This window comes from Biomphalaria glabrata, chromosome 1 (assembly GCF_947242115.1).
Source record: "Biomphalaria glabrata chromosome 1, xgBioGlab47.1, whole genome shotgun sequence".
Taxonomy (NCBI): domain Eukaryota; kingdom Metazoa; phylum Mollusca; class Gastropoda; family Planorbidae; genus Biomphalaria; species Biomphalaria glabrata.
Genome location: NC_074711.1, coordinates 50,579,048 through 50,867,405, shown reverse-complemented (window position 1 = coordinate 50,867,405; position 288,358 = coordinate 50,579,048). Strand labels below are relative to the sequence as shown.

Genomic DNA, 288,358 nt, shown 5'->3' with positions numbered 1-288,358 from the left:
TCTACCCTACATGTTACAGTAACAAATTGTTAGAGTTAATAGTCAATAAAGTTATATGAAGCTGAGAGTTTAGTCGTCAAGTTCTTTGCAGTGTTTTTATTTGTGTGCCTACTAATACATTTAGCCAGAAGATTCAGAAATACGTAACAATATATATATGATTTCTCCTTATAATTAAAATTTAAAAATGCTTCTAAATTGTCTTTTCTTCTATTGCGTATATTTTGTCCCACTGGCAATTTAAATAAAATTCAACTATCTGATTTAAACATTTCCCATGTAAATTATGAGTGAGTCTGGTGTGAATGTATATTTTGGTTTTCTAGTTATGTTTTGTTTGCACAAATTGTAAGACAAATTCCCATATAGATAATAAAGATTATTATTATATTTATACATATACAGATGGTTAAAAAAAACTTGTCATCACAAAACAAAAATTAAGTTCACTTTAAACTTTAGTTTGTTGTTTTGAACTGATTTTCAATCAGAACTGTGTCAAAAGAATTCGACTTGACATGCCGGTTGTTTCACTTCAAGATGAAGTTGATGAGGTTCAGCGAGGAAGTCAGTTGGAGGAAGATAGCAACACTAGTTTGAATCAACTGAATCATTCTCTTGAGGTAAGTTATTTTAGTCCTTTTCTTTTAAGAAATGTTAATGGGGAGATTGAAAATAGAAATACTGAAACTATTGCTAATAAGTGGAGTGACTGACAGAAAGCATAACATGACATGACTTCATAACCTTGAGTCTAAGTAAAATTCCATGTTATAAGAAAACTGATTGTAAGGTTTTTAGAGGTGCAACAATCTTCAATAGCAGCCACACATTTATAAATTTTTCAAAGCATATTATCATGTGCATAAATAAAATGTAGTGAATAAAAATCTGTTTATAAAAGCTTTTACTGGAAAGGTTGCATCATTGCGTTCTTAAAAAAAAATATTTTTTTTATGATGAATGAAAATTTGTATCAACTGACTTACTTCTATTTTTAATACCTTGGTTACTTTTCAGTCAATTTTTTTTTTTAATTTACATAATATAAATGTCAATGACTAAAAGATTATACTTTTCAAATTAACTTTAAAAACTATTTTTACAAAATCTCAATTCTTAATTGAAACTAGATGCAAAGTTACTATTTGTCTGTCAGTTAGTGTTTGTAATAGATCTTTGGCTTGAATGAGAAGCTAAAATTACTTTCTGTTTAATTTAGTTAATAATGTTTAATTAAGTTCTGTAACACATGGTAAATGTAAAACTTTTGACATTTTTTTTCTTTGTCTACAGATTGATGAATCAGAACTTGATGATTTATTACGCGACCAAGGCAAACCAATAAATATTGTATCTAGGACAGAACCACAAAATCAGGCTACAGTTTTATCTTCACCCCTACTTGGTAAAACATCACAGACCCAAGTGAGTCTATTTCATAAGGGTTAAATGACATGAGCATTGGACCTATGTTCATCAGTTCTCAAATGCTAAATTTTCTTCAATCAGTTCTTCTGAATGCTAAAATAGAGAGGAACAAAATGCTGGCACTTAGTAAACAAGCTGCCAAATGAAATGGTTTGGTTTTTTTTTTTTTAATGAGATATTATATGTTTTGTTTTGACAGATTTTTATTGCAAATCATTGTGTCTGTAAATCTATTACCTATCAAAAGTTGTACTGGTATGTAAACATGGAAAAAATGTAACTACTCTTTCTGAATGTACTATCATTTTTGGTTGACTATAACATCATAAAATAGTTAGAGCATCCAGAATACCTTGGAATTTATAGAGTAGGAAAAAACCATCTGACTCAAACAGTGTAATAAATTCCACTATCTTTTAGCTGTAGAACTAACTTTTGATATATACATTTGATTAGAATTCTAAATTTTAAAAAAGCCATCAAACGTTGATTTTGAGGGTTTGATTTAGTTCTATTCTTATTGAAACTCACAAGTTTGCATTTGAAGTTTGAACCTCATAAATTGTCTGTGCTTAGAACTAATGAAGTTTGAATCTTACAAGTTTGCATTTGAAGTTTGAACATCATAAATTGTCTGTTCTTAGAACTACTGAAGTTTGAAACTTACAAGTTTGCTGTGCTTAGAACTAATGAAGTTTGAATCTTACAAGTTTGCATTTGAAGTTTGAACCTCATAAATTGTCTGTGCTTAGAATTACTGAAGTTTGAAACTTACAAGTTTGCTGTGCTTAGAATTACTGAAGATTGAAACTTACAAGTTTGCTATGCTTAGAACTACTGAAGATTGAAACTTACAAGTTTGCTATGCTAAGAACTACTGAAGTTTGAAACTTACAAGTTTGCTGTGCTTAGAACTACTGAAGTTTGAAACTTACAAGTTTGCTATGCTTAGAACTACTCAAGTTTGAAACTTACAAGTTTGCTATGCTTAGAACTACTGAAGTTTGAAACTTACAAGTTTGCTATGCTAAGAACTACTGAAGTTTGAAACTTACAAGTTTGCTATGCTTAGAACTACTGAAGTTTGAAACTTACAAGTTTACTATGCTTAGAACTACTGAAGTTTGAAACTTACAAGTTTGCTATGCTTAGAACTACTGAAGTTTGAAACTTACAAGTTTGCTATGCTTAGAATTACTGAAGTTTGAAACTCACAAGTTTGCTATGCTTAGAATTACTGAAGTTTGAAACTCACAAGTTTGCTATGCTAAGAATTACTGAAGTTTGAAACTCACCCAAAATTTTAATAATCAAAAACTAAAAGCTTATTTTGTCATTGGAGGTCACACCAGTCACGTTTTGAGATGTTCTTGCCTAAAACAATTTTAAGTTGTTTAGCCAACTGATCCAACAACTCATTTTATAGCTTTATTGCCTAGGTAAATACAGTTGTAACATAGAATAACATCTCTCTAGTTAACTGTCTTCCATGGGCCATCATTTTGGATAGCACAGAAATTTTCATTTTTAAATATTTATTATTTTTGAAATGGAAATTAATTAAATAAACACAGGTCTGACCTTTTTATCCTGATTTGTATTTTAATTTCTTCCTTAGACTTTGTCTGATGAGCTGAAAGCTAAAATAGAGAGGAACAAAATGTTGGCACTTAGTAAACGAGTTGCCAAATTAAAAGGTTTGATTTTTTTTTTTTCAGTCTTTAAAAATAAGAAAATTTCCCGAATGTTTTGAAGTTTACTGGCTCTCCTTCTACTAAAAAGGTATTTTTTAAAAGTAAAGGATACAACATATAGATGAATAGATTTGTCTCTGTAGTTAGTACCAAGATATCATTTCTTTAAAATGAATAGATGGCGTTCATAAAATCTGTTATTTTATTAATTATAGAATCTTTTATAATTTTTTTTTCTCTCAGAAAAACAGTCTACGCTTGATGTTGACCAGTCAAAAGGCATTGATGACTGTAATAACTTGACTGTATTGCAGAAGTCTATTGAGACTGAGGATGAATTGTTAGAAAACTATGTACCAGAAACCACAGCTACTTCTAAAGATAAAAGTCAGGTTGAATCAGAGAAACCTTTGAAAGCCAAAGATTTCAACTCCTCCCATTTCTATGATGATGAAGAAAGCAATTCTGATGCATTATTTATTGCTGAAGATGAGTAGCTAGCATTTGCAAGTTTAAAACAGAATGTTTTGTTCAAATGTAAATGTTGTATTCAAATAATATTACTATTGTTTTTTTTATGCGAATTTGCAATACAAAAAAAAAATTATTGGTGATTACTATAACTATATTTACTTTCAGTATGATGCCTCTTCTGATTTGTAAGAACTGGTCATTGAAAAACTAAGCGCATATTACAGAAAAAGAATCTGTGGTAAATTCTCAAATAAAGTGTTTTGTTATGCTAATTGTGAAATAACAAAAACTACTATTAGAAATAACAAAAACCCTATCAAATAGTTTCATCTGTAGCATTTGTGGCACACTTTGTAACTATCAAATGGATCTTGGTAACTATATAAAACTCTAAACTATGTAACTGTTTAGTGTGTTTAGGTCCTCCCGCACTGTTCGGCGCATTGGGCGGCAAGCTGTCTCCACAAATATCTGTCACTGGCAATGTCTGAAGCCTCCTCCCACCTGGTGTCCACTGTTCTGAGGTCCTCCATGAAGGTGTGTCGCCAAGTAATACGAGGACGTCCCTGTTTGTGCTTTCCTCGTTTTGGCTTCCATGTTATCGCAACTCTTGGTGTGCGTAATTCATTTTGACGTAGAACATGTCCCGCAAACCTCATGTGACACTCAGTCACAACCTCACTAAGTGTTCGACTCCCAGTTCGGCATAGGATTTCCTTGTTTGAGATCCAGTCTGTGTAACTGACTCCCAAAATCTGTCTCAGCCATCTCTGTTGAGCCACATTTAGTCTTTTCTCAATTTTGACAGATGACTTCTACGTCTCACATGCATATGTAGCAGTTGGAATGACGATTGTGTTGAGAAGGTGTATTTTTGTCTGAGTCCAATGGCTTGGCTAGTCCAAATAGGCTGCAGCCTTTGGAAAATGCTCCCTGCCTTTCCTATTCGGCACGCTACATCATGGTAAGCATCTCCATCATTTGTTATGATGCTGCCAAGGTACGTGAACTTGTCCAGCTCTTCAAGCTTTGACTCGCCAAGTCTGACGGGGACACCCTTGGCCTTATATCCCATATGTATCGCATAATTTTAGTCTTATCCAAGTTTATGCGGAGGCCAATTTTGGGTTCCTCTCTGTCTAGGCTCTCCGTCATTTCTTGAATGCATTTATTTGTGGTTGTTTTTTTTTCTTCACAAATGTAAGGCTGAGGTTCCCTAACATTGAAATAAAAATATATACTTGATATTTGTTTGTTTTACTGTTTTCTAAACTAATTAAAATAACATAAAAATGCACATTTGTGTTTCTTTAACTTCTGTAATTACTCCAAAATAGAAACATGATCTTGAAGATAAAAGAAAAATACCTTTTTTAAAAAAAAACAAAGCTAAGTAAGTGTAATTGTGTCAATTAGTTTGAATCAGTCATGTAATCAAAATTGTACTAGGACTAGACTAACAATAGTAAATCTGTGCGATTAGAATTTTTTTTTTACCAAATGTTTTTGTTTAGTGCAAATTCATATTTTAGCTTTCTTAATGCATATGATTAACACTTGTCTGGACCAGTTGAGAAAAGCATACTTAAGTGAAATACATTGATGAACCTACGTTACTGAAGTGAGGTTACATTGATGAGCATTACATGGTCTGAACCTTTAATTGCTGATTCTCATAAGTTTCACAAACTTTTAAATCTTATACATGTAGTTTTATGTTTTAGTGCTGGTGTTACGCGAGTATAAAAATATCTCTGAAAATACAGCAACTGAAAAAAGGGAACACCTCAAGTCCACCATACAAAAGACTTCTCTGGAAATCTTTGGAAGAAAAATTAAAAAACAAAATGATTGGTTCGACTCTAAAGCAGTTATTTTATCACCTGTCATCAGAGCAAAGAGAGATGCACTCGCTACTTACAAGGCAAAACCTACCCAACGCAACCTGCTAAACCTGAAAGAAGCTAGAGCCAATGCACAGAGGACATCAAGGATCTGTGCCAATGAATACTGGGTAGAGCTCAGTGAGAGTATCAGCTCGCAGCCCAAGTGGGCAACATAAGAGGGATGTATGAAGGAATCAAAAAGGCTCTCGGACCCTCCCAAAACAAGACAGCACCTCTGAAATCAACCACTGGGGAAATTATCACAGACAAGTGCCAACAAATGCACACATGGGTTGAACATTACTCTGAGCTCTACGCCACAACAAGCTCAGTCTCTGACTCAGCCCTTAAGGCCATAATACAATTAGCCACAATGAACGAGCTAGATGAAACATCCACCCTTTCAGAGCTCAACAAAGCCATAGACAACATTGCTGCCCGCAAAGCACCCAGATCTTCTAAAACAATGCAAAACTACTCTTATCCAACCTCTACACGAACTGCTTTGCAAATGTTGGCAAGAAGGTGCTGTGCCACAAGACCTGCGGGATGCTAAAATCATTACACTGTATAAGAACAAAGGTGACAGAAGCGACTGCAACAATTACAGGGGAATCTCCCTCTTAAGTATTGTAGGCAAAGTCTTTGCTCGAGTGATCGGGTCTATCCAGAATCACAATGCGGCTTTCGCTCAGGGAGATCCACGATTGACATGATTTTCTCCATCCGCCAACTCCAGGAAAAGTGCAGAGAACAAAGGATGCCTTTGTACATTGCGTTTATTGACCTGACAAAGGCCTTCGATCTAGTTAGCAGAGATGGCCTTTTTAAAATTTTACAGTTAATAGGCTGTCCACCCAAGCTACTAAATGTAATCATATCTTTCCACCAAAATATGATGGGTACAGTGCAATTCAACGGTGCCAGCTCTGAAAGTTTCAGTATAAACAGCGGAGTTAAACAAGGATGTGTCCTGGCCCCAACCCTCTTTGGAATACTATTTTCACTGCTAATCCACAACGCGTTTGACAAATCCACTGAAGGCATCTATCTCCATTCCAGATTTGATTGTAAACTCCTAAATATTGTCAGACTGAGGGCCAAAACTAAAATCAGAGCCACCCTCGTAAGAGATATGCTATTCGCGGATGACGCAGCGGTAGTGGCACACACGCAAGAGGAACTTCAGTCACTAATGTCCCGCTTCTCTCAGGCCTGTAAAGAATATGGCTTGACTATTAGCACGAAGAAAACAAATGTTATGGGACCACCTGCTACAGCACCACCCTCCATCCTCATAGACGATAACAAGCTGGACGCCGTAAAAGAATTCTGCTATCTGGGATCCACAATTACAGATGACCTGTCTCTAGAAGAGGAGATAAAAAAAAAGCATAGGGAAGGCTGCCTCGACATTCGCTAGACTCAGACCAAGAGTTTGGGAAAACCATAAGCTAACTACGGTGACCAAAATGGAAGTCTACAAGGCATGCGTTATGAGTACACTGCTGTATGGCAGTGAATCATGGACCACCTACGCAAAGCAAGAGAGAAAACTGAACTCATTCCATTTGAGATGTCTCCGTAGGATCTTGAATGTCACATGGAAAGAAAAAGTGTGCAATACTGAGATCATTGCGCGATCAGGTATTCCCAGCATCTTTACAGCCCTCAGACAACGCCGTTTGCGCTGGCTTGGACATGATCGCCGGATGGAGGACAAGCGCATCCCGAAAGTCATCCTCTATGGTCAACTCGCAACTGGCACAAGAAAAACTGGTCGCCCCCACCTCCGTTACATAGATGTAATAAAACGTGACCTCAAATCAGTGAACATCAATACTGACAATTGGGAAGACATAGCTCTAGACCGCAACAGATGAAGAGAGACAGTGACCAAGAAAGCTATGGACAGTGAAAGTACATGGGTCTCAGCCCAGGAAGAAAAACGCACAATCCGAAAAACGGCCAGCTCCTCTACCAACGAAGCAAAAGCCACCTTAATCTGCGCTATCTGTGGACGGGAGTGTCTCTCCAAAATAGGGCTCCACAGCCACACGAGGAAGTGTGCTCTGAGATGAACCATAGTCGTCCTACGACTGAAGGAGGCCAATGATGATGCAATGATATGGAGTGTGTATGTGTGCATTCCTATGTTGACATTAAGTAGTTAGAGATTGATTGGTGACTATTCAGGTTGAATGATGCAAGTGTCAGTGTTAAGAACGTGAGATGAGTCCAGGATGCCACAGTGAAAAGATATGTTTTTGTAGTGAAGATTTTGTTCAAAATACCATTTTATATTATTATTTAAGACTACTACATTTATTTCATTTCATCTCAAGTTAAATTTGTCTCTATGGTAATAAAAGTTCTATACAGTACTGTTCACAAAGAAGTGATTCAAGTGATTTGAAGTTTTATAATAAGCCTACAGCCGGTTGAGTTGTCTACCAACAGTTTGGTGCTACAAGTCAACAACTGGTACATGTATCATAAAGAAAACTGACAGTTGTTAATATTGCTGCTTAATATTTAAATTTGATAGATAAAAAGTAAAACATTTTTATGATAAACACTTAAACAGAGCAGTCCTAAGGTTGTCATATTTTGTGACTTCTTTCAGTAGGTTTATGACTAATTTTCTACATGTATCAGATGTTGGTACATCAGTTTAGTTATAAAGGTTCTTAATCTCAATGTGACTTTGAAAGGGCATTTTTTTTTACAAGTATTCTTGTATTATAGTAAAGCAACTTTTTTTTTTTCAACCATGGCAGAATTTGAAACTTAAAAAGACAAAACTGTTGTATTTTATTCTATATAATTTATTGTATCAATCTGAGTCATCCTCCAAACCTTCAATCTCAGCTTCATCACCCCCAACAGCTTTCCAAAATGAAATGGCAACCTAAAAATAGATTTTAAAACAAAGCAAGATTCACTTTCTATAGAATTGTTTAAAGTATTAAACTACAGACATTTAGTTTCAGTAATCTACTGTATGGAGCACATTTTTGTGTTCAGTGCTGATAATAGAAGACAACAAGAAAGGACATTTTTATTACAAAGCTATCAAATGTCTTTTTAAATTGACCTTTTCTGCATATTTCTTTCTTTCCTCCGGTGGCAAAACTTCTGCTTTATCTAATGAAAAAATGAATATTATTTAGATAAGTAACAAGATTCGCAATCAGATAGAAAATAATTTTTTTTTATTTGATTATTGATGGCAATAATCTCTAAGATGTATAAATTTATCAAAAAAAAAAAAAGTAACTAAAAAGTTACTGCAATTATGTTGTTGTTTTTTCTTTCTGAAAAGAAATTACACTTCAAAAGTACAGAGATATAGAAAAGTATAGCAACTATATACAAGAAAATTAAGATAAATTGTTTTTCAACATCTAATCTCTATAAATATAATTTAAATATATAGCTATCTATTGTTAGCTTAGTCCTTTTTTTTTCAAAGATAAATCTATTCTGAGGAATTTTTATTATGTGCAAACTAAAGTATTTGATTTGGCGAAAATAGAACATTTTGAATTAATCAGCATGCGTTTTGTGTGGCTGGGATGTAATATTTCTGATCCTATAAATATCTATTCATTGGTTGGATCGAAAAGCTTTAATGAGTTATTTCAAAATGTGGCAGCAGTATAGTAATGTCATGTGACATGATTTTACAAAATCGATAACTTATAAAAACTTGAAGGTATATTTCATTTTAAACTAATGATTTTTTTAAAAAAGTACAATCTAATGAACCTAATGTCTAGAAAGTTGTTTGAAAATAGCTTACAAATATTTTACTTTAATTATTTAGGTAGCGCAGTGCCATCTTTGAGAGAGAAACAAACCTTTCATAACTTTAAGTTTCATAAACAGCTTTTCAAACTCTTCTATTCCAAGTTCATCGCCCATCAAAGTATCACTGGCATCTGAAACAGTCATCAGAGCAATGCCCTTATTAATACTTATCATAATAATAGGTCCACAGCACATCCTAATTTCTTGGTCACTAAAAATTAATGTTTGCAGACACACAACAAGGTCATCAACAAAACAACTTACATTAAATGTCATATATTGAATTATTATTGAACTTGTGTAAATATCAATATCAAGTTTGATGCACTCTTTATTTGAACCACTTAATTGTGTGGTATCAGTGACAACTACAAAAAGGATCAAACTGAAACTAACCTTCATCTGATTTCAACAAAGTCATCCAATCAATGTCTTCTAAGGTATGACCTTCATTTACTAATTCTGAACTTGCCTCTTCTTGCACACCAGAAGGTAGCACTTCATTAGTTAAACAAGTCTCTAACACTGAATCTGGTTTGTTTCCTGCACTACAAGTTTGACTGGTGTCTGTACAGCAAGTCTGTTGGTGGTCTGATGGAACAGGAGCTAATGGTGGGGTTTGATCATCTGTGGAATGATTAAGTATCTGTTGGTCTTTCATCAATTGTTGCATGTAGGGGCTGTAGACAGTAGGACTATCTGGGGAAGACAATCAACTAGTGTTAAATTTACATTATTATATCTTAAATATACAAGACAATAGGACTATCAGGGGAAGACAATCAATTAGTGTTAAATTTACATTATTATATCTTAAATATACAAGACAATAGACTTATACTTTTTGAAAGATTGAAAGAAATAAACATTTATTCTTCTGCATTCAGACTGAATTCTGATCTTTTGACTGTGGGTGAGTGTTGTTTTTTTAAAGACCTACTTTTCATGTTTAAATTTGACCAAGTATGAGCATGGAGAGCTTGGATGATTCTGGCCATTCCTGTGGTTTCTGGGAAATCATCCTCTGAAAAGAAAAATTTATATTTCAAACAATGTCCAATTTTTCAATATTTTTTTTGTTAAATAAACCATGTTAAAAAATAATAACAGTAGAATTACTAACTTCAATATCTATAAAACTAATTCTGCAATTGCAATATTTGACACCTATATCTAACATTTACTTTCTAACAAACATGTTAAACACTCTAAGTAGATTGAGTAACTAACAGATTTGACAAGCTATTTAACAAATATGTTACACAGAAACCATGCAAATAATATAAACATGTTCATAATGTGAACAAACCTTCTGCATCTGTTTCAGCTTCGGGCTCTAGTTCCACAAGTTCAAAGCCATGTTGTATGCACCATTCTAGCACAACTCTTTTACACACAACTAAAAAAAATTATTGTAACCATAATGTGTATATAAAAATTGTTTTAAATTTATTTAAAAAATGAGATGAGAACAAATTAATTTAAGAAGACTGCAAAATAAGATATTGAGTGCTTGTGTGTTTTCATGAAACAAAATTAAGTACTTTTAAAAAAAAAATGACATAAGGCTTAAAATGTAAATGTTTTATAAGCTTCAATAAACAAAAATGCAAATTCATAATGGACTCATGGCTCAATCATAACAGCCTACCATAGGTATTGGTTCCACAAGGTTGTCATTGCCAGAAGTGGTAAAATGTATGTTAGCATTCCACTACCTATAAAATGCTTCCTAATGGTATGCGTCTCAAATAGCCTCTGACAACCAGTTCAACTCCTGGCCTTCAAGTGTGACTCAGATATTGAGTCCTGCAGAACTGTTCTCACTAACAGAAGGGGCAAAGGCGAGTAACTGGCGCCTTAACCAATAAGCTTCAGGCAGGAGGGGCTCGTTAGCCTTGGCTGGGTACCCACCTAGGAGAAGGAAAACTCTTAATTCAAACCTCTGTTGCCTTGCAGCTATACCCAATCATGGGAAAGGCTTCGGGAGTCAACCCTGAGGAAAAATCAGGAGTTGGCGACCCTAAGGCAGTTTGCAGCACCCAGTGCTACACACTGGTGAGAACCCGCAAAGCCACTGACCCCAAACTGTATCGGCACTGTCATTCCTTTGGATACATCAGCTGCGTGGAGAGGGGGAAACTGATATGTAGGCAACATCGTTCCGACCACAGCTAATGCCCAGGCATTCATCTCATTTCCATGAGATGATCCATAGTCGCTTCGCGACTGAAGGAGGCCATTGACCATAGATATTGTTACGAATCTCACTATCCAGGCTCTCTGCAAACTGCACCATACACCACCAACGTAAAGAACTCGACAACTCAGGGCTCCAGAGTAACGTAACACTTTAATAGTTGAATAAATAACAGCCAATACTGTACAATTGGCAACACGTACACTGTACAAATATCTCTCCGATAACACTGTACCGCCGTATCAACTCTTGCACTGGCCTCTCCGTCTCGTTCCGGGCTTGCACTGGGTTCAACAGTTCAGGACTGACTTCACACACTGAGTTCGTTGTGTCGGACTCGATCACAGACCAAGATCAAGACGCCAGTCGTCTCAACTGTACTTGACAGTACTCCGCACCGAACCGTCGTAATGCTCCATACAGAACCACACCGTTGAACTGTGCTGTAGTCGACCGTGTTCTGAGCCCCTGTCTTGAACCTTCTGTCGTGGACCTTCTCTCGTGAACCTGCTTTCTGAACCGTCTTGACTGCGACACCTCCGCTCTTTATATAGGGTCCCTACTGGCCTTCTAGAACTGGACAGAACGCCGCTCGACATTTCTAGGTGGTCAGATGACTACAACTCTCGTGACGCTAATGAGCTCTGTTCACGATGGCGATTCTTCCCGAACCCTCTTGTTGACACTCGTCTCGGCTGATCGTCGTAACTGGTCACGGTTGACCGCTCGTCTAGCGCTGGCCTGGGGCGAGTTGCGTCGGCTGACTACACTCACAACACTACCCCCATCTGTGCCACCACCAGGTTTATAACACTGCCCCCTCCTTAGATCTGTCCGTCCCGGACAGAATAAACATCATGACATTGGCTGTAAAGTTTCATCGCTGCAGGCGGGGGTCGATCAGTGGCAGTTGGCTTGCCTCTTGAGCTTGATGGAGCCATCCAGGTTGGAGTCAGCAATGTTCGCTTCCTTCTTCTCCTCCAATGGGCCTTCACCTGGTTGCATGGACGTCTTGCGTTCATCGCCATCCACGTTGAATTTAGAAAACCTTTTCTTCTTCTCCTCCAGTTAGCCTTCATCTGGTTGCATCGACGTCGTCGCATCGTCATCCATGTTGCACTCAACAAAAGTAGCCTTCTTCTTCTTTTCTGCCAGTTGATCGTCCTCTTGTTGCAGTGACGTTGTGGTTGCATCGCTCTCTTGTCGTTCGATACTGAGGACAGCCACTTGACACATGGAGAGGTATAGGATGTAAGGGCAGGGATTACCAAAATTGTTGACCAAAGAGATGGCTTCATAGGTCTTTGCGAAGAAGGACTGAGATGGGCTTCAAATCCACAGGACAGGGAATTGTGGGACAGGTCAACATCTTCAGCCTTGTCTGGAGAGCATGCTGTTGAGGCAGGTTGGTAACACTCCTCGTGCAAAGGTCCCTCGTCTTCGGCTTCAGGCTCCATTCGGCTTTCTTCATCATCATCAGGACCTCTCTCCTTCGTCTCAGTATTGGGCCGATCGCCTGTTGGTTTCAGACCTTGTCGATGACTTTTATCGTGCAAATGTCCATCAACTTCAACGTCATGTTTCCTTGGGTTTTCTTCACCACCATCAGGACTTTCATCTCTAGTCTTGGCAGCTGGACCAACGTCTGTTGGCTCCGGACCTGGCTGGTATATCTCGACTTGCATATGCCTGTCAACGGCTTCATCAGGTTTCAATGGGTTCTCATGATCACCACCAAGGTTCTTCTCACTGGTTTTAGCATCTGAACGAACGTCTGTATTGACGATTCTCTCCTTCACATCAGGTATGCGTTGGTTCATGACGGCTATCTTGGTGTACATGGCATCTATCTTGGAATTGATGTTTCCTAGCATTGAGCTCAAGAGTTCCTCCATATCTGGTTCTACTTGAAAAAGATACGTGTCTGGATCTTCCTCTTCTTCCATCATGTCTTCCCGGAGGCGTGCTTGTAAGGTTTCTTTGTTTCCACTTGTCTTCAGCCCTCGATCACGTAGCTCTCGCTTCAGTTCTTTCAATTCGAGTTCGTACAGCAGTTTCAGACGAGCCATAGTAGATCCGTTCCGATCCCACTTCTGACACCAGTTGTTACGAATCTCACTATCCAGGCTCTCTGCAAACTGCACCATACACCACCAACGTAAAGAACTTGACAACTCAGGGCTCCAGAGTAACGTAACACTTTAATAGTTGAATAAATAACAGCCAATTCTGTACAATTGGCAACACGTACACTGTACAAATATCTCTCCGATAACACTGTACCGCCGTATCAACTCTTGCACTGGCCTCTCCGTCTCGTTCCGGGCTTGCACTGGGTTCAACAGTTCAGGACTGACTTCACACACTGAGTTCGTTGTGTCGGACTCGATCACAGACCAAGATCAAGACGCCAGTCGTCTCAACTGTACTTGACAGTACTCCGCACCGAACCGTCGTAATGCTCCATACAGAACCACACCGTTGAACTGTGCTGTAGTCGACCGTGTTCTGAGCCCCTGTCTTGAACCTTCTGTCGTGGACCTTCTCTCGTGAACCTGCTTTCTGAACCGTCTTGACTGCGACACCTCCGCTCTTTATATAGGGTCCCTACTGGCCTTCTAGAACTGGACAGAACGCCGCTCGACATTTCTAGGTGGTCAGATGACTACAACTCTCGTGACGCTAATGAGCTCTGTTCACGATGGCGATTCTTCCCGAACCCTCTTGTTGACACTCGTCTCGGCTGATCGTCGTAACTGGTCACGGTTGACCGCTCGTCTAGCGCTGGCCTGGGGCGAGTTGCGTCGGCTGACTACACTCACAACACTACCCCCATCTGTGCCACCACCAGGTTTATAACACTGCCCCCTCCTTAGATCTGTCCGTCCCGGACAGAATAAACATCATGACATTGGCTGTAAAGTTTCATCGCTGCAGGCGGGGGTCGATCAGTGGCAGTTGGCTTGCCTCTTGAGCTTGATGGAGCCATCCAGGTTGGAGTCAGCAATGTTCGCTTCCTTCTTCTCCTCCAATGGGCCTTCACCTGGTTGCATGGACGTCTTGCGTTCATCGCCATCCACGTTGAATTTAGAAAACCTTTTCTTCTTCTCCTCCAGTTAGCCTTCATCTGGTTGCATCGACGTCGTCGCATCGTCATCCATGTTGCACTCAACAAAAGTAGCCTTCTTCTTCTTTTCTGCCAGTTGATCGTCCTCTTGTTGCAGTGACGTTGTGGTTGCATCGCTCTCTTGTCGTTCGATACTGAGGACAGCCACTTGACACATGGAGAGGTATAGGATGTAAGGGCAGGGATTACCAAAATTGTTGACCAAAGAGATGGCTTCATAGGTCTTTGCGAAGAAGGACTGAGATGGGCTTCAAATCCACAGGACAGGGAATTGTGGGACAGGTCAACATCTTCAGCCTTGTCTGGAGAGCATGCTGTTGAGGCAGGTTGGTAACACTCCTCGTGCAAAGGTCCCTCGTCTTCGGCTTCAGGCTCCATTCGGCTTTCTTCATCATCATCAGGACCTCTCTCCCTCGTCTCAGTATTGGGCCGATCGCCTGTTGGTTTCAGACCTTGTCGATGACTTTTATCGTGCAAATGTCCATCAACTTCAACGTCATGTTTCCTTGGGTTTTCTTCACCACCATCAGGACTTTCATCTCTAGTCTTGGCAGCTGGACCAACGTCTGTTGGCTCCGGACCTGGCTGGTATATCTCGACTTGCATATGCCTGTCAACGGCTTCATCAGGTTTCAATGGGTTCTCATGATCACCACCAAGGTTCTTCTCACTGGTTTTAGCATCTGAACGAACGTCTGTATTGACGATTCTCTCCTTCACATCAGGTATGCGTTGGTTCATGGCGGCTATCTTGGTGTACATGGCATCTATCTTGGAATTGATGTTTCCTAGCATTGAGCTCAAGAGTTCCTCCATATCTGGTTCTACTTGAAAAAGATACGTGTCTGGATCTTCCTCTTCTTCCATCATGTCTTCCCGGAGGCGTGCTTGTAAGGTTTCTTTGTTTCCACTTGTCTTCAGCCCTCGATCACGTAGCTCTCGCTTCAGTTCTTTCAATTCGAGTTCGTACAGCAGTTTCAGACGAGCCATAGTAGATCCGTTCCGATCCCACTTCTGACACCAGTTGTTACGAATCTCACTATCCAGGCTCTCTGCAAACTGCACCATACACCACCAACGTAAAGAACTTGACAACTCAGGGCTCCAGAGTAACGTAACACTTTAATAGTTGAATAAATAACAGCCAATACTGTACAATTGGCAACACGTACACTGTACAAATATCTCTCCGATAACACTGTACCGCCGTATCAACTCTTGCACTGGCCTCTCCGTCTCGTTCCGGGCTTGCACTGGGTTCAACAGTTCAGGACTGACTTCACACACTGAGTTCGTTGTGTCGGACTCGATCACAGACCAAGATCAAGACGCCAGTCGTCTCAACTGTACTTGACAGTACTCCGCACCGAACCGTCGTAATGCTCCATACAGAACCACACCGTTGAACTGTGCTGTAGTCGACCGTGTTCTGAGCCCCTGTCTTGAACCTTCTGTCGTGGACCTTCTCTCGTGAACCTGCTTTCTGAACCGTCTTGACTGCGACACCTCCGCTCTTTATATAGGGTCCCTACTGGCCTTCTAGAACTGGACAGAACGCCGCTCGACATTTCTAGGTGGTCAGATGACTACAACTCTCGTGACGCTAATGAGCTCTGTTCACGATGGCGATTCTTCCCGAACCCTCTTGTTGACACTCGTCTCGGCTGATCGTCGTAACTGGTCACGGTTGACCGCTCGTCTAGCGCTGGCCTGGGGCGAGTTGCGTCGGCTGACTACACTCACAACACTACCCCCATCTGTGCCACCACCAGGTTTATAACACTGCCCCCTCCTTAGATCTGTCCGTCCCGGACAGAATAAACATCATGACATTGGCTGTAAAGTTTCATCGCTGCAGGCGGGGGTCGATCAGTGGCAGTTGGCTTGCCTCTTGAGCTTGATGGAGCCATCCAGGTTGGAGTCAGCAATGTTCGCTTCCTTCTTCTCCTCCAATGGGCCTTCACCTGGTTGCATGGACGTCTTGCGTTCATCGCCATCCACGTTGAATTTAGAAAACCTTTTCTTCTTCTCCTCCAGTTAGCCTTCATCTGGTTGCATCGACGTCGTCGCATCGTCATCCATGTTGCACTCAACAAAAGTAGCCTTCTTCTTCTTTTCTGCCAGTTGATCGTCCTCTTGTTGCAGTGACGTTGTGGTTGCATCGCTCTCTTGTTGTTCGATACTGAGGACAGCCACTTGACACATGGAGAGGTATAGGATGTAAGGGCAGGGATTACCAAAATTGTTGACCAAAGAGATGGCTTCATAGGTCTTTGCGAAGAAGGACTGAGATGGGCTTCAAATCCACAGGACAGGGAATTGTGGGACAGGTCAACATCTTCAGCCTTGTCTGGAGAGCATGCTGTTGAGGCAGGTTGGTAACACTCCTCGTGCAAAGGTCCCTCGTCTTCGGCTTCAGGCTCCATTCGGCTTTCTTCATCATCATCAGGACCTCTCTCCCTCGTCTCAGTATTGGGCCGATCGCCTGTTGGTTTCAGACCTTGTCGATGACTTTTATCGTGCAAATGTCCATCAACTTCAACGTCATGTTTCCTTGGGTTTTCTTCACCACCATCAGGACTTTCATCTCTAGTCTTGGCAGCTGGACCAACGTCTGTTGGCTCCGGACCTGGCTGGTATATCTCGACTTGCATATGCCTGTCAACGGCTTCATCAGGTTTCAATGGGTTCTCATGATCACCACCAAGGTTCTTCTCACTGGTTTTAGCATCTGAACGAACGTCTGTATTGACGATTCTCTCCTTCACATCAGGTATGCGTTGGTTCATGGCGGCTATCTTGGTGTACATGGCATCTATCTTGGAATTGATGTTTCCTAGCATTGAGCTCAAGAGTTCCTCCATATCTGGTTCTACTTGAAAAAGATACGTGTCTGGATCTTCCTCTTCTTCCATCATGTCTTCCCGGAGGCGTGCTTGTAAGGTTTCTTTGTTTCCACTTGTCTTCAGCCCTCGATCACGTAGCTCTCGCTTCAGTTCTTTCAATTCGAGTTCGTACAGCAGTTTCAGACGAGCCATAGTAGATCCGTTCCGATCCCACTTCTGACACCAGTTGTTACGAATCTCACTATCCAGGCTCTCTGCAAACTGCACCATACACCACCAACGTAAAGAACTTGACAACTCAGGGCTCCAGAGTAACGTAACACTTTAATAGTTGAATAAATAACAGCCAATACTGTACAATTGGCAACACGTACACTGTACAAATATCTCTCCGATAACACTGTACCGCCGTATCAACTCTTGCACTGGCCTCTCCGTCTCGTTCCGGGCTTGCACTGGGTTCAACAGTTCAGGACTGACTTCACACACTGAGTTCGTTGTGTCGGACTCGATCACAGACCAAGATCAAGACGCCAGTCGTCTCAACTGTACTTGACAGTACTCCGCACCGAACCGTCGTAATGCTCCATACAGAACCACACCGTTGAACTGTGCTGTAGTCGACCGTGTTCTGAGCCCCTGTCTTGAACCTTCTGTCGTGGACCTTCTCTCGTGAACCTGCTTTCTGAACCGTCTTGACTGCGACACCTCCGCTCTTTATATAGGGTCCCTACTGGCCTTCTAGAACTGGACAGAACGCCGCTCGACATTTCTAGGTGGTCAGATGACTACAACTCTCGTGACGCTAATGAGCTCTGTTCACGATGGCGATTCTTCCCGAACCCTCTTGTTGACACTCGTCTCGGCTGATCGTCGTAACTGGTCACGGTTGACCGCTCGTCTAGCGCTGGCCTGGGGCGAGTTGCGTCGGCTGACTACACTCACAACACTACCCCCATCTGTGCCACCACCAGGTTTATAACACTGCCCCCTCCTTAGATCTGTCCGTCCCGGACAGAATAAACATCATGACATTGGCTGTAAAGTTTCATCGCTGCAGGCGGGGGTCGATCAGTGGCAGTTGGCTTGCCTCTTGAGCTTGATGGAGCCATCCAGGTTGGAGTCAGCAATGTTCGCTTCCTTCTTCTCCTCCAATGGGCCTTCACCTGGTTGCATGGACGTCTTGCGTTCATCGCCATCCACGTTGAATTTAGAAAACCTTTTCTTCTTCTCCTCCAGTTAGCCTTCATCTGGTTGCATCGACGTCGTCGCATCGTCATCCATGTTGCACTCAACAAAAGTAGCCTTCTTCTTCTTTTCTGCCAGTTGATCGTCCTCTTGTTGCAGTGACGTTGTGGTTGCATCGCTCTCTTGTCGTTCGATACTGAGGACAGCCACTTGACACATGGAGAGGTATAGGATGTAAGGGCAGGGATTACCAAAATTGTTGACCAAAGAGATGGCTTCATAGGTCTTTGCGAAGAAGGACTGAGATGGGCTTCAAATCCACAGGACAGGGAATTGTGGGACAGGTCAACATCTTCAGCCTTGTCTGGAGAGCATGCTGTTGAGGCAGGTTGGTAACACTCCTCGTGCAAAGGTCCCTCGTCTTCGGCTTCAGGCTCCATTCGGCTTTCTTCATCATCATCAGGACCTCTCTCCCTCGTCTCAGTATTGGGCCGATCGCCTGTTGGTTTCAGACCTTGTCGATGACTTTTATCGTGCAAATGTCCATCAACTTCAACGTCATGTTTCCTTGGGTTTTCTTCACCACCATCAGGACTTTCATCTCTAGTCTTGGCAGCTGGACCAACGTCTGTTGGCTCCGGACCTGGCTGGTATATCTCGACTTGCATATGCCTGTCAACGGCTTCATCAGGTTTCAATGGGTTCTCATGATCACCACCAAGGTTCTTCTCACTGGTTTTAGCATCTGAACGAACGTCTGTATTGACGATTCTCTCCTTCACATCAGGTATGCGTTGGTTCATGGCGGCTATCTTGGTGTACATGGCATCTATCTTGGAATTGATGTTTCCTAGCATTGAGCTCAAGAGTTCCTCCATATCTGGTTCTACTTGAAAAAGATACGTGTCTGGATCTTCCTCTTCTTCCATCATGTCTTCCCGGAGGCGTGCTTGTAAGGTTTCTTTGTTTCCACTTGTCTTCAGCCCTCGATCACGTAGCTCTCGCTTCAGTTCTTTCAATTCGAGTTCGTACAGCAGTTTCAGACGAGCCATAGTAGATCCGTTCCGATCCCACTTCTGACACCAGTTGTTACGAATCTCACTATCCAGGCTCTCTGCAAACTGCACCATACACCACCAACGTAAAGAACTTGACAACTCAGGGCTCCAGAGTAACGTAACACTTTAATAGTTGAATAAATAACAGCCAATACTGTACAATTGGCAACACGTACACTGTACAAATATCTCTCCGATAACACTGTACCGCCGTATCAACTCTTGCACTGGCCTCTCCGTCTCGTTCTGGGCTTGCACTGGGTTCAACAGTTCAGGACTGACTTCACACACTGAGTTCGTTGTGTCGGACTCGATCACAGACCAAGATCAAGACGCCAGTCGTCTCAACTGTACTTGACAGTACTCCGCACCGAACCGTCGTAATGCTCCATACAGAACCACACCGTTGAACTGTGCTGTAGTCGACCGTGTTCTGAGCCCCTGTCTTGAACCTTCTGTCGTGGACCTTCTCTCGTGAACCTGCTTTCTGAACCGTCTTGACTGCGACACCTCCGCTCTTTATATAGGGTCCCTACTGGCCTTCTAGAACTGGACAGAACGCCGCTCGACATTTCTAGGTGGTCAGATGACTACAACTCTCGTGACGCTAATGAGCTCTGTTCACGATGGCGATTCTTCCCGAACCCTCTTGTTGACACTCGTCTCGGCTGATCGTCGTAACTGGTCACGGTTGACCGCTCGTCTAGCGCTGGCCTGGGGCGAGTTGCGTCGGCTGACTACACTCACAACACTACCCCCATCTGTGCCACCACCAGGTTTATAACACTGCCCCCTCCTTAGATCTGTCCGTCCCGGACAGAATAAACATCATGACATTGGCTGTAAAGTTTCATCGCTGCAGGCGGGGGTCGATCAGTGGCAGTTGGCTTGCCTCTTGAGCTTGATGGAGCCATCCAGGTTGGAGTCAGCAATGTTCGCTTCCTTCTTCTCCTCCAATGGGCCTTCACCTGGTTGCATGGACGTCTTGCGTTCATCGCCATCCACGTTGAATTTAGAAAACCTTTTCTTCTTCTCCTCCAGTTAGCCTTCATCTGGTTGCATCGACGTCGTCGCATCGTCATCCATGTTGCACTCAACAAAAGTAGCCTTCTTCTTCTTTTCTGCCAGTTGATCGTCCTCTTGTTGCAGTGACGTTGTGGTTGCATCGCTCTCTTGTCGTTCGATACTGAGGACAGCCACTTGACACATGGAGAGGTATAGGATGTAAGGGCAGGGATTACCAAAATTGTTGACCAAAGAGATGGCTTCATAGGTCTTTGCGAAGAAGGACTGAGATGGGCTTCAAATCCACAGGACAGGGAATTGTGGGACAGGTCAACATCTTCAGCCTTGTCTGGAGAGCATGCTGTTGAGGCAGGTTGGTAACACTCCTCGTGCAAAGGTCCCTCGTCTTCGGCTTCAGGCTCCATTCGGCTTTCTTCATCATCATCAGGACCTCTCTCCCTCGTCTCAGTATTGGGCCGATCGCCTGTTGGTTTCAGACCTTGTCGATGACTTTTATCGTGCAAATGTCCATCAACTTCAACGTCATGTTTCCTTGGGTTTTCTTCACCACCATCAGGACTTTCATCTCTAGTCTTGGCAGCTGGACCAACGTCTGTTGGCTCCGGACCTGGCTGGTATATCTCGACTTGCATATGCCTGTCAACGGCTTCATCAGGTTTCAATGGGTTCTCATGATCACCACCAAGGTTCTTCTCACTGGTTTTAGCATCTGAACGAACGTCTGTATTGACGATTCTCTCCTTCACATCAGGTATGCGTTGGTTCATGGCGGCTATCTTGGTGTACATGGCATCTATCTTGGAATTGATGTTTCCTAGCATTGAGCTCAAGAGTTCCTCCATATCTGGTTCTACTTGAAAAAGATACGTGTCTGGATCTTCCTCTTCTTCCATCATGTCTTCCCGGAGGCGTGCTTGTAAGGTTTCTTTGTTTCCACTTGTCTTCAGCCCTCGATCACGTAGCTCTCGCTTCAGTTCTTTCAATTCGAGTTCGTACAGCAGTTTCAGACGAGCCATAGTAGATCCGTTCCGATCCCACTTCTGACACCAGTTGTTACGAATCTCACTATCCAGGCTCTCTGCAAACTGCACCATACACCACCAACGTAAAGAACTTGACAACTCAGGGCTCCAGAGTAACGTAACACTTTAATAGTTGAATAAATAACAGCCAATTCTGTACAATTGGCAACACGTACACTGTACAAATATCTCTCCGATAACACTGTACCGCCGTATCAACTCTTGCACTGGCCTCTCCGTCTCGTTCCGGGCTTGCACTGGGTTCAACAGTTCAGGACTGACTTCACACACTGAGTTCGTTGTGTCGGACTCGATCACAGACCAAGATCAAGACGCCAGTCGTCTCAACTGTACTTGACAGTACTTCGCACCGGCGATTCTTCCCGAACCCTCTTGTTGACACTTGTTGTCTCGGCCGATCGTCGTAACTGGTCACAGTTGACCGCTCGTCTAGCGCTGGCCTGGGGTGAGTTGCGTCGGCTGACTACACTCACAACACTACCCCCATCTGTGCCACCACCAGGTTTATAACAATATTATTGGTATGCATAAGAAATGCATACTTACAAGTTCATTTAAAGAGAAAAATAAAGCCTTCAATTTAACTGCATGTTGTTATGCTTATGTGGTCATACTTTTTCATACTTGAACAGCACAAGAGATAAGGCCTACAATATTATTAGTTTCATATTATTATCCACTAAGAAACATAAGCTTTAAGTCATAGAAACATTACCATCAGTATTTTTGTTGGTTGTACATACAAGCATTTGTACTTCGGGTTCAATGTGTTTCAAATAAGGTAGCCAAGCCTTGACACCATCAAATGAAGTTATCTGTACAATATAAAAGTTCAAGCAATTGGGAAAAAAAGGAATCTATTTTGGACAGACACAAACTCATTAAATTTAGTATAACTTACAAAGTTTAGATTTTTTAAAAAAGGATTTTCATTTAACAAAAAGGAGAATTACTTACAGAGTTTGGATCAAAATAATGAACAAAAGCTTCAACAGAGCTTGCAAAGTCTTCATTTCCAATGGTTCTGTTCTCTGTAGTACACAACTGAATGGTAGTGTCATAGTACTTAGTTTCAAAGTGCCACTCATAGCTTTCAATTTCATCACAAACAACCTTTGGTGTTGGCAAATCAGAAGGTTTCAATATCGCTATAATAAACACATAATAATGAAAGTAAAACATGCTAATTCAACTGGAAATTAATAAATTAAAAATTTAGTTCCCTTTGAATGATGTCAGTTTCCAAACAGAGATGGTCGATAGGGAACATGGGAAAAGATTTGTCTTGACATGACAAAAAAAGAAAATGATATGAATAACAAAATTTTAAGAATACATTTTTTTATACTACACCTCTTAACTTCTTCGATTCTTTGAGGAAGGGATACAAAATTTAATCGAAACTTTCAGCACTTAAATGCATAACCTGACCCACTTTGACATCAAATCTAATTTTAACTATGAGTAGAAATACAATAAAAACTCTATTTTTATAGACCAATGGATGAGGAGTTTGTAGATACTCTCAGTTTTTCCTAGAGTAATGTGCAGGGCCCGAGCAGTTGCCATTTATATACACGCTCTCGAGTGACTTGCCAAGTATTATTACTAAAACTTCTTTATTTGAAAGTTTACAAAAGAACTGTTGCTACAGTGCATGCATCTTTTTTTCTTCACTTCTGACACACATTTCTTCTTTTTCCTTGTAAAAGGAAAGCTCATGATAAGGTCAAGCTCAAGATGTGTGGATTTTTTTTTCTTACCTTCCAGTAATAAAGGAGAAGGGTCATTAGCTTAGGGCTATTTTTAAGTCTGATTTAGACATATAAGGAAACTCGTCATTTTGAAGCACTGAGACATGGGAGAGCTAATAGTAGGCTAACAATTATCAATCTACCCGGTACGCTAAAGACTGTTGTGCCTAACTGGAGCGATACTAGTGTATAGAATTATCTATCAACAATGTACAAAATACCTGGATGTGATGTCAGTTACAAGCCAAGAATGAAGTTGTGGAGCATGGGAAAGGTAACAATGGCTTATGTTCTTGCGGTGGAGTAAAAAGAAAATGACTAAATGGTAAAAACTAAAGCTGTTTTAGACATATTTTTCTTTGATCTACTCAAGACTTCCATCAGCTTGATCAAGCGTTTGACAAAACCTACCCTATATCTCTATGACCTCATATTAAATTTTAATTAAGCAAAGTGATACTTTAAGGCATCCCTATTTTTATAGAGATGAACAGATGATCGATAATGATGATTGAAAATGGCTGGCAGTGAGCATTATTCGATCAAGACCCACAATTTTCGTACGTTGGGTTTGTACCGATCAGTTTTATTTAAAGTTTAAGTTTGAGTTCAGTTTGGTCATAAGTAAGGCTCGAGTTCAGCTTGTTTCCTATCTCTAATTTAGATTGAGACTCTAGAATACTTGAGATCTAGATCATTCATTTATTCAAATTGTCTACATTAACTTAACTTTAAAATTTATTTAAATCTATATTATATAAATACGTCTATCTACTCCATAGGCTACTATACTAGTGTCTAGAAATAGATCTATACTAATCTATAGTCTATAACTAGATCTAGAATTCTAGATATAGAGTAATACTATAGACTACTAGAATTTAGATATTCTAAGATATTTTTAGTGTCAGTCTTAGTACTAGATCTACTTTCTACTAGTAATCTAGATGTCTAGTTAAATCTAGAATCTAGTGGATCTAATCTCCTATCATCTAGTCTAGTTATTCTAGTACAAGTATATAATATATAAGCAGTGATGGGCAAAAGTTAACTAAAAAGTTAACTTTTAGTTTAACTAAAAAAAATAATTAAGGCCATTGTTTAACTAGAAAAAAAAAGTTTAGTTAAATTCGTAGTTAAATTAATTTTTTTTAGTTATTAACTAAAACATTTAATTAAAATTTGTACAACTTTTCAACATGTGGTCAGGGTTGAAACACACATCCCTGTTTTCTGATCATGTGATATCAATAACTTTGATTATTAAAAAATGATGCAGTTAACAACTATTTAGTCAGTCTGCATTTGAACAGGGTAAAGTAAGATGCTGGTTGAAGTTATGGGAGTAAATATTTGCAACTGAAAGTAACAGTATTATAAAATGTTAAAAAAACATTTTTTGCCAACAGCTTCTATGCAATATTAAAAATGGGGTTGTTCCGAAAATTTTGTGTGAGCCACGTGGAGGTGTTTAATTTCTGTTTATAGTGGGAATCTGTTTAGTGAGTTAGGTCAATATTTAGTGGTTTTAATCAATTCATTTGCGGCAAACAATAATTTTTTAACTGCAGGAACATCAAGTACACCCTTTTTATAGTCTTAAGACTTATTATTGAGATCTAAGTCTAAATCGACAACTAGGCTTATATAGATCTAAAAGCATTAGGATAGCCAACTCTAGAAAAAAAAATCTTAATCCACATCCTCTCTGACCATAAAGTAAATAGACTGTGTCCAACTGATTTTAACAACTTGAAATTTGAAATTCTAAATCTATGCCTATGTTATTTAATGAGATTTTAAACTTTACCAGTATAAGTAAGATTTTCCATTATATAATAAGTTAATATAATTTTGAAAAAAAAAGAGTACCATTCTTTTATAAAGGTTTTAATTCAAGGCAAAAATACAAGCACACATATTTATTTAGACATACATCTTTTTTGTTTTTATTTTATTGTGCATTAATGTTTATGTAAGAAACATATTATAATCCTTAATACTGATTTTATTATGGATAAATATTTCAACAATGTTAAAAGAAAAAGGTCGAACAGTAGGCATACAGTCGGATGATTATATCTATATAGGTCTAGTTCAACCCAGCCCCCCCCCCCCCCCCCCCAAAAAAAAAAGTTATGAAAAGTTTAATTAATTTTCTTTATTTTAGTTAAACTATATTTTGAAATTCATGATAAACTTTTACTTTTAGTTTAACTACTTTATTTTAGTTGAAAACTAGTTTTAGTTTAACTTTTAAAAGTTAGTTTAGTTCCCATCACTAGCTTCTAGATTCTATATAGATCTATAAGTATAAGTATATACAACTAGTCACTATAGTAACTATAGTTATAGTACTATATACCTTTACATATATAGTACTAGTACTATTATATAGTTATAGTCTATGACTCTACTCTATAGTATACTCTATAGACTCTACTCAAGTCTACTCTATAGTATAATTAATATAGACTGTCAGTGTCACTCTATACTTAAATACTATAGTAGAGTAGTATACTGTCGAGTGTAGTGTATAGTTAAGTATAGTATAAGTCATAAGTGTATAGAGTATAGATCTACTGTATAATAAGTAATAAGTATTACTATGTTTATACTATAGCCGCATAGCAGTGGCGTAGCAAGAGTATATGATGCCTGGTGCGGTACCTCATCTTGATGCCCCCCCCCCCAAAAAAAAACAACAAACAAACTAATTAATAACATTGCAAAACCTGTTCAAAATAATATGTATTCATAAATCAAATATTGTTAATTCAAAAAAAATCACTTTTACATAAACATACTACAAATGAATTTTACACGCTTTCTTGCTGGCAAAAGTATCAATAATTTTATCGAAATCCATTTTTTTCCACCAGCTCTTGTTCAATGGACAAAATGGCCAAATTAGTGAGTCATCGTTGATCGCAAATAATTCTTGATCAGTTTAAGTTTGCAAAAACTTCTCTCGCATGTAGCAACGCTTACCGCAATAGTAAAAAATATGCGAATCATGATGACGATATTTGGGACTGAATCATCTAGCTGATATTTATTAATAAAATTCAAGAGCTCAACAGGTTTTGGAAATTCGAAGGCTTCTGATGAAACTGTGACAAACCATTAAGCCTCTTTTGCTCCAGCAGAAATTTGTTTTTATCAATGTCGCTAGGAGTACTATCGAGATTGATTTCGACCTGAGGATTTAATAGCTGGGAAGGCGACAAAAATTCATATCTATCTGCTACATCATGAAGTTGCTCTAATCGGGTGATTATTTCTTGAACAATCCTGTCCAAGGTAGAATAAATTTCCCTTCGTAGCTCTTCTTTGTGTGTAAGTACAGAGTAGTCACTTTTCTCACCAGGCACGTTTTTGAGGTTCTGTACTGATTCTCAGATCTGAACACACGCTTTCGGCAAAGGTAATGCTGGCTTCAGCGATGTCCTCTCGAATACTACTTAAAAATGTCTCTAATGTTTTTAGTTTGAATGAGCAGTCTCGAATAGACAATCCTTGTTTTTCAAGGTAGAATTGCGCATCATTAATTTCAGTTAATACAGGAGCCCAAAATCCAAGATAGGTGAGAAAATTAAAAGACTGAACAGCAACCAATAATCCACCTGCTTCAGATCTAGTCAATGAATTTTCATCTCTGCTAGTTAATGTCTCCAGAGTTTGAGCAGGCAATGAATAGTGACTTCTAGAATACGTTTTTGGACACCGTAGTTTTGACCTTTCATGACCGCAGCATTATCATAGCCTTGACCCCTGCAGTCCATTATGTCTAAGCCATCTGAATGCAGTTTCTCTAGAATCATCTCAGCGATTCCAGCAACATGCTTGTCCTTTGTGTCGATATGTCAACAAAAGACTCACGAACCTGCACCCCGTCATTATCCATGACAACGTACCGTAAAATTTGGGAAGTTTGATCCAGCTTTAAGATGTCAGGTGTACTGTCAAAAATAATAGAGAAATATTTGGCTTGTTTTACTTGCTGTATGATTTGTTTTTTAGCGTGATCCCCCAATTTTGTAATAAATTCATTTTGTATTTGCGGAGACATGTATGTATTCGGTCTGGAACAAAGGTTAGTTCGAAGCACATGCTCCCTCAAGAGTGGATTGTACTTTGATAGTAAATTTACTAACTCTCCAGGTTTTCGTCTCTTGTATAATCAAATCTTGGGCCTTGTTGTCAATATTGTTCCCTACTCTCAAGCAAACTTCAAGTTCCCTCCAAGCAAGCGATGACTGAATGTGAGCTCTGCTGGTCTCATGTTTTTCTATTTTCGGGGATAACCTCCACCACTCATTGAATCCATCTTTGGATTTAAATGAAGATGATGAAATCTTAACAAACGTGGACCCTTTACATTTACAGAGGGAGAAGGTGGTACTTACGGCCTACGAGTGCTACAAAAGGGGCGACTCTAGGCTACCCACCACAATCTTAGTGCAACAGTGGAGAGAGAGGAACCGCATAAAAATGCGATCTTTCCTCCACATTGCGGCCAATGTGTCAAAATCATCTGGGCTCTCCACTGATAGAATTCCTATTAGAACGTGGAGGAGATTTGCCAGCCCCACAAATAAACATGTCCCTTATAGGGCAAGAGGGAGCCACCAAGAGGCGATTAACACCTGCCATACTCCAAAACTTGGCATCAGCTACACTAAAGTCCTTCCCATCAGATGCCATTATTCTGCTACACCGATGGGTCGGTAATGAGGGACCCGGATAGATCTGGGTATGGGGCCCTTATAGACTACACAGACTGGACAGAACCAGAGATGCCGATTTTTCCGTCTGAGCTTAAAAGGGTTTTGAGGCGCCAGCCAGACTAGTCAGTCTTGAGCACTGTTCATCATTTTGTTTACGTTACAGTATTACAATTAACTAGTTAGTTAAAAAAAAACTCTTAGAAAACAAGGGTTAGCTTATTTTAAAAAATTGACATTACAATAGAATTATTTCAAAAATTAAACATTTAAGAATCATAAAGAAATGAATAAACTAAGACAATTGTTTAGAGCTAGTGTTTAGTAATATATTGGTAAACTCAATATCTAGATTAAACCAATGGACTAAACAATGAAGTAAAAAAAGGTTGGCCTATCTTCTTCTTCTTTATATTACAGAGCATCGATCAGTGTAGTAACAATAAATGTAGTAAATTAGATTCAAACTGTTCTATAGTCTATAGCTTACATTGTATTGAAGAAATAGTCAAGGAGATTAAACAAAACAGCGACATGACTAGTTTGTAAATCGTTAGTTCATGTTTAAAATACAGTAGTTTATGTTTGCTCGTGTCATGAACTCGTGTCCATACAATTTGTCGTTTTTACTGAAACGTTCAGGGAAATAGGAAATTAATACACACAGTCACAGGGGGAATTTTGGTGCCCCTCTCCACTTGGTGCCCTGTGCGACCCGCACCACCCGCACATTGGTAGCTACGCCACTGCCGCATAGTGATAGTGCAGATAGTCTATACTCATAGTAGTCATAGTCATACTGTCAATAGTGTGTGTGTGAATTCAAAAGTGCCATAGACATTCACATAAATCTAGATTATGATGATAGATTTCAGTTTCAGACATGCTCACATTTGACAAATTCAAGCGGCTTATAATGTTCTGAAGATGACGAGAACAAAGCAATAGGCAAAGCCATTTATCTTTAGTCTAGATCTAATACCCTAATTCTAATCTAGAGTCATTCTATTCTAGGTTTCCATTCATAATCGTCTAGAATCCAGATTATTTGCTAGGTCTAGATCTAGTAGTGTTTGACTGGCTAGATCTAGACTACATCAGTATCACAAACCTATGAAATGAGACAATGTTTAGCTTACGAGAGTTCTTCCCCCTATATGTGTATTACGTCACAGTAATGTGTTGTTTATTAGTGTTGCTGAGAAACAAAATGGCGCAGACCTGTTTGTTTTGAAAATATAGTCATCAGAGATAAATATTTTTTTTTGCATGTATCTAGATCTAGGAGAAAAACGATAGTGATTTTTTTAATCTATTTTTTTTATCCATATTCATCTAAAGCATTTTAAAAAATGACAGAAATAGAAGCTCGCCCAGAGGATGTTGGACAAATTCTACTAAAAGTAATTACTAAATTAGTAAATTAGATCTAGAATCTAGATTCTAGATACTAGAAATCTAGATCTAGATCTAGTTTAACTACTAACTAGTTAGGCAGTGAGTTAGACTCCTAGAGAGTTAGACTCTATAAATGTATTTAAATTATATTTTTTAATATAAATTATGACTACTAAACTCTACTTAATAGTACTTACTACTAGTCTTATCTTAGACTTATTAGTATTCGACTTAGACTTAGACTTATTAGATTTAGAATTTAGATCTAGAATTTAGTAGAATATATATCTTTTTTAGTTGTAGGCTTAGTCTTAGTTTTACTGCTCTAGAATGAGTCTAGATTGACTAGATCTAGGATAAAGTAGATAATCATTTAAATCATTTATCATCATAATGATAATCTAGATTGACTATCTAGTAGTAGTAGATCAGTAGTCAGTAGGTGTACTAGATTCTAGAATCTAGATCTATGTATGCATTGTATATTGACTATATTTATTTATTTTATTTATTCTATAGTCTATTATACAATTATAATATGCTCAACATGCTAGAACTCCATGAAGACTATAGACTTAGTATAGACTATAAAAAAACACTGATATAAATCCAAAGAATTAACTGATATCCGGTCCTTGAACAAACAAACTTACAAAGGGCTCTGATTATCCTTTTGTGTCTGATTTTGAAGACAAAACAGCTAAATTGCCCATTTTTTTGTTACTGACTTAAATATATTGCCGCATGAATACTACCGGTTCTGGTAACCAAAAAAAAATCGTCAGTGACCGGAAAATTGAAGTATCTACTATAATATAATCAGTTTTATGATGACTTATGTAAAAAGTTATACTGACATTCATTCAAAGAAAAGATAAATAGATCTATACTCTATATACACTGCTGTACATCGGTTGTCTCTTTTGTCTGTCCTCTACCCATACTAGTCTATTATGGTATCCACCATGTTTTAATGTAGGCCTACTATGTAGCCTGTGGTGAGCAAGTGCATGATGTTAATTATAGAGACTAAACTTTGCTAACTAAGAAGACTATAATTTTAAGTCATTAATTTTGGGTTTGTTAGTTTATGTGCTGATTCATCATAATTAGACCCTAATTCAGGCAACTTGTTCCATCTAGTCTAGACACTAGGGAAGAAGGAACACTTGTATAAATTTGTGCTTGGGATATGGTCTTAGTAGTTATAATAATACATCACTAAATCATAATTTACAAATAGAAAAACAAAACCTATAATGAAATCCTCTCAAAGATAGAGGCACATTTCTTATTCCATGCGCTAGAGCAAATTCGTACACATGCTCATTCTTCCTTATTGCCATTAAGGAATGGAATGGGTTGCCTGAATGAGCCAGGAAAACCAATGACTTGGCAGTGTTTAATTAAGTCATTGATTAACATGCATGGCTAGATTGATGTATGAAATATGTAGGATGTAATTATCTTCATATTTGAAGTAATGACTGTGATATTCAAGATAAGATACAAGGTCTCTAGTTTTTTCAATCTTTCAAGCTGAGTCTAGCAAACGTTGAACTACATAGACAACCGGAATAAGCAAAAAGAATTAGGAAACATATATTACCAACTTGAAGTCGAACAACACGACCTTCAGATAGTCAAGAATAAGCAACTATTCAAACAGATGATGTTGCAAAGAACAACATCCCTCATGAAAATATTAGAACATTGCAATGCATAAAAAATAATACATATTACATACATACATATATACATAATACATAGCAAAATCTATACTAAAATAGTCTTTATACGCGAATCACACTAGTCTTGAGCACAAGTCCGCTAGTATATTGTCCTCTCCTTTGATGTGACACACGTTGAAGGTGTAGTCCTGGAGCATCAGAGCCCACTTTCTTTGTAGCTGGAAGAGAGAAAAAAATCTCTCTGAGAGCATATTTGCAGGTTTATATAAACACACACTCTTAGCACCACCTTGCTCCTAATGCTAATAGAAAGGAAATTTCCTAATAGTTGTTGCTTTTTTTTTTGCTTCCTGCTTATCCTGTAACTTAGTATCTTGACAAAATTTGCTAAGCATTTCATGCATATAAGTATTACTTAAACAATATATTGGTCATGTTTGTGTAATTAGACCATCCAATTATGGGAACCAAAGTAACTGTATTTAATGTGGTCAGATTTACCTTATCTGATCTGAAACCTTTTCATGAAGATTTACCAAAATTAATTATATACATAATCTAGTGTATTATTGCTATGGCCGAGTGTCATGTTGTATCAAGTTGTCCAGTGTTAGTAGAGAGCCAGATAGAGAGACATATCAATATCTATTTAAAAAAGGCATGGTCCTTTTAATTTTTTTACTTAATTAAATAATAAAATTTCATTTAATGAACTTTAATTTACACGCAGGTCCAAAATGAATTACGCATACTTAGGGAGAAGGTTTCAGCAGGAGACAACAACATGTCTGCCTCTGACCTAGATCAAGTCCTTGCTAAAACTGAGGAAGACATTCAGGTACATTTTCAATTTAAAAAAAAAAAAATAGTAAATTGCTCTTCGTAACTCATATTCAAGTTAAATTAAACAGCAAAGAAAGCATTGTTTGATTCACATTTAATATACATGTAAATTATATATATATGTTACCGCTGAGGTGTAGAAATCAGATATTCTACAGATTATCTAAGTATTGTGCAGAAAAAGTAATAACAGAGTAATATTTTTTCACACTTCTTAGATAAATAGTAGGCACTTGATAAAGTGAAATACAATGGAATAATGTACTAATTACCCAGATTACCTCAACCCTAAAATCTAACCCTATGCTAAACCTAACCTCAACATTAACAGTACAGGTAAAATGCAAAAAGCTCTTGATTCCACACATTAATGGATCAAATTAGTTATTTGGCTTTGAAAAAGAAATAGCTGCATTTTCTTAAGAAGGAATCTCTAGAACATTTTCTTAGTAGCATTAATAGAGTTAAAGCTGTCATATATTAAATGACATTAACATGAATATTTGATTAAATAATTCTTAATCAGCTTATTTTAAATATTCTTTTTTTTAAATCTTCAAGCGTTGCACAGAAGATGTTGTTTATCACATCAATAATCAAATGCAGATAATACCTTTGAGTGATTCTTCTGACAGAGAAAATCAAATATCTTCTGGAAGTTTTGTGAACACTGACAATAGAAAATCAAAAGAAATATCAAAAAGGTTAAATTATTTCTTTATTAAATTATGTCTATGTTACATCATGTTTTTACATTAATTGATTCGTCTCTATATATTCTTTTTGAACAGTTTTTTAAAAAGAATTATTTCTTTACAACAGAATTATGTTATCTAGACAACCCCTGCCACCAACAGTTAAATTACCTCTTAGAAAATTCATGCAAGAGTTATCCCCAGGACAAAAGGTAAAAAACTGTCCAAAAAAAACACACTTTTTGAAGAGAATAAATAAAAAAAAATGTACAATGAACATTGTTGATAGATATTTGAAAATGCTTGCTCGTAAATTGACCTGCTGCCTGGTTGATAAAATGAAGATAATTCTTATGAGAGACTTATTTTTATTCTTTAATTGAGTCATTTAGAACTTAGCACTTTAGTACTTAGAAAAAATGTCTATAAAATATACATGCAAAACTAAAAGCACAGACCTACATATTTATATTATAATTATAAAACAATTATAGAGTGTGTATTTTTGTTTCACAGCATCACAAACAGTGGACAGTTAGAACAATTGTAAATCCACACAATCAAATGAACAGAGCCATGATGAAGCAAAATTTTGGGATTCAGCTGCCACTCATTAATGATAGAAAAATTCACAGAGTAACTCAATGTTCTAGTTTTTTTATTTATTTTTATAAGGAACAAAATTAAACATATATATAAAAAAAAGGAATCACTTTTATTTAGTAGATTTTCAAAGCAGAAATAATTTATTGTTACTTTCACATCACACATGAAATTAAAAAAAAAAGCCTGAATTTTGGCAACAATTAGCAGTTAAATAAGTTAATTAGATTACTCATTGCTTTTTAAATTCTTACAACTTATCTTTTCTCCTTTAAATTTAGACAGAGAGCAAACCAATGATTGGCACTACAGTACAGCACCTCACTACTCTTCCTAAGGCAAATAGGGTTGATGCCTCGGTATGGTTAAGCTTAGAAATACATTTTCAATTTTCATTTAATCACTTTCTGATAATGTAATTTATGTTATTATTATTTTATGTCAAATAAAACTAAAAAGAAGTCATACAACTCTTTTCTAAGATTGCTCCACCCCCAGTCAGTGATGAAGATGCTAAGAGAGGTATTTTTAGTTTACTGGAAAGAGGTCTTATTCCGCCAGCTGCACTTCTGACTTTTGATCCTTCTCCAATCAAAAATAAAAGTCTTCAATTGTATAATCCTGATGAAAAAATTAAGTTCCCAGCTCCAACAGGTCAGTAGACATCTTGTTCAAGATGTAATTTTTATTTAAAGCAAATTTTATCTGACATTTAATTTTTTAAAATTCAAAGTTTTTAATTATTGATCAAAACAAAATATTAATATGAATCGTGATAACATCAACTTGGCTTTGAAAATACATTTAACAAGTAGTAATGCTGCATAATATATGTCTGATGTTATTTTTATTGTAGTCTACACATATCTCTCTATTTTCATCTCTTTCCTGATGTCTTTTTTTATAATCTAGTCCCTGTTCTTGTTTAATTCTCCTTGATAATTTCTTTTAATTTTAGATATACATTTGCAATTTTATAATGAATTTTATGAAAATACTTTGTTTTCTTTTAACCTTTAATATATGTTAAAAAATGATTATTTTCTGCTTCTAGATGATAATTCTAACTGGGCAGTGGTCAGATTTGACACTACAAGCTCTGTCAAAGATAGTAAGCCACTACCTGTAGTGCCCCATACAAAAAGTCCAGAAGTTAGAAGCCACTCTGCAAAGACATGGCGAACATCTTCAGCTTCTAATAATCAGGTTGTGAAAACCTCAGCGTCTGTCAAAACATTTGAAATGCAGCTTCAACCGTTTGTGAGTTTTCCTTACAGAATCTGTTTTGTTCTAATTGTATACTTCTTTATTTTTACTAATATAAATGTACACATTAGATTGGTGAAATAAAAGAAACAATAGTTTAAATGGAAAACAATATTTAATTTTAATTCTTTCAACAGATTGAATTTTATTTATTACTGACATTTGTTTTTCAGTATATACAATTTAAAAAAAATATTATCAATACATGTCAAACATAAGCACTTACAATATAATTGTATGTGAGACAAATGAGGTTGTATCTGTGGTTTAGAAATGAATTGGCTCACAATTAATTATTACATAAAACTTAAAAGCTGTCTGGATGGCTGCCTGGTCATGTGGTTAATATCCTGCTTGCTGCTATTCCCCACCATCATGAAGGATGTTTGGGCTAGGATGTAATAATCTTCAATTCTAAAGGAACATCCGAAACATGTAAAACAAAACAAATGCTGATTCCAGGTGCTTTTATAAAGTGGTTGGATTTCAAGAATTTCTCTACCCAACAATGGTTTATTCCTTCAATTTAGAAATTCTGCTCCAATTAATTCATAAATCTGGTGTTCATAGAAATAGATTAAGCTCATGTTTGTTTGTTTTTTTAAGAGATATAAAGGTATGTAATTAATCATCTGGACTTCACACAATATGATCTTCTGAAATAGATAATGAGAACCTAATATAAGAAATATAAAGAAAATAAACAAAAGTCAATAGTTACTATTATTGTGATGTTATTTTTTATTTAAATACTTTCTTCTTGAGTGTCTTAAACTAGTAAATATGAAGTTTTTACAAATTAGACATCTTTATAAAATCTTTTAAATGATTATTGCATAAATTTATTTTTGATTGCATAATTTTAATGTCAACTTTAATAGGTTTTTTTTTTTAAAAATAAATTTCCTTATTTCCATGTAAGTATGAACCTATTTCTTGTTAAATGGTCACTCCAATCACAAGAGTTGGTGTGTAGTTTTGTTTAAGTTTATGCCTCCAAATCACTTTTATTTCTTCATAATTTTTTCGTAATATTTAAATACTATGATTGCGCAGTTCTTTGAATGGTTAAGTCTTACATATTTCAAATAATTCTTTTTTATGAATCAGAACTACCAGTACTTACACAAATTCTCAGTGTTTTCTAACAATAAAACAAATACTTTTTTATCTTGAGGATTGTCATTTTTATGTTCATAGTTTCACACCACATATTTTTTGCAATGGAAAAAATGCCATTATTTTACTGTTTTGAATTTTTCTTGGCCAAACATTGCTTAAAAAAACAAGCATAACTTTTGCTTTCCATTAAGAATTCAATTCTTGTGTTGTTACTTATTATATTATCATATATTTTTTAAAAGATAATTTATAATTTGAGAAAAAGTTGAGGAAATATATTGATATTAAGTGTTTATCAACATTATCTGAATAGGGTCTTTGAATATTTTTTTGAATATGATTTACTAATTTTTTTTTTTTTTAGTGAATATGGTTTACTATGCTTTCTGTTCATAATAAGAGACATTTTCAAAACTACACATTTTCAATTTTTGTTTAATATTCAAATATGTTTTTGTTATTTGCTTTTAATTAGATTTTTTTTTAATTACTTTTTTAAAATTATATTTTTAATTACATTTGGATGATATTACCTATTTGTATATCCTTACCATCAACTTTGCTTTTATTATAAAATTATTAGTTTAATGTATAAGTAAGTTCCTTTTAAATAAACAAATATGGTGTTAAAGATGTAAATTAGGCTTTGTATAAATGTGTATATATTTTATATTGCATGACTTTTTATCCAGCCACCACCCACCACACCAGCAAGTGGAGATAATAAACTAGGAAGTTATAGATTGGCTATACAGAATGGTAAAACAAGGGATAATCATGCAGAGTTTTTGGCCTTTAAGGATCATTATTATCATTCATGGGGCAGGTAAGTTTATATCTTTATCATTGATTTATATAATTAATTATTGGTATTAATTTGTTACTCATTATAATGACTAATAGAGCCCCCCAAAATGATTAATAACTCCATTATCATTGCTAAAATGTTTGAAATTAGGCCATGCTTAGAAATAAAAATGCTGCCTCTAGGTATGGAGCTAGGAACCACTATTTTAGCATTATTAAATCTGCTAAAATGGTTATTAGGTATTGTTATTAATATGTGTATGTCAGTTTAGTAGATAACACATTTCTTTGAGAAATATTTGTTTTCTGGTCAATTATGTTAGACTTTTCTATAACATAGCCCAGACCCACCTCAATTCTTCCCTCACAGAGTGTGCCTTTGTCCTAATGTATTTCAAAACAAGATTTTCTCTCATTTCATATTTATGTATATTTTATATTTCAGCATTTTGTCTGTGATTCAGAAGTTAGAGGAAATGTGCACATTATATGTTGTTCCAATAGCTTTTGTGCATGGTGAAAAGTATGTATCAGTACTAGTATGTACAACATTTTAGTTTATTTGAATAATAAAACTTGACAACTTTAGTTATTATAGTTGAAACTCATAGGCTACTTCCCCAGTGCCCCTCTATACAATGCCTATTTTATCACCATACTACATTTTGTATGCAAAAAAAAAAGATTTGTAACTCCATCATGATTAATAAAAGGTTTAAAATTAAGTAAAATTTATAAACAAAATAGCAGTCACATTTAAAGTATCAAGAAGTACCATTTATGTAATTTCTTTGATTGTGTGATACTTTTTAAAGAGATTGTAAAGTGCATTAATCCACAGAAGCCCTTGGTTGGAACAACCCTGCATTCATTACTTTCAATTACTACTTGTCAACTTTATAATGTTGAGTGTGTCAATATGACCAACCACACTTCAATTAATCCATTTAGTAATCTTGTTTATACGTCACTTGGTCACTTAATTTTCTCAATTAACACAGCAACAATACTGGTCAGTCAGGTTAACATATTTACTATCTAATTTATTAATTGTTTACTGTCTTTGTTTCAGATTAGTTGAGCTAGCCATGGAATATGAGTTGGAAAAATCACCTAGTTTGGCAGAACTTCTCAGTGTTATTATAAATAGAGAAGATGTTGAAGGAATTATAAATAGGCCGGTGAGATTTGAAAAAATTATTTCCTTTTCTTTCTTTTTTTGACACTAACATAGTATAGAAAAACATAGAAATGTCATTTGATCATTCACTCTAAAGAAATTGTGCAGTTTTTTAACTTTTTCAGAAGAATTAAAATGACTATACATTTATATTAGGCCTATGATGTAGTGTTGATTTTCTGTCCTTTTTTTTGCATTTTATTTTAGGGACGAAAGTTTCAGGGTGCTAATGGGAAACATCTAGCTGCTGTTAAAATCCAGTCATGCTGGCGTAGGTACAAGGAGCGCTCTCAATATTTAGAATATCGTAGGCTGAAGTGGGCTGCTGGTGCCATTGCCATGTCTTGGATTATGCATATCAAAATGGTCAGAATGAAGCATCAGTTGAGGCAGACTCGTGTTGAGCAGCTTGAAGCTTTTAAACGACGGGCCAAGGTATTTTTTTTTTTTACATTTTTTCCCAGTATTCTCCCCATTTGTATTTTTAAAAAAAATCAGATTTTGTTTTTTTTTTGTTTTTTAATACATTTATTTTGTCATGTTATTTAAGAAATATGCAGGACTCCTGAGATGATGTCTTATAATTTGTGAATATGCATTGCAGATATTTGCCTCATCATGGGAAAGAATAAAGAATTCACACAGAGTTATCATTCATATTCCTTCCTTTGGATTTAGTCAATCTATTCGAGATAGTGTTAATGATCTAGGCATGAGACAAAATTCTCAGATGGCGAGACTTTGTGATATTAGGGGTAATTTTTTCATTTATATTTTGAATCACTAAAAACTACAAATTTGAATATTTTTATAGAAAAAAAAGGAGTGTTTTCATTTCATTTGACCTGAATTTAAACTATTTCTTTTTAATTCATTGATGGCTAAAAGTTCAGAAAGTTTACTTTTATTTCCCACATAAATATACAATAGAACAAACAAGTAGAATAGTATCAAATATTAACATATTTTTAACAAGACATTCACACGTTTTTAATTTAGAATGTACATTTGTACCTGCAAGACAGTTAGTTACATTTTACTACAATTTTTAGATAAATAAATTGTCGTTAATGAAAATTTTTCTAACAAATATTTTTTTTCCTTAGATCCCAAAGTTGATGTCATTTACATCTCTGCAGTGCCTCTTAGTGATGAAACCATGCAGTATTACTCCAAGCTACTTGGTTTAAGTTCTGCTGTCTCCAGCAGTAATTCTGAAGATCAATGTGACATGTCAGATCATTACAAGATCTTAGTTCCAGAAGCTTTGAAAAGTTTTCCTGTTAGTTATTGTATCTTATGAGTTATATATTTAAATTTAGATTTGTTTTTGCTACTTATTTTTACTGAATTAATGGATAAAAACTTGACATGTTGAAAAATATACACTTTTTTAGTTGTATTTTTGAATTTTCTTACTATGAAAACAAATTATTTTCAGACACACCATATGTGCCTTTCTACATTACTGAAGTATAGCCCCAGAACATTGAAGAGAATTAAGAACCTAATCAAAGGAAGAGATGCTTTTATTGTGACTGGAGTCCCACATCAGGATGATCTGGCTGTTTCGGATGCACTTGATGTTCCCATTTTGTGCCCTGAGCCTGATGTTGCTCACTTATATTCAACTAAATCAGGCTGCAAGAGAATTTTTGCCAGTGCCAATATTGACACTCCGCCATCAGAATATGATGTTTATAGTCTTGGACAGGTGAGCACATAAAGATTGTTATGTTATATTTATAACAATAATATTATAATATTGCATAAGTAGACAAATACTTAGATATTCAGAGATATATTTTTCTGTCTTTGCAAACACAGAAGACAAATTTGCTTTTAAGACCATAATCATTTTAAAAAAGTTCGAATTTTAATTGTGCTACCTCTCTTGATCTAGCTCCATGAATGTCTAGCTCAACTAGTCACAGAGAACCTGAAAGTCCAGCGATGGCTGTTTAAACTTGATGATGAATTTGATGGCAGGGGAATAGCCTATTGCGATGTTACTCAGCATTTAAGATGCTATAAATGGGCACTTAAAGAGGAGCATAGATATGGAGAAAAGTGGACCAAGAAATGGGCACAGGTACAAAGAGAACTATAATGTAGAGCTGATTATTCACTTAACATATTGCTCATTTTTAACTAGCATTTGTGACTTTTATTGAACACAAATTTCCATTTATACATTTTGTAAACTTACAAGATGTGTACTGCCTTTTGAAACTATTTTGGTATCTATATGTTAATATGTCTGTTATCATTTTTTTTTCTATGATATGCACAGATATAACTATATACATTTTGTCTATACTATACAGACTATGCATATGTTTAACCAAATTAATTCAGCCTTTTAAGGGAATCTTATAATATATGTTTCTCTCTCTCTCTCTCTCTCTCACATTCTTCTCTCTCTCCTCTCTCTCTCTCTCTTTATATATATATATATATATATATATGTATATATATATATATATATATATATATATATATATATATATATATATATATATATATATATATATATATATATATATATATATATATATATATAAATACACACATACAGGGAGATTATATATAAAGAGATATTTATATATATACATGGAGCAGCTGCAGATCTTGGCAGAATTATCCAGAATCGCAGTGTGGCTTTAGGGTGGGTAGATCCACAACAGATATGATTTTCTCCATGTGGCAGCTGCAGGAGAAGGGCAGAGATCAAATGCAGTCCCTATTTATAGCTTTTATTGATCAAGGCTTTTGACCTTGTCAGCAGAACTTGTCTGTTTGCCGTATTAGAGAGAACCAGCTGTCCAAACAAGCTATGGAAACTAGTGTCAGCTTTTCATGAAAATATGCAGAGCACTGTACAGTTTGACAGTTCCGCCTCTAGGCCATTCTCCATCAAGAGTGGAGTAAAACAAGGATGTGTTCTGGCTCCAACACTATTTGACATCTTCTTTTCAGTTGGGCTCACCGGCACTTTTAAATCCCTGAAAAATGGAGTATATATCCAAAGTAGATCCGATGAAAAGCTATGTAACCTGGCACGCATTAAAGCCAAAATGAAAAGACAGCATATCTTGATTAGGGAACTGCTGTTTGCTGATGATGCGGCTCTCATATCCCATTCACAAGAAGGATTGCAAAGGCTTGTGAATGCTCTGGCAGCTGCTTGCCAAGAGTTTAGCTTACAATAAGCCTCTCCAAGACTGAAATTCTGGCACAAGATGTTGCATAAATGTCAGTGATACATATTGGAAATCACACACATACAGTTGTGCAGGAATTCACTTACTTGGGATCAACAATTGCCAGCAACCTAGATTTAGACTCTGAGCTGACAAAAGAATAGGAAAGGCTTTTTCAGCAATGACGAAATGGAAAATGCCAAATTAACTAGAGCAACCAAAATCCTAGTCTACAATGCCTGTGTTGTGGCATTCTTCTTTATGGTAGTGAGAGCTAGGATGTGCATCTCCTGGAGGGATCATATCTCTAGCCAGGACATTTTGAAACTGGCCAATATGCACAGCATCTATGCTCTTCTGACACAGAGAAAACATGTCACCCGTATACCAGATGGAAGAATCCCTTAAGACATTCTATAAGTTGAGCTTGTGGACGAAGTCAGATCCAAGGACCGCCCAAAACTAACCTACAGAGATGTCTGCAATTGAGACATGAGAACCACAGGCATCAATAAAAGTATGTGGGAGGAGATAGCCTAAGACCGGACAGCATGGAGACAGACTGTATGCGCTGGTACAAACCTTGCAGAGAGCAAAAGAAACAACGTTGCATTAGTCAAGAGAAAGAAAAAATCTGCCCTATCAGCTAGCCCTAAAACAGATGCATATACATGCACGAACTGTGGCAAACTCTGCTGCTCCAGAATAGTCACTCCAAATTCTGCCCTGTCTCAAGATGAAACCAAAACCAGTGACTCATCTGGGCTCATCCATTGTCTTCCAAGACATAAGGAGCCATAAAAAATATATACATATATTTAATGCTCAATAATATGTTTGGCTGACTCATTCTATATTGCTGTAAGTTTTTGCCCAAAATATTGTCACCATCAGAAGACTATTGTCTAAGTCATTTTTATTTGTTTTAATAGGAAACAATAAACTAGGATCTATTCACTCGTCACTTTTTATTTGTTAAATAATCTTTCAAATACATAAAAATTGAAAATTACACAAATGATTAAAAACACTATTTCAAATTGAATATAAATTCCTGAAAAGAACTTAGTTACAACTGTGACAGTTTGAAAATATGAAAGTTTGAATATATTGATTACTAACTCCATTACTATCTCACTAGGAATCAGCTTACATTAAAATTCATGCTGAAATCCCAGACATTCTCACAAATTATGCCCAACCTTTCAACACAAAGATTTTTCCGACCTGGGAATTGTTTCTACAGGCATTTTTATCACAAGGTAAAATATGAACATTCTTTGGACTCTTTTCAATATAATTTGATTGATATTAATGGATGTTGCTCCATGTAAAACTCTTTCATATATTTTATACTCATCTCTCTCTGCTGCTAATTTCTCTTTTTCATACCATCAAAGTTGTTCTCCCTCTGTCCCCCCTAGTGTACTCTCTCCTTTCCATCTCATGGGGATATTCAATTCTTTCATAGAGAAGTTGCCATTCATATAAAAAGATATTTAAAACAATCATTAGAGTAAATCATTATCATGATCATCAGTCCCTTGACTTTTGTGACAGTTAGCATAACCAATTTCCTCCACTTTTCTGGTCAGCAGCTGTTCTTAGCAGGATATCAAAAGAAAAGCCTGTCCATTCTTTTACATTGTTCAACCAGCTTTAGGGTAAATAGAAGTGAGAAAAACTATTTGCATTGAACCAGTTAACATGGTTGAGAGATTTAAAACAAAACTCTGGTTTCACAAACTTTTGTGAATTTTCTTTACATTGATAAATTGCTTTTCATACAAACTAACTTGGTTAGTACCATGAAATAAAAAATAAAATTTTATTGAGAGAAACTTAGGGAAAAATCTATAATTAATGCTTGCTAAAGGATGGACTTTTTTTTTCCTCATGGGAGTTACTGTCTTATTTCTTTAGATTTTAATGTATCCATTTTCACTCCATTTTTAATTTACCTTATATAATAATAATAATAATAATAATTTTTATTATCCGTAAGGAAATTTGTCTTACAATTTGTGCATTACACCAAACAAAAAACATTATAACTATAAGAAACCAAAGTGTACATTCACACCAGACTCACTGATAATTTACATGTGACAAAGTTTATACCAGATTGTTCTTATTTAATGATTACATTGCTAGGGGAACAAAAGAGTGTTTGTGTCTGTTTGTCTTTGCTATCGGTGTCTTGTATCTCTTTTGTGATGGTAAAATCACAAAATCCTGACACAAAGGGTGATTCTTTATTTGCAGATGTGAGCGTGATAAAACATAGCCAAGGCCTTTTCGCTAACATTAAACGAGGACAGTTTTCGTAGTAATCTTTGCTGCCCTTTTTTGCTGATATAATCAGTATTTGCAGTAAAATTTAGTTTATTGTCTAGGATAGTACCAAGGTTATTTCTTTGAAATACTCATTTACGTCTGAGCTCTCTTAGAGCAGGGCAAGAAAAGCTGCATCAACAGCGAATTTTGTGAAGGAGCAACAAGAACTATCGGATTGAAAATCATTGGTGTACAGTTGTTACTTCAAAAAAGAAGATGGTTACATCCTACGAGTCATGCATTTAGTCATGCATATTAACCAATGACCTAAATTCTGCCAAGTCACTGGTTTTCCTGGCTAGCTCAGGCAACCCATTCCATGCTCTAATAGCACTAGGGAAGAAGGAGCATTTATCCAATTTGTCCTAGCATATGGAACGAGGAATGTGCCTTTATCTTTGTGTCTTTCTGAGTATTTTATTAGATTTTGTTTTTGCATTTGATGATTATATTTCAGTGTTTTATGTATAATTGCTACTTTACTTGAAGGCTGTCTAAATTTAGTGATTTTACTAAAAGATGTTACTCTAGTCAAATTTGCATATTCATTTGTTATGAATCTCAATGCTCTATTTTGTAACTGTTCCAGTTTCTTAATATTTTCTTGAGTTGAGGGGTCCCAAACAGAGGATGAATATTCTATTATTGGTCTAACAAAGTTTAAATAACATTTTAGTTTTATGTTCTTATTTGATTTATAGAAATTTCTTTTAATAAACCCTAATGCTTTGTTTGATTTTTTGATAGTTTCATCAATATGAGGATTCCATGACACAGTTTTTTATTTATTATAACATCTAGGTATTTTGCGTTTTTAGTTTGTGTTACTGGTTTACCATGAATAAGATAAGTGGAATTAATTTGTTTTAGTTTTTTTGTTACTCTTAATAACTGACATTTTTCTGGGTGGAAAGACATGCTCCAATTTGATTCCCATTTCTGTTATTCATCTAATTCTCTTTGTAAAATTTCTGTATCTTGTTTTTATTGTTCTATATATTACGCAATCATCTGCAAATAATCTATAATTAGTAAATAATTACAATAATAACAGTAAACTCAGGTGTACCTCAAGGAACAGTCTTGGGTCCACTACTATTTTTAATTTACATAAATGATTTACCAAATTGCATTACTTCAGGAACAAAAGTCAGATTATTTGCAGACGATTGCATAATATATAGAACAATAAAAACAACACAAGACACAGATATTTTACAAAGAGAATTAGATGAATTACAGAAATGGGAATCAAATTGGAGCATGTCTTTCCACCCAGAAAAATGTCAGTTGTTAAGAGTAACAAAAAAACTAAAACAAATTAATTCCACTTATCTTATTCATGGCAAACCAGTAACACAGACTAAAAACGCAAAATACCTAGGTGTTATAATAAATGAAAAACTGTCATGGAATCCACATATTGATGAAACTACAAAAAAATCAAACAAAGCATTAGGATTTATTAAAAGAAATTTCTATAAATCAAATAAGAACATAAAACTAAAATGTTATTTAACCTTGGTTAGGCCAATAATAGAATATGCATCCTCTGTTTGGGACCCCTCAACTCAAGAAAACATTAAGAAACTAGAACAGACACAAAATAGAGCAGTGCGATTCATAACAAACGAATATTCACATTTGACTAGAGTAACACCTTTAGTAAAATCACTAAATTTAGAAAGCCTTCAGGACAGAAGGCTCAAAAGTAAAGTAGCAATCATACATAAAACACTGAACCATAATCTTCAAATACAAAAACAAAATTTAATAAAATACTCTGAAAGACACAAAGATAAAGGCACATTCCTCGTCCCATATGCTAGGACAAATTTGTACAAATACTCCTTCTTCCCTAGTGCTATTAGAGCATGGAATGGGTTGCCTGAGCTAGCCAGGAAAACCAGTGACTTGGCAGAATTTAAGTCATTGGTTAATATGCATGACTAAATGCATGACGCGTAGGACGTAATCATCTTCTTTTTTGAAGTAACGTCTGTATTATATAAGATAAGATAAGATAAATGCTAACCATGTTTCATCCATAGGAGGTATAATAGAGGCCTGTCCTCCATCAGACAACTTCACTGCCCTCACAGCTGATCTTCTCATAGAACCCACTGGAGTGGTCAGTTTGTTGACTTGTGGAGACCAGATTCATGCAGACAGTCCATTCTCTTGCTGGGGGCTCTCGGTGCCCCAGTCGTCCTCAGAGCCTTCAGAAATTAATGCCATGTGCATGAGAATAGCTGATGCTTGTAAATCTAGAGGCATCATGGGATATCTGAGAATTAATTTTGTTACTTTCATTGATCCTAAACTGGTAATCAACCTTTTTTTTTTATGTTGCTTTTTATCTCATTTTATATTACGGTAGCTAAAAAAAAGATATTCTTTATAGTTTAGACCTGTAATTCACGATCAGACTGAATATTTAGACTTTCAATTTGTCATGAGACTGTCTGAGTGTATAGACTTTCAATTTGTCATGAGACTTAGTGCTTAGACTTTCAATTTGTCATGAGACTGTCTGAGTGTATAGACTTTCAATTTATCATGAGACTGTCTGAGTGTAATAGACTTTCAATTTGTCATGAGACTGTCTGAGTGTATAAACTTTCAATTTGTCATGAGACTGTCTGAGTGTATAGACTTTCAATTCATCATTAGACTGTCTGAGTGTATAGACTTTCAATTCGTTATTAGACTCAGTGCTTAGATTTTCAAATAGCCTTAAGGCTGTCTGAGTGTATAGACTTTCAAATTGCCATAAGGCTGTCTGAGTGTATAGACTTTCGATTTGCCATAAGGCTGAGTGTATAGACTTTCAATTTGTCATAAGACTCTTATAAGTGTTTTAGTTCTGTACATTAAATTAGCACCAGTGACTCTAACTGATATCTCTCTATATTTTACAATGCATCTTTTTTACCTCTCACTTTGCTCTGATCAGAATATAGAGTAGCCAAGGAGTGTTAAGTTGGGAAGTGGGGGTTATAAGAATTGCCACATCACAGAAACCTGATTGAATTGACTGAAAGATGAGCACTTTATAGTTGGGTATTCTTTACTGCTCTAAAATCAAACAATAATTCTTCTTTTCATTTACTTTTTGGTTGGTGAAATTGTTAAATCATGACTTTTTACAAATAAAAGCTTGGATTATATTACATTGTTTAATAATTATCTCAAAATTTTACTGTATGCTTAGATTATGGTTTTGTGATGATTATGTTTAGATGGACCAGAAGATTTGGGCTATCGACTTGTGTTTGCACTACAGTGACAACCTGGCATTATTTAGATTGATGGAATATGTTACCTATGGACATTTTGAACCAAAGACACACATGTTTGAAGTCAAATTATCACTTCAAGAGAATAAAGTCAGCAAAAGAAGATTAACTGCACAAGAGGAGGAGGTAGTCTTGTGTGTGTGTGTGTTTATAGTAATGTAAAGCTGCACTAGATAATGATATAGTCTTTTGTGTGTGTGTGTTTATAGTAATGTAAAGCTGCACTAGATAATGAGATAGTCTTTTGTGTGTGTGTATTTATAGTAATGTAAAGCAACACTCGATGATGAGGTAGTTATTTAATTTAGTGTTTACAGTAATTCATAGCATCGCAATTCATTTTTAGAATGTACAGTAGACTTAATTGTTTTCTGTTTCAGCAAGCTCAAAACACCATCAGATATGCAGTGATGAGCACACGACTTCTACACACTAACTTGTCTGTCATACATTACAGTGTTTTCTTTCAAATGTGCCGTGCTCATGGCATAGGATATGATATAAAGGTATCAATGAAAATAAATTATTTCTGCTCAGATCTGATTATGTTTTACAACTTCTTGCCCTTTAGGAAACTAATAAATAAAATTTGACATTATATTTAACACATATGGATTCCATTTTGAAGTGAATTTCATGGTTACATTTTAGTTGAAGGTTAGTTTTGTTTTAATTGATAATCAGAGCTGCTATTCATCTTATTTCTGTAAGATGCATTTTTTTTTGTCTTTCATATACAATTTTTGTATCTACACAGATGAAAAATACCCATAAGAAATATAATTTTAAGTGTCAAAATATGAAAAATCTAGATGCCTTATGCTGCTTACTGGTGTTTTCTCTGCATCTTTTAAGTCAATATCAGAAAGTTTAGGACTCCCCATTATCTTTTTAAAAAAATGGTTGTTATGGACTATCCTTCTGTTTACAGGCATTTTTTTTTTTTGAATGGGGAAAATTTTTATAAAATTTTTAGAGTTTGATCTTTTCTAAACCAATCATTCATTAGACTGCACTAAGTTGGCAAACACATTTTTGGAAAAATGGAAGAGTATATTGACATAATAAATTGTCAAAGCATAAATATCTCCTTAGGGTTTATATAGCTTGCAATTTCAGAATCAAAATGTCTGATAGAACTTATTAGCAAAATTTCACTTATACGATCAAAGCATGTTGTATTTTTAATATTTTTGAGCATGGAATCTGAAACAGGCAGCAAAAAAACAAAAAACTATGACAGTACAGTGTTAATCTCTAATTTACATGAATGACTTGATTTTTTGAAAGACATTCATTTCATTTATTGAGAAATATCTGCAATGTATTAGATAACAAAAAGAACACCCTAAAATGAACCTTATTTAGCAAAAAATGTTTAATGGATTCTAAAATACAGTCATTTAGTTTGATATTGTGATCTCCATCAACAGGATAAAACTGGCACAATTTTCACACTCATTGATAGTTTTAACAGAGAACGTCTTGGAATGTTGTAAGTAGATAAGGATCAATTCACTTGATGTTTAGTAGAAATAAGTAGAAATAAATAGCAAACAGCATTAGGTGTTTGTAATATTAAATTTGTTTTCAGAACTGTGGGAGATAATTTACAAGGAGCTTTAGCCTCTTTTGCCAAAAATTTGTCTGTTATACATCAAGAAATTTCAGCTCCAAATATGCAAGGAATCACCAACTTTAAGGTCAGTTTTTATTTCAAGAGTAGACTTCCATTTAAGAGGGTCCATAATAAGGGGAACAAATCTCTTTTTTTAATTCTTTGACCAACAGACTTTTCTCTCAGTACTGGTAGCAATGAATGATCAATTTTTGACCTATCTGTCCATCTGAAGAGCCACCATTAATTGGAAGTCCAATTAATTACATTAGCTTCAGGGCTGCAGCTCTTTAATTTTCATCCTTGCTGAAGTTAGGCCACAGGCTGTGCACCTTGGGCAAAGCTCTTCATGTTCCTACTCTATAGTTTCACTTATGCCCCAAATAACAAGGATGAACTTCCCCACTACCGGTATGTGCATTGTGCTACGTATTTTTTTGTTAGTATTTCTATCTATTTTTTTTTCAACTAGGGTCAAAGAAAAAATGAACCAAACTCTTTCACAGCACCTTTTGATATGTGCTGTTATTTGCTGTCATTAGAAAATGTGTTGTATCACACACTTTGATGTCACAACAGGCCTTCTCAAAAACTAAAATATATTTTAGTCTAGTATGTGCTTTTACTTAATGTTATAGGATATATAAAAGGGAAGAATATAATTAGGAAGTCAGTTAATAAATTGTGAGGTTCAAGTGTGAAGGTTTTTCTTTAATTTCATCAAATTTAATTATTGTTACGTTTCTCTCTCTCCTAATCTGGCCTTCTGTAACCACTGCTTAACACACAACACGTCTAACAAGAACTTAACAACAAGAGTTCTAAATAATCTGGTACTTTAAAATGAGTAACTAGAACAGCCATTATTACACAATAAACTACTACAAATGCTACACTGTACATCACTGTACTGCTGTACTAAACTCTACTGTGACTGTCTCTATCTCTTCCTGGACTTCCTGGAGTTTCAACATTATATTACACTGATTCATTATACTCAGAGAAACTGTTGTGTCTGTTTAGCGTTTCAACTTATTAAAGTCCAAGTTATAGTCCACTCTTATTTAAACCAGCATATAGATCTATTATTGACCTTGCTGACTGCATATCTGCCAAGAAAGTTCTTTCTACCAATTTTTTTTTTCACCCAATGGAATAATAAACATTTTTTTAAACAGAATGCTATAACAGATATTGAAAGTATTCTTGGTACCACTGTGCAGAATGCTGAGGAAAGTCATGAAAAATAAGAATCAGTTGTTCTTTTTACTTTATTTTCACTTCAATAAGATTTGTTCAGTTCTTAGTGTGTAGTTACTAGAGCACAGTTAAAATGCACTGCTGAAAATCTTTTTTTTTAAATGATAATTATGTATTTCTTGAATAATGAGATGGATAAGTATTATTGATGTAAAAATTCCATTGTCTGTAACTTCAAATGTAACTGATTATAGCTGTGTGTATTGTTTGTAAATACTCAAAAACTGAAATGTCTGTGATAAGTGATTATCTTCTCATTATTTCTTTATTTAAGTAATGATTCTACTTTAAATGAATCTCACTTTTTATTATAAAGCTTACAACTTACTCAGTCTGTCGAGTAAAAAGTTTTTACTTATTTCTCAATCTTGGATCAAGTGGAAATAAGTTAATTGATCAGTAATTAATTATTTTATTTGGTATTGAACAAAGGAAAGAAATTGTACTTGACAGATGTGGTGTTAAAAGATGAATTAGTCCCCTTTATAGTTTGTGTAGAGAATTAGGTCTTTGCTTAAAAGTTTGAAACTAACATTAGATACCTATAAAACCTTCTATTTTTTATAAAAACTTGCTGGCATAGTGGTTAGCATATTTGCTTGAGAATTGAATTTGAATTCAAGTTATAAAATTATTTTTTTTTAAATGCATTTAAAAAATGATCATGGTAACATTCACCCAGATGTTGTCATCTTTCCCCCTTCCCTTCCAGTCCAGACAAGTGATAGGATCATAGTGCACTTTGAAAGCTAAAAGCATGAAAATGTTTTCTTAACAAAATAATTGTTAACAATATTTCTTATCACACAGATTTGTTTTTTCAAATTTAAGTTCATGACTGATCCAAACTAATTGATACAATTACACTCAAGTTTGTTTTTTTTTGGTCCCAATCTTTTCAGTGCCAATAAATTTATGACTCTACAAGTTAATGATAATTAAAAGCAATGAAATTCACAAGTTTTATTCTTTGATATAATCACATTTTTTAAACAAATGCACATCCCTTTTTAAACCAATGAAAATGAATATTTTTTGTTTTACTTCTAACTTCATGTGTTACATGACTGAAGTTATCTGAACATTTAATGGATTATTGTACCATTTTGTGTTTTTTAAATATTGTAATGAGATCTCTGTATTTATGTATTAAAATTCAAATCAAACAAGTGATTGAAATTGTCTTTCAAAAGCAAAAAAGCACACAATTTGACTTCTTTGAGGTAATGTAATAAAAATAAAAATGTAACTTGAATCAGAGTTGTTTCATTTCAATTTTATCAAGGAGCTTCAATGGAGACAGGTAGAGAAATAAATGAAAACCAAAACTCATTATGAAAAAAAAAACAAGTATAAGACATTTCTATTCATTTATATATAAATTCCTATTTGCAATAGAAATAATCACTAAAAACATTTTCCACTCTAAAAAGAATCAACAGAAGTGTATTGCCTTATTGTCTGACATTTTAAAAATTCATTATCTATTTTTCTACTTTTTTGTTGTTGTTAACTAGCTGATTAAGTTCAAGTTATTGTTTTTATACTCCAATAAAACAAAGTGTTGTTTTTTTTACCAGTATATAGAAAAAAAATTAACAAACAATTGATAAAACAAGGTAGTATTTTTTATTATTTATATTTAAAATGTAAATATTAACTAATTGAAATCCAATTATTCACTTGGTTGCATATTTTCGACCTGAAAATTTAAAGACAATGATTTAGTACACAAATAAAATTCTAATTAATTAAGACTATTTATTCTTGTTTAGAAAAACAAAGACCTAAATAAAGTAATCTTTAGATAAAAATAAGAAAATTAGCAATTATTAATAAATACAATAGAATCAATGTAGTTCTTTTATAGCTTAACTTAATAGAATCTATCTTCATTTGAACAAGAAAATGAGGTACCAGTATATCTATTGAGGGTGTGAATTAAAAAATGGCTGTGAAAAGTAGTTTTTCTTATTATTTTGGTTACATAAGAAAATTCATGAATAGATCTAATTATGTTATAAATATAGTTTTAGTCAGATAGTTGTACCATACAGTAAGCCTGATTGATTTTAAAAGCAAACACAACTATACGAACATTGAAATGCCATATAAACAGATTACCTTTGCATGATCTGCCCTATAAATCACAAAGTCTGAAAGGGTTATTATCTCCAAACTTTAGCTAATAACTTTCATTTTCAAAATGTGACAAACATATTTTATTAATTCATTCTTACCTTTGATTTCTTTCCTTGATTAATGGCTTGTTTCTCTATAAGATCTGGATTCCCTGCCCTTTTGGCCTTTGCTTTAGGACCCCAGTGAGGCTCTGGGTTAGTTTGCCATCTAAGAAGACCTTGTTTTCTGGAAAGAGGGTTGGCAGAAGGATGTTCAGAGAATGATACTTCTACTTCAGGCTGTTGATCCAAAATAGCTTTAGCTACAGAACCAGGAGTTAGACGCTTGGCACTGACTGGGTTTTCTTTCACCCAACATCTCATGACATCCTGTTAATACAAGTAACAAGCACAAATGCATTTGTATTTACAGTGTGTACAAATATAGAGTTTAACTTCCTTGTCTTTAAATAGATTTCATGTAATTAGCAAGCAGAAAAAAAATACATAGCAGCATTAGTAGCTTAATTCCACCACACAATGACATACGCTATTAACTTACCCAAACAAACTTTGTTGGAGCATCTGTCTTGCAGGAATTTTTAGCAGCATGAGAGAGTGATACTCTGTAACCAGCATTAAGTAGAGCAGACCTTGGAAGATAAACAAATAAATTACATTTCTGTCACTGATACTCTGTAACCAGCATTAAGTAGAGCAGACCTTGGAAGATAAACAAATAAATTACATTTCTGTCACTCCTCTTGCTAAAGAGCAATGCTATTCGTTAAGTATACAAATATTATCTAAAACTCATAAACTGAATATTTCACAAAATTAATGAATTAAAAGTATTAACTTTTTAAAAATGTGCATGGAATAAGACAAATGTTTGTGTTAAATCTTTAAGTTTATATTAAACAGAATGTTTGTGCTAACCAACACTCACCTAAATGCAACCATATTGGGAGCTCGACAGTGTAATACACTACAAATAACATCCAAGACATAAAAGAGTGGCACATCTGCCAACTCCTCTAGGGCAACATTTAACATTCCTGATATTCTATCAGCTGTTTTGAAAGTATGTAAGTTACGTTCTATTCGACTTAAAATTTTCTTGATAAAGTCTGTATCATGCAGTGGTGCAGACCAAATGGGACCACCAATTTTGTAATGATGATGGCAGTGTTCACAATTCTGGGGGACAACTGGTCCACTTCCTGCAATAAACTTATAATTTCCAGTCCCCTTGGCCGGTAAAGCTACAGCCAATGGCTGCAGTAAGTAAGAGCCACAGCCCACACATTCAAAAACGAATGACTTCTTTGTGCAAGAATGCTTCACCTGTTTCTGACCAGAAAATATTTGAACAAATAGCCTAAAGTAAAAATCTATACTTAATGAAACGAGTGGTACAATATATCTGCCATATCGATTAGCATGTGAATCCAGACACTGTAGCATAATTCTTAATCCCATCTCATGGCAGAATTTTGAGCGCAGAGAAATTGAACCATAATTGGCATTACATTTTTCTGGGGCATTTCCACACAAAACAGCAGCATCAGTGCAAGTGATGCACAGCAAGCCTCCATCTCTTACTGCTTGAACTGCTGCATCTAAAAATATTGAAGGACTGCCATAAGGGTCTAAATCAATCACATCAAACTGCTTGTCCCATGACTTATGTTCATACATGGCCATGGATGCATCAGCGTAATTGGCTGAGACAAGATGTTCGAGATGGTTTTTCTGAATATTTTTTTCTATAATTTCAACAGCAGTTTTATCAAAGTCATTGGCTATGACTTGCTTTATGCCAGGTATTTCTAGCCCAAATCTTACTGACCTAAGACCTGAGGCAGAAAGACCTTCAAATATAGTGATTCCATTGTCATATTTTTTCCCAGGCACTAAGGTCTCAGTCTGCTGTGTACAACTTTCTGGTGTGTCTTGTGAAACATTTTTATCAGCACTAACTTTAGCCAAATGTTGTGCTGCAAACTCAGATATTATTGCTATTGTTAAATCTCTGTTGTACTCTTGAACTGGATTATAGAAAACAGATTCTGGCAAGAGAATTGTAGCACGTCCTTCTGTAACCTCTGTTAAATGATGTACTTCTGATGCCATAGTTTTCAAGAAACGAGGTCAATGAAACAAAATTGCAAGAAACTCAATTTGTTTCAGATGAATAAAGTACAATTATTTCTGCAGTTTGTTCAAAATGAGCCTGCAAGAAACACACAAAAGAAAATAATTTAACGATAATGTGAAGATGAAAAATCATAATTAATAAAAATGTACTACATTAAAGTGAGAACATTGCTAAATGTTACCAAAAGTCTAACAATAATAAAAGAAGCTTGAAGAAGACTAGTTAGCCCAAGTAGCCTCTTTTGAGGTATCACTCTTTATAATTTTCTTCACTTGCTGGTTCCGCAAGGTTGCCATTGACAGAAGTGATAATGGATATAAGCACTCCACTACCTTTAAAATGCTTCCTAATGGCATGCGTCTCAAAATAGCCAATTCCTAGCCTTCATGTGTGGCTCAGATATAATGCGGAAATGTTTTCATTAACAGCAGAAGGGGCGAAGGCAAGTAACTGGTGCCTAAACCAATAAGATTCTGGCAGGAGAGGCTCATCCATGGCTGGCTACCCACCTAAGATTAATAATAAATTACTGTAGACGTTACTATTTAATAATGATAATAACGAGACTGTCTTGATCAAGGTAGACATATATAACTAACTTTTTATTTCCGTCCGATTCTTTGCTTTCGCATAAAACATAAACAACAAACAATGACGTAATATCTTCTAATATTAACACATGTTCTGTAGTCACAGATTAATAATAAATTACTGTAGACGTTACTATTTAATAATGATAATAACGAGACTGTCTTGATCAAGGTAGACATATATAACTAACTTTTTATTTCCGTCCCATTCTTTGCTTTCGCATAAAACATAAACAACAAACAATGACGTAATATCTTCTAATATTAACACATCCTTCCTTTTGAAGCTATCATCACATCCTGTAGACAAACTCATTGAAAGGTTTCAGAATCATTTTTTGCCTAAGTCCAACACTGTGTATGACAGATTTAAATTCTTTTCAAGAAAGCAGAAATTAGAAGGAAAACTGAATCTGATGCTAAATTAAAACTTGTAATGAATTATGTCAGAGAAGGTTGGCCAAAGATAAAAACTCAAGTTCATGAAACAGTGAAAGTGTATTGGTCATTTAAAGACAGTATTCATGAAGAGAATGGAATATTGTTTTATGAGAACAGAATTATGATTCCTTCAAGTATGAGAAATGAAATTCTCGACAAGTTGCACATAGGTCATTTTGGTCTTGAGAAAACCAGATCGAAGGCAAAACAGAGTGTGTTTTGGCCAGGATTGTCTAAAGATATTTTTTCGACAATAATGAAATGCGCAACATGTGCAACGTTCAAAAGAAATAATGTGAAGGAAAAATTGCTACCTCATGCTGTACCAGACAGACCATGGAAAAAGGTTGCGACAGATTTGTTTGAATGGCGAAACAATGACTATTTGCTAGTTGTGGACTATTTCTCCAAATATCCTGAAATAAAACGACTAGAGAACAAAACAGCAGAATGTGTTATCAGGGCAATGAAAGGTATTTTTGCTAGACATGGCATACCAGAAGAAATAGTGAGCGACAATATGCCATTCAATAGCTATCAATATAGAGAGTTTGCTTCTGAATGGGGTTTCAAGATAACAACATCAAGTCCCAGATACCCTCAATCAAATGGACAAAGTGAGGTGTATGTTGGTATCGTAAAGCAGATATTCAACAAAGCATACAAAAGTGGGAAAGATCCATATCTCGCTATGCTCGAGTATAGAAATACTCCGATAAGCGGACTGCTTTATTCGCCATCACAACTGCTGATGAGTAGAAGACTCAGGGACATCATTCCAACTGATCCCAAACTATTGAAACCATCGGTAGCTGAAAATGCAGAGACATTACTCAACGAACGACAGAGGAAAAGCAAAGTGAGGTACGATGCAAAAGCAAGGTTACCTAAAGACTACTCTGTCGGGGAGAAGGTGAGAGTTCGTCTAGGACAAACATGGCAGAAAGCAGTCGTCATTAAGAAACATCCATCACCCAGATCTTACATCATAAAGACAAATGATGGGAAAACATACAGACGAAATCAACGGTTTTTAAACAAGAGCTACGAAGAAGACATCTCTGGGTACTATGACACCGATGAAGACAATGAACAGCAAACTGTTAGAACAAAAGAAACAGACAATTATAAACCAACATCTAGAGAACTTGCTGTGCTGGTCAAGACAACCAGAAGTGGTCGAGTTGTCAAAATTCCTTGTAAATATAAGTATTAAGAACTTTAAAAGGAAGGATGTGATGATAGCTTCAAAAGGAAGGATGTGTTAATATTAGAAGATATTACGTCATTGTTTGTTGTTTATGTTTTATGCGAAAGCAAAGAATCGGACGGAAATAAAAAGTTAGTTACATATGTCTACCTTGATAAAAACAGTCTCGTTATTATCATTATTAAATAGTAACGTCTACAGTAATTTATTATTAATCTGTGACAACAGAACAGTAGTAGTACTAGTACTAGATCTAGATTAGTAGACTATACTCTCACTGACTCTCAGTATAGTAAATAATAGTATTTAGTATACTGTATAGTATAATAATAGTATAGTAATCTAGCTAGATCTAGTACTAGTAGTCAGTACTACTACTAAACTAGTACTAATAATATCTGTGTATCTAGTCACGTAAACTAACACCAAAAGGTTTAACTATATTAACTAATTAGATCTATAATGTAATTTAAGTAATCGATGGTTTAGACGCCCAGATTTAATTATGATATGAGATACCTATACCGGCCACCATGTTGTTATGTTGTTTTTAAAGGGTAACTCCGATGGTTTTGACAATTTTTGATATAATATGTGTTTTGATTTATAGATAATGAATATATTATTCTTTTTTTTTTATTTGCAAGAATAACTTAGTAATTGATGTTTTTGTGACATAATTTTTCTGCGCATCCAAAACAGTCAGATTTTCACTGAATTTCTGTGTGACGTCACGACGGTGCACTCAAATCCTATTGATACTCATTGATAGGGAGGCGAAAAAGAAATTATCTTTGATAAAAAAAAATTTTCGTTATTACATTATTAAAATACTTTAAAAGAAATTTCTAATGGTGTATAAATTATGACTGTATGTTTGACCGTAATAAAATTATGATTTTTTTGTGCTGTTTCGACCTAACATTGGTTGACATGGAAAAAGTGATGAGAGAGCTTGACGCTGGCTCAGCCGGCGAGACACACCCCCAAGGTCAAAAGTTAAAAAGTTGGAATTGAGTTTCGTAGACGATAGATCTACTTATTAAATAAGAAATTTAATAGTAGATCTAGTATTCGTAGTAAATTTCTAGCTCACAAATCTGATTTCATTTATATTTATGAACTTCAGTTGTTTAAAATGTCTCAGTAGTATCATTAATTGAATTCTTTGGCCTGGAAATCCAATGATGTATTGTTGGTACTGCACCTGGTATTAACTTCAATTTTTTTTTAAATGCCATTTCCACAGCAATGAAGTTGCTGAAACAGCTTCTCTCAAAATGGTTTGAGCACAAACAGGAATTAGCTAATGCCTTTGTAAAATATTTGCTCTTCAGGCGAATAAATTTTCCCTTTAAAACTTCATCTCTTGGAAACAAATGAAAAGAGACACTAATTTCTGTATCAGCATACTTGCTGATTTTATCTTTGTGATTGGAACTACTGCAACAAGCTGAAGAACAATATTTAATTTTCTTCAAGTAGAAATAGAGGTTTATAAACAATGACCGATTATAAATCAACGTGGAGACTAGATCTAGCTGTGAAGCGTAACAATAAATGCGATCCGATAGGTCTAGATCTAGACTAGAGAGTTTATCGGTTATATAGGTCTAGATCTATATTTAGCCAGCACCTTCGTGACGTCACGTTTTTAAAAACTAAAAACATCTCGCAGAACCCCGTTTTTTGGGGGGCGTGGAGAATTTTCTGTCTAATTTATTAAATATAAAATTTTCCGAGCATTTAAATAAAAAATGATATAATGTTTACTATTACAACTTTTTACGCAGAATTTAAATATGTCAATAACTAAAATTTGAAAAACTATCGGAGTTTCCCTTTAAGCATATTGATCTCCCTTGCCTAAATTGAGCTTTTAATAACTTTTTTAAAGAGAGTTTTTTTGTTCTTATGCTGTTCACTTATGTTTTTTTACGTTTATTTAACTTTTTATACAGCTAGGAATCTAGAGTTAGACACTAAGGCAGATTTGTGTGATGTCTAAGTCTAAGTACTCTAAGTTACACTCTAGTCTACTGTTAGCACCGTTACTGTTTACTGTATCTAGTCTAGACTAACATGTGCAATAAACAGTGCAATCGAAAAATAGTCTAGAATACTAGTCTTTACACGTTTACATCACGGTAACATATCTCCGTCTAGATATACCGCCCACTTCAGGACGGTGGAAGGGAGCTCTTGTTCGCTTTTGCTGGCTGAGTTCCAAGAGCGATGCACAACTCTACATGACAACATCAGATCTAGTCTAGTACTAAAATGCCTAAGAAGATTTTTTTTTATATGTATACCGTATATATGAAACCCTTTTTTTTTTTTTTTTTTTTAATTCGAACCGTTTTTAATTTTGTCTCATTCTGAAGAACAACAAAAAATGGAGTACTGAAAACGAAGGGATGGGGGCTCATACCTTCGCGAAAATTGAGCACATGGTTAAACTACAATTCCCAAATTCCAAGAGCATAGCTAAGGAAGATTTCGATTTTAAAACCCCCTTCGAAATTTACGATAAAAAAATCTCTTTAACATAAGACTATCCATACATCAGACATGAGATTCTATGAGCGTAGCCAAAAGGGGTTTTGTGTTTAAAACCCCCCTCCAGCGGGGTTTATAGCTAAAAACCACCTCTTCAATATAAAAAAAGCAAATTACACACTAAAAATTCTATGAGGGGCTCCACCCCGCGCTGGGGGAACTCCAAGCGCTCCCCCAGATCCCCTTGCTGGCGATATCGTGGAGTCTACAATTTTCCCACCAACTCCAGGTAGAACCTATACTAAGGTACAATAAACGTCTTCTGAAAGAATGAAGGGATTAATTATGTACACACACACATGAATTTTTTTTTTTTGCTGGGGGGGGGGGGGAATCCGCCCCAACCCCACACCCCCGAAACAAAAATCCTGGCTACGCCCATGGGTAAAATAGTATCATTCTTGTCACAATAATGGATCGCTATCAGATTTAAAAAAAAAAAAAAAAAGCTTAATGAAGCAAATCAACAAATTATATTTTCTATTTTTTTTTTCATACAGAAAATAAAACAAACTTTCAAAAGATCCTCCTTTATTTTTGAATAGCTGCTAAAGCTTTTGTGTTCCTCTGTACTTTTGGTTGTTGTTCTCAAGGCCTTCCTTTCGATGCCGAATCATTGTAATGCTTATTTTTTAAAAGATTGTTTCTATGGACTAAATCTTACAATTTCCGCCTTTTTTCCAGACATTTCTCAAGGACTGGTGGCATTACAAGTAGAGTCAAACCTTCTAGTGTCCACTACTTTCATTGTTCTCATGATCCCTTCTGAGATTCTGCTGATGTCGAATTTTCCTACCGTACATTTGGTTTCACTCATTGCTTCCAGTCTAACAATCCTATGGATTGGAATCTTTGTCTATGTCTGCTACTTAAGCATTTCTTGTCTGCAGCAAATCGTTCATATTCATGCAGTCAATATTCAATAACTTTACTGGTCGTTCGGTTTGCGCGCTGGACTGTGGTTAGGATTTATCGATGGTCCCGAGTTCATACCCTGCCCGCTCCCATCTCCCGTCGTCCTGCGGGAGGTTTGGACTAGGAAGTAATCCAGTGTGTGAGTTAAATGTTTACAATAAATGACACTGTCACATTGCTATGAAATGAAGACATTAGCCTACTGGACAGTGAAGTGTTTTCAGCTTAGTGGCTTAAGGAACATTTATCGTGGAAAATCCTCCAAGCATTAAGCTCTTCCATAGCAAGAGGTCTATGTTCCAAAGAAGATCCAGAAATTGTTTTTTTTTTTCATGACTGGCTTGAAAAATATTTGAAAGAATTGGTTTAAATTCATTGGCTGCAATGACGTCCATTGAACATGACCAAATGCTGCATCGTGTAAAATCATTTGTTGCTGTGAATATTATAGCAGCTTTGATATTAGCTTCGTTACACAGAGATGATTCATTGTTGTATCGCGACTGAAAGAGGTCATATGTTGAAGGACACACTCGATAGGATGTGACTGATCTTCCAGGCTGAGCCCTCGGAATTGAAATTTTGAAAAATGTCGCAATTCAAGGCTAAGTCTTGTGTCTGGAGGCAGAGATTACATGATCACATTCCTTACAATCTCGCTTCCAAATTGGCATGTTTGTTTGGCATGTTTGGGACGTTCCTTGAAAGTTGAAGATAATTGGCAGCCCAAAAATATCCGGCAGAACGGCGGCGGCTGGCAGGGTTCCAACAAGGAACCATCGAGATGACGGTCCAAAGCTCATACCAGACGACCGAGCAGCCATCCAAAATGGGCATTTTGTACATTGAGGATCAACAGCGCTTTATTTTCTTCGTTGGGCTTGACGAATCGAATGAAATAATTTCCTGGTAGAGTTTTCGTAAAAAACTATTTCATTAATGGCCTTGAAACATGCAAATAATGAATGCTTGATATAAAGCTGTAAATTAAAATAAAATAAATACAAAATATGTTTGATACGACATTCTATGAACAGAAACACGTTGAAAACATCAGCCTTGGATGTATGTAAGTGCAGGAAACAATAGAGTTTGTATTGAGATGATGGCGCTACAGAAGTTGAGAGCAAAATGTCTTAGTCTACGTAATTACTGCCCCGATTGCTGTTACAGAATTAGATATAGATACAATTTATGGACAGTGTCGTTATCTTGAAATCCATTTGGTTTGAACTGTGAGATTACGCTGTTGTGCATGCCAATGACTAGTGAAATAAGTTTCTTCTGTACGTTGAAATTTGTCTAGGAAAGGCGTTGGAGATTTATATAGGCCTACATGGAGACAAATCCATAAATAGCAAGGTATGTTTTTTGGTGTTTCTGGTGTACAGACTACGAAAGTATATAGATAAGTGAAGTAGTTGAATAAACCAGATAGATCTAAGAAACTTTGTGCACTATTCAGCTCTGTAGAATCAGATTTCTTTCTCCGCTCGCCACTATCCAACATTACAACAGCCTTGAAGACAACAGTTTAATGCTTGAACCCTTTCACCCTGTAGCCTAAATAGCAATGGATGCGAGTGTTATTGGCAACCAGTTGTTGTTTACAATAGAGTTAACAAAATATTTTTTATCCCATAAACGGTAAATCAGAGATAAATAAAATTATTTATCAAATTAAAGTACTAATTTTCCACCAACATAACTGTGTTATCCTTTTATCAGGCAGTTAATGTAATTTTTAAATATGATTTTACAGGTTGAATATGATTAAAAACAAAACAAAAACAAAAGAATAAAAAAAATTGTCTGGGCTTGATTAAAAAAAACAACAACAAAAGAATTTTAAAAAGTTGTCTGTGCTTGTTATACGTACTATTATGTACTATATATTTATAATATTATTTGCATTTTTAATACATAGGCCTATATTTTGCAATCATTCTAAAGTAAATTCAGTTTAAAAAATACATATTATTTAAAAAAAAAAATAATTTCTTGTTTATTTAATTTAATTTTTCTCTCAATTGCATTAATTTTAAATAAACTTTTTTCCATAACTATTATTTAATTTTATTACTTCTATTTTACTACAATATCTATAAATTAGATATACAATTAAACAGAAATGCAAAAGAATTTCTTTTTACCTTTTCTTTATTCTCTTACACGTTGGCTTTTTGGGCAGAATCTAAAAATTCCAGACCTAGGAAAAAATACCCATGAAAAAAATGCTGATATTTATTTACAAACCGAAATAGGCCTACACACAACCGGATATGACGCACAAGGTGTAAAAAAAGTTTAATTCGAATATTAAAATACAAAAATTATATTGATTTAGATTAGTGATCTAGATTTAATTTTAAACATTTAAATCTAAATTGGTCCATTTTTCAATCCATTTAGATCTAGCTCTAATTTTGGCTGCAAGTTAATAGTTCTCATTAACTCTGCCATTTTTTTTAATGAGAAGAAAAAGAAAAATTTAGCATATCATGCAGGTAATTGATTAATAGTGTACATCATATAGTATAGTGAATATAGATCTAGATCTCAGTGAGTGTCCTAGAAGGGTCGATCTTGCACCCTTTTATCATCCTTGACCAAAGGGATGGATTTTACCCAGAAGCCAAAAGTGAGAAACGGCTCTTCACCTATGCCTCTGTCCGGAGGTTCCCCATCAACTCGGTGATCATTTAATCGCATCCTTTATCGTGAGACATAGCTCCTTGAGCCAACGCCTGGATTCTTCCTGCCCACGCAGAGGCCGAGCCCACGAAGGATTCATACGTGTTCCTAAAATGTTGCGTCATTAGCTGTTGGAGGGCCATCACTACTAGGATGACCCCCCCCCTTGAAGAACGACTTGGCGGATGGACAGGGGAGCGGAACCTTTCTGTCTTCATGTGCAAAATGGTTTGTTCGCTAGAACGTGCTGGGGATGCCCACTGGAGGACGTGTTCTTTCCCAGTTATTCTATGCCGTTTCCCATGACGATCCACGGGGGTGCTCCGAAGAGGCCTGGAATCCTTAGATCTAGTTCTCTGTAAAGTAGAAAACAGTGTTCTTATTGTTAGATTCTTATTGTTAGATTCCAGACAGAGGCGTCGCGAGCATAATTACTTTTTGTACATTCTCTCTCTCTCTCTCTTTTGTTTAACCATGTCCTAGGTGCAGATGATAAACTTTTGAACAATGTGTTAACATAAGATAGGCTGTAATCAGAGTGTTGATAAACACACACACACACAAATGAAATAAACACTCTTGTGCACGGTTTAATGAGGTTTTAAGTTAAAAGTTTTTTGTGTGTGGACTTTTGTTGTTTGTTAAGTTCTTCAAACACTATGAATTCCCAGACTTATTCTTTTCAGCTACACATCAATACTCATCAGATTGTGGAAGTATTGCTTTTAAAAATGTTTTTTTTTCCTGAGTAAAGTAAGCCAAGAAGTAATACACACTGAATCATAACTTACTAATTCAAAAAAAAAAAAAAACACAAAAAAAAAAAAACAACTAAAAAAAAAACACAAATATCAAGTCAGATTTCTTATTCCTCATGCTAGACAGATTCTTCTCTGGTGCAGTAAGAGCTTGAAACGTGTTGCCTGAATCAGCCAGGGAAACCAACGACTTAGCTACTTTGTCTCTAATTAAAACGTGTTGCCTGAATCAGCCAGGGAAACCAACGACTTAGCTACTTTGTCTCTAATTAAAACGTGTTGCCTGAATCAGCCAGGGAAACCAATGACTTAGCTACTTTGTCTCTAATTAAAACGTGTTGCCTGAATCAGCCAGGGAAACCAATGACTTAGCTACTTTGTCTCTAATTAAAACGTGTTGCCTGAATCAGCCAGGGAAACCAATGACTTAGCTACTTTGTCTCTAATTAAAACGTGTTGCCTGAATCAGCCAGGGAAACCAATGACTTAGCTACTTTGTCTCTAATTAAAACGTGTTGCCTGAATCAGCCAGGGAAACCAACGACTTAGCTACTTTGTCTCTAATTAAAACGTGTTGCCTGAATCAGCCAGGGAAACCAATGACTTAGCTACTTTGTCTCTAATTAAAACGTGTTGCCTGAATCAGCCAGGGAAACCAATGACTTAGCTACTTTGTCTCTAATTAAAACGTGTTGCCTGAATCAGCCAGGGAAACCAATGACTTAGCTACTTTGTCTCTAATTAAAACGTGTTGCCTGAATCAGCCAGGGAAACCAACGACTTAGCTACTTTGTCTCTAATTAAAACGTGTTGCCTGAATCAGCCAGGGAAACCAATGACTTAGCTACTTTGTCTCTAATTAAAACGTGTTGCCTGAATCAGCCAGGGAAACCAACGACTTAGCTACTTTGTCTCTAATTAAAACGTGTTGCCTGAATCAGCCAGGGAAACCAATGACTTAGCTACTTTGTCTCTAATTAACATGCGCGACTAGATTAACAAATGGATACGTTTAGGGCGTAATTATTTTCTCTTTTGAAGGGACATATGTAAGGTATAAGATAAGATTATATTATAACGACGATTAAAAGTTAGGGCTAATTCTGTTTGTACGATAATGTTTAGAATTTATATTTAGTTTTACCTAATAGAGGCAACAAAAAATGGCTAAGACGCACTTTAGGAGTCGGTTGCAGAGATCGAGTCTCAAACAAAGAAACCCTTTGCCGAACTGGGATTCGAACACTTAATGAGGTTGTGACAGAGCGTTTCATGAGGTCTGCGGGATACTACAGAATGAATTACACATACCAAGAGTTGCAATGACATAGAGGCCAATATGAAACTGGGCACCAAACTTTCAGAGCAGTGGACACCAAGTGAGAAGAGGCTTCAGACATTGCCACTTGCCAGTGACAGATCTTTATGGAGACAGCTAAGTCTAAGTAAGTCAATTGAGACTTTAGGAGAAAACAAAAAAGCAAATGCGATCATTTTCCCAAATTGATAATTTTTTCATACATCCTTCCCAATAAGTTTTTATTAATTTAAAATACAAATGTTCAATAGCACAGAATTATATTGTCTTTCTATTTTTAGAAAAAAATCTGATCACGTGCACTTTTTGGCACATTGAAAAATACGATTGTAAATTTGTGTCTTTAAAAAAAACAACAAAATAAAACGTATAGGTCTCGAAAGAAATTGATATTTCCTTTTTTTTTAGCCTAACTAATTAAAACCAACAACAACACGTGTGTTTGAGTTAGACAAAAGGCAAAGAAAGATTGAGCGAGTTTGAGGGACGATTATAGTTGAGGACTTGATCTAGATCTAGAACTAACGATGGACCAAAGAAACAGCATTGAGCATATGTATATTAGTAATATTACCCTAAGGGCAGGGGCGGACTGGCTATATGGGCAAACGGGCAAATGCCCGGTGGGCCGGTACCAAATGGGCCGGTTTGGTCGCGACCAAAGAAAAAAAATTTCAATGCAGACAACTTTTAAAAAAAGTGACACGAAGGCCCGAACACGTTTTCTTGTTTGTTTGTTTTTTAAATTCTTATTACAATTAATTTTGTTTAAAATTAAACAAAAATATCAAAATAAAATTACACTATACACTGTACGTATTATCATTTGCAAAACGTTAAACCGTACTTTCTGCTATGCAAGAGCGGCATGGACTGCTTTGATGTCTTCGAGGTTGTGTTTGGCCTAATCATTTTGCTGGTCGGCATGGGCCTTTGATGGCACTCCCATTTTTTTTGCTCCTTCCCCTCCCCGTCTTTTAATGGTTCCAATGAAATTTAAACAAAAAGAGGGATGAGAGAGGTTAAGTTAGAAAAAATTGATATAACGCAGCAAAAAAAAAAAAAAAAAAAAAGATAGGCGCGACAATTATCTCGTTAACAATATTTAATAGAAATTAACTTTAACACAGCCGCGAAATTACAAACCACCCAACTTATGCACAGCTCAATATGGGTATAAAGTTCTACTTTCTGCGATTTGAAAAAAAAAAAGAAGTTTCTTTGTGTTTATTTTTAATAACATAGATCTAAAAATACTACACTTAAGGCTTACAAAAAAATTATTTAATTAAAAAATAAATCTAGATCTAAATCAATTTTTATACTATTATAATTAATGGAAAACTTATGCTTAGTATGAAGTCATTAATGATGAAAATTTTTACAATAATTACAATAATGTATATAGCGCTGTCACATCCGATATTTAATGAAAGGAGATTTATATTTTAAATAATGGGTCATGGTATATTAATATACAGATCGCGCTTTTGAGAATGTACTAGGAGGAAGCAAGAGCTTTTCACATTAAGTAAGTGTCTTTCTAACAGTTCTGCTTTCTCTTATCTTTTTTTATGGAATGTGTTGCCTGAGTCAGCCAGGAAAACCAATGATTTAGCATATTTTAAGTCACAGATCAACATGCATGACAAGATTGACAAATGAAATGCGTAAGACGTAAAAATCTTATTTTTTGAAGAAATGTCTGTAATCTATAAGTAATAACAAAAAAAACTTCAAACTCATTAGGCTGCTATTGTTTTGTTTATAGTTTTCAGACTACATACATGTATAAATAGAATACATTATGTAATCCTACGAATGCATATATTTAGTTTTCGATGCGTTATCAAACTTGATCTATTTTGAAGAGAATTAGGCTTACACCTATAATATAACAATTGGACGTAGCCAGGAGGGAAGGGTCTTCAAACCATCACTTGCCTCAGACCTCATTGTCTGAAAGGGAAACTTTACTTGCTGCCCCAGTGCAGCCAACTTAAGCAAACTACAGTCACCAAATTTCATGAGCGTAGCCAAAAGGGGTTTTGTGGTTTCCCTTCCCCCTCCATTACAAAAACTAAAGCATTTTACCATTTTCTACCAGTCGCTGGACTCCATTGAATAGCACATTTGGTTTTTGAATTTTTTTTAGCGGAAGAGTAGCAGGCTAATTGCACAGTAGATACCTCAGAATATGCATTTTTTAAAGCTTAAAATAACGGAAATAATGTTGGTTCCCGTTGGGGGAGCTCGCAGCGCTCACCCGGACTCCCTAGCTGCCCTTTGGCGGTGTGTACTGTCTTTGCACTAATTATAGGAAGAGAGTATTCTAGGGTAAAAAAAACGTTTGAAAGAATGAAAGATCAGAATGTAATGAAGATTAATTACATACACACACACACTAATATATATGTATATATATATATAAATTGCGGAGTTGGGTAAAAATCCCCCCCCCCCCCACCGAAAAAATATGACATGCCATTTGTGGGCCGGTTTATATGGTAATGCCCGGGCCGATTTTGATACCCAGTCCGCCCCTGCCTAAGGGCTACCAAAACTTATTGAACGAAAAATATGTGTGTGTGTGTTTGGCAGGCGTTATAATATGGGTCGATCCATTGACAACGTTCTGGCAAAAAGTGTGTAGTTGTGGGGTACGGGTTTTATAATGCAGGCTGTTTATCTGTCACGATCAACAATGTATTTCAAATAGATCAAGATATCGAAGCATGAGTTTCAGCTCCTACTAACGGGTAACAAACAAATCGCGTATGTAGAGGTGAAGACAGTCTACGGATATTACGTACATCATTATTTAGTCTAGTGACGTCACAAATACAACAAAAACAACAACACTTGTAATACGTTGCGGTACAATACAATGCGATCATTATAGGCCTAATACAATGTTAATACATTTCATATACGGTACATTCGTCACAATACAAAAAAACTATCAGATACACTGTACTGTACAAACACGGTACTATACATTGTATTGTACAAACACGATACGATACATTGTACTGTACAAACATGTATTCACCGATAATTTTTGGATGTCCATGAAACACTTTGTCTTCATAATGGCGTTAATTCATATTCCATTAGGTCAATTCCATTTGGATTTAATGTTTTTATTTGGAAACATTTTCAATTTCAAAGAAATACTATGTTAACATTGTTTTCAGTTGTCAAGACTGGTCCTACCGTTGTGATGACTACCTTGAGGGTATTACCTGAAGTCTCTCGAATGAGTCAGTCAACCGGAAGTCAAACATCACCATTGTCTGGACAGCATCCGTCACGGCCTGATGGAATATTTAGATATTGGATTCTTCGTTTCGGGCACCATCAACGGGTCAACCTACGACTACATGTCCGATCCTGGTGTTGTTGCCACCCACCGTATTTTTATTGTAGTTGTAGTGACCTACATGCCCCTGATCATTGGCTGCAACATCATCGTCTTCTGGGGCATTCTACTGTACCCGGGATTCTACACCAACAACAACTTGTTGTTGCTCAGCTTAGCCTTCGCCGACTTTTTAGTTGGCATCTACTGCTTGCCGATGTACTTACTGAGTTATATAGAAGTTACCAGAGTGGTGGTGTATTCTAGTGAGATCTCTTGCGTTTCATGGCTGACTTCAGGCGTGCTGTCAGCGGGAGGCTCCTTGGTTTCGTTGCTTTTCATTGCTATCGACAGGTACGTAGCAGTCATCTGGCCGCTCAAGTATGGAGGAATTATCACGGCAGAGCGACTGATCACATCTTTACTCTTGTTCTGGGTTTTAATTTTTATAATTGCTTTCCTTCCAAATTTGGGACTCAACAATTATAACCCGCACATTCAGAATCTCGTTTTACGCTGCAATTTGTACATCACTCTGCCCAAATACTACGTTTATGGGACAGTTCTTGGGGGTGCGGCTCCGATAGTTTTAATCTCAGGAGCGTTGTATTCCCAGATCATTTACATTGTATGGAAACAAGCAAAGAGACTGCATTCGAGGCAATCTTTAATTCCCCCAGAACAGGCCTCGAGGTTGGAGCATCGTATCAAGAGTGTCCAGAGGTCCTCATTTTTGATGCTGGCCTTTGTTGTGATGTGGTTCCCTTATGTGAGTATCACGCCTTTCAAATACTTCAATGTCTTCTCCCAGGCATCCATTGAAATAGTCAAGTGCTTCGCTCTCATGTTCACCTTTGGGAACTCATTATTGAATCCTTTCGTATACGCCCTCCTCAGAGAAAACTATCGAACTGTATATAAATTAATGATTATTACTCCGCCTTGGAAATGGAAGAAAGCACTGCGGGTTCTTTATATCGAAACCAACAAATTAAAATCTAAGTATACTGTAGGGGAAATAGCTACTGATCAGCTGGGCATCTTCAAGCCAACAAAAACTTACTCAGCTTACTCTGATCATAATAATGTGAAAGCTAAAGATGTTGCAAGCCGTTTTACGATGTCCAGAAAAGTATCTCAATTCTCTAAAGTTTCAGCCATAGAAAGTACATATTTTTCTTTGTATACTCACCCCTATGAAGAATCGGATGTAGATTTAAGTCAGTTTGACATTTTCCACCAGCTCTACAGAGTCGTTCCCAGTTTAACCAGCATTGTACAATCCCAATTAAAGCAATCTTCTAGTCAGAAAGTAACGGGGATAGACTCGGCCGGAAACAAGACTTTGAACCCCAGCAATACTCAATCTAGGGATACAGAGATTTACAGAGACTGCTTGCCCTACGACCATGCTTCAGTAATACCTTAGTTGAATAGCAGTCACTGCTTTGTGCCTATTGAAACAACATGGAACTCACCAAACTATTTAAAGATTTATTTAAGTCATTAACCTGGTCTCTCGGGATAGCCTTAAAGTAATCGTATCATATTCGTATTTCGTTATTCTTTTTGAGAAGAATGGTCTTTGTAACACAGGGTTAGTTGCAGAACTCAATTGGAAGAATTTGTTTTTTACAGTAAAAGTTTTTCGCTTTAATCATCTTGCAAACAACTCTCTTCTCCAGAATTTTCTTTGTACAGGCTTTTCAGGTATCAAAACAGTTTGGCATCCACTTAGTTACATAGCAACCGTGTGATTATGCGATTAACCGGACAGATCGAATAATGGACTCGCCATACAATTAACATTTTTGTGTGTGTTTAATTTCTTTAAAAAATTATTTATAATATATTATAGTCACCTATCAAGAGATCTCTAGAACCACGGAACAGATATGTATGAAATTGTGTACACATGTTCCATTAACTGGGGAGGGGGGCGGTCAAGCATTTTACATTCGAAATGAGGGGTCTTGGGTTAGAATCTCGTAGAAGACTGGGATTTGGAATTTCGGAATTTTTATGACCTCCTGGGTTTACTCAAATTTGAAAAATATCTGTATACCTGACATTAGTTATTGAAAGTAAAGGCAGTTGGACGTTGTGCCAGCCATCTTCGTTAACCGTCGGCAAAATCAACAGATGACCTCTATATAATCTTCCATACAGATTACAAAGTCTAAAGGGAGTACGTTACCTTTTTTTTTTTTAACAATTTTCCTTAACCTCTGAGGTACTCGTTAAGAAACGGGTTTAATAGATTCGCAATCTGAGCGTGGAAATACGAGAAAAATTGTTACCAAGGAGAATAAAAAAAAAGGGTGGGGGAGAAGTGATACTAGAATTGACGGGCTGGTTCAATTAAACGTACTAGATACTAGAATTGACGGGCTGGTTCAATTTAACGTACTAGATACTAGAATTGACGGGCTGGTTCAATTTAACGTACTAGATACTAGAATTGACGGGCTGGTTCAATTTAACGTACTAGATACTAGAATTGACGGGCTGGTCCAGATTAACGTAATAGATACTAGAATTGACGGGCTGGTCCAATTCAACGTACTAGATACTAGAATTGACGGGCTGGTCCAGATTAACGTAATAGATACTAGAATTGACGGGCTGGTCCAGATTAACGTAATAGATACTAGAATTGACGGGCTGGTCCAGATTAACGTAATAGATACTAGAATTGACGGGTTGGTCCAATTCAACGTACTAGATACTAGAATTGACGGGCTGGTCCAGATTAACGTAATAGATACTAGAATTGACGGGCTGGTCCAGATTAACGTAATAGATACTAGAATTGACGGGCTGGTTCAATTTAACGTACTAGATACTAGAATTGACGGGCTGGTCCAGATTAACGTAATAGATACTAGAATTGACGGGCTGGTCCAGTTTAACGTAATAGATACTAGAATTGACGGGCTGGTCCAGATTAACGTAATAGATACTAGAATTGACGGGCTGGTCCAGATTAACGTAATAGATACTAGAATTGACGGGCTGGTCCAGTTTAACGTAATAGATACTAGAATTGACGGGCTGGTCCAGATTAACGTAATAGATACTAGAATTGACGGGCTGGTCCAGATTAACGTAATAGATACTAGAATTGACGGGCTGGTCCAATTAAACGTACTAGATACTAGAATTGACGGGCTGGTCCAGATTAACGTAATAGATACTAGAATTGACGGGCTGGTCCAGATTAACGTAATAGATACTAGAATTGACGGGCTGGTTCAATTTAACGTACTAGATACTAGAATTGACGGGCTGGTCCAGATTAACGTAATAGATACTAGAATTGACGGGCTGGTCCAGTTTAACGTAATAGATACTAGAATTGACGGGCTGGTCCAGATTAACGTAATAGATACTAGAATTGACGGGCTGGTCCAGATTAACGTAATAGATACTAGAATTGACGGGCTGGTCCAGTTTAACGTAATAGATACTAGAATTGACGGGCTGGTCCAGATTAACGTAATAGATACTAGAATTGACGGGCTGGTCCAGTTTAACGTAATAGATACTAGAATTGACGGGCTGGTTCAATTTAACGTAATAGATACTAGAATTGACGGGCTGGTCCAATTCAACGTACTAGATACTAGAATTGACGGGCTGGTCCAGATTAACGTAATAGATACTAGAATTGACGGGCTGGTCCAGATTAACGTAATAGATACTAGAATTGACGGGCTGGTTCAATTTAACGTACTAGATACTAGAATTGACGGGCTGGTCCAGATTAACGTAATAGATACTAGAATTGACGGGCTGGTCCAGTTTAACGTAATAGATACTAGAATTGACGGGCTGGTCCAGATTAACGTAATAGATACTAGAATTGACGGGCTGGTCCAGATTAACGTAATAGATACTAGAATTGACGGGCTGGTCCAGTTTAACGTAATAGATACTAGAATTGACGGGCTGGTCCAGATTAACGTAATAGATACTAGAATTGACGGGCTGGTCCAGTTTAACGTAATAGATACTAGAATTGACGGGCTGGTCCAGTTTAACGTACTAGATATTAGAATTGACGGGCTGGTTCAATTTAACGTAATAGATACTAGAATTGACGGGCTGGTCCAATTCAACGTACTAGATACTAGAATTGACGGGCTGGTCCAATTCAACGTACTAGATACTAGAATTGACGGGCTGGTTCAATTTAACGTACTAGATACTAGAATTGACGGTCTGGTCCAGATTAACGTAATAGATACTAGAATTGACGGGCTGGTCCAGATTAACGTAATAGATACTAGAATTGACGGGCTGGTCCAGTTTAACGTAATAGATACTAGAATTGACGGGCTGGTCCAGTTTAACGTACTAGATACTAGAATTGACGGGCTGGTTCAGTTTAACGTACTAGATACTAGAATAGACGGGCTGGTTCAATTTAACGTACTAGATACTAGAATTGACGGGCTGGTCCAGTTTAACGTACTAGATACTAGAATTGACGGGCTGGTTCAATTTAACGTACTAGATACTAGAATTGACGGGCTATTCCAGTTTAACGTACTAGATACTAGAATTGACGGGCTGGTTCAATATAACGTACTAGATACTAGAATTGATGGGCTGGTTCAATTTAACGTACTAGATAGGCCTACTAGAATTGACGGGCTGGTTCAATTTAACGTAATAGGTACTAGAATTGACGGGCTGGTCCAGTTTAACGTAATAGATACTAGAATTCGCTGGCCAAATGAATGTATGGGATAGCGTTTAAATTTTATATAATTATATTGTTAAAGTAAGACAAGGGAGAGGGATCATTTTTATGTTATTAGTAAGAAAACATGGGAGGGGTCCATGATTAACGTAATAGATACTAGAATTGACGGGCTGGTTCAGTTTAACGTAATAGATACTAGAATTGACGGGCTGGTTCAATTTAACGTAATAGATACTAGAATTGACGGGCTGGTCCAGATTAACGTAATAGATACTAGAATTGACGGGCTGGTTCAATTTAACGTAATAGATACTAGAATGACGGGCTGGTTCAATTTAACGTAATAGATACTAGAATGACGGGCTGGTCCAGATTAACGTAATAGATACTAGAATTGACGGGCTGGTCCAGTTTAACGTAATAGATACTAGAATTGACGGGCTGGTCCAGTTTAACGTAATAGATACTAGAATTGACGGGCTGGTCCAGTTTAACGTAATAGATACTAGAATTGACGGGCTGGTCCAGATTAACGTAATAGATACTAGAATTGACGGGCTGGTCCAATTAAACGTACTAGATACTAGAATTGACGGGCTGGTCCAGATTAACGTAATAGATACTAGAATTGACGGGCTGGTCCAGATTAACGTAATAGATACTAGAATTGACGGGCTGGTTCAATTTAACGTACTAGATACTAGAATTGACGGGCTGGTCCAGATTAACGTAATAGATACTAGAATTGACGGGCTGGTCCAGTTTAACGTAATAGATACTAGAATTGACGGGCTGGTCCAGATTAACGTAATAGATACTAGAATTGACGGGCTGGTCCAGATTAACGTAATAGATACTAGAATTGACGGGCTGGTCCAGTTTAACGTAATAGATACTAGAATTGACGGGCTGGTCCAGATTAACGTAATAGATACTAGAATTGACGGGCTGGTCCAGTTTAACGTAATAGATACTAGAATTGACGGGCTGGTTCAATTTAACGTAATAGATACTAGAATTGACGGGCTGGTCCAATTCAACGTACTAGATACTAGAATTGACGGGCTGGTCCAGATTAACGTAATAGATACTAGAATTGACGGGCTGGTCCAGATTAACGTAATAGATACTAGAATTGACGGGCTGGTTCAATTTAACGTACTAGATACTAGAATTGACGGGCTGGTCCAGATTAACGTAATAGATACTAGAATTGACGGGCTGGTCCAGTTTAACGTAATAGATACTAGAATTGACGGGCTGGTCCAGATTAACGTAATAGATACTAGAATTGACGGGCTGGTCCAGATTAACGTAATAGATACTAGAATTGACGGGCTGGTCCAGTTTAACGTAATAGATACTAGAATTGACGGGCTGGTCCAGATTAACGTAATAGATACTAGAATTGACGGGCTGGTCCAGTTTAACGTAATAGATACTAGAATTGACGGGCTGGTCCAGTTTAACGTACTAGATATTAGAATTGACGGGCTGGTTCAATTTAACGTAATAGATACTAGAATTGACGGGCTGGTCCAATTCAACGTACTAGATACTAGAATTGACGGGCTGGTCCAATTCAACGTACTAGATACTAGAATTGACGGGCTGGTTCAATTTAACGTACTAGATACTAGAATTGACGGTCTGGTCCAGATTAACGTAATAGATACTAGAATTGACGGGCTGGTCCAGATTAACGTAATAGATACTAGAATTGACGGGCTGGTCCAGTTTAACGTAATAGATACTAGAATTGACGGGCTGGTCCAGTTTAACGTACTAGATACTAGAATTGACGGGCTGGTTCAGTTTAACGTACTAGATACTAGAATAGACGGGCTGGTTCAATTTAACGTACTAGATACTAGAATTGACGGGCTGGTCCAGTTTAACGTACTAGATACTAGAATTGACGGGCTGGTTCAATTTAACGTACTAGATACTAGAATTGACGGGCTATTCCAGTTTAACGTACTAGATACTAGAATTGACGGGCTGGTTCAATATAACGTACTAGATACTAGAATTGATGGGCTGGTTCAATTTAACGTACTAGATAGGCCTACTAGAATTGACGGGCTGGTTCAATTTAACGTAATAGGTACTAGAATTGACGGGCTGGTCCAGTTTAACGTAATAGATACTAGAATTCGCTGGCCAAATGAATGTATGGGATAGCGTTTAAATTTTATATAATTATATTGTTAAAGTAAGACAAGGGAGAGGGATCATTTTTATGTTATTAGTAAGAAAACATGGGAGGGGTCCATGATTAACGTAATAGATACTAGAATTGACGGGCTGGTTCAATTTAACGTAATAGATACTAGAATTGACGGGCTGGTCCAGATTAACGTAATAGATACTAGAATTGACGGGCTGGTTCAATTTAACGTAATAGATACTAGAATGACGGGCTGGTTCAATTTAACGTAATAGATACTAGAATGACGGGCTGGTCCAGATTAACGTAATAGATACTAGAATTGACGGGCTGGTCCAGTTTAACGTAATAGATACTAGAATTGACGGGCTGGTCCAGTTTAACGTAATAGATACTAGAATTGACGGGCTGGTCCAGTTTAACGTAATAGATACTAGAATTGACGGGCTGGTTCAATTTAACGTAATAGATAATAGAATTGACGGGCTGGTCCAATTCAACGTACTAGATACTAGAATTGACGGACTGGTCCAGTTTAACGTAATAGATACTAGAATTGACGGGCTGGTTCAATTTAACGTACTAGATACTAGAATTGACGGTCTGGTCCAGATTAACGTAATAGATACTAGAATTGACGGGATGGTTCAGTTTAACGTAATAGATACTAGAATTGACGGGCTGGTTCAGTTTAACGTACTAGATACTAGAATTGACGGGCTGGTTCAATTTAACGTACTAGATACTAGAATTGACGGGCTTTTCAATTTAACGTACTAGATACTAGAATTGACGGGCTGGTTCAATTTAACGTACTAGATACTAGAATTGACGGGCTGGTCCAGATTAACGTAATAGATACTAGAATTCGCTGGCCAAATGAATGTACGGGATAGCGTTTAAATTTTATATAATTATATTGTTAAAGTAAGAAAAGGGAGAGGGATCATTTTTATGTTATTAGTAAGAAAACATGGGAGGGGTCCATGGCAAAGAAAACATGGGAGGGGTCCATGGCAAAGAAAACATGGGAGGGATCCATGGCAAAGAAAACATGGGAGGGGTCCATGGCAAAGAAAACATGGGAGGGGGTCCATGGCAAAGAAAACATGGGAGGGGTCCATGGCAAAGAAAACATGGGAGGGATCCATGGCAAAGAAAACATGGGAGGGGTCCATGGCAAAGAAAACATGGGAGGGATCCATGGCAAAGAAAACATGGGAGGGGTCCATGGCAAAGAAAACATGGGAGGGATCCATGGCAAAGAAAACATGGGAGGGGTCCATGGCAAAGAAAACATGGGAGGGGGTCCATGGCAAAGAAAACATGGGAGGGGGTCCATGGCAAAGAAAACATGGGAGGGGGTCCATGGCAAAGAAAACATGGGAGGGATCCATGGCAAAGAAAACATGAGAGGGGTCCATGGCAAAGAAAACATGGGAGGGGTCCATGGCAAAGAAAACATGAGAGGGGTCCATGGCAAAGAAAACATGGGAGGGATCCATGGCAAAGAAAACAATATATAGTCTGGGAACAAATCAACGGGCGTAAAAGTTGCTGATTCGGTCCTGAATTTCGCACACACCGAACAGGACCTTGAACGTGAACCATGTTTGCTGAGGCTGCTGCCTCGTTTGGTGTGTCCAAAGGGTAACACAACATTGCACTGTGCGAGGATGTAGGCTAAAAGAGCTCCCACAGCGATCTGTCAACGTCCAGGCGCCGCCCCTCAAGGGCCGTTACATGAATGGCATGCCCCGCACGGTTAGCCTGTAGAAGAATGACGGGAAAATGACGGGGGTCTCGGAGGTGCGACCTTTGGCCGCGTCTCTGGTCCGCGAGTCGGAGAAGTGTCCACCAGAAGAGGACTAAACTTCGAGTTTAACCCCGAGTCTCACCCCCGTCAGACAGAACGGCGTGTACGAGGTGTGCGCCGTTCATTCAGGCCGGTAGAAGGGAGCTATTGTTCGCTTTTGCTGGCCCTAGGGTTCCAAGTACAATGCACAACTCTACACGATAATTTCAAATGATGTGTCCATCAACCTAGAAAAAAAAACCGGAGGTAATGCTTCATGTCTCCAATCAGAACTAACTCAGCACCACAAATCAATGTGAATGGACATCTCCTTAATGTTGTTGACCACTTCACCTTCATGGGCAGCACAGTGTCCAACGATGCGCCACTGTCCACCAGAGACATTAGATAACCGTCTCGCTATGGTCAACAGCGTTTTTAATCGCTTCAGATTGAAAGTATGGCAGCATAGGTCTTTTCACCTAGCAAGAAAAATCAATGTCTATAAAGCTGTTGTTCTGAACTCACTTTTATAGGACTCTGAAACATGGGGTGCTCTACATTAAAAGCTCCTCGAACGATTCCACCAAAGGTGCCCTCGCTCCTAAATGGATATACGCTGGCAAGACTACATTACAAATAACTATGTTCTGCTAGAGGCCGGTGTGGACAGTATAGAAGCACTAATTATCATTGGACAGCTGCGCTGGGTCGGACACTTATCCCACATGGGAGACGACTGCATGCTAAAGTCGAACTTCTTTGGTGAGCATAAAGGAGGACGGCGTAACAGAGGTGCCTCCCGTAAGCACTATAAAGATCAACTCAGGCGCCATTGCGCCCTCACTGGCAAAGAGAAAAGTAGATGGCAGAAAATGGCCTCTGAAAGAGATAGTTGGAGAGCTCTCACAAAGGCTCCAGCCTACAGGACAGACATTTGAGACCCAAAGAAAGCCCTGACTGAAGATAGGCGCAGAAGACGAAAAGAAAACTTAAATAAATCCGCCGGCGGACAACAGCTTTGACGGCACGGGATGCGGAGAAATATATAGGTCGCAACTGGGTTAGCGTAGCCATGTGAAACACTACACTAATCCTTAATCTTCGTAATCGAAGACATTGCCATTAATAGGACTCAATGTGTTACTAATTATGAATGTTGACAAATATAACGGGCTTACTTTGTTGACTTGACAAATCAAAGTAAGTTTTGCTTTCTTTCACTACTTACTAATTTAAACTTAAAAAATTAGGCAAAGGGCCTATACATAAGGAGTAAAGCTCCCCCTCCTCCTAAAAAAAAAAGATATGTTGTTTTTTTTAACATACAAAGCAGAAGCTCGCAAAAATGTATTTGAATAAATATTCCCCCTCCCCCAAATGAAATCTTTATAAACTGTATAAAGTGACACAACTATTTTTAGATTTATTTACATTTATGTACAACTCCATCAGTAAAAAAAAAACTTTGTTGGAATCTCATTTCTTTGTATGTTCAATTAAATCTTCACACTCACATGGACATTCAATTCACTGGCCATTAAATTAAGTTTCACTTTCCGACTCTATGGTGCAGATTGTGCAATCATATTTTGATTATGTGACCAAAGGTAAACGCCGGTGCTACGCAGTCAACACAATTACTGTACTCTACGAGGTTACTATAGGTAAACATACGGCGAATTAGAATTCCAAAGTAAAAACTTATAAATAAAAAAGCTTATCTAAAGGGGAAGAACTTCGCCATTAAAACTATATCTATCAATAATATACAAGTTATTTCCCTTATTGGATGTCAAACATAATAATTAATTACCAGTAATTAATTGACTATTTGGTTACTTTTTTTTATTGATTCATGTCTTGTCTATGCCAATGAATAATTGTGTATAGTTTCAACTTGATCTGAGAATGGGTATGGGAGAAATAACGTGGACAGTCTTTTTACCAGACAGACAGAGTGAGATGATATAAGCTTTAGAAATAATTCTTCACTAGAATTCGAGTTATACCGTCGGTTTTGAAGTCATAAAGTCTACGCACGACGCTTTGACACGGCCGTTTTGGCGCGAGAATTACTAATGATAAGTCATAAAATACAAGACTTTTTTTTACTATACCATACTATAGTATATATAGTATACATTCCCCCCCCCCCACCCCCTTTTTAAAAACTGTTTAAAATGATATTGACTCTAACGTGAAAGCACATTGCAAACCTGGATGTCTGGTCGTGTGCTATGGTCCCGGGTTCGAAAATGCTCTCCGCCATCCCCCCGCCATCCTGTTGGAGGTTTTGGTATGATGTGATAATCTTCAATTCTGAGGAACATCCCAGACATAATAACATACAAACCATTACAGGTCAGATTCCTTACAGAGACCTTAATTCCTTCTTGAGACTTAATTCCTACCCGAGACCTTAATATTGAATGCTATCCCCCACCCCCCAATAATCATGTTGAGGTGAACGCACAGGAAGACATTCGTAAGATGTTTTCTCTACTTGTTTTGGTTATAGATACCCTAAACTAAATAAACCAAGAGACCATAAATTAAATAAACCAAGAAATCATACATTAAATATACCAAGAGACCGTAAATTAAATAAACCAAGAGATCATAAATTAAATAAACAAAGAGATCATACATTAAATAAACCAAGAGACCATAAATAAAATAAACCAAGAGGACATAAATTAAATAAACCAAGAGACCATAAATTAAATAAACAAAGAGATCATAAATTAAATAAACCAAGAGATCATACATTAAATAAACAAAGAGACCATAAATAAAATAACCCAAGAGACCATAAATTAAATAAACCAAGAGACCATACATTAAATAACCCAAGAGACCATACATTAAATAACCCAAGAGACCATACATTAAATAAACTAAGAGACCATACATTAAATAAACCTAGAGACCATACATTAAATAAACCAAGAGACCATACATTAAATAACCCAAGAGACCATACATTAAATAAACCAAGAGGACATAAATTAAATAAACCAAGAGGACATAAATTAAATAAACCAAGAGGACATAAATTAAATAAACCAAGAGATCATACATTAAATAAACCAAGAGACCATAAATAAAATAACCCAAGAGGCCATAAATTAAATAAACCAAGAGGACATAAATTAAATAAACAAAGAGACCATAAATTAAATAAACCAAGAGGACATAAATTAAATAAACCAAGAGATCATACATTAAATAAACCAAGAGACCATAAATAAAATAACCCAAGAGGACATAAATTAAATAAACCAAGAGACGATAAATAAAATAACACAAGAGGACATAAATTAAATAACCCAAGAGGGCATAAATTAAATAAACCAATAGACGATAAATAAAATAACCCAAGAGGACATACATTAAATAACCCAAGAGGACATAAATTAAATAAACCAAGAGGACATAAATTAAATAAACCAAGAGACCATAAATTAAATAAACCAAGAGACGATAAATTAAAGAAACCAAGAGACGATAAATTAAAGAAACCAAGAGACGATAAATTAAATAAACCAAGAGAAGATAAATTAAAGAAACCATTGACGTGACAAAAAATAATGATTCATCGTTTCACTTGTTTATTAAAACCCGCTCACCATTTATAATAGTGACATAAGCCTAACACTGATTTTAAAAAATTAAATCCTAAAGCTAAATGGACAAAAAATTATGAGTGCTTTGAACATACAAATATATAAAATACGTTAGAACACAAACACACATAGAAAGCATTTCTCTTTTTAAATACATAATGAAATGAACATATATAATGTGGCTAAAACGTAATTGCGCCAAAACGGCTAAGTCAAAAAGGTCACTGCGCCAAAACGGTCGCGCCAAAACATTCTGCTTCGACACATAATACCTTGCAGCATTTACAGATGTAAAGATTTATTTATTTTTGAAAATGTTACAAAAGTGTTATGGGCAAGACATAAATGTGTGTGTGAGAGAGAGGGAGGGAGAAAGAAACACAGAGAGGGAATAGGAGAGAGTACACAACGAAGTCTAAAAGAGATCATTTTATTACAAAAAAAATGTAGGTTAGTTCAGGAGTCCTCAGTGTTGATAGCAATGCTGTCACAGAACGGGCTGATAACATTCAGATTCCTTTGCAAAAGTTCACTAAACTCATTGAATTGTTAGACTAAAACATTGCACTTGTCATACTATTAACATTTAGTCATGGGAAATTCTGTCACACAAATGTATTTCTTGATGTCGTAATTCCAGAATACATTTGTTTTGTCCTGTCTACTGAGTAAGAACTGATCAAATGGTTGATAGAAACGAGTCTTTGAAACCGAGTTACATTAGAAACTGAATACAAATAAAATTGTTTCATATTACAACTCCAGTTTCTTTTTGTTTGTTTACTCCATAATCGTTGAGCTTATTAGTTATTTATAACAGCTTCTACAAGAAATGGCTTGGTACCACAGTATGCTAATATTTTAAAAGCGTTTGATCCATAATGTTAAACTTTTGTTTCTTGGGGTTTGAATCTTGAAGTTAAAAAAGAAGAATAGCCAAAGAAGTCTTCACTTTTTAAAAACATTTGTTTCTTGGGGTTTGAACCCTGAAGTTTAAAGAACAGCGAAAGAAGTTTTCACTTTTTGTGTTCAGCTACTTTATTTCCTGAATATTCTCTTAGACCAGCCGTCCCCAGCAATGTATCGCATTGAATGGAACTAGCGAAATAGTTTGCTCAGAACTACCAACTCGGACTACTAGATTTCAGATTGAAAACGCCAAAAGCTAGAGACAGCAGAAATGATGGTATGTTTGGAGCTTCCCTTGGAAGGTTGGACAGTTGGACTTGTGTTGGCTGGTGACTTGATGATGGACATCGGAGTGTAGGATTTTTCACTGGAGTGGGACTTGGTACCTGCACCTGATCCCGCTGTAGCTGTGGACTTATCGCTACTCTGCTGAGTTTGAGATGCTTCTTGATCAGTTGCCACAGCAGTGTGCGAGCGATCGCTGTCAAATTTCACTTCTGTCGATACTTCGCCATCTTTTGGACCGTTACAGTCGTAGTTGACAATCAATTCTGGTGACATCGTTGCATTTCGATCTTGTGAGCAGGCGTCACTCGGCCTTAAGAAGTAGACACTGTCACGCTTACTTCTGTGCAAGTCACGCAGAGCGCAGCTCCAGTGCCAGGGGAAGGTCGTAATCATCACACCATACACAGATCTGTATTCGGCTCTGAAAAAGGCGTAAGCCATTGCGTTGAACAAAGAGTTCCCAAACGTCAGCAACAAAGCGAAACATTTGAAAATCTCCACGAACTTATCCGAGGCATAGCTGTAGTATTTAAAAGGTGCAATCAACAAATATGGAAGCCATAGAAGGATAAAGAGAAACATCAGAATGGAAGTAACTTTCACGTTTGCTTTTGAGTTTTTGATGGTTTCAGTTTTCGCACTTTGAGACATTTCTCTGCATATTGCCACCGTAGACTGCCTTCGGATGATAAAAATAATCTGCACATATAACACAGTTGAGACAAAAATACTTGTCACCGAAGGCGCTATAACAAGAGCTCGGACATAAAACTGAGGAAGAGTTCGGTAAAAGTTACACCGCAAAAATAGATCTTGTTCTGTCTCGTCATAGTTGTTCCAACCTAGTGAAGGCAGCACAGCCAGAACGATCATTATGATCCACAGCAGTATCATCGCCACAGCTGTTCTCTCCACTGTCACGTAAGTTCTGTAATGCAGAGGCCACATAACCGCAATGTAACGATCGAGAGCAATGCAAAAGAGACTCATGAGGGAGCAACCTGCGCCGAGGATCGTCGACGAGAACCAGGCGAGGCAAGCATACTTGTGGCTGTAGATCAGCTCTCGCGTGGACGCCATGTAACTGAGAACATACATGGGCAGACTAAAAAGTCCTACTATTAAGTCAGCCACGGATAGGCTCAGTAGGTGTATGTTATTATTGTTATAAAAACCTGGATAGAGCATGATGCCCCAGAACACAAACATATTTGAGATGCTTATCAATGGGATGTAACATATACAGACCCCTACAAAAAATTTATGTACAAATATAACATCTTCATCAAACAGGTGCTCAAAGCTTTGATTTTTCAACGGCTTATCTTTTTCCAGAAAAATCAAATCATAAACGTCCCGCATGTCACCGTGCACAGTTCTTGGCGTCTAGGAGATATCATCTCTAAAGATGTTTGCGAATTGTCATCACAGAAAGTCCTTGTGTGGTATCATCTCTAAAAGCATTTAATTCTATTTCTAATAACTGTGTAGTGAAGTCTTAAATGGTTTGAAATCTTGCCCCTTACATATTTAAGTTTTGAAGCAAAAAAAAAAACAATGAAAAATGTTGAAGTTTTTTAGAGAACAACTACAAAAAAGTGATCAAAAGCTGCAGTGTTCAACAGTTCTTTAGAATTACAGTGACTTCGAGGAGCTCAACTTTTTAGACTTACAGTGACTTCGAGGAGCTCAACTTTTTAGACTTACAGTGACTTCGAGGAGCTCAACTTTTTAGACTTACAGTGACTTCAAGGAGCTCAACTTTTTAGACTTACAGTGACTTCGAGGAGCTCAACTTTTTAGACTTACAGTGACTTCGAGAAGCTCAACTTTTTAGAAAAGCAAATAGAACTATCAAATACATATCTAGGACATTCAAATTTGACTTTTTGGGGGGTAATTTTGCGTTTAATAATAAAAATTCAAGTGTGTAATAACGACAAAAAATGTGTAGATTATAGAAACTGTAGGGCTACTTGTGGCGGAAGTAAATCTAGTCATTGTTTATTTTTTAACTTTTTCTTTTAAAAATCTTGCACTAATATGATTAAGGAAACAATTTGTTTTTTAAATTCTGAAATTCTAATGTTGTCACCAAATTCTAGTCGATAAAAACAAGCAAAAATAGATACATTAAATTATAAAAAAAACAACTAATCAATGATATGTGTTGATATTACTTTGATAGTAGACAAAAAACAGCCTATTCATTAGAGTTAATACACAGGGCGTGAAAATTCCGCAGTCCGTCCATCAGAAAATGTATGAGTGGACACTGGAGGACTACACAGAATTTCGCTTCCCCTTAACTGCTCTCGACTCTAGCAGTGCAGTAAAACTAATATTATTTCTTTTTTACTATCAAAATGATAATGAATATCTATAATCCTGGAGGAAATCAGTTTTACAACAGTAGGCCTACATTACTCAGAACAACACAACGAAGCGTGTACAATAAGCCTACTTTCACTCAAACATAACATGATACATTTACATAAAAAAATTATCTGTTGTTTCAATAATTTCATTGTGTATGTCTGTGATGAAAGGAATTCTAATGTAACATTTGATTTACGAACAGGGGCGTAACTAGGGATTTGGGGGCCCGGGGGGATTGACCTCTTTGGGGGCCCCTTGCATTTTGACATTCGACATATGACATGGAATAATGTACGCAAAAATATATAAGCCCCAAATCAAATTGGTTCAGTATATCAGTAAACTTAACAAAAAGTAAGCAAGACTCTTTTAATGAAAAATACCTTTGTTTATTTGTTAAATAATGCACAAGTGACAAATCTCAATTGATATCGCTTCACGTCCTGCATTATGTGCAGCAAAGACATCTATAACATCAACTACATCGATACTTTCTAGTATTTGTGACTTCACTAACATTAAAGCCATGATAAGCCTTTCTTGTGTCATTGTGCTCCTGAGATAGCTTTTGATGAACTTGAGCTTTGAGAATGATCTCTCAAATGACGTAATGGAAGTGGCCTGAGTTAGCGGTATTCGGAGGAGGTCGCAAAGTTTGAGCACACGTAATTCCCATATGAAGCCTGTTTCCTCAATATGTCTATTGGTGATTGCATTACTGGTTTGTTGATGAAAAGTGCTCGTGCATCAATGACATCATTGAAAAAGCGATTTTCCATTTATTTCATCATACAAACAGGAAAAGTAGCACAGTTTGTCATAAGCGGGTCTTCATCTAACAGGTGTCTTGGTTCAAGAAGAAACCCAAAGGTATCCATTGCAATCTGCCCTTCATCTCCATATGAAATCTGTCCAGCACTTCTGTCGCAACACGTTTGAATTGCAGTTCTATTGACATTCCAACATTAGAACTCAACTTCCCATCAAGTCTTTTCTTTCTTCTGGTTGTTTTGATTACAGGGAATCCATAGTATTCACTATCTTCTTTTGCTTTTTTGATGGATTGGGTTTTTGTCAGTTTCTCATCATTTTGCAGAAAGCATGAAAGGGTACTAATTTCTTTAGCAGCTTCCCGTATATGCAGTCCAGACTTTTGTAGTTTCTTCTGAACTATATTAATTGTGAGCAAGAGCTTTGACCAGAATTCAAGATAGGCAAAAAATTCTTAATTTTCCACTGCATGAAGAAGATTCTGTCCTAATATTATATGGTATTACGTCATTGTTGGTTGTTTATGTTTTGTGCGCAAGCAAAAGGATTCAGAGCATACAAACGTGGAAAAGATCCATATCTCGTTATGCTCGAGTATAGAAATACTCCGATAAGCGGATTGCCGTATTCACCATCACAACTGATGACGAGTAGAAGACTCAGGGAATCATTCCAACTGATCCTAAACTATTGAAACCATCGGTAGCTGAAAATGCAGAGACATTACTCAACGAACGACAGATGAAAAGCAAAGTGAAGTACAATGCAAAAGCAAAACTACCTAAAGATTATTCTGTCGGAGAGTTCGTCTAGGTCAAACATGGCAGAAAGCAGTTGTCATAAAAAACATTCAGCACCCAGATCTTACAACATAAAGACAAACGGAAAAACATACAGAAGAAATCAACGCTTTTTGAATAAGAGTTTCGATGAAGACATCTCTGGGTACTATGATACCGATGGAGACAATGAACTGCAAAATGTTGGAACAAACGAAACAGACAGTTATAGACCAACGTCTAGAGAACTTGTTGTGCCAGTCAAGACAACCAGAAGTGGACGAATTGTTAAAGTTCCTAGTAGACAGGGCCGGCCTTAGGCCATTGCAGCCTATGCGGTCGCAGTGGGCCCCGCACTTTCATAGGATGCGCGCTAATTCTAAGTGTACATTATTAAATTAAACCATTATAATGTATATAAAATAACAGGGTTTTCGCAACCTCCTGATTTTCCAGGGCCTCCAGGAAATCTCATGAAAAGGCAAAATATACGATAAAGTCCTGAACTTTTTTGAATTTATTCAAATCTCCTGAAGAATAGACGAAATTGACATTTTGGGGTGCCTATAAATAAAAAGTGGCATTGCGAGCTTTCATTTGATAAAAATGTATTGCAAAGACGAAAGTAGGCCAATTTCTAATTTAAAAAAAATAATATTGACATTATGCTTATCCCTACCCAGACTAGGCCCCACGCGATCCGTTTCGCATAGGGCCCCGCAAATGCTAGGGCCGGCCCTGCTAGTAGATATCACTCTTAAGAACTTTAAAATGAAGGGTGTGTTAATAACTTCAAAAGGAAGGATGTGCTAATATTATATGATATTACGTCATTGTTTTTTGTTTATGTTTTGTGCGAAAGCAAAAGGATTAGATGGAAATAAAAATAGAGTTTCCATTGGATTGAGGAAAGATGAATAGAGGGGTAATAACTCGAGAGTGAAGTTTAATTCTGAAATTATAGACGCCAAACCCGAATAATGGACTATTCTAGCATTATTAAGAATAACTTTTGGATCTGTTATACTCGATTCTGTAAATTTTGCTTCAAGGTTAATTAGTGTAGCCATAAAATACTCGCCATTTAGAAAAATTATTAGTAAAGGTAACAAGGTACCTGGAATTCGCTGTATATCGTGCAGTTTTATTCGTGGCAACAAAGTTTAAAATGTAAAACTAACTTTAAAAAAAACTTTGATCTCTGTGGGAAAAAATATTTTTAAAATGTCAACAAAGTCAACGTACTGATAGACCTAGATTTAGGTTTAGTCTTTGTGATAAATTTTTAATCCGTAAATGTTGAAAAAAAAAAGACACCCGTTGACACTATTTGTCAATCAAATATATTAATTTATATATTTACAAATAAATTTCGGACACCCATTTGGGGGCCCCCCCTGGGTGGGGGCCCGGGGGGATTTTAAATTTCTCCCCCCCTCCCCCCCCTTAGTTACGCCACTGTTTACGAACCAGGACCTAATGGCTAAGAAACTAAGCACCCATTGATGATCAAGATATTAGTGCGCGTGCGTAGATGTTTCTAAAAGGATCTATACAGAAAAGAAGCGATAATATTTTTGTAAAAGTCGTAGGTTACTTCCGGGCTTCATTTTGTGACTCTTTCTTTGATGTGTTTTGATCGATACTATCTCTGTAAATGACTAAATGCCTTGCAGTACTCCTTCTTTTATTTCTTAGAGCTAGATCTACTTTGAGACAGACTGTGGTCACGTGTCTCATTAGATGTAGAGCAATGCCAGAGAATACATTACTTTACACAGACCGGTAAAATAGTTTATGAACTGTTTTGTTTTTCCAGGAACCTTTTAAAGTGAATTAAGAAAACATTAGAAAACATAAGAATTATATGTAAGTCTTTGTTACGGTCGACTCTTCTGTCGCCCTATAGGCCTAGTATGTATTATTGAACTAGTGAACTATTACATGCACAGAACGAACAGATAGTGAACTAGTGAACTATTACATGCACAGAACGAACAGATATTGATCTAGTGAACTATTACATGCACAGAACGAACAGATATTGATCTAGTGAACTATTACATGCACAGAACGAACAGATATTGATCTAGTGAACTATTACATGCACAGAACGAACAGATATTGATCTAGTGAACTATTACATGCACAGAACGAACAGATATTGATCTAGTGAACTATTACATGCACAGAACGAACAGATATTGATCTAGTGAACTATTACATGCACAGAACGAACAGATAGTGAACTAGTGAACTATTACATGCACAGAACGAACAGATAGTGAACTAGTGAACTATTACATGCACAGAACGAACAGATAGTGAACTAGTGAACTATTACATGCACAGAACGAACAGATAGTGAACTAGTGAACTATTACATGCACAGAACGAACAGATATTGATCTAGTGAACTATTACATGCACAGAACGAACAGATAGTGATCTAGTGAACTATTACATGCACAGAACGAACAGATAGTGAACTAGTGAACTATTAAATACACAGAACGAACAGATAGTGAACTAGTGAACTATTACATGCACAGAACGAACAGATAGTGAACTAGTGAACTATTACATGCACAGAACGAACAGATAGTGAACTAGTGAACTATTACATACACAGAATGAACAGATAGTGAACTAGTGAACTATTACATGCACAGAACGAACAGATAGTGAACTAGTGAACTATTACATGCACAGAACGAACAGATAGTGAACTAGTGAACTATTACATGCACAGAACGAACAGATAGTGAACTAGTGAACTATTACATGCACAGAACGAACAGATAGTGAAATGATGACGTATAAGCTTTAGTACAAATCTATATTTCATAATTAGACAAAAAATCACTCAAACATCTTCTCTTCAATAGTATGATAGCCTACTGGGCCTACTCCTAGACATCTTCTCTTCAATAGTATTATAGCCTACTGGGCCTACTCCTAGACATCTTCTCTTCAATAGTATGATAGCCTACTCCTAGACATCTTCTCTTCAATAGTGTGATAGCCTACTCATAGACATATTCTCTTCAATAGTGTGATAGCCTACTCCTAGATATCTTCTCTTCAATAGTATGACAGCCTACTCCTAGACATCTTCTCTTCAATAGTGTGATAGCCTACTGGGCCTACTCCTAGACATCTTCTCTTCAATAGTGTGATAGCCTACTCCTAGACATCTTCTCTTCAATAGTGTGATAGCCTACTCCTAGACATCTTCTCTTCAATAGTGTGATAGCCTACTCCTAGACATCTTCTCTTCAATAGTGTGATAGCCTACTCCTAGACATCTTCTCTTCAATAGTGTGATAGCCTACTCCTAGACATCTTCTCTTCAATAGTATGATAGCCTACTCCTAGACATATTCTCTTCAATAGTATGATAACCTACTCCTAGACATCTTCTCTTCAATAGTATGATAGCCTACTCCTAGACATCTTCTCTTCAATAGTATGATAGCCTACTCCTAGACATCTTCTCTTCAATAGTGTGATAGCCTACTCCTAGACATCTTCTCTTCAATAGTGTGATAGCCTACTCCTAGACATCTTCTCTTCAATAGTATGATAGCCTACTCCTAGACATCTTCTCTTCAATAGTGTGATAGCCTACTCCTAGACATCTTCTCTTCAATAGTGTGATAGCCTACTCCTAGACATCTTCTCTTCAATAGTGTGATAGCCTACTCCTAGACCTACTAGTACATTTCTCTAACGGGGACTGAACTCGACTTTCGTAGTTCTATTTTTCCTGACTCCAGCTACCCCTTTGCCTGACCTCCCTTGATGTCTCCCGTCATGCTCCCCTACCCTAGCATTCTCTATTGTATGGGCAACTAGTTGTCTCCCCACTGTCCCCCCCCCCCCCCATTGTACAGATGACTTCTGCTACATGGCTACATAGAATGTTTCTAACCGCTAACAATGGCAGTAACAGCCCATTCATTTATTATGTAGATCTAGAATCTATGATTTCATATTTTGTTAAAATATAGGCCTATCTCTAGAATGAAAAGGTTTCATTTATTATGTAGAGTCAGAATTTGTCAAGCGTAGCCGGGTGGGGGTGGGGGTTCGGGGCTCAACATCCCTTCCGAATTTGTTGCTCTTTATTTTTTTCTTGGAGGAGAGAATTGAATGTTTAACCAAAACTTGCTCCAGCGTTGCCATGGGTGATTTAAGTTAAACTCCCCCTTTTTCTATACAATGTAAAAGCAGACTAGTCAACGAATTCCATGAGGGCAGCCAAAATGGGAAGGGGGGTGAGTTTAGCCCCCTCCTGAGGGTTTTATGTTTACAATACATTCTTTAGGAGGTTTAAGCCCCTCTTCAATAAAAAAAAAAGCTCAAACGAACGACAGTCACCTAATTCCACGAACGTAGCCTGTGAGGGTTTGGAGGTTAAAACCCCCGTCTTCAATATAAAACTAAAGCTACATACACTCACCGAATTCTTTGAGCGTAGCCAAGGGGTTTGAGTTTAAAACCCCCCTCCAAAGGTTTTTGAGGTTTTGAACCCCTTCTTCAATATAAGACTAAAGCTTTGATGTTAAACTCCTCTTTTTTTTGATAATTTTTTTTAAAGCAAATTAAAGTCACCAAATTCCATGAACATAGCCATGGGGGGGGGTAGGTTTTGAGTTTAACCACCCTCACCCCCACCCCGGCCATAAAAACCTAAAGTGAAAATACAGTCTCTAAATTACATACATGTAGTCTTATATATTTAAAAAGTCAAACTCTCTTAAAAAGTAAAAAGCAAAGGTAAGCTAAAGTACATAAAAGTAGCTAACCCCAGGCCCAAACACACTTTAAACAACAACAACAAAAAAAAACAATAACAACAATAAACAAACTAATGGATAACTAGTCACCAAATTCCATGACCGTCAGCGGCGGCCTTTGCAGAACGCGGGGGCCCTGGGCAAGTGTCATATGCGGGGCCCTAAGCCTATATATAACGTACTACATCAAGCTAACGGGTTCCTTCCCTTTAACACTATAGACCCTATTTTTATAACTAAACAATAGAGTACCTTACGTAGGTACTGTACTATTGGCCTTTCACCTATTACCTACTGTATTATAATTTCGTCTTTTAAGGTTAATAAACGTAATAAATAATTCAGAAACATTTCACATGAAAAATCAACAAACAAGATAATAACAATCTCTGCTAAGCTGGAGTCGGAAAGTAACTATTAATTACAAAGGAGAACCAAAACACTTGCAACAACCAAATAGATACTTAAACGGTCAGAGACGGATTCATTCACGGAACTATCCTGGCTTGTCGCTTTGCACTAATAATAATTTTTTTATAGCGCGCAGGATTGGCGTTTTCCATATTGAATGACACCCCGAAATGACAATTTTTGTCCGTATATTTCAGGAGATTTGTATGGGTTTTCAAAAGATTTTGATAATTTCGGATACTTCCAGGACTTTTTCGTATATTTTGCAATTTCAGGAGATTTCCAGGAGCTCCTGGTAAATCAGGAAATCTGTTATAAGTTATAAAATGATTTAATTTAATAATTTACACCTAGAATTAGGACGGGTCCAATGAAAGTGTGGGGCCCACTCTGGTCGCATAGGTTGCAGTGGCCTAAGGCCGGCCCTGCAAAATAGCGGCGTATGCTACGCTGTGGGTCGACTAGTATGCATCTTCTCTCCCGATGCGCTGTCCTAGTGCCGAAGCCAAATGGATTTTCTTTAAGAACAAGCTAGGCGATTGGCGCTAAAGTTGTCTCATGAAGTTCACAGATCCAACTTTGCCGAAAGGCTATACCAGGGGTTTTCAAAATAAATATGTTTTTAAATGTTATGTTTTAAGTATTTGTTTTTCCACGATCACTCAATGTATATGCACAGTAGCATATTGTGAAACAAATGAATACGTCTTCGCCATACTTTCTGGATGCTGATTGGCCGAAATGACAGTATGAGCACATTCAACTGATTGGCCGAAATGACAGTATGAGCACATTCAACTGATTGGCCGAAATGACAGTATGAGCACATTCAACTGGTTGGCCGAAATGACAGTATGAGCACATTCAACTGATTGGCCGAAATGACAGTATGGGCACATTCAACTGATTGGCCGAAATGACAGTATGAGCACATTCAACTGGTTGGCCGAAATGACAGTATGAGCACATTCAACTGGTTGGCCGAAATGACAGTATGAGCACATTCAACTGGTTGGCCGAAATGACAGTATGAGCACATTCAACTGGTTGGCCGAAATGACAGTATGAGCACATTCAACTGGTTGGCCGAAATGACAGTATGAGCACATTCAACTGGTTGGCCGAAATGACAGTATGAGTACATTCAACTGGTTGGCCAAAATGACAGTATGAGCACATTCAACTGGTTGGCCGAAATGACAGTATGAGCACATTCAACTGGTTGGCCGAAATGACAGTATGAGCACATTCAACTGGTTGGCCGAAATGACAGTATGAGCACATTCAACTGGTTGGCCGAAATGACAGTATGAGCACATTCAACTGGTTGGCCGAAATGACAGTATGAGCACATTCAACTGGTTCAATCCAGACCAATCGTTATAGCAGGCCTCAACACTGACCTGCCACGTCACAACATGTGTAGACCAATACTGGTCGTAACCATAAATAGTGTACATGTTAGAAATTACCGCGGACATTTAATGTCTCGGAAAGTATCCCCCTCGAAAGTCAAGAAAACGCTATAATTCTTTATTAATTTTCATAAAAAAATAAATGTGTCAAAAGTTGTATTTATGTTACAACAATATAAATGACCCATGACTTTTCCGTGTAGCCCTACAACTGGTTTAAACTTGATCACTACATGTTTTCCTATTTTAATCCGATTTTTGTTTGATGCAAAGACGAACTGTTAAAAAATGAAAGCCTTGTAGAATCAATTGAACGGTATTTGAAACCAAAAATGTCATATTAAGAACTTTCATGGTAATTGGTATCATATAGATGCCGGGAAGGCTTCAAAAATATGAGTTACAAGTCCTAGTAATTGAAAACTGATCTGTATTGCGAAGCTGAGGGGGACAAGGAAATTTACGATCACGGGGCCCCCCTCAAGCACGGGGCCTGGCGGGTTGCTCTACTTGCAACCCCTAAGGACGCTACTGATGACCGTAGCCAAATGGTTCTAGATGTTAAAATCTTCCTTTCAAAAAAACATTACATTCCATGAGCGTAGCCACTAAAAAACTAAAGGAAAAGTACACTCAACAAATTCCATGAGTGTAGCCGAAATGAGTTTTGTGGTAAGCCTTCCCTCCCTCCACTAAAAAACTAAAGCTAAACTCTAGATACCAATTTCTACCAGTCGCTGGGCTCCATTAACATAGCTAATTTGAAATTGGACTTACAATTTTTTAAATAGAAGAATATCAGGATAATGCACTGTAGACACCTCAGAATAGGCGTTTTTTTAAGTTTCGAATGCCGGAAATTGAGCTTTGCAAGGTAGGAGTGTCTAGGGTCGCTCCCCTAACACCAAAAAAAAAAAAACCCAACTATTCCAGGGTACAAATAAATTCTGAAAAAATGAAGGGACTGAATGTAGTGAATAACTACGTGTATAATAATAAGGCTTGCACTGGACTTGTGTATATAGGCCTATATATATATATTGGGGGTGGGGGTGAAATCATCATAATGATTTCCCCACCCCACCCCACAAACCTTGTCCATGCCCATGGAATTTGTAAAATGTAAAATCTTTTAAAACATTAAATTTTTTGACTTCATTTGATGGCGGCCTCGTGTTGGGATATTCGCTTCGAATAGTCGTAAAGATGGTACTGAGTTTGCAGCTATCAGCTGCTGTTTCGGGCGTCTTAGAAGTTTGGATTTGGACGTAATACTCTTCATTTCCGAATAAACGTCCGAAAATTAAATCAACCCAAACATCTTCAAATTTCAACCCAAACGTTTTAAAACTTCAACCGTTACCTGACCATTTTGTACCATTTCTTCTACAGCAAGTGGATTTCCGTGGAGAGAACAATAAAAGCTTTAGTCGCTTTCTGGCTGCTGGTGCTATGCACTGTCAAAATTCCTTTCTTGGGTTGGAAGTTTAAAATTTCAACCCCAACATCTTTCAACTAGAATCTAATTATCAATTTCTCTAGTTGATGGCATTAGATTAAAATCTGTTTTATTATTGTTACAATATCATAACATACTTTGGATTACAAAGCATCATTGTACAAAAGAACGCTTTGGACTGGGCTAGAGAAGCTGCGATCCCTGGATAAAAACATTGAAAAATGATCAATTCAGCCAAGACTGGTCCAAGCGTGCGAGAGATATGAGCATTACCTTGGTAGAAGCGACTATGCAAAGGTAATTCAACTGCTTCCTAGTGGATTACATTGGGAATGCATTCCGTTCCTCAAAGCGAGAGGGCTCAGGCAGGGATTGCGGTTTATTCATATCAACCTTTCTCTCACGGAATCTGGCGGTGACATAACTGTAGGCCTAATATTAAGAAATTCACAGAAGTGTCGGCCTCTTTAGTGTTAATGAACTGGAAAAGGGCTGATACCCCGACAAATACTAAAACAGATTATATATTTAATCTTAAAAACAAAACATATGCTTTCATCTATTTTGAGTATGATACAGACTAAGATTTTTAATAGCGCTTTTAGTTTTTGATATCTGAAAGACACACAGATAACACAAAATCAAAACAGCTTTTCACTTATTCATGTAAATGTTGTTTGTTTTTTCTGTTAGGACTTGAAGTAGATGGACATCCTGGACAGTGCGCTTGTTGTTGAAGAAAAGATAGACGAATTGAACGAGACTGTATCCATATTGGACGATGAAGCGGTCATGATCATGCACAGGATATTTGTCTGGGTCGTCAGTCTTTACATTCCCATCATCATGAGCACCAATACGCTCGTTTTCTGGGGCATCGTCCTGTACCCGGGCTTCTATACTAGCAACAACATGCTCCTGGTCAGCCTGGCCTGTGCCGACTTCCTGATGGGAGGTTTCTGTCTGCCGCTTTACATCCTGTGCTATTCCAGGCCGACAAGGGAAATTATTGCCAATAACAAATACGCCTGTCTGACTCGGTTATCATCCGTGACTCTCACGGTAGGTGGCTCCATCGTCTCTTTACTGATGATCACTATCGACCGTTACCTGGCCATTCTGTACCCTTTCTTATACAGCAAGTGGATCTCCGTGGAGCGAACTATTAAAGCTATCGTCGCTATGTGGCTGCTGGTGCTATGCATTGCCATAATTCCTTTCTTGGGTTGGAACAATTATGACTACGAGATTAAGGACCCACACAGACGCTGCAACTTTTACATCACTGTACCTTGGCATTACGTCCTGTGGGCCAACATCGTGACCAGCCAAAGCTGCATCCTCTTGTCTGCTGCCCTTAATGGTCACATTATCTATGTTGTCAGAAAACAAATTATTTGGTTCAGGGCTCAGAAAAGCAGGTGGTCGAAAGAACAGAGCAGACACTTCGAGCAACGCGTCAACAGTGTGAAGATCACCGTGACCTTAATGGTCCTGTTTATAATCCTTTGGTTTCCTTACCTCATGATTGCCCCGTTAAAACTGAATCACGTTTTTAGCCCCGAAAATATCGAAGTCGCTAAGTGCATTACTTTACTGATCAGTTTCGCTAACTCATTAGTGAATGCCCCTATCTATGCCATACTTAGAGTGGAATATAGAGCCGTGTATAGGCGAATGTTGACTACTTCGCCAATGCAATGGAAATCAGAGTTAAGGAACCTGTACAGATTAAAACATTCGGTTCCAAAAAAAAGAAAAAAGAAATCTTCAACACTTTTGAGTAATAAAGAAAATCCAAGATCATAGAGTAACATTTGTTGTATTCTTTTTTTTTAGCGGCCCCCGTAGGGGGAAAAGCCGCTATTAGGTCTGTACAAAATGTCCGTCTGTCACACTCAGATCTAAAAAAAACTAGAAGAGAAATGATAATCTTATTTCACCATGCCTGTGGCTTGCAAAGTTTAGGTGCAACGGCTACTTTTAGTTTTCTAAATGCAAACCGTTTAGTTTATAAAGTTAATACTCTGGGGACCGCCTCTGAGTTTGTGTTGTCACACACTCTCTTTATAATATTGTTTTTTTTTTGTTTTTTTTTTTGTATTTGTCTTAATTTGTATTTGATCATTTCGATTGCACATTAAGAATACTCGAATGTTCTAAACCATGTCTTACAATCTGTTTACTAGCATGAAAATAATTTAAGCAATTAATAGGATCGTTTTAAAGATAGTCCTATTCCTAATGTTTCATGTATTTCCCAAACACAACGAGGATAAACAGTTGGCTGGAAAACTTGAAAATGAAGAAATTGAATTGATAAAAAACTTGCTGAAATAGAAAGCCAAATAAAGTATTTGTGAAAAGTGTGTGTATTGAATGAGTCGAAAGAAACAAAAATCTGATCATTATTTTAGATCGCAGTGGTCCATAGCTTTACGATTTCTCTTCTGAATGCATTGTATAACAACTCCGATATACACAGTAAACATTGATTAAGACAACATAATAATTCAAACAACAGATACATACAAATAGTCTATAATAGTAATCAGTGCTTTTTTTTACTGACAGTAAACACCGGTACGGCGTACCGGCACCTTTTTCAATGTGGGGAAAAAAATATTACTTTTCTTGTATTTTAACGTTTATTGTGAATTTATTAGTAGTTAAAAGTTAGGCAATCCATCACTAAATACCGGCACCTATTTTTTTTTTACAAAAAAAAAGCACTGCTAGTAATATATAAATAAATAATCAATATGCACCTAATAAATTCATCAGATTATGTTGATAAATCACCGAGAGAATGAGTTTTATCTGCATGAGAATGCAGTGCAATTATTGTACACTGACGTTAAATACAACTTTTCCTTTTATAATAGAACATTGTTTGAGTAGATACAAAACAAACACGAAATAAAAATAGTGAGTTATAAATATATTTAGACAGAGGAGGCCCCATGGTCGTATGATATACCCTAAGGCTGTCGTCATCATGGTCCCCAGTTCGAACACTACTTGCCTCCATCCACTGCAAGATGTCTGGACATGGGAGTGATATTGTTTATGTCTGGACATGGGAGTGATATTGTTTATGTCTGGACATAGAAGTGATATTGTGTATGTCTGGACATAGAAGTGATATTGTGTATGTCTGGACATGGGAGTGATATTGTGTATGTCTGGACAGAGAAGTGATATTGTGTATGTCTGGACATAGAAGTGATATTGTGTATGTCTGGACATAGAAGTGATATTGTGTATGTCTGGACATGGAAGTGATATTGTTTATGTCTGGACATGGAAGTGATATTGTTTATGTCTGGACATGGAAGTGATATTGTTTATGTCTTAAGGAACATTGAAACGTATAAGACAATGTACAAACGGATGAATCAAAAAGTAAATATGTTTGTAAATAATTAAAGAAACATAAACATGAATAAAAAAAGTAAAGATGTATGTCAATAGATGAGAAAACATAAACATGAATAAAAAAAAAGTAAAGATGTATGTCAATAGATGAGAAAACATAAACATGAATAAAAAAAAGTAAAGATGTATGTCAATAGATGAGAAAACATAAACATGAATAAAAAAAAAGGTAAAGGTGTATGTCAATAGATGAGAAAACATAAACATGAATTAAAAAAAGTAAAGATGTATGTCAATAGATAAGAAAAAATAAACATGAATTTAAAAAAAGTGATAATTTTTCGACAACTGAACGTATGCGTACTTGAGTCTACTTAAGGCTGGCAGGCTGGTTAGCTATATGATCAACTAACATACTTTTTAGCTCTCAAAATGATGTATCTGTTACAATGAAATTAAACGGCTCACTCTCATTCTCTCTCTCACACACAAACATTATTTCTCCCTACATATCGTATAAGACTTTTGATTTGATTTGTAACGACCCGCTTTATAACGCCCACCGTGCCTGAAACGCACAACTGCATTTTGTTCCACGATTTTTAATAACACGTACATTCCCCCCCCCCCGGTCCAAAACAAAAAAGTTAGTCATATGTATCACTCTTCGACGTTTCTTCGGCTTCTCAGTTCAATATTTAATATTGTCTATGCTGCTTTTCGACCGCCCTCCAGACACACACAAACGCTTTTACATTTTCTGGCCCAGGATTTTTTTTCGGGGGGGGGGGTAGGGGAGGGGGTCTCCCCCCCGACCCCCCCCCCCCCCAGCCCGCGAAATTTTTTTTTATATGTATTTATGTGTGCTTATATATATTCTTTGTTACATTCTGAACCTTCATTCTTTCGGAAGACGTTTATTGTGCCCCAGAAAAGGTTCTTCCATGAGTTAGTGGGAAAATTGTAGATTCCCCGCCATTACTAGCAAGGGGGTGTATGAGCTATGAGCTCCCCCAGCGCGGGGCGAAGCCCCGCCGCCAAGCACTATTTCTGATATTGAAAGCCAACAAAATGCATATTCTGAGGTATCTACACTGCATTTTCCTGCTATTAAAAAGTTTTATTTCAAAAACTTAATGTGCTATTTACTGACTTAGACCCTCCCGCGCAGTTCTGCGCATTTGCCGTCAAGCTATTTCCATAAAGTTGTAGATCTCCCGCCACTACTAGCAAAGGGGTCTGCTGTTTCCATAAAAATCTGTCACTGGTAATGTCTGGAGCCTCTTCCCACCTGCCATGAGGACCTCCATGAATGTGTGGCGTCATGTTGTACTAGGATATCATCTCAACTCTTCTTATGCGTAATTCTTTTTGTCGGATAACATGTCCCTCAAACCTCATGCGACGCTCTCTCACAATCTTACTATGGGGTCGACTCCCAGTTCGGCATAAGATTTCCTTGATTTGGACCCGATCTCTATAACTGACTCCTAAAATCTGTCTTAGCCATCTTTGTTGAGCCACACTTAGTGTTTTTCAATTTCGGCAGATGACTATTCACTGCACTTTATTAATGGAGCCCGGCCACTGGTAAAAATGTGTAGTCTCTCTCGAATACGCTCTTGGAATTAAGTGACTGTAGTTTGCTTTAGATTTTATTTCGAAAAGGGAAGTTTTATCGTCAAAATCATCTGTTGGGGGTTTTCCACCTCCAAATGCTCTGTAGGGGGATCTTAAACTCAAAAATCATCTGGAGGGGTTTTAAACTTTAAAAAAAAGCCATCTGTAGGAGAGGGGTTTAAACTCAAAACCCACGATTGGATTGGCTACGCTCAAATAAATTTAGTGTGTAATTTGCTTTTTTTTTTTTATATTGAAGAGGTATTTTTAGCATCAAACCCCCCTGAAAGGGGGTTTCAACTCAAAACCCCTTTTGGCAACATTCATAGCATTTTGAGTGAGTAATTTGCTTTTTTCTTACACTGAAGATGTATTTTTTTAGCTTCAACCCCCCTGGCGGGGGTTTAAACTCAAAACCCCTTTTTTCATAGATTTTAGAGTGAGTAATTTGCTTTTATTTATATTGAAGAGGTACTTTTTAGCTTCAAACTCCCCTGGAGGGGAGTTTAAACTCAAAACCCTTTTGACTACACTCATAACATTTTGAGTTTATAATTTGCTTTGTTTTTATTTTTAAAGAGGTATTTTTTTCCTTCAAACCCCGCTGAAGTGGGGTTTAAACTCAAAACTGAGTCAAAACCCATTTAGCTACTCTCATAACATTTTCAGTGTGTAATTTGCTTTTTTTGTGCTCTTGGAATTTGGGGATTTTCGTTTGCATTTTTTTTTGTTTTGTTTTATAGAAGAGGGAGATTTAACTGCAAAAACCCCAGGTAGGGGGTTTTAAACTCAAACCCCCCTGGTAGAGGTTTTAAACTCGAACCCCCCTGGTAGGGGGTTTTAAACTTAAAACACCCTTGGTTGTGTTGGGGCAAGTGATGGTTTAGTATTAAAATATCACCTAAAATAAACAAAATCAAAGCAAAAAATCAGTCACTAAATTCCGATCCCCCCCCCCCGCAGGGGGATGATTTCATTTCCGGGGGGGGGGGGGGGAATTGAACCCCCAAACCCCCCCCCCTGGCTACGCCCATGATATATATATATATATATATATATTTAGTATTAAACTTGGATAAAATTCGAATTTTTTTTTACACTCCTAATTGAGGGACAACAAGAGTTAGCAATTTCTGAAACTAATTTTACGAATATTTTTTACAATTTTGTTTTTGTCTTTTTTTACATAACAACATTACACCACAAACGTACAGTTCTACTTAATGTGAAGTATTTAACTGTATACACCCGTGCATGATTTTCCGGACCTGTGGAACTAGCTTACTAGTTCTTATCCTTGTGACTTCTGTCAAATAACAGTCAGTCAGCATCGACCTGTTCTTACACTTGTTTATTTTCAAACAATACACAATGCTTATTCACAGTGAATGATGACCCAAATATTGTGAAATCTTAGCAGCAAAGTTTTTAAAAAAGTGGAAATTCAGCTTTGGCACCCATAAAACTCACGCGGAAGAACCGACTGCAATGGAACTCCAGGTCATAATTTGCTTCGAAGTATGTCCTCTCGAGATTAATAAACGTTTGCCATAAATGGTGAGCTGAAAGTTTTGAAAACTGGTTCCAAGTTCTTGCTTTCAAATTTCAAAATCAAGGAAACCAAATAAGTCTTGTACTTTTTAACCATTTCACTAGAAATAGTTTCACCTTTGCGCAAAGGAAAATGACAAAAGCTGATTCACTTGCCTGCCTGGAGAAATTGGGAAGCTTTGTTTAAAAAGGTTTAACAGGCATACACTTGAAAACAATCCGCTGTAATAGTGCCGATGAAAAACATGAAGTCTGTTTTTCGCTCTTCATTAGAAATATTAGCAACAAGGTCACAGTCAATGCCTTTCAAGGGTCAATCAAACAAGAGATCTAATAATCTTCTCTATACCTTGCCCATGCTAAGCCAGCAGATTCTGTTGTGGTATCGAACATCGGAATGTTTAGTTTTCAAATCTTCAAGTAGGGTCCTACTTCTCGGAACTGCCTGTGGTTAAGACTCCTTGCTCTAATAAATTTTATCACTGAAATAATTGGGTCAATAATAAGTTTGATAGTCAATGCAGCTTAACGCTAACTTTTCCTATTTAGAGTTTATGGTTGGGATATTGTTCTTAAATTTTTTTAAAACTATTTTTCTTTCTGTCAAAGCACGGGCTCCGTCCGTTGTTACACTTGCCATATTGTTCCAACTCAACACTTTCAACCCAGTTCTTCATAAATGCTGGCCTGAGTTTGTGTCTTTGACTGACGTAACGAGGTATTGCCGATAAGAATAGTCTTCGTTGACTTTAAACTTTTTAGAATGACATGTAGAGACATTGTTTCTTATCATATTCATCATTAGTGATAAGTATCAGAAGTTTCAATAATATATATAAAGAAATATTTAAAATATTTTTAATATATTTGCATTTTTTATATATATTATTTGTGGGCACACCTGATTTCCGTAGTGTTCGCGGGCCGCAAAAGACAATCCGGCGGGCCGCATGTGGCCCGCGAGTCATAATTTGCCCACCCCTAGACTATATGATAGGGTCCCCGGGTCCAAAAAAGTTTGAGAATCTCTGTTCTAAGACAACTGACGGATAAAGTTAAAGACATGAGAATGCTTTATTAATAATATTTATAATTTTGTGTATACACAATAGTGCATCAAATTTTGTTTTCTAAATGTAATTATGTAATTTTAACATTCAGATCAATTGTATCCGGTTTATAGGACAAAATGAACAACGCTGGGTAAATGTCAAATTAGGATAATGATCAAGTACACCATTTCATTGCAATACAAGTAGATCTAGATTTATAATCTAGAAATGCTCAATATTCATAGGTTTACTAAATGCTAAAAGCTAGGTGGTTAAAGGATCTATTGGTTGCGTCGTTTTAGAGGTTAGGATTTTCTTTTTATTAGGCTACGAGTCAAGTAGGACTATGAATGAGAGTCGTCATAGATTAGATCTAGAATTGTAGAATCTAAATTTATTCTAGAAAAGTTAAGATCTAGATATATCAAATGATTAATGTGAGCTAGATATAAACCTTTATTGTAATAACCTATGATATTTAGACTAATTGTAAATCTAGATGTATTTTCTAAGTAAGTAACTTGCCTTAGCTGACATAGAAGAGAGCACCTGGTTGCATGCGGCCTCAGAACGAGAAAGCTGGAGATCACTCACAAAGGCCGCGGGATACACATTTGAGACCAAAAGAAAATCCGCTGCCGAGGACAGACGTAGACGGCGAATAGAAAACCTAAATCGACCATCTGCAGACAATGGTTATGCTTGCCATGCTTGTGCCAAAATATGTAGGTCACAGCTGGGGCTGCGCAGCGACGGAAAATACTGCATTCCTCACTAATCTTCGGACTCGAAGACAAGCTTTATTATTATTGATCTTTTAGATTTGGGGATTATTGATAATAAAGCTGGTAATATTAAGTTTATATCATCGGCTATTTGTTCGATTAATTGGTTTACTGGTATGTTACCAACAACCTCCGACACCAACCGCCTTCGTTAACCTTTTTCACCAACCTCCTTCATATGTCTATTCAAATGTGTGCGTGTTTTGGGGAGGATTTTTAAAAATAAAGTCCCTTTTTTTTGTTGTTGTCTTTTTATTTTTCCTAAATAGAAAAAAAGCTGCTTGAATGCGAGTGTTAGTGTGTACAAATGTATCAAAAAAGAAAAGAAATCAATAATTGTTTGGTGCATATTTCGACGCTGTGGACACTAAAAAAGTATTCTTTAATGTCAAACGCAATCATTAGCAGAAATTATAAAAAGGAGCGAGGATTAATCGTTTTCATTCTACCGCCCCTCCCCTTTCCAGACAGAGTTTATGTAATTTCAAATGAATTTATCATACTTATTTTAAGAAAGACTTTGCTTTGGAAAAGTTAGAATTCAAACGAAAATGTTCAGTCTAAGAGTCACGATTGAGTTTTAATCTCAAATCATGTTTTACTACTCGCCTTTTTCCAACCTTTACTCAATCTAATATTTTTCTAGTTCACTTTGGGACTAGAACTCACAATTTATGCTTGAATTTTATTGAATATTATTTATCAAATACTTTTTTTTCGGCGGCGTTCCTCAAAGCCTTAATCTAAATATGTGGGGTATCTGATCTTTTCAAGGAAGAAATCGGTTTTATTTGCAATGTTTTAAGGGCTTATAATTTATACTAGAATATTTTTCAAGTACAACATTATTCAAAAGGTTCTTTTTTAATAGGATGAATAATGAACTTTAAATAAGGAGAATGTAGATGATTAGTGAGCTGTAGTTGTCAGGAGAAGGCGTTTCTGCAGTGAAAAATGCAAGAAAATGCTTTTTGGCGTTGGGGTTTCGCCCCGAACTCCACACTCCATGAGCTGTAGATGTCAAGATAATGCGTTTCTGCAGTGAAGAATGCAAGAAAACGCTTTTGTTTTTTTTTTCGCCGAAGGTTGAGAAATACTGCTTTTTTTATTCTCATATATATATACATATTACATATACATATATATAATATATATATAGAGATAGATAGATAGATAGATAGATAGATAGATAGATAGATAGATAAGATAGATATGATATAAATGCTGTACGCACGTTTATGAATAGGTTTAGGGTTTACTGGGCGTAGGGTTAGGGTTTGGAAAAGAATCCCCCCCCCCCACTCCAAAGTTCTGGATCCGCCCATGGGACCTTGTGATATGACCATTAAGTTTCAGCTTACGTTTTTTTGACAGTAGTTAGCAGGTCATCGCATGGCATTACTGCCGTTATCAACCTGTTTCTAATCTCTTTGTTTCTGATTGGTCTTAATGGGGATACCAAGAATCCTTTGCATCCCAATTCCATTGTTAGAATCCTCCTCTCTAGTTTTGCATTTAGCGTCCAAGATTTGCAAACACAAGAATGTGGCCATGGAGCGCATTAGTCTGGTTTTGATGTGGAGGGTTTTGTTGTAAATCTCTGCGTCTTGAGTAAACTATATTGAAACAGAAGCTCAAACTAACTAACAGTTGAACACAGGGGAAAGCCAACAATAAAATGATACTATCAAGAGTCATGTCAGTTCATAAAATATAATTCGTCAATGAAGGGAATTCGTCTGCGTCGTCGCTAAAAAATTCCACAATGGACAAAATTGACTGCCTCCAAAGACGCTAACAAACCTAAACCTAAACCTAAACCTAAACCTAAATCTATCTAGTCTTTGTTTTTATTATGACGTTATTGTCGCTACGCTTTTAAACCAAACCCCAAGATATCGTATAGGAATTCTTACTTTTAACCGACAAATACCTTGTTGTAAACTAACTTAGCCTTACAATGATGCAGGTTTTACTAATGTACAACAGAGATCTTGTTTAGATGTTCATAATCGATTAGCCTATGAATGTATGATAACACATTTAACTATTTCCACATTTCGCCTCTTCTATTACAGAGAATCTTGACAAACTAATTCTAAGACACGATGGGTATAAGAACAGGCTGTTACCGAATCAGCTGGTTCAATACCTGACCTTGAACAATGCCAACCTCAGATGCGTAGTCTAAACTTGTGTCAGAGGGGGTCAAGCTAAAAGATTTGCTACCAAATGAGCTTCTGTTAGTGAATGTTGATTGTTGCACAAAGACAATTTACTGCATAGCTTCAGATCGTTCTAGACGTTAACCAGCCCAGCTTTTGTAGTCCATTGGCAAAGCAGCAATCAAAAACTTTCTTGCAAGAGAGCTGACATGGCCAGATTTTATGTCTACACTTTTAACCAACAAAACCAAACTAACGAAACTAACGCAGATCTACACTCTCTGCACAGGGCGATCTACAGTGCAGGTTTAACTCTAACTCCCTTTTATTTGTTTGTCAATATATTCTTCCTAACTGGGTTATTAATGCAACACAGTCGTGACTCATCAACCCATATCATGTTTTTCCTTAGTCTGTGCTTTGCTGACATGATTCCAGCGGTCATATGCATTCCATTTACATCCATAGCCCACGAAAAGTTTCCCTCAGATCGCGGGCTTTGCTATCTATGGCTAGCTTCAACCAGCACCTACGCCCTAGCAGCTTTCTACTCCTTACTTCTAATGACCATCGACCGTTACATGTCAGTTCTTTTTCCTTTGCTGTACCGGAAGTGGGTCAACGTAGGGCGCGAGCATGTAGTGATCGTGTGTGTATGGATCTACATTTTTATTCTGGCTTGCCTACCTTTGTTGCTGACTCCCTCGAAGCCAGTGCAGCCAGATTCTCACTGTGACTACTACTTTGCTACTCCCAAGGGATTTTTAAAATTTGCCGTGTTTGTGCCTTTGAGTTTTAGCGTTTTTATGTCTATGGTCATGAACCTTCATCTCTTCTGCAAGTATAAAAAGATAACTGTGGTAGATGTGTTTGAAATAAATACTAGTCCCTGGGCGGCAGAGCACACTCTCTGTTATCTGGAGCATTACGCAAGTACTGCGACTACACAAGTCCTGATCTTAGTTTACTTACTGTTGTGGACGCCTTTCGTCATTTCATCCATTTACATCTACAGAAACAACTTACCACTGATTAAGATCGCCACCCTGATGGACACCTCAAAAACCATTGGATTTTTGTCGTCTTTTCTCAAAGTCCCGATCTTCTTGTATTACAACGTATACTACCGCTGTGTGTTCAAGATAATGCTAACAACCAACCCTTCTCATTGGCGTGATCAGTTTCAGTTTTTACCTTACAAGTGGAAGAGAAGGCGAGCCATAAATATTGCTAATAAGGAAGACTTTGACTTTTAGTGTAGGCTGTTTGTATTCTGAAGTGCTGTAACAGATTCGCGCCATCTGCTACCCTACATTTGTTGGACAGGAGGAAGCAATATTCTGGAGCATTCAGTTCCTTACAAACATTCAACTGAACTCGAATGTTGACATCGGAACAAGAGGTAACAGGAGAGTCCCCCTCCCATGCAACTTCATTCTGTCTAAGAGTGACTCACACTATGTTTCCATTCAATAAAGGCCTAGCGAATATCTTGACAGTTGTATGTCTTTTCATTCATTTTAAAAAATCAAAGAAATATTAACTTATACAAACACCACTTGCTTAACATAAAAAATTAGCATGAAATCTACCTCAAACTAAACCTATGATTCTGTCGAGCTGCGTATTCTTAGTATTTCAACTGATCACATTTGCTGCTACGTTTTTTTTCGACTCCCTGCCCCTTGACCTAATTTGATGTCTTACATTTCCAGAATTGATCCCTTTGATTTCCCAGATCCTATTATGGGCTTCAGCTATGCCAAAGTGTAGGATGCGTTCTGGTTTTTCAGTGAAACTTAAAGAGATGTTTAATTATTTCCGACATGTATGTTCTAGAATCTAGATGGACCCGCTCACAAACCTAAGACATCTCAAACTGAACAGTTCGGGGGGAGGAGTGGTAATAGAGATCTCTTGAGAGAATCTGTATAGGCCTACTAGGTCAGAAACTGAGATATTCTTAGGCTCGTAGAGTTATTTGCCGTTTTTTTTTAAAGCTAAATGAAAAGAACAGCAATTTATTCCTACAACTAGGTGGGAAAATTGTGTTGGTTATTGCAACAAACGAAGCTGAACATCACAACCCAAGATGACCAGAAACAGGCAAAATAGTTTTGAAAAATCATTTTATTAAAAACAAAGCTTGTCTAAAGGGGAAGAGCTTCGCCCTTAAAACTATATCAATAATGTACAAGTTATTTTCCTTATTCGATTTTTAAAAGAAATTGGGTATTTAGTTGATTGATTTATGTTTGTTAGGTACAATAAATATTAAGTTTCCACTTGATCGGAGAATGCGTAATAAAGATATAGCGTCACAATTATTTAAGGGACTAAACCTAACTAATGAAGTCGTATCTGTGAATACTGAAGGATTAGTTTCCCTTGTTGGTATCAAACAAAATAATAAATTACCAGTAATCAATTGACTAATTGGTTACTTTTTGTGTATTGATTCGTGTCTTGTCTTTGGCAATGAATAATTGTGCGAAGTTTCAACTTGATCCGCGAATTGGTGTGGGAGAAATAACGTGTACATGCTTTTAAAAAGACATACAGAGTGAGTTGATATAAGCTTTGTAAAAATGGCTCTTCTAGGGCAAGGAAGTTAAGCAAGTTAAATACGATACATCAGACCGTGTGACAGACTAAGCCATTGGTTGCTGCTATAGAGACTGACGTACTCTGGCATCGTTAGCTCGATGTGGCCTACCTACGTGTCCATCCATTAGGCCAGAGATTCTTTGAACAATTGTCATTGTTTTAGTGTTTTAGTGGCACTTTCATTATATAGACATATAGAACTAGAACGCTTAAGGCATGCATGTCAAACACGGCGTTCGGGGGCCACATGACCACTTTGCATGCGGCCCGCTTGGCCACCTTAAAAATTATAAAAATAATGTTAAACTATTACGCTGGAAAATAAGAGATGACAAGCTACTTGAATTGAAAAATAGTATTAGTTAAACTGAACAACGAGAGTGAGTCTGAAATGAAAGCAAGCTACATTTTGTCAATCTTAATTGTAAGCCATAGCAAATCATTTAGTGAAGGGAATTTTATGCAGGAGTGTGTCGTTAAAGTTGCGCAAGTAATTTGTCCAGAAAATGTGAAAGCATTCAAAGAAATAGCGTTAACTAGGAACACTGTGGCAGATAGAATAAATGATATGTCAGTCAACTTGCGTGGACAATTAAAGAACAAAATAGTTGATTTTGAATTATTTTCATTGACTCTGTATATACAGAGTCAACTGGTATAACGGGTGTAGCACAGTTGGCTATATTCATAAGGGCTTGTGACAGGAATTTTAAGATACACGAGGAGCTACTTGAGCTCTGTTCTATGCATACCACCACAACAAAGGAGGATGTTTTTTGAGAAATTACAGGAGGTGATATTGAAGTATTATTTACTTTTGGTAAAGCTAGCTAGTCTAACAACGGATTGTGCACCAACCATGAAATGAATTGGTTTGGATGCAAAGCTACTTGCAAAAATAAGAGAGACTGATGCTAATTTAAAATTGTCTCATTTTCAGTGCACCATTCACCAAAAAATATTCTGGCAAAGCAATTACAGTTTCAACATATCATAATTTCAGTAGTTCTCTTTAAATTATCGCCAATTTTCTGGATGACATTGGACACGAATTTGATTGTGTTCCCTACTACACAGAAGTCCGCTGGGTATCATGTCATAAAGTATTAAAGAGATTTTTTGCACTGCGTGAGGAAATTGTATTTTTTCTGAACATGAAATGTGAACCTGTTGAACATTTCCAAACTGACGAATGGGTTCAGGATTTGGCATTTGCATCTCACTGGTCACCTGCAAGTCTTGAATTTGAAACTTCAAAGTAAAGACAAAATTGTCATAACTGCGTGTGATGATGTGAAGCGCTTTCAAGCAAAATTACGACTTTGGATAAAGCAAATATGGAGAGAAAATCGTGTGCACTTCTCAACGTGCCAGGAACTAAAAAGATTAAATACGGCTACATTTGGTAAAAATCCTTTCAATGTCTGTTTTCGTGACTTCGTTTCATACGAGCAAAAATTTTCGTTGTTTTTATCTCCATTTTCATTTGCTTATGAAAATGCTGCTGGTAATGTGCAACTAGAGCTGATAGAATAACAGTCAGATTCTTTGTTGAAAGCAAAGTATATAGAAGTGGCTTTGCCAAAATTTTACAGTTACCTGAACGGTACGTTGAATTGCTGAAATCTGCAGCCAGAATAATAGCTATGTTTGCAAGCACTGATCTCTGTGAGCAGTTCTTTTCCATAATGAAAGCTACAAAAACACCTCCCCGTTCGAGATTATCTGATCACAATTTGTCATCAGTGATGAAAGTGTCAGTGGCAAACAAACTTCAACCCGACATTAATAAACGTGTTTCCTAGAAAATATTTCAAGCATCAGGACAAAGAAAATAATGCGCAATCATAGTAATTTTTTTAAATTGCCAAATTGTACTACAATTTAGCTAAGGGACAGGTATGCCATTAATGATTGTATTCTATTGTATTGTTTCTAATTGACATATAACTAGTAGGCTGTTTGGCAACTGATTTTTGGCTGCGGCCCCTCAGGTCATAGTAAGTGTTATAAATAACTAGTGTTTTTCCTCCATGTGGCCAACGAGCTAGGAATTCTTTTCTCAGCGATACTGTTAAATTTCTGGAAAAATCGTTAGAGCCGTTTTAAAAATCGGCGTGCTAGTTCCTCCATCCACCCACCCAGAGGCGTAGTGAGAGGAGCAAGGGGGGCATAATGCACCCGGCGCCACCCTCAGGGGGGGGCGCCACACGCAGTTTATATTTCTGTGATGTTCATTGAAAATGGGAGAGGGGGCAAATATGTACCTTGCCCCGGGCGCACGTTTTGCTAAGTACGCCTCTGCACCCACCCTCCACATAGTTTTGACTTGATTAGAGGTAGGCCCCTATTGTAAAAAAAAAAGGGGGGGGGGGAGATCCGAACAAAAGCTATGAAATATTTAAATATTGAATTACGAAACCGAAGAAAAGTCAGCGATTGTATGTAAAATCATTTTTTAGGGTTGGTAACGGGGAACTCTATAATATCTCGCCAACGAAGACATTCACCAATCACAATTATTATTTAAGCAGTTTAACAAGTAACCTAATAGAAATTAGAGATAAAAGGCAAAAATTGCTTGAATACTCAGCCAAGAGATGCATACCGATTACTTCGACAGTTGAGCACAAACGATTCAGACACAACTTGTTGAATATGATGATAACTTTTAGGAAGGAACATTCACAACTCTATCAAGCCACTTTAGACGACATTCAAACACTTACTCATAGACACAAAGATGTAAGGCCTAAACGCTCAAATTCCTCATAAGGCAAGCTAATTGTGGGCCGGATTGTATGGTAATGCCAGGGCCGATAATGACCCCCAAGTCCGCCCCCTGTGCAAAAGTAATTTAGGCTCGATAGCACACGTTATCGAAGCCACACCACGAAGTGCCAAGACTGTGCTGAGAACTAGGATTTAAAAGATGCAAACATTGTTTCACAGGGCGACCTTTCTGAGTGTAAAAATTACAGAGGTAATGCTAAGCATAGTTGGAAAGATTTATGCAAGAGTACTACTAAAACGGAAGCAGATCTTATCAGAACAAGTATCTCCTGAGTCGCAGTATGGATTTAGAGCAGCTACAGGAGAAAAACAGAGAACAAAAGCAGCCTCTCTATATAGCTTTTATGACTTGATCATAAGCCGGATCTAACCATATTTAACGACGGAGTCAACAAAAAGCTAGCTGCGGCATTCATACTCACATTGACTACTGCGACGCAGTGCTAGCGGGTATACCCGATGACAAACTCGCCAAGCTGCAGCGAATCTATCCCAATGCTGCACGAATAGGTCCACGAAAAAGAAGACGAGATTCTGCTGCTGCTCTTTAGCTCACACTCCATTGGCTTCGAATCGAATACAAGGAGGCCATTCTTTGTCATCAGTGCATCTACAATAAAGAAATGCCCTTGTACCTTAGTGAACTGATCAATACATATATATATATAGTCGTTTTTGGCACTTCGGAACAATTTAGGCCGTGTCGTACCCATAATCCCCCATTTAGCCAACTGATCGCTCCATATGTCGCTCCCTGCAGGGCTCAACGCTTCTAGTGGTGCCACGTTACTTCCTCAAAAGTTTTGGAACTCAATCCCAGTTGATGTCAACTGAAACAACAGGTTACTTTAGCTCTCCTGTTTAGGTTTGTTGTGTTATCACACAGCGCCCAGAGCCTACATTACGTTTGTCAACAGCGCTCTATAAATTATTATTGACGGAAGCTGTATGTCTACAATTCAATTTTACTAAGACTGAAATTCTGGCAAACCCTTACGGTGATGCAGGAATTTACCTGGCATCAACTATTGCCAGAAAAATCAATGTAGACATTGAGGTGACAAAAAGAATTGGAAAAAGTTCAGCAGCAATGGTTGTCAATAGTAAGATTTAAAGTAGTGTCAGTAAAAGATGGTAGGCAAAATGTTCTAAAAATTTATTTTTTTTAAAGTTTAGAATTTTAAAATCTCTTTTGTGGAAGCCCCAGGATTCAGTAGCCCTACCTCAAATCTGGCTCTGATTACAGCTGATAGTCCTAAGGTCACAGAGGTTCCAACTTTGGAATCAGAAGCTAGTTGAGAGGCATGTCTTTCAAAAGAATGTTTTAGAAGTGTAGCTTTACCCCATTGACAAGCCTGTCTATTCTATAACAACTTTTCAAATCATAATATTTATGTATAATTCTATGCATGCACTTTCTGTCTATAGAGACAAAGGATATGCTCAGATGATTACTATACAAAAAAAATGAGAAAACACCTTGTGTAATTCCACAATTTACTAAAAGACCAATTGTTATGTAGATACAATGACTAATGTTTCCACCTCTTCCAGCAAGGCAGCTTTCTTCTCTTCCACAACATTCTGAAATCAAACATTAGAAGTGAAATAACAGATACATGAGTCTCCATAAAATTAACATTGCATACAAATACCTACTGACCTACACAAGTTATCATAGAATTGTTTATAGGAATGTTATATAGACCGTTTAGGCTCATGCCAGAAAGTTTTAAGTAACTTCAATACCCATGAATGATATACTGCACACACAAATGTATATCATTTAAATACAGTCTATGATGCCTAGTATTCAATCAGGATGATATATGTAGCTTAAGGATCTTCAGTTGTTCAATTTTTAAGTTAAATGTACTTTCTTGATACAAACCTTGGCTGCTGATATAATTTGTTTAGCACTCCGCTTAGAAAGATAGGGAACACAGGCTGTTAGATGTGGTATGTCTGCTGCAGCTATGAGGGTCACATTTTGATAGCCAGCAGCATAAAGCTGCTTGGCTCTAGCCTGGCAGAACAAATAGAGCTATTAGTTTGAGAATAATTGAAAAGATGTGAGTATTGACTGATCTCACATAACTATGACTAAGTTGCAATTTTTAGCGGCCCCCGAAAAGACGCTATTGGTTTAGTGTGGAATGTCTGTCCATTCGTCCTGTCTAGATCTCGTAAACTAGAAAAGATAGTGAAAATCTGACATCATAATAATTCAAAGTTCTGATGTAACGGCTACTTTTTTCTTTTCTGAAAGCGAAAAATCTTATCTTTTAAAACTGCAAGCAGTTTTTTCAGAAAAATACACCACTTTTACAGCTATTCACTATTAATAGTAACAAACAGAGGGGGCTATTTAGTAGGGGAGATGACTACTTACCATATTTTAACACATTTATGCTAATGGTTTTAGATGTTTTAAATTTTTTTTTTATACATTTGTATTGCAAAGTTAAGTAAGTTCTGTCATACTAACTACATTTACACAAAAAACATTTTTTCTTTTTTTAAAGAGAAAAATCTATTTAGTATGTATATAAGTGAAACAATGTAAAGCAACAATTAATAAGTAGTTTTTCATATTATCGCGTGAACTGTAGCGCTGCACTATGGCTATAAAACACATAACTAAAGGAAATTTTTTTTTTTTGGTACCGATAAGACATCAGTTAGGCCAGGTTCACATCTAACTTCACATTCACTTTCACCTATCCTTTGGTCTGCTGGTGTACCATACAAGATCTATCAACCTTCTTTCTCCATTATTTTCTGCCATTTGTCTTTAAAAGAAATTCATTCTGATGTTCTTTCTGAAATATTGAAACCTGCCTTTTTACCTGCCCGGGTGGACTACTTCAAAGGGCCGATTTTGAGTTTGTTTCCACACAAACTGTATTATTAACCTTGTTACAGACAGGATGGATTGCATTCATGCCCGTACTTCATATATTGAAGGATAGTTCTTAGAAACATAGAATAACTTAAGTCAGGTACCCATTAGAGCTGGTTGGGCTCAGGGGCACCCTAAAAATCCCAGTCTTCACTGAGATTCGAACCCAGGACCCAGGTTTGGAAGCCGAGCACGTAATCCCTCAGCCACCACACCAATAATGATTTGATTTTTGATTTTTGATTTGAGGCACATCGGCACAATTTAGGCCATGTCGTGCCTGCAGTTCCCCAAGGACTACTCTCTCTCTAAACAACAAGGGCCAGATTCTATACAGTCATATAATTAAAATCAAGGTCTATTCACAGTTAAAATAGTAAAGGTAGTAAAAATTTAAATATTTGGTAAAAATCTAATGTAAATAGTGCATGTTCACAAATTCAGAAATCAGATCTTCGTAGATAGCCCCATTTCCCGAATAAAGCCCAGTACCTTCCCAGGGTCGACATTATTAAATAGTGTTTTTAGATTAGTGGCTCTAAAATATTTCGCCCTGACATCCTGGTATCTGGGGCAATCAACGAGGATATGTTCCACGGTGAGGCGAGAGTCACAGTACTCGCAAAGTGGGGGCTCCTCTCTCTTCAGTACAAAAGAGTGCGTGATGTAGGTGTGGCCAATCCTAAGTCTGGACATGGTCGTGCTACCACGCCTTGTCAGACCCTTAGATGTGGGCCGCCACCTGACATCCGCCACAATCTGCCTGAGTTTACTGTGAGTCTCAGCCTCCCATCGGTTCTGCCACTCTCGATAGGTGGCAGAGGCAATACTTTGTCTCACGTCCGAGTAGGGAATTTGGGTTCCTGACACCGCATGATTTAGGGCTCTCTTTGCTTCTCTGTCTGCGGCTTCGTTTCCCTCAATGCCAACATGGGAGGGGACCCAGATGAAGGTGACATCCCTACGGTCGGCTGTTATTTGGTCCAACAGCTTCAGGCTCTTATGTACCAATGGGATGTCAGTCTTCATCCGCCCCAAAGCTTGCAATGCAGATTTGGAGTCGGAGCAGATTATAAATTTACTCCTTTCTGATGCTTTTACGGCCATAAGTGCAAGCAATATTGCGTGCAATTCGGCCGTAAAGATGGAGCAGCCATCGGGGAGTCTACGGGAGATTGTTTTGTTCCGAAAGGAGCAGGCACACGCGACCTTTCCCTCCATTTTGGATCCGTCTGTGTAGATGGTGCCACAATCTCCGTAGCTCTCCTGCAGTTCCCTAAAGTGGACTTGTAGTATGCTTGGGTCTGTATTTTCTTTTTTGAAATTGAGGAGGGATAAATTTAATTTGGGTTTATTCATTAGCCAGGGAGGGTTCTGAGGGGTTTCTATTTTAGAGATTTGGTCAATGGGTGGGGTTAAATTTTGGATGGGTTCTCTCATTCGAAGGCCCAACGGCTGTATGACGTTAGGCCTTCGATTGTATAATTCTACCTCTGTGGGGTTAAATATGGAGTCAAAAGCAGGGTTCGTGGGGTTGGATTTTAGCTTGACTATATACTGCATTGCAAGCTTTTTAATTCTTATATCCATGGGGAGTTCTCCAGCCTCCACATGGAGACTTGGGATAGGTGATGTACGAAACGCGCCGAGACAGAGACGCAGGGCAGCATTTTGTATTGGTTCCAGTATTTTTAGGTACGACTTCCTTGCTGCTCCATATATTATGGATCCGTAGTCTAGCTTGGATCGAATTAGACTCCGATAGAGCAGCAGCAAGGTATCTCTGTCAGCTCCCCAGTCCGTATGGCTGAGTACTCTTAGTATGTTTAATGACTTTTGGCATTTCTTCTTAAGTTCCTTAATGTGGGGGAGAAAATTAAATTTGGAATCTAAGGTGAGGCCTAAAAATTTTGTAGTTTTCACGACAGGGATCTTCTTTTTGTGTATAAATAGTTCAGGGTCTGGGTGTAGTCCCCTTAGATTAAAAAAATGCATACTAACTGTTTTGTAGTCTGAGAATTTGAAACCATTATAGTTTGCCCAACCCTGAATTTTGTTTAAACATAACTGTAATTTTCTTTCTAAGGTGTTCATGTTTTCCCCCCTTACCAAAATAAGCTATTAATATAACTTATTAATAGCGTACAAAGTTACTAGCTTAGGTTTCAGTATCAGGTAAAGAAAGAGTGCACACACAAAAATACACAGATACACTCTACCCTCAATAGTATTAAACTCGAAACCAAATTGGAAAAGGAAAAATGACAGAGTCGCACCAAATAACAAGTTAACATCTCTACATTTCCCAATGAACTCTCCTTGTTCACAATTTCAACCAATTTCTTTACAACATCCAGAATTAACTAGTATTGGAGAAAAAAACACTATCTGTACATCATCAGTTTAAACTAATCAAAATCTGGTCATCAAGTACTCATGTACAATACAAATAGGAGACTTGCTTCACTACATTGTGAATTTGTTTAAAAGGAAATACATCTCAACTGATCAGCATTTATAATAGGTGTTTGGTGATTCAGGCCTTGGTCCCTCATCGCGGCGATTCGTGTACCTTCGTATCTGGTCAACATTGTGATTGTAAGTTGAGAACTATCTGTCAAACTGTGCACATAGAATGGAGTCAAATGGGTTGTCGACATATAGTAAGATAAGAATAGGAATAAGATAAAATGTCCTGAGGATTGGGGGGGGGGGGGGGGTAAACACTAGGTATGGAGCTATAATTAGTCATACATCCTAGGAATGTAGGTCTAAAACGCCATGAATGGAGTCACTTGTTCTGAGGCTGTTATGGTGGAAAGCTGCCCCACCAAAAGACTTGTACTGTCAGACGTCACCTTGTTTCACTATTCACCTTTTACACATAGTCTCATACGCCGAGGTTTCAAAACGTTGTTCCCACACCAAGAAGATTAAAGGTAGTGGTGTTAAGATATGTTGACAACGCTCTGCAGTCTGATCAAATGTGGTGGAGTCACATTACTGGGGGTGTAGTGGGACTGCTCTGTTGAAGTGCTGTTTTCAAACTTGATGCACATCGTCTGAATCAAGAGTGACTCAAAGTCAAAAGCGATTCGAGGAAGTACTGCCAGTTGTCAAGGAAAACAATGTCTCTATACACAGCAAACTTGTGACTGGTACAGACAAATTCACATTGTCTCATACTAACACACAGTTGTTTCCTTCTGGTCGCTAGATCAAAGGTCACTAAGTAAAATATTTTGCCTAATACTTCGACACAGGTATGTTCACGTTGTTTTTTTCAGTCACAGGAACTGAAAGTAGTCTCCACACACACACAGTCAGCTACAGTATGGCTGTAACTCTCTATATGACCTTGACCTTAAGGAAATTTAGTCCAAACTGTACTAGTAGCTCTGCACATGTGTAGTTTCAAAATACATGCACATTCTAGAAGCAGGTCAGCCTTGAATTTCGCCACCACTGTCAATCAAAAAAAACATTCATCACTCTACTGGAGCGTGCACTGCCCTCTGAACATAATAGTAAACGATTCTCTCTGTGGTCTCCAGTAAACGGACACGTTCCCATCTCGTCCTCTTTGCTGTCTTAACTGTATCTTGAGGGTGTCATTGCTTACTTCAGTTCTTGGCGTCTGACGTCATGGTCGTTTCTTCCTTTTCCACGTCCATAACCAGTTCGGTCAAATTCTCTTCGTCGCCATAGACCTCCCCATCTGTCTCGGTTACCATAATATCTGTTGACTGGTGGGTTGCCATAATATCTGTTGACTGGTGGGCTGCTATAGTATCTGTTGACTGGTGGGCTGCCATAATATCTGTTGACTGGTGGGCTGCCATAATATCTGTTGACTGGTGGGCTGCCATAGTTGCGTCTGTAACAAGGTCTACGTCCTTGATAGTCTTGGTATCTTTGAGGCTGGACTTCTCCTTGGTCCTCTGGATACTGCCGCCTTCCTCCATTGCCTTTTTCTCTGTACCATAGATACCATCCACTCGTCCTAGAGCTACTTCTGTCAGCAGAATCTCTACTGCCCTGCACATTAGAACCACCTGGACCAGTTACGTTTGCTGTTTCTTTTCGTTTCTCTTCTTCGACGACGTCACATTCCGTTTTTTCGCCTTCTCTAACACTTGTAGGGTATTTTCTTGGGTTGCTTTTAACTATGGCCGTCTGGTGCGCAAATAAATCTTCCTTATTTTCGTTACTGCCAACATGATCATAACTTTCTTGTTCTGGTTTTAGTTTTTGTTGTCTGTCTTCCACTTGTTGTATCGTTTCTAAAGGAATTGTTGGACTACGGTGTTCTACGTCTTTAGGGTTGTAGGCTTGTCTCATTTGTTGTTCCCCTTGACATTCAGTCGTTGCTGATTGGTCGATGTCATCAGCTTCTTGTGTTGGCTCCCAATTAAAAAATTGTTTCCATCTGTCGATCTGAGCCTCACTGGGGGTCTCTATATTTGGTACATTCCCTATCACCACTTCGAATGGACCATTCTCAACAACTATAGCTTCAACCTTTTTATTGAAATACGGAGAATTAATGTGTACTATAGCTGTTGGGTAGCTCTTTATTTGCCCTCCGAAACCTTGTACTCTGCATTGTCTCTTAGTGTACTGGTGAGGTTTCACAAGTTTAGCTAAGAGTACACATTTGGTGGCACCAGTATCGCGTAGAGCGTGGGTATGATAGCCATTTGCTATAGCTGGACATACGTACGGTGAAAGGCTATCCGCCAAGCCTCCAACATGGGCTACAACATCGTTCTTGTAGTATTCTGTTCTCCGAGCATCTCGACAATACTTCGCTATGTGCCCCATTCTCCCACAGTTGTAGCATCTCACTTCATTTCTCTGGGCCGGTGACTGATTTAGTCTATAATCATTTCGTTCTCTTTGTATATCTCTGTTTTGTGGAGAACTATGTTGTTGTGCTGTTTCTTCCTTTGTAAATCGTGCTGTTGTAGAGACTGCTGCGGCGGCAAATTCGATTTCTTCATTGTTTTCAACCTTTTGTAGTATTTCGCCCGGATGTGCTGCTACATAAGTTTGACACAGTTCCATAACGGTCTCCACACTTCTCGGTTTTCTTTCTTGTAGGAAAGCAAACAGATTCTTCCCAGCAGTTGATATGATTTTGTCCACGATGATAAACTGCTTTAGACTCTCGAAGGATTCTTCAATTCCAGACGCTTGAACCCATTTTTCGAACGTTATTTTCACATCAGAAACAAATTGCTTCATGTTTTCGTCTGATGGTGGTTTTAGCTCATGAAACTTCTGTCGGTAGTCGTCCTCGCTGTATTGATAGAAATCAAGTAATGTTTTCTTAAGGATGGCATAGTTTGCTACCTCGTCATCGCTTAGGACTTGTAGTGCATCGAGGGCCTTTCCTCCGACCAAACTGAGAAGTTGTATGGCCCATTCGTGTTGTGGTTCCTTTTCAAGTTTCATCAGCATTTCAAATCTGTTGATAAATGCATCCATCTTATCCGTGCCTTCCACGAATTTTTGTCTCTTTGTTTGGGGCGTATTTCTTTTCCTCGTGTCTCTATTTTCCTGCTCCTCTACATCCTTTGCTTTACTCTCTTTTTCGATTGCGGCGATTTTGGCCTTCGATCACAACAATGGTGGAGCAGCAAGTGTGTCAAAAAGTTGACAGGTGAACTATTTCATCATTATAGTTGTTATCTATTATCTTCTGGTCAGCAGTAAGCTCTACTGACTTCAAATATAGAGCTGGGAAATCAATTAACTCAGGGACTAAAAGGCTTGTCCTAAAGTATAAGAACAAACCTACGTCCATAAAATGGCCGAGAAAGTATACGGTGACCTACTAAAACTTTATGAAACGGGGAAGAGTCTTGGCTACCAAAGAGAAGAATTGGACGAGTGGGTTGCTAAAATCATAAAACAGAATGAGGAGAGAGATGCTAGAATGGAAGAGAGGAAAGAAAGAGAAGAAGAAAGGAAACAAAGGGCGAAAGTAGAAGAAGAAAAGGCGAAAATAGAAGAACGGAAGATGGCATTGCAGGAAGAAGAGATGAGATTTAAATGGAAACTAGAAGAGGACCAAGTAGCGGCCAAAATAAAAAGAGACGACGAGGAATCGAAGGCCAAAATTGCCGCAATCGAAAAAGAGAGTAAAGCAAAGGATGAAGAGGAGCAGGAAAATAGGAACACGAGGAAAAGAAATACGCCCCAAACAAAGAGACAAAAATTCGTGGAAGGCACGGATAAGATGGATGCATTTATCAACAGATTTGAAATGCTGATGAAACTTGAAAAAGAACCACAACACGAATGGGCCATACAACTTCTCAGTTTGGTCGGAGGAAAGGCCCTCGATGCACTACAAGTCCTAAGCGATGACGAGGTAGCAAACTATGCCATCCTCAAGAAAACATTACTTGATTTCTATCAATACAGCGAAGACGACTACCGACAGAAGTTTCATGAGCTAAAACCACCATCAGACGGCAACATGAAGCAATTTGTTTCTGATGTGAAAATAACGTTCGAAAAATGGGTTCAAGCGTCTGGAATTGAAGAATCGTTCGAGAATCTGAAGCAGTTTATCATCGTGGACAAAATCGTATCAACTGCTGGGAAGCATTTGTTTGCTTTCCTACAGGAAAGAAAACCGAGAAGTGTGGAGACCGTTATGGAACTGTGTCAAACTTATGTAGCAGCACATCCGGGCGAAATACTACAAAAGGTTGAAAACAGTGAAGAAATCGAATTTGCCGCCACAACAGTCCCTACAGCAGCACGATTTACAAGGAAAGAAACAGCACAACAACGTAGCCCACCACAAGACAGAGATATACAGAGATATACAGAGAGAGAACAAAATGATTATAGACCAAATCAGTCATCGGCCCAGAGAAGTGAAGTGAGATGCTACAACTGTGGGAGAATGGGGCACATAGCGAAGTATTGTCGAGATGCCCGGAGAACAGAATACTACAAGAACGATGTTGTAGCCCATGTTGGAGGCTTGGCGGATAGCCTTTCACCGTACGTATGTCCAGCTATAGCAAATGGCTATCATACCCACGCTCTACGCGATACTGGTGCCACCAAATGTGTACTCTTAGCTAAACTTGTGAAACCTCACCAGTACACTAAGAGACAATGCAAAGTACAAGGTTTCGGAGGGCAAATAAAGAGCTACCCAACAGCTATAGTACACATTAATTCTCCGTATTTCAATAAAAAGGTTGAAGCTATAGTTGTTGAGAATGGTCCATTCGAAGTGGTGATAGGGAATGTACCAAATATAGAGACCCCCAGTGAGGCTCAGATCGACAGATGGAAACAATTTTTTAATTGGGAGCCAACACAAGAAGCTGATGACATCGACCAATCAGCAACGACTGAATGTCAAGGGGAACAACAAATGAGACAAGCCTACAACCCTAAAGACGTAGAACACCGTAGTCCAACAATTCCTTTAGAAACGATACAACAAGTGGAAGACAGACAACAAAAACTAAAACCAGAACAAGAAAGTTATGATCATGTTGGCAGTAACGAAAATAAGGAAGATTTATTTGTGCACCAGACGGCCATAGGTAAAAGCAACCCAAGAAAATACCCTACAAGTGTTACAGAAGGCGAAAAAACGGAATGTGACCTCGTCGAAGAGAAGAAACGAAAAGAAACAGCAAGCGTAACTGGTCCAGGTGGTTCTAATGTGCAGGGCAGTAAAGATTTTGCTGACCCAAGTAGCTCTAGGACGAGTGGGTGGTATCTATGGTACAGAGAAAAAGGCAATGGAGGAAGGCGGCAGTATCCAGAGGACCAAGGAGAATTTCAGCCTCAAAGATACCAAGGCTATCAAGGACGTAGACCTTGTTACAGACACAACAGATACTATTGCAGCCCACCAGTCAACAGATATTATGGTAACCGAGACAGATGGGGAGGTCCATGGAGACGAAGAGAATTTGATTGACAGTGGTGGCGAAATTCAAGGCTGACTCGCTTCTAAAATGTGCATGTATCTTGAAGCTACACATATGTAGAGCTACTAGTATAATTTGGACTAAAATTCTTCAAGGTCAAGGTCAAATAGAGGGTTGCAGCCACACTGTGTGTGTGTGTGGAGGATACTTCAGCTCCTGTGACTGGAAAAAAACAAAACAAAGTGAACATACCTGTGGCAAAGTATTAGGCAGAATATTTTACTAAGTGACCTTTGATCTAGCGACCAGAAGGAAACAACTGTGTGTTAGTATGAGACAATGTGAATCTGTCTGTACCAGTCACAAGTTTGCTGTGTATAGAGACATTGTTTTCCTTGACAACTGGCAGTACTTTATCGTATCACCTTTGAGTCACTCTTGATTCAGACGATGTGCAGCAAGTTTGAAAACAGCAACAGAGCAGATTGTTAACACTTACCCCGCCCCCCCCCCCCATACTGCAGAGCATTGTCAACATTTACCCCACTACATGTAATCTTTTTGGTCTGGGGAAAGAACGTTTGAGACCTGGGCGTATGAGACTGTGTATTTCTAGCTAACGCTTACAACACCAATAGATAGAGGCTACCTACACTTGCCACTGTTAACATCAACATTACCATCAGAGAATACATAAATAATCAAACAAGGTGACGTCTGACAGTACAAATCCTTTGGTGAGGCAGCTTACCACCATAACACCCTCAGAACAAGTGACCCCATCTTGTAGAATAGTGAGACCATTACGCAACGACTTTCGTTATCGAGCTTCATAGCGGGAGACCTTAGAAAGAACTATCCAGAATGATGTTGAAGCTGTTGAATTGTTCAATGTACTTAGAGGCGACCTAACTATAGACTAAATGTCCTGTTTTATAACTATTCTACTCTAGGGTTAAATGTAAAGAAATGAATGTGCTAACTCTTTCTCGTAAATTGCCACCAGTCCTATCGACAACCCCGTTGATTTAAATGAGAAGTGTAGTACCGTGATATTTAGTCTGTTGGGAGTTGAAATATAGTTCCTCTTGTATAAACTCACAAGGCAGGGAAGCAAGCCTCCTATTTGTATCATACTAGAATACTTGATGACCAGATTTTGATTTGATTAAGTTAACAATTTGAATTGTTAATTAAATTTTTTCCTTCTTCTCCTATATTAGTTGTTTGTTAATGTTGTAGAGAATTTTGGTGATATTGTTACAAAGGTATTTATTTGGTAAATGTAGAAATGTAAACTAAATAGAGATGTTAACATGTAAAAATTTTGTTGTGATTCTGTCATTTTTCCTATTCGGATTTAAGTCCAAGGCCATTAATGGTAGTGTAGATCTGTGTAATTGTTTCCCATTTCACTCTTTCTTTACGCTATTAATAAGTTATATTAATAGCTTATTTTGGTGAGGGGGGAATGTGGTGATTGTGTTTGTATAGACCATTGTGGACAACACTTTATAGAACCTTGGTTGTAGGATGTGAGGATTTCTATGTTTATTTATTTTATTTATTATTATTTCATTGGTTGGCTAGGTGAAGTGGGGTGACGGCCCTTGAGTATTATTATTGTTGTTGTTAGAGGCCAGAGCTGTGGAGCCTAGCCGTACGATATGAGCTATATGGAAGTCAGTTTATAATTATGTACATATTCAGTTAGTTAACGTTTGATGATTTGTCTTCAGCCACTGATACCCTGATTTACTTTTATTAAAGTTATATATTTTATTGTTAATTAATCTCTGGCGTCTCTTGAGTTATTGAAAGAAGTATTACTAGTACGTTCTGTGTCAAGTATAATCCCTGTAAGGAGTTCACAACAATCACAACAATGTTCATGTGTTCATAAGTGAGAATGACAAAGTCATCAACATACAAAGAGCACTCTATGCCAGGGGGCAGCGCATTTATGATGCTATTTATTTTAATGTTGAACAGGGTGACTGACAGAATGCTGCCCTGGGGTACACCCATTTCCTGGTCATGAGTGTCAGAAGCGGAGTTGCCCACTCGAACCTGAAATTTTCGATCTTTCAGGAATTCCTCCACAAAACGGGGGAGGTGTCCCTTAAGCCCCATAAGCGCCAGGTCACGTAGAATGCCATGTTTCCAGGTTGTGTCATAGGCCTTTTCTATATCGAAGAATACAGCTACTAGATGTTCTCTTCTGAGTAATGCATTTCTAATATAAGCTTCCAGCCTTACCAGGTGGTCAGTTGTTGTCCGCCCCTGCCGGAATCCGCACTGGTAGTTTGAGATCACTTTATTCCTTTCCAGGTACCAGACCAGCCTACTGTTAATCATTCTTTCCATGGTTTTGCAGATGCAGCTTGTTAGTGCTATTGGTCGATAGTTAGCTGGGTCAGAGCCGTCTCTTCCCGGTTTAGGTATCGGTATAACTGTGGCTTTCCTCCAGCTGTTTGGGAAAGCGCCTGTTTGCCACACACAGTTATAGACCCCTAGCAGGACTGCCAATGGGGGTTCGGGAAGGTGCTTGAGGAACTGGTAATGGATTTCGTCTTCTCCAGGCGCTGTGTCATGTGACTTGTCCAGCGATTCCCTCAGTTCCTCAAGCGAGAACGGTTTGTTGTAGTCTTCATTGTTCTCTGACCTGAAATCAATGGGGTGTCTTTCCTCCCTGGTTTTGACTTTTTGGAACTCTGGCGTGTAGTGTGCAGTGGATGATTTTTCTGCTATTGAGGATGCAAGGCAGTCAGCTATTTCTCTGGGGGACGTGACAGTTCGTCCTTGGTTTTTCAAATGCCCTATTGCATTTGATTCTTTCCCTTTGATTCGCCTTACTGCCTTCCAAACCGCTCTAGCAGAAGTTTTGGCATCCAGACTGCCGACAAAACTTCTCCAGGAATTCCTTTTGGCTGACCGTATGGTTTGTCTAGCCTTTGCTCTAGCTATCCTGAATAGCTTTAGGTTTTCCTGGGAAGGATTCTTTATAAATGCAGCCAGTCGTTTTTTCCTATCACCAATAGCACTTTTGCAAGCTGCATCAAACCATGGTTTGCTAGGCCGTTTTGGATTTGCAGAGGTTAGGGGTACAACTTTCCTGGCTATACTTAGTAGCTTGCTAGCAAAGGTATCAGCTGGGTTCTGTTCATGGAGGATATTTTCTGTGATATCCTCGGAGCATCTTTTTTGGAATTGTTCCCAATCGGCCTTATTCAGTTTCCACCGCTGAGGTCGTCCCAATGAAGGGAGATTGTTAGTAATGATGATTGGGAAGTGATCACTTCCCCGTAGATCATTGCTAACTGACCATTTAAAATCGTCCAGAAGTCCGGGGACACATACGGTGAGGTCAATGCATGTGAATGATCCAGTTCCTGGGTGCAAGTAGGTCGGTGATGCATCATTAAGTATGCATAAATCATGTTGGAGGAAGATATCCTCCAGCATACGACCTCTTGTGTCGGTATTGTTGGATCCCCACATGGTGTTATGGGCATTGAAATCCCCAAGGCTAAATAGGGCCGGGGGAGTTGTTTCAATAGGTCCTCCATGTCTGTTCGGTTTAATGGAGCGCCTGGTGGTAGATACAGGCTGCAGCAAGTGATAACCTTGTGAAGGGTTATCCTAGCTGCTACGGCCTGTAGTGTGGTCTGTAGTTCTACCCTCTCATGGGGGATGCTATCCTTCACAAGGATACAGACTCCACCTGATGCTCTCTCTGCATCCTCAACATTCTTGGTGTAAGCACGGTAGCTTCGGAAGCTGATGCAATCTTTCAGAAATGTTTCCTGTAAGCAGACAGCTACAGGAGTCTAAGAGTCCATCAGTAGCTGCATTTCCTCGTAATTGGCCTTGAGGCCTCTACAATTCCACTGTACAATTCTGGAATCCATGGCTTATTCTAGATGACCTACTTGGAGCTATTTGGCCTTGGGAGGCCCCCGGGGGGGGGGTTTCCCTTTATTCCAGTGACCTTGGTATTTTTATTCTTGGGTTTGGATGGAGAGGAGGACAACCCCCTTTTGGGGGAAGTCTTTCTCTCTGGAGAGGGGAGATCCCTCTGGTTAGAGCGGAGGTTATTTCCTCCTCTCTCACCTCGGGCATCCTCTCCGCTTTGATTTCTCCCCTTAGGGAGTTGGTCAACCTCTAACTCGGTAGAGGTTGGGGTGTCTGGCTGGGTTCTCTGAGGAGAACCTGTGTCAGACATGATGTCTCCGGGTTCTCCCGGAGTATTGGTTTTGACATGCTGCTCAGTCTCCATGCTCTCATCAGCGAGCACAGAGAACCTGTTCTTTAGCATGACAACAGGGCTTTCTTGTTTCTTCAGAGGTGTGTTCTTTGGCGGTGTTTTCTTCTGAGTTGGGGGAGGAGGAGGGGGTGGTGGGGTCAATGTGGAGTATTGGTTTTGACATGCTGCTCAGTCTCCATGCTCTCATCAGCGAGCACAGAGAACCTGTTCTTTAGCATGACAACAGGGCTTTCTTGTTTCTTCAGAGGTGTGTTCTTTGGCGGTGTTTTCTTCTGAGTTGGGGGAGGAGGAGGGGGTGGTGGGGTCAATGTGTCCGTCTGTGTGGCTATGGATCTTCCTTTCTTAGCAACAGCCTGGGCGTAGGTCTTTGTTAAGCCGAATTGGCCCTTGGGTAGGGCCAGTACAGCCGATTTCGCCTGGCTAAAGGTACATCCGTTTCTTGCCTTGTACTCCTGCACGGCAACCTCCTGTTTCCACACAGGGCAGTCCTTGGAGTAGGCTGAGTGGCCAGCTTGACAGTTTGGGCATTTGAACTGGGCTGTGCAGCCCTTGTCCTCATGACCCTCTCCAGCACATCTGGCACACACAGTGTTCCTCTTGCAGACTGCCGCGCCGTGTCCATAACCCTGGCACTTGAAGCACCTCATGGGGTTAGGTATGTAGGGCCTCACTGGAACTCGTAGGTATCCTGCCTTCACATACTCTGGCGGTGTCCTAGTTCCGAATGTGAGGATAATAGTGGCGGTTTTGACCTCCTCACCCTCCCTGCGCCTGGTAATGCGCCGGGCATGGGTGACTCCTTCAATGCCCTCCACTATTTCCTTCACGGAACATTCCAGTAGGTCCCTAGAGCTGATTACACCTCTGCTGGTGTTCAGACTCTTGTGTGGCATGACTTCCACTTGGAGATCACAGAGTCTTCTGCATCTTAAAAGCCCATCAGAGTGTGTCTTGCTGTCTACTTCTACAAGGAGTTCCATTGTTTTGTGTAGCTTAGACACACTCTTGGGCTCTCCCACTACTGACTTGAGTCCCTTATAGATAATAAAAGGGCTCAACTTTGTCAGGCTTTTTCCCTCCTCTGTGCATCTAACCACCAGAAATGATGGCCAGGTGGCACAGCTTTTTGGGACCTCCTCTTTTTTATCGTCAATTCGACGATTCTTGCCCAGACATAGGTCTGGGGCAAGTAGTTTTGTGTGTGTTTTTTTGTCCATATATATTTTGGTTAATTCGGCACCTGTGCTCCCCACCCGCCATCGAGTCCAACAAGGGGACGGGCCATTAGGATGTCCAGAATGAGCCCGCCAGGGCTACACAGGTGCTATACTCAGTCAGCTGCTACATCGGACATGTGTCCGATACAGCAGCTCCCTGATTGACCCTCCAGCCACCGCCCTCCAGCATAGGTCGACGACCTATGCTGGTAGCTCGGCATGACCAGCCGGTTGACCCAGAGCGGGCCATCTGGGTCTCAGGTCTAGGGGAACTTGGAGCCAAAGTATTGTGTTGTTGTGGTTTATCCTCAGATAGCCACCACTCAAACACCAGGATCTCTTTATCCCCCCTTACCCGTCGCAGTCCACGGCAAACGGACTGGTCTAGGACGTAGTGAGAATTTAAAGTTAAGGAGACAGTGTGATGATCAATGAAGGCAGACTTAGGAAAAGAGGAGGCAGACACAATGATAGAAAAGAAGTAGGGCACTTTTGAGCTCCAAAAGTGCTAAGGAAACAGGAGCGCAGTTTAACATCATGTCTCGGGACGGCACACCAATAAACTTGGTGACAATTATGTTGAGTGTCTACCAGAAAGATACACTCTGGATTGAAAAAAAAAAGATGAAAGTAAGTATTTAGTTTGAAAATTGGTGATGTTTCTAAGTTTACCAAATTTATTACAGTTGTATATAATATTTGTGCTTGGACATTATCTATTTAAACTGTTGATTTAAATTATAGATTAGCACTAAATATGTTAAAAGAAATTCTCATGAAAACATTTAGTCAATGTTTACAGCAAAAAGTTTTCAGAGAATGTACCAATTAACTCAATAGCTACTAAGCCCATACCTAAGCAGCATCTCTCTAAATACTAAGCAAAGGAAGGTAACTCCAAAACAGAAATAGACTGACTTTACAAAATATATTTTAAAAAAACATAAAACAACATCTATCAATAACAAAAAATACTTCTAAAAAAAAAAAAGAGAAATGGATGATCTTTAAAACTTTTTACAAGATTAAAACAATAAAAACAACAGGTAAAGACGAAAATTTGTTCAAGTGTCTGATTTTTCTAAGACTGGTGGACCCCCCGCCCCCCACCAGATCTGTAATTTTTGGTAACCTTTAACATTTACCCAAAGACCAGTAATGTTTATAAGTAGGAATTTAGTAGGCCTATACAATAAACATTATGCTTATATATAAAATCTGAAGATGTCTTGAGTATTTACAAAGTAAAACTTATCAAACCATTGTCCAAACCAACGTTGTGACCACCCCCAACTAGATCTATTTCATCAAAAGTTTTCATGTGGTGAATAAAAACTGTTCAAAATATCAGTCAAGAAGTTGAAGATTCATTGACGCTAGATCCAGAATAGTCTAGATCTAGACTAGATGCAGATCTAATGCTTGAAGTTACTTCACTCTCTCTCTGAATCGGATTAGATCTAAATCTAAATGTAGCGCTAAATTCTAATGATCAATGTCTTGATCAATATCAAGTTCATTATTAGCTGTATTTAGTGTATTATTTGCGATAATGGGTCTAAAAATTGAAAGGTCATTGAGAAAATGGCCTGCGCAGCTAAGGAAAATCGAAAAAAAATCACTGAACTTTGAAGGCCCATAGAAACTGAAGCCAAAGATGTAAAAACATCCTTTTTTTTTAACAAAATGATCTATATTTCTACTTTTTTAAAAACCCAGCCAGCTCAAAATAACACCACGTGTCGCACAGGAAAACAAGAGCTACGCAAGTCATGCTGTGTGTGTGCTGTGGCGGGCCCATTTGACCGCATTAGTAGCTAATGAGTTAAGCAGGAAAGAAATTTAACCAAATACAAAAGCATCAAAGTAATTCCTACATATTTATTTTTACATTTTATGTAAGGATCTGATTACATTCTAAGTCAATGAAAGGTCTATCCAAAGTACTTACAAGTTTTATGCCAGGTACCTCCATTAGGGGCAATAATTCAGATGTGACACAATAAGCTAATTTTTTCACAAAATTGCTGAGCAAATCTTGATAAGCCCACAAATCCTCAAGCTCCTAAAAAATAAATATTCACATAAATTAAAAGACATTTCCTATTAAAGTAAGATATAGTATCTTAGTGTAGTTTGCAGTGTTTTCACTGAAAGGTTCTAGTACACAGAATTACCTGACAGAAATGAAATACACAGGAAGCAAAGGAAGCTGACTGGGACAGTAAGTTTTGAAGAAATCCACGAGTTTGAGAAAAATTTGTGGCAACTTCCCAAATAGATTTCTGATTCCATAACTGCCACAACATCAGGGCAAGATAAAATCTGTGCAAAGTTGTTTGACAAACTTTCTGTAACAAAAATGTTAAGATCTGATTCATTTTGTTATATATGCACAAAGATTTCATATAAAATCTAAGAATTGTATAATTTTCATTGACTTTTTAAACATTTCCATAGCAATATTACAAGATAAACTTTAACATAATAAACTTTAGTATTGGCTGTTAATTTAAGATACCACACTAAAAAACACCATAGTATTTTAGAACAAACTCACATCTAAACCTGCTTGGGTTTTAAATTTTTAGGTTACCTGCTAAAAACTTGCTTAAGTTGAAATTTCCCAAAATTTAATATTAATTTTTCATTGTGGTAAAAAAGTTTCAAAAATGAACTGACCCTCCTAGAGGTTTGTCCAGAAGCTTTTAATCCAATATAACTTTCTGGTACACCAATGATCTCTGCAGCTTTCATTTCTAAATCAGATAATTTACAAAACTGAAATGATTGTAAAATAAAAACAAAACTGAATTATTTAGATAGTAAAACTGAATATCTTATAGATAAAAAAATGAGATTTTAGATTGAGAAAATAAATGTAGGACACATCTTTCATAGACCACTCAGTTGCAATAGGTAAAACTAAGTTGTGAATCAACATAGTATATATATGTTATGGTGAAAGACCAAAATCTGGTAAATGTTGACCTTCAACTGATATAAGTGGCTTGGTGTATGCCTCACTTATGTGCTAAATACCTTTTTTTTCTGATTTACATCAGCAATTGTCGAAATTACAATGCACTAATGTTGTCACCATGCACTAATGGATGATGTTAATCTTAAATATGTCGAAGATTTATATTTTCATCTCCATGTTTCAGTCAGGATAAAACATCACAAGGGTGACATCACTTTTTCGCCTCTCGTGTTGAGGAGAAGGATTCATCACTCTGTTTTTAATGCTGCACCATCCCCATAGACTTTAAATACTGATGTAGATCTAAAGGGCAGTCCAAGATTATTATTATTATTTTTTGGACGTGTTGCTTTAGATTCTATCAAGAGAAGAGATGCTTAATTATTATTTGCTTTCAGAGTAAAGCTAGCACTGGTAATTGGATTATATCATGCACAACAATTTGATTGTTAAGTCAAGCCAATGTAGAACTTGGCATTTCTACCATTGTGGACTTTTATGAATCATACTTTATCATTAAAACACATTACACTATATCTCAGAATAGGAGAAAGATTTAATAACAGCACATGTGAACTGATGAACTTTAAAAACTTTAATTTGCAAATGTATAGAAGTTGGAGTCTTAAATTCCAACAACAACCGCTGACACATTTTGGATATCTGTACTATGACAGTCGACATCAGGGACTTGTATTCGAACAGTACCACCAATTTGAGGTTTGTAACATTTTGTTGCTTGCAGTAAAAGAAATAAACTCATGTTGTTCTGTCAGGAATTAATGTGAAGATGTGGTAGACAGGTCTTCAGTATGACCACCTCTTAAATTATTTTCAGAAGTATCAACAGTTTCTTCAAGCTGTTTGAAAAGTATTAGCGATTTCTTCCAGTTGTTCTTCAGTTTCAATATTTGCAATTTTTTCCCTAGGCAAAAAAAGACAATGCTATGCCTCTTTTTTGGTTTAATGCCAAAATGGCTTCCTAAGGGCTTTGGCATTTTTCTTCATGATACATAGTGTTTTTGGCAAACTGAACAAATGGCAACCCATCTGACTATGTATTTGAATCATTATTGTTCATCCATTTGAAATCATTTCTAGGCCTATAGTATGATTCATATAAATGAATATGTAAAATGTACATTTGAACAGGATAGCTTTTTTTAGACAATTCAATAAACTTTAATATGCTATTTGTTATTATCCATATATAATACAAATTAAATATAAAAATCAGTTGTTAAAAAACCTGTTTAAAATAAATAGTCCAATCAGGAGTTATGACCCCTGCCTGGTCATATGGTGTGACTAGGTAGATCAAGTGAAGATGACTTGTTAAGTTTAAAGATTCTTTTGCTTGACTCAGATCTTCATACAGTCTACAACTAATAGCATGATCTATAGAACCTGTTAGGATATAACATTAAATACATGAGCTAACAAATTGTCATTCAGTACAACTAATGGCATGATCTATAGAACCTGTTCAGATATAACATTAAATCCATGAGCTCAACAAATTGTCATTCAGTACAATTAATGGCATGATCTATAGAACCTGTTAGGATATAACATTAAATCCATGAGCTCAACAAATTGTCATTCAGTACAACTAATGGCATGATCTATAGAACCTGTTCAGATATAACATTAAATCCATGAGCTCAACAAATTGTCATTCAATACAATTAATGGCAAGAGCTCATCTACTTACGAAATGATTATCACATGTTAATTTTTCATTCTACAAGTAATGGCATAAGCTATTGAGCCTGTCTCTTAAAGAAGGAAGACATATTTCTACCTTTGAAAGTTGCTTTTCCCAACTGAGTAACTTGTAAGCTAAATATTTCCTCTAGGGTAACATTATCTAAACTCTTGGTTTGAGCAACAAGTTTTGTGTCAACTAAGAACTGCAGGGCTTCAGCTGTGGCTGAGTTGATTTCAATGTCAAGTTCCGATGACTGAATGTGTAATAAAGACTTCTTCATGACTTCAAAAGCTTCCTTAGTTGTTGAAACTATCTGGAAAAAGGAATACATTTGTTTAAAAACCTTGTCAATGTCTGATGCAGTAGCATATAATTTAGAAGACTACACAAATTTATTTGTTAGAAAGTGGTTGTAACACCTCTAAGCTCTTAATTATTTTACTTAGTTCTTTATTTTCTCATAAGTGAAGTGGAAAAAAAATAATATTGTAAAAGAAAAAAAATTGATTTAGTGAAATACTTTTTCCATCACCTTCAAGCCAATGGCTGACAGTAAAAAAAATTTGATTCCTTTACCAGATTCATAACCCAGACTACTGTGACAACGATCTTGAGGAGATTCTAATAATTTTTTTACCTTAATGAAAAGCAAAAAAACATAAAATGTTAATTTATAAAATTAAAGTTACACTCAATTAAAACAATGCTCCATTTTTTTTTCAATATTTGTGTCAAGACATCAAGATTTCCTGAGACAAATAACATTAAATAGAAAATAGTTCAACCCAACAAACATTTAGAAAATACTATAATGAAACAAGCTTTATTGAGATGAATAATAATAATAATAAGTAAAATATGGAAAGTACTTTTTTAAAAAACAAAGCATATAAGAGTGAAATTGTATCAATTATTTTGATTCAATCATGTAATTAATTTTTATAGATCTAGATGAAAAATTTATTGATTCATGTGTTGGTCATCGACAATGAATAATTGTGCAAAGATTCAACTTGATCTGAGAATGGGAAGTGGGAGAAATAATATTTACAAGATTCCACCAAGACAGAGTGAGTTGATATAAGCTTTGTAATAATAAAGAAAAGTAAATATCCCATTTTGGACCCTGTGATTTATGGGGCAGATAATATAAAGGTCATCCAAACCCTAACCCTAAGCATAAACGCGCATTCAGCATAAATAAATAAATAAATATATAAATATAAATATATATGTATATACATATATATATTAGAATTTAAAAAAGCAGTATTTCTTAACTTTTGGCGAAAAAAAAAAACCCAGCCACGTTGAGGCCATTCTCTTGACAGCTAGGGGGGTTTGGTGGAGCGCTGTAAGCTCCCCCAGTGAGGTCCGGGGCAAAGCCCTAACGCCAAAAGCATTTTCTTGCATTCTACTCAGCAGAAACACATTTTCCTGACATCTACAGCTCATTATTCATCCTATTCAAAAAGGATCTTTTGAAAATGTTTTACTTCAAAAATATTCTAATATTAATTTACAGGCCCTTACTACATTGCAAATACAACCGATTTGTTCCTTCAAAACATAGGATAGCCCACATATTTAGTTTAAGGCTTTGAGGATGGCCGCCGAAAAAAAAAATTATTCGAAAAATAATTTAAAAAACCCAACAAGTTAGTTTGACAGTTAGTTTGCCTGGGGAACGCTGTAAGCTCCCATAGTGGTGTCCGGGGCAAAGCCCCAATGCCAAAAGTCTTTTCTTGCATTCTTCACTGCAAAAATGCATTTTCCTAACATCTACAGTTCATTATTCATCCTATTAAAAAAGGACCTTTTGAATAATGTTTTACTTGAAAAATATTCTAATATGAATTTACAGAACTTACTACATTGCAAATAAACCGATTTGTTCCTTGAAAAGAAAAGATACCCTACATTTTAGATTAAGGCATTGAGGATCGCCGCCGAAAGAAATAATATTTTTTTTAAAAAAGCTCATTTGTAAGTGATACATTTTTTTCAATAGCATGTTTGTAATTGTTTTGTTACAGAACTATAATTCAAAGCTCTAAACAAAAAATTTCAGAAGTGAGATGAGCATGAGTGGGATGAGAAATTAAGTAGGCCAATTAGATTCTAATTTATTTGCATTTTTAGGATTCAAGCATATATTGTGAGTTATAGTCTCATTTATACAATAGATAAATATCAGTATGAGTAAAGGTTAGGAAAAGGTGACTAGGAAAAGAATATTTGGGTTCAGAACTCATCTCAATTGTTACTCTTATACTGAAAAATTTCGTATGAATTCTAAATTTTCCAAAACAAAGTATTTCTTAAAATGAATAAGATAAATTTGTGTTCAATTACATAAATTCTGTCGCCATATTTGACTATTATGTTTTAAAGCGTCATGTTTTCGTCTAGAAAGGGGAGTGGGCAGTGGAGTGAAAATGATAATCCTCACTCCTTTTTATAATTTCTGTTAATGATTGCAATTGGCACATAAGAATAGGGGTGGGGCGACTCGATATGAGAATTTAATTTATAGAATATATAAATTATATAGTGACATATTTTTTAAAATTATGTAATTTCTTAGCTCAAAAACAAAAAAAAAGTATAGGATTGTCCGATGGGCGGAAGGCGACTGCATGTATCGCCCCAACCACCTGGTACAACCCTTTTTCATTTTATATTTACTAATGATAAAGTTTGAGATCAGTGTCTGTGTGCGACATAATATACAAATCAAAATGTACCTTACATTCTATAGATATTTAACTAATTATGACTATGAAACTATGATTTCTCCATAAAAATAGCACCGCCCCCCACTCAGAGAGCTAGAGTGGGAAGGGCAGTAGAAACAATTCCCCTTTCTACACCACCTACCGAATCTGCTAAGATACCAGAAGTGTAGCAATATAATATAAAAATTATATAGTAATTCAACTAATTTTGTTCACAAACTATGATTTCTAAATAAAAGTAGGTTCGCCCCCCCTCCACTCAAAGGGTTTAGGTGGGAAGGGCAGTGGATGTATTCACCCCCCCACTCCATCCAATCGGCTAACAGGGAACGACATAATATAAAGATCGGTTAAAATATCAACAAGTTTTAATTATATAGATATTTAATTGATTCTGTTAACAAGCTGCGATTTGTACAAATAAATTGGACCGCCCCCCCCCACTTCAAAGTTTATGGTCATCACCCTCTTGCCACACCACAAAATCGGTCAACATATTAGAGGGGGGTCGAAATAATCTAAAAATAGGTTGAAATATATTATTAACATAACTGATAAATTCATATACAAATTGTGTGATTTCTTTATTAAAACCCTTTCCACCTCCCCTTGGAGGAAGGGGGGGGGGGGGGGAAGTGTCGGCCGAGTGGAAAAGGGATGGGGGGGGGGCGATCCCCCCACCCCAATCCGCCAGTGCAATGGCCTCTTCAACAGATCTTGCACTTGCTTTTATTTCAGGTCATGTTTTCCTTTAATCCCGACTTGCGCTATTTGACACCATCTCCAGCTTCCTGTCTAAACTTTGCTTTAAACATAATTCACTATATTTAATATTTATAGTCAAAATGACCAGAACCAAAACTATTTATTTACAAATAAATTTATATAAATTCTCAGTATCATATAGTAGGATTTATAGTCCAAAGCTTACTTTCATCTTGTCTTTGCTATTAATAATAAGAATACTCTCCCCTGAGGTATCAATTCCAGCTCGGCCTGCCCTGCCAATCATTTGCTTGTATTGGTTGAACTTTATAAAACTGTTCCCAATATATGGACTTCTCAAAATGACTCTAAAAAATTTAAAAAAAAAATGTAGTAATAGCCTGAAGTGAGTTGAGCAATATATTTTTTTCAAAATTACAATATCCTTACAATTCTATAATCAAGCTTTCTCACCTTTTGGCTGGTAGATTTACACCTGCAGCAAGTGTGGAGGTACAAGTAAGCAAACACAGAACACCACTGGTATAGGCTTCTTCAATTAGACGTCTTTCATCCATTGTCAGCCCACTGTGATGATAAGCAATGCCAAAGTGGACAGTGTATTCTAAGACAGGGCATAGTTTACCCTGCCCATCCTGCTGGAGTTCTCTCAACAACTGACGTCTCTTGTCTTTGTTGACTTCCAATAAATGCCTGGAACAAAACAGGATTTCAAGTTCAGTACTACTACAAGGATATACATTCTTACCTGCACGTTTATACACAAAAAAAAAGCCATCTCTTGACATATCCAAGAATCAACAATAAACAAAGATAAAATGAGAAAGCTTTTATTTTATATTTATCCTTTCTGTGCATTATTAGAATTAGAACCTTTCTAAAAAAAAAAGAGAAATCTCAGAAAAGTAATCAAGATTTCTAACATGATTCATTTATTCATTTAGATGGTTGGTGTCATATTAATTATTGAATTTAAGCTCAGAAAAAATCAACTGATTTGGCAATAGAAAGATAACATATAATAATTCAGTCATCAAAATGATACAATATTTCAATCATCCCAACATAATATACGCTGGTGGGCTGAACGCAGCATCAGTCTAGGATTCCCCATCTGTTACAGACTAATTAATACTAATTAACAGATAGACAATATAGATATAGATAGATATATTTAATTGTGTTAGATAAATTTTTTCTTTACCTTTGATGGTTGCACATTAGTTTGCTCAATAGGAGTGCAACATTTTCACAATTTTTCTTTGTTGCGCAAAAAATTAAGCATGATTTCTCTGGAATGACTTCTGTCACAAGACCAAGCAAATGGTCTGGATCTTCCTGTGTGATTTCTTTTGTATACTGAAAACAATTGATGAGGTTACAGTATTGTTAGGCTGTACACAAGTATTCTTCTTGCTGAAATACACAAAGTTAAGATATAACAATGTCTACTTACAGGGAATGTGAGAATCCTTTCATGCACTAAGAAACCGTCTTCATCTAGTGCTTTTGAGTTCACTTTAAAAATATTGTCTTCAACTTTGACATACTCTTGTAATGTGACCTAGCCAAAATATAATCTAAGCTTTAACATTTTATTAAGAAATGAAGGAAAATATTTGGACTGAAATAAAAGACATTGAACTGATTGTAAATTATTATTATTTATACTACTTTATACAGTTCAATAATGTGTAAGTTTACATAGGGTTAAGTATATGTTGAAATATGTAATTTAAACAAAAATAGTAAAGTAAATTCAATAAGCACAATACTCATGCATAATGTACTAAGAGATAATAGTTAAAAATAGTAAAAAAATATACATTGGAAAGAAAACAATCCTTACTGGCCTAAAATCATTGGAATAGACTTCAGCTTGAAGAAATGTTTGTAAATCTTTGATATTATTTAATGTTGCACTCATTCCTATGATTTGAGTAGCACCTAAAGAAATGTTGAGTGAAAATGAAATAGGATTTATTTTTAGTATAAAATAATGTGGTTCTAATTACCATGTTTTCATTATTACCAGTTGTGATAAGAAATATAAAAATATTCATACACAGACTTAACACATTACAAGGATAGAGACATAGTCAATAGATTGATATCCCCCCCCCCAAAAAAAAAAGAAATTATAACAGACAAAAACTAGTAAAATCAAAATCTTGTTTTGTTCAACTCTAAAATATGTCTTATTGAAAAAAAAAAAAAGCTTAAGATGATTTTTTTTTTCTTTCTTAAAATGTAACCTTAACCCACATAAATTAATATAAAAATTGAGGAGATGTGATATTCAAATATATAATAAATGTTTCAAAACATAATGCAATTTTACAAGGATATTTGGAAAAATAGAATAAAAATTACTCCAATTTTCTCTTATCAGAAATTCAACCCAAAACCAAGGTCAATTATTGTGCTCTATTTTCTAGCAACCTGTGAGGCACACCCTCTAGCAGTGGCATAGCATGGGTATATGAGGTGCAGCATTGTGATGTCCTCCAAAATGATACTACAGCTTTCTCCTAGATAACCCCTTGCTAACTAAAAAGAGATTGGACAATAAGCACTGAGCATATTATAATTATACAAAAGCAATAAAAAAAAAAAAAAAAAAAAGAAATTTATGTAATTACTTACATTTAACAGTTAAAATTTTCAATAAAGTTGATTCTAATGTTGCTCCTCTTGAGTTGCCTTCTCCAATCATGTGTAACTGTAGAAAAGTATTACTAATAATTTTAATGAAAACACATCGACAGGTAGCCACCATTTACTGTATTATTTACAATTAGAAGCACATTGTGAATGTGGAGACAGAATGAAATCAACACTAATATGTATTGTGAATACATTATAGAACACAGGAAATAGTTTTCTTGTGTGGTACTAGTTGCCAGATGAGTGGTTTCATTATAAAATTAATAATAAATTTACATAATAATTACATTGAAAAAACTATTTAATATAATAGGTTCTTCTTTTCATTCTCTCAAACATTTTCACTATTGAGAAGCTAAAAATATATGAGCAAATAATCATCATTATAAGAAGAAAAAATACAAATTCTTAATTACATTCAAATATTTTCTATAATACTATTCTATGTCACAAGCAGCCTCAAGATCTCTTCCTAAAAGTGCTATTCACATCATTCGACAATATATGCAGAAGCTTATCTGGATATAATGTTATATAGGAGTAGAGTTTGAGGTGCCACAAGTTTCTCCCTAATTTATTTCTCTAAGAACAACAAATGCTTTATAGTAAATCAAAAAAGAAAGGCATATAAATTATTACTCATGGAACAATCAATATATGAAATACAGATGACACATTCTATGTAATCAACACTGTCATCTCTCAAATACAAACAAATGCTAGAAAACTAAAGAAATGGAGTTAGGATAATACTTCATCAAAAATAAACAGACTATTAGCAGGAAAAGACTACTATGTTAAAAGCATTGTCCCCTTTACAACTAAAAAATTGTTTCAGAAAGTTAGAAAGTGATTTAAAGAAATGTCCAACTTTTGAGCAAGCTCAATCTAGACAACTGATTGCTTATAAAATGCCAGAAGAAGGAGGAACAAGTATTTATTTTTCCCAAGAAATGTTCCTTGACAAAATGAAATTCATTTACCTCATCCACCACAACAAGGCCAAGGCAATCTATCCTGTTGGATTCAATTAAGCTATTCACTATGGAATGAGCTTTCTCAATCGTTGCTATGTACAAAGATTTTTTCTTTTGTCTTTTTGTAGGAGGGAATCTGCCCTTACTGCCAGCATATTCTTCCACAATAAAGTCTAGTTCATTAGCGAATTCTGAAATTATTTGAACCTAAATTGAAAAAGGCAAGAAAAAGATAGATTAAAAATTATTTAACTATGGCCTGTTTTAGTCGCGAAAATACTATGGATCCTATCATAGAAATGAGATGAATTCCTGGGCATTAATTATGTTAATTATGTTCCTGGGCATTATCTATGGTTGGAACAATGTCCACACAGCAGTTCCCCTCTCCAAAAGAACGGCAAATGCCGATACAGTTTAGGATCAGTAACGTCACAGAAGGCTCTACAAGGGTGTAGCACTGTGTGCTGCAAACAGCCTTAGGGTCAACTGCTCCTAATATTTCCTCAGTGATGACTTCCAAAGCCTTTCCCATTTACTGCAGTGTGTAAAATAATGTTGGATAATCTAAACAAAACAATATTTACCAAATACAGTTACAATTTTCAAGAATGGCATAATAATATGATCACTATGTCTTACTCTACACTACATCTAATAGCCAGTAATTATGACTATAATAAAAATAAAAAACTTGGGCAACGAAAAAATATAATGAAGAAATAAACTCTAAACAGTCTAATGACTTGACAATGTTATCAATGCTTGACTGTTATGTAATGAACCCTTGTTGTATGTGTTAAATTTTATGTTGTTCACATGCTTCTAAATATTTGACAAAAATGTTTCAAACCTTTTTTTGTTTAATTATGTTAAAAATGTAAAAGCAAATGTTTTTAAGAATACAAATAAATTCATATGAAAAATAAAGCCAATGACCTTCTCTTGCACTATAGACACAAAGGGAAGAATCAGCATACAGTCTCTTTGGTAACATAGCAATTCTTTCATGATGAGAATTTCAGCCACCAGAGTTTTGCCACCACTAGTAGGGAGACTGTAAATAAGATTTTTACGTTCCTGCACAGCCTTTAATTGTAAACACTCCACTTGCCAATCTGTAACAGATAAAGAGTACACAAAAGCTAACAAAATGTTTTATGGTTTTATGATAAAAATATTAAGCACAAAAAATTTGATTCTAGGTTCAAATTCTTGTGTATTTATAGTTTGTATATTAGGCTGCTTCCTGAGTTATTCCAATTCTAATAAATGCCTCATATCTAGAGGGAAAGTGAAGGCCCTAACATTCCCTTATAACAAAGGTCTTGAATTAAATTAAATTGTATTAAACAGGAATCATATTTTATTAATTGTCGGTTTGTCTGTAAAACAATATAATAACCTAAATTGCAATTGCAATCTAATATTATAAATGTCACCAAACAAAACTGCTGCTCAAAATTGAACAATCCACTAAATTATTAATTACTCATTAAGTATATTTACTTCCCACCAATTTTTTTTTTACTTTCTCATAGTTTTACCTACCATAAAGTTTTGTTATTCCACGATTGGTCTCAAATAACTGTTTTACTTTGGAAGGCAGACCAAAAAATGATCCTATATCTACACTGGTTCCTTCTTTCCTGATTTGAGAAGCTTCAATGCGTGCCTGTTGCAAAGCTTTTTCTTTCATTTCCTCTTCTTTATCTAGAAAGAAAGTTGTCGTAGCAGCATTCTGCTTCAATTTGTTTTTTAACTTTTCTTTAAGTGAAACAGTTTTATTGATTAAGGAAGCATTTGCTTTCATTTCGGAAGAGTTATTGCTATCATGAACATCAATGTTCTCACCGCTGATTCTAGGAGATGCATTACATGTTTTTATAGATGACTCTATTTGGGAGATATTTTTATTTTTACTGTCATTTCTACATGATTCTGAGGTTACATCAGAAGTTAATTCATATTTCATGCCAGTAAATTTCTCTATTAAACAATCTTGATCATCCTCAAAAAGATCTGACTCATCAGATAAATAAATAGTATCACAGTTATTTTGTTTCATAGACCAAATGTCAACTTCTTCAGAACAACCATTCTTTTTAATAGAATGAGTTTCAGTGTTAGTAGCAGTGCAAGGAATACTCTTTTTGTGGGGATTCTCTATGGCACTGACACTATTGGATAGACTCTGAACCTGTTAGTTGAAAAAAAAATATATGTAGTTATATATCAATGGTGTATAAAATATGAAAAAAATACTAAAACATTAACAAACAAGCAAATATATAAAAATTACTTAAAAAAAAAACACCACAAAACTTCTCTAAGGGGAATAATTGAAATTCCCATATCTGTATAAAAAAAATGTATTACCACTAATTGATTAACTAACTGGTTAATTTTTTTCATTGTTTCATGTTTTGTCATCGACTGAATAACTGTGCACAAATTCAACTTTTTAGTGCATTTTAATATCAGCTATAGTAGGAGTTTTATTTTTTTTTATTTTTTTTTACTTTAGCCTTTTTTTAATTTAAACAATTTGTGGGCAACTGATGTAATAAAATGTCTTTGTGAACAGGGCACATCATTTGTTTGAAAATAATGATTAAGACATTAAATTAACATTTCCTGCACAGTTTTCTTTATAGTTGATTAATATACATACAGTCTTTGATATAATCTTTACATTAACAAACAGCCTTAGATATAATCTTTGCCATTTCATTATTTTATTCTACTCTAGCTGTCGTGCAATTCTTAATGCCTAATTCTCTACACAAGGCTTATCTCCATTTAGCTTAGCATGTTTTTATTATATATGGTATATTACATATAAAAACAAAATTAATTAATAACAACTAATTGATAAAATAAATGGCCAATTTTTCCATAGATTCATTTTTTGTTAGGGGCAATGAATAATTGTGCAAAGTTTCAACTTGATCCAAGAATGGGAAGTGGGACAAATGTGTATAAAATTTGTACCAGACAGAATTACTTGATATAAGCGTTGTAAAAATGAATAAAAAAAAAAATGGTATTATCTAATTAGAAGCTTGTTTAGAAAATCTTTTTTTGTTCATTTCAAGTAAAGAAATTTGATTGCATTATAAAATCTTAGAAGTCACAACAACAATAAACAAAAACAAACAACACACAAACAAACAAAAGTTCATTAGAATCAGTTTAGCTCATTTGAGACATCATGTTGGGACTAGCAGAAAAGTGTATTGGTATGATCAAAATTTTGTTATTTAAACTTATGAGAATAACTTATTCTTACTTAAAGCTTGTTTTATGATAAAATACTTACTGGGTCAGCATTGGATTGTTCATAGGCTCTTTTTCTATATTTTGCTTTGGTAGACATAGGACTTACAAACATTGTTGATTTTCCCTTAAACTTCAGTTAATAAATAACCACATTAATTTGCTGCAAATATTTCAAAATCTTATGAACATATTTTGATATCTTAAATTTTTAACTATTCAGACTATCATTTATTTAACTAAAACTAGATAGAGATCTAGAGTCATTGGGTGAGTGCCAATCTAAGTCCTTAGTCTCACTGGCAGATCCATGAGTGGTTGGCTTTTTTTTTTTTTGTATAGAAATTAAACAATTTGTGTTAATAACTGGTTACTAATACCAGAGTTATGCCAAGTGCTGACTGTTAAACAGACCACCACCTTTTTTGGGACAAGTTCAACATTTCTATCAAGACTCCCAAAGAAAAAAGGGTTTCTGCAGACAAGGAAGCTAAATGTTGACAAGTTGGTGGAAGTATGGGACTGATTTAGATCAATACTTGAAATTGTGCTAAGTAATCCCCAAGGAAATTGACACAGAGACAAACTGGGTCCAGTTAAAAAAGACTCTTGAGGACACAACAGCCAAAGCAGTAGGCTATTACTGTAGCCCAATAGAGACTGGTTATTGGTAAAATGAACTCACCACTGTTTGGTGCTTGCGAACCCTAACTTCATTGAAAAAACATCACTGTACAGAGCCTCATACAACAATCTGTAGGTGAAAGTCTACAAATTAAAAAACAAATGATGGATGGAGCTTCCAGAAAAAATACAACATAAATGGACGTTAGAGACACACACTCTTTTTTTTTTTTAGGACAGAACACTAGTGTTCTGTGGAAATGCATTAAGTTTGATTTTTTAAAAATAATTTAATCAATATGGGGATTCCATGATAGTTTTTCTTTTATTGTAACACCTAGGTATTTTGAGTTTTTAGTCTGTATTACTGGTTTACCATGAATAAGTCACAATAAGTGGTATTTATATGTTTTATTTTTTTTTGTTACTCTTAATAACTGACATTTTTCTGGGTGGAAAGACATGCTCCAATTGGATTCCCATTTCTATGAATTGTAAAATTTCTGTATCTTGTGTTGTTTTTATTGATCAGTAAATTATGCAATCGTCTGCAAATAATCTGACTTTTGTTCCTGGACTAATGCAATTTGGGTAAATCATTTATTAAATGTAAATTAAAAATAGTAGTGGAGCTAAGACTGTTCCTTGAGCTACACCTGAGTTAACTGTTATTGATGTTGATTTAGAGCCATTTATTCTCTCCCTATCAGAAAATTCTGAATCCATTGATGTAATAAAATATCAATGTCAAAATATTTACATTTTTAAGCAAGCTAATAGGATAGCTTTATTTGCTCATTATTTTCTCTTTTGAAAAATCATCAATTAGTCCTATTAGTTGTGTTTCACATGATCAATTTCCTAAAGCCATGTTGGTATGGAGTAAGGACATTATGTTTGTCTAAGTGGTTTATGATGTGCTACATATTATGCATTCTAGGATTTTACATGTGATGTTGGTTATAAGTGATACTGGTCTGTAGTTTCCTGGGTCAGATTTTTCTCCTTTTTTAAATAGGGGAAAGATGTTAGCTTCTATCCAGTCCCTAGGTACTATGCTCTGGTTAAGAGATGTCTGAAAGAGTACTTTGAACACTGGTGTTCAGTTAATCAATATTGAGACTGTGGGTAGACTTCTATCACTTGCAGCTTGGATGGTGCCACTCCGGCAAATATTTTGCCAACTATGCTGAGGACAGAGATACCCCTGTTAATTGTTGCAATACCCTGATCTCCTTTGTTCTTATATATTGTGACTGTATTTGTGTTATTCAATAATGGGCATTGACAAGAATACCTTACAAATAACCATGCTCTGCTTGAGACAGTAAATTTGATAGATCTAGAAGCACTGACCAGCCAATCTAGTCTAGTATAATGTATTCTTCTTCTTCTTCTTCTAGCCAGCTTTATTGCTGCTGAGCTGTGAGCTCTTTTGCAGACTGTGCCAAGGAAAAAAAGTGTGCTGTTTTCTTCAGTTGTTCAGCACTGCCGTACAGGGTGTTGGTTATGTTGAGCTGTAGTGGAAGTAGGGTCTGCCTAAGGTGGATTAGGGAGGGGCATTCAAAGAGGATATGGTTTACGGTTTCAAAGGGGTGGGCGCAGTGTCTGCAAAGGGGGAGTTGTGTGGAGTTTATTTTAATCAGGTGGTTATTTAATAGTGGTGTGTGTCCTGTTCTTAGTTGGAAAATTGTAGATTGTTCTTTGCGGGGGAGGAAGTTAATACTGTCCAGTTTGTTAGGCGTAGTCATTTCTTTGTACATGGCTCTGCCTGTGTTTCCTGATGCCCATTGGTTGAGCCACTCCTCTTTGTGATTGTTGACTAACATTGACCTTAGGGTGAGGTAGTTAACAGGTCTATCTGGTTGTTCCATAGATGAACCTGCCTTTGATAGCTTATATCTGCCTTTTCATATAAGTATAATGTATAACTTTAACTGTATAACTGTGAAGTGAGAATAGTGAGTGTGACTGTGAGTCAACTAACTATCATAGTGTCATCTAAAGACAAAAGACAATTTAAGAAGACTAGACTAACCTTTAAAGATCTATTCTAGAACATCTCTATATATTATATTGTAATATTATCTACTAGATTTAGAAACTAGATCCAGTCTAGAATACTATGTATATATCTATCTATATCTAGATTCTAGACTTTAGAGTAAATTTAAATTTAGTTCTCCTTAACTAGATCTAAAAAAGTTTTTATAGACTATAGATATTATTCTTAATACTAGAACATAGATTCTATGTTAGTAGATTTATTATATATAATCTATAAATTAGTAATTTAAAATAAAAAATGATTATGAAATTAATGTTATTAATTACCATACCACTTATCTGGACCAGTTGGGAAAATGGGGGAGGGGCGTGGAGAGAAAAAAAAAGGATATATCTGGGTGAATTTTAACCTAATTGTTTTTTAAATGCATTTATTTATTTATTTATAAAAAAAAAAAAAAAAGGAGGAACGACTTGAATTCGAACTCATGACTCAAGCGATTTAAGCCTCCTCAAGCTGACATTCTAACCACTCTGCTAGAGAGGTGCATATGGCATATATATATATAAAACAGAAGATTGTATAATGAGTTATAATCTATTGTTTGTGACTTATAAAGGGGACTACTTCAGTTTAGACCACCTCAATCAAGTACAATTTCTTTCCCATACATGTTCGAGATACCAAGCAAAATAATTAATTATATATTTATACCAATAGACAGTTAATTAACTTTTAAAATTGATTCTAGTGTTGTCAGGTATAAGAAATAATTGTGCAAAATTTCAGCTTTATTGGGTGTCTGGGTGTTGGAGAAATAACATGATTAAACATACAATGTACACATTTTTTACCAGACAGACAGACAGAGAGTGAGTTGAGATTCTATTAGATAGCTCTAGATCCAGTGCTTTTTACATACCCGGCACCTTTTTCAATGTGGGGAAAATTATTTTTTTTTTCTTGTATTTTAACATTTATTATAATTAATTTATTAGTAGTTTAGTTTTATTAAGCAATCCATCAATGAGTACCAGCACCTATTTAGCCTATTTTATTTTTGGTCATTGGTTAATATGCATGACTTATAAATGCATGACACATATTCATAGGACGTAATGACTAAATGCATGATGCGTAGGACGTAAGCACTGTCTAGATTCTAGATCTAATCTAGATTCTAAAAATTCTAGTAAGACTAGTTACTGACTAGTAACTAGAGTCTAGTAGATCTATATTCTATATTCAAGTTTTGTAAAAAAAAAAAAAAGTTATACTTATACTACTTATAGATTATCTAGAATAATAGCTTACTAACTTACTAAGCAGACTTATTGCCTGAAACTGAAGGCCAAGAAGTAGGCTTATAAATCTATATTATAAAATATAAATATACTTATTATATTATTTATATAGTATAATAATAAGTAATAATTAAATAATTAATATATCTAATCTAATTATTTTATAATGATTGGGAGGTAGTCAAGTCTAGTTTACACTGTGACTGTTGTTACTTACACTGTTAGTGACTGTTGAGTCTCAGTGTTGTAATGTTGACAGTTTTTAAACTTAAACTCGTCCTGATGTCAATGAACTAAGTTACTTAGTTAACTTAGGAAGTTAGTTTAGACTTTAGTTAGTGAAGTTAGTCTTACTGATTACTCACTCAACTCACTCAAACTGTCATTTCAGTCAGTCAACTGTAACTTAAACTACTAACACAACTATCATTACTATCAACACTCCTAACCCACTAATAGTAACTGTTAAACGCTAAATTAGGTTTCTCTTATATTTTCAGAATATGCAGAAAAAAATGCAGATTACAAATATGTAATTTGATTTCCTCGGAGATAAATAATTTTTAAAATATATTTTTTTAAGTTTTATTTCTTATTACCATATATTGTCATTGGAAATACGCCATTTTGGTTTTAAGGCTTAGTACTAGACTATCTCCCTTGAATTACTTGCCAACATTTTTCTGTTGCTGCTTTGTCTTTCTTTCTAGCAGCTATTAGATCTAATATTAAAATTCATTTAAAATGCAAACAATCTTTTGTACTTTGAAAAATAACTAAAAATCGAAATTAAAATCATGTAGTTAAAGTAATAACAACAGACAAAAAAATTAATAGAAAAATAAAAAAATAACTCTAAGCCTAACAAAATATCTTTTATTGGCAAAATAAAAGTAATTAAATAAATAGATACCGGTACCCTGACTTTAAATACATGAAAATAATAGACATTAAATGTTATTTAAAATATTAAAAGCATGCAAGAAAAAATCAAATAGCCAAATAGATCTAATCTGAATAGATTGTAAGATGAAATATTAATCAACACTTAAAAATTTAGGCTAAAGCATCATACTCCAAGCAGTGGATTTGGCAAAAAACAGTTACATGTGGCCTCTTGTGGTACAACCACATCAAAGTGATTACCATTTGTATGCAATAGTGTTATGTTGCAGCATATATGGTTGTTTGTGTGAGATAGTATGTATGTGTTTGCATCATGAAATAAAGGTTTTAATAATAGCCATGAGTATTTTGTTTTGTTGTGGTTTGGTGAGAATGTATAGGTGTCTCTTTGCAGTAGTGTAGCAGCTGCAAGCATTTCTGCAGTTGTGGCCCATGTTGTATCTTTTTTTCATCAGCTCCATATGCTGCTGTTAAAAAAAAATATGGTAGCTATAAGTACAAGTTCTTTATCCTTCTCTTATTATGTACGGCAACTTATAATCATATTGAATGAAAAACAATGCACAATATAAGAACAAGCAATATCTACAACAAGGTAGAGAAAGTAATGATAGGACTGAAGAGTGGAAGGGAACTCCTTTTATAACAGATTCTGGAAATGTTACAATGGCATCACAGTTAGTAACCTTGTGATGGCTCCAAATAGGGATGGAGCGATGAAAATCAAAGGCTTTATCAAATCTCTTTAATGAGATGAAAGAGCTCCAAGATAAAAATACTATGTCACTACTTCTGTGGACCAAATAGGGGAGGGGGACTAGAATCTATGACAATCAGTGTGTATTTGTCATACGTAACTACTTCTTGATGTAACTACTTATAGACTGCCGGCCAACACGATATGATCCAACCACGGGAGTTTTTGTCGTACATAACTATCTGTACAAGCTGGCCGACATTATAGGATACAACCAATAGAGTTTTGATCGTGACATCGTTATGTTGCGTCACGTTTCAGTCTTAGTCTCATCCGACTAGACCTCAGTTGAACTGCATGTCGGTGAAACGAACCGACAAAGAAAGCGAAGAAGGATAAATTTTGACCAAGTAAAACACCGTACCTTGCCCTTCTCCCTTTATGAGCATACCAGCGATCCTAGCAGTAGATGACCTAATATGACCACGGCGCCGGCGAAGCTCCGAGCAGGGGAAGGTGATGTTACATCACACCTAGTTCTGCCGTAAAGACAAAGATCGCGTGTGACGACCGGCGCAGCGAGGGTTTAAAGGTACGTAAGAATAAATGGAGACACCTGTACGGTACGGCGGGAGAGAAAAACTTGCTTTGGACTCCGTAACGGAATGTAATACATGGGCGCTAGTGGATCCATGTGAAGAGAAGGGTTGGTAGGTGGAGTCGCTAACCCCCCCCCCACAACTACACATCTTAAACAAATTTAGTGTAATAGGTGAGGAGTTGTTTTTTTTTTTTTTAATGAACTCCGAAAGTAAAGATGCATAAATTATCTAAATAGTAGTGTATATGTTTCTTTATACATTGGCTTTTGTTCCCCACTCTACGCAAAGTAAATTTCAGATTGTGAAACATGATAGTTTAACAGGTGCTACGTAACGTTTAACAAAGACGTTCGTGATCTAGTTACACTCGACCTTTCCTCCCTCCAAGAGAGGTGGAGCCATAGGTAGTGGTAAGAGTTATAAACACAGACATTAGTCCTATCTGATCATAAAACACACGCCAAAAAATTTCTGGTAGACAGTAGACTCCACTCAGAAGACCTCACGGCGAAAGAGGAAGGGACACTGATCTGTGTCAGCTTCATAAATTCTTTCTCTTCGTGGTGTGATTTTACGAAAATAGAGAGCGCTCAAAATTCGTTAGAAATGTATAGATCTAACTGTAGTCTTAATCATCAACAGATAAACATAAAAGTATTATTTCTTATAGTAATAAGTTTCCAGTACTAGATCTATATCATTTATTGTCATTGCTCTAAAAAGATCACTAAGTCATAATGCATAATTTTGTTCAAAAAAAAAAAAAATTAAACATAACATGTATATATAGATGCGTGTTTCATTTCATTTAATTCATGCATATTTGTTTTTTTTTTTTTAATTTTATCATTATTTCGCTTTGCTTGGTGAGTTAATATATTAACTATAGATCTAATTGTTAACATATATTTTTTAATTAATAATTTCATAAGTAGAAAAAAAGAAGAAACAACAAGTTCATCAATTTATTAATAACATTTTATTTAGACCTTCATTTCAGTAAATACACTTAAAAAATCATAAGTTGACAGCATAAGAACAAAAACTCTCTTTAAAAAAAGTTACTGAAAGTTCAATATAGGTAAGGGAGATAAATATTGTTAACAAACAACATGGTGGTCGGCAAAGGTATCTGCGTATCTAAACTATTACCGACCATATACATCTATCTATACTCTAGATCTAAAAAGTTACTCACCTTTCACTTATTCAAATTTGGTTCTAGAATCTAAACATACTCAGGATTTAGATCTATATAGGTCAATATCACTGACATGTAGAGATATTAATATTTATATTAAAAATTACAAACTTTTGCATAAACAACCTAGAAACTAATTTGAGAAACTAACTAGCTAGATCTATAAAAAAAACTGGACATTTGTTATGATCGAGTTAAAGTTAAGGTTGAAACATTCGCTGGTCTAAAGTCTCAGATACTAGATCTACTTAGATGTCTAGATCTAGATTCTATATATATAGAGTCTATATTCTATATTATAGATCTACTACACTGACTACAGTAGTGTAGTGTATGTATTTATGCATTGTATAGATTCTAGATTTCTAGTAGAGTCTACTACACTCAGCTCAGTCTCAGTGTCTAGAGTCTAGATATATAGTTATAATATAGGGTCTATATAGATCTAGATCTAGTAGATTCTTATATTAGGCACACCGTATTCGGGAACTAGGTCAAATTTTTATTTTATTTTTTTATTTGGTGACGGTTTAACTTACAAAAAAACTGAAAGCAGATTCTTATTCTGCTACTAAAGGACTATAAAAATAGCTGTGATTCTTTGAATTACCACTCATAGTCAAGATTTTATTTTAAAATAAATCAGGTCACTTCATGCTCCTATAATAAACGCAGTTTTTGTGCTTTCTCCTTTAGCGCACATCGAGCACCGTTAAGAAACACCACTATGTTATTGCTAATAAATTATATCTGTGTTAATTAAAAATTATTTAGATTGTATTAAGAAGTAGATTCACTTCTGCAATATGTATTTATAGTATATTGTCTCTCTATATATCATAATATATGCCTACCTATATAATATATGTGTAGAAACAGACAGAAATAAATCTCTATAAATCATAGATCTATAAATTAATTATTATAATTTAATAAACATGATATTTTCAACTAGGCTACATGTATTCTCTGTCTCTTTCTTTTAATTCCCATCCAAGGACCCTCTTCTTTTCATATTTTGGATGTTTGTTTTGTTACACCTTAACATCCCCTCTCGCCCATAGATGCTTATAATTCTTTTCATGACTCTCTCCCCCTTCCCTCCACTGCCTGTATGATAGGTTGTGACGCTACACGCTTAGTGTATACCTCTCCTCACCACCAGCACTCGCCTGGTGTGATCACCTGCAGTGGGCATGGTCTCTGGCTTCAAATTAGCAGCCCGCACTTTTTCTTTCATTCATAAATTATATATTCTAGATATCTCGATCTAGGTCACTTTTATTCATTGAAAAAATCATAGATTTATTAATCCCAGTAATATTTCTTATTACGATTTTGCCTTGTGCACTATAGGAGAATGTGTTTAATTCATTATTATTCATTGAAACACCTCCTTTTTTAATTTTATTTAACAGCTAACAGTATGAATGAGATTGGAATGTCTTTCTAAAGATGTTTGGAAGCTTATTTTGATAGATCCACCAGCCTACGATCAAACAGGCTCATAATATAGCCTTCATCCCTTATATGGGTATGAATTGCCGGGGGAGGTTAAAACAATAGCTTTACATACTTGGTTACAGAGAATCTAAAAAACTGCCATCTGCTTTGGAAAAGGGGAACAAAAATACAGGAACTTATCTAAAATTGGACATGCACTGTCCCGAAACATTGTTTTTAGCTCCAAACATCAAAACAAATTAATTATAAACAAAAAAAAGCAACGTGTTTCTTAAAGGAGAATGCGATGAGCTGTGCCTAATATAAGAAGCTACTATATAGATCTAGATCCTACTTAGGTAACTTATAAATAATTTAAATATTAATAGATCTATAAATTCTATATCATAATAAATCAATCATATATTTTATGATATAGATCTAGAATAGATCTAGAATTATACTTATAGACATAGACTCTATCACTCTTTCACAGTTGCTCAGTTACTGAGTTAGTTGTGTTAGACTGACTTAGACTTTTTTAGAGTTTTTTTGAGTCTTAGACTGTTACTCACTGTTAGACACTTGACTTACTCACTTGAATTAGGCTTACCCTTAAGGTAATTTCCGCTTTTAGCTGGCATATTTACGTCTCTAGGCAGCACCTGGCAACCACTGGCCAGATTTTTGCCATGTCTAACTCTAAGCGTTGAATCAATGCCAACCAAAATATTTAATGTAGTATTAGTATGTACTAGATTAAGGTGATCAGACATCCTATTAGGCCTGACAATCTGAATCCCGCTTTGGACCGCCTGTCACGGTTTTCATAAAATGTCAGGGTGGGGCGTCAATGTCCCACTTTCATAAAAGAAGTCAATTAAGGGGCGCTTTTATTTTAAAATCTTTCTTAATCTTTTGACTAATAACTTAAAAGTACCGCACTGTGGTGTTTTCTTCTTGATCCTATTTCATGTTCGCTACTTTGAAGGATCCTGTGAGGCTAGGGTAGTCCTTTTATTTTGCAGCATCCTGCCTTCTTATCAGAAACTGAGGAGTTCCCTGATTAGTAGCTTCCCAAATTTGGTTTTTGCCTTCAACATTGATACATTGAAGAGTTTTCCAGAGGATCTTGTATGGAGAAATACACCTTCATTTACTTCGTTGTAACACCACTGCTGACCACGAAAGGTGCTGATTGGACTCCATTATTTCACTGTGCATTTTGTTTTCTCATGAAAGCGCTCATCGAAAAACAGTAAATTGGGAGGACATCCTATTTCTCTTTTGCTTGAAAAGGCTACTTCTGCTGACCATGCCAAAGGCTTTAGTCAGATCAACAAAAACGATGTATAAGAATGTCTCTTGGAATTTCTCCTGCAGTAGTCTTAGAGAGGATATCATGTCTATAGTGGATCTCCTGAATCCACATTGAGACTCTGGTTAGACTCTACAAGCTATCACTTGCAGCCTGAATGGTGCCACTCTAGCAAATATTTTGCCAACTATGCTGAGGTGAGAGATACCCTTATAACTGTTGCTGTGGGACATGACCTGATTCCTCACAGCAGCAAAGGAGATTATATTTATAGAGTTCAGGGAGCAGGAGCTTGGTTGACCTTAACTACTTCCATTGAAATGCCCTCACTCCCTAGAGATTTTCTATTTTTCATGCTATTTATTGCTTAATTAAGATCGTTTCTACTTCTACAAGAGCTAAAAGTATTAATATAGAATGAAATCAATATTAGATGCTATGTTAGAATGTACATACAGCAGTACTTTAAAATAGCACAGACTGTAATGATTACTGTACAATTATTTTTGACACTATTTACCTTTAGACAGGCATCATTACATAAGTGTTCTCCTACAGATAACAGTAAACTTATCTGATAAACTAATAAACTGATGATGTGTAAGCCATTTATTATAGTGCAACAGTAGCTGTGATTTTATTAAAATAAAAAAACAACAACTATAAGCTAAAAAAATGTTTGTTGAAATATTTGAAATGTAGTACTATGTGATGAACACACTTGCCGGGGATCAAACTTGACAATTCAATGAAGTGAAGAAAGAAACATCTCTCTCTGTATTTTCTTAAAACTTCTTTAATAATACTTCTTCTTGTAAAATGACTTCTCAATTCAATAACAACTTGACTTGATACTTCATAAATAAAACTTAAAGATACATGAAACTTCACTTAGTATAACATTCAACTTCAACTAATAAAACTTTAATTAATGGACCCGCTAATATCACAAAACTTATAACTCTATCAAATCATTACTAAGCGAGGACCATCGCTCTAGAAGAAGCACTACTATGCGAGGACCCCGTCTAACTGACTTTCCCCTAATTTATACCTTTCTTAATCCTACATTCCAGAATCATGGAAACTTCTCCCCTAATTATTTTAGTAACTTTGACCTTCTAGAAGCTGACATGTGCTATTTTTTTCCCTTAACCTCTTTCTTTGATTGGATACCTAAAATTAACTTGTTTACGCTGGACACTTGCACTGGTTTGACCTCGCTTCTATAAACTGGTCGAAATAGGTCACAGACTCGACTCATGACATACTAACAAGCCTTCATTCAGCTAAATAAAAATATTAAAAAAAAACATTAGAAAAAAATACATTAGCAACAATTATTACATAGGCTAATATAATGGTTGTTAACAAAGCCATTGCTGTTTTTATGAGGAGATAAATTAGTCACATTTTAAAACAGTATTATGATTTGATTGGTATTTATAGGCTTGCAAATTAATAATTAAATCTGTCTGTTATCTAAAGAGGTTTGACATCTCAAAGTCTTCTAATATCTACTACACTAAATCTCTATTTCAGTGAGTAATTTCATTAATTATTGAATGGTGTCTTAAAATGCAAAGATTTCAAAACAATATTTATTAATAACTATTTAATAACTTGGCTCATTACTGTATGAAATTATAAATCTTTTCTTTTTTTTTTCTTGTTTAAGGATGTTGATTAATTTTGCCTTGGAATCTTTGGGATCAACTGTAAGCAGTGATAAAGTGTCTGTAGATGGACATGAATGTACAAACCTTATTAGCCAAGACTTGACCCTCAGGAGAAAAGGTTATCTGGCAGAGCATTTCCTAAGACCACCTGTGACCTTAACATTTCACTTCCCATGCAATGTATGCATTCATAAAGTTGTCCTTGTGCCGAGTGTGGGGCAACAAAAATCTAATCTCCTTGAATTATTGTGTGCTTCCCAGTTACAATACAGGGAGACTCTACATCTCAGTCAGATGAAGAAAGCACACATTGAAAGCAGAAGAGAAAGTCATTCTAATTCTTCAACAAATTTCCCTCCACCAGTTTTCTACACAGTTTCAAAAGTTTTTTCCAATGGAGATGAGACATGTTTTTATAACCCAAAAGTTGTCAATTTAAACTCAGAACTTGACACTTGCAAGAAACAGATTGCTATGAGACATTTCAAATCAGAAATGTTCACAGCTGCTAGTCACTTGACTATAAAAATATTAAGCACTCTCAGTGGTTCTGCTGCAGCTTTAAGCAAAATTGATATTTGGGGCTTACCTTCAAACTCTGTACAAAGTCACCTAAAAGAAAAGATTTTCACCAAATATGTTAATTTCTTAAAACCTGAATGTTCCAGCAGTTTAAAAAATGAAAATCATAAACAAGATTGTGGTGATCTGAATATTTCACAGGGTAAAATTGAAATTCCAGAAGAATTTTTAGATTCTCTTACATGGGAAGTAATGACAATACCTATTTTACTTCCAAGTGGAAAGAACATTGACAAATCTACATTGGATACTTATATTGCTCATGAGTCTGTTTGTTGCAAAAAACCTCGAGATCCATTTACTGGAATAGAATTTTCAGATTCCATTAAACCTCTCCCTAATCTAGCCCTCAAGGCTAGAATTGATCAGTTTTTGATGAAAAACAGCAGTGATCAAATAATTGGGACTGTCCCAAGAACTGTGAGTGATGGCCTTAGGACTCTTTTAGGAAAGCGGAAAGTGACAGGTCAGAGAGTCAATCAGAATTTATTATCAACTCCTTGCATTAGTGATGTTGACAGACACAATACACATAGATTGCATCAGACTATTGTTAAAGAATGTACTATCATTGTACCCAATGCAGTGCCTGCAAATACTGATACTGGCAACTCATCCCATGAAACCCAGCTCAAAGACAGTTTAAACTCAGCGCTTTTCTCTATACTCCATGATTTACCTTCATCAGTGAATGAAACAAATGTTGAAACAATTGATGTGAAATGTTGCTCTTGTGTACAAAAATTGTCAAATGAAACTATTGTATATCAACTCCCATGTTCTCATGTTGTATGTCGAACATGCTTGTTTCTGTCTCCATTAACAATTTTTAAATGTAGTTTGTGTACTTTGGGCTTTGAGAAAAAAATGATAGTAAGAAAACATATTTTATAAATGAATCTTTTATAAAACTTTCTATTATATAAAAAAAAACTTAGAATATTATAGAATTATTTTACAATGTAAATTAAATTAGCTTGTTTGTCAAGCTCATGTTCAAGAACTAACAATAATTGTGCAGCAAGGTCGTATTTTGAAGTTGTTTACAATTAGTTTAAAACTAAGGCATTAGAATTTGCCATGTGCTAAAAATAGATAAGATGGTTCCAGTCTCAAATGTGTATCCTGCGACCATTGTAAGTGACCTCCAACTGTCTCGTTCTGAGGCCGCATGCAACCAGGTGCTCTCTTCTATGTCAGCTAAGGCTAGTTGGCGCCTAAGCTGGTCTTTGAAGCGTTTCCTTGGGGCGCCTCTGTTACATCAACCACCTTGTAGCTCACCAAAAAAGACTGCCTTTGGCAATATGATGAAGTGTGAATGATCAGACATTGTTTGAAGAGAAAATTATTCAGAATTTTAATAGCAGTCTTGATCACACAATCCCATTGTTAAATTTAAAAGTAGTTTACTGTTAGTAGCTTTTTCTTCATTGAAATAATATTTATATTTTTAAAAATGTTTTTATCCTTGCATGCTTGTTTCTTAGGCTTTCAATCAATGACTTTGTTGTTTCTTTATATCTCATAGAAATAACAAATTTACATTCCTTTTACTTGAGGTCGTAGATATCTCATTCTTCTTGTTTCCAGACTTGTTTTAAGTTTCGGTTGTTCCTCAGAAATTTTTCAAACCTCCTGCATGATGGCAGGGGATGAGAGTGGGCAGGGTTTGAACTCAGGATCATTGTATGATAGCACAAAGCTAATACCACTTCACCATTCAGCCTTCCCATACTAGTTTTGATGCAACAAAAACACATTAAATAAATCTATTTTGTAAATATTCAAAAGTTTTGTTTGAATTTAAAGACTAAAAAAAATCCACTTTTTGACTAGGATGAATCATTTTGAAATGTACCTGGTAACAAGAAAACAGAGTTGATGATGTCATATAATATAAAATATAATTAATTAGTGAAGTAAAATAGAATTTTGTCTACAATATCAATGACATGGGTGACCAGTCATTTCATCCCCTATTAAATAATTTTTCTTAGCTATTGTGTAATTGTTGTTAAGGCTTTGCCTTGAAGCCCTCATTTCATCTAATATATAAATATATTTAGAATGTTTTTTGATAATTTTTGTACAGTTATTATAGTGTTCCCCCTCTTCTCTTCATACTAGTTGAGAAATGAAATAATATATATGTAAATAGGTTGATATATTGTAAAGCTGGGGTTGTATTTAGTTATATTGTTTCCATTTGATGTAGGGATGTCAATATTATCTTGAGCATATTGTATTAATTAACACTGATTTCAAGAAATATGCTACACTGCCAAGAAATTACAAATAAGAACAATCTGGTATAAACTTTGTCACATGTAAATTATGAGTGAGTCTGGTGTGAATGCACACTTTGGTTTCTTATAGTTATAATGTTGTTTGTTTGGTGTAATGCACAAATTGTAAGACAAATTTCCTTACGGATAATAAAGATTATTATTATTATTATTATAATACGAATCAATGAATTGTCTTCAGTACCTACTATCAATAGCCTATCTTACTGATTTCAATTAACATGCAAAAACAATTTTTACATTATCTCTTTATCAATAGATGTTACCTTTTTATATTTTTGATGACATTTTATTATATTATTTTTTAATGTGTCATTCTTTTTGTCATGTAAATGAAAATAAATATATGAAATATTGTTTATTTCATATTTTTTTTACAATTATTATTTGATGAATTAGAATATGAAATGACCGAGGATGAAGTGAGTGTGAACCATGACACGTCATGACATTAATATATTATCATAGTAAACACAACAAATAACTTTCATTTTTTAAATGTCTTCAAAATGTCTCTATCAATATAAATATTTCCAAAAGCAGGTTAGTAAGATCTGCATATTTTAAACTAGATTTGCTTGTAAAAGAACCACAGAATTAAAATGCCAATATTATATTTCTTATCTAACTACACATTCAGTTTTAAATCCAGACATATTAAGCATCCTGATCTTAAAAGAGTAACCACAAATTTGAAACACAAACACTTTAAAAATATGTAACGAGTATGTTGCAAAAAAAATACTTTCAAAAGTTGAAGTATTTTATTTTGTACACAAAAATAAATAAAATAAAAATCAGAAAACAATGAAATGGTTAAAATTCAAAGACACAGGTGAATTTATTTGCATAGTTATGTTCTTTGAACATCATCTAAATAAAATGTGAAGTAAAAATGTACTTAACAAATCATGACATGTATAAAAAGTTTCAAAGTTGACCAGTTTTCATAAAAAAAAAATTATATATTAGTTCTTTTCAGAAAGAGTTTATGGGACAGGTGATGTAAAGTTCACCTGTTGCAGAGTCCAACAGTTTATCTGGTGACATAGCCATTCTTCACTGATATTAAACAAGACTTGATTTATCACTCAGCCAAGAGAAAATTTCTTGAGTTAAATTTTAAAAAATATCTACCAAAAGGCTTTTCATAAAAACTGATTGTAAACATTTATTTTGTTTAAAAAATACATCTACTTTTTTTAAATACCTTAGCACAAATATGTGAAAGGTTTATCACAGTTTATAAAATTGGTTCAGATCCATTCCAGTCTATCTCAGCATCAGTCCACCTAAAAAATATAAAATTAAAGGCATTAATGACTAATTGTAAAATTTTAAGATGTAAAAGTCTTGCCATTTTGATTCCCTGCTAAGAGTTATGAGTAATAAGTTAATATTGTAATTTACTTTTAGAACATAGATGCTAGACATATAAGATAGTACTTAAAAGACAAAGATGTTACAGCCAGTTTAATTATTAGGTAAATGTTATATTTTTATTAGTAATATTTTGTGAATTCTCAGCTGTAACAAGAAGTTCACTTCAATAGACAAAAGATGAATTTTTATAACTTATTTATTTGAAATAAAGTTTTTTAAGTATCAGTAATGAGTTATTTTAATTAGATTCAACAATTTTTTTTAAATAAAAAAGGTAAAAAAAAACAACAACATACTTAGTTCTTATGCAGTGTTCCAAAGGCGGAACAAGTTCATCTTCATTTCCTTTTGGTGCTTTAAAAGAAGGGTTTAATGTGTCTGGAGAGTTATCCAAAAAAATTTATATTAAAATTATTAGATTTTCCAATTAAAGTATATTTTTCAACTTAATTTACTTTTCCACTGAATTAAAACTATTGTTTGAAATTATTTGAAAAGCCTTCAAGATAGAGCACATTGTTTTCCATAGACTGAACTGATTTGTTCCACTTACTTATTGTAAGTCTGATTTCCTCTTGTTGATTTGCCAGACCATCATAATAGTACAGATCAAAAATTCTTTCTGCTCTCCAGTCACTAACCAATTCTTGTTTTGTAGCAAACATAACACTAAAATGGCTTTCACTACAGATAACCCAAATGGGATTTTTAGGAGTTTTATAAAATGTTCCAACCTGAAATTATTTTTTTTTTAAAAGTAATAAAAAAACAACACACCTATCATTATATAATTAGAACAATTTTTTTTTAATGCAATACATTTTAAAATATGAGATGTGCAGAGAAAGGTACATTTAAAGTTAAAAAGTTATAGCTGACAATGTTGCAGTTTTATCTAATGGATTAAAAATTACTAATAAATATTGATTAAAAAAACAAGTTCTTGACTAAAATGTTGCTACCTACTTCACATGACTGATAATGTTCCATAAGTGTTAGGAAACCTAAGTCTGATCTCTTAGAAAGCCCTTTTAGAATAATAGTATCTCCTATACCACAGCCATCCAACTGTTTGATGTCATTAAACACATTGGACACAGCTTGACCAGTAAGCAGAAGATTAACAAGTTCCTGCATTTAGATCAAATATATGTATATACCAGCATGACTTCAGCAGGAGCATGAACAGAAACAGATCCCAATTATAAATAATTTATTGTCACTACCATACGATAAGGTGGCCAGACATTTGTTATGTGAGTTTTACAAACAGTTAAAGTAAATGAACAAATATAAAAATAATTTAATACAGTTTAACTGCAAGATATTTGCAATGGTTTAGAAGCCACTAATATACCATACCTGAGTACAGTAGCCATGATTCCCAATAAGTGTGCTATGATCAGGATCATCAAAGTCAGCTCTTGTTCTAAACAGAAAACAGACAATCTATTAAAATCTGGTAATGTTGCGAAGCAGTGTCCTCCCCCCCCCCCCCCCCCCCCCCCCAAAACTTTTTTCTTACACAACTGATTGTTATGCATGGGAATGTGAATAACTCATGTAGACACACGTGATGAGTGTGTAGAAGATTTTTTTTTTCTTGGTCATATTTTTTTTAGAGATTGTGGATTTATTATGATCAGTATATGTAAATTCACTTTGGATTATTGTTAAACAACTCCTTTTACCAGACATTGTGCTTTTCCTGAAAGAAACTTTAATCAGAGAAATAACAGAGACTTGGTGAGTTTTTTTTAAGAGTCCTAAACTATAAAAGTTCTCCTTTCAGACCTTTCGATCTATAGGGCAGATGATCATCTGTTCCTTTGACTAAATGAGCAGGGTGTCAGGTGGCCAGCACTATGACCTACCACATTTATTTCCCAAATAAAGTCAGGTACCCATTAAGAGCTGGGTGGACTCAGGGGAGCCCTAAAAATCCTGAAATTAAAAATCCCAGTCTTCACCAAGATTCGAACCCAGGACCCTGGGTTTGGAAGCCAAGCACTTAACCACTCAGCCCTCCACCCCCCTTAAACTATAGCAATATTACATTTGTATAGGTTTCTGAAATAAACTAAAACATTAGATCATTTCTGGTCTCTAAGTTAATTAAGCCTTAAGAGTAGGTGACAAATAAGTCTGCCGCGCAAACTGTATATAATGACTACTGTATCCATAAATACCAGAAATAATGTATAAAACAATTAACATACAAGAAACTAAATGGTAACGAAAACTTACAAATGTACTTTTCTTGAAAGGATGGCTGAATACATAGTCAGGACTACACCAGGACTGCCTTCTCTTTCAAACTATGAATACAAAACAAATTAGAATTAATGAATTTTTTACTAATTTAATGGCAATAGCAATGTCTTTGATTCTGAAAATTAAGAATGAATGCATTATTCAACTAATTTGATTAAGTATTTAAATGAGCTTTAAATGTTTTAGGAATAAAATGCACCTGTTAAATTATATAGTTTCAGCTTAATGTCATACACTAGGCAAGCTATACAAAATGATATTTGAAAAATATGTGAACAAGTTTTTTTAAAACCTTTCTACAGTTGGCCAAACAAAACTTTTGAGATTATTAGTTGGAGCGTCAAAATCATTGCTTCACCTATATGTTTTGATCAATTATTGAGGTGAATGGCAAGAAATATGTGCTGCAGTATTTAAAGTTAATAAGAGATAAGTAACATGTCATTCAAAAAAACAAGTAAACAAAGTGGAAAAAGATACCTCTGAGATGGACTGGATCATGAAGTCTGAAAGTGTTGTGAAACTTGAGAATGTATAGACTGACAACTGAAATAATGAAAGAGCATGTAAAATATAAATACTTTTTTTAAAAAACAAAGGTTATATTGAGTGAAATTGCATCAATTATGTAATTAATTTATACTAGATCTAGATTAACAATAATAAATTTGTGCAATTGGAAATATTTTTGTTTTTGTCTAGCACAACTTTTATGCTTATAGCATGCTCAGTGCACTATGGTCCAATAATTTTGGTACATGAGTTATGGGGGTGGGGGTGTGGAGTGGGTATCTGGGAGAAGGTTTCTGTGCTGCCTTTTCAAAAGCTGCCTTTTCAAAAGCTATTTTCAAAAAACAAAAGTTGCTTGGATCTGAATTTGAAGTCAAGGTCTCGAGCCTCCATGATGGAAGACCAACATGTTAACCACTGAGCTATTCAAGTACTTATAAAAATAGAAGGATTTACAGTCTAAAAAAAAAGTCTATAGTTTAAATTATAAGTTAATGACCTAATAATACATGACTAATAGCCCCTTAGCTTAGTATAAGCAAAATTTATATATAAAATATAAAACAAAATCTAATCTAATTTACTAATTTTTTTATTGATTCATTTGTTATCATCGACAATGAATAATTGTGCAATGTTTCAACGTGATCCGAGAATGAGAAGTGGGAGAAATAAAGTGTACAAGATTCCACCCAGACAGACATAGTGAGTTGGTATGAGTTTTGTAAAAATGAAATTTAACATGTTGACAAAAGTTTAAACTTTGTTTATTTTCTTATTTGATGAACATAGTCATGCTACGTATTTTGTTTCCCTTTTCTCATTGAAATGGGAACAGGATCTTCAATAAAGAGAAAAAATGCATAGCTGAGTGACATAAACCACTTAGCTACCTATCAAAGGAGCTTGAGTTCAAATCCAGACTTGAGCTGAGTTCTTAAAGGCAGCAGGGAAACCTCTCAAACACCCTATCCACCACTCACTCCCACCATAGGGCACTGAGTATGCTATAGTATGAAAGACGCACCATATAAATTAATTTAAAAAAAAAAAAAAAGCAACTAACAGGACAACTCTGCCTAAATATAGGATTGGTGTTATAATCACTGAGAACTTAGGTACCCAACCAAAGTATGAAACGTTAGAGATTTAAAATGAAACTTACCCTTTCTGTAATACCATCTTGTTTAAATTTTGAGCTGTTAATCAAATGAGTTGTCTCTGAGGGTCTGTTGATAATAACAAATCTGATTTACTAAGTGCTGTTAACAAACATAGGGTAAGCTGTATACATTGTTACAAATATAGGGACCGACAGGATTACCTTAGAGTAAAAATTGTTAAATCCCCTTAATATAGGTACATTAAAATTTTTTTTTAAAATCAGTTAGGAGAACTCAATTACATAAGAAACAAAGGAATAAATAATTGCTTACAAAGTAACAACAGCAGATGACATGTTTCCTGCTCGCCAAAATATGTGACTTAAAGCAATCGCAAGTAGCTTTGATCTATCTGTCCTGCTAGGATTTTTACTGGAATGTAGTGTACAGTTAATGATTAAATTATTTTAAAATAAGTTACAAAACATGTAGCTATCTTTTTTCGGCAAATTGAATATCTTACAAAACATGTGGCAATCTATTTTCACCAAACAACAACTCTTGTAGAAAATTGGCCTGAATAGCAGCTAATACACCACATGGACCACCCTGAAATATAATTTGAATATGAGAAAGTTAGTGATATTAATAAAAAAACAACAACAATTAAATGTTTATCAATGATACAATTTAGAAAGAATATAAGATGTAAAATTTCACTAGTCTAGAAAATATAAAATAATATTACTTTACTTTTACAAATCTTTATAATTGCCTTGCATCAAAACAAATCAACAAATTACAAACAGCCAGATCTTTTAAAAAATATTTTTTTTATGTATAACTAAGATTGTGAAATTTTTAACTAAAAAATTTTTTATTTTAGAAATACAAGTTTTGTAGCTTGTAATGCTATAAAATATTTAACATTCATTTGTATGTGTTTACTATCATGTTTAACTAGTATGGTACTCACTTTCTTTTGCACAAGGCCATACTTAATATCAGGACGTTCAGAAAAAGTTAAACTCTGTTTCAGCCATTCATCTATAAACACTTGTGTAGATGAACCAAGAACTATTGTTTTTAAAGCCTGATGAATAATACAAAAACAAATATTGTTCACATTATAAGGTAAATAATGGTTCCAAAACAACTTCATAAACCTCTTTATGTATGGTGTGTATGTATTGCAAGATCATGATGATGTTAAGAAACACAAATTACCATGGCAGTTCGGAGGTCTAATGGAGAAGATGATAATTTCACAAGTTTTTCAGGTTTCATTGTGAGACCAACAGGAGACTTGATGGGGATGCTATCCAAGTCTACATCATCTACATCACCAAACTCAAGGTCATTCACCTTGGTAGTACTGAATCCAGTTTCGTTGCTATTATTACATGGTAAAAAATTAAAATATTTAAAAAAAAAACATAATCTGCATTTTAAGTAATTTACAACAATTCTGAGAGGATGCATTGATTTCTTATAAAAATATTATTTTGGTCACTTGCAATTAAATTTTTCTTGTAATTAAAAAATTTTCTGATGACTAATGAGTGTTTCTAGTGATTCTGATGGGCCCTGATTATGTTAACTATCAAACGTCAAATGAGAAACTTCATTTTTCAATAAAAACAAAGGAAGACATCAATCAACAAGGTTATAAAACTTCAAATTATGTTCTTTTAGTAAACTAATGAAGTAGATTCATCAACATTTTGGAGTTCAAATCCAGCGATTGGAAAGGATAACTTCTTTATTATTGTGTCCATTATTGCACAGTTGGAACACATAAATAACAAAAAGTAGGCAAGAAAATGCAAAAACTGCTCCATTGGAAAATGCAAAATAATTTAGTAAGAGAAAATATCTCTTTTGAGTATGAAAATTCTTTAAGAGACTCTGTGATTGAGACCCTGGGATTAGATTTTGTAATAAGGACTGTTAAACAATCATCATCTTCAAACTCCATTTCAGTGAGAGCTGGAGAGGTTCAAATTCTCTCTTGAAAAATCCTGCTGTTTTGTGTAGTGCATGTGTGTCACCATACAGGTCAAGAATTTGTGGTTTCCCAGGCGTGTCAAGATAGAGATCAGCAAGTCTGGGGCATTTAAAAAGAATGTGAGACATTGTTTCCTCTTCTGTCCTGCAGCAGAGGCACAGTGAGTTGAAGTTTGGCTTGGGCTGTACAAAATATGAGCCAATGGAACAGTGGCATGTTTTGCACTGCATTATAATAGCTTGCTCAGGCCTTAGCAGCCTTCAGCACAGGGAAGCATAGTAAGGGCTCCTCATGTGCTTTCATAATCTGCAGCATTTTCAGGACTCATCCCAGCACTCAAACCACTTTTCCTGGATTGTTGCCAAACAAGCCCATTTAATTTCTCCAGCAAATGCCAGCAGGGTTCAAAAGCCAAGCATTTTACTATTCAGCAACAATGCCCCAAAATGTTATAATATAGAAATTTATCATTAAAATGCTTTTAATTTTTTTGTATGTATAATTAACAAATCCTTACTAGCTTTTATTTTTACACCGATTTTGATCAAGAAAGTTAAGGAAGATAACACAGCACTATTCATACCTCACTTGAATATTATTTTTGGATTCTGGTTTGCATTTATCTTTATAAATACTAGAAGTTTCTACTTTGTAAAGCTGATCAGCAGTCAATTTGTTTTGTTTCTCTAGCCCCATCTGTTTGATGGAGTTAGCTCGTTCTTCCCCTTTCATTAGCAAGGCTTCAAATGAGACTGGGTTATCTTTTCTTCTGATATTGTCTCTAGTCATGGGCCTGAGGGGATCTGAGGATAACTCGTCTTGTTGCAAGTCCTTTTTTTCATTGAATGATACTGGTAACTGTGGAGTTTTTGGTCCTTCAATGTTCTCTAGTTTCTCTTTCCTGAGTTGTTCCTGTTGTGAAACTGACAATCTAGTAGGCTTTGACATATGCAAGTTATTTCTTGAAGGCATCTAGAATTAAAAATATAAAGATTGGCAACCATAATAACAACATGAGAACAAAATAATTTACATAGTATGTAATTATTATAAGTGTTGGCATTTTAGTACTTTGCAAAATGTCTTAACTCCTTCTTTATGTTATTATTTTCCATGTCCGAAGGTATTATTCCTTTTGCTAATTTGTAGTTCATTACCCTGTCATGATTAAACTTCAATAACTTTTTTGTTTGTTATCAGAAAATGTTATATTTGGTATGGAGTTAATGGAGAGTGCATGCCCTTTTTAATATAATACAAATGATTTTAAAACCAAAAATAATTGAATTTTGAATAATAAAAATTAAAATTTACTTATTGTTAACAAATCTCATTGGATCTGGATCTAGACTAGATCTAGGTAATACTTTATGATTCAAATTAAACTTAAAATTTAAAAAAAAAAGATATTTATTTATATTTTCACAAAAATGTTTTAAACACATTTCAAACACATAAAAAGGAAATCTTGAACTAATTATCTAATAATCATCAAATAAATGAAAATTTACGGACTGCCAACTAGTCAATTAGCGCTAGTTCTAGGAAATGTAATATTATGATCCAAATTTATCAAGATTATTTGTTTATGATTATTTATCCTCATTTTCACAAATGTACAAAACATTGTAAACAAATAAAATGATTAAAAGTCACTATGATCCAGAACATTAATAGAAGGAAAATAGAGAGTATTTAAGGCCCAAATCTTTAAAAACATAATTTTTCATAAAAACATATTGAAAAGGGAAACTTTTCAAGATAATTATTTTAAGCAATTAAAAACATTTTGGGAGGAAAGAAATAAAAAAAAAAGACTTTTAAATCCTCAAGAAATATCATCAATTTGACAAATAATATGGGTCAAATCAACGATGGTATTGACAATTAGAAGAGAAAGAGTTAATCTTAAAAATAAAAAATATCAGTACCAACAAATATTTTATATTAATGTATTTACACCTAGCTACAAATGTTGATAAACTCATTCATACATAATGGTAAGAAACATTTTTTACTACTGTCTTACATTTACATTGGTGTTGTTTGGTGTAATTCTCTCCAACTTCTTGCTGGATATTTTTTTTGTATTAAGTAAAGGTGGGGATAAAATATCATCAACATTGAACAGCCCTGCTTTGCCAGCGCCAGTTAGACATTCACCTTCAATGTCATCATCCACTATCAAATCATTAGATGCAAGATCTGGTTCACAATACAAATAAATATTAGCAATAGTCAAATAGTGACTTGATGTAAGAATATCAATTTTCAAAACAGAAATCAAAACATTCGTATAGAATGGTTTGATAAAGCAAAATTAATAATTAGTATCTAAAGTCATACTAACTTGACCTTGAAGATTTAGGAGAGGTACAGTATTTCTTTACATATACACACACACACACACAGATATTCACACACACATAGAAAATAATACACACACACACACACAAAATGAAGAATGAGACTTAACATTTTTTAAGTCCAAGTGAGCTCCACTTCAAGCCAATCAAGCCTTTAACTATGAATCTAACTAAATGTACTTATACTGATATACTTACTTGTTTTGGAAGTTTGTAGGTTGGGAGGAGAACTTATCAAATTATCTAAACTTTCTCTCCTTAAACTGTTGTTATCTGTGTTAAGCCTATCAGCCATGAAGTTTTTAGTCATAACTTCCAGCATAGATTTCAATGGCTCATTCTCTTCCTAGATTATACATGAAAATGAATTGTGTTTGTGTATTACTTGGATATTTTAAAATGAAGGTTGATTTTTATTTTTTGATGGTGGTTGTTTTCTAATGGTGAACTTTGGAGAACACTGTGTCACAGACTTCAATGGGCATATTGTTATATCATTATCCTTTTGATTTGATGTTTTACAATTATAATAAAAAATGTAAATATTACTTTAATGTACAATGTAATGTAATGTAATAATATGTAATTTTATATATATATATATATATATATATATATATATATATATATCAATTTCATCAAAATGTTTAACAACCAGATATTGACACATTAGCCAATTTTTTAAAGTTTTATATAACTGTTTACCCTTTAACATGTCTAAATACCTGCATCCTTTTCTGCCAATGGCTATGCTATGTCACACAAAGACTAGTTGACTAGTGGTTGGTTATTGATCTAAACATTATTTAATAAATAATATATAAAATTGATAGTAATTTTTTTTTTTTTTATAATTGGAGAAAAAAATTAAATGGCAATGCTCTGAGTATAAAAGTTGAGAATTTATAGTGGGTAAGAAATGAGGACTCCATTAAAGAATTATAAAACTGCTTAAATGATACTGATATTCACTTTAAAAAACAACAACTGCGAATACAGATATAAAACAAAGTACCTTATTTTTCTTCATTATTTTTTCCAGATGAACATGCTTCATTAACAGTTGTCTGTTATTTATACTAAGATCATCTCTGGGGTATTCTATATCCATCTTTTCAAGGGTTGCCTTCAGGCCCTATAAGGAAAAGAACATTATCATTGACCAAAAACAAATTATTATTATCATTAACAGACTTTGTAGAAGAAAAATGAGATTTTTGTTGACTTGTTTTGTAATGCTTTTATAGCTGAGTAAATTATGTATGTATATTTTTGTATACCATAGCCTCTATGGTGTGTACTGGCACTCTATGAATAATTTAAGAAAAAATGAATGAAGGAATAATAATTTGATTAAAAAGATAATGAAAGTTTCTAGATAAAGAAACCATCAAGAACAAGACTCTAATTGGTTGAGCCAAAACAAGTCAGAGCAAAGAACAATGTACTTGCAGAACTGGAAACTGGCCTATAAGTGCACAGTTTTGTTCTCTTTGATCAAATTACAATTCCTAATGCTGCCACTGCAGGGAGTCAGAGGAAGCAGTAGTTCCTATCTTGTAGTGTGTATCCATTACTATCCAGATGAAAGAGCTTTAGGGGAGACTAGACCTATGTGAAAGATATTTAATAGGCAGGCACTATGCCATACAATCAATGTTTTTCCACTACAGTAGTGTCAGGGAGAGGTATGGCGAGAATGAATGTTAGTTTGATATTTTGGTATGATTGTTATATCCCCTTGTTATGAATGCGAAGTGTTGCACGTGTTGTGAACTGAGTGATTAAGTCTTCATTGAATGTGCGAGAGAATGTGTTAAGTCAGTAAGGTCTTGCTCCCGGTCCAGGAAGGTTGGACGTTTACTTCCTGGACTGGTATTTATGCATTTATATATTTATAAGTTGATGGACTGGTGTTTTGTTTATTAATATTAACTTGAGCAATATTGGATATTAAAATATTGATATATTCTTGGAGATTTGGAGTTGGAGTTGATGTGTAGGCTATCTAGTGGTAACTGTTCTTATTTGAGTAATTAAACAAGTATTGTTAAGTGTTATTGAGGATTCATACCCCCTAATGAGCCAAGTCAAGAAACACAAGAACAAGAGAGCATAGCAGCAGCAGTATATATATATATAAAATAGAATCCTGACATCTGGAGGCTTCGTCCTGTTACCTGTATTATTAAACACCAGTGTATTAACCGGTGTACTAATACAGTATTATTCTTGACATCTATCTGAGAGCTAGTCCGGGCAGGTCAGTTATACCTGTTATGTCATTCGTCATGTTGAAGAAGTCGATAAGAAAATAAAGAATAAGCAACACAAGCAAAGAAAAGGATGCCGAATTTTTTGAGCTTCGTTCGGTCTGGGACAGTAACTATTTTACATGACATTGTCTACTAAAGTTGAATTCAAGGCAATCTGTATTATTTGTAACCTACTAATCGTTGACATTTTTGGGCCTCGTTCGGCCAGTATTTGAGAGTCTTTCGACACACACTGAAGAACTTGACATTGTTTACATTTTTGAGAACACGGAGGAACTATTTGTTTGTTTCGCCATCAACACGTTATTGTTGAAGTCAAGCAGTCTACTAGAACTCTACGAAAGGTCATTGACTAATGTGGACTTCCAGCTACTTCTTGTATACCGAGGTCATTGCCTCACCCACCATTTAAAGGGACATCACCATTTAATGAGACACTACTACTACTACTACTTACTTACTATTGGATTATTGGATTTAGAGACATCGCCATTTAAAGGGACATCACCATTTAATGAGACACTACTACTACTACTACTTACTTACTATTGGATTATTGGATTTAGAGACATCGCCATTTAAAGAGACATCGCCATTTAAAGAGACATCGCCATTTAAAGAGACATCGCGATTTAAAGAGACACTACTACTACTAGTATTCACTTACTATTGAATTATTCTACATGAATGCAATTACTCAAGTAATCGTGATTTATCTACCTTTGCTACATTGATGTTGGATTATTATTAAATAATGGTACTACCTGACTAGATAATCATTTTTTTTTAATGCTCCCATTATTATTACTATTAATATCATATCAATGTTTGAATAATTTTGTTTTCTATTTGTTTCATTCTCTAAATCTGCTGTGAGTCATAAAGCGTTTACAAGGAGGCCGAACAGCGGCCTGACACTCCAGAAGTTCTACATTCTTAAAGCAACACTGTCGTGTGGGAAGAGTTGTCATTTCTTTCCTGGCATCAGACACAGATAAGTTGAGTTTTCTTTTGTCTGTTGTATCGAGCATTCAGGGTCGAGTGTACATTGCCTTTTCAGTAGGGGAGATAAAGCGTGAAATTTTTTTTTGTTGATCTTTTTTATAATTTATTGTCTTATGTAAATTGAACGTTACTTGTTAACTTAACCTTTATAAGTTAATTTACGCTTATTCAGTAATATTTCTTATTATTTGTGATTACCATGGACGAGTTTAAACCTAGGTCAATTGAGGTATTAATAGAACAGGCCCACATGTTTGGAATTCAGGGTGATGAATTACGAGAGTTTGTTTTAAACCAACAAAAACTAGATCTAGATAGATTAAAAGATTTAAACCGACAAAAACTAGATCTAGAAAGATTAAATTTAGAATTAGAAAGAAACGCAATATATAATTATAATCAAGACTTGTATTATAAACTTAATAAACCTAGTGATCCTAGTCCTTAGTCTAGTATCTATTAATCTAAAATTCTAAATTTAAATTAATTTATTAAATATAAATCTCTAAACTGTCTAATGACTCTAATTCTAAACTCTGAAACTCTATTCTCTAATTCCTAATCATACTCTAATCATGTCTAATCTAGATCTACCATCTACTCTACTAGTTAAATAGAAGTGGTAAAGTTGGAAATAGAACTGGACGAGTTTAAACCTAGGTCAATTGAGGTATTAATAGAACAGGCCCACATGTTTGGAATTGAGGGTGATGAATTACGAGAGTTTGTTTTAAACCAACAAAAACTAGATCTAGAAAGATTAAAAGATTTAAACCGACAAAAACTAGATCTAGAAAGATTATATTTAGAATTAGAAAGAAACGCAATAGAAGTGGTAAAGTTGGAAATAGAACTGGACGAGTTTAAACCTAGGTCAATTGAGGTATTAATAGAACAGGCCCACATGTTTGGAATTGAGGGTGATGAATTACGAGAGTTTGTTTTAAACCAACAAAAACTAGATCTAGAAAGATTAAAAGATTTAAACCGACAAAAACTAGATCTAGAAAGATTAAAATTAGAATTAGAAAGAAAGGCAATAGAAGTGGTAAAGTTGAAAATGGAACTGGAAGTAAAACTGTCATTACAGGGAGGTGTGAACTATAAAATAGAAATTGAAAATGACATATTAACTAATGAGGATCAAAATAACTGTCAGGATATTGATAATAATATAAGTGGGATAGGAGATAATGAAGAAATTGAGAATGTCTTATCAAGTAAGGAACTAAATGATTTTAATTATACTGTTAATGATATTAATGAGATAGAAATTGGAGGAGTAATAGAAAATGTCTTAACTACTGAGGAACTTAATGATATTAATGAGATAGAAATTGGAGAAGTAATAGAAAATGTCTTAACTACTGAGGAACTTATGGATAAGGAACTTATTGATTGTCAGTTTATTGACAATAATATTATTCATGTTCTGAGACCATTTCACAGAGTACACAAACCATTAAAGAGATTAAACCTAACTAAAGGAGTTTATCAAGTTGTTGGTACTGGTAAAGTTAAACCAGACCACAATAGGCTACAAATGTTTTTGTACCTAAAAATCCCCAGAAGACGAAAAACAAGTCTTAAAGAAGTTTGTCAAGTTGTTGTTGGGGTAAAGTTAAACCAGACCCCAATAGGCTACAAATGTTTTTGTACCTAAAACTTCCAAGAAAAAGAAAAAAGAAATTTTGACGTAGTGTTTCCCCTCTCCCTGTTGCTGAGAAGGGGATGTCCACGAGGGTCACCTGAATTCACAAGTGCGACTTGGCAATAGAGAAAATTCAGCATTGTCTGTTTTCATGTATTTTAATTATTTTTTTTGTACCAAATCTTAATAGTTATTGTGTTTATCTAAACAGTACATCCGAAATAGCTTGCTGTGTGTTGCACCAAGTAGATGGCTTCCTTCCGGTAAAGTGCAGAGAGCTGACATATAGAGAGCAGCATTACTTCATTAGTAGCGTGAGTGTCCAACGCCTAGACAGATACCTCTGATACCCAGGAGGATGCACAATTCAGTTTGACCACAGACCATTGTCTACTAGCAGATACACTGTCAAGACTTAGCATATTTGTATTAGTTATAATTGATAGAATTCATTTTTTTCCTCAATACAATGTGAAACGTGCCTTTAACTATTAGAGATGGTATCTTGTCGAATATTATTGCTATACATAGGAGTTGATCTTTTCTTGTATTTTTGCTGTTTTACATATTAAATATTAACGTGGGAAGGACTATGCCTGCCGACTTCAAATTGTAATTTAACTCTCCATGCCACTATTTTTTTTTCTCATTTATTCTTTTCTCTCTTTCCCTTTGTTGTAAATAGCTGGACATATTTCTTTTGATAGGTTAATAAGGGCTATTTCACTTTAATGTACATTATGTACATTGGTGTGTAGATATATATGTTTATATATATGTATATAAGTATGTGTATGACACAGTGTGTGTATGTATATATATTTATGAATATATTTGAATGACTGTTATCTAATAACAGTCATATCGTGAGAGGGGGGATGTCAGGGAGAGGTATGGCGAGAATGAATGTTAGTTTGATATTTTGGTATGATTGTTATATCCCCTTGTTATGAATGTGAAGTGTTGCACGTGTTGTGAACTGAGTGATTAAGTCTTCATTGAATGTGCGAGAGAATGTGTTAAGTCAGTAAGGTCTTGCTCCTGGTCCAGGAAGGTTGGACGTTTACTTCCTGGACTGGTATTTATGCATTTATATATTTATAAGTTGATGGACTGGTGTTTTGTTTATTAATATTTACTTGAGCAATATTGGATATTAAAATATTGATATATTCTTGGAGATTTGGAGTTGGAGTTGATGTGTAGGCTATCTAGTGGTAACTGTTCTTATTTGAGTAATTAAACAAGTATTGTTAAGTGTTATTGAGGATTCATACCCCCTAACGAGCCAAGTCAAGAAACACACCAACCAAGAGAGGCAAGCAGCAGTACATATATATATAAAGTTGAACCTCTGACAAGTAGGAGTTGCCCTTCTTGTCCTGACCCTACTCAGGGTTTATTAAGGGATACAAAAAAAAACAAAGCCTGAATGTTCATAATTAGTTCATAGGAAAAAAGAATTGCTATTAATAGAATATGAGATAAATAAGCCAAATCCCAAAGAGCTATTAAGTACCTGATATAAATTTGTGTATATTAATAAGCATAATTATTTTAAACAGCCATTGCTATTTGAACTTGATAAAAGCAATGGTAAAATTGAATTTTCAAAAACACTTTAAGGGGCTAGCTATTATGAATTAATATATGAATTCAATGATTAAGCCTTTCAATATAAATAAGGTTTTTATTTTTATAAATTACCAAAATACAAGAAAGTATTGAAGATTTAAAGCCTGAATTATCTATTAAAAAATTTGGTATTATTATATATGTATCTAAAATTTTCACACTTTTCTCCATTTTCTAGGTCCAACCTAGATTACTTAAGTGTGATAAATCCAACAACCCTTTTAACCAGAATAGATTCCTGCTGTGTGACATAGATAGTAGCTTGCTAGAGTGGTTTATGCTCTGGACAGTTGTTCCAATGGTTCCAGGTTTGAACCTTGCTCGCCTCTATCTCATAACATGCTGTTGGAGACTTGGGCTAGGATCTTTTATTTTCCATTTAGAAGGAACATCCAAAACATGTAATACAAACATCTTGCCATATATCATATAGATCTATATACATACTTAAATAGTCATTTCCTCAAAAATATTTTTTTTGGTCTATTGAGAAACTTAACATAGGTTCTAAATCTATATGAGTGTTTCTCCAGTACTGGTGCCAAAAAGTGTCACATTATGCTAAAAATTAAAGTTGAAGTTTTTGGTTTCATTTCAACTGTATTCACTTCTTCAACCAGTTCACTTTAAGAATTTATCAATAGAAAATGAATTGCAAGATGTAGATTTTGACAGCAGTGTCTATTCAAGGGGTACCCCCTTTTGCGTCACAGGTGCATCACCGGGACACCACTTGATAATTTAACAATGACCAATTGATAAATTCATTGTATTTTAGCATAATATAACTGTCTTTATTGATATTAGTCTTTAGATACTGAAATTTATGCTTTTGCATAGAAAAAGTGGATTTGAGCTCAATTCAAAAATTGGGACACCGTAGCACCTGTGACACAAGTTAAAGTTTTTTTAAAAGATATTCTGTGAGAATATAGAAATTATTTTATTTTTGCACTAAAGTGATCCATTAGACTTGTTATTAAGTTCACTATTCTAGTCATAAAGTACCCATTTGTAAAAATGCTGCTTTAATTTCACAAAATGTCGCGGGTGCTTCATGGGACACCATTTTTTTAAATAATGTTTATAAGTTTATATTTTTGTCTTATATGTGCACAAGTGAATGATCATTATTATTTTTAATTATTGACAAATATATATTTTATATCTTTTGTTAGTTTTAACACACAGAAAAAGGTTTGAAAAAAAAAAGAAAGAAAAGAAAACACATAAAACTGTACACAAATTTTATTTGACAAATTCAGAAATCAAAACATTCCACTCTCAAACTATTGCCATTGGTATCAACATCACTTCAGTGACAATCATGTCTGCATACACTAACTGTATGTCCTGCACTTCTGGATATACAAATATATTTCTTTTATTTCTGTGCCTTTTTAAAAAATTATTTCTGCGCTGATCATCCAGGACTTGTATCACAACTCCTGTTAGAAAAAATTACCAGCAATGTTGAAAAGTTAATACTTCAATCTAAAACATACTTTGAACTTGTTTATTGAAATTAAAAGGTACACAGTGCAAAAAATTATACCTGGATAGAATATTTCCCCATACTTGACAATCACACAGCTATTTACAATGTACTTTTGATGAGTGAAGGAAATTGTTTGGGCCTGAAAAAACAACAACATGGGGCTGAAATACTTAATTTCTAAAATGAGTCTAAAATTATTTAGCAGGGTATATTATTAAAAAACAACTTATACAATACAGGTAACATAAGATTCAATGAAAATGTTTAAAATGTTTATATGTAAAAGCTCTTTACCTTTGAATTTGAGCATATGGGACTGACATCCAAAGAGTCTTCAAGATTTGACTGAGATTGCACTACTGAAGAAAAAGAAACAATTTCATTTAGAAATCAATTACGTAATTTTAAAATGAATAATGTTTTTTTCTCAGATAATTGTAAAGTGCTATTTAAAAATAAATAAATACAAGTACTTACCATTTTGTTTCTGAAGTTTGAACACCTTCCAAGAGCCACATATTTCATCATGCAGGCACTGACTGCCATATGAATTTCTGCATGGATAGCAGAAACAGCTTCTATTTCTGTAAGCAATAGTGTTAGGTGTAATACCTCTCACTAGGTCATTAAAAGATCCTTCTTTATTTACTGGTCGCCACTTTGATACCTTTTGCAGTGTACCATCACTCTGAACATACTCATCCGTCATCTTTGACCACATACTATACTTCACTCTGCTAATTCATCTGTGCAATTTTTTAAAGGCTCAATACTTGTTAATTAAATCCACACCACAGTTGCTACTTTCTTTCAATGCACTGCAGCTTATGAAAACAATTGGCATTAGTTCTTGGGCATAGAGTTAAGTCAAGTGATGAAGCTGGATTTATTAATATCAGCTCTCTGTGTCCTTTTTTGATCAGAAATTTATTAATGCCCTCTATATAAAGAAAAATCTTCAAACACAACTCACATAAGCAAGACTGCATCTTATGTTAAGTAGCTTTTGCATGAAACGTTTTCCTGTTTGAGCACTAACAGATGATTGAGAGGGATCAGTTCTTGAGACATCCCCTCTACTGTAAAAAATGAATATTGTTTCCAAGGCATTTTGTGCAATGCAATCACGTCATTTTTTTTCTTGCAATTTGTTCTGATTTGCACTTGGACATAAAACTTCTTGACCAAATGTTAGAAATGAGTAGCACAACCTCTGAGTTTGTTGTACTTACTAAGGATACTGCAGAGTACTTGTCTATGAGCACTAGACATCTGACTTTTTTTTTTGCTGGTGGAGTGTAGTTAGGTTTTGATACTTTCTTTAATGTTGTTTAGAAGGATGAGCTTTCTTCTCTCAGGTAGGCGCAGAAAGCGTATGTCATGGACAGCTTTACTTTTTCTTGGGGAGCATATTTGTGTGAGACCATCAAAAACTGCAGCATATTTCTTGGGTGACCTAGGCAATTTCATCAAAGCCCTTGAAACAGCCATTCTTTTTGCCACTGGAGTCTGGAATCCAGTACCTAGTGATTCACCAACCTCTGCTGAGATGACATTAAGTGGACTATTAGCTTGCTGTTTTCTTTCTTTGCGTTTTCTGTTTATCCAAGCTTTTTCATGTGGGCTTAACTAGGCCCTGTATGCAGCTTTTCTCAACCTTTCCTTTTCTCTCTGCTCTAAAACAGCAACACGTGTTAGAGACTCAGGCTTTGACGCTTGTAAATTTAGAGTCTTTCTTGGCTTGTAGACGCCTTGAAACTCTAACAGATACTCCATTACTGAAATCTGTAATTTATAAAAATGTATAAGTATAAATAGATCTATTATATATAATATAGGCCTACTAATAAATTTCATAAACATATTTATATATTGGTGCATTATTTAAATCTAGTCTAGTAATGCCCATAATTGCTTGATAGGGATAACTCAATCAATAGTATAGGACTAGTACTGTTAATTATATTAACTTAAGTTATAATCATTCAGTGGTAGACTGAAAGAACTGAATACAATATAATTGAATATACTGTATAAACAATACAATGGAAATTAAGTGCAGGTTAAACAAAACTTTGTTTTAGATACAATCTACATTTTAATATAGAATAGGTCTATAATATAGATCTAGTCTCTAGATATTTTTCTAGATACTGGTCAATTTAAAGAAAAATATATTATTAAATCTAAAATTAGATTCTAAATCTAGTCATTATATAATGATCTAGTCTAGAGTCACTAGTCTAGATTCATAAATGATTTCTAATCTAATAATCTAGTTTAGATCTAAATCTAGATATTGAATTAGATCTAGACTGACTAGACTATTCTACTCTACTCTAGGTCTAGATCTAGATCAAGACTCAAGAGTAAATCTAGCTATAATATAATGAATTACATAATTAGATCTAGGTCTAGATCTAGAGTAAATGTAGATAATGAATTACATAATTAGATCTAGATCTAGAGTAAATCTAGATTTAGGTCTAGAGGTCTAATCAGTCTAGATTTCTAGATCTAGAGTTAAGCTCTTTAAAGTTTTAAAGACAAGTGTCCGAGATGCGCCTCAAACGTAAGATCAAATAGTTCTAAATCTTATTTACAGTAATAAGTAAATTTTAATTATTTAATATTTCTTAAACAGTACCGCTTTATTTCTTTTAGATGTAGCTAATATTATCTGACACTGTAAAATCTTTAACAAACTATCACTAAAATCTATTTGGACTTAACAGACGCAAACTAGGACACCATTTGTAAACAAACGGAGTAGTGTCCACTGAAACGCCCCAAACGATGTAAAGTAAAATTACAAAAAATATAAAATGAAAGATGTCAAAAAATGTTCATTTAAAATGATTAATTATGAAAATAGTTTATTACATATATTAAAATCATTTAATCTTAATTAAAACTTCCATGAATACAGAAAACGTAACAAATCCTGAACTCGCATTAGACGCTACATGTGACGCCATAATTTATGCATGGAAAACACCAGCACGGGGTCCCATGGAGCGCCTCAACGCCTAATCCAATTTACTTCTCAAAATAAAAACAAATTAATTATTTTAAATCCCTACACACGTCTACTATTACATCAACATAATTGTTTTAGAAATATAAACTTTTTGTTTAGTAACAGGCTTTAAAATTGATTAACTTTACGATTTAAGACTAAATTGTGTTCAAGACGCTTCACGTGACGTCATGATTGAATGGTTAAATTTAGTAACCTCGTAATAAAAAAAGCACTTCGATTAGGATATTGCAATCAAACTTATTTGTAATAAGCTTAAATTTCAGTAGAATAATGAAATATCTACGTACCTGATGGGTTGTTGATTCACAAAAGATCACAAAAAACAGATTAAATGAGGTTTTTGTGCAAGATTGCCGGCGATTGATCGTGTCGACGCTTGAGGCGCATCAATGCTTAATTGTGGGACACGCTATTGTTTACGTACTCCTGTTAATTACTACGCTAGTATTTCCAGCGGAAACGGCACTTCTTTTGTTCTACACAATACCTGTGATGCTCAAAAGAACTCTCATTCATAAAAAGTAGTGTCGTGGGAAAAATAATCCCATTCTTAACACACGCAGCACAGGCGCTTCATCTGGGACACCTCGACCTATTTTAAGCTCGTTATGCATGTTTAGAAAGCTTTTAAGAAAAAAAATACTTTAAAAGAAATCTGTAATGCTTGCTGTAACAGAAATGCAATGTTGAGCATATTATTTATTTCTTGTTTACAATTCATAGAGGATTGTAATTCCGTATAAAGTGGGACACATCGCGATGCGCCTCAAACGCCTTTTTGTGGCCGTGTTTAATCAATATTTTGATAACCTTGAGAAAAACTAAATAATGACATTGAAATATGAGGATCTTGTTAACATATTCCAACAAAGATGGAAGTTTTATGCCCCTTGGTTTTAGTGCGATATTAATTCAATCATACCATGGTGTTCCGTGTTACATCAAAAGCCGCCATTTTGGGTAGTAATTTCACACATTTTTTACAATTTCAATATTTCCCTAGCACCTTATGAGCTCAAAATATCAAAATTTATAGATTAACCATTTCTTAATGCAATGTAATGCAAATTGTCACATTTGAATAACAATCTTATGAAATACAGACTTTTTAGTGAACCAACACCTAGTTGTAACCAGTACTGGAGAAACACTCATATCTATTTCATGAGTTTAAGCTTAATTTCTATTATATTGAACAATCAGACTCAATTTGAGCTTCAGCCTCTTGGACAACTTGAAAGTTGAAGTGTTATAATATTATAATAATATAGGCTAATATAGCTCTAAATCTAAATTCTCTAAATTTCTAGATCTAGATTAGAATGGAGCACTTAAAAATCCTAATTTCCAACACAAAAGTGGCACATTGTTTAGATTTGGACATCTAATTAAAAATAAAAGTTCATTTAATAAAAGTAATTAATGACATACTTTTCTACTCAAATATTCGCGAACAAGTGATGCTGTTGCAGCTTCAACAGTGGAGTTACTTATCATGTGTGACATTTTTAGATGTAGAATAGATCTATATTTTGATCTAAATAGATAAAGTCTAGACTCTATAGATCTATAAGTAACCGAATATTTTAATTTAGAATATATTATTCATATGATGCGTTATATTAGTAGACCTAGTTGCACATTACTAGATAGATAAGTTGGCTTCAAGAAATAAGTCGGCCATGTCTAAACAAAAAAAGCTATGTATAGAAACAAAAATATAAAACGGAACAAGATAAGTAAACAAAAAATCTAAAATTTAAAAACAAAACAAGTAGATCTAGATCTGGACAGCTAAATTATTCGTTTTTAATATGACATTAAATATTTAGACTGTAATAAATAAAATAAAATTGTAACACGCTCTTCTTAGATTAGATTTTAGATCTATATCTATATCTAAATGAATAGAAATTAATCTCTTTCTTTTTTATCCTCGATTTTATTTTCACTGTGACTTCAAAAATTAAAAATTCTAACTATACTAACGTAAACAACATATAGAGATATACTTCATATAGACATAGAGACAACAGCAACTCACTGAAAATTCTAGTAGATCTAGAATCTAGACATAGATATAGACTAGATTTGCATCATGTATATACTAGAATAATACCAGCATTATAAACTTGCTACGCCCGTTGATTTTTCTAAGACATTTTATTGTTTATTATTTCTCTCTTTTTCTGACTGAAACCTTTGTAAACTTTGTTACTACTGTAAAGTTTGTTTTTTTCACCCTGGCCCGGCGCCCCTGCATATGCCATATGATATCATATTTCTCTGACAGACTTTTTATTTCATTAGAACAACCCACTTTATAACACGTCCTCACCCTCTACACTTAGCCTATATCCTTCCCTCCCCCCACACACCCAACAAAAAAGTTAGTGCTACTGATTAATCTTTGACTTATCTTCTCAGTTCAATATTTAATATATACTCTTTGTTGCCCCCCCTCCCCAACTCACAAACACTTTCACACTTTTCAATTCTTTTTTTTATTACAATGACAGCCCCTTAGCATCATCCAAGTGGAATTGATTGAACAGATCAGTAGATATAGCACTTTTGGTTAATTTTATGAACAATGTATGTTATTAGACACTGCAAACATTTCTTTAGGCCATCAGTCTCAGGCCTAGAGGGAAAAAATGTTTTTCTGAAGGCCCCATGGAGTGCCCCATTCCCTTTCCTCACACAAAATTGTATTGGCATTGTGCTCTCTAAATAAAAGGATGTATTTAACTAGTTTTATTTTTTAATTGAAATAATTTATTTGAGCCTTTTTGAATGTAGAGAAATAGTGCTACAAAGTAAACAACAAAGAAATGTATCTGAGATCTTTTTGATGCTGTTAGGTTAAGTTTTTATTTTTTTTTTTTACTTGTGCCTAAAAGGAAGCAGAAATGATGCAAGGCAAATTTTAAAAAAAATCGACTTTGTGAAAAAGAAAATATCTACTATTTTTATTTATTTTTTATTTAAAGAATGCAACCTTATGGCGAAATTATAAAAATAAAATAGAAAGCTTGCATTTTTTGCTACTTTTGTTGTTCAGGCTGTGACTCAATTCTGTATGTATACATCTTAGAAAGTACCTTTACTAAGTGATAAAGAGCCTGTGTATGAAATTTTATGAGAATCCCTTTGCCTCTTTAAGAGATCTCTTAATACTTAATTATGTCAATGAGTGCTATTTTACAAATGTACCGGTAATTTAGATTTTGTTTTATTTTCAGTTTCGTGTTTTCGAAGAGGCTTACAGTGTAATACCGGTATATGAAACAGATTCTACTTAATATGTTCTATACAAGATGGTATTCAAAACAGGTAAAGTTACTTATTTCCTAGAAATATTTTTTAATGGAATCATAATTTTATAAGGTGCAGTGTTAAATTTGCTTTTCATTAGCCGATAATTTATGAGAAGAGTAAAACAGAATTGATATATTTAAAAATTTTGATTGTAAAATGTTTGTACACACTCTTCTGTCTTTTGCCTGCAGATTTACTTGTACCAGGTATGATTGTTGCTTTTCAAGCTTTTATATCAGATTTTTATGTCAGATTAGTATCTCATTCACAGTTTGTATCAATAACATGTAGGTGCCCCAGAATACAATGACTGGACATATAGTAAAATGCCACTTGCAGACACGATTACAGCATAGTTTACTTTTTCTTTTTAAGTTTAGAAATAGTTCTACTTAGGAAAAAATGAAAATAGTTAAATGTGCCATATGACATTTTATGTCAGATAAGATTCCCTCACTTAGTAAAAATTATAATTCAGGTTAAATTGAGTCAGTGTTTTACCTTCTTGCATCTTGCAGACACCATTAACCTCCTGCAGACACTTTACAACCACTTGTAGGCAATGCATAAAAAATATAGATATTAGTAAAAAAAAATTACTCTCTTTAAATCTTTTTTTCATTCAAGAGTGATTACTCTTTAAACTGAGTCTTACTTGTCTCCTATCTCTGCTTCATTATTTGGTCACACCTGGTATTTATTGGTTGGTGACCTTGTTTAAACCGGGGACACGACAATTCGTTCATGCTACTATTTGTTCACCAGACATTTCCTTCACCTTCGTTCACGTGACTATTCATTCACCCGACATACCGCTCACCGACAACTGGTTCACCAACAACTTGTTCACCGATAGTTGGTTCATGACAAATCATTCACACGACAAATCGTTTACTGACAAATGAGATTGGGCCATAGCACTCTGAGCATGTTATAATCATGAAAGTAGCACTATATAAAAGCCATAATTTTTTTATTTTTTTTAAAATCATATTCTAAATTAAGCCTTTTTTAAAAATTTATTTTCAAGCATAAAATATGAACATATTAAAATAATAAGGAATAGTGAGAAGCTGAATTGTAATATCTGTTTCTATACTTTTACTTTGTTGTAATATCTGGTAATAATAAAAAAATTCAGCATCACACTTGTAAATGTAAATAATTTGTAGGAAATGGAAGTAAAATAACATCATCATCAAACTCCCTTTGAAATAGGGCTTAAGAGGTTCGAATCCTCTCTTGCAAAGCTCTGGAAATAAACCTTATGCTATGCGTGGTGCATGTATGTCATCATACAGGTTGAGGGATGGGTAAAGTGCACAGCAACCTTCTCTTGTTGTTCTCTGGTAACTGGAGTAAGTTCACCCTCTGCCTCTTGGGGTCTAGTGTAAGGACTGTGTATGTCAGGACTTAGAGCTAATGCTGAAATTGATCAGCCGTCGCCATGGAGACAAGTGAAGGGTCAAACCTTATCCAATCTGCAGGCTCTAAACTGGCGGGTCCAAATTGCAAATAAAAATTGTTTTTGGTATCCATATGAAAATTTGTCTTACAATTTGTGCCTTAAAAATACATTATAGCTATAGCAATAAAACCTGCATTCACACTAGTGTCATTCAAATGTTAAGTGAAATGTTTACATCAGAAAGATCAATATATTTCAGTAATTTGATTGCCAGGGAAAAAAAGCAGTGTTTGTTTTTGTAAACATTATCTTTTATCTCCTTTGTGATGGTAAAATCTCAAAATCCTGGCCCAGAGGCTACTTCTCTATTTTAAACATCTTTCTAGCCTTCTTACCTATGTTTCTTTTGAAATTAAGTTTGCTATCGAAGACTTTGCTGCAGCATTTATGATTTTCTGCAGTTTTATTTTTAATGTTCAGATATGAAACTTAAATTACTGCAGATGTGAGCATGGTTAAACATTGACTAGATCTTTTCAATAACAGTAAAGAAGGACATTTCTTAGTAATCATAATCTTTGTATCTAAGTATCTAAAAATAGTAAACTGATGTTGTTCTGTTCTTGTTGATCATGTATAAATGATAACATGTTAGAGTCTGGACATAGAGATTCAGGATAACCAGTTTGTCTATGTCTATTCTTGTTATACTGTGTACAACATTGTGCTAACTATATAAGTCACCTTATGTCCTTGAAAATGACCACTTATCGCTAATCAGTTTAGGAACAACAAAAAGTACCTAAACAGGTTGACATAACATCCTTTACAAGTAATACTAACTTATTTTGCATGTATTCACTCATTTTCGAATTTCAGGAAGCCTCGTTTATGTAAATAGGGCCCTAAATGATAATAAGGTGGACATATGATCCAAAGTAGAAAACCAAATAAATTTATTGTAGATCTGATATGAAATTTTTATAGATTGACCCATAAACCATTGCAGAAAACTTCATGTAGTAATATGCCTTAACTGAAAAAATACACTCCGCTATAACTTATTAACATATCATTAAGGTTTTGCATGTTTACATTTAAAGATTTTATGTTGACATTGTTTTTTTTTTCTTTCAGATGGAAATGTATATACTAGAGTTCTATTTTTATCTACTTCCAAATTGGAGAAGTTGTCTACTGATTGTAAGTATACAGCTTTCTAACACTTTTATTATACATTTTTACATTTCACAATGTATTCTTTGGTATTTTGTTATTTTCTAAATATTAATTTAGCCCCTCCCCTCACCCTAAAATCTTGTTTGCAGTACTTGATTTTTGCATTTTTTTTCTTCTTTTTTTTTTTCAGACTTTTCTGAACATCCAAACAATGATGTTTTGCCTTTTATGGATGAAATGCTAAAAAAACATAGGTAAACACAATCTGGACTTAGGGTGCCTTTTGACATGTTTTCCTACAATTAAAAAACAAAAGCTTATCTGTGGAAATGTACTTTGCTGTCTAACAAAGGTTGATGGCTCAATTTTAGGTCTAAATTCTCAAAGTGTCAACCCCATTGTGGTAAGGAAAAAAAAAAGATTCTTCTTTATTGTGCTGACAATGAAAAAAAAAAATCTCTCCATCCTCTACTCTATAGACAGTTTAAGGGAAACATATTTCTTTGTAAATGCTAACCAGTCCAAAACCCACTGCTCTGTTCCCCAAGGGGGGCCATATGAGTGGTGATGGCCCCCTCACAGGTGCGGTGGCACATATAGGCATATGAAACCCCCTACCCCTGTGGACTCGGCCTCGCATGAGAGGAGGAACTCATATCAGAGCTAGGAGGACATGGACAGAGGGGTTGGTGAAGAGCCAATTTCTCATCCTGGCCACGGGATAAAATCCTTTCCTGGGTCACATGGTTCATAAAAGGGATGCGGTCATCTCGAACTATACTTGGACATCTATACGGTCAATACCAGTATTTTGTTTATTATAAAAATGTAATAATATTAATCTCTGTTGTCTGACATGTAGTTACAAAGATAAAATTTGATTTATATATATACAGTACATATATTGAAGATAAAGGTTACTTTTTTGTTTTTTCTTAAAATTTTTTATTTTTCAGAAAATGTCCTTACTGGTCACTTGTATTAAGCTATTGTCCTAGCTGTCTTGATAAAAAGAAACGATTAATTAAAAAGAAAATTTTACAGCATGAGTTGACAAGTGACTTCACTAGTGCAAACAAAGTATATTTATTTGTCCGCTCCATTCTTATCAAGATCTTACCTGTTCAGTCCATGGGGACCCGTCGCAACTTCAATATTTTTTTGAGCTATATTAAAGATCTTCTCTCCATGAACTCACGGGATAGTATTTCTGTTCAACAAATGGTTCAAGGCATCAAAACAACAAAAATCATTTGGATGAAGTCTCTGGAGTTAAAACAACAACAGATAAAACTTGAAAAAGCAATAAACTACATTGTAGTTAGAATTGTTGGACCCTTAATTCGATCATTTTTTTATGTTACAGAATCAGAAATGTATAAAAATAGACTTTTCTTTTTTCGAAAGAAAACATGGAAGTGCTTAATTCAATTTGCAACCAGTAAGTACAAAAATTTATGCCATTTAAAGAAAGTGTCAGCTGAATGGGTCCAGGCTAAAAGAATATCTGGACATTGTCTGGGTGTTTCTCAAGCTCGCTTTCTTTTGAAGAAGTCAGGTCTGCGCACCATTGTTAACATGTCAAAAGCTAAGCAAGGTATTTCTATCAATCATCATCTCAGGACTCTATTGCAAGTCTTGACTTTTGAAAAACAAAATTCTCCTGAAACATTCGGGTTGACAGTTATGAGTGTGGAGGATATTTACATTCAGTGGAAAACATTTGTCAGTCAGATTAAGGAAGTCAATGTTCAGAAAATATATTTTGTGAAAGTAGATATAGAAAAATGTTTTGACACAATTAATGTTTGTTTATTGTATAGTATATTGAAGAACCTCTTCACAAAAACAAACTATGACATTTATAAATATAAAAAGCTCATTAAAAGAAATGGTTTAGTCAAGACTGTTTATTTTGAAACGCTGACTAAGCTGCCAGAAATGAACAAACAGAAAGAGTCAGAAAATAATAAACAATCAGGTTCAAATGTTGAGAACATTGGCTCCTACTTTGTTAGTAAGAATGTCTTAATGGAAAAACTAAGAAGCTTATTATTTTGTAATGTGGTAAAGATTGGCAAACATCATTATGTTCAAACTCTAGGAATAGCTCAAGGATCTTCACTCTCCTCAATTCTGTGTGGTGCCTACTATGGTCATCTAGATAGAACAGTACTTGCTGACATCATTGACAATAATGATTTCTGTGTAAGAATGGTGGACGATATTTTGTTTGTCACTCAAAATAAATTGAAGGCTAAAGCCATTCTAAAATTATTTTTAGAGGGTTTCCCACAATTCAACTGTAAAATCAACTTGATGAAAACTTGTGTTAATTTTGACTACATTCATCCAGTATTTGGGAAAGCTCCTGTTCTTCCAGAGAATGGACTTTTAAGTTTTTGTGGTTTAGGATTCAATACAAAGACTTTAGAAGTCTTCAATGATTTCTCAAACTATAAAAGCATTCAAACCAAAGACACTATATCATGGAGCATGACAAAAAATGTGGGTCTCAGTTTGAAAAAGAAAATGTTTTTTTATATACGCCTGAAGTGCTTAAGCATACTTTTTGATAGAGACATCAATAGGATAGACACAATAACTTACAATTTAATGACAGTTTTTGCTGTTTCTGCTGTCAAGTTTCACTGCCTTGTCAAACAGTTGCCCAAAAAAAACAGCATTTCTTCAAATCCAGCCTTTTTACTAGATATTGTTGACTCATTGCCTCGACAAGTGATGATATTTATCTCAGGGAAAATGCGGAAATTCAATCGGAATGATTTGACTAAAGAAAGAAATGTAACTACTAAAAGATATTTGTTTCCATTGCCTTTGAAAAGTGTCAAAAACATTTGTAAAGCAACTTTTCTGCATAAATTAAAACAGCATGGCCATTTGTACAGTCCAATAATTCAACATCTGGAACAATGTATACATGGACAGAAATTTGCATGTGATCTCAGAGTTTTATTACCTAAGATATTCAAAGAGATTCAATTAAAGTAATAGCATTTGTAAGTTGTGTAATTTAATCTCGTTGTTGGAATGTATATAACTCAGTATAGAGCTTCTTAATTATTTTTTTCAATTTAAGTTAAACCACTGTTTTAAGTATTCCAAATACCTAATTTTTCTGTATACATTACAAAAACACAATATAATTTATTAAATAATATTATTACTTAAACTTTTACAAAATTATCAGTTTTGATCCTGTTTGTGCAAATGCAAACCCCCTTTGTCATCTTGTTTTTTCATATGTTAAGGTTGGTAACTCAAAAGCTAAGCCTCCTCCTTATTCTAACAAAAAATGCATACTCAGGTTAGACTCAATTTTTATTTCATATATACGTTATTAAAAATATTTTAAAAAAATAATGTAAAGAATTAGATCTAAAATTTGTGCTCACTGATTATGCAACAGCTACTTTTTGGTCTTCTTAAAATGTATGGTTTTGATTTTAAATGTAGTAATGTTCATATATATATGTTTATGTTAAAGCTTGAAATCTATTCATGTGCAGATTACATAGCTAATCTGCAACTTAACATATGACTCCATTAACATGCATGCTTCACATTTTATCAGTGATGTTCACATTAATGGCTTCTGTACCATTAAAGTTGAAGTTAGGGTTAGGCATAAGGATTAGTGTTAGGAGTAGGGATTAAGATAAGTGGTTAAGCTATAGTAAGGAGTTAGGGTTATTGCCTAGTAGGTAATTTGCACATTTTCTACTTATTATGAAAAAATGAAACAACTTTTGTTACATTAATGAATTACCTTAGTTAATCTGCACAATACCTTGATATAATATGCACATTAACAGTTTGGCACACTTAAACAGCAAAAAGCAAATTATGCTATTTATTAGTTGTATATGAGATTAATATCATCAGCACCTCTAAAAGATGACAAAAATAAACTTTATTTTCATTTATTATTTGTATCATTTTGATTTATTTGAGTGTGCATGTGGCAATTTATGTGTCAGTTTGTGTGTAATATAAGGTTTTTGTAGCCTGTTTTGTAATTGAGTGTTGCTAACTCTTTATTTGGACTTAGAAGCATGCACTTAGGGTAGATAAGTAACTGTTAATCAAAGAGATTAAGTTAATTCAATTTTGCCCTCTCTGTGGGCATTTCTCGTCACCAAAACACTTATGGAAATAAGAACTTGTGAGCCAAAAGTCCAGACACATGTGACAAATCTCAATTATATCACTTCATGTCGTGCTTTCTGTGCAGCAAAGACATCTATAACATCATCTAGATCAATTCTGTCTAGTATTTTAGACTCCATGAGAAAGCAGGATTACATGGCAGTGATGTAATATTTAGTGTAAACAAAAATTAGGACATTCATTTCGGACTTTCAAATTTGGACCCCCCCCCACCCTATAGCTATGCCTCTTATACAGACTACTCATTTTTTTTATGGCACATACGAAATTTGTCTTATTGAAGTTGGGGCCCATCAATACATTCTTGAACTCAGACCCACGGTTACCTTGCTATGCCTCTGTATTATTGAGAACTAGCTCATAAGCTTAAGGTCTTGAAACAAATCAAATTAAGGAGTATAAGCAACTTAGCAAATGTGCTTATTTTTCTAATTGATGATTATATCATTTATTTAAATACTAGGTATGAAAATTTAAATGTAAGAGTTTGATTTTACTGATATACTTAAGACTTAGGAATTTAAAAAATCTAGAAGAAAAATGTCAAGAGATCTTTAACTATGTTTAGCCTAATAAACATATAATTCTTCAGGTGAAATTTCAAAATTTTAATATTAAAGTAATTGCTAATATTAAAGTAAGTGTTACATTCGATGTAGGCTAATTGAGTATTTTATATTCATAAGGCATTTTATAACACTGGATTCCCAAACTCTGTTACATTGAACTTAGTGTTCCATAGGACCTGCATACTTCATAAATTTTTAGTCAAGATTTATAAAATGTAAGGAACCAGTATAAAAGCATAAAATAATCAGAATTGGGTCTCTTCAAAACGTAGTATCCTTTTTAAAAGGACTAGAATAATGAAAGTTATTGAAATTCAGCATTTATATATATATTCACAATGTATGTGCTTTTTATGCAATATGTGTTTTTATTTCATAAAATACCTGAAAACAGTAATTTAAATAATTATTATGTCTCCATCAAAACTTTGCACTACTGGTACTTTAAAATTATTGATCATTGAATATAAAGGAAAGAATATGCAGTTTGTTTGTTGTTTTTTTTGTTGCTTTTTTTTCATTTAAAAATTGACTTAATTGAAAAATCGAATACATTTTACAAACGAAAATTGTAAAAAAAACAACAACTTCCCACTGTTTTTTTTTTTCATATATGAGAAACAAATTGAAGATTTACTTAAATTATGATAATTTTTTTTGGTATTAATGATTAAATTTTAACCCTGATAGCAAAGATTTTGGGCCCAGTAAGGGCCCCAACTGGGCAAGCCCATGCTAACCATATGGGCCCCAAGTCCTTCCCCTTACTGGTCCCACACTGATTTCACAAGGGGATTTTCTGGGCCCACTGACTGAGCCCAGACTAAGCCCTAAGGGCCGTTCATTTCCCAATTGGGGCCCATGTGGTTAGTATGGGCAGGCCCAGTTGGGTACCGGGCCAAAAGTTTTGCTATCAGGGTACAGTTATTGTATGCAGCGTTTACATCAGTTTTTATATTGCTCGTAGAAAATTTTTATGATAAATTTAAAATATCAAAAATTTAGTTTTCATTATATATGTAAATAAAATATTATATCAGAAGAATCATCCTTATATATTGTATAACAATAAAACACTTGTTTTTATTTCATATCTATGTATATAAATACCGGTCTATTAAAACAAAATATTTTAATGTAAAAAAAAACAAAAAAAAAAAACGAAGCAATAAAAGTTTAAATTAAAAAAACAACAACATTTAATGAGTGTATTGTGTGTTTATAATGAAATGGGAGACTATCTGAACCAATTATAGTGAGCTCTTTTTTTTGTCTCCCCTTGAATTTCATTACGCAACGAGTTTCTTGGCTGACGGTCTCGTCCGAGATAAGAGCGAGGCGGGGAGGGCACTCGTTGCCAGTAGGACGAGAAGGGGGTAGGTGGTGGGACCTTAACTGCAAAAATTCAGACCGCCAGCCGACGCCCAGCAGTGAAACAATGGGGGGAATCTCTCTATCCCCTGCTACTTAAGGGCCCCATTCATCTAAGGGGGGTTATGATTGGGCGCATGACGGGGTAGGAAATGATAAAACTGCCCCGCACGATTATCCGGTTTCCCGTGCGGGCTCCTAACTCAGCTCAGGCCTGAACAGGTAGCTTTGCTGGCTGGGTATTATCAAAACAGGTTGTAGACAGTTGTAGTATATAAATATTTGTACAGATGGTGCTCAAGCAATGATAGGAATCATTTATCCAGCTACAAAACTACTAATATTCTTTGTATTTTGCATAGCCAAGCACAGTTTACTAAAAAAAAAAATATTCGCATAGCCCTATTTTAGTATTTAAAGTTAAGCACTTGAATATGATCAAATTGATTCTCCTTTTATAGTTGGCAACTAGATTCTATAACATTGCTAGTGCTGCAGCATAGGTATAGAAATAGAATTTGTATAAAAATATCTTTGGAAGATACATAATAATACATATATAGGTCTGTGTTCTGCAGGTAAACAAACGTAACTTACAAGCAAGAAGATTTATTTGTTCAATAACAATATTAGTTACATTGTGTCAACATAAATCATAACTAACATAACCATGATAATTCTACTTTTCTCATTTTGGTTCAAGAATTAGACCTAGTTATCTAGATTTACTAGATCTGTATTGCTATAGTAATAGTGTACATTACAGACAATCTAGAGGAGAGGGTAATTTACCGATTTCATGATAATAGTATTAATAGCAGATATTTAGATATGCATGCTGATAGGGCCGATAGGCCTATCTATAAAATTATAATCAAGACTTGTATAAACTTAATAAACCTAGTGATCCTAGTCCTTAGTATCTATTAATCTAAAATTCTAAATTGAAATTAATTTATTAAATATAAATCTCTAAACTGTCTAATGACTCTAATTCTAAACTCTGAAACTCTATTCTCTAATTCCTAATCATACTCTAACTCTAATCATGTCTAATCTAGATCTACCATCTACTCTACTAGTTCTTAAGTAGACTTATTTAGTATTAGTACTAGTCTAATACTATTACTAATTCAAGTGACTAAACTTCACTAAAGTGACTTAACTTGACTTAATAAAAGACAAGAGTGAAGAGTCTGAAGAGTTGACAAGACTAGTCTAATCATGATGATATTACTAATTTCTTCTTCTTCTTCATCGTTCTCATTGTTATGTTGGAGTGTTCATATGACTAAACCAATACATGAGATGAACTGCGCAGTGGTTTCCAAATCAGGGAGCTCTCCATATAGTTTTCTTTCTATTGGGGTGATTTGGGGCCAATGTCTTATACGGGCCTCTTGGTAGAGAGAGCAGTTTTGGAGGACGTGGTCGGCATTTTCTGGTGATACTCCACATGGGCAGATTTCACTGGTTCCAATTTTGAGCTTCCGGAACATGTGTTGTCGCATTCTGTTGTGTCCGGTCCTGAGTCGAAAGATTAGACGTTGGTCTTGTCGGGATAGCTTATAGTAAGCATCATCTTTCTTGTGATTTGGATGGGAGCTCGTCCATTTCTCATTTATTTTATCTACAATTAATTTCTTCATTTCTTCTGGATAGAGTGCAGAGTTTACTTGTGAGTTTGTTCTCCCACTCTTGGCGAGTGTGTCAGCCTTCTCATTTCCTGCTAGTTGTATGTGAGCTGGTATCCAATGAATAACAGTTTTTTTGCTGTTGTGGTTGAGCTTTGTGAGTGCTGTTCTGAGGTTTTTAATATAAGGGGAATCAGAGTTTTGCAGGCTTTGGAGGGTTGTTTTTGCGTCTGTTAGAAAGACAATCTGACTGTGAGGGGAACTTGGATGATTTGCTAGCATGGTAGCAGCTAGTGCTAGTGCTTCCCTTTCTGCTCTGTGACTGTCAGAGAGCTCTCCAGTTGCAAAGGATTTTTCTAGTTTTCCTCCATCTGGCCATTCGATAAGTATTCCAGCTCCTCCATTTGTGGTGGCTTTATGGGATGAGCCATCCGTGTAAACTCTGTGCCACTGATTGCTAGGGTAATTGGTATGTAGAAAACAGTTCACTATTTCCTTGAGCTCTGTTGGTCTGTAATCAGATTTTCTTTTTATGTTTTCAATATGGTCCCTTATAGTAGGAAGAGGGCTTTCGTCCCAGGGTGGAGATTCATTATAGTGTATCGAGGATTCCAGAGTAATTTTTTCAAGTTGGTGTTTCTTTTTTAGGTTTAGAGATTCCTGTATGAAATTGGTCCTTTTGAGACGGTTTTTTGTGCCAGTTTTGTGGATTTTTGTTCTGAGTGGGTGCCTCTCCAAGGTTTCCAATTTAGTGAATTGGGAAAGGATTTTTATTTCTCTTCTTTCATCCAGAGAGATCAGGGCAGCGGTTTCCTCCATAGCTCTTATGGGTGTTGTTTTGATTGCTCCTGTCATTATCCTGATATTACTAATGACATTTGACAGAGACTTTGACACTACTCTACTGTGTCATTTTGTGTCTACTAATGACTCTACTTACTGAAGTTATTGACTTGACTTAATCCTGTGCACTCCCAGGGGAGCATAGGGCCGCAACCACACCTCTCCACCGAACTCGGTTCTGAGCAGCTTTCTTCCTCTGCTCCCATGTCATTCCAGTACCCTCAGCTTCACTGATGACTGACCTCTTCCAGGTTTGCTTGAGTCTGCCCACTTTCCTCTTTCCTTGTGGGTTCCAGTCAAGTGCCTGCCTTGCAACATTGGTAGCTGGTTTTCGCAGGGTGTGTCCTATCCAGCTCCATTTTCGTTTTGTGATGTCTTGGGCTATGGGCTTTTGTCTAGTTTTCTCCCACAAATCAATAGTAGTTATCTTTTCTGGCCACCTAATTCCTAATATCCGGCGTAGGCAGCTGTTAACAAAGGTCTGGAGCTTTTCCATATTTGTTTTAGTGACTCTCCAAGTTTCTGAACCGTATAGAAGGACAGACTTAACGTTTGTATTATAGATTCGTATCTTTTTTGTTGTGTAGAGATAATGCCTTAGAGCGCCAGACAGTTTGGAGAGTTGAAAAGGCAAACCTAGCTTTATTGATCCGAATTAGTATATCATCATCATCTTTGCCGTCTTTACCAACTCTACTTCCCAGATATGTGAAGTGGTCCTTATCAAGGATATTCTCTCCCTGTAGCATGATTGGGTTCTCTTGTCTGTTGTTGATCCTCATAACTTCTGTTTTCTTTTTGTTGATTAGAAGTCGAGTCTTTTTCGCTATTTCTGAGAGTCTGGTCAGTTTGGTCTGAGCATTTTGTTGTGTATGGGAGAGGAGGCAGATGTCATTGGCGAAATCCAGGTCCTCTAAATGTTGTGTTAGCGTCCATTATATGCCGCTTTTATTATCTAAGACTGTCTGTCTCATGACCCAATCGATCACCAGCAAAAATATCAAGGCGAAAGCATACATCCCTGTCTTACTCCTGTTTTTACTTGAAAAGGGTTGGTCAGCTTACCATTGTGTACTTGGCATGATGAGTCATCATATAACTGTTTAATGATATTGGTGAATTTTGTTGAAATTCCGTAGTAATTCATCAGTCTCCAGATTACTTCTCTGTCAATACTGTCGAAGGCTTTCTCAAAATCAACAAAGGTCATGTACAGAGGAGATTGCCACTCGATAGATTGTTCTATGATAATACGTAGTGTAGCAATGTAGTCAGTGCATGATTTCTCTTTACAGAATCCAGCCTGTTCTGGTCTTAGTCTTTTGTCTAGGGCATCTTTTAGGCATTCCAATATTATCCTAGTTAAGACCTTGCTGAGGAATGACAGTAACATGATTCCTCGCCAGTTGTTGCATTGAGTGAGGTCACCTTTTTTGAGTAATTTAATTAGGTAGCCCAGTTTCCAGAATTTAGGGACCTTTTCTTGCTCCCAAATTTTGCATAGCAGCATTTCAGCTGATATTTTGGGGTCTGCTTTTAAAGCCTCTACTGGTATACCATCTGGGCCTGGCGCTTTTCCGTTTTTTGCATTCTTGATGGCCTTGATGATCTCCCCTTTATTTCTTCTGTTGTTGGGGGAATGAAGTTATTGACCCGACTCAAACTCAGAGGCTACTGTCTCTACTAAAGTACTATATCTAAAGTAAAGTGTAACTAAAGGACTAGAGTCTCTCTAGAGACTCTACTCTAGTCTAACTAGAGTCTAGTCATCTAGTACTACTAGATGATTGATCTAATCAAGATTTAATACTAGATATACTAAATCTACTTACTTACTATCTCAAAGTATCTGAGTAACTCTGGTCCTAGTCTCTAAGTATTAAGACCCACTAGCCTAGTGACTTAAGTCACCAAGTCTAAGTCTATTACTAAGTATTAATTATTAAGTCTATGGGAGGAGATAGATCTAAAGATTTATGATTTAGATCTAGATTAGTCCAGAGTGAAATCTAGTTACTGGTAAAAAGGTATTACTTTTAAGTATCCCTAGTCAGCCCTAGTAACTAGATCTCTACTAGTATAAATCTAGTCTCTAGACCATGCTAACTTTTATTAACTTTTAAGTAAAACTCCCACAAGACATTCTCTTTGAGGATTTAACAGAAGGCAGGAAAGCTGCAGGTCATTCATTTTTAAGGTATACTTGTGTACATTGTATGCAAGTGCAACATGAAGCTCTTCAAAATCATTTAGAAGAAAGAGGTGCTGGAAAGATTAATATGGAGATTAAGCATTAAGAAGGGTCCCTGATTGTAAATGGCATACACACCAAAGGTAGAAAGAAGGGTGAAAATGCTGCAGTATCTGGTGATTACAGATGCCCAACCTGTCAACGCAGCTGTGTATCAAGGATAGGCGTGTATGGCCTATTTAATTACATGAGAAGTTGCAAAGAGAAAAGATTATCTTATAAGATGTCACAGAATCATAATCTTATTACTTATTAAGTTGAAAAATAATCTAGATCTAGTCTAGACTCATAATCACACAAGATACACATTCCCAATTTACTTAAATTTATGATTTTAGTTCTTTGGTTAGTTAAGAAACTAGCAATAAATTTTACAACTCTGTACTTTGCACCTTAAGCAAAATTTAGGATAGATCTAGACTATCTAAATCTAAATTTTGCAAGTCTTGTTGGAAATAAAGATTAAAATATATAGAGTTTATGCCCTAGATCTAGTGAAACCTAGTCTGAACCTGTTGCAGATTGGCAGGGATTGTAGAGACAGGCCAAAGCACATCTTATAGAGCTATAATCTAGTCTATCTACCACACGACCAGGCAGCCATATAGTTTTGAATGGCTTGGCAGTCTACCCTCCAGATCTCTAGATCTAGAATTTGCGATCTAGTAAATTTATAATTTTATACTGTCTAGAGTTTATGTACTACTCTACTCAACCTACCCTGACTACAACTTGTACTGTAGGTCAGGTGATAGTTAAGGTCTTAAGGCCAGGCTTTAAGCAGATGAAAGTTTGAGGATCATGTAATTATGTGCTGTTTGAAGTATTAGCTGCCTGGTCTTGTGGTAGGTATACATGATGGATTATGGTCTGACATTAGCTCATCCCCACCTAATGCGAAGACAACTTTTGCCAGCAGTGGATTCAAGATGTTAAATTTATACTTGTGTGTTCAAATTGTTGAGACAAGCAGAAACAGCTAACCATTGTCTATCAAAATGTAAAATTGTTAAATATCTTTGTATGTATTTATAATGTTCTAGATGGTTTTTTTTTCAGATTTTTACATCTTTATGGATTCATATCAAAAAAAAAATTTTCACATACTTTATTGTAATTTTATGTGGAGTAACTCATTTAAAAAAAAAATACAGGGTGCGTCAAAAAAATGTATATACACACTTTAAACTGTCATAGACAAATTATTTCCCATTCTAAAATGCTAAATTTCTGGACATGGAGAGCTTAATGTCCAATTGGAAAAACTAATGTGAGTAATGTTCAAACTGGTAGCCTTCAGCATCAATACATTGCTGAGTCAACATAAATTCCATAGTCCGTACATCGTACCAAAAAGTCCACTGAGATTTATGCGCACCCGCCTGAATCTCATTCCACAGTGTGTCCAGGTGATGTGGTTTACGTTTGTACACCTCATCTTGAACTGTGCTCCATAAGAAGAAATCCAGCGGAGTGAGATCTAGAGATTATGCAGGAAACTCGATTGGTCCCCTGCGTCCTATCCACTCGCCAGGCACATTGGGATCCAGGTATGCTCGTACGTCCCTATGATAGTGTGGCGGGGCGCCATCTTGTTGGAAATAAAACTCATCATTATCGAATAATGCACAAATGGCAGGGAATATGGAGTCAGAAAGCATTGTTAGGTACGTTTCTCCAGTAACAGTACCTTCAAAGCGGAAAGGCCCAATGAGACAAACCACACCACACATTTACACCAGGCAATTTCACAGCCTTTTCAACTGTAATCCGAGGATTATCTTCAGCCCAGTACTCACAATTGTGCCTATTGACAGTTCCATTGAGTTTGAATTGGGCTTCATCCGACCAAATTATGCCACCCATAAATCCAGAGTCACATCTCACCCTCTCCTGAACCCATTCACAAAATTCTAACCTTCGATCTGGATCGTCGTCACTTAGCTGTTGCACCAGCCTTGCAATGTACAAACGAAACTTGCCTTTCCTCAGAATGTTTAGCACAGTACTAGCACTTACATCACTCTCACGTGCCGCTTGCCTCAACGATTTTTGAGGTGAACGCTGAAACAGTTTCAAGACGGCAGTTGTGGACTCATCATTTGTAGCTGTACGAGGTTGCCCTGATCGACCTTTATGCACATCACAAACTGTTCCATGAACATTACTCACATTAATCACATTTATTTTTCCAATTGGATATTAAGCTTTCCATGTCCAGAAATTGAGCATTGTAGAACGGGAAATAAATTGTGTATGACAGTTCAAAGTGTGTATAATTTTTTTTGACGCACCATGTATATATCATAAATATAAAACATAATAAAATTTGTTTAAATTATAAATATATTTTATGAAATTTTTTTTTTCTAGATAGATTGTTTTGGTTTTCTATAAACACATTATGGCTTCATCTGAAAATGACAAGCTGGAATACCCCAAATTCAAATGGGTGGATATTACTAAAGAGTTCTTTACAGCAAGCTCTTTTTTACATTTAGGTGAATTAGTCCATGATTGCTCGTAAGTTGAAATTCATTTGTTTTTATATTTTTTGGTGTTTTAAAGAACAGATTTTTTGTTTGATTTTCTTCCATTAGTGATATGTTCCCAAAAAGGGGATACATTTAATTGACTAATGAGGAACCCAACTAATATAAAACAAATTCATTATTATTTAATTTCTGAGTTATTGTGATATTGAAGTTAGTATAAAATATGATATTGAGTTTGACAATTTATTAACCTTTAAAATGGCAAAAGCAAAATGTAAGATTAGCTAATTTAAAATTATTATTTGTCTAGTCAGTAATTTCTTTGAAAAATTTGAATATAAAGTATAAATATATAAAGTGGCCCACCTTGGTATGCTCAATAATACAATTGATACTCATCTTACTTTAAAACAAATATTTTATGTTGAAAATGAAGTAGATTCTGTGTAAGCAAAAATAATCTGTCTTTCTGAATTATTAAAACTTTTCAAATGATATTTTAAATTCCTGATTCATTTTAACATTGTTTTTCTTATAGCTGTAAATCAACTTTTGATTATTTTATTTAGTGAGTAATTTTTTGGGTTTACAATAATTTACTATCTATTTTGACAAGTTTTGGATTGTTTGAGGCCATGTCAGCGATAGAAATGATGGATCCTAAGATGGATGCAGGAATGCTGTGTAATCAAATTAAAAGAAAAGTCCTGACATTAGAGCAATCAATAGAAGTAATACTTTCATTTTCATAATGCTAAAACATTTATCAATTAATTTAGACTTGTCAGTAAAAGTAATGCTCATGCAAACAAATGTTCTCAAAATATTTAAATATTAAATTGCTTTTTTAAACATCTATTTTAGGAAGGGTGTTTACGTATAAAAGACTTAAGTTATCGTGAATTGATTGGAATAATGGATGCATCATTAGCTTGTCTGGTAAGATTTTAAAAGAAAGTTATTTAAAAATATTTGTTAAATTTATTTGCACTAAATATAAATAATGAATACTTAAGTATGTATATATATATATCTTCAGGTGACTTGGATAGAGGGCCATTCATTAGCTCAGACTGTCTTCACCAATCTCTACCTACACAACCCTTACATCATTGAAGACAGAGTGCTGAAAGCTTTCTGTATCATCATGTTAAAGATTGTGGATCATATAAGGGAACGAATCAACAGGGCTGGAACTGTTGAAGAGGTTCAAAAATTAAATATTTTATATAAGTTGACAGATAAATCTAAAACTTTTTGAAGGTCTTTAGCATTAGAAAACAAATCAAATTAAATGTTTTGTATCACAATAAACACATTAATTTAATTTAAGAGTGTCAGTAGGGATCACTACCTTTTTTTTTGTGTATACAAAAATCTTAAATGGCAAGTATCTTTCACAATCCAGTGTAGTGCCTGGCTTGCTCATAATGGTTAATCCCAGTGACAATGCTCTGACAGGTGAAGGCAGAGAAAACTGGGCACTTCTGTTTTTTTCAACCCATTAAGATGATTTATCTAGAGGTGGGGGTACTTAGATTACAAATCTCTGGCTTCAGAAGTTGATCCCCTTTTGACATTTGGAATATATCATTGATGGTATTCTCCCCAATAGAAAAGTCATAGACCTTTCACTAGCTTGTGACCCTACTTAAGTCAAACTGTGATAGTCATAGACCTTTCACTAGCTTGTGCACCCTACTTAAGTCATAGACCTTTCACTAGCTTGTGCACCCTACTTAAGTCAAACTGTAGTTGTCATAGACCTTTCACTAGCTTGTGCACCCTACTTAAGTCATAGACCTTTCACTAGCTTGTGCACCCTACTTAAATCATAGACCTTTCACTAGCATGTGCACCCTACTTAAGTCAAACTGTAGTAGTCATAGACCTTTCACTAGCTTGTGCACCCTACTTAAGTTAATCTGTGGTAGTTATTAGAGATAACATATTGCGAATGGAAAAATCGATTGAGTGCTACTCAGGGTACTAGCATATTAAAAATTTACATGAGCAGCTGCTTTTGCCAACTTCCCATCTTTTCCAGTTTTAGATGATCTGGACTAAATTGTATTCTCAGAAATGACTTAGGCTGGAAAGCATACTGTTATTGAGGTCACTCTACTGTGGTGCATCTTATGGTACCAATGAACAGTCCCCTATGAATTTAATTAATTTACAATGCCATTAACAAGTGTCATATGACCAAACAAGTTTTGCTTCTTTTGCAGGAAGATTTCCAGCCAATGTCATATGGATTCAAAATGGCTGGAGATGTTTCTGAATCGAGAGCCTTGGGAATGATTAAAGAGGTGGAAGAAGAATTGGGAAAGATAAGAAAAGTAAGGGTTTGTATTTTTTAGAGCCTGATTTGACATTATTTTTATTTTTTTATTTTTGTTAGGTACTTAACATTTCCCTAAATTAAAAAAACATAACTACAATTATATTTGTTTTTTTTTAGATCAATTATATCTGATAATGTTGTATACTAATTATTGTTAACTCAGAATATTTATTGTTATAGTACGTTTATTTAAAAAAAAATAACATGTTTTCATTTTAAAAAGAGAGATTGATTGCACAATTTGTTAGTGAACTATTTTATGGTTGTAGAATACCAGAAGTAAAGCAGGAGAAGAAAGATCAGAAGTACAGAATGAGCAGGTATGGGCCAAGTAATCATTTTTTTTTTACATTCACAATGTAGGACTCTAAGCTGATGTCTGATGCCCTTTAAGTAAAATGTATATTTATATAATTAAATTCTATTCTTACAATTATGTTAGGATATATTTTGTTAGGCAGATATATGCTTAGATTTTATAAAGAAATAACATTTATTGTTAAGATTTAATCTCAACATTTCTAAACTGGTCACTTTAAAGAAAAATGTAAAGTATTAAAACAATATTTAAGTGGATGATGACATTTATTTTACACATAATGGACTTCCCTGCAGACATTTTGTAGATAAAGAATCTTGTTATTGTTATCTGTTATATATTTACAATGGCCCTTACTAACTGGTTCATTCATTACTAATTCTCCCACTTGGAATGGAAAGTATGAAAATTTAACCTGCTATTACTTGTCTTGTGCCTAGACCATCAAAGAACCTTTCACAATCTAAACAACAGTGGTTAATTTTCCCCAGCACAATTTTTTATTTGCAGTTTTGCATTTGTATAAAAATCTTTTTTTTTTATATATAAAAACTTATCAAATATTTTGTGTAGTGAAAGTAAACACAGGGTGTTCAATGCTGGTAATTATATAGAGTGATAGCTTATGTCTTTAAAGATTTCTATTTGTGTCTTGCAGCACCAGTTAGTTACGGCTGTTCATGTCAGACTTCAATTTTACAAGCTATTCTATTCTACTTTGTTATCATTTGCTAAAGAGAAGGTAAGTAATCATTGTGCTGGTTAACCCTGTTTTAATGTCAATGTAGCACCAGACTCACTTTACTATATCTATGGTTAACTGTTGTAGAATGAAAAAAAACAACAACTAAGCTGCACTGATATGGTCAGCTGTAGAAGTATACTAAACTGTACTGATGTGGTCAGCTGTAGATGTATACTAAACTGTACTGATATGGTCAGCTGTAGAAGTATACTAAACTGTACTGATGTGGTCAGCTATAGAAGTATACTAAACTACTAATATGGTCAGCTGTAGAAGTATACTAAACTGTACTGATGTGGTCAGCTGTAGATGTATACTAAACTGTACTGATATGGTCATCTGTAGAAGTATACTAAACTGTACTGAATGGTCATCTGTAGAAGTATACTAAACTGTACTGATATGGTCAGCTGTAGAAGTATACTAAACTGTACTGATATGGTCAGCTATAGAAGTATACTAAACTACTGATATGGTCATCTGTAGAAGTATAATAAACTGTACTGATTGGACAGCTGTAGAAGTATACTAAACTATACTGATGTGTATTAATGTGTCCCTTCCATTATTTTGTTATTACTTACTATCTTTTCCTGAAAGTTATTATTTCGTGTGTATAAATGTAAAAAATAAAATGAATAGATATATTAATAGTAATGTAATTAAAGTCAATTTGTCCTTTCTTAGTGTGAAGGCATCCCTGTGGTTAAGAAAAATCTCTCACAGATGTCAGAGCTGATTCCAACAATGATAGAAACTGTATCTCTTGGCATTCAAGAAGAATCTCCTCCAGCCTCAAAAAATGGTTTGATACTTTGACATTGACTCATGAAGACATTTACCCAGTTTAACAACTTGTTTCTATTATATTAGTACTCAATCTCCAGAAATTTATCTTTTTTTTTTTATTATTACTTCCAGATTATCCAACGATTAGTGGATTTGAACCATTAATTAATCAGCGTCTCCTGCCACCAACTTTTCCTCGGTATACAGTCATAAAACCTAGATTAGATTCAATGAATTACATGACTAGTTTGGTGCAGAAGATGTCATTTATTACAACAGTACCAGACCTGGGATATTTACACAATATATTGGTAAGTAGTTACATTATCATTTTAAAGGTATTTGCACAATATATTGGTATGTAGTTAATACATTATTTTATTTGTTTGCCTTTTAAATTCAAAAGTTTTTTTGTTTCTCTAAGGATGCATTTATGGAATTCAGTAAAAGTTCTCCATGTGTATTGTCTAGGTCAATACTACAAGTAAGTCAATGTATATGCTCTTTGAACTTAAAACATTTCTCTAAATATGAGTATGAAATGTAAATGTTTGAGCTGTTTTAAGTCATGTTTCTCACTTTTGTGTGATTCCAGATGATGCTGTTACCACCAAATAGACGAGTGTTTGGTACTCACTCTATGGTGGATACATTGAAAGAAACTGTTCGAGGTTTTATTGCTCCTCCTGGTCTGTCACCCAAGTAAGTCTCACGTTGACTGGTTAGTTGGTGCCTGGCCTCTGGTTACTTATATTGTTGCTCTAGGACTGTATGCCTTTGCTATGAATATAGTGTGATCTGACCCCTTAATGATCACATGCAATGTGGAACCTTCAGACTAGGTTTGAAGAGCTCCTGGTCCATGTCTACAGTGAGAAATTCTTCTATGGTTAAAGGGATTATGGGATGCCTTACCATTCTGATTCCCCCGAATTGAACATTTTCAAAGATAAGTTGATAAAAAAATTAACTTTTTTTTTTTATTATAAGTGTTCTGATAATTTATTTTTTCAGATCTTCCATCTACAATCATCCTCAGGCCAAAGAATACATTGACGCCCTAATGTCCAGAGCAGTGCGTCCATTTTGCATATTGTTTCAGATAACTGGTCACAACAGAGCCAGACAAAGAGATAAATGGGCCAACATTTTGGAGGATTTATCAAATCTTCAGGAAGAGGTTAGAGGTCATTGAATACTGATTTTTATAGCCCATAAAAGAATGCCGTGTGGTAAAGTGAATTGATTTCTCTTCTTTCAATTTAAAGAATAACTCTAAAATTTAAATGTAGCACAATAAAAAGTCATAGTTGTAAAAATTGGTGAAATAAATTCATAAAAATAACAGCTGATTAGTACAATATGTTTCTAAATTAGAAACAAAAATGTAAACCAGAAAGAGCTTCCACATATAAATTATTTTTTTTTGGCAAGTTATTTGCTTCCTTGACTTCTACAAAATATAATTATCTTATGTGCTTAATTCATAAAAATTGATACATTATACCTATATATTATTAATGAAACCTTAATACATTCTTGTTGTTTTTATCCTTTTTTTTAATTTTATGTGGACGTTAATTACTAATTAATATTAATTTAGAGATAAAATTTGAAAACATTGTGGGATCTGTGACAGAGCAGCATAAGCCTCTTTCAAGTTTGAATCCACATGTTTCCATGGAGGTTTTAATTGGGATTTGACTTGAGAGCTGAGTTGTGTTAGCTGAGTGCCCAGCACACAGACCTTGTTCAAGATTCCCTCCCCCATGCCCCTACACAAGTGATTTTACTAGAGTGCACTGCATGTTACAGCATGAAAGGGAGGTTATAGAAAAGCAAGTAAAAAAAAACCTCTTAGTAATTGAAAGATATATTTTTTTGTATTCTGTATCTATTATATTCAATATTCATTACCTCTTAAATATAATTTTACATTTTTCAGGCTGATAAAGTTGATGCTTATCTGCACACATTGCTGATAAAAACAGAAAAAAATCGCAATCACCTGGCTTGCTTTGGGACCTGGGTACTTTATCATACACTGAATGCCATGATCAATTATACAATTTCAGGCTTTGAATTAGAACTATATGCTATCTTTGAATACCATTATATTTATTGGTGAGTCAAACATTTAACTGAAACTCAATTTTTTTATCAACCCTTTTTGTATCTCAACTATTTTCATGGTTGAAAGTTCTATAACTTCATGTATGTTATCTTGTTCTCAGGTATTTGTATGAAATTCTGTATGCATGGCTGGTTTCAACATTACATAGAGCTGATAGTTTTCTTTTGGATGCAGAGAATGCACCAGGTAATCCTCCCCCCCCCCCCTTTTTTTTGTTTTTGGCTGTGTGTATGGTAGTGTGATTTCATACAACATTTCTTTTTTTCTTAGTTCTACAGAGTGTGCACACATTTCATATACCTAAAGAAGCATACACAGAAATACTAACCATTAGGTTCCCATTGACATCAGTCTAAGTCTCCTAGCATTTTCATGTGTGTTTCTGACTGGTGATGTTACCTGATTCATCAAGATGTTGAAGACAAAAGTATGGTCAATCCAAGTGAAGAAATGAAGCTGCATGAATGTATTCACTCACAGCATTTCCATTCAAAATACACATTTCCTTTCCTCTACGTTACCACCACACTGAACTGCAACCTTAAAAGCCCACTAGCTGCTTCTGACTGGAAAATGTATCAACAGTCTCATGGATGACTTTGCTTTACTTTTAATTTGAAAGACATTGTTGAAAAAGGACCTTGTTGAATGGTTGGCTGGTCTTGTGGTATGCTCACTGGACATCTAGATGATGCTGGGTTCATACCCTCATCCTGCTGGAGGTTTGGACTAGGGAGTAGACTAGCAAGTTGCGCATGTTCTGCAACATCAGTGGGTGACTAATTAGAATACTAAAAAAGCCACATCTGTCAAATCCTTATTTGATGAATAATGACCCTTGCCACATCTTGTTTGATAAATCTACAGCAAACATTACCCTGAGTTATGTTCAGGGATTCTTGTGTGATATTGGGGTTAGAATTTCATGAGGCATCACTGGACAGACTGAGCACATCTGCACTTTTTTAAATATAATGTGGATGTTCTTTTACTCGGCACTACATCAAAAAAAATAATTTTGTCTTTGCAAAAACATTTTTTACATGGTAAAATGTTTAACATTATGTAGGGATGCCTACAGCTGTTTTGGATTTCTACAAGGTCATCTTTAGCTTTGAAAATTCTTCAAAGATAGGTGCACACAAATTTTGGGCCCACTTTTTGAAAAACTATATTTCAGATATGTATGTAAGTAAAGTAAAAAGTAAAGTTCCCCTTTCAGACCTTGTGATCTTTAGGGATATGATGTAAAGATCATCTTTCTCTGTGGCCCACACTTAACAAAGGTGTCATGTGGCCAGCACAATGACGAACAGCCTTTACTTTTTCCCTATTAATGTCAGGTATCCAATAGAACTGGGTGGACTTAGAGGTGTCATAAAGATCCCAAAATTAGTAATTCCAAGATTCAAACCCTCACCCTTTATTTTGGAAGCCAGGTGTTTTGCCATTTTGCCACTGCGACTCCTTTGTAAGTAAAAGACTGATTGTTCACACATTGTATTGTTTGTTAGTATGATAAAGTTATCAATATTGCAGACATGTCATTGAAAGGAAGAAATAGTAAAAAAATAAAGAAGAAAAAAAGAACTAAAACCTTGACCAGAGAACTAACCATTGCCCAGGCATATCAACAAATGTTTGGAGGATACTATAAGGTAGATCTTCTTAAGAATACATTACAGAGTGTATGGTAGCTGAGTGTTAATGTGATAAGATGAAAAGCCCAAGTTAAATCCCTAAAGCTGACATTTTATGATCTCTGCTTGTCATTTAAGATTTAAAAGCTGTCTGAAAGTAAGTTGCACTGATAGCATAATACTATCATTTTCCACTCAAACATGTAAGTTTAATTTGCCATTGGGCAAGCTCTGTCTTGAAAGGAAATAAACATATCACTTTTTATAGCTAAATTTATTTATACCTGCATTTATTATAGTTTGCAGGTCTAGATGCATAAACACAGAAAAAATCAACATAGCAAGTGTTTTTAACAGTTTTTCTTTTTTTTCTAAATTCCTTGAAGACATAGTTACCTGATTGTTAGATAATATATAGAAAGATTTTTGTTTGCTGTGAGATGTCTATCTAAAGTAGCATGGCCTAAAACATAGTCTATACAAATTGTTACTTATCATGTATAAATATCATTAGATCTTTCCACTTAATGTATTAAACTTATTTTTAGGCTGTAATTGGATTCCAGCTTTGTGGAAAACTGAAGATTCCTGAGTTTAGATTTGACAGTGAAGAAGTTCGATATGCTCATAGATTTGCACCATTTAGTAATGTATTGACACCACCAATGGTTCATTATGCTCAGTATAAAGTAAGCCTAGATTTTTTGTTGTTTTTATTCAAATTAGTTTGTATATTATATTTGATTATTTTTGTTTAAAGTTGGGTTTAATTAAAGTCAACAAAGTCAGTAGGCCTGAGTCAAAGTAAGTGAGCTTGTCTAATCATTCTCTTCATTAGAAATAGGTTCAATATTATAAGCAAACTAAATTGGCTGGTTTTGAAAAGTACACATGTTTGTTTTGATATATTAGGAAATGTCAGACCTCCGACGCTATGATCCCCAACCCAGTACAGTGGAAATGTTTAGCTCAGCATGCAAATGTTTCTGTCAAGCAAAGGATCTGCTAGAGACAATCAGTCCTCTAACTGATGAGGTGAGTGTATCAGTCCTCTAACTGATGAGGTGAGTGTATCAATCCTCTAACTGATGAGGTGAGTGTATCAGTCCTCTAACTGATGAGGTGAGAGTATCAGTCCTCTAACTGATGAGGTGAGTGTATCAGTCCTTTAACTGATAAGGTGAGTGTATCAGTCCTCTAACTGATAAGGTGAGTGTATCAGTTCTCTAACTGCTGAGGTGAGTGTATCAGTCCTCTAACTGATGAGGTGAGTGTATCAGTCCTCTAAGTGATGAGGTGAGTGTATCAGTCCTCTTACTGATGAGGTGAGTGTATCAGTCCTCTTACTGATGAGGTGAGTGTATGAGTTAATTTGTTTTTCTTAAGTGGTTTCAAGATTAACTACAAATAAATACTAACTTTTCTATAGAATTTGATTTTACACAAAATATTCTTTTTCTTCTTATTTTTCTTCTTTTTAATCAATGTGTAATTTCTGAGATTTAATAGATTGATGTTATTTTCAAATGTTAATTATAGATTCAGACAGTCATAAAAATAGCAAAAATCAATTTTGTTGTGATGAAGCTTGCAGTTGGTGGTCATAAGGAGAACTCTATGGTAGGCTATGGAGTTTGTTTGTAAATTTGTTATATCTATGTCAGTCTATAGGGTTAACAACTTTTTTTTCCTGTTAGACTACATGATTGGATTTGTTTATCTCTGGAAGGCTACAGGGTTGGATTTGTGTATCTATGTAAAGCTAGAGGGTTGGATTTATGTACCACTGTTAGGCTAAATAGTTGGATTTGTTTATCTATGTAATGCTTGGATATGTAAATCTATTGTAGACTTCAGAGATTGGGTGATGTTTTATCTTCTTGTTTTTTTAGTTCACATTTTGTTGCTGCTGTTTTCTTCCTTATTTCCTTTGATTGTTCATGGGCCCAAATGTCATTCATTTATTTTGTTTCTTTTTAGGTGCCTCCTGAATTTGACTTTTCCCAACACAGAATTTTTCCTGTGATTAAAATGGTTTGATTTAGTTGTCTATTTATTGTCTGCTACAAAGAGTTTCTATTTAAAAAGTTTCGATAAGTTTCTGTTATAAAGATTGTTTTAGAAAAAAAAAAAATCAACTTTATAAAATTTAATATTGCTGTGGACAGCTTGTTTTAAATCTGTTTACATTGTTTTAATGAAAAAGCAAAAGCTTACATATTTGTTCAACTTTTTATCTTTCATTGCTAGTACTTTATATTGGATTGTAAGTTTTATCTGTTAAGTTTATCAATTTTCCTTGATTTGTGAAAAAGTATTTCTTCTATTTGATATCTGTTCCCATTAAAACTAAAGAAACATTTTGATCTCTATGATTGTTTAAATGTCTTTGAAACAAATAAATTGTTGTACAGTCAACACTAGTTATGTTTTGGATTGTTTAAATAAATCAAACACTTACCATACATCATGTACACACTTTCAGCCTTGATTATTAATTACAAAATAATTATTTGTATAACAGTCCCACTTTTTCATCCTGATGAGCTGTATCAGTCCTCTAACTGATGGGGTGAGTGTATGTATGCTGAAAAAATTCTACTCAGCCACTACAGTTACTTCATTTTGGGTTACTGTATAAAAATTTTCATTTCTAAAATGTTAAGTTTTCTATATCTGTTCATACATTTTATTTTAATACTTTCTTATTGCTAAAATGTTTGATTCAAACTTTATACAATGAGAAAACTTTGCTGTTGAGCTCAACACACTACTTAGTTTTAAGTCACTTGGTTTTAAAAGTTGATCAATAAAAGATCATTTCAAGACCCTTGGCATTAGCCAATTGCACACATCAGAAGGTCAAGGTCTTGCCACTTTGCTCAGATTCTTTCATTGAGTTCTCTGTCATTTAGCTTGATTTTCATCTCTACTTTCTTGAGAGAGTAGAACTCACTGTCTTTGAGAGTGTACCAGACTATACCATCAGCATAGTGAGACTGTCCCTGTGAGTACCAGGCTGTGTGATAGACTCCATTCAGTTGACTGTAGAAACAACTGTTGTACCACCAGCCACCCTGGCAGGAGAGAAAGATGAACCTAAGTACAAGTTGATAAAAGGTTCAAAGCAGAGGAAATGAAACTTTGCAAGTCTTTTTTTTGTGTGTGTGCTATGTTGCTTTGGATTTAAATAAGATTAGATTGAGCAATAAAACAATCAGCTATCTTTGTTGTAGTCAAATATTTGGGCAGTTTTCATGGAAAGTTTAAAACAAAAAAATAGGCATTAAAAATAAGTCTTTACCAGATCTAGTGGTGATGCAAAATTGATTAGCAAAATATTTCTATAAAATTAGAACAATTGTATTCTTTGAGTCATATCCAATATTTCTTTTGTTTACTGAAACTATAGATTTATCCTCAATATATTGTCAGCAAATTCAACTACTTCCAAATGCGTTTAATTCACTGCTGTGCTTATTGAAATACAAAATAGATCTATATCACAAAAACAAAACTGTCTAGAGACATTTCATTTTATAGTTATAGAGAAACTCATGACTGGACAATGTTTTTAATATTATTTCTAGTTATTACAGTTATTGAGAGGAGGTGCAGTGGCTGAGTGGTAAAGTGCTTGACTTCCAAACTGGGGGTCCTGGGTTTAAATCCAGCTCATATGGGTACCAGACATCAAATGGGGAAAAGTAAAGGTGGTTGGTCGTTGTGCTGGCCACATGACACCCTCGTTAACTGTGGACCATATATCATCTACACTATAGATCGCAAGGTATGAAAGAGGAACTATTATTGAGATTTCTATTCTTTTTTTTCCGTAGAACTTTATTTCTAAAATATATTCACGCACCCACATTCTACAGCTACATTCTAAAGAAAATGCATTTTCTGTATATAAAATTATATATCTGATAAAACAAGTCCTAACAATAGAAACTAAAAGAGAAAGTGTTGCTGTAAATACTAATTAAGCACAACATTGCATCGGCAATGACTAAGTACACTGCTCAATGTGATTACCTTATTCTCAGCTGCACAATGTCTCTCATGTAAATCATTATCCACGTCTTCAGTACTGAAAGCCATTTTATCATGATAGACCAATGAATCTCCAGCATCGCCAGTGTACTCTCCAACCAAAAGTTTATAATTGTCTTTCTCACCTTCAACCTATAACGGCAACAATAAAACCTAATGCTGATGGTAGTTAGGTCTGCATCGAATGGCAAAATGAGGTTTACCACATTAAATAGAAAAGAAGTGTTTTCAATAGCTAGGAACCAGAACTGTTCTTACATTACGACTGATACAGGTACTATTTGTATTAACAGTTGAATGACAAATATATTCCAGCATATATTTCTATTTGTAAAAAAAAAACAAAAACGTGTAGCATTATGTTAAGTAATAAGACATGGCTTACATAAAATCTTTGATATTCTGCATAGAATTTTGTTCCTTCCCAAGTCCAGAAATCCACACGAAGCGTATACGATCTCTAAAAAAAAGTAATAGGATTGTTATGTTTTAGTTTAGGTTAAAAACATACACATTTATATTTTACACAGGCTATCATTTATTTCAATTTTTGCCTCATTTATTTGACATTAATTTGACCTACTTTGACCAATGATTTAGTAACAATTTCGACACGTGCACGTCCATTTTGTAGGAATGGAGGTATGATTGTGTTGTTTGTTTGTTGTTTTTAGTTCATAGCTTCTGATATTCGTGCTTCAAATATTGAAACCCGATCATTTCGGTGGGCGCTACAGAGTTTGTGTGAAAACTTGTTTAAATATAATTTTGAAAAAAAACATTTTGTAGAAACATTGTATCGCACATTCATCTAAGTGACTGACTGGCCGTGTGGTATGCGCTCTTGGCTGTCTGAAAGGTCCCATGTTCGTCATGCGACAGGTTTGGGTTAGGATGTAATAATCTTCAGTACTGAAAAGCAAACATCTAAAACAAATAAAAGCTGATGCCATTCAGTCGCTGGATTACCTTGGCATTTTTTATTTGGTCCATGTTTTGTATTCTTGAAAAACAATTTCCCTCGCCATCACTAGTTCCTTAGTCTATTGGACGTTGTGGTACATGCTCTGTCGTCCGTCTCTCTCCATGATAAAATTATTGTCTCTTTCATCGACATTCCATTCCTTGAAGTTGTCTTACCATCGCGTCTGCATCTCCTTTTTTTAGCAGAATAGTCTGCGAGTATCTGATCATAGGAAAGCCATGGGTTGAATAGGCCATCATCAAATCTATCCGTTAAATTTATTCAATGTTATCACTATTTCTGAATGCGTATGTCAGCATAGCAGAGAACATGATACTGTGGGTGCTAGGACACAACCTTGTTTTACACCATTTGATACCGCTCTGATGTAGGCTCTGGTGATTCTCCGCTCTCCGCTCACCTTAACACGAGATTTAATGTCATAGTGAAAGACTCTCACCATGGTTATGAATTTTTGTGGGCATCCGTAATTAGACATAATTTTCCAGAGTCCTCTGTGTGGTGGATGACTGTCTGTCTTGTAGTCAATTGTTGATGACTGTCAGATTATGACACATTGCTCTGCTAATGTATGAGTTTCTTGTTCGGGTGTATTCCAGTGCAATTAACACACAAGCCAAACAAGTACCACCGGTTTTAACTGTTAAGAGACGAGTCTGAAACTCCGTTGAACAGTTTGAATACGGTTTAATTCACAAAAGGCCACAGTCGATGTCTCTGTTGATAAAATACCCTATGAAATCCTATCACCAACTGATTTTCTGTCTCTAAGTAGTCTCTATCTCCAACCCATCTAAATCAAAGCGTCACTAGTCACGTCCAAAACCCGTCCACTATGGTGTGTCTCTACATAACTAAACATACAACCTAAGTGTCTAACATCTGCTAACAGTGTCGAAAGCTTTTGTTAGATCCACATGTAATATTATATTAATTATGTCTACTGTATGTGAAATACAATAATATTTGAGTGGCGCCTTATGACCCAAAAGTAAACGTACTCCTAGCTGAACCCTCTCATTGATTTTGTTTTGTTTCAAGCTACACACAGTGTACTGCACACATTAGCACATACCAAATATTTCAAATGTAGCTCTGTGTTATAAATGAGGAACAATAGCAGAGGTCGAAAAGACATCAGATGAAGAAATAGCCCATAAGAAAAGATAGTTTCTCGCATACTTCCATTTATTTAGAATACTTCTGTGAGTACTTTTGCTGTTCACTTAGTTGGATGCTTCTTTTAATTCGTTTCTTTGGATACTTGTCTTACTTCTAAAAGTGGACTTAACTGAGAAAAGTCCTCCAAAAATAAGTTCTTTAAAAACATTTGAATGACAGAAACAGAAAAATAAATTAAAATATAATTTTTTTAATGGTAGTTTTTTTTTTGTTTGAAAAGTTTAGATGAAATAGCATTGAATAACTCTTTGATTTTATATATTGAGCCAAAAGTTTGAAACCTGCTTATATATAGGACAAAATCTGATTACAAAATAATTACATCTCAATGTAGGCATACGCAATGCAGGCGATACAAAAGAGAGATAATGTACTACACTGCAGACGATACAATAGAGAGATAATCTACTACAATGCAGACGATACAATAGAGAGATAATCTACTACAATGCAGACGATACAATAGAGAGATAATCTAGTTCACTGTACCTGCTTGGTCAGTAGATGAATGAGCTCATTACCAGCCCAAAATTCACCGTAGGGATTGCCAAAGCCATATTTGTATTCTGACCAACGTCTATTGAAGTTGACCGAACCATCGATACGCCTTTGAATGACTGTGTATCTAAAAAGAGAGATATAACGTCATCAATGACCCAATAGCAAACTTAGTGTAAACCTTGAAATAAAATGTTCTTCTTCTTAGTTCTAGTTTTATTAAGGCATTGATTTTGTCTTAAATTGAGTTATAAACCTGAAGGCCTTAAAACAGACACCCTGATGTTTTATTTCTTTGTTTCCATAGAAACTCTACCATCTCCTTTCTAAACATTTGAAATGCTTTGGTAGGTTATTTATTACTTTACACAAAAGAAGGCTTGAGTAATCAATAATTCTAGATGATGTTGAATTACATTTACAAACATATCGCTCAGTGACGCTGTGAAGTTAGGCATAGCAACACAAAGACTCAATGAACAAATACAGAGGTGCAAGACAATTAACTAACACGGAGATAAAAAGACGATTTAAAGAAACACAGAGATGAAGGACAATGAACAACCACAGTGATACCACAATGAATAGCAACAGAGATACACAAAAATGAACACCTACAGAAAGTGCTTTTTGTAAAAAAAAAAAAAAAAATAGGTGCTGGTACTCAGTGATAGATTGCATAACTTTTAACTACTAATAAATTAATAATAAACGTTAAAATACAAGAAAAGTAATAATTTTTTCCCACATTCAAAAAGGTGTCAGTATGCCGTACCGGTGCGTACTGTCACAAAAATGCACTGCCTACAGAGATACAGAACAATGAACACTTACAGAGATACAGAACAATGAACACTTACAGAGATACAGAACAATTAACACTTACAGAGATACAGAACAATGAACACTTACAGAGATACAGAACAATGAACATCTTCAGAGATAGAGAAGAATAAATACAAAATTACAATATAATAAACAAATACAGACATTATAGACAATGAATCTCTACCGAATTACAAGAGGATGCAATGAACAACAAAAGAGACAATGAACAAATCCAAACAAGATAATTGAACAAATACAAATCTAATAGACAACTAATCTAGAGGTACCTACAAAATGATGAACAAACTGTCCATACAACAATAAAAACTTAACTATTAATTGACTGTGACTGACAAAGAAGATTTTGTTGACCTACAAAAAGAAATTTTCAACACTCTGACCAAAGGGAAACAAGAACCCTGCGTCAATTTTGTAACTGAAGATGAGGTGACCTTATTATTTAGAAGGGTTAACAAAACAAAGCTTCTGGACCAGATAAAATTAGTGGCAAGCTGATCAAGCCATGTGAGGAACAAATCTCTTTTATCTTTTCTCATATCTTTAACCACTCGTTGCAAACGTGCGTACTTCCACACATCTGGAAAACTTCAGAGATCGTACCAGTAGGCTACAAAGAAACCAAAAATAGATTGCTTAAATGACTTCCACCCAGTAACACTAACACCTATAGTTATGAAATGTTTTGAAAAAAATATGCTTAAACAACTTGTAGCAAAAGTCAATAACAGTCTAGACCCTCACCAATTTGCATACAAAGCAGCTAGAGGAACTGAGGATGCCATTCTATTGCTTTTGGACCAGCTTTATAAGCATCTCGATATACCCAAAACATATGCACGAGTCCTCTTCGTAGATTTCTCCTCGGCTTTCAATACCATACAGCCACATCTAATGATAAACAAACTCAGTAACTTAATTTCAGCCCATACGTACATATATAATTATATAAATAATTTTCTGAGATAGCTGTTATAGATAAGTAGTTATTAAGTAGTGGATATAATTTTCTGAGACAGTCAGTGACGATTTGCAGTTAATGTTCTTCCCAAATGTGTAAACTTTCTGGATGGTATGTTCATACTGTTACGTATTTCTGAATCTTCTGGCTAAATGTACTAGTAGACACACAAATAAAAACACAGCAAAGAACTTGACGACTAAACTTTCAGTTTCATATAACTTTAATGACTATTAACTCTAACAATTCGTTACTGTAACATGTAGCGTAGAAGACTGTACAATATCTGTCAGTTTACAGTTAGCTATACTTCGTTGCAATTCATCTCTTCACTTCGTTGCTATTCATCTCTTCTCTACTTGCATCCAGCCGTATTCCACAGAACAGACCAACGACACACTTCCCAGTGTCGCTCCAGGTCTTCCAAAGCTGAACCAAGTCGTACTCAAGTCTACCACATCAGAGCCGCACACGTCTTACATTGACTGTATCGACTGTAACGGCTCAAGTCCACTGTAGTTCGCTGTATAGACTTTAACGACAGTAGTCCACTCCAGTTAACTCTACCCTAGTTAACTTGCATCGAGTCGTACACATTTCTCTTCCACTAGAGCCGCACACGTCTTACATCGTCTGTATCGACTGTAACGGCTAACTCACGACTGACTTTCACTACTTTCACATTAACTCTCTGGCTTATATAGAGTCCCTAATCGCTTGTCCATTGTTGTAAAAACACTGCTAGTATCCTCTGGAACAACACGGGAGGAAAAATCACATCCTGTCGTTGTTTATACATGTCGATTCCAGAGAACACTTGCTGCAGTGTCATCTCGCCGAGGTCACTCGTAGTGACCTTTAACTGTCACTGTTCATTAGTAACTGTCCACCTACTTAGATCTGTTCGTCCCCTGGAACAACACGTGAGGACACGTCACATCCTGTCTTTGTACATGTAGATTCCAGAGAACACTCGCTGCTGTGTCATCTCGCCGGGGTCATACGTTGACCTCTACCTATCACTGTTCATTTGTAACAATACTTTGCCTTTTTTGATTCTTTGAAATCATTGTGTATTTGCTAGGACAAAAAATAAGACAATATTTTGTTAGGTATTAACCTCCTCACCCTGTGTTGTTGATCATCTGGCAGTACACTGGGATCATGGAGCGACTTTTCTCAGGCCAGATTTCATACAGTGCACTGACTCGATAGCCAGATCTGTAAATGTCATGACAATCTGTAGAAGGTTTAAAATCACATTTCAGATTAAGGTAAAACCGTTACAGACATGTTGAGATTATAGTATAAACCGGTATAGTAAAAGTATTTTGTTGTTTCCAATATTGATGACCTTTGCTGTTATTTTCATTACAAGTCAAAACAAGAAGTTTGTTACGTTAGAAATCTCACTTTATTTTTCTTCTGGGTGGCCAAAATGACATAATTTTAATATTGCGTTTTGTTAGTATAGTTCCATGGTTTGACTAGCAAGAAAAAGCCAGTGTCATCAGTTACGTAAATATCTGTATAGATAATTCTCTACATCGCCCAACCATGCGGACACCACGCACGCACGCCGACTCTCTAACCTTTCAATGAAAACGTCATGGACAGAGTGAAATGATATAAGTTCATATAAGCCTTGTAAAAATACAGTTCAGTAATGGTACAGCCAGTGTTTAGGTCATACCATTGTAATGTATTCATTTGTTAGTTATTACAGTTTATCAAGGACCACGCAACTTGGACTCACCTAGTCAAGTTGGTTGTGTCTTTCTTTTTCTTAGACTCGTAGAAAGAGAGAGAGAGACTTAATAGTATTATGCATAGTTCTAGAATCGATCATATCTATCACCCCAAAATGCTGCGTCTGACCATATTATAGATCTAGATGTTTTTTCTTTGTTTTTTTTTTTTGTTTTTACAAGTATTTATTGCTTTCTGTTCCAAGCAAACAAAACAAGTTTAATTTTGATCAGCGCTTAGGATTCGAGGAAAAGAAAAAGTACATGAAATGATAGAATGTCGAAGTAATATGAACTCAGTGTACACATCTTTTTTTCCCCTTTTTGTTTGCAATTATTTATGCAATTTGTCATAGATCTGACATTTAGGCCGACTTGAAGATAATTATAGAACAGACTTGGATAAAACATAAACTGATGGAAGCCATAAATTCTATTAATGCGGTAAATATAATATATGACTAGGTTTACAAGACGTCCGACAAAAGGAGGATATCCTACGTCCGGCAAGATTTATAAGTTAAAAAAATAATAAGTTCGGCTTATTGCTCTTTTATTTACAACAACGGCATTTGAATTCAAGAATACATTCAATCCTTCGTATCTTCTGCTTTAAACACACAAGCTCACTGAATACAAATGATGTATTATCAGTCAAACTGTAGCTAAAGGAATTGAGTTTTTATATAAACGATGTTCAGCTGTTTAACCAGTACTGCAACTTGTAATCATTTGTAGGACAGAAAGATAACCCTATTTACATCCCTTATATAAACTGTGGTGTTCGTAGCTATTCAAGACTGTATGTGTGTAACATATTACCCATAGTTCCTCTTCTTCTTTTGACAAAACTTATTTACTGTTCCAATCACGACAGCGGCACAAAGACTTATGAGAGAGACTCTTACATTGACTCAGTCACATATAACAAAAAAAAGTTGAACAAAATCTCGCATCCTCGGAGAAAAAATTATAGGCCTACTTAATAGATTAATTTTACAGCCTATGTTTTTATTATTTTGTTCAATTAGTATATATTGTAATCCGAGTTTTAAAGCCTTCTTTGTATTTTTGTCCTCCCGTTTGTCCCCCTTTAGGTGTCCAGGTGTCTGATAAGTTTATGTGGAAAATAGAGAACAAGAATTGTATAACTTGGGAAATCATGTCTCAGCAAAAATATATTATTGTCATGTAACATAAAGCTGCTATTTGCATTTAAGTTTATTTTTAGATTGAATATTTGCAGCGCAATGTCAAGGTTGTTGACAAGTTTACTTATTTTAAATGATGACGGTTTTTCCTTAAGCTCTAAAAATAGTTCGGACGTTACCAGAAGGGGGCAAGAGGTGGTATTACAAGACTTCAGTGTCGAGAGAGAGATCTGCAACTAGAGTAAGTGAATTTCAATTAACTTGTATTGTACATCTATGTAGTGTGTATTGTATTAAAGTGATTCAGAATCCAAAATTAAATTTCAGAATTAAAGCTTTGTATTTATTTAAAGAAGATTTCAGTATTGAGTTTATATTTTAAAGTAGTATCTCCAGCATCACGCTATTGTAGGAGAAGTCAGACATTGTCTAATAGACGGAGCAATACAAAATTAAAACATCAGAAACGCATTGTCTGTTCAACATGCGTTCATAGTAACATCCACCAATACATCCTGACAAACAGCCTCAAAAGATATCCTCTCATCTGGCACTCAAACATATCGTCACATATCTTAGTGATTTTAGAATTCATAGAAAAAACTTCAGATTGTCTGTTCTGTACACACAAGGCTGCATTGGAAGGAAGGCAGGCGGGGCTACTGGATTCACAAGCAATGGGCCCCCACAATAGACAAAACAAAATGGAATTTCGACTGGTTAGAAACCTTTAACCCTATATTTTTGCTTTTTTACAGACAATACTTTAAAACTTACGGTTGGAAACACCGTCGTGGTTAAAAAGTATACTACACAATCACATACGCTTCGGATTTACAGCAGTGCGTCAATCCAGGGCCTTAACATCCAAAAACTCAAAAATATATTTTAAAAATAAAATATGTATATTAAATATTTTTTTAAAGGAAGAGAATGAAATGAAATTTACAAATACTATTTCTTTCTTCTAAAATCTGATCTGCTTTTAGATTTAAGGATTATTATTAATAAATAAATTTGTATTAAAGCTTTTAAAAAACTGTCGGTGGCCTCTACAAAACTCATGTTCGAGGGGCCTCCATTTACTTCAATCCGGCCCTGTTAGTACATGTTCATTATGTATTTAAAAAATCCATCATTCATGAATCTTCTTTCCAGAAGGAGCGCTCGAAACTTATTCTTATCCTTACCCCGAGCTCTGTCTATCACGTCATTGACTGAGTTGTCAATTGGAATAACGTCATCGTGTTTGGGAAGGAGAAGTTCTTCGCGAGTATCTCTCGTGAGGTCAAGGTTGCCGTTTGGAAAAGTTTCCATTTTGAGTGCCACTTCCTTTAATTCTTTTTGAAGGGCAGTGGTTGTGATAAAAAGTGACGTCACACTAGTCCTAGAGAGAGATGAAATGGGTAATGGCTTACCAAGGGATTGTTATATTAGGGGAAAAAAAACAGAAAGAGAGAAAAATAGAGAGAGAGAAGGATATAAAAAAAGGGCATGGTTCTAAAGAGAAGGTATAGGAAATAATGATAGAGGGATAAGAGTGAAAGGAAGAGAAGGAGTGAGAGTATGGAATATAAGGAGTGAGAGTAAGGAATAGAACGAGTGAGAGTAAGGAATAGAAGAAGTGAGAGTAAAGAATAGAAGAAGTGAGAGTATGGAATAGAGGAAGTGAGAGTAAAGAATAGAAGAAGTGAAAGTATGGAAAAGAGGAAGTGAGAGTAAGGAATAGAAGAAGTGAGAGTAAAGAATAGAAGAAGTGAGAGTAAAGAATAGAAGAAGTGAGAGTATGGAATAGAGGAAGTGAGAGTAAAGAATAGAAGAAGTGAAAGTATGGAAAAGAGGAAGTGAGAGTAAGGAATAGAAGAAGTGAGAGTAAAGAATAGAAGAAGTGAAAGTATGCAAAAGAGGAAGTGAGAGTAAAGAATAGAAGAAGTGAGAGTAAAGAATAGAAGAAGTGAGAGTAAGGAATAGAAGAAGTGAGAGTAAGGAATAGAAGAAGTGAGAGTATGGAATAGAGGAAGTGAGAGTAAGGAATAGAAGAAGTGAGAATAAGGAATAGAAGAAGTGAGAGTAAAGAATAGAAGGAGTGAGAGAGTAAGCTAGAAGTGATATAGAAAGGGATAGAATTAGAAACATAAATGGAAAGAAAAGAGTGCAATATAAGGAGAGAGAAAAAGGAATAAAAGAATAGAGAGAGAGGTTTGAAGGAGAGATAGGTGAGGATTCAAGCTGAGAGAGAGAGAGAAATGGTTTGAAGAGAGAAAGTGAGTTGTCTATCCCTAGGAACACCTACTCCTGATGTCTGTAATCCATCTTCTGTTGTTCAAGTTGAAACTTCATATGTTCACTATCGCCAACGAGTTTGTTCAGTTTTTGTTCAAGTCGAACTTGTTTCTCAATCACATCATACAACTTAAGAGAGAAACATCAACATTGTCTGTTAGTGAAAACCAGCAGAAAGAAAAAAAAACATTTAAAAAATGTAGCCTTTAAAACACTTCACTTTAAAAAAAATGAACTATTTCAGCTTTAAAATATGCACGTACCATGAAATACGACTTTTTGTTTTTGGCATTAGTTCTCAAAGTGTGGGCCGCGGACCCCAAAATGACCGTAAGGGATCGGCAGAGTGATTAAAATTGCATACTATTAAAATGAATTTTTCGCTAAAAGCCAGTTATTCCAATTGGATAATTTGAATACTAATCAACTCTCCCATCACTCCAGTTTAATATGTCTAGAACGAACTATTCTTTGACGACGTCATTTGTTGACGCAGCAATGCAAAACCAACAATGATTGTTAACAGTCCTGTAATACAATTTTATTTTGCGCATGAATATCAAATTTACTCATTTCACAAACCAATCAATGTCTTTATTTACATTTCTCTGCTTTTCAATCCAAATATCCAACTAACGTCTGTCTTTCAATTTCTCTGCTTTTCAATCCAAATATCCAACTAACGTCTGTCTTTCAATTTCTCTGCTTTTCAATCCAAATATCCAACTAACGTCTGTCTTTCAATTTCTCTGCTTTTCAATCCAAATATCCAACTAACGTCTGTCTTTCAATTTCTCTGCTTTTCAATCCAAATATCCAACTAACGTCTGTCTTTCAATTTCTCTGCTTTTCAATCCAAATATCCAACTAACGTCGGTCTTTCAATTTCTCTGCTTTTCAATCCAAATATCCAACTAACGTCTGACTTTCAATTTCTCTGCTTTTCAATCCAAATATCCAACTAACGTCTGTCTTTCAATTTCTCTGCTCTATCAGGCCATTCAAAGGCCAAACTTCGTTTTCAAGTTTCCAAACGAAGACCCTGAGATTCAAAGACACTATTAATCGTTCCAGCCAAACAGAGTGAGTTGATATAGGCTTTGTAAACAGAACTTATCGTTGAGGCAAATCTTTGGAATGATAGCTTTGTAAAATATCAAACTCTGGAAGAAAAAACAACTCATTGTTTGACTTTTTCAAATATGAGTTTGTTTTTCCTTGAGACCAAAGACTCTCATGGACTACTATCATAGCGCATCACGACTACAATTTTCATTTTTTGTTCACCGAGGATTCAGACAAAGGATTCAAACAAACATGTTTAATACCAGATATGTAAATACCACTGCTGCATTGAGTTAGCTAAAAATAAATTCTGTATTGACTAAAAGACAGTCATTGGCTCTGTACTCAGCATGGGAATAACTCCAATGAAGAAAAGTGTTACCTGTTCTCCTTACATCTTAAATAGGAAAATAGTAAATAAAGGTATCAGCCAATAAGTGTAAATAAACCCATTGTGTTTTGTTAAAGGCTTAGAATGCTTGTTTACCTGACAACGACATAACAAAGACATTTCTGCAAGGTACCGAACTAGGCAGAAGAAAAAGAGGAAGTTTCTTGACAAGACAAATTAATGATATCAATGATAGTAACTTATCCTGAGTATATTCCACAAGGAACAAGACGTCTCGTTAACATTTTTTTTGCTTATGGGGTAGCACTACTACAAATTGTTCCAAAAGTGATGCAGTCCTATCTAGTTCAAATAAGTGTAACTTAGTACCATTCCAAAATGTACAAACTCCTGATTCAGATGAATGCAACTTAATACCATTCACATGCTCTGTGAGATGAGACAATACATAAATAGATTTTACTTTTTTTCTACTTGATTGGATTCAATGCTAACTAATGAAAGCAGATCTAAGTTAAAAGCACATCCAGTGTTAATTTACAGAGTTATCTTCAAAGAGGACTCTAAAAAAGAGGACAGCAGTCACTGAAAGGAAAAGTATTCAGAAGGTAGTCAGAAATAAAAAAAAAACAACTGCTTTGTCAGACAGTTCACACTGTGTAGGCGTCAAGGTCGCAATAGAACATATGGTATAGTAATATGCATGATATCTTTAGCTAACACGTCAATTATAATGCAGTCATGTGATTTTTAGTTTTATTTTCATACAAGCCTATAAATAGCAATCTTTATGCCAAAGTCTTGCAAAGGTTGGCCTATACCTTCGGGTATTTGGCTGCTTTGAGAACACAGGCTTAAACATTATTACAAACCATAATTGAGGCCATTGGTGAAGGGAAGTAAAAACAATGCTGGAAAGCATTTCGAGATAGCGCATGCTCTAAGTATGTGCACTAGTTGGATAGCGCATGTTCTAAGTCTGTGCACTAGTTGGGTAGCGCATGCTCTAAGTATGTGCACTAGTTGGGTAGCGCATGCTCTAAGTCTGTGCACTAGTTGGGTAGCGCATGCTCTAAGTATGTGCACTATTTGGGTAGCGCATGCTCTAAGTATGTGCACTAGTTGGGTAGCGCATGCTCTAAGTATGTGCACTATTTGGGTAGCGCATGCTCTAAGTATGTGCACTAGTTGGGTAGCGCATGCTCTAAGTATGTGCACTATTTGGATAGCGCATGCTCTAAGTATGTGCACTATTTGGGTAGCGCATGCTCTAAGTATGTGCACTATTTGGATAGCGCATGCTCTAAGTATGTGCACTAGTTGGATAGCGCATGCTCTAAGTATGTGCACTATTTGATGACATGTTTACTTGTAGACTTTAACTTTAAAGGAATGATATGGTCAATATATTTTGTTAAAAATAAATAGCAATGCTAAACTTTTGATTTTTAGAAATATTTTATTTCCGTGCGAAATTGTGTATAGATAAATATCGGGTAGGCTACTTAAAATAAGTGCCCAGATCTTGTGTAAAAGACTCGTCCAAGAAAGTACTGCAAATGTGTAGTTTTCATATCCAGAGTTTCATTGTTTGCATTTTTTTTAGCTTGTATCGGGTTTGACGATAGATTGATTCCAAGTCTCTTTATTTTTTTACAGAGTTACACTGATATATAAAGCTAAAGGTGTATTTTAATGATCTTCAAAATGCAAAATCAAATATAAGGAAAACACACTTCTGGTCTATTAAAATATTATTCCACCAGATTCTGAGTTTAGAGTACACCAGTAAATCACAGGAACATAACCATTTTATATCTTTTGAGAATTTTTATTGTAATCTCATAAACATTATCTGTTTTCTAACTAATACAATTTTTTTTTCTAAAAATCATTTGCAACTGAACTGCCCGGGAGCACATTTGTTTTCAAGGTGACTGAGGTTTATTTGTTTCTTGATTTTGACTTAGCAACATTGTCACGTGATTAAAACATTTCTAACAGGCACAGAAGACTACCCTTTTATTTATACAAGAGAAAAAAATATGTATAGGCTTATATTGTATGAATTCGATAAGTCACAAAAATGTATAGTTGAAACATTTTATTATTACAAAGCTTATATCAACACTGTGTGTCTGGTAAGACACACCCAATCTCAGATCTAGCTAAAACTTTGCAGAATTAGTTCTTTTACATGCCAACACAAGAATCACTTTAAAAAAACACAATTAGTTAATTATATTTGGTAATTAATTATTTTGTTTGGTATCTCCAACAAAAGGAAAGAAGTTTTACTTGAGTGATAAGGTGGTAGAATTTGAATTCGTTCCCTTTATTGTTTTTAAAAGTTAGTAAATAACCATAAAACCTAATTTCATTAGTAGCTCCCTGACACAGTGGTTACCGTGTTGGCTTGAGGAGACTAAGGAGGTTTGAGGAGACTGAGGAGGCTTGAGGAGACTAAAGAGGTTTTGAGGAGACTAAGGAGGTTTGAGGAGGCTTGAGGAGACTAAAGAGGTTTTGAGGAGGCTTGAGGAGGCTTGAGAAGACTGGGAAGGCTTGAGAAGACTGAGGAGGCTTGAGAAGGCTTAAGAAGATTGAGGAGGCTTGAGAAGACTGGGGAGGCTTGAGAAGATTGAGGAAGCTTGAGAAGGCTTAAGAAGATTGAGGAGGCTTGAGAAGATTGAGGAGTCTTGAGAAGACTGGGAAGGCTTGAAGAGATTAAAGAGGCTTGAGAAGATTGAGGAGGCTTGAGAAGATTGTGGAGGCTTGAGAAGACTGAGGAGGCTTGAGAAGACTGGGAAGGCTTGAGAAGGCTTAAGAAGATTGAGGAAGCTTGAGAAGATTGAAGAGGCTTGAGAAGACTGGGAAGGCTTGAAGAGATTAAGGAGGCTTGAGAAGATTGAGGAGGCTTGAGCTCCCTGACACAGTGGTTACCGTGTCGGCTTGAGGAGACTAAGGAGGTTTGAGGAGACTGAGGAGGCTTGAGGAGACTAAAGAGGTTTTGAGGAGACTAAGGAGGTTTGAGGAGACTAAAGAGGTTTTGAGGAGGCTTGAGAAGATTGAGGAGGCTTGAGAAGACTGGGAAGGCTTGAGAAGGCTTAAGAAGATTGAGGAAGCTTGAGAAGATTGAGGAGGCTTGAGAAGACTGGGAAGGCTTGAAGAGATTGAGGAGGCTTGAGAAGACTGGGAAGGCTTGAAGAGATTGAGGAGGCTTGAGAAGGCTTAAGAAGATTGAGGAGGCTTGAGAAGATTGAGGAGGCTTGAGAAGACTGGGAAGGCTTGAAGAGATTAAGGAGGCTTGAGAAGACTGAGGAGGCTTGAGAAGATTGAGGAGGCTTGAGAAGACTGAGGAGATTGAGGAGGCTTGATTGAGGAGGCTTGAGAGGACTGGGAAGATTGAGGAGACCTTATCCCTAGAGTTCGAATTCAGGTCGCTTAATTTTGTTTTTATTATAAATACATTTTTTTATAAAAAATAAGTTGACATAAATTGTTTTCAGATGATTTTTTTTTTGTAAAGTTACTTGGGTGTCTCCCTTTTTCCTTAGTCATTTCCACGGTATCTGGTGAAGATGCCCAGCGCCCCAGTCTGAAAAGTCCGCCACGCCGTTCCACTATGCGGCGGCAAAGCTGGCCTCCGGAATGGCGGTCTCATCACGGATATGTGGCGATGACAGTCTAGGAATATGTGATAACTCGCCCGTAGCCAACCCAGCCTTCAGCCGCTAATAGCGTGCGGGTACTTTTCCGTTGCGAAATGTAAATGTGACGGCCTGTCCGCTTTAGGGTTGATGTTTCAAGTCTCAGACAGTGAGCTGGCAGTGGAGAGCTCTAGGTCCACGCCTGACTATTGGAAGAATCCCTTTCCGGTAGCCAAACGGGATAATGGCGCTTAGGCGTCTATTCTTTACTGGACTTCATTGATGGTGAACCGTAAAGGTGAAGAAGCTCTTGGTTCGCTTATAATTCAAGTATGGAGCTCAATAATTTTTTCTTTATTTTGAGCATTGACTCTCAGCTGAGAAACCATCAAAAAACTATCAAGAGACCGTGAAGAGTGGCGTGTTTTTGTCGAGGCTCTATGTTCCATGAGGAACTCAAAGGAGTGATGATGATGATGATGATTGACTCTCACACTTCAAAGTAATAAAATTCTTTAGACTTTTGTGGCAAAAAATTGTTCTAGTATGTGATTATGTGAAATTCACACCCACTGTTTAGATTATTTATTTATTATTTTTCATTTTTAGTAAGTTTTAATATAAACGTTGTTAAAAAAAATATTTTAAAAAATTATTTTTAATTTATAAGTTATTCGTTTCTTTAAGTTCATAAGCGAAATAATGTTTCTGTCTTGAGGAGGAGCTATCTTTGTATTCTAGTGCTACCAGTTGTGGCGGTCATTTAGAGTTGTTTACCTTATTCTCCACTTCTCTCGTCTGGTTCCTAGTTTGATTCAAGGCCAGGCTCAGCTGAGAAGTGTCGTTGGAACGACCCTTGTGACACTCGGCACACAGTAGACTCTCTTTCTTCACTGCCTCAACGTCGCGTTTTAACAAGAGCCATTCAGCCTTTAAGTCACCCACACTGAGGAACAATGGAGGAAAAGACCAAAAAATGTCAGTCTTACAGTAATGAAGTTATACATGGAACTGACACCCTTCTAGTTATTGATAATTGTTCTCTTGGTTTCTACAAACTTAGTCATATTTCTATAATATATTTCTACCAGTATTAAATATTTATGATATATCTTCACAACTGAAGTCATATGAACGATATATCTGCAGAACTAAAGTCATATTTCTTTAATATATTTGTATGATTACAATCAGATATGATTAATATATTTGTACAACTACTGCCATATTTGTATAATCTACAAGTTACCACTCACTGACTCATTGATCAAGAGAGCTCTTAAACTGACGTACTGATTTGCATTACCTCCTAGACGCTTGCTAATAACCGGTTTTGACAGATTCGCAACTTGACGACTGCTAATAGAGAAAAACTGCAAGCTTTCTATCAAACCTTTGTATTTTATTTTCGGTATTTCCCCAAACGGCTGTAGTCCATATATAAAGCATTAAAAAGATATCAAGAAAATAGGACTTCCTGTATTTTACTTCTTTTCTCCTAATTGAACTTTAAAACTTGCCTTACCGCACTTCCGCTTCCCTTTAAACGCTGACTTAATAAAATACCAAAAAAAAAAAATAATAATCATAATAACATAAAAAAAAAGATCTAGATTTATTGTCGTTTCACTACATTCAAAAGGGTTTTAAAAAGCACAATAAAAACAAATTGATATTTCTTTTATTTAGAGAACTCTACCAAAAATAAATGTAGAGTTGGGAACAAGAATGTAGCATTTAATTGGGACCTTCGGAAAATGTATTTCCTTATTCCTTAGACCTGAAACATGCTGAAAAGTCGATCAATCGAAGGATGCTTAGACAGTTAAAAGTTGTCATTGTAATAAAAAAATGGGCCGAAAAGTAATAGGAAATGAGAAACTTAAGCTCTCACCAAATCGGACAACATTCTTCAGAGGGAAGGGAGCTACATAATCCAAAATAATAGGTTAAAATATCAATAATTAATATATATTATTAACATAAGTAAAGAATTGTGTCATTTCTCTATTAAAATTCGCCCGCGATCACCCTACCCCCCCCCCCTTTTTTCCGGATCCGCCAGTGCTCTGATGAGAATTTTTTTTTTTTTTGAGTACTTTATAAATTGTCTGTCTTATGGGATGTTTTCTTGGAAATTTATGGCCCATTAGGGTTCAGTCACACTCAACTTACTAGAGGTGGCCTAAAGTTGTATTCCTGAACCCGGGTTCAAAGGGGCTTGCTACGTCTCTGGGCCGCGGGATACACAGTTGAGATCAAAGGAAATCTTATAACGAGGACAGGTGTAGTCGTCGAAGAGATCTTCAACCGACCACCGGATGACAACGGTTATGTCTGCGCTGGATATGGCAAAACATGTAGATCACAAATGCGCAGCCATGAGAAATTCTGTACTCCTTCTTAATCTTCGGACTCGAAGACAAACCTTATTATTATATTATTATTATCACTTTATGTAGATTAGTATACTTCAGTATAGAGGGACTTCTTATGATCCGACAGCTACGCTGGGCATGGGAGGGGGGGGCGATCCCGTAAGGTGAGCTGAAGTTGGTCGACGTAACAGGTGCGCCATGGAAATGCTTAAAAGACTATCTTAGGCGCCAACTTGCTTTAACTAACATAGAAGAGAGCACCTGGCTGCGAGCGGTGTCGGAACGAGACATCTGGACATCACTTACAAAGGCCGCAGGTACACATTTGAGGCAAAAAGAGGACAGACGTAGACAGCGAAAAGAAACTCAAAATCGATCACCGACGGACAACGCTTATTTCTGCGCTGGATGTGCAAAGTATGTAGGTCGCAGTTGGGCCTGCTTATCCACGGGAAAAATTGCATTCCTCATTAATCTTCGGACTAGAAAACAAACATGATTATGCTACAGTAAAATTAATTAATTATTTTTTAACCACTTTTTTTTTATTCTTGTGATATTTCTGTTGTTTGATTTATAACTAGTAGAAAGTAGACAGTATATCTATAAATAGAAGAAACCATGATTAAATAATGTGCTCTTGTCTTGTTATGGACGTTTTGGACTATAAAGAAACGATCAAAATAATCATCATTTCTGTGACTGGAAAACTAAGTTTATTTTTTACATACATATGCACTACATCAGAGGCATTGATTAAATAAAGTTTATAATAAAAAAATGACAATAAATTAGACATCACATCACGAAGTTTATTGTAAGCAATTATAATTCTCTTTTTATCGTGTGCCTATTCTCAAGACATGGTCTTTAAAGTGCAGTCGAGGCTTACGTCTGATTCTCACAATGTCGGTAATCATATCAAGGACATTTTTTGAGAACATGCTAACATTTTAAGACAACAAATTAAAAAAAAACAACATTTTAGTCTGCATTGTGATTTATTTGTAGACATTTATTAGACGGAATTTAAAAACACTTGACAATATACAAACAAACAAAAAATCCCAGCCTTGCGTCATTAAATGCCATTAAAAAAAATCAATTCATGCTCAGAACAGTGACAAATGTCTCCCAGGAGTTTTCCTGTATTGCCCTACTATAGGGACTATTGTCTTAACCTGAGAGTTTAATTTGTCATGGGATAAAGTTTCTAAATAGAGGGCAATCTGTTTAATGTGAGTGTATTTGAGTGAACAGGAAGTAATTGGTGCATGTACCGGGAAGTCTTCTCAACGTACACCTGATGTGCTAGGGGGGGGGGGTAACGCTGACTAAGGACATTGGTTGGAACGACTAGGAAGAGTTATAACCTTGTTATACTTATAGTACATATCACAGGAACAGTAACATAACCACATAACCTTATCTTATCTTATCTTATATAATACAGACGTTACTTCAAAAAAGAAGATGATTACGTCCTACGCGTCATGCATTTAGTCATGCATATTAACCAATGACTTAAATTCTGCCAAGTCACTGGTTTTCCTGGCTAGCTCAGGCAACCCATTCCATGCTCTAATAGCACTAGGGAAGAAGGAGTATTTGTACAAATTGGTCCTAGCATATGGGACGAGGAATGTGCCTTTATCTTTGTGTCTTTCAGAGTATTTAATTAAATTTTGTTTTTGTATTTGAAGATTATGGTTCAGTGTTTTATGTATTATTGCTACTTTACTTTTGAGCCTTCTGTCCTGAAGGCTTTCTAAATTTAGTGATTTTAATAAAGGTGTTACTCTAGTCAAATGTGAATATTCGTTTGTTATGAATCGCACTGCTCTATTTTGTGTCTGTTCTAGTTTCTTAATGTTTTCTTGAGTTGAGGGGTCCCAAACAGAGGATGCATATTCTATTATTGGCCTAACCAAGGTTAAATAACATTTTAGTTTTATGTTCTTATTTGATTTATAGAAATTTCTTTTAATAAATCCTAATGCTTTGTTTGATTTTTTTGTAGTTTCATCAATATGTGGATTCCATGACAGTTTTTCATTTATTATAACACCTAGGTATTTTGCGTTTTTAGTCTGTGTTACTGGTTTGCCATGAATAAGATAAGTGGAATTAATTTGTTTTAGTTTTTTTGTTACTCTTAACAACTGACATTTTTCTGGGTGGAAAGACATGCTCCAATTTGATTCCCATTTCTGTAATTCATCTAATTCTCTTTGTAAAATATCTGTGTCTTGTGTTGTTTTTATTGTTCTATATATTATGCAATCGTCTGCAAATAATCTGACTTTTGTTCCTGAAGTAATGCAATTTGGTAAATCATTTATGTAAATTAAAAATAGTAGTGGACCCAAGACTGTTCCTTGAGGTACACCTGAGTTTACTGTTATCGGTGTTGATTTAGAGCCATTTATTATTACAGTTTGTTCTCTCCCTATCAGAAAGTCTTTAATCCACTGATGCAGTGGACCATTAATGCCGAAATATTTTAATTTTTTAAGCAAACTATGGTGGTGAACTTTCTCAAAAGCCTTAGAAAAATCTAGTAAGATAGCATCTATTTGTTCGCTATTATCTAAACCTTTTGAAAAATCATCAATTAGTCCTATTAGTTGTGTTTCACATGATCTATATTTCCTAAAGCCATGTTGGTATGGTGTGAGGACATTATGTTTGTCTAAGTGGTTTATAATGTTTCTACATATTATGTGTTCTAGGATTTTACATGTGATGCTGGTAAGTGATACTGGTCTGTAGTTTCCTGGGTCAGATTTTTCTCCTTTTTTAAATAGGGGGGTGACATTAGCTTCTTTCCAGTCCTTTGGTACTCTGCCCTGGTTAAGTGAAGCCTGAAAGAGTATTTTGAACACTGTGGCTAGCTCATTACTTAGTTCTTTGAGTAATCTAGCTGGAATACCATCAGGTCCAGAAGCTTTATTTGGTTTGGTGTTGGCTAATAGTTTTTGAATTCCATTTTCTTGTACTACTATATCTTCTATGTTGTCTACTTGGTTCAAATTCAGTAATATGTCTTTGTCTCCTGGGGCTGAGAATGCTGATGCAAAGTATTTGTTTAGAATGTTTGCTTTAGTTTCATTTTCATTATGTATTATGTTATGTTCATCTTTTAATGGCGCTACGCCTGTTGTTTCCATTTTCTTAGACTTAATGTATGACCATAGGTTTTTGTTGTTGTCTTTAGATATTACATTGTTTATGTATTCACTCTGCAGCTGTCTGCTTACTTTTTGGGTTAAGTGTTTAATTTTTATATACTTTTTGTAAACTCTTTCTGCATTAGTTTCTTTAAATTTTCTATATAGGTTTTCCTTCTGTTTACAAAGCTTCTTTAGTCTATTATTAAACCAGCATTTATTTATTTTGTTTGATGTGTATTTAGTTGGTATTTGATTTTCTATAATGCTTTTAAGATGGTTTTTAATGAAATTCCAGAGGTCATCGACTGGTTGGTTAATGTCTTTTTCTAATAAGAATGTTTGTTGAAAGTTTAATGCAGCTTGGTGTAGTTGTGTTAGGTTACATTTATTCCAGAGTAAGATTTTTCTTTTGGGTTTTATATTGGCTACTGCTTTTATCTGACTGTGTATTTTTATGATCTCATGGTCTGATAGACCAGGGATAATATCATAATCAACTACTAATCCAGGTCTGTTGGTTAAGAAGAGATCTAATGTGTTGTTTAATCTAGTTGGCTTTTTAATGATTTGATCTAAACTTAGGTTGTGTAAAGTTTCTATGAAAAGCTCATTTATGTCCTTAAGGTTTTGGTGTTTATCTATGGTTAGTGTTTTCCAATTTATATCAGGTAGGTTGAAATCACCCATAATCCAAAAAACTGCATTTTTATTTTTAACCTTGTTATACTTATAGTACATATCACAGGAACAGTAACATAACCACATAACCTTGTTATACTTATAGTACATATCACAGGAACAGTAACATAACCACATAACCTTGTTATACTTATAGTACACATCACAGGAACAGTAACATAACCACATAACCTTGTTATACTTATAGTACACATCACAGGAACAGTAACATAACCACATAAACTTGTTATACTTATAGTACATATCACAGGAACAGTAACATAACCACATAACCTTGTTATACTTATAGTACACATCACAGGAACAGTAACATAACCACATAACCTTGTTATACTTATAGTACACATTACAGGAACAGTAACATAACCACATAACCTTGTTATACTTATAGTACATATCACAGGAACAGTAACATAACCACATAACCTTGTTATACTTATAGTACATATCACAGGAACAGTAACATAACCACATAACCTTGTTATACTTATAGTACACATCACAGGAACAGTAACATAACCACATAACCTTGTTATACTTATAGTACACATCACAGGAACAGTAACATAACCACATAAACTTGTTATACTTATAGTACATATCACAGGAACAGTAACATAACCACATAACCTTGTTATACTTATAGTACACATCACAGGAACAGTAACATAACCACATAACCTTGTTATACTTATAGTACACATTACAGGAACAGTAACATAACCACATAACCTTGTTATACTTATAGTACATATCACAGGAACAGTAACATAACCACATAACCTTGTTATACTTATAGTACACATCACAGGAACAGTAACATAACCACATAACCTTGTTATACTTATAGTACACATCACAGGAACAGTAACATAACCACATAACCTTGTTATACTTATAGTACATATCACAGGAACAGTAACATAACCACATAACCTTGTTATACTTATAGTACATATCACAGGAACAGTAACATAACCACATAACCTTGTTATACTTATAGTACACATCACAGGAACAGTAACATAACCACATAACCTTGTTATACTTATAGTACACATCACAGGAACAGTAACATAACCACATAACCTTGTTATACTTATAGTACATATCACAGGAACAGTAACATAACCACATAACCTTGTTATACTTATAGTACACATCACAGGAACAGTAACATAACCACTGGCGGATCCAGGGGGGGGGGCAGTAGGGGCGATCGCCACCACCCCCACTTGACCGACCCCCCCCCCGGGGGGGCGGAGGAATTTTAGTATAGAATTCACACAATTTGTATACGAATTTATTACTTATGTTAATAATATATACTAATTATTTATATTTCAACCTATTTTTAGATTATTTCGCCCTCCCCTCTAGTATGTTGGCCGATTTGGTGGGGTCGGGAGGGGGCGATGGTATCAATCCCGCCCCCCCCTACACTTTCGAGTGGGGGGGGGGGTCTAATTTATTTGTAGAAATCACAGCTTGCTAACAGAATCAATTAAATAACTATATCATTAAAACTTGTTATTATGTCGTTCCCTGTTTGCCGATTGGGAGGGGGCGAATACCTCTACTGCCCTTCCCGCCTAAACCCTTTGAGTAGGGGGGGCGGACCTACTTTTAGGGAGAAATCATAGTTTATGAAAAAAAAAATTTAATTAATATATACATTTTATATTATGTCGCTCCCCTTCTGATATCTTGGCCGATTCGGTGGGGTTGGGGGGAGGGCGATTGCATGTACTGCCCTCCCCACTCTAGCCCTCTGAGTGGGGGGGGGCAGTCCTATTTTTATGGAGAATCATAATTTTTGAACAAAATTAGTTGAATATCTATATAATATAAACTACGTATTGATATGTGAACCCATTGTATATTATGTCGTACCACAATCTAATCTCAAATTTTATCATTAGCAGAAATTATTAAAGGAGCGAGGATTAATCGTTTTTACTCTACAGCCCCTCCCCTTTCTAGACAGAATTTATGTAATTTCACATGAATTTATCATAATTGTTTTTAAAAAGACTTTGCATTGGAAAAGCTAGAATTCAAACGAAATTTTTCAGTATAAGAGTCATGGTTGATATGAGTTCTAAACCCAAATAATATTGTCATAGTCACCTTGTCCCAATCTTTACTCAATCTGATATTTTTCTAGTTAAATAAATTTGGGCCATAACTCACAATTTATACTTTAATTTTATTTAATATTATTTATCGAAAAATTTTTCTTTCGGCGGCGATCCTCAAAGCCAAAATCTAAACATGTGGGGTATCTTATCAAGGCACAAATCGGGTTTATTTGCAATGTATTAAGGGCCTTTAGGTCTAAATTCATATTAAAATATCTTTCAAGTACAACATTATTCAAAAGGTCCTTTTTAAATAGTATGAATAATGAGCTTTAGGTCAGGATAAGGCGTTTCTTCTGTGAAATATGCAAGAAACCTTTTTTGGCGTCAGAACCCCACTGATGAATAAAGAGCTGTAGTTGTCAGAAGAATGCGTTTCTGCTGTAAAGAATGCCAGAAAACGCTTTGGGCGTCCCCACCAGAGAACCTTCTAGCGCTGTCCCAGTTCTTTTGTTTCTCGCCGAAGGTTGAGACATGCTGCGCTTTTTTTTTCTTCTCATATATAGATATGTGTGTAGGCCTATAGATATGTGTGTAGGCCTATAGATATGTGTGTAGGCCTATAGATATATGTGTAGGCCTATAGATATGTGTGTAGGCCTATAGATATATGTGTGTAGGCCTATAGATATATGTGTGTAGGCCTATAGATATGTGTGTAGGCCTATAGATATATATGTGTAGGCCTATAGATATGTGTGTTAGACCTATAGATATATGTGTGTAGGCCTATAGATATATGTGTGTAGGCCTATAGATATGTGTGTAGGCCTATAGATATATGTGTGTAGGCCTATAGATATGTGTGTAGGCCTATAGATATGTGTGTAGGCCTATAGATATATGTGTAGGCCTATAGATATGTGTGTAGGCCTATAGATATATGTGTGTAGGCCTATAGATATATGTGTGTAGGCCTATAGATATGTGTGTGTAGGCCTATAGATATATATGTGTAGGCCTATAGATATGTGTGTTAGACCTATAGATATATGTGTGTAGGCCTATAGATATATGTGTGTAGGCCTATAGATATGTGTGTAGGCCTATAGATATATGTGTAGGCCTATAGATATGTGTGTAGGCCTATAGATATATGTGTGTAGGCCTATAGATATATGTGTAGGCCTATAGATATGTGTGTGTAGGCCTATAGATATATGTGTGTAGGCCTATAGATATATGTGTGTAGGCCTATAGATATATGTGTAGGCCTATAGATATATGTGTAGGCCTATAGATATGTGTGTAGGCCTATAGATATGTGTGTAGGCCTATAGATATATGTGTGTAGGCCTATAGATATATGTGTGTAGGCCTATAGATATATGTGTAGGCCTATAGATATATGTGTGTAGGCCTATAGATATATGTGTAGGCCTATATATATGTGTGTAGGCCTATAGATATATGTGTGTAGGCCTATAGATATATGTGTAGGCCTATAGATATATGTGTAGGCCTATAGATATGTGTGTAGGCCTATAGATATGTGTGTAGGCCTATAGATATATGTGTGTAGGCCTATAGATATGTGTGTAGGCCTATAGATATGTGTGTAGGCCTATAGATATGTGTGTAGGCCTATAGATATGTGTGTTAGGCCTATAGATATGTGTGTTAGGCCTATAGATATATGTGTGTAGGCCTATAGATATATGTGTAGGCCTATAGATATGTGTGTAGGTCTATAGATATGTGTGTTAGGTCTATAGATATATGTGTAGGCCTATAGATATATGTGTAGGCCTATAGATATGTGTGTAGGCCTATAGATATATGTGTAGGCCTATAGATATATGTGTAGGCCTATAGATATATGTGTAGGCCTATAGATATATGTGTAGGCCTATAGATATATGTGTAGGTCTATAGATATATGTGTGTAGGCCTATAGATATGTGTGTGTAGGCCTATAGATATGTGTGTGTAGGCCTATAGATATATGTGTGTAGGCCTATAGATATATGTGTAGGCCTATAGATATATGTGTAGGCCTATAGATATATGTGTAGGCCTATAGATATGTGTGTAGGCCTATAGATATGTGTGTAGGCCTATAGATATATGTGTGTAGGCCTATAGATATGTGTGTAGGCCTATAGATATGTGTGTAGGCCTATAGATATGTGTGTAGGCCTATAGATATGTGTGTAGGCCTATAGATATGTGTGTAGGCCTATAGATATATGTGTGTAGGCCTATAGATATATGTGTGTAGGCCTATAGATATATGTGTAGGCCTATAGATATATGTGTGTAGGCCTATAGATATATGTGTAGGCCTATATATATGTGTGTAGGCCTATAGATATATGTGTAGGCCTATAGATATATGTGTAGGCCTATAGATATGTGTGTAGGCCTATAGATATGTGTGTAGGCCTATAGATATGTGTGTAGGCATATAGATATGTGTGTAGGCCTATAGATATATGTGTGTTGGCCTATAGATATATGTGTGTTAGGCCTATAGATATGTGTGTAGGCCTATAGATATGTGTGTAGGCCTATAGATATGTGTGTAGGCCTATAGATATGTGTGTTAGGCCTATAGATATGTGTGTTAGGCCTATAGATATGTGTGTAGACCTATAGATATGTGTGTAGGCCTATAGATATGTGTGTTAGGCCTATAGATATATATGTGTTAGGCCTATAGATATGTGTGTTAGGCCTATAGATATGTGTGTTAGGCCTATAGATATGTGTGTAGGCCTATAGATATGTGTGTAGGCCTATAGATATGTGTGTAGGCCTATAGATATATGTGTAGGCCTATAGATATATGTGTGTTAGGCCTATAGATATGTGTGTTAGGCCTATAGATATGTGTGTTAGGCCTATAGATATGTGTGTGTAGGCCTATAGATATGTGTGTAGGCCTATAGATATGTGTGTAGGCCTATAGATATGTGTGTAGGCCTATAGATATATGTGTAGGCCTATAGATATATGTGTGTTAGGCCTATAGATATGTGTGTTAGGCCTATAGATATGTGTGTTAGGCCTATAGATATGTGTGTAGGCCTATAGATATGTGTGTAGGCCTATAGATATATGTGTGTTAGGCCTATAGATATGTGTGTTAGGCCTATAGATATGTGTGTTAGGCCTATAGATATATGTGTAGGCCTATAGATATATGTGTAGGCCTATAGATATGTGTGTTAGGCCTTTAGATATATGTGTAGGCCTATAGATATATGTGTAGGCCTATAGATATGTGTGTTAGGCCTATAGATATGTGTATAGGCCTATAGATATATGTGTAGGCCTATAGATATGCTGCACGTTTATGCATAGGGTTAGGGTTTACTGGGCGTTAGGGTTAGGGTTTGGGAAAAAATCCCCCCTCCCCCCACTCCAAAGTTCTGGATCCGCTAGTGAACATAACTTTGTATATGGCTCTTATTTCAACAGTTTTGATTCACCACCAAATAACTAGATCTAGATATACCCACCTGTTTTTAAGCATTGTACCCAAGTCCGTTGAGATTCCTTGCTGTTGGGGTAGATTCATGAAACTGTCCTCACCAGACACTGAACTGCTGCCGACGTTGCTACTTCTGCTACTGCGTAGCTTGTTCCTCACATTGTACATCCACCTCTCAAGGTCATTAACTCGTCTGCAACAGTCATTAACAATAGCTAATAATATTCTCGAAAAAAGATATTTTTTTCTTAAAATGATCCAACTTTAAAATAATCTCTTTCATGCGACTATTATCTAATAATAAACTTATAAACTCTTATCCAAGATTAAAAATAGAGTTAGTGTTATCATACAAACATAAGTGGGCCCCGCGGGATTCACAAATGTCGGTACGTGACGTTTTGGCGCAGCCGTTTTTGGTCACGAGACGTTTTGCCGCGAGATATAATTTGACTATAATTTAATAAGTACCTAGCTTTTATAACAATATTTATTTCACTCTACACTAATATTGTATGTATAGTAGGAATTCTAACACCGTCCAGCGAATTTTTTTGTGTTTTTTTTTTGTTTTGCTTATTTCATGAATATATAATAAGTCAGATTCCTGAATGGAAATGACATGGTCCCTCCACCCCCTTTAATTATATGTGAGTTCTGCTAAGTGCACTGGATGGCATTCTTCCATTTCTTTCCAAAAGACATTTAAAAAAAAAGAATTGACATCAATTTAATATCAGAACAAGCTAAGATACTTTTAAAAGAAATATTTTGAGACATTGGTTAGGGGTGATTTGGGTGACACATTTCATCTTGACGCAGGTGAAGTCAAACAAATGAAGACAAGACCAGCACCGCGCACTGGTCGTTGGCGTCATGCGTCTGATGATCATCTCCTTCTGACTGGTCATTACTTTGACACCTATCCCGCCCCTCTCTTCTGGGGTACATACTCTTGTACGGGTAAGATCTGTTTCTAGCACTTCTCGTCAGTATAATCTCGCGTAGTTTGGAACATTCACGAATCATTGGTCCAGCAAGCTGACAGACTGGCAAAACTTTCGCCATTTCATTTTATAATTTTATTTTTCTGAAAACCTGGTGGCAGTCTATATAAACAATGTAAAGAGTCCAGCCGAAGCGAGGAAAAGACAAAATGATAAGTCACATTGATTAATGGACATTGTTATTGTTAACATTAAATAAATTTTGTTAGCAGATATAAAAATAATGACTCAAATAACTTACAAATATAATGTACAAAAACTTCTTATGTTTTTCGCTTAAAATTGTGTTTAAAAATGTATAATAACCAGTTTTATTTTCACTATATTATACCAATATAAACAAAGTATACATTCTTTCCCCCCCCCACACACACACGAAAAAATGTTTCAATAACTTCGACTATTTCATGCACGCATACTGTGAAGTGTGGATGGCTGCCTGGTCTTGTGGAATGTTAGTTATCTAACAATAATCAAATAACAAACTTTGATACCACAAAGGCACAAACTAACGGACAAAATCTCTCTCTCTTGTTGTGTCCATGACAACTACGTTCAACACAAACACACATACAAAACAGAGAGATGTCTTTTGAAACAAATACAATGAACGTACAAAATATGACCAAAACATTTCGCGCCAAAACTTACCATGCGCCAAAACGGCTGCGCTAAAAATACCTTCGCGTCAAAACGACTGCGCCAAAACTGCCGCGCCGAAACGTCCTGCTTCGCACAAATGTAAGTGAGTGACAAGTTTCTACGTTTTCAGAAAGTCTAGCAGAAGCTATGATATGCAAGCTATCTATAACCACAATCCTGTCTCCCTACATAGGAAAGGCTTCCAATCATTTAAACACAATACACGAGGTCCTGCTTGTAGTCTCTGAAAACATTTTTATAAACAAGGAAACAAAGAGATTTATTGGAGTCCTGGTGAGTGTGTACTAATTACAGATGAAAGGACCAATTGGCCCTTAATGAGCATGTGTGTAAGTATAGGACAGCCTAGTTCTAAATTCTGAACTAATAAATGTAGACTTGTTTTCGTTTTGAACTCCATATAGATCTAGAATTCTATCCATGCCATAGTCTTGTTTTGAATGATACAAATACTCTCGCGACGTACAGATTCTAATTCTGCATTATTTGCCATCATATTAATTGCTGACATTTTAAATTGCAACAGATGGAATGTTTAAATGCGTGAATACAACATACCAATCCACCAACTCTTTATAGACTATAAAATGGCTTATGACAGTATCAGAAGGAAATACAGGATTTTGGAATACCTAACTAGCTGACAAGACTTATACATATGACATTAAACAACTCAAAAAGCAAAGTCACAATACAAGGAGAACACTCACGGGAATTTAGAATTAATGAGGATTAAGACAAGGAGACGCACTTTCCTGCATGCTTTTCAATTTAACACTGGAGAGAGTAATAAGAAAAATAAATATACACACGAGGGGAACTATCACTAACTACTTCAGGAGAGAAAACACAGGTCCACAACCAACAGGGACGATATACAACCAACCTCTACAATACCTTGCTTATGCCGATGACATTGCCTTATTGGGTAAAGAAACCTCTGACCACACAACTAGAAGAAGCATCTCGACCAGCAGGACTTGAGGTCAATGACAGTAAAACCAAGTACATCGTAATGACAAGAGACAATCAAACAGAGGGACAATACCAATACATCAAAATCAAAGACCACGAATTTGAACATGTCCAAACTTTCAACTATCTAGGAAGTGCAATTGATTTAAAAAATGACCTACTAACAAAAATAAAGGAAAGAATAGCAGGAGGCAACAGGGCATTTTATAGCACCCACCATTTACTTTAGAGCTAAACAATTTCAAGAAAAAACGAGAAAATAATATACAAAACCATAATAAGACCAGCAGCAATGTATGCAAGAGAGACCTGGACACAAACAAAGACATCTGAATATTTACTTAATACTTGGGAACGGAAAATCCTCTGGAAAATATATGGTGCCATACAGGATGAAACAAGGTGGAGGGACACGCACTAACCATGAGTTATATCAATTGTATGAAGACCCACCAATAGTGAACGAAATAAAAAAGAACAGACTACGTTGGGCAGGTCACATTGAAAGAATGTCAGATAACAGAGGAGTGAAAATCGTATACAGGCAAAAAACAAAAGGCAGGCGACCCAAAGGCAGACCCCGAATACGATGGATTGATGATGTGGAAGCAGATATGCATCAGCTAGGGGTTAGGGCGTGGAGACGAAAGGCCCAGGAGAGATCTATGTGACAAGTCAAAAGCTCGCTGTCAGAGTCACTCAAATTTATCACAGCATTAATTATTATTATTCCTTATTTATTTATTTTATTTTAGTTATTTCCCCATCCTACCCCCAAATTCTCCACCCGTACCACCTTTTCCTCTCCAGGCTAGACTTAGCCTTTTCCTCTCCAGGCTAGACTTAGTTGACCACATTGGAGATAGCTAGTCCGCGTCTTTTCACTTATCTTCCCTTGACCGGGGTAAAGATAGACACATTTTCTTTGATCGGACCGGCCGGGTGTCTGACGGGCGCAGATGACACCACCTTGTGTGGAATGCAAGTCATTCCCCCCCCCCCTCTTCTCCCACGTCTCTCTTTGATCTAGGAGATTACTCTATTCAAAGCGCTTCTCGACGCTCCAAGGTGTGACTCCCATCTCAAGTCTAATTCACCCACGTGTAAGATAAATCTTAGCCTAGGACATTTCCTGTTTCCGCCCATATTCTCCAGGCCTATATAAAGTAGATCCAAATCAAATCAGAGTCTCTTATTTCTCATTCTATCTGAGCAATCGAGTCTGGACTACTTCATTTATCCTTACTCCTAGAGGAGTACCTGGTGCCTCCCGCAGGTGTCTGCCTATTTATTTGCTATTTGCTGTTCAGTGTCTACTCGACATTACTGCCTATTAGCTATCGAGAATCACCTATTGCCTTTGTGCTTAGTGCTATTCAGCACTGCACTTGCCTATTTGCTATCGAGAATCACCTATTGCCTATGTGCTTAGTGCTATTCAGCACTGTATTTGCTATTTGCCTATTTGCTGTTTAGTGTCTACTCGACACTACTCAACTATTTGCTATTGATGAGTATCTTCTACTGACCACGTGGATCTACTCAACTCTACTACTTGGCGCTATCGGCCTTGCCCGCCTATTCGACAGCCTACCTGTCATCTTATTATGTGCGACGTCCCTATAGACTCAGATCTGTGCGAGACGTCATAGCTACGCCAACCCTCTGCAACTCACTGGACATATCCTGTCAACTACGCTGCCCACGGCAGATCAGCTCTGCCCGCAGTAACTTTGTGCCCACCGTAGCCGCCACCCGCCCTACTGTGCCCACTACCGATATCAGAACTTTGGATTGAGACTCCACAAGAACTGAATCACCGGCGTCCCTCTATCCGCTAGAGGGCCACCTCCAGCTGCAAAACCTCAAGCCAGGACACAGCCAGCTGCGACATCAACAGGACAACCAGCTAAGTTCAGAAGACAAAGTGACATACTCTCTTATTAGGTGCAAGAGTGATGATTAAACATAGCATTCACTAGAGATAGATGCAAACCCTCCCCCTTTTTATTCTCATATGTAAATATTTATGTAAATAAATATTCTTCATTTTTAACTTTGTATCTATCTTTCATTGCTTGTCTCGTTGCGTGCCTGCTCCCGATTTATATGCTGATAGGTTGGTGTGTGATAGCTTTAAAAATAATCACCCCATAGACACTAAACGCGCCAAACACACGTCACATTTCCTCACCTGTCACAATCTGAATGGAAGGATGTGTTTAAGCAGGCCAGAGCCCTCCATGGGCTGTAGCGCCACTGGGATGGATGGATGGAATGTTTATACGTACTCTTAAGTCTACCACAAACAAGGTTACAAAGATAGTTTATGTGGAAACACAAACTCAAAATCGACCCCGAAGTGGACCACTAAGGCAGGTAAAAGTGCAAGTTTTAATATTACACATTTTAATTTCTATTAGGAGCCTAAACTCAATTTTGGTGTACGTTTTAGGACGTCCATGAGTCCACATAACTCTAAAGGGCACCTAACATTAGTTGGGGAAAGGTAAAGGCAGTGGATCTTTGTGCTGGCCACATGACATCCTCGTTAGAGGTGGGTCACAGCAACAGATGACCCATAGATCGCAAGAGGCGTACTTCCTATAAATAAAAAGTTTGTACACGCTATTTTTCCAACACCCAATCTCGGATCAAGCTAAAATTTTCCACAATTATTTCTTTTACCTTACAACACAAGAATCAATAAGAAAAATTTAACTAATTCGTTAATTACCAATTAATTAATTAGTTACCAATAGGTAACTAATTATTTTGTTTTGGTATTTTGACCAAGGTAAAGAAATTGTACTTCACGGAAGTGGTAGTATAATCTGAATCTCCATTATAGGTGGCCAAACAAATTGAAAGAAACAAATATATGAGTATACAATCTTCTGTAGTCATAAGTACCTCGCTAGTAGAGTGGTTAGCACGTCGGCCCGATGAGGCGTGAGCAACGATTTCGAATTTAGGTCGTTTCCTTTAATTTTGTATTTATTTAATGTTTTGTAAGTGCTTTTACAAACAAATTACAGTCGAATCCACCCAGATAACCCTTTCTTTCTTCCACCTCTTTTCTCAACAGGTCCAGATAATTGATAGAATCATAGCGTATTGAGAAAGCTAAATAGCATGTAATAGCGCTCAAGAAAACAATATTAATCCCACAGAATTATTGTTGTTGGTCTAGATCTATTGCAAATTTAATGACATGACTGATCCAAACTAATTGATACAGTTACACTTCGTATAAGCTTTGTTAAAAAGTATTTAAAAAAATGTTTTTCATGTTAGCGGCCCCCGAAAGGGGAAAAGACGCTATTAGTTTTGTGCAAAATGTCTGTCCGTCCATCCAGTTTAGATCTCGTAAACTAGAAAAGATATTTAAAATCCGACATCACAATATTTTAGACCATTCAAAGTTCTGATGCAACGGCTACTTTTTTTTTTCTGAAAGCGAAAAATCTAATTTTTAAAATCAGTTATGCAAGCAGTTTTTTTAAGAGAAAAAGCTAATTAGTATGCATTATAAGTTAGACCTAGATTAAAACGAATAGTAATCTTGTAAACTTCATTTTCGTGAACATTTTATTATAGCAAAAGTGTGTTTTTTTTTGTTTTTATTTTAGCATTCGTATAAGAGATTAAGCCTTTTCAAAAGCAATTACATCAATTCTAAGACTTCAGTTAGGCCAGGAGATGCGCGGTAGCTGAGCGGTAAAACGCTTGGCTTCCGAACCGGGGTCCCGGGTTCGAATCCTGGTGAATACTGGGATTTTCAACTTCGGAATCCTTGGGCGCCTCTGAGTCCACCCAGCTCAAATGGGTACCTGACATTAGTTGGGGAAAAGTAAAGGCGGTTGGTCGTTGTGCTGGCTACATGACACCCTCGTTAACCGTAGACCACAAAAACAGATGAACTTTACATCATCTGCCCTATAGACCACAAGGTCTGAAAGGGGAACTAGTTAGACCAGATTCACATCTAACTTTGCATTCACTTGCACCTATCCTTTGATCTGCTGGACCATTGGGGCACTACACAAGATCTGTCAACCTTCTTTCTCCATTCTTATCTCTCATTTGTCTTTGATATAATTTCATTTGGATGTTCTTTCTGAAAATATTGAAGCCTGCCTGGGTGGACCACTTCGGGGGCCGATTTTGAGTTTGTTTTTCCACACAAACTGTCTTTGTAACCTTGTTTTTAAATTGCATTCATACATGTTCGTAAAACATTTCAGCAATTACAAGTCGAACAAAAAAACTTAGAGATGATTCTAAATGTGTTTCTTAAGATGAGTAGATGTGGAAGTCAGAGGATGAACAACTCAGTTTACTTTCAATAATAACCTACGTCCAGGGGCGGACTGGCTATATGGGCAAATGCCCGGTGGGCCGGTACCGAATGGGCCGGTCTGGACCAAAGAAAAAAAAATTTCAAAGCAGACAACTTAAAAAATAAAGTAACAGCAGCACGACACAAAGGCCCGAACTTTTTGTTGTTGTTTTTTAAATTATAATTACAATTAATTTTGTTTGAAATTCAACACTGTACGTATTATCATTTGCAAAACGTTATACTGTACTTTCTGCTATGCACGAGTGGCATAGAATGCTTTGATGTCTTCGAGGCTGTGTTTGGCCTAATCATTTTGCTTGTCGGAATGGACCTTTGATGGCGCTCCCATTTTTTTTTTTGCTCCTTCCCTCCCCCGTATTCTGATGGTTCCATTGTCAGTTAACGAAAAAGAGGGATGAGAGAGTTAAGTTAGAAAACATTGATATAACGCAGAAAAAAAAATAGGCGCTACAATTAGCTCTTTAACAATACTTAATAGAAATTAACTTAAACACATACACACAGCCGCGAAATTGCAAACCGCCCACTTTATTCACAGCTCAAAATGGGTATAAAGTTCTACTTTCTACAATTTGAAAAGAAATAGTAAGTTTCTTTATGTTTATTTTTAAAAACAGATCTAAAAATACTACAAATTATTACAAATAAATATTATGTAATTAAAAAATAAATCTAGATCGAAATAAATTTTTATACTATTATAATTCATGACAAACTTATGCTTAGTATGAAGTCATTAATGATGAAAATTATTACAATAATTACAATAATTTATATTGCGCTGTCACATCCAATATTTAATGAAAGGAGATTTATTTTATAGTTTAAATAATTGGTCATGGTATATTCATATATATACAAATCGCGTTTTTGAGAACGTACTAGGAGGAAGAAAGAGCTTTTCACATTAAGTAAGTGCCTCTCTAACCGTTCTGCTTTCTCTTTTTTTTTTTATGGAATGGGTTTCCTGAGTCAGGAAACAAATGATTTAGCATATTTTAAGTCACAGATCAACATGCATGACTAGATTGACACATGAAACGCGTAGGACGTAACTATCTTATTTTTTTAAGAAACGTCTGTAATCTATAAGTAATACCAAAAAACTTCAACTCATTAGTCTGCTATAGTATTGTTTATAGTTTCCAGACTACATGCATGTATAAATAGAATACATTATGTAATCCTACGAATGCATACATCCAGTTTTCGATGCGTTATCATACTTTATATATTTTGTAGAGAATTAGGCTTACACCTATAATATAACATTCGGAAGAGTAGCAGGGTAATTGCACTGTATATACCTCAGAATGTGCATTTTTAAAGCTTAAAATAACGGAAATGATTCTTGGCTCCGGACTTCCTACCTGTCCCTTGGCGGTGTGTACTGTCTTTCCACTAATTATAAGAAGAGAGTATTCTAGGGTAGAAAAAACGTTTGAAAGAATGAAAGATCAGAATGTAATGAAGATTAATTACATATACGCACACACTAATATAATTAATATATATATATATATATATATATATATATATATATATATATATATATATATATATATATATATATATATATATATATATAAATTGCGGAGTGGGGTAAAGATCCCCCACACACCTAAAATATATGACATTCCAATTGTGGGCCGGTTTATATGCTAATGCCCGGGCCGATTTTGATACCCAGTCCGCCCCTGGCTACGTCCGTGTCACGTATCAATTTAAAATAAACCCAAGTCTAGGTTATTTAAGTTATATATCTACGCCTGTAAAGTATGGGTCAAGCACAGAATATTTCCTATGACGTAAGCAGACACCTTTCTATCACTCAAATGACATGCATGACACTTGACAGGAAATTATTTGATTGGTTGAAGGAGATGATTTGATTGGGTAAAGTCAAGTGTCTAAGTAGCGGTCAAAGGAGATGCGGGAGCTAAAAATAAAGAAAAACTTCAGTCGTGTCGAGATTCTCCTAGAGCTAAGACGTACTTTAGTTTTGAGTTAGAATTGGTAGAGATCAGTCTTGTATTTGTATTCAATCTAGTAGTCAATTATAATTATTTTTTTTGATACAGTTTACTATTGTAAATATTCAAATACTGTATATTACAGTGATTCCTTGTTTTTGAATTAAAGTTCTGTATTTGATTTAAAAGGATCTTCACTTATTCAATCTCAAAGATAGTATTTAGATCTAGAGACATACATCTACATAATCCTCGGCATCACTGTTACAAAATACCAGCACCCCTGATAATTCGGCAAAGATCAACAACGAGCTCAACTAACAAGAGAGAAATTTACAAACAGTGACAGTCAAGCTCTTTAACAGTGATATCTTTAACCGTGATAGTTCGAACCTGATCCAAATTAAGAAGAACTATTATGGAAACACTCATAGCTTCATAGAACGTTAGTTTTAATTCAATAGTGATATCATTAATTTTTAAACCCAAATTTCGGCATTTTATTTATTAAAATAATTATGTCCTTCCTTTCATTTTTTGGACCCGCTTTTCAAAAAGTTTTCCCATCACTGTCTTTCATAGTTGCTGGGTCGGAGTGTATGACAACACCAGGGCCGACACCCGCCCCTGGGTCGGAGTGTATGACAACACCAGGGCCGACACCGCCCCTGGGTACACTTTGCAAGTAACAAACGATGCGGTGAAAGGATTTTTAATAGCTCTTATAGTTCTTGAGATCTAACAGCGCGACAGACAAACGACACAAAATAATTGTTGCTTTTCCCCTTACGGTGGCCGCTAAAAAGCCTAGAACGCCTCATTGAAATGTTGATTTGTGTATATTCTATTTGTGTTAACTAAAGTTGGCGATCTGTTTAAAGAAAAAACGTTTTAAAAAAGGTGTAGCATGAATTCCTACATAGGAATAAATTATTGAAACTTTGTTGTTTTAAAAAATTGAAGAGTTTAATTACAACTGCCAGAGTTTGTCACGTCATGGGGTTAATTACAGCTAGTCTCTAAGCTTGATGTCAATACAAGAATCAATAATTTGGTTCAGTTTTACTGTATGGCCAGGTTTACATTAGTTAGTAGGCACATTCTAGAATCATGTAGAGTAAAGTGCGACGTTCGAGCAGTCCCGATTTGACAAGAGGTTCGAACAGTTCACTTTTTATTGCTATAACTTTTTTATTTGAATGTTTACCAAATTACTACTATATTGCTACTGCGCATGCACCTTTTTTCTTTACTTCCGACACATACTATTTCCTTTTCCTTGTAAAGGCTAAGTTCATGTTTGTAAAATGTTTTACATGTTTCGGATGTTCCTTCAGAGTTGAGGATAATTACTTCCTAGTCCAAACCTCCCGCAGGACGACGGGGGATGGGAGCGGGCAGGGTTTGAACCCTCGACCATCGATAAATGTGAACGACAGTCCAGCGCGCAAACCGCACGACCAGGCAGCCATCCTCATGGTGAGGTCAAACTCAGGAGGTGTGGAATTATTCTTTTTTACTACCCGGCAGTGAAGGAAATGGGTAATGGGCTTAGGGCTATTTTTAAGTCTGATTGCTCATCAGCTCAAAGAGACTATTTGAAGTTGTGGAGGGTGGGAAATGGTGCAATGGATGGTGTTCTTGCGCTGGAGTAGAAAGAAAATGACTTTATAGTAAAAATTAAATATTAAAACATGTTTTTAGATATATTTTCTTTGATCTGCTCGAACCTTCCATCAACCCGATCGAGCTTACTAACTGGGGAAAAATCCGCTCGAGGAAAAGTACGCTTGGCGATAATTACCCTACACCTCTTTGACTTCGTATTTAATTTTAACTAAGCCTAGTGATACATTAAATCCAACTTATTTTTATAGAAAAAAGGACGAGGAATTCAGCGATATCATCATTTTTTTCATAGGTCAGACCGTTACGGTGCTATAAAAATCCAAACTTGAAAATTGCTGCCAGCGGGCTTAATGCGCTCGAACTTTGCACTTTACTATATATCAATAAAAGTATAAAAAGAACAACTAATAATATAACATAATATGGTCAACATTATTTGAATATTTATAATACTGTAATAGACAATTAATATTTGAAACTCTTTTTTTTACTCAAACATTTTTTTATCATAAAGAAAGAGCAACTTTTATGCTTCATCCTCTCCACCCTTTTGATCATAAGCAATTGTTGCCACTTATTTCATTACTAATTCATATACAGCCCGTCCCGCATACACAATTACATTTCAGGTAATCGATGTCATTGTATACAAGATTACTAAGAGAAATTATGTTATCACACAAACTCTGAGGCGGGCCCCACCGAATCGGCCCAAGGATAATGAATATTCAAGGCATGGTCTGGTATTGATTGTTTAAGTAGTAATATTCCAAAGATTCATTTCGCGTTTTATTTCACCCTAAAAGCACTGGACAATCTATTGTCAATAAGAAGACTTTAAGACCTTTTGTAAGACAAATTTCCTTACGGATAATAAAGATTATTATTATTATTATTATTATTATTATTAATTATTTATATTTCAACCTATTTTAACATTATTTCGCCCCCCTCTGGTATGTTGGCCGATTTGGTTGGGTGGGGAGGTGACTATGGCATCAATCCCGCCCCCCCCCCCTTACGATTAACTTTCGAGTGGGGGGGGGGCGGTCCAATTTATTTGTAGAAATCCCAGCTTGTTAACAGAAACAATTAAATATTTATTTGATTAAAACTTGTTATTGATATTTTAACAGATATTTATATTGTAATTTCTCTTTTGGCCGACTAGGTGAGGGGGGGGGGCTAATATATCTACTGCCCTTCCCACCTAAACCCTTTGAGTGGGGTGGGGCGTCGTACTTTTGTGGAGAAATCATAGTTTGTGAACACAATTAAATTAGTTGATTTACTATATCATTTTTATACTATGTCGCTTTCCTCTGGTATCTTACCCGATTCGGCCGGGAAGGGGCAATTGCATCTACTGCCCTCCCCACTCTAGCCCTTTGAGTGAGGAGGGCGGTCCTATTTTGATGGAGAAATCATAATTTGTGAACAAAATTAGTTGAATATATATATAAGATAAGCTACTTATTGATATTTGAACCCATTTGTATATTATGTCGCACCACACCCTAATCTCAAATTTTATCATTAGTAAATATAAAATGAAAAAGAGTTGTACCAGGTGGGAGGGACGATACATGCAGTCGACGTCCCGCCCATCGGACAAACCAAGACTTTTTCTTTTGTATTTTCGTTCAGAAATTACAAAAACAACAACAAACATCTGTCACTTGTATCATTTGTATATGCTATAAATTTATTTCTTATATCGAGTCCCCCACCCCCTTTTCTTTAATACCAAAAGCAATCATTAGCAGAAATTATAAAAAGGAGCGAGGACTCTTACTTGATTAATCGATTGCACTCTACCGCCCCATCCGCTGACGTTTTAAAACATAATAGTCAAATATGGCAACAGAGTTTATGCAGTTGCACACAAATTTATTACAATTATTTTAAAAAAGACTTTGTTTTGGAAAATGTTGAATTTATAAGAAATTTTTTAGTATAGATGATATGAGTTCTGAGCCCAAATATTTTTTCCTAGTCACCTTTATCCAACCTTTACTCAATCAGATATTATTCTACTGTATAAATAAATTTGAGACTATAACTCACAATTTACAATTGAATCCTAAAAATGCAAAAAAAAAAAATAAATAAATTTTAATTTCCAATGTTTTATAGCCGTAAATGTATTTGTGTGTTGTGTGCCATCACTTTACTTCTATTTACCTATCCATTTGTTCCAGTAGCAAGTGTAACTTGGCTGTAGTCTCCGAATATTTCATCTGTTGTAGCTCGTCATCCATTTCATTCATTTGTATTTGGAAGACACGTTTGTCCACTGAGTAGGTCCAGTTGCTGATTCGATTGGACTCTTCTACCAATCTCATCTTCATTTCAGCAATCTGTAGAGAGATTTTAGTTAAACCTTTAGTTTGACTTAAAACAGTGATGCCCAACCTTATTCGGTCTGCGGGCCATTTTAATTTTCGGCATTCGTGTCGCGGGCCATAACACCAAAAAGAAAAAAAATAGATAATAAGCTATTTTTAATAGTTTTATTTGTAGACCTACTAACATAAATTAATGTGATGCATGGCGTTTATTTAAAACCATCTTCTGAATATCTGGCTGCATAGATGAAACACCAAGCTGGAGCACTGAATCTAGATGTTCATCCGTGAGGCGATTACGTCACATGGTTTTCGCCCGTTTCATCATTGAAAACGTTTGTTCCCACAGATAAGTGCTTGAACATTGTGATCATCCTTAGCGCTTATTTTGGAAGAAACGCTTCTGCAGGTAACATGGAGCAGAAGTCAATGGTCTGTATCACTTGAAATTAGTCAAGCAGGGATGTCTGGCTTTGTAAATCAATCAGTTCCAGTTGTAGATCTGTCGGAGCACTTGACACATCGGCTGCAAACGGATTGTCAAAAAGACGGATTTCATTTTTTAAATTATGAAAATCTACACATCTTTCACTGAAATTTTTCATCAAGAGCCTCAGAAGTTGGATCATTCTTTATTTAGGGAAAGACATATTTAGCTGCTTATCATTTCGTAGAGTGGTACAGGTTGGAAAGTGGTCAAGATGCACCTTTTCCGCCTGTTGAATGAAGAGTTGCAATTTTGTTTGGAAAGCACATATGTCTGCATACACATGCGAAATCAATTTGTCTTTCCCTTGTAGTTTGGTGTTGAGTTCATTTAGATGTGATGTGATGTCGCATAAAATAGCCAAATCCCACAACCATAAGGGGTCGTTCAGTAGTGGCACTTGTTTTGATTTATCGGTCATAAATATTTAAATTTCGTGTCTCAAATCAAAAAAACGTTTTAACACCTTTCCCAGGCTTAACCAGCGCACTTCACTGTGAAATAGAACGACTTCTTATTCGGACTCTATTTCTGTCAGAAAATCTTTGAAAGTTCTGTGATTCAACGCCTGTAATTGGATGAAATTAACAGTGTTGAGCACAATCATCATTACATGGTCCAAATTCAAAACCTTTCCACAGAGATTTTAATAACTCTTGCTGCCATTCCGCTGTAACATCCAACCATATTTCTAGCGCCATCAGTAGCCACTCCGACTAATTTATTCCAAGGAAGAGCAAGGTCCTCTATGATGGCTGACACTTCTTTGAACAGGTCTTCTCAAGTTGTAGTGCCATGCATGCTCCTCATAGCTGCTAGCTTCTCTGTTATATCAAAGTTGATGTTTGTACCGCGAATAAATACCAAGAGTTGCGCAGTATCAGTTGTGTCATTGGACTCGTCAGCGGCATCACAAAACATTTCGAATTCTGCTGCTCTGTCTTTTAATTGTGAATGGAGATTTTCACCCATATCTTCCACTCGTCTTGTAATTGAAAGGCTGACAGCTTCTACTGCATTCTTCTTTTCAGGACACATTTCTTCCATCACTGCTAGCAAGCACTTTTTTACACAATTCGCCATCGGAAAAAAGGCTTCATTGCTGTACTTAAGATGTGAGCAACTCTGTAGCTTGCCCTTATCGCACTCATTTTCTTGTCTCTTTTTGTTAAATATTCTCGTCCATCCCCCAATCTCTAGTCGTAACTTGACAATCTTGTCTTCGCGGCTCAAACCAAGAATGCCACCATATGTGTTTATGTGTTTGGATTCATAATGCCTTTTAATAGTATGTTCTTTAAAAACAGCCACACTTTCTTTACAAATCAAACATGTTGGCTTACTATCATATTCCACAAAAAAGAAAAGATCTATCCACTTTTCGTTTCTTAGGCTCTCTCATTTCATTGAATCACAAACGTTAAACAATGCGGTACCAATCGCTTTGACATCAAAAGAACACGACCCAAAATGATGCATCAATGATGCTCTGTGTTGCACACACAAGATGTCAAGGACACGGCTAGCTCAAGACAGTAGCGGAATTTTCCAAGAATTAAAAATAGCTGACTAGTTTTATTGCCATTGAAAAAAAAACAACACTTGTGTTCTTACAATACAAAAAATATTTACTATGAATATTAAAATACCAAACATAAAGATGGAATTCATCAAAGAATGAGTGAGAGTCCTAACTGAAAGAGATTATTTTTTCAACATTCTAATTTTTTAATTTAAAAAAAAAATGTTTTTTTTTTAATTAATTTTTTTTACATTTATTTTTACATTTTTTTTTTTTTTACATTTTGTTCCAATGCTTTGGCGGGCCGGATAGAAGCACGTCGCGGGCCGGATCTGGCCCGCGGGCCGTAGTTTGGGCATCACTGACTTAAAACATCATTGTCACGAGGTGTACGTTGTAATGACACTATAGCAAGACGCGTAGAAGTTTGTGTAGAATCGGGTATTTCCTGAGTGACGCGACAGAATATTAAAAAAGTTAGAACGGAAATAAGAAGAGAATGAACGGACGAACGACGACGAAGGAGACCGGCTTGTAGGAATAGAGACGACGTCGACTCTGTCCTTATTCTGTAAGAAATTTTTGTTCAAGTTCATATCTGTTGGATGTCGTTTTTAAAAGACTGTAGCAATGTGTTACATTAAATGTATTGAAGCTGAACTAGTTAGTAAGCTGCACAAATTTTGAGTTATATCTTAATGTCAAGTTTCCAAGTTTCAAGTTACTAGCTTATGTCCATCAGTTTCAAACCACAGTTATAGTTTTGTTGCCTGGATTGTGTATTGATGTTCCCGGATACATAGTGTGTGTGCGCATGTAAATTATTAGTGAGTCTGGTGTGTATTTATATTTTGGTTTTCGATAATTATAATGTTTTATTTGGTGTAAAACACAAATTGTAAGACAAATTTAATGGATAATACAGATTATTATTATTATTAATATCATTTTTCAACCATTTTATCTCTGAAATACTCTGGACATTGAGTCATCAGATTTTATTTCCAATACTATACAAGGCGTATTACCCACCCAATTTATTTGTAACAATGCTCAAAACAATTTGTTAGAGTTCATTTGTTGTATTTTTGTATCACTTACATTACTAGTTTTGTAACCCTAATTTTGCTGCCTACTACAATAATATATAAATATATTATGAGCGAAGCCAGGATTTTTTTTCAGGGGGGGGGGGGGGTTGGAGGGGGGATTTTTTTCTTCCCCCCCCCCCCAAGCAAATATATATATATATATGTATGTGTATGTATGTGTGTGTACATAATTAATCTTTATTACATTCTGACCCATCATTCTTTCGGAAGACGTTTATTATACCCTACAATAGGTTCTTCCTGGAGTTAGTGGAAAAATTGTAGACTCCCAGCCATTGCCAGCAAGGGGGTCTGGGGGAGCCCAGCCGCCAAGCACTATTTCCGGTATTGAAAGCCAACAAAATGCATATTCTGAGGTATCTCCAGTGCATTATCCTGCTATTAAAAGTTTTATTTCAAAAACCTTATATGCTTTTCTTAATGACTTAGATCCTCCCGTGTCGTTCGGCGCATTGGGCGGCAAGCTGGTTCCACAAAAATCTGTCTCTGGCAATGTCTGAAGCCTCTTCACACCTGCCCTGAGGTCCTCCATGAAAGTTTGGCGCCAAGTTGTACTAGGATGTCATCTCAACTCTTATCATACTTAATTCATTTTGTCGGAGAACATGTCCCGCAAACCTCATGCGACGCTCTTTTACAACCTTACTAAGGGCTCGACTCCCAGTTCGGCATATGATTTCCTTGATTGACACCCGATCTCTATAACTTACTCCTAAAATTCGTCTTAGCCATCTTTGTTGATGAGCCACATTTAGTCTTTTTTCAATTTCGAAGGATGACTATTCACTGTACTTTATTAATGGAGCCCAGCCACTGGTACGCTCTTGGAATTAGGTGACTGTAGTTTGCTACAATGGATGCTTAACTGAGGAAAAAGATGTGTTAAGAGAAGATGGACCGAATACTGTTCAGAGTTGTGTAACTTTGAAATCTCAGGAGATACAGAGATACTAAATGTCCCGGTAGTACCCAACATTGATTCTTCACTCAGAAGTAGCAGCAGCAGTAAGGGCCCAGAAAAAAAGGAAAATTGGCCGAAGTTGACAACATTCCTGGTGAACTTCTACAGGCGGGAGGAGAAACCATGATAAACGCACTCTATACGATTTGCAACAAGATCTGGCAATCAGGAGAATGGACCCAATCACTCATCATAACCCTTCCAAAGAAAGGCAATTTACAACTGTGTCAAAACTACCACACAATCAGCCTTATAAGCCATCCCAGGAAAGTACTGTTAAAAATTATATTAAATTGACTAAAACCGATAGCAGACAACATCATATCAGAAGAACAAGCGGGTTTTAGACAAGGTCGCAGCACAACAGAACAAATCCTAAACCTCAGAATACTCTGTGAAAAATATCTCCAACACCAAGAAAATCTTTTCCATGTTTTTATTGATTTCAAGAAAGCTTTCGATCGAGTATGGCACGAGGCACTCTGGGCGACAGTGGAAAAGTACAACATTAATAAAAACATAATCAAAGTTATCCAGAACCTCTACAAGGATACCACCAGTGCGGTGTACTTCAACAATAATATTGGGGACTGGTTCAAAACCACAGTTGGAGTAAGACAAGGCTGCCTACTTTCACCAACACTCTTCAATATCTTCCTTGAAAGGATAATGGAATATGCTCTCGAGGGCTATGAAGGTACTGTTAGCATTGGAGGATGAATAATTACTAACTTGCGCTTCGCAAATGACATTGATGGCCTAGCAGGGACAGAACAAGAACTAGCTGACCTGGTGATGGGCATTGACAAGACTTCCGCAGCATATGGCGTGCAAATAAACACCGAAAAAAAAACAACAAATTATGACCAATAGTCAACAGGGCTTGAAAAGGAGCATCAATATTGGAGGTGAAAAGCTGACTAGTGTTAGCAGCTTCAAATACCTCGGAGCTATCGTCACAGATGAGGGAACGAAACCCGAACTTAGCCCGAATAGCACAGTCCACAGCAGCCCTTTCAAAACTTAAAATAATATGGAAAGACAAGGGCTTAGCCCTCGGTACCAAAATCAGACTGATGCGCTCCCCGGTCATGGTCACATTTTTATAGGCATGCGAGTCTTGGACACTGACTGCAGAGCTAGAGAGGAGGATCCTAGCAATGGAATTGAGATGCTACAGAAGGATCATAGGTATCACATTTAAAGACCTCATCACAAACCAAGAGATTAGAGACATGGTTACTGCAGCGATCGGACCCCATGATGACCTGCTAACTACTGTAAAAAAACGCAAGCTTAAAATATATGGCCATATTACAAGATCTGCGGGGCTAGCAAAGACCTTCCTTCAGGGAACAGTACCAGGAAAAGAAGAAGAGGCAGAAAGAGAAAGCGATGGCAGGACAACATAAAAGAATGAAAGAATGAACGGGCCAACCATTGAAAGAGGTTTTAAACAAGGCAAAAGACAGGGAGGAATGGAGAAAGACGGTAGACAAATCTTGCTTGGTGCCCCAACGGTCTAACAGACTAAGGGGATAGGTAAAGGTAAAAGGTAAATTTGCTTTAGATTTTATATCGAAAAGATAAGTTTTATCGTGAAAATCATTTGTTGGGGGATTTTAAACTAAAAAATCTCTGGAATTTTTTTTTAACAAATTCAAACCCCCTTAGCTACGCTCACAGAATTTGTTGACTGTAGTTTGCTTTAGAATAAAATTGAAGAGAGAGATTTTCAACCTCAAAACTCTCTGTGTGGGGTTATTTAAAATCAAAACCATCTGGAGGAGTTTTAAACTTAAAAAAAAGGGGGTTTAAACTCAAAACCCCTCTTGGCTTTGCTACGCTCATAGAACTTTGAGTGTGTAATTTGCTTTTTTTTATATTGAAGAAGTATTTTTTTTAGCTTCCAACACCGCTGAACTCAAAACCCCTTTGACTATGCTCATAGCAATTTCAGTGTGTAATTTGCTTTTTTTTTATATGGAAGAGTTATTTTTAAAGCTTCAAATCAAAACCCCTTTGGCTACGCTCATAGAATTTTTACGGTGTAATTTGCTTTTTTTTATATTGAAGAGATATTTTTTAGCTGCTAACCCCGCTGGAGGGGGGTTTTAAACACAAAAGTCCTCTTGGCTAAGCTCATAGAATCTAGTGACTGATGTATAGATAGTCTTATATTGAAGAGGGGGTTTTATCGTTGATTTCGGAGGGGGTTTTAAAATCAAAATCTTCCTTAACTGTGCTCTTGGAATTAGGGGATTGTGGTTTGCATTAATTTTTTTGGGGTTTTGTTTTATAGAAGAGGAGAATTTGACTGCAAAATCCCCTGGTAGGGGGTTTTAAACTCAAAAACCCACTTGGCTGCGCTGGTTTAGTATTAAATCTCAACTAAAATAAACAAAATCATAGCAAAAAATCAGTCACTAAATTCCATTTCCCCCCCCCCCCCATGCGGGGAGATTTCATTTCGGGAGGGAGGGTTGAACTCCAACCCCTCTGGCTAAGCCCATGATATATATATACAGAGAGAGAGAGAGTGAAGAAATGTGTGTAAGAGTGAGTGAGAGAAAGAGAGAGTGAAGAAATGTTTGTGTGAGTGAGGTAGAGAGAGAGAGAGAGTGAAGAAATGTGTGAGTGAGTGAGGTAGAGAGAGAGAGAGAGTGAAGAAATGTGTGAGTGAGTGAGGTAGAGAGAGAGAGAGAGTGAAGAAATGTGTGTAAGAGTGAACGAGAGAAAGAGAGAGTGAAGAAATGTGTGAGTGAGTGAGGTAGACAGAGAGAGAGTGAAGAAATGTGTGTAAGAGTGAGTGAGAGAAAGAGAGAGTGAAGAAATGTGTGAGTGAGTGAGGTAGAGAGAGAGAGAGAGTGAAGAAATGTGTGAGTGAGTGAGGTAGAGAGAGAGAGAGAGAGTGAAGAAATGTGTGTAAGAGTGAGTGAGAGAAAGAGAGAGTGAAGAAATGTGTGAGTGAGTGAGGTAGAGAGAGAGAGAGAGTGAAGAAATGTGTGTAAGAGTGAACGAGAGAAAGAGAGAGTGAAGAAATGTGTGAGTGAGTGAGGTAGACAGAGAGAGAGAGTGAAGAAATGTGTGTAAGAGTGAGTGAGAGAAAGAGAGAGTGAAGAAATGTGTGAGTGAGTGAGGTAGAGAGAGAGAGAGAGTGAAGAAATGTGTGAGTGAGTGAGGTAGAGAGAGAGAGAGAGTGAAGAAATGTGTGAGTGAGTGAGGTAGAGAGAGAGAGAGAGAGTGAAGAAATGTGTGAGTGAGTGTGGTAGAGAGAGAGAGAGAGTGAAGAAATGTGTGAGTGAGTGAGGTAGAGAGAGAGAGTGAAGAAATGTGTGAGTGAGTGAGGTATAGAGAGAGAGTGAAGAAATGTGTGAGTGAGTGAGGTAGAGAGAGAGAGAGCCAGAGACGTAGACATGGTGTGAATGAAGACAGAACAAAATATTCATTTCTAAAACATTCGTGGACAAAACGTCCAGAAAACCGCGAGATCTCAATAAATAAACTCATACAAGACATTGTGGTCATTACATTCAGGGAATACAAAATTAGATTTTATTACATTTTTTTGTTTGTTTTACTTCATACGATTAGCTTTGCATTTCTTGGCCATGACGAATTAAAGGCAAGAAATATCTATCTATCTATCTATCTATCTCTCTATCTATCTATCTATCTATGTCTGTCTGTCTGTCTGTTTGTCCGTCATTCTGTCTGTTTTTCCGTCTATGGATGTGTGTGTGTGTATGTGGCTTAGAGAGTTACTAATACATTTCTAAAATATGTAAACTTCTCTAGTTGCTACTTTAGCTAGATATTCATATCATTTTCGCGGAGTAAAATTTCTATTCGTCGACTTCGGTTGAATTTTGCCGTATACTTTAAAACGTAGTTATTTATTTTAGTTACGGGTGTAGGCCTGTATGTTTCCTGTGCCAGGACTTCATTGATTAAGGGTAATTGTTGATACACAAGCTGTTAGATGTTTTGTTATGTGAGAAATGGAAGACTAAAATGAGGTGTAGGCCAACCAGCAAGTATCAGGATATTCTAACCCGAGAACTGGGTTCAGATAAACCCAACACAACTATATAGAAGGAACCACGTGACATGTGAATAGTTTCAATTTGATGATAGACAAGAGCAAGTCCAACTTATACTATAATTCACACTTTCTTGACAGTTAAAAGGTAGTAAAAAGTTGGAAGGTTGGGAAAGACAGTGGCGTCCCTAGGGTCGGTGTCACCCGGTGCGGTAATCACGGGTGTCAACCCCTCCCCCGGAAAAAATAATCCCTAGCTGTATGCAAATTCATTGATGCTTACACACGAAACTGGTTTTCGATTTTATTTTAAAATGTCGCTGTTTTTTGACATTTTATCAAAAGTTTTGTAGAGAGGCGTCCATCAGTGATCAGTTTTGTAGAGAGGCGTCCATCAGTGATCAGTTTTGTAGAGAGGCGTCCATCAGTGATCAGTTTTGTAGAGAGGCGTCCATCAGTGATCAGTTTTGTAGAGAGGCGTCCATCAGTGATCAGTTTTGTAGAGAGGCGTCCATCAGTGATCAGTTTTGTAGAGAGGCGTCCATCAGTGATCAGTTTTGTAGAGAGGCGTCCATCAGTGATCAGTTTTGTAGAGAGGCGTCCATCAGTGATCAGTTTTGTAGAGAGGCGTCCATCAGTGATCAGTTTTGTAGAGAGGCGTTCATCAGAATCACTCTAGAAAATAGCAAGAAAATAAGGAATTTTGCAACAATTCGTCCATATTCAGCGACATGCCTAAAGCCAATCAAGCTGCTGTGTCACAACAGACAATGGCTTTCTTCCACATGAACACTGATATGAGATTAGGGTGTATCTTATCCTCATTTCCCTTTCTTGTAGCCATCAAAGATAAACAGGCTGCATTCTGGTTCCCATGGCGTAAACAAAATCGAGTTGGATTTTGCAGACAATATAACATTACTTTGAAATACAATTAAATGTATACACGAGAATACGGATAAAGACGCCCTCAAAGTTATGCATATTGGGTTCAGATTACCCCAAACCCTCATCAAAATTGGTCATACAGATCTTTAACAAATAGAAATGTTAACCTATTTAGGCACTGTTGTCACAAGCAATGAAGTTGCATATCATGTTTTTGCATGTCGGATTGAAAAGCAGGAGCCGTCTTTCAAAAAGTACGCTTATCTGAACAAATAAATCAATTAGCCAGGGGATTAAAATCCAACTACTCAATAAAATCATTATCTCAACGGCCACCTACACTTCGAGACGTGGTAGGTTGAAAAGAGGCTGAGCAGTGATGGCTGAGAATGATCCTACGAATAAAATACCGAGATAATGTTAACAATAGAGAAATCTTTTCCCGCACATGGAAGTGGCGACTAAACGTAGACTGACATGGGCGAGGTATATCATTAGACAAGACAAAACATGAAACTCGAAAAGAGGAACGCAAAAACATAGCCACTCACGTCTAACATGGCATCACACCTTTTTAGAGGTCCCGGATTTCCCGGGCACCAGCTGGGAAGTGGCTGTGAAAGTCGCCTTAGACTGTGGAGAGAGCTTGCAGTTGTATGCGTCGAATGGCGCGCGAGGGGATTAAGTCTATGTGTTTCTCAACATTTTTTACAATAAAAAATTTTACGCTCGCCACTCAAGTTCACTTAGAGCTGTCCGGAGCTTCAGAAACTCTTTTTTTCCTGGCGTCATTAACGCATTATTTCTCATTGTAGGAAGATTACAAGTCAAATAGAATTAAGAAGGTTTGAGACATGTTGATACTGAACTGTGAGAGACATTCGAGTTAGTCATTTTTTTAAAGCTGAATATGGAAAAAAGTATTTTTTCCAATCGGGTGTCACTCCAATGGTGGTTGTCACCTGGTGCAACTCGCACCCCCCGCAAACCCCTAGTGACGCCACTGGTGAAAGACACAAGTGATGCGAATGTTTGTATTGAATGGTAGCGACGAAAGAGGAGAAAAAGCCTGAACATTGTGTTGACATCAAAAGATGTTGAACAGTTTGTGGTTTTATTGAAACACTTTTAAAGCAGTAAGCCAGATGTGGTGGGATATGGTTCTCATTCGATTCCTACTAGCTCGCACGTTCTTCATGGACGAAAGCTGGAATGTTGAAGATGGAGGTAGAAAATTGAATCTTTTATTTCAAGCTAAAATTTCGCATTTAGTGTTATGACTGGTTAGCTCAGATGATAGAGTGCATTTAGTGTTATGACTGGTTAGCTCAGACGATAGAGCGCATTTAGTGTTATGACTGGTTAGCTCAGATGATAGAGCGCATTTAGTGTTATGACTGGTTAGCTCAGATGATAGAGCGCATTTAGTGTTATGACTGGTTAGCTCAGATGATAGAGCGCATTTAGTGTTATGACTGGTTAGCTCAGACGATAGAGCGCATTTAGTGTTATGACTGGTTAGCTCAGATGATAGAGCGCATTTAGTGTTATGACTGGTTAGCTCAGATGATAGAGCGCATTTAGTGTTATGACTGGTTAGCTCAGATGATAGAGCGCATTTAGTGTTATGACTGGTTAGCTCAGACGATAGAGCGCATTTAGTGTTATGACTGGTTAGCTCAGATGATAGAGGGCATTTTGTGTTTTACTCGTTTATCAGGTTACGACGTATATCTGTGTTCTTCAGTTGTAGAGCTTCAACTATTACCATCTATCACAGCGCTCATTTTGGGACGTTGGCCATTGTAGGACATAGAATTATGTGGAGCTAAAATACTTTATAGTAAACTCACTGAGATTGTATAGGTGGGTGGAGGGACCTACCTCAAACTTGGTCATTGCTGTCCAATTGTCCACTTTGTGATACACGTCTCGGATCATTTGTTGTGCGTCTTGTCCAGGTTGCCAAACATGAAATATAGACGAGCAGTGGGCAGTGTCCGAGCCTCGTGCTTCGTGAGCTAAATACGTCCACAACAACAGGTGAGTGAAAACAGTCTTCAGTGACGACATGCTGGTCACAGGATACATTGAAGGAAATGGTGAACAAGAAGATTCTCACAACCAGTGAATCTCACATCCACTTTACAATTAGTGTAGGAGTCATAGATTTTATTTCCTTGTTAAAACTATACATGAAAAACAAATATGTATCAAACGTGTTTCAAATAAATAAAAGGATTCTGTGTATTTAGCTTTAGGATAGTCGCCCAACATGGTGCATGAAGTTTAAACAAAACTCTGAGAAAGTCGCTCCCCCTTCTCCCCAGAGACGCCTACGCAGTAGTTCTCGATGACAATGTCTCCTTCTCAATATTTTCTACTCCTAGGTCTCGCCCCCCCCCCCCCCTTCTTTTCTACCTTTTCTTTACGACAAGTTTGACCACTGCTTGAATCTGTAAAGTTGTGCGTATTTGAATAAATACAAGAATAGAAAAGAAATGTTATTATCTCTTTTTACATTAAAATGATTTTTTTTTGACATCCTTTACATAGTGATTTCATTAAAACTATAATATCCTATGGTCTAGTTAGATACTTTGCTCAAAAGACCTTGTAGCATTTTACAGAATTTCAGATATAAAAAAAAAACAAGGTCACTTCAAACTTGTGAAATAGATTTCAAGTTTTGATTTGTTTGAACATCGCATTGAACTCAATGATAAATAACGTTAGAGCTAAGTAGGAGTTAAAAAATAAGAAAATTAAAATCGTCTGCTAGCCCCCTCCCCCTCTCCAAATGAATAGAATGCAATACTTTTGCTAAACATTAACTTCATCAAGAATGTTCTCAATTCACAACCTGTACATCCCCAGCACATCTCAACTATAACAAAGAAATAGTCATTTGAAAAAGAAGTTCCAATAGTAGGCAGTAGCCTACGAATGACTAAGTCACTTGCGCTTAGATTAAACTAAAAAAAAAACTACTAGCACAATTGTCCCGTCACTTGTGATGTTTGAATTATTGTTAAAGTTTTTTTGTTTTATTCGTTTTAAAAAAATCACTTGCCTACATAAAGATAAAAATCTAGACGTTTCAAAATTTAGCGATTTTTTTTAATACTTATTTTCAATAAAAGATTTTCTATCCACAGTCATCTAGAAATACACTAGAAGCAGTAAATTCTCTTCACGGATAGGTTCATGTCCAAGTTGAGTAACAAACAATGTGTAAGAGAATAGATTTTCTAGATCTCTTTCAGTTCTGACATTGACACAAATTGAAGTCCAATCATGGAATTCACATTACGTCGATACATTACAATTGTATCCGTTTGACTTTAAGCATCACGCCTAAAGACTTTCCTTTAAAAATGTTGAACATGAATGGAACAGATAATTATGGTCGCTTTCACCGTCTGCCAACTACAAGCAACGAGGAGCCGCTACTAATTTGTCGTTTGCTTGACAGGCTGTACGACTGAGTGAGTTGTCTTCTCTTGCAATAGTGTGAATTTTGTCAACGCCGCGGGCTCTATAAAAGCTGAAAAGTGGGGGGAGGGGAGAGGACACGCCTAAAAGCTCAAATTAAAACTTTTTTTTTAATCTGTTTAATTTGGGCAATCGTTTGAAAAATAATGATAACCAATAGAAAAGAATAACTAGACATATTTCTAAAATAACTTCTTGGGCCAGGACTGAATTTAGACTTTGGCGAAGCCCTAAGCTATTGAAGGTATGGGGCAGCTTGCAATCAACATAAGGCCATTTTTCTTTTGTTATTTCTTTAAAATCATTGAAAATATCCCTGGAACCTTTTGGAGGGGTGTGTCATAAGCAAGTGAGCTATAGCATGTATTGCCGAAATCCAGTACTGCTTGTGATACAGAGAATAAAAAAAACCTTCCGAGTTTCAGTTTTTGACAGAAAGCTTTTTAAAGTCTTATCTAGATACAGTTTGATAATAACAATTTGTTAGTAATTATATATTTTGAAGCTGGTATCAAAATGAATTTTAGTATATTCAGTAAATAAATTTATAATTTAAAAAACTTATCAGTTGGATTCAATCCTGTACCAAAAAAAAAAACTTATCAGTTGGATTCAATCCTGTACCAAAAAAAAAAACTTATCAGTTGGATTCAATCCTGTACCAAAAAAAAAAACTTATCAGTTGGATTCAATCCTGTACCAAAAAAAAACAAACATTTAACATAGCAACAAAAAAAAACAAACAAAAAACTTATCCGATGTAAAAAGTGGGAAAACAAAACAAAAACTATCCTATGACTTCTACAACGCTTCCCAACACACATTCGACGCATTGCTGAGTTTTCTCTGGACGTGAACTCAATGCATTTAGATCTTCAAAGAGTTTCAATTGTTTTTGATAGCGCCTTGTATTGCAACTAAAAAAAAACAAACTGGTGAGATCAAAGAAAATATTTATCTGGCCAGTACTATAATTTAACTACCCTCTGACTGGCCTAATCTACGTCAGACATCGCAATGTAGCCTACGCAGTTCGCAACTGGTTTCGCTAAGTAGGTGAAATACTCATCCTTAATCTACGGACACGAAGGCAATGCCTTTACAATCATAAAGTTCCATATTCTTGGGGCAAATGTCATTTGATTGTGGAACCTTAGCTGAGCTACTTAGAAAAAAACAACTATTCTTTACTTTACACAATGATACTGATCCGATCCAGAAAAATCTAACCTCAAACAGGACAACTTTTGTGTAGAGTGTAGGTATACATTACTTGCCAATCATTTTAGATAGTTTTCATTACATAACTGCACTACAGCTATATAACTACACTACAGCTATAAAACTGCACTACAGCTATATAATTACACTACAGCTATAAAACTGCACTACAGGTATATAATTACACTACAGCTATAAAACTGCACTACAGGTATATAATTACACTACAGCTATTAAACATACTCTTGAAGTTGAATAACTTATTATGTAACATCTAACATTTTCTGTACCATATAACATAGTCTGTAACTTTATATAACAAAACAACGTAGACTTTGACTCTCAAACTATTCGCCTGTCTCACGTTATCCGGGGGAATTACCAGGCTGGACTTGAGAGTCATACATCAGACGATAAAACTCATAACCAGTTCACTTGACACCTGACAATAAAAAACAAACAAACATTCACACTCACTCTCACGTTCCGATACACAAACACAACATAGCCTCCAAAGCTGGATAGAGTTGAATAAAGACAGTATCATAATCCCGTCAATAGTTAAACATGTTTCATTCTATTGGTTCTCCGATAAAACAAAACAACCCTAATCGTATTGAGTAAAAAAACAACAAAACCTAACATTTGCTAAATGAGAAATATTAAAATTAATAAAAATCATTACAATTAGCAGTTCCTAATTTGCCAAAAAATTTCCTGATATGCATAATCATTTTACAAGCAAAAACTTTATTTGAAAAATATTGACACTCCAGTTACAAAAAGCACAATGATGAATTGTGGACCATATAAAACAAAAAAGTCGCACTGTAGTCACACACAAAAATGACTTCAGATGACCAAATTTTACAAATTGGAAACCTTGGTTTTTCTGGTACCAAAATCTGTCCATTGTTCTGGCGGGTATTGATGTGTTTATTGACCTGACACACACCAGCACGCACGCAAACAACTGTCTTACTAATTTAACTAATTAATTCTAGGGATGTCTCATTATTTCTGATCTACTCCACGTTGCTTTTAATTCTGGTGTTTTAAAATCTTGTAGTAGCCAACCTGTTACAGACAGAAGTATCAGATAGTAAATGTAACACAATAGAGTTGAATGAAAGAGTGTGGACTTTTTTTTTCCATTGGTTGCCATGACAATAGGGTTAACACCGAACTAAACAAAAACGTTGATAAAAGGTTGATTTCTCAATGCAAGTACTTTGTAGGAACTGGCTTTCTGAGGATCATGTCATACACATGTACTGTAGGAACTGGCTTTCTGTGGATCATGTCATACACATGTACTGTAGGACCTGGCTTTCTGGGGATAATGTCATACACATGTACTGTAGGAACTGGCTTTCTGGGAATAATGTCATACACATGTACTGTAGGAAATGGATTTCTGGGGATAATGTCATACACATGTACTGTAGGAACTGGCTTTCTGGGGATAATGTCATACACATGTACTGTAGGAACTGGCTTTCTGGGAATAATGTCATACACATGTACTGTAGGAACTGGCTTTCTGGGGATAATGTCATACACATGTACTGTAGGAACTGGCTTTCTGGGGATAATGTCATACACATGTACTGGACAATACACTCTTATAGATAGGCCTAATGTCATACACATGTACTGGACAATACATTCTTATAGATAGGCCTAATGTCATACACATGTAGACCCTACTGGACAATACTCGACACAGAAATGCAAGCAAGAATACCGACTGGCAATTCTGACAACTCTTGCAAGTATTTCATTAATGAGCGCGTGTGAACTTTCACCTTTAGCTTGACACACACGTCAGACACACAAAAAATCATTAAAAGTTTTAAAATCACAATTTTTAATTTTACAATTATTTTTGTGTCTGAAATTATGTATCGGAAAATGCCGGGTACTTGAAGTAAGCTAGTCCTAAAAAAATACATAGATCTTGGGAAAAAAGACTCATCAAATAAAGTACTGTAAATGTGTAGTTTCATACGCTAGTTTCAGGTCTTTTTTTTTATAGCCTCTATAGGGTTAGATCCCAACCAGTGGCGTCACTAGGGTCGGTGTCACCCGGTGTGGTAATCTCTGATCCCCCCACCAAGAAAAAATAATGTTCCCCTAAAAAACAAACAACTTTCTTTATGTTGAACACTAAAACTGTAAGCTAGTTAATCAATTGGTTCTACTCGAAAATTGGTTTTCGATTCTATTTTAAAATGTCATTGTTTTTCACATTTTATCAAATATTATTGTATAAATAAAAATTGTGCAATCATAGAATTGAGAGTTGAACATATTTTTTACTAGAGATTATTCAAGAGCTCCTTAAGGAAAAGGTCTTAAACTATACTAGTGTTTCTCAGCTGCTTCCGAAAAGGCGAATCAAACACTGAACAGGTTTACGTCCTGCGAAACTTCGTCAAAAAAGCCTGGAATACCAACAAAGGACAAAAATTCAGTTTTGTAGATTTAAAAAAAATTAGTTTGATAGCGTCCAGCGGAATCACTCTGGAGAATAGCAAAAGAGTAAGGTATCTTGAAACAATTTGTCCAGATTCAGCGACACGTCTAAAGCAAATCAAGTTGTTGTCTCATAACAGACGCTGGAATTCTTCAACATTGATACGGATATGAGATTAAGGTGTATCTTATCCACATTTCTCTTTCTTGTAGCCATCCACGATGTCATTAAACTGGCTGCATTCGGTTTGCCATGGTGTAAATCAAACCGAGATGGATTATGCAGAAGACATAGCATTACTTTGAAATACAATCAAATGTATACACGAGATGACGGATAAAGACGCCCTCAAATTTATTCATATTGGGTGCAGGTTACCCAGTTCTCGGTCAACATTGGTCATACAGATCTTAAACAAATAGTAGAGTTAACCTATTTAGGCAGTGATGGAGATATATCTCATGATGTTGCATGTCGGATTGGAAAGCAGGAGCCGTCTTTCAATAAGTAGGGCCTATTTGAACAAAAAAATCAATTAGCCTGGAGATTAAAATCCACCTAGTCAATACAATCATTGTCCCCACGCCCATCTACGCTTCGAGGCGTGGCAGGTTGAAAAGAGACTGAGTAGGGATGGCTGAGAAGGATCCTACGAATCCTCCCGAGATAATGTTACCAATAGAGAAATCTTTTCTCACACAGACATTCGCTGTCTAAGGGAAGAGGCGACTGAATGTCAATTGACATTTATGAGACATATCATGAGACAAGACGAAAGACGTTTACTAAAGTCAGACTTAACATGAAAGCTGAAAAGATGAAATAAAAAACATGGCCGTAACCTGGCGTCACACCTTTGTAGAAGTCTTGAATTTCGTGGGCACCTGCTGAGAAGTGACTTTGAAAGTCGCCTTAGACTGATTCCCGTGGAGAAAGCTTGCAGCCTTGTGCGTCAAATGGCGTTTGAGAGGCTTATGCCTGTGTGTTTTTCAACACATTGCAACAAAAAATGTTACGTTCACCACTCAACTGGTCAGATGTTTGGGGGAGTGCCTTAAATTCACACTAAGTTGTCCGGGGCGTTTTTCTACATTTCTGAGCTTCAGAAACTCTTTCTCCTGGCGTCTACAACACATGATAAATTCAAATAGAATGAAATTAAAAAGTGTTGGGACTTGTTGATACTAAACTGTGAGAGACATTCGAGGCGGTAATTGTTTTTTAAAGTGCATTTTGGAAAAGTGCATTTTTTCCACTTGGGTGTCACCCCCTGGTGGGTGTCACCCGGTGCGGCCCGCACCCCAGGCACCTGCATAGTGACGCCTCTGATCCCAACTACCCGTTTTTTATTTTTTTTGTGCAGATTTTTTTTCTCTATCAGGTACACTTAAATTTACAGCCTAATAATGTCAGTTTAATTTATAATGAGAACTGAAAAATGCAAAAGATATATAAGGAAAACTGTACTTAAGGCCCAATCTCTAATCCTAGTTTTAAGCCAAAGAAACGAAACGCATAAGCGCAACAAAGCTCATTAGTTTAGCAAAAATATACAAATAAATTCTGGATTGAAGCATTCAATTTCTCCAAACCCTTATTAGAACTTGCACTTTCAGAAAATGCAGGTCATTAATCAGTATACCCTGCAATCTCTGTACTGGAATGAAATAAACTAACACAATTAATCTGAGTATAAAAAACAGGACACTTTAGATCTAAGACTTTTTGTAAAAAAAAACTACCTGGATCTAGACGTCTAGAACACAGAGTATTTCATTAGTTATTAAAAGGGAGACTACTGTTCTGTGGTGGTGAAAATAGCGTTAAAAGGACTGCGTGACACGGACAGACAGCACTAGCCTATATATCGATTCATTTCATTAAGAGTCTGTTTAATTCCCCACCGCCTCTGATCCATTAATAATTCAGAATCAATCAAGGTTTTGTCCTGATCATGTCCTGATCTGGTAGGCATCATCACAGGTAATGTTTAGCGTCTGTGACACTCAAGATAGCCGTCTTGTTCCTGATTGTTATCAGTCAGTTACTGGCGTACATAAGGATTTCGGATCTTATGGTTTACCAAGAGATTCCTAAAACAGATGGTACTTTATCAGCACGAACTCATGTAGAGCTTTATGTTGTATTATTTAAACTGTTTTTTTTTTAACTATACTGAAGAAAATCGTTTCTTGACATAATTTATCTAACAGTGCAGTCTTTAATCAATACAATAAGCAATTATCTTTTCTTATAAAATACAGACGTTACTTTTAAAAAAAGAAGATGTGTTCCTAGGTCAAATCTAGTCATGCATGTTAATCAATGACTTAAATTCTGCCAAGTCATTGGTTTTCCTGGCTGACTCAGGCAACCCATCTCATGCTCTAAAAGCACTAGGAAAGAAAGAGCATTTGTATAAATTTGTCCTAGAAGCCTATATGGAACAAGGGATGTGCCTTTATCTTTGTGTCTTTCTGAGTATTTTATTACATTTTGTTTTGCATTTGAAGAATATAGTTTAATGGGGGGTTTTAATGTATAAATGCTGCTTTACTTTTAAGTCTTCTATCCTTAAGGGTTTCTGTTTACGAGCAGAGGTGAGTTGGGCCTATAATTACTTTGGGGACACTAGTGGTCTTCAGAAATCCTTTGCGCAGAATAAAATATAGCTTTTATTTTGTTCATTTTAAATAAAACATTTTGGTTATTTAAAAAAAAAATAGGGTTAAGCGTAAATGTCTGCAATTCTGTTTTAATTGTAACCTGCTGAAGAGTTACAACACTTGCCTGTAAAAGTTTTTGAACAACTTTCCATCGCTCTATATACACAAACTATTTTCATAGTTATTTATTTTAATCAGCTGACAGCACCTTGGATGTCGTAGCCCAATGGTCTCTCCGACTTGCTGGGCAATTATATTGGAAGGTAGGGAGGGGGATGCCTACACCTGAGACGATTCAGCAAGGTATTCATATAATAATTCTTCAAGATATTTATATAGCGATTCATCAAGGTATTCATATGACAATTCACCAAGATATTCGTATGAAGATTCATCAAGATATTCATATGACAATTCACCAAGATATTCGTATGAAGATTCATCAAGATATTCATATGACAATTCACCAAGATATTCGTATGAAGATTCATCAAGATATTCATATGACAATTCACCAAGATATTCGTATGAAGATTCATCAAGATATTCATATGACAATTCACCAAGATATTCGTATGAAGATTCATCAAGATATTCATATGACAATTCACCAAGATATTCGTATGACGATTCATCAAGATATTCACATGACGAGTCGCCAAGATATTCGTATGACGATTCATCAAGATATTCACATGACGAGTCGCCAAGATATTCGTATGACGATTCATCAAGATATTCACATGACGAGTCGCCAAGATATTCGTATGACGATTCATCAAGATATTCACATGACGAGTCGCCAAGATATTCGTATGACGATTCATCAAGATATTCACATGACGAGTCGCCAAGATATTCGTATGACGATTCATCAAGATATTCCCATGACGAGTCGCCAAGATATTCGTATGACGATTCATCAAGATATTCCCATGACGAGTCGCCAAGATATTCGTATGACGATTCATCAAGATATTCACATGACGAGTCGCCAAGATATTCGTATGACGATTCATCAAGATATTCACATGACGAGTCGCCAAGATATTCGTATGACGATTCATCAAGATATTCACATGACGAGTCGCCAAGATATTCGTATGACGATTCATCAAGATATTCACATGACGAGTCGCCAAGATATTCGTATGACGATTCATCAAGATATTCACATGACGAGTCGCCAAGATATTTATATGAAAGTAAAGAATCAAGTGAACGTTCGTCCCAGGTCAAAAATCGACAGCTACAAATCTTTGTGTCCAGTGTTACCCACCGTAATGTTAGCTGGAGCAACGAAAGAAGTGTTATCATCAACTGTTCCAGCCACTGAGCTCGCTCTTTGAGACATTTCTTTCATGACAAGCTCGGGCAGTTTAGAAAGGAAGTGTCCCTGTCATATCATTCAGAAATCTCACATCTGCGAGTTCCAATGTCTGCAGACAACGTTAAGACCCTTACTTTAGAGATGACTAAATCCCGTTTTTTTTCTCTCTCATTAAATGTAGCTATGAGCTGGCGCCAACACGTGTAGGTTACCGAAAACACTTTCGTGTCCACGAGGATATAACAAAAGCTATTCAAGCACGGGTATATAACTAAGGTTATTCAAGCACGTGTACATAACTAAGGTTATTCAAGCACGGGTACATAACTAAGGCTATTCAAGCACGGGTACATAACTAAGGTTATTCAAGCACGGGTACATAACTAAGGCTATTCAAGCACGGGTACATAAATAAGGTTATTCAAGCACGGGTACATAACTAAGGCTATTCAAGCACGGGTACATAACTAAGGTTATTCAAGCACGGGTACATAACTAAGGCTATTCAAGCACGGGTACATAACTAAGGCTATTCAAGCACGGGTACATAAATAAGGTTATTAAAGCACGGGTACATAACTAAGGCTATTCAAGCACGGGTACATAACTAAGGTTATTCAAGCACGGGTACATAACTAAGGTTATTCAAGCACGGGTACATAACTAAGGTTATTCAAGCACGGGTACATAACTAAGGTTATTCAAGCACGGGTATATATCTAAAGCTATTCAAGCACGGGTACATAACTAAGGCTATTCAAGCACGGGTATATATCTAAAGCTATTCAAGCACGGGTACATAACTAAGGCTATTCAAGCACGGGTATATAACAAAAGCTATTCAAGCACTCATTTGTCAGTACTGTTCTAAAGGAATCTTGACCAAGAGTGTTGACAAATTATCGCTGAGACTCTTGTCTTGCCTTCCTGTCAAAGTTTCTGGAGCGTACGTTATCAGCACAGAACGCACACATTCTATCCCATTGGGAAAGTTATAGTCTCTTGGACAAAGAAAAAATTCAATGACATATTGGAAGTGCGGAAACCACAAATTAAAAAAACAACAACTATTTAAAAGTTCGAATTTATTGGTTTGACAACACTATATTTACTGAGTGGTCTTGCTGCAGATCAATGTTGTTACCAATGAATCAGTTGAAGATCATCGTTTTACTCAAGCCAGGAAATGAGAAAGTTTTCATGCGTAGTAAATCTTACCAGCATAGTAGTGTTTCTATTTCCATGCCAAAAACGTTATTTTCATTAACAACACGTGATTTTGATGCAGTATACTTTGATATAGATTTGTCGATTTCTCGGCGGTTACATGCTTTTCAGATCTATGTGTGCATTTCTCTAACATTTCTGAATCTTTCCTAACCCCTTCGCACTGACTTCAGCAACGACTTCAGACTACTGTATCTTATCTTATAAACCACTAATGTTATTTCAAAAGAGATGAACTCCAATTGGTAGCAAGATTGGAAGGACTAGTCCTCCAGTAGAGCCTTGGCGAGAAACTCTGCTGTTCGGCGTAATGCCTCATAGCTCCCCTACAGCTCAAGTGACTCTGCAGACACATTCCCTAGCAGCACTCGGAGCTACGGACACTCCATAGTGTCGGCATCGGGCATCAAAATTGGGCCGGAACCGGGCAAAGTATGCTCCAACTGGGCAGTGCCCCGTTCTGCACTGCGCAATTATTGTTTGTTCCGGCCTTTTACGCCTGTTCTAGTTTCTTGGTGAGTCCCCAACAGAGGACACGTATTCCAATATTGACCTAAGCAAAGTTACATAGCATCATCCATGGGCGTAGCCAGGTTTTTTTTCTGGGGGGTAGGGGTGGGATTTCCCCTCCTTGCCAAATAAATAAATATATATATATATATATAAATATATATATATATATATATATATATATATATATATATATATATATATCATGGGCGTAGCAGGGGGGGAACGAGATTCAGTGACAGATTTTTTGCTTTCATTTTGTTTACTTTAGGTTAGATTTTAATACTAAATCATCACTTACCACAGCAAAGCCGAGGAGGTTTTAAGTTTAAAACCCCCTACCAGGAGGTTTTGCAGTTCAATCCCCCTCTTCTGTAAACAAAACTAAAAAAAATGCAAACGACAATCCCCAAATTCCAAAAAAAAAACAGCTAAGGAAGATTTTGACTTTAAAACCCCCTCCAAAAATTACGATAAATCCCCTCTCAATATAAAAAAAAATCAAATTACACACAAAATTCTATGAGCGTAGCCAAAGGGGTTTTGAGTTTAAAACCCCCTGCCTGGGGGTTTGAAGCTGAAAAATACCTCTTCAATATAATAAAAAAGCAAATTACGCACTCAAAATGCTTTGAGCGTAGCCAAAGGAGGTTTTGAGTTTAAATCCCCCCTCAGAGGGTTTTGATGCTAAAAAATTCCTCTTCAATATAAAAAAAAAGCAAATTACACACTAAAAGTCTTTGAGCGTAACTAAGTTAATGAAGGGTTTTGAGTTTAAATCCCCCTCCTCCAGATTTTTTTTTTTAATTTAAAACCCCTCCAGATGGTTTTGAGTTAAAAATTCCCCTACAGACCGTTTTGAGTTGAAAACCTCTCTCTTCAATATTACTTTAAATGGATCTGATAATGTTTTAAGTATCAATTGATCTGATAATGTTTTAAGTATCAATGGATCTGATAATGTTTTAAGTATCAATGGATCTGATAATGTTTTAAGTATCAATGGATCTGATAATGTTTTAAGTATCAATGGATCTGATAATGTTTTAAGTATCAATTGATCTAATAATGTTTTAAGTATCAATTGATCTGATAATGTTTTAAGTATCAATTGATCTGAGAACGTTTTAAGTATCAATTGATCTGATAATGTTTTAAGTATCAATTGATCTGAGAATGTTTTAAGTATCAATGGATCTGATAATGTTTTAAGTATCAATGGATCTGAGAATGTTTTAAGTATCAATGGATCTGAGAATGTTTTAAGTATCAATGGATCTGAGAATGTTTTAAGTATCAATTGATCTGATAATGTTTTAAGTATCAATTGATCTGAGAATGTTTTAAGTATCAATTGATCTGATAATGTTTTAAGTATCAATGGATCTGAGAATGTTTTAAGTATCAATGGATCTGAGAATGTTTTAAGTATCAATGGATCTGAGAATGTTTTAAGTATCAATGGATCTGAGAATGTTTTAAGTATCAATTGATCTGAGAATGTTTTAAGTATCAATGGATCTGAGAATGTTTTAAGTATCAATTGATCTGATAATGTTTTAAGTATCAATGGATCTAATAATGTTTTAAGTATCAATTGATCTGAGAATGTTTTAAGTATCAATGGATCGGATAATGTTTTAAGTATCAATGGATCTGAGAATGTTTTAAGTATCAATGGATCTGATAATGTTTTAAGTATCAATGGATCTGATAATGTTTTAAGTACCAATGGATCTTATAATGTTTTAAGTATCAATGGATCTGATAACGTTTTAAGTATCAATGGATCTGAGAATGTTTTAAGTATCAATGGATCTGAGAATTTTTCAGGCTTCACTTAATCAGGGCAGAGTACCAAAGGACTGGAAAGAAGCTAATGTCACCCCCCTATTTAAAAAAGGAGAAAAATCTGACCCAGGAAACTACAGACCAGTATCACTTACCAGCATCACATGTAAAATCCTAGAACACATAATATGTAGCAACATCATAAACCACTTAGACAAACATAATGTCCTCACACCATACCAACATGGCTTTAGGAAATATAGATCATGTGAAACACAACTAATAGGACTAATTGATGATTTCTCAAAAGGTTTAGATAATAGTGAACAAATAGATGCTATCTTACTAGATTTTTCTAAGGCTTTTGACAAAGTTCACCACCATAGTTTGCTTAAAAAATTAAAATATTTCGGCATTAATGGTCCACTGCATCAGTGGATTAAAGACTTTCTGATAGGGAGAGAACAAACTGTAATAATAAATGGCTCTAAATCAACACCGATAACAGTAAACTCAGGTGTACCTCAAGGAACAGTCTTGGGTCCACTACTATTTTTAATTTACATAAATGATTTACCAAATTGCATTACTTCAGGAACAAAAGTCAGATTATTTGCAGACGATTGCATAATATATAGAACAATAAAAACAACACAAGACACAGATATTTTACAAAGAGAATTAGATGAATTACAGAAATGGGAATCAAATTGGAGCATGTCTTTCCACCCAGAAAAATGTCAGTTGTTAAGAGTAACAAAAAAACTAAAACAAATTAATTCCACTTATCTTATTCATGGCAAACCAGTAACACGGACTAAAAACGCAAAATACCTATGTGTTATAATAAATGAAAAACTGTCATGGAATCCACATATTGATGAAACTACAAAAAATCAAACAAAGCATTAGGATTTATTAAAAGAAATTTCTATAAATCAAATAAGAACATAAAACTAAAATGTTATTTAACCTTGGTTAGGCCAATAATAGAATATTCATCCTCTGTTTGGGACCCCTCAACTCAAGAAAACATTAAGAAACTAGAACAGAAACAAAATAGAGCAGTGCGATTCATAACAAACAAATATTCACATTTGACTAGAGTAACACCTTTAGTAAAATCACTAAATTTAGAAAGCCTTCAGGACAGAAGGCTCAAAAGTAAAGTAGCAATCATACATAAAACACTGAACCATAATCTTCAAATACAAAATTTAATAAAATACTCTGAAAGACACAAAGATAAAGGCACATTCCTCGTCCCATATGCTAGGACAAATTTGTACAAATACTCCTTCTTCCCTAGTGCTATTAGAGCATGGAATGGGTTGCCTGAGCTAGCCAGGAAAACCAGTGACTTGGCAGAATTTAAGTCATTGGTTAATATGCATGACTAAATGCATGACGCGTAGGACGTAATCATCTTCTTTTTTGAAGTAACGTCTGTATTATTATAAGATAAGATAAGAATGTTTTAAGTATCAATGGATCTGATAATGTTTTAAGTATCAATGGATCTGAGAATGTTTTAAGTATCAATTGATCTGATAATGTTTTAAGTATCAATGGATCTGATAATGTTTTAAGTATCAATTGATCTGAGAATGTTTTAAGTATCAATGGATCTGAGAATGTTTTAAGTATCAATGGATCTGATAATGTTTTAAGTATCAATGGATCTGATAATGTTTTAACTATCAATGGATCTGATAATGTTTTAAGTATCAATGGATCTGAGAATGTTTTAAGTATCAATGGATCTGATAATATTTTAAGTATCCATGGATCTGATAATGTTTGAAGTATCAATGGATCTGATAATGTTTGAAGTATCAATGGATCAATGGGTGTGGGAGAAACAACGTGTAGCCTACAACAATTTTACCAGAGTGCGTGGAAATAAGTTTGAAACAAGTTTTTCTTCTTTAGGCCAGTTGCATCGTATTTCTTATTTATAGTACATTACTTAACATTTCCTTTTCTATTAAAAGACTCACCAGTACCATAAAAAATATAAACACAAAAATTGTATAATTAACTGGTTCTTTTTGATTTTCAAATGAACTACCTGTTTTGGTAAGTTGATATTTTATCAATCATTGAACAACTTGTTTTGGTAAGTTGATATTTTATCAATCATTGAACAACTTATTTTGGAAAGTTGATATTTTATCAATCATATCATTATCTTGATTAGAGTGTAGACCAGGGGTGGGTAAACATTTTCTATGGAGGGCCCCATTTCAAGATGGAAAAAAAAAGGGGGGGGGGCAGAGAGCAAAGCATAAACTGTATGGTAAATGTAAAATTTTTTTACACCGCATATTGAAAAAATACAATAAAAGTTAGCATTTTTAAAAACTAATGTACATATTTGTAAGTCAGTAGGCCTCACAAAACTCTTCCAGGCTGCATGCTGATTCATTGACAGAAGAAGTTTATTATACCAGTATTACAATAGTTGAAAGACTTTACTTTCAAGGAGTTACCTTTTCTCAAAAAAGACTTATACTAGGTGCAATTCTTATCAAATCAAATCTGTCATCCTCATAACGCTATACCCCCACGCCCCACTTAAATTAGTTTATTTTTTATCAAGAAAGTTACCTGCTGCTTAAAATAATTATTTTTAAAAGCATCCAACAATTAACACAGTAGGTAGTCATTTTTATTTGTGTGACTTGCATACAACTGTTTTAATTCCATTCCATTAGTGGCTGAGTGGTTAAATGCTTGGCTTCTGAACCTGGGGTCCTGGATTTGAGTCTCTGTGAAGGCTGGGATATTTAATTCAGGATTTTTAGGGCACCCATGAGTTCACCCAACTCTGACTTAAGTTGGGGAAAGTAAAAGCGATTGGTCACATGACACCCTGCTCATTGACCATTGACCAAAGAAGCAGATGAGCTTATCATCTGCCCTATAGATCAAAAGGTCTGAAAGGGAGGGAAGGGGGGGACTTTACTTTTTATTTAGTCATGAATGTCTTACAATTAGTTGAAAATAAATCACAAGACATAATTGTCACAAGAAAAGCCAATGTGAGGAAACAATCAAAAGGGATTGAGTACAGTATTTAGTGGATAATTCTCTGTAATATTATAAGGACTTATTTTATAATTCTCTGTAATATTACAAGTGTCAGAAGTTAAAGATTGGATCAGAAAATTTGAAACAATTTTAACATTCAGCTATATCATTCTAAAATAAACATTTCTAACATAATACTTTTTATTTAGAAATGTAGACATTCAAATAATATACCAAGAAAGCAATGTATCTGTTCTAGTCCAGTGATACATTCACAGAAGTTTTCAATGTACCACAGAGACATAGAGAGATTAGATTTAAAAAATAATTTAAATGTATATGTATATAAAATTTAGGCCTAACAAAATGTTCAAAATCATTCAAAAGGTGAAAGACAAAGTACTGTGTAAATATATAATTCACATTTGAATAGATCAATACAAAAATACAAGTGATAATCAATTTACTTCTACTGAAAAGAAATGAAATAAAAGCTTGTGTCCTAAAAATGTTAATATAAATACATTTTGAATGCAAATAAAGCAGAATTTAAATTATATCAACATTTCCATATCAATCTTTTTTGCAAATACAAACAATTGAATTGAAAGTACCAAAACAATAATTGCTCAGTGGTAAATACAAAAAAAGAATTAAAATAAATATTTATAATTTAGATTTTAAATAGCTGCTGTTGCCTTCACCGTGAAAGCTGACATGTGAGAAAACTTCATCCAGGAACTTTCTATGAATGGCAGTGTATTCTTTCTTATGTAACATGTAATGCTGAGCATGTTGGGAATGATCAAACATATGTAGAGTGACTGGAAACTCATTTCTAGATTTCCATATTTTGACCACTTGTTCTGTGACAGCTGCATCACTCAGCTGATCATCTTTAGAGCCAATCACTAATGTTGGTACTAGGACGGGCTTATTACAGACTGCATCTACTGATTTCTCATAAAAATCTAATGTATATTTTTTAGTAAGTCCAAAATAAACTTTGGACAACAGGGCTACAAGACTGTGAACATATCTGCTGCTACTGATAGAGGATGCCACTCCTTTAATCATTTTGTCAAGTGCATTTGATTCCTCTCCAGAGGGCAAATCTTTGATGACCCCAGCTCTGCCAGTTCCAACAACCACACTGTCCAGTACAATGGCTTTGAACTTTTTCAAAAGTGTTCCCTGGTCCTTGTCTCTAGAACACATCCCAAGTACCGTTAAGTTGTAGGCCCCAGCTGACATGGAATGACAAATGTAGTGTTCATATTCTGATAGGTTCTTTTGCAATACCTGTGTCAAATGCATCAGAAAAATAAAGACTCATAATTTTTTTTTTGCAGAAAGATGACAGTGAAGCAACACTCTGGAAATATAACTAACTTTGGTATAACTTTACATTAAAACAACAAAGTGTTCTAAAAATAGGTTTACCTATAGGAAAAAAGTATTTATGAATGTCAATTTTAACAGAGATTGAACTTAAATGCTATGTAGAGTACAAGCAGCACCTTGGCCCTAATGTCATGTAAATTACAAGCAGTATTGTGGCCCTGAATGTCATTGTGTACATCACAATTTCCTTTTTTTTTAAAGAGAGTATTATAAACATGAGGTTATTGTCCTTGTTTTTTCTCTTAGACTAATTGTTTTTCTTTACCTCATCCACATGTTGAGCCAATCTCACTGAATTAGGAGGCCAAAGAAAATGTGAATTTTTGGATTTGACTGTAAGGACATCCAATCCTAGCTCTGCATACAGTTCTCTGTACTTTGTGATGTGCTTCTCCTTGGCATTGAGCCAAGGAAAAAAAATGACCAGGATTTTAGATGGGTCAGATGGCCAGCACCATGCATCTCGAGACCTGACCTTGTGTAGAACAAGCCTATCTGATAGTTCATATTTCTCCATTTTGATACCATTGGATCTAACACTGCAATGAAAGTCAAACTATTATTTAAGAATAATGAAATTTAATATTTAATTTATAATTAGCTTATAAATATGCCAAAAAGTCATCCACAGAAATTGTTCTTTTTCAAATCTTTGGCCAGTTTATTGTTTGAATAAAAAAAGGAAGGAAAATGAAAGAGAATATGGGTGGATAGCACAATGGGATAAAGCATAATTTAAAATTATTCACATTGGTTTTCCTACATTGACAATTTATTTACCTGCAAATAGACTCCCTGATTGATACCAAAATGACAAGAATGATTCCAACAACATTTGGTCTTGACATTTAATTTACCTACGAGTAGTTAACCTACAAGTGGTCTACCAGAGGGTCCCTTTTTGTAACGTTAATTGTTCATGTCCATAGTAATGTTAACAGATATTTTTGTATCTTGTTAATTTGTTAAACTTGTTTGCGTTGAGTGAAATGAAATCACACTGTAATTATGTGTAGTGATTGTTTGTTTATTTTTTCTTATGTGAGAACATTTCTTTAGATCATGATTATTGCAAATGATTTAGTTGAGGATGAAATCAAAGGTATTATTTTTGTATTTTTTTCTATATCAGAAGAACAGTACATAGAGAGAAAACATGACTCTCTGGAACACCATTTTAAAATTATTTTTTTTAACTGGTATATCGTAATTTCTCCAACATAGACTTTTGACTTGATGTGAAAAGACCCGCCTAATCACGCCACTGCTTTAATTCAGTTAATTCTAATATTACTTTTACTTATCCACCCCACCCCCTTTACAACAAAAAAAGCTTGTACAAGTCCTATGTAAAATCTCAAATTTTTTTCAATTTAATATTTAATAAAACCTATGTTACTTTTTTACTTTAACCTGCCCCCACCCCTTTCATATTTTTCGCCATTTATTATTACAAATACAATCCCAACCCTTTTTTTTTAACATCCTTCTAATGATCAACCATTCACCACAAAACGTTTTAGCTTTAAACTCTCTACATATAGCACCTTTAGTTAGTTTCACCTTTCTTATTTATATCTTTTTATCCTAAGGTAAGCAATGTATAGTTTTAGACATTACAAACATTTCTTAAGACCATCAGTTTTTTGAAAAACACAAATGAATGACCTATTTCCGTTCACCACACTACATCTATTTTGGTTATCTCTCTACCAAATATATGGACATATTGATTTGGTTTTATTAATTCTAATCGATTTTTTATTCCTTTTGAATGTAGAGAAATGACAGTTCAACAAAATATCATCATATTCTAGATCTATCTTTTTTTATGCTATTAGGATTAGTTTTTAATATTTCTACTATATCTAATAAGGCTTGTCTTTGAATCCGAAGATTAATGAGGTGTGCATGGGGTTATTTACCCCCCAGCTGCCACCTAGAAGGTGACACCTACATTTATTTTGCCACATCCATCACAGACATAACCATTATTGGCCGGTCGTTGATTCAGAATCCTTTTTTGCCATTGAAAATGGAAGCAGAAATGATGTAAAGGCATATTAAAAATGAGTTGACTTCTATGTGGGAAAAAGAAAGAATTTGTTTTAAAAAATTGTGATTTTGTGTGCTTTTATGCTTTATATATAGACTGCAGGATTTAGGGGAAATAAAAAATAAAATACAATGGCTTGATAGAAAGCTTGCTGTTTTTCGTGAATTGCAGTGGTCAGGTTGTGAATCTGTCAAAACTGGTTCTTAGTGAGTACTTAGGAGGTAAAAAGAGCCTGTGTACAAAATTTCATGTGAATCTGCAAGACAGTTTTAAAAGAGATCTCTTGATTAATCAGTCAGTGAGTGGTAACTTACAAATATATTATTTATTTGATCTATACTTATAGATTTACCATTAATTCTAAAAGGCTTTTATGCATTACATAAATTACTAGCCTACAACTAAACTAACTTAACTAAATAAAAGTATTAAAATTAAATTAAAATTAAAGTAACTTTACAACAGTATTAACTAATAACTAACTAGTATAAGTATAAGAATAAGATCATGCTCAGTAGTAATAATTATAATTGTCATACGGCTGATAAATCTCCTAGAGCCTAACAAAACAACATTATTTGTTTTATTGAATTGGATTACCTTGACTTCGAGTCACTTGAGTGGCATCGAATATTATCTAGACTAGATCTATTTGTTAATGATGTAGGTCTAGAAACCATTAGCACATTATTATTTTCTAATTTGGATTTTAAAATTCGAATTGGCTTTCTTAGGTTTAAGACCAAAAATATAGACCTGTTTACCATTTTATAAGTCGATAGATCTAGATCTAAACTAGACTAGAATATATCTATATAATAATCTTAGATTTACTCATTTAGAGTCTATCTAGATTATAGATCTAGACATACTAAAAATAACTTTTAATAAGCAATAACTTGATATAGATCTAGAATCTAACCTAGAATGGGAAAAGTTTAGAAGAGAAATGTTTACAACTGCGAACTTCGGACTTTAGTACATTTGGGATCTAATCTAGACTAGAATGTCAAGATCTAGATCTATGTAAAAAAAACAACACCAAAAAACCATGGTCTCTCTAGATCTAGGTCAGGGGTGGGCAACCTTTTTGTATCGAGGGTCGCAAAAAAAATTTAGGCATAAAAAAAAAAAAAGGTGTCGGTACTCAGTAGTTGATTGCCTAACTTTTAACTACTAAAAAATAATAATATACGTTAAAATACAAGAAAAGTAATAATTTTATCAAAAAGGTGCCGGTACGCAGTACCGGTGCGTACCGTCATAAAAAAGCGCCCTGTATTATGTATATTTTAGGCCTATGTATAGGGCCTATATATATACCAGTACCAAATGGGTCGGTCTGGTCCGTTGACAGTTAACGAAAAGCAGGGATGAGAGAGGGTAAGTTATGAAACAGCAAACAAAATAGAGGCGACATTGAGATCTTTAACAATATTTGATAGAAATTAACTTTAACACATACACAGCCGCGAAATAGCAAACTAAACAACTTTTTCACAGCTCAATACCCATATTGAGTTCAACTTTATGCGATTTGTAAAGACAAAGTAAGTTTTCTTTTTTGTTTATTTTAATAACATAGATTTAAAAATACTAAACTTAAGTTAGGGTTTACAAAAAAAAAAAAAAAAAATTAAAAAAAAAATTATTTAATTAAAAAAAACACAAAATCTAGATCTAAATATTTTAATTTTTTTACTGTTATAATTAAAGGCAAACTTATACTTAGTATGAAATCATTGATGATGGAAATTCTTATAATAATTATAATAATTTATATAGCGCTGTCACATACAACATTTAATGAAAGGAGGTTTATATTTATGTTTTAAATAATGACTTATAATATATTCATATACAATGCGCGTTTTTGAGAATGTACTAGGAGGAAACAAGAGCTTTTCACATTAAGTAAGTGCCTCTCTAACCGTAACTCTTATCTTTTAATGGAATGGGTTACCTGAGTCAGCCAGGATAATCAATGACTTAGCATATTTTAAGTCACAGATTAACATGCATGACTAGATTGACACATGAAATGCAAAGACATAACTATCTTATTTTTGGAAGAAACTTCTGTTATCTATAAGTAATACCAAAAAGTTTCTAACTCATTAAGGCTACTATTGTATTGTTTATAGTTTTCAGACAACATAATACTAAGGCTTGTCCTCGAGTCCGAAGATTAATGAGGAATGCAGTATTTCCCGTGACTACGCAGCCCCACCTGTGACCTACACATTTTCAGACTACATACATGTAGGCCTATAAATAAGCAAGCATGCTTCCAGTTGTCGATGCGTTATCAAACTTTATATATTTTGAAGAGAAGTAGGCTTGCACCTATAATATGACAAATGTGCGTAGCCGGGAGGGGGGGGTCAAATCATCACTTGCCTCAGACCTCATTGTCTGAAAGAGAAACTATACTTATTGCTCCAGTGCAACCAACTTAAGCAAAATACAGTCACCAAATAAGCGTAGCTAAAAGGGGTTTTGTGGTTACCCTCCCCCTCCAATGCAAAAACTAAAGAAAAACTATAGTTACCATTTTCTACCAGTTGACGGACTCCATTAATTAAGCGCAGTGAATAGCGCATTTGGTTTTTTAATTTTTTAGCGGAAGAGTAGCTTGCACCTCATAATATGCTTTTTTAAAGCATAAAATAACGGAAATAATGATTGGATCCGGGGCTCCGCCTCGGACCCCGCTGGAGGAGCTCACAGCGCTCCCCCAGACTCCATAGCTGTCATTAGCTGCGAGCATTGTCTTTCCACTAATTAAAGGAAGAGAGTATTCTAGGGTAGAAAAAAACTTTTGAAAGAATGAAGATTAATTACAAAAACACACACACGGGAGAGGGGGGGGGGTAAAAAATACCACCCACGACACCGAAAGAATCCTGGCTACGCCCATGATATGACATGCCATTTAGTGGGCCGGTTTATATGGTAATGCCTGGGCCAATTTTGATACCCAGTCCGCACCTGTATATATATATATATATATATATATTGTAATAACTTAAGTGAGGCAACTCAACGAGGACATAGACGTTTATTTACATAGAGACATGACAAACACAAAGGGCATCTGCCTTGAGTACAGCATCTCCATATTGGCTCTCTACTTTGGCCGAAATCGTTTGTCTCTTATGTCAACATCCGACTTGTCTAGTCACAGACAGTGCGCACCCTCTTTCTGCACTATCCTGAATGGCGGTGCGCATGGCAAAGTCATAACAATATATATATATATATATATATATATATATATATATATATATATATATATATATATATATATATATATATAAATGAGTGTGTGTGTGTGTATTTACTACTTAGAAAAATGCGCTTTGTTTCATATTTGTCTTTGTTTGCATATTTGTATTGTATTATACATTCACTGTTCATTTTTTTAAACTCCCAATTGAGGAAATACAAGAGTTTGCAATTTCTGAAACCAATTTTACGATTTAAAAAAAATAAGTTGCTACTGTCTTTTTACGTCACAACATTTCACCACTAATGTTACAGTTGCAGACCTACTTAATGTGAAGTATTTCACTGTTTACACTAGAGCATAATGTTCAGGAACAGTGGAAATAGCTTACTAGTTGTTATCCTTTTGACTGTTATCAAATTACAGTCAGTCGCCATCCAACTTTGATTACACTTGTTTAGTTTCCACACCAAAAAAAAAAAAGGTTGTTCACATGTGTATGTGTACCCAAATAATGTGAAGTCTTAGGCATCAAGGTTTTTAAGTGTGGAAATACAGCTTCTGACACCAATTAAACTCCCGTGGAAGTTCTGACTGGAACTTCTCTTTCAGGTCATAATTTGCATGGAGGCATCTCCTATGGAGCTGAATCAGCTACTGCGCTAAATGGGGAGCTGATGGTATTGAAAAGTGGTTCTTGACGTCTTAAAATTTGCTTTAATAAATTCCATAATTGTCTTGTACTTTTAACCATTTCTCTAGAAATAGTTTCACCTTTCAGCAAAGGAAAATGACAAAACCTGTGTTCACTTGCTTGCCTGGAGAGATTGGAAAGCCTTGTTTGTAAGCATTTCACATGCACTTGCATTTCATAGGCAAACAACAACAACATTGCAATGGCCGCCATGCAAAACATGGAATCTTTCTTCAACTCATTAGAAATATTAGTAACAAGGTCACAGTCAATGTCCTTCAAGGAACATAAACATTTCTGGAAACGATCGTAGGAGGAAACGATTAGGCTAAAGGGTAGCAAAACAAGACTCCCCTGGGGGTGCCTAAGGGGGTGCGAGAGCATCCTCATTGCACTGCGCCGATTTGTAAAAAAGCTCCCACAACTTTGTCAACAATCCTGGCGCTGTTTCTCAAGGGGCCGTTACATAAATGGCGTGTCTCGCACGGTTAGCTTGGTATAGAACAAGAAAATGGTGGGGGTCTTAGTGTACGCGGCCTCTTGCCGTGAGTCTGACCCACCCGCCATACAGAACAGTGTACACCAGTGATGCCCAACCTTATACGGTCTGCGGGCCGTTTTAATTTCCAACACTCGTGTCGCGGGCCGCTTCAATGAAAAGATGAAAAAAAAATGAAATAGAGAATAAACTATTTTAAATAGCTTATTACAAGCTTGTGGCTCTAGTAGGCAACGCAGCGTAAGAAATAATTGTCTGTATCGCTCGAAATTTCTCAAGCAGGGGGCGTCTGGCTTTTTAAGTCAATTAGTTTCATTTGCAGATCTATCGGGGCACTCCTCAGAGTCAGAAAAAAAATATTTCTAAATTTGCTTCTCTGTCGGAACAAGCGTTGTCTCATTTAGTTTTGAATGGAGATTTGTAGGCTACCATGTCTTCCATTCGTTTTGCAATGGTCATGCGAGACTGACCGCTTCAAATGCATTTTTTTACGACAAATTCTTTTCATCACTGCTAGCAAGCACTTTGTTTGCGCTTCATTCCCTAACGCTGATGTAAGCAGCTCTGTAGTTTGCCCTTACCACCAACTCATTTTCTTGTCTCTTTTTAGTAAATATTTTCGTCGTTGACTTAACTCTCTAAACTAGGCGTAAATTAGCAACCTTTTTCTTTGCGGCTCAAACCAACAATGTCAGCATATTTTTAAATGTTTTCTTTTAAAATGTATTTTTATTATAAGCTATTTAAAAGCAGTCACAAAATTAAAAGCCACATTTTCTGTACAAATCAAATATGTTGGATTATTATCATGTTCCACAAAAAAAAAGCAAAGATCTGAGCCACTTTTTCTTGAAGTTTCTACATTCAGAGTCTACTCGCATTGTTACCAAAGAACACGAACCAAAAGGCAGTAATGATAGCCTGTGTTATACACCCAAGATGTCAAGGACAGGGTCAGCTCAAGACTGCTGCGCCATTGTCCAAGAATACAAATAACTGTCAACTTTTGTCCCCCAAAAAATACACGTTGTAATCTTCAGAGAGATATTAATATGAATATTAGACTACATTACATTAGAATGAAATCCATTAATCTCTAACTTAGGGAAAATACTTATTTTAACCTTTTTTTAAAATATATTTTCTACACTTTATTCTGATGTTCAGTGGGCAGATGAAACCACATCGCGGGCCGTAGTTTGGGCATCACTGGTGTACACTGTTCTCATTCAGGTCGGTGAGAGGGAGCTTTTGTTCACTTTTGCTGGCCTAGAGTTCCAAGAGCCGAAGGCTCAACTCTACCTGACAGTTTCAAGAAGAAGAAGAATATTCTTCTCATACTTGCCCATGTTAGGCCAGCGGATACATCGGAATATTTGGTTTCTAATTCTTTTAATACTTTTCGGAAATGCCTGTGGTTTAGGCCCCTAGCTCAAATAACTTATGTTATTGTGGATCTATATATATTATATGTATAAATTGTATGCAGCTTTATGCAAACTTTCCTGTTTAGAGTTTATGGTTTGGGATATTTGTCACCACCTCAAAGTTGGTGCCATAGTGTAGAAACCCTATTTCAATATTGTTAATGTTATTTCTATATTGTGAATGTTATTCACAACTCATGTTGCCCTAATGTGAACACTTTTGACCTTAAGTGAACCAGAGTTAAGAGCAGTCAGTCAATATAGGGAGTTGGTAGCAAGCACTTGATAGAGTCACTTGATATAGTCAGTTGAGTTAGTTGTTTAAAGAAGTTGGTTATAGATGAGTTACTAAGTTGTCATTATATTCGTCATATTTCTAAGAGGATTAATGCTGATCATTCCTGAATTGAATTGTGTATCATATTCACTATGTGGTGTTATTACTTATATTAAACTTATTTGTGTCTGCTACATCAAGTGTCATTTCCTTATTCTGTGAATTATAATATGAACCCAATGTCACCACCACGCCTACATAGATAAACCAATAATAATATCACAGTATAAACATAACCACAGTGACAGTTATGGTGTCAAAAATACAGTGGTGACAATATTTAAAAAAAAAAAAAAACCTTTTTTCTCAGTCAAAGATCGAGCTCCATCAGTTGTTACACTTGCCATCTTGCTCCAAGCATACCCAACACTCAAAACAGTTCTTCATAGCATTGAATAAGTACAGGCCTGAGATTGTGTCTTTGAAGCCAATAAGAATAATCTTCGTTTACGTGAAACTTTTTACAATGAGACAGTTTCAATAATGTATACAGATATTTATAATTATTTTAAATATATTTGCATTTTAAATGTATATACTGTGGGTACACCTGATTTCTGTAGGTGTCCGCGGGCCGCATAAAACAATCCAGCGGGCCGCATGCGGCCCGCGTTCCGTAATTTTTCCCACCCCTGATCTAGGTCATAGTACAGCCAGGGCAGATAACTATAGCTAGATACTGTGTTTTTCTAATAAAATACACAGATTTCTGTTGCTTTGAGAAGACCTCGTTTTTAGCGGCCTCCGAAAGTGGAAAAGACGCTATTAGTTTTGTGTGGAATGTCCGTCCCGTTTAGATCTCGTACACTAGAAAAGATATTGAAAATCCAATATCATGATATTTTAGACTTTTCAAAGTTCTGACGCAACAGCTACTTTTTTCTTTTCTGAAAGGGAAAATTTAAATTTTTAAAATCAACTATGCAAGCAGTTTTTTCCAAAAAAAAAAAACCATTTTTACAACTATTCACTATTAATAGTAATAAACACAGCAGGCTATTTAGTAAGGGAGATAGCAATTTTCTTTTTTTTTAACACATTTCTGCAAACGGTTTTAATTTTTTGGTGAAAAAAAATATTTTTTTACATTTGTATTGCTACGTTATGTAAGTTCTGTCCTACTAACTACTGCATTTACTCAAAAATAATGTTTATTTTTTAAGAGAAAAAAATCTATTTAGTTTGCATATAAGTCGGACATAATTTAAAACAACAATTAATTAGTAGGTTTTCATATTATCTCTTGAACTGCAGTTCTATCATCATGAAACTCTTAAATAAGGATTTTAATTTTTTTTTTACGGAAATGTTTTGTTTTTTTCTTGAGGATTCGAATAAGAGATTAAGCCTTTTCAAAACAATTAGATCAATTATAAGACATCAGTTAGGCCAGGGGAGGCTGAGCGGTAAAGCGCTTGACTTCCAAACTGGGGGTCCCGGGTTCGAATCCTTGTGAAGACTGGATTTTCAACTTCGGAATCTTTGGGCGCCTCTGAGTCCACCCAGCTCTAATAGGTACCTGACATTAGTTGGGGAAAAGTAAAGGCGGTTGGTCGTTGTGCTGGCTACATGACACCCTCGTTAACCGTAGGCCACAAAAACAGATGAACTTTACATCATCTTCCCTATAGACCACAAGGTCTGAAAGGGGAACTAGTTAGGCCAGGTTCACATCTAACTTTACATTCACTTTCATCTATCCTTTGATCTGCTGGACCGTTGGGGCACTACACAAGATCTGTCAACCTTCTTTTTCCATTCTTATCTGTCATTTGACGTTGATATAAATTTATTGGGATGTTCTTTCTGAAAATATTGAAGCCTGCCTGGATCACTGGGTGGGGCCGATTTTGAGTTTGTCTTTGTAACCTTGTTTTTTTTTTTACAAATTACTTTAAATATTACATTGTCAATCATTGCTGCAGAAGCTTTTCCAATTTTATTTTGTCCCTTGAAAAACTTCATTTAGGCTGGCAAAAGTTGATCCAAGATAGGTACATTTCTGTACCACAGTAAGGGCGTGATATACGATACTTACCACGGGAACTTATGTGACTTTTTGATCTAGAATTTCAGTCTTGGTGAATCTTATTTTTAGTGAGACTGAGTTGAGCTCTTGATATGCAGCGGCCTAAACATTTACATCCCTTTGTAATCCTCCTTGCGAATGGGAGGTGAATGCCGTATCCTCAGAGAACAGTTTCCGTGTTGGCTTTTAAGTCGAGCCAGGTAAAAAGCTTCCATCGAATCCACTGTGGATGTGTACTTCCAGGGATTTCAAGGCGCTGGCGATTACAACCGAAAAGAAAATTCCGAATAGTGTTGGGCCTGAACACATCATTGTTTCTGCATGAATTCTAATTTCTCCGACTGCTTTCCAACATGTTAGCTTGTCAATGGCAGCTCTCAATTCCTTTGCAGATGACGTTTCATCTCATTCATCCAAAAAGTTAGACAAAGCGTTTAGCAAGATAACATTGACCATCTGGTAGAGTTTTCGTAATGCTATACCCATCGCTCCATTTGCAATGCACGATCACTGATGATCACTGAAGATCTTTTGACTTGAGTGGTACACACTTGCTGATCTAAGGTCCAATTGCATTTTTCATTACTCTAATTTTGCTACATTTAGTACAAGATTAGCAAAACTCTCTAAGCGTGTCAAGGAAAATACTAAACTGACCATGGCAAACAAAATGCTAATCTAAAATACTAAACTGACCATGGCAAACAAAATGCTAATCTAAAATACTAAACTGACCATGGCAAACAAAATTCTAATCTAAAATACTAAACTGACCATGGCAAACAAATTGCTAATCTACAACGTCTGTATAGTGAACACTCTTCTTTATGCTAGCGAGAGCTAGTCAATATACATGCACCGAGAGAATACATTAAAGTTTTTACTTTCGCTCTTGGTGAGTCATAATGTGTATCTCCTGGAGGGATCTTGTTATAATAATACAGTTTTGAAACTGGCCATGCACAAAGCATCTATGATCTTTTGGCGAAGAGAAGACTACGTTGGCTCAGACATGTCACCCGCATGCCAGATGGAAGAATTCCTTAGGACATTCTCACTGCTGAGCTTACTGAGAGAGTCAAACCCAAGTGAGATTTGAGGACTACGTGCAGCAATGAAAGTATTAGGAATAACGCAAGCTCGGACAACATGGAGACATACTGAGTGATGGTACCAAGCTCGCCAAGAGCAACATTAATGAACGGGTCATAGCCAAGAGAATGAGAAAGTAAGCTGCCCTATCAGCCTTAAAATATCACACGCACGAACTGTGGCAAACTTTGCTGCGATAGAATCGGCTTGTTTAATCACATCAGATTCTGACCGGACTCCAGAAGAAAGTAAAACGAGTGATTCACACAGGCACATGAGGCATGATGGGTAGTATTGTGTATCCATTGTCTTTAGAAACACAAGAAACCATTTTGTCGTGGTTAACAAGTGCCCACTAGTAGCGTGCTCGCAATATAGTTTTTATTTGAAGGTTTGGATATACGGCAGTGGGTTACCCATTGTGCACCCTCCACACACTCAAAAACCTACATAATATACATTTTTTAAATACTGTAATTGCATATTGAAAAATAAGTAATTGTAACTTTTTTTGTAATTTTTTTTAAAAGTCAGAAAATGATATAAATAATTATATATGTACAAGTACTCTATTTTTTTCTCCTAAACTATGGCTTGCTATTAGATATCAGTAGTACAATAAAAGGGTAATTTTATTCAAGCTTTCGGAAACGTGTAGGGGCCTCCACAAACATTCTGCCCCCAGGGCCTCCACAAACATTCTGCCCCCAGTGCCTCCACATGCTTAAACCCGGCCCTGATAAGTGACAAAAGATTATCTAATAGACATGAGATAAAAGCCTGGGCCTTAGCTAAGGTTGGAACGATGTCTCCGAAATGACAGTTTTCCCCACCCAGCTGAATGAGACAATGAGTTGTTATGTTCAAAAAACATTTGGTATCATCAGAGGCGTCGCAGGTACTGCGAGAGTGTAGCACCAGCTTCTGTTTTTTTCTCTGGGTTGACAACCGAAGCCTTTCCTATGATTGGGTATATAACCGAAAGACAGTAGAGGTTTGGCGTTTTCCTTTTTCTCCTGGTGGATAGCCAGCCGCTAATGATCCCCCCCTGCCTGAAACTTACTGGTTACACCAGCTGTCTTTGCATTTCCTCCAGTATATGACAACAGTTTTGCTAGACCCGATACCTGGATCTTTTGTATCATAAACTAGGTTATTTCTGGAGTTATTGGCATAACATTAGATAACATTAGTATACGTTGAATTAGTCCCCTTTTAATTTCTTGCTTATAAGTTTGAAAACTAACACTAGATATCTATAAAACCTTATGTTTTCATTAGCACAGTGGTTAGTGTGTTGTTGTGAGGGGCTTCAACCCTCCAGTTCAAATTCAAGTCGTACAACTTTTGTTTTAATTTTAAAATCGTTCTGTTGTTGCATTTCGAGTGATCATAACCGATGCACAATTTGAAGACAATTAGATAAAAACACTCTAAAACAGAGACTAACTTAAAGCTACATGAATCTAGCGCCTCGTTATCGGCCCGCGATTCCCACAATAGCCTATATTAATTTTACTTAATTTTGCTAGCCTCTAAAAAAAATTAGGCTGAATAGTGCTCCGTGGACGCCAGGAGAATATTGTCTTAAGGTGATCTATGTCTGACATCGGTAGTTGTTTTCCTTTTGTAAGAAATCTCCAGCTGTCTCGTTTGAAAGCCGCCTGCTGACTGGTGCTGTCTTCTATATATGCTGGCGGTTTCCTTTTTTTTTAAAGATTGGGGTAGGGAACCTCTGCTACGAAGTCTTAGTTGCTTTCTGTTTAGTACACATGTCTCAGATCCGTGTAGAAGAGTTGAGAGAACCACTGCTAGGTAGATACTGAATTTTGTAGGCAGTCGAGGCCACACAGAAAGGAACAGCGGCTGATCGCCCGGAAAGCTATCGGCCCATATCCCTAACATCGTGTGTAGGGAAAATAGCTGAAAGGGTTATCAATAGACGGCTCGTGTAGTACTAGGAGGAACGTAAACTCATCGCACCTGAACAGGGTGGGTTCAGGCAGGATAGAAGTGCAATTGATCAAGCGATGGTGTTTATG

General features: G+C 35.7%; 17 protein-coding genes and 2 long non-coding RNA genes across 42 annotated transcripts in view; 9 read left to right on the top strand and 10 right to left on the bottom strand.

Annotated features, from left to right (window-relative positions):
• The window catches only part of LOC106052221 (TIMELESS-interacting protein-like), a 6,819-nt gene extending 1,975 nt beyond the window's left edge, over positions 1 to 4,844 (top strand). Inside the window, exons 5-8 of the mRNA XM_056042260.1 lie at positions 492 to 623; positions 1,297 to 1,428; positions 3,050 to 3,128; positions 3,369 to 4,844. Of these exons, the coding sequence (XP_055898235.1) occupies positions 492 to 623; positions 1,297 to 1,428; positions 3,050 to 3,128; positions 3,369 to 3,622 (597 nt within the window). The 3' untranslated portion in view covers positions 3,623 to 4,844. The remainder of the gene's footprint in view (positions 1 to 491; positions 624 to 1,296; positions 1,429 to 3,049; positions 3,129 to 3,368) is intronic.
• A 3,448-nt stretch (positions 4,845 to 8,292) lies between these two features.
• On the bottom strand, positions 8,293 to 29,386 carry LOC106068430 (alpha- and gamma-adaptin-binding protein p34-like). 2 transcript variants are annotated; one of them, XM_056042243.1, is made up of 9 exons: positions 29,159 to 29,385; positions 22,744 to 22,934; positions 22,502 to 22,601; positions 10,608 to 10,697; positions 10,239 to 10,322; positions 9,695 to 9,997; positions 9,349 to 9,429; positions 8,583 to 8,632; positions 8,293 to 8,396 (listed from the first exon to the last, which is right to left on the bottom strand). In XM_056042243.1, exons 1-9 carry the CDS (start codon positions 29,223 to 29,225, stop codon positions 8,322 to 8,324), a joined length of 1,041 nt encoding a protein of 346 aa, XP_055898218.1. In that variant the 5' UTR covers positions 29,226 to 29,385; the 3' UTR covers positions 8,293 to 8,321. The 2 variants fall into 2 exon arrangements, with proteins under 2 accessions (XP_055898218.1, XP_055898225.1); XM_056042250.1 differs by lacking the exon at positions 8,583 to 8,632 and having other exon boundaries at positions 29,159 to 29,386.
• Positions 29,387 to 29,456: 70 nt separating this feature from the next.
• LOC106068429 (IQ domain-containing protein H-like) lies at positions 29,457 to 49,991 on the top strand. Its single transcript, XM_056042206.1, has 23 exons — positions 29,457 to 29,670; positions 32,087 to 32,194; positions 32,761 to 32,903; positions 33,022 to 33,106; positions 33,411 to 33,530; positions 33,779 to 33,856; positions 33,980 to 34,151; positions 34,552 to 34,757; positions 36,578 to 36,711; positions 37,138 to 37,215; positions 37,765 to 37,873; positions 38,080 to 38,307; positions 38,477 to 38,627; positions 38,979 to 39,154; positions 39,314 to 39,586; positions 39,776 to 39,964; positions 42,217 to 42,337; positions 45,464 to 45,738; positions 46,655 to 46,837; positions 47,092 to 47,217; positions 48,145 to 48,206; positions 48,306 to 48,414; positions 49,508 to 49,991. Exons 1-23 carry the CDS (start codon positions 29,620 to 29,622, stop codon positions 49,577 to 49,579), a joined length of 3,249 nt encoding a protein of 1,082 aa, XP_055898181.1. The 5' UTR covers positions 29,457 to 29,619; the 3' UTR covers positions 49,580 to 49,991.
• A 1,208-nt stretch (positions 49,992 to 51,199) lies between these two features.
• On the bottom strand, positions 51,200 to 57,950 carry LOC106068428 (tRNA (guanine(26)-N(2))-dimethyltransferase-like). Of its 3 annotated transcripts, none has more exons than XM_056042226.1 (5): positions 57,319 to 57,950; positions 52,659 to 53,945; positions 52,272 to 52,362; positions 51,830 to 52,099; positions 51,200 to 51,291 (listed from the first exon to the last, which is right to left on the bottom strand). In XM_056042226.1, the coding sequence occupies exons 2-5, from the start codon at positions 53,843 to 53,845 to the stop codon at positions 51,265 to 51,267; spliced, it is 1,575 nt and encodes a 524-aa protein (XP_055898201.1). In that variant the 5' UTR covers positions 53,846 to 53,945; positions 57,319 to 57,950; the 3' UTR covers positions 51,200 to 51,264. The 3 variants fall into 3 exon arrangements, with proteins under 3 accessions (XP_055898201.1, XP_055898207.1, XP_055898192.1); XM_056042232.1 differs by lacking the exon at positions 57,319 to 57,950 and adding an exon at positions 56,637 to 57,282; XM_056042217.1 differs by lacking the exon at positions 57,319 to 57,950 and adding an exon at positions 56,631 to 57,281.
• A 3,931-nt stretch (positions 57,951 to 61,881) lies between these two features.
• LOC106051859 (histamine H2 receptor-like) lies at positions 61,882 to 69,201 on the top strand. The gene is made up of 2 exons (XM_056042197.1): positions 61,882 to 62,092; positions 67,553 to 69,201. The coding sequence occupies exon 2, from the start codon at positions 67,676 to 67,678 to the stop codon at positions 69,143 to 69,145; it is 1,470 nt and encodes a 489-aa protein (XP_055898172.1). The 5' UTR covers positions 61,882 to 62,092; positions 67,553 to 67,675; the 3' UTR covers positions 69,146 to 69,201.
• Positions 69,202 to 79,989: 10,788 nt separating this feature from the next.
• LOC106063157 (adenosine receptor A3-like) lies at positions 79,990 to 83,215 on the bottom strand. The gene has a single exon (XM_013221471.2). The coding sequence runs from the start codon at positions 82,578 to 82,580 to the stop codon at positions 81,159 to 81,161; it is 1,422 nt and encodes a 473-aa protein (XP_013076925.2). The 5' UTR covers positions 82,581 to 83,215; the 3' UTR covers positions 79,990 to 81,158.
• A 3,516-nt stretch (positions 83,216 to 86,731) lies between these two features.
• Positions 86,732 to 95,529, top strand: LOC106051860 (adenosine receptor A2b-like). 2 transcript variants are annotated; one of them, XM_013207072.2, is made up of 2 exons: positions 86,732 to 87,016; positions 93,928 to 95,529. In XM_013207072.2, the coding sequence occupies exon 2, from the start codon at positions 93,940 to 93,942 to the stop codon at positions 95,041 to 95,043; it is 1,104 nt and encodes a 367-aa protein (XP_013062526.2). In that variant the 5' UTR covers positions 86,732 to 87,016; positions 93,928 to 93,939; the 3' UTR covers positions 95,044 to 95,529. The 2 variants fall into 2 exon arrangements, with proteins under 2 accessions (XP_013062526.2, XP_013062523.2); XM_013207069.2 differs by having other exon boundaries at positions 86,732 to 86,932; positions 93,928 to 95,527.
• A 5,452-nt stretch (positions 95,530 to 100,981) lies between these two features.
• Positions 100,982 to 105,281, top strand: LOC106069117 (glucose-dependent insulinotropic receptor-like). Of its 2 annotated transcripts, XM_056042137.1 has the most exons (3): positions 100,982 to 101,139; positions 102,492 to 102,705; positions 103,699 to 105,281. In XM_056042137.1, the coding sequence occupies exon 3, from the start codon at positions 103,995 to 103,997 to the stop codon at positions 105,039 to 105,041; it is 1,047 nt and encodes a 348-aa protein (XP_055898112.1). In that variant the 5' UTR covers positions 100,982 to 101,139; positions 102,492 to 102,705; positions 103,699 to 103,994; the 3' UTR covers positions 105,042 to 105,281. The 2 variants fall into 2 exon arrangements, with proteins under 2 accessions (XP_055898112.1, XP_055898106.1); XM_056042131.1 differs by lacking the exon at positions 102,492 to 102,705.
• Positions 105,282 to 110,665: 5,384 nt separating this feature from the next.
• Positions 110,666 to 148,086, bottom strand: LOC106069115 (helicase POLQ-like). 9 transcript variants are annotated; one of them, XM_056042030.1, is made up of 20 exons: positions 147,905 to 148,060; positions 141,251 to 141,333; positions 140,609 to 140,728; positions 138,838 to 139,486; positions 138,226 to 138,404; positions 137,293 to 137,493; positions 136,289 to 136,364; positions 135,492 to 135,589; positions 135,099 to 135,206; positions 134,847 to 135,001; positions 134,096 to 134,335; positions 133,848 to 133,989; positions 130,711 to 130,815; positions 130,272 to 130,491; positions 129,717 to 129,874; positions 128,167 to 128,265; positions 127,662 to 127,835; positions 127,436 to 127,549; positions 111,077 to 111,211; positions 110,666 to 110,769 (listed from the first exon to the last, which is right to left on the bottom strand). In XM_056042030.1, exons 3-20 carry the CDS (start codon positions 140,678 to 140,680, stop codon positions 110,701 to 110,703), a joined length of 2,994 nt encoding a protein of 997 aa, XP_055898005.1. In that variant the 5' UTR covers positions 140,681 to 140,728; positions 141,251 to 141,333; positions 147,905 to 148,060; the 3' UTR covers positions 110,666 to 110,700. The 9 variants fall into 9 exon arrangements, 8 of the variants coding, with proteins under 8 accessions (XP_055898005.1, XP_055898013.1, XP_055898046.1 ...); XM_056042038.1 differs by having other exon boundaries at positions 141,251 to 141,319; positions 147,905 to 147,980; XM_056042071.1 differs by having other exon boundaries at positions 140,609 to 140,698; positions 141,251 to 141,319; positions 147,905 to 147,919.
• An 11-nt stretch (positions 148,087 to 148,097) lies between these two features.
• LOC106069116 (RING finger protein 37-like) lies at positions 148,098 to 155,611 on the top strand. Of its 3 annotated transcripts, XM_056042120.1 has the most exons (3): positions 148,099 to 148,238; positions 152,157 to 152,209; positions 152,347 to 155,611. In XM_056042120.1, the coding sequence occupies exon 3, from the start codon at positions 152,348 to 152,350 to the stop codon at positions 153,821 to 153,823; it is 1,476 nt and encodes a 491-aa protein (XP_055898095.1). In that variant the 5' UTR covers positions 148,099 to 148,238; positions 152,157 to 152,209; position 152,347; the 3' UTR covers positions 153,824 to 155,611. The 3 variants fall into 3 exon arrangements, with proteins under 3 accessions (XP_055898086.1, XP_055898095.1, XP_013084159.2); XM_056042111.1 differs by lacking the exon at positions 152,157 to 152,209 and having other exon boundaries at positions 148,098 to 148,238; XM_013228705.2 differs by lacking the exons at positions 148,099 to 148,238; positions 152,157 to 152,209 and adding an exon at positions 148,366 to 150,865.
• A 440-nt stretch (positions 155,612 to 156,051) lies between these two features.
• LOC106069114 (probable ubiquitin carboxyl-terminal hydrolase MINDY-4) lies at positions 156,052 to 177,697 on the bottom strand. Its single transcript, XM_056042095.1, has 17 exons — positions 177,419 to 177,697; positions 165,895 to 166,014; positions 165,078 to 165,225; positions 164,543 to 164,718; positions 163,097 to 163,485; positions 161,733 to 161,898; positions 161,482 to 161,598; positions 161,029 to 161,114; positions 160,839 to 160,937; positions 160,568 to 160,631; positions 159,373 to 159,438; positions 158,866 to 158,936; positions 157,981 to 158,047; positions 157,585 to 157,749; positions 157,172 to 157,352; positions 156,915 to 156,996; positions 156,052 to 156,527 (listed from the first exon to the last, which is right to left on the bottom strand). Exons 1-17 carry the CDS (start codon positions 177,491 to 177,493, stop codon positions 156,479 to 156,481), a joined length of 2,121 nt encoding a protein of 706 aa, XP_055898070.1. The 5' UTR covers positions 177,494 to 177,697; the 3' UTR covers positions 156,052 to 156,478.
• LOC129928316 (uncharacterized) lies at positions 167,981 to 170,991 on the top strand. The gene is made up of 2 exons (XR_008779909.1): positions 167,981 to 168,153; positions 170,023 to 170,991. It is a non-coding gene; the product is annotated as an uncharacterized LOC129928316 (long non-coding RNA).
• Positions 172,891 to 173,725, bottom strand: LOC129928311 (uncharacterized). The gene is made up of 3 exons (XM_056042149.1): positions 173,422 to 173,725; positions 173,239 to 173,303; positions 172,891 to 173,083 (listed from the first exon to the last, which is right to left on the bottom strand). The coding sequence occupies exons 1-3, from the start codon at positions 173,663 to 173,665 to the stop codon at positions 172,928 to 172,930; spliced, it is 465 nt and encodes a 154-aa protein (XP_055898124.1). The 5' UTR covers positions 173,666 to 173,725; the 3' UTR covers positions 172,891 to 172,927.
• Positions 174,109 to 176,612, bottom strand: LOC129928313 (uncharacterized). 2 transcript variants are annotated; one of them, XR_008779907.1, is made up of 2 exons: positions 175,828 to 176,612; positions 174,109 to 174,729 (listed from the first exon to the last, which is right to left on the bottom strand). It is a non-coding gene; the product is annotated as an uncharacterized LOC129928313 (long non-coding RNA). The 2 variants fall into 2 exon arrangements; XR_008779904.1 differs by having other exon boundaries at positions 176,275 to 176,612.
• Positions 177,698 to 177,966: 269 nt separating the features above from the next.
• On the top strand, positions 177,967 to 185,842 carry LOC106061240 (telomerase reverse transcriptase-like). Of its 2 annotated transcripts, XM_056042014.1 has the most exons (5): positions 177,967 to 178,087; positions 179,233 to 179,323; positions 181,854 to 181,919; positions 182,086 to 182,149; positions 182,852 to 185,842. In XM_056042014.1, exons 2-5 carry the CDS (start codon positions 179,308 to 179,310, stop codon positions 184,905 to 184,907), a joined length of 2,202 nt encoding a protein of 733 aa, XP_055897989.1. In that variant the 5' UTR covers positions 177,967 to 178,087; positions 179,233 to 179,307; the 3' UTR covers positions 184,908 to 185,842. The 2 variants fall into 2 exon arrangements, with proteins under 2 accessions (XP_055897989.1, XP_055897996.1); XM_056042021.1 differs by lacking the exons at positions 177,967 to 178,087; positions 179,233 to 179,323; positions 181,854 to 181,919; positions 182,086 to 182,149 and adding an exon at positions 182,161 to 182,298.
• A 2,788-nt stretch (positions 185,843 to 188,630) lies between these two features.
• On the top strand, positions 188,631 to 205,641 carry LOC106061242 (N-alpha-acetyltransferase 35, NatC auxiliary subunit-like). Of its 3 annotated transcripts, none has more exons than XM_056041980.1 (20): positions 188,631 to 188,809; positions 195,132 to 195,277; positions 195,866 to 195,980; positions 196,114 to 196,188; positions 196,289 to 196,456; positions 197,481 to 197,591; positions 197,866 to 197,916; positions 198,553 to 198,657; positions 199,348 to 199,465; positions 199,582 to 199,760; positions 199,874 to 199,933; positions 200,045 to 200,151; positions 200,464 to 200,629; positions 201,395 to 201,573; positions 201,684 to 201,769; positions 203,123 to 203,241; positions 203,772 to 203,912; positions 204,136 to 204,258; positions 204,763 to 204,843; positions 205,204 to 205,641. In XM_056041980.1, exons 2-20 carry the CDS (start codon positions 195,159 to 195,161, stop codon positions 205,261 to 205,263), a joined length of 2,163 nt encoding a protein of 720 aa, XP_055897955.1. In that variant the 5' UTR covers positions 188,631 to 188,809; positions 195,132 to 195,158; the 3' UTR covers positions 205,264 to 205,641. The 3 variants fall into 3 exon arrangements, with proteins under 3 accessions (XP_055897955.1, XP_055897961.1, XP_055897949.1); XM_056041986.1 differs by having other exon boundaries at positions 188,632 to 188,809; positions 195,128 to 195,277; positions 198,574 to 198,657; XM_056041974.1 differs by having other exon boundaries at positions 188,632 to 188,809; positions 195,128 to 195,277.
• On the bottom strand, positions 191,061 to 195,157 carry LOC106074981 (uncharacterized). The gene is made up of 5 exons (XM_056022540.1): positions 195,154 to 195,157; positions 194,492 to 194,904; positions 192,707 to 192,768; positions 191,569 to 192,128; positions 191,061 to 191,416 (listed from the first exon to the last, which is right to left on the bottom strand). Exons 1-5 carry the CDS (start codon positions 195,155 to 195,157, stop codon positions 191,061 to 191,063), a joined length of 1,395 nt encoding a protein of 464 aa, XP_055878515.1.
• Positions 201,683 to 259,278, bottom strand: LOC106067505 (angiopoietin-1-like). Of its 2 annotated transcripts, none has more exons than XM_056041998.1 (12): positions 258,661 to 259,278; positions 257,682 to 257,986; positions 246,622 to 246,797; positions 233,853 to 234,017; positions 222,775 to 222,943; positions 216,944 to 217,062; positions 215,841 to 216,037; positions 212,880 to 212,991; positions 209,936 to 210,071; positions 207,665 to 207,739; positions 207,262 to 207,411; positions 201,683 to 206,300 (listed from the first exon to the last, which is right to left on the bottom strand). In XM_056041998.1, exons 2-12 carry the CDS (start codon positions 257,886 to 257,888, stop codon positions 206,106 to 206,108), a joined length of 1,701 nt encoding a protein of 566 aa, XP_055897973.1. In that variant the 5' UTR covers positions 257,889 to 257,986; positions 258,661 to 259,278; the 3' UTR covers positions 201,683 to 206,105. The 2 variants fall into 2 exon arrangements, with proteins under 2 accessions (XP_055897973.1, XP_055897980.1); XM_056042005.1 differs by having other exon boundaries at positions 258,925 to 259,278.
• A 13,893-nt stretch (positions 259,279 to 273,171) lies between these two features.
• Positions 273,172 to 278,076, bottom strand: LOC106067504 (uncharacterized). Of its 4 annotated transcripts, none has more exons than XM_056041960.1 (3): positions 277,932 to 278,076; positions 275,219 to 275,492; positions 273,172 to 274,851 (listed from the first exon to the last, which is right to left on the bottom strand). In XM_056041960.1, exons 2-3 carry the CDS (start codon positions 275,468 to 275,470, stop codon positions 274,216 to 274,218), a joined length of 888 nt encoding a protein of 295 aa, XP_055897935.1. In that variant the 5' UTR covers positions 275,471 to 275,492; positions 277,932 to 278,076; the 3' UTR covers positions 273,172 to 274,215. The 4 variants fall into 4 exon arrangements, with proteins under 4 accessions (XP_055897935.1, XP_055897924.1, XP_055897941.1 ...); XM_056041949.1 differs by lacking the exon at positions 277,932 to 278,076 and adding an exon at positions 277,610 to 277,925; XM_056041966.1 differs by lacking the exon at positions 277,932 to 278,076 and adding an exon at positions 277,774 to 277,925.
• Between the last annotated feature and the right edge of the window lie 10,282 nt (positions 278,077 to 288,358).

Excerpts from the sequence above, each read along its gene's own strand:
- LOC106068430 (XM_056042243.1), bottom strand. The coding sequence starts at position 29,225 with ATGGCTTTGCCTATTGCTTTGTTCTCGTCATCTTCAGAACATTATAAG. Across the intron at positions 9,998-10,238 it reads GTCAAATTTAAACATGAAAA|ATAGTCCTACTGTCTACAGC; the intron begins GTAGGTCTTTAA and ends TGTCTTCCCCAG. Across the intron at positions 8,397-8,582 it reads GAAAGAAATATGCAGAAAAG|GTTGCCATTTCATTTTGGAA; the intron begins GTCAATTTAAAA and ends ATCTATTTTTAG.
- LOC106068429 (XM_056042206.1), top strand. The coding sequence starts at position 29,620 with ATGACAGAAATAGAAGCTCGCCCAGAGGATGTTGGACAAATTCTACTA. Across the intron at positions 34,152-34,551 it reads TAAGTTCCCAGCTCCAACAG|ATGATAATTCTAACTGGGCA; the intron begins GTCAGTAGACAT and ends TTCTGCTTCTAG. Across the intron at positions 39,587-39,775 it reads ATGTTTATAGTCTTGGACAG|CTCCATGAATGTCTAGCTCA; the intron begins GTGAGCACATAA and ends CTCTTGATCTAG.
- LOC106068428 (XM_056042226.1), bottom strand. The coding sequence starts at position 53,845 with ATGGCATCAGAAGTACATCATTTAACAGAGGTTACAGAAGGACGTGCT. Across the intron at positions 52,100-52,271 it reads CTCCAACAAAGTTTGTTTGG|GATGTCATGAGATGTTGGGT; the intron begins GTAAGTTAATAG and ends TTGTATTAACAG. Across the intron at positions 51,292-51,829 it reads ATCAAGGAAAGAAATCAAAG|GTCGAAAATATGCAACCAAG; the intron begins GTAAGAATGAAT and ends TTAAATTTTCAG.
- LOC106051859 (XM_056042197.1), top strand. The coding sequence starts at position 67,676 with ATGGAATATTTAGATATTGGATTCTTCGTTTCGGGCACCATCAACGGG.
- LOC106063157 (XM_013221471.2), bottom strand. The coding sequence starts at position 82,580 with ATGCGGGACGTTTATGATTTGATTTTTCTGGAAAAAGATAAGCCGTTG.
- LOC106051860 (XM_013207072.2), top strand. The coding sequence starts at position 93,940 with ATGGACATCCTGGACAGTGCGCTTGTTGTTGAAGAAAAGATAGACGAA.
- LOC106069117 (XM_056042131.1), top strand. The coding sequence starts at position 103,995 with ATGGCCAGATTTTATGTCTACACTTTTAACCAACAAAACCAAACTAAC.
- LOC106069115 (XM_056042030.1), bottom strand. The coding sequence starts at position 140,680 with ATGTTTGTAAGTCCTATGTCTACCAAAGCAAAATATAGAAAAAGAGCC. Across the intron at positions 138,405-138,837 it reads TGGAATAACAAAACTTTATG|ATTGGCAAGTGGAGTGTTTA; the intron begins GTAGGTAAAACT and ends TATCTGTTACAG. Across the intron at positions 128,266-129,716 it reads GGACTATTTATTTTAAACAG|TTTTGTAAATTATCTGATTT; the intron begins GTTTTTTAACAA and ends CAATCATTTCAG.
- LOC129928311 (XM_056042149.1), bottom strand. The coding sequence starts at position 173,665 with ATGTGGTCAAAGATGACGGATGAGTATGTTCAGAGTGATGGTACACTG. Across the intron at positions 173,304-173,421 it reads CAAACTTCAGAAACAAAATG|TAGTGCAATCTCAGTCAAAT; the intron begins GTAAGTACTTGT and ends CTTTTTCTTCAG. Across the intron at positions 173,084-173,238 it reads CCATATGCTCAAATTCAAAG|GCCCAAACAATTTCCTTCAC; the intron begins GTAAAGAGCTTT and ends TTGTTTTTTCAG.
- LOC106069114 (XM_056042095.1), bottom strand. The coding sequence starts at position 177,493 with ATGTCACACATGATAAGTAACTCCACTGTTGAAGCTGCAACAGCATCA. Across the intron at positions 163,486-164,542 it reads CAAACAACACCAATGTAAAT|ATGCCTTCAAGAAATAACTT; the intron begins GTAAGACAGTAG and ends TTTTAATTCTAG. Across the intron at positions 161,599-161,732 it reads TAGACCTCCGAACTGCCATG|GCTTTAAAAACAATAGTTCT; the intron begins GTAATTTGTGTT and ends ATTATTCATCAG.
- LOC106061240 (XM_056042014.1), top strand. Across the intron at positions 181,920-182,085 it reads GGAGAAGTTGTCTACTGATT|ACTTTTCTGAACATCCAAAC; the intron begins GTAAGTATACAG and ends TTTTTTTTTCAG. Across the intron at positions 182,150-182,851 it reads GAAATGCTAAAAAAACATAG|AAAATGTCCTTACTGGTCAC; the intron begins GTAAACACAATC and ends TTTATTTTTCAG.
- LOC106074981 (XM_056022540.1), bottom strand. Across the intron at positions 192,129-192,706 it reads CTTGCATACAATGTACACAA|AAGAAATAAAGGGGAGATCA; the intron begins GTATACCTTAAA and ends CCCCAACAACAG. Across the intron at positions 191,417-191,568 it reads ATCATGCCAAGTACACAATG|AGGACCTGGATTTCGCCAAT; the intron begins GTAAGCTGACCA and ends CACAACATTTAG.
- LOC106061242 (XM_056041980.1), top strand. The coding sequence starts at position 195,159 with ATGGCTTCATCTGAAAATGACAAGCTGGAATACCCCAAATTCAAATGG. Across the intron at positions 199,761-199,873 it reads GATATTTACACAATATATTG|GATGCATTTATGGAATTCAG; the intron begins GTAAGTAGTTAC and ends TGTTTCTCTAAG. Across the intron at positions 201,770-203,122 it reads GGATGCAGAGAATGCACCAG|ACATGTCATTGAAAGGAAGA; the intron begins GTAATCCTCCCC and ends TCAATATTGCAG.
- LOC106067505 (XM_056041998.1), bottom strand. The coding sequence starts at position 257,888 with ATGTATCCTGTGACCAGCATGTCGTCACTGAAGACTGTTTTCACTCAC. Across the intron at positions 210,072-212,879 it reads CAGATGATCAACAACACAGG|ATACACAGTCATTCAAAGGC; the intron begins GTGAGGAGGTTA and ends CTCTCTTTTTAG. Across the intron at positions 207,740-209,935 it reads TTCATCTACTGACCAAGCAG|AGATCGTATACGCTTCGTGT; the intron begins GTACAGTGAACT and ends ACTTTTTTTTAG.
- LOC106067504 (XM_056041949.1), bottom strand. The coding sequence starts at position 277,776 with ATGGTAAACAGGTCTATATTTTTGGTCTTAAACCTAAGAAAGCCAATT. Across the intron at positions 275,493-277,609 it reads TCAAGTGACTCGAAGTCAAG|TGTTAGATCCAATGGTATCA; the intron begins GTAATCCAATTC and ends CTTTCATTGCAG. Across the intron at positions 274,852-275,218 it reads TGGCTCAACATGTGGATGAG|GTATTGCAAAAGAACCTATC; the intron begins GTAAAGAAAAAC and ends CATTTGACACAG.